The following is a 284,998-nucleotide window of genomic DNA, read 5'->3' on the forward strand; positions in this document are numbered from 1 at the left end:
CCATATAAAGTGGAGAAGACAGGCACAGATGTTAGCCCAGGGCCAGTCTTCCTCAGCAAAAAAGAGGAGCGTTGGCATGGATGTTAGCTCAGGGCTGATCTTCCTCACAAAAAAAAAAAGTGTCATAAATAATGGTTGGCCAACTATGTACCTTACCCAAAAAGAATCATGTAAAAAAGAAAAATCAAGCTGTAAGAATTCTGATTCCAGCTCTCATCCTGGTTTTTAGGCACTTCCTGCTTCTTTCCATGTGACTCATTATCACTAAGACACTGATAAGAGCAGGAAAGCCTGGTAAAGACTTGTGAACACATGCTTTTATTCAACTTGTCTATATAAGGTAGCTTTAAAATGTGAACCCTTAGAGCCAAGTGATAGGGTCCATTTTACTATTAGATATTTAATTTGTTTTGCAGCTGAATCTTAAGGAATACCAACAAAGATGATCCAGGAGGCTGACCAGTGCAGGCATCCAGAACAATATGAATCCTACCCTTCCATGCCCTGCTCTGCACTCAGCTCTGTCATCTGTTCAGAAAATTCTTGGTGTCATGTATGATGAGTCTAACAGTCTCCAGAACACAGACTTCTCAGTATGCAGACTCCTGCTCTACCCTGGGAAGAAAGCTTATGGTGACACTTATTTAGTTTACTGCTGCCAACTGATGGAAATTATTAGTACAAAACATGACAGTAGGAAGTAGGAAGGTTAAGTGACAGTATGAACTCTGTGAGGGATGGGACTTTGCAAAGAAAAATGGCGACACATTTTTATATAAATTATCTTTTATTTCTATGGCATACAAAAGGTATAAATATGACTTATGTAAAACCAGTCACCTGCACACTCAAGCAGAAAGTATGGCAAGCTGGGGTGTATACGTCTCTGAGGCACTTGATGGGAAGCACGCCTGAGATGGAAACCAGTCGTGTCAAAACAAAAGCAGGGAGGACTTACCAGTGGGGGATGAGCAAAGGGTCTTTTCATCTCCCAGATCTCTTTCCTTCACACTGCTGTTTGATGTGGAGCAAGGAACAACAGGAAGCAGGGACAAAAGGAAGTCGACAGAAGGGAAATATAATGAACAACAGCCAATGACTCCTTGCCCCATGCTGGCAAACAGCTCAGCGCACAAAGGTGTGGGAGTTGAATAATGCTGAAAGTAGAACTCACAAAGTTCTTGGATCTCAAGATTCAGATACACTCTGAGACTGGTGAACTGGTAGCAGAGTCATGATTTGTTGGGAGGTACTAATAATCTGAAAGATTTACCAAAAATCTTATGATCTGTGAGGAAAAGTGACAGGAGCATTATCTGTACCAAGGAACCAGGCTTTAGGGAGCTGGTAATATTTATGTCAAGAAGAAAGGCCCATGGGGGCCCGCCCAGTGGTGTAGCAGTTAAGTTCACACGCTCCTCTTCAGTGGCCCAGGGTTCGCAGGTTCAGATCCCGGACACGGACGGAAGCAACGCTTGTCAAGCCATGCTGTGGCAGTGTCCCATATAAAGTAGAGGGAGATGGGCACGAATGTTAGCCCAGGGCCAATCTTCCTCAGCAAAAAGAGGAAGACTGGCAACGGATGTTAGCTCAGGGCTAATCTTCCTCACAAAAAAAAAAGAAGAAAAAGAAGAAGAAAGGCCCAAAGCTCTGTCCAACAAGGTCTGCAGAGCTCAAGGGCCAACTAGCTGGTCCTCACCAAAGAGGTCTCCTGACACCTCTCTTGATAATGACAACGGTAAGTTTCAATATATAATGCTCTCTTACATCTTACATGGTCCACAGGTGTGAGTGTCCCTCTATATTAATGGTTCCATAGTAATATAGCTGTGGAGGCACTCCTGGGTTGAAAGTGAAGGCAACTGTCAAATTACTCTCAATCTTAACTAGACTAAGTCACCTCTAGAGTTTATGCTTTCAGCCTAAACTGAAATTAAAACAATGATATAAAATTCTCACATCACTGATCACAAATTTGGCCATAACCACTCTGACGGAGATTCATGCCAGCCAACCTGCTCCCAGGGAAGAAAGGGACTGTGACATCACTACCTTCCAAGCCCCATGGGAAAAACAAGCTGGCTCTAAGAAACAAATAACACACTCCCTCCGACACAGACAACACAATGCTAGATCTGTTTCCTAGTGAGCATAAGTTCTTCTCTTGTGGGGGGGTACAGTGCCAGACACTGCCTTCTCCCATGGGTACGTTGGGTAGGATAGCAGAATTAAATCACCTGTGTGGACTCAAAATGACCACTGACTTTGGGTTTCCGGGTTCTGATGGTAAATGATACTCTAGAAACCATCATCACCAAAACAAAGTAAAGGCCGTGGAACAGTGGGTGTAGCCAAGTACCTCTACGGATCCAGTCTGTAGGACTGCAGCTTCCTAGGGATATCCATTCTCCACTCATACGATCTCACAACCAAAGGCCCACTGTGGAAGATGCCCAAGCCCATAATTATAGAGACATACCTGAAACAGAGGTTGGCAAACTACAGCCCACAGGCCAAATTTGGCCTGCTGTGTTTTTGTAAATAAAGTTTCACTGGAACACAGCCACACTCGTTCGTTTATGAAATGGCTATGGCTGCTTTTGCACTACAATGGTAAAGCTGAGTAGCTGTGAAAGAGACTATCCGACAGTTTACAGAAAAAGTTTGCAGACCTGGAGACTAAAGGCAATTTAGGGAACTGTCCCTCTCTGAAAAGGTCTTCAAAAAAAAACACCCAAGTGTTTAATCATTAGGACTAGATTCTAGCTGCAAGTTTCCAAGCACAGGAAATCTGACTCTTGAGGCATAGAATCTGCTGGGCAATAACCTCAGGAGTCACCAGTGTGCTCTGAACAAGAACCTCTCTGCTTTGAACAATCTTCCACCCACGTGAAGCTGTAATCCCTGACCAGGTCTGTGAAACCTACAGAAGTGTGTGTGTGTGTGTACATGTATATGTATACATACACACGTGTATACACGCATACACATCCATCCATCCATCCAGGGATTATTCCAAAAGGGGCAGACTGTTGCTCTTCATGTCCTGGGGCAAGAGCAAGGGAGGCAATTATCTGCTTCTGGGAGCTCTGGAGTGAGAAAGCCCAGTGCCTGCGTCCCTCTCATTCACACGCCAGCTTGCTGTCAAAGCTAGAAAGCCCGATGGCAAAGGCCTGCAGTGCACACAGTGGGTAGTTGTAGTCCAATGTGAACACATCATCTGCCACACGTCCAAACTGCATGACGATATAGTCAGCTGGAAACAAGAAATTAGGCTGTTAGACGACAGTGTGGTTGTACCAGGGAAAAGCCTACAGAAGATACAGAAAAAAAAATCCTCCAAATAGGTCTCTCTAAAATGGGAAACTTTAGAAGGACAGAAAGAGACACTAACAAGAGTATCTGCTAACCAAGAACAAAGTTTTATTATGATTCCTCTCAACTGCAGAGAACGGGACACTACCCCTGGCTGGCATGAAGGGGCAAGAGGAGAGAAAGGGCACAAGTGGTCTGCTGGGAAAAGTACACGCTCCATGGACAAGAGCTGCCAAGGAACCTTTCCTGAGTGAGGGTCATTTGCTTCTGTTTCCCAAACAGCCTCACCCAACACTTCTCTGAAATCTCGCACACTCTTCCGCCTTCCTCAACACAGAAGTTTTACTGTAAAACAGTAGTTTTGTCTTTCCAAAGAAATCATTTCTTTCTTAAATAATTCTCTCCTAAATAAAACTTCCTATCACTGATAGGAAATGCTCATTTCCCCATCATGTAAGAACATCTTTCCTCCTATCCCCAACCGGCCCTTCCCGTGGGCTTACGGTCATTTTTGTGGACTATCTGAAAGTTCTTCACAGACGCCTGAGTGACCCGGCCATGGAAGTTCAGGACGTAGGACTGAGTGTCGTCATTCCAGACGGGGGCCTTGTTGTACAGTTCAATCAAGTTCTCCATGGTTTTGTTTTGCCACTTTGAAAGCAAGCTCTCATGGTCCTGTTGGAAAGGAAAATCACTACTTTGTACTGAAAACCATAAGACATCACTCATTCTCAACTCTGTGAGGTAGAAGGTAGAGTCGGGGAATATTTTCTCCATTTCAGGAAGGGTAAAACAGAAACAAAGAAAGCCAAAAATTAAGCTGGGTTTGTTTGACTCTCATAGACTATCTACCATTTCTCTTTGCAGACTACGTGGTTTCATATCAACCACTTTAGCAACTGCTCTGCAAGTGCACTTACCCTGAGGTTCTGGAGTGACGGCTCTCCTAAAGAAGAGTATGAGCCATACTCTGGTTTGAGGTTCTGGAAGAATCATCAATTTTTGGATTGATCTCTTCTGTATTGTATTCTTGTCTTTTAGAGCCCTTTGCTGATTAAAAGTGTTCTTACTTACATTTCGTGGCCGAAATGGGATCCGTTCATGATTCATATTCATCCCTGGAATGATCACAGACATTTTCCTAGGACCTTTAAATCCAAGCACATTTGTTTCCTGGAAAATAGGAAAATAAGACAGACTTGGAAAAAGAAACCACAATCTTTTTCTTTTTTTTAATGCCAAGAATCTTTTATTTGATTAAATTTCAGGAGACTTGCCACCACTCATTGATACGAAGGCTGCAGGGGTTTTTTTGAAGAAACCACATTTTTTTTTTTTTTTGGTGAGGAAGATCAGCCCTGTGCTAACATCTGCCAATTCTCTTCTTTTCTTGCTGAGGAAGACTGGCCCTGGGCTAACATCCGTGCCCATCTTCCTCCACTTTATATGGGACGCCACCACAGCATGGCTTGCCAAGCGGTGTGTCGGTGCGTGCCCGGGATCCGAACTGGCAAACCCCGGGCCACTGCAGTGAAGCGTGTGCACGTAACCGCTTGCGCCACTGGGCGGGCCCCAGAAACCACATTCTTGACACAAGACTTTCTTGGGCATGTCAAGAGCACTGAAAATTACTTTTGTACTTTACTGTAGTTAAAGACAGAGAATCAAGAACAGGAAAGTAACACAGTACCTCTTTTTAAATCTAATTTGAACACTTGAAATTAAAATAGATTCTATTGGCTTGAAACTTTACTCTTACTCTTTAGTCTTCAGGGAAATTTCAGACAGCTGTAAGCAAACTGTCCAATTTTGTCATCATCAATAAATATTTATTTCACAATGAAGGAATGGCACTATATGATATACAGTGAGAATTATAGTTTAAATTAAATAGGGCCTGTACTGGGAGGTAAAAGACTCAAATGCCTGTCAAGCCAGACAGATTATATATGAATAAAATAAGCACATTAAATAGGTTCCTTTATATGTTTGTATGTGTGTGTTTTCATATACATATACAGACACACAAGCACACATATATGAAAGTCATGCATAATTAAAATATTTAATTGGTTCTGAGGCTGAGAAAAAATACTATACATCATAAAGTGTTAAGTCAAATGGTTCTCAGTCACTTAGATAAAATCTCATGGGAATCAAATGATGAGATTAATTCCAACTTAGGAAAAGTTGAGACTTTGGGATCAAAGCAACAACTGAGTTGGGTTAATTCCTTCTTGCTTCCTTTTACTCAGCAACTCTTTGAATGCCTACTATGCACCAGGCCTCATGTTAGTGTGGATACAGCAGTGAATAAGAGTTTACACACTGGTAGAAATGGTTCATGATGAAGAAGCAATAATAAGTATAACATGTGGGTTACAAGAGGATGCACAGGGTGCCATGGGGATGTACACAAAGGAATGTTAACCACATCAAGTGGTCAGGACAGACTTCTATGATGACATCAGTTGATTAGGCAAAGGGCAAGGAGAGGGCAAAGGGAAGGTTCTCAGGTGAGGAAAGATCACATGGTGGAGCAAAGGAACGACGGGAGGGCTGTTGTGGCTAGAATGACAGGAAGAGGAGGGGAGAGCGCCGTTAGAAGAGTCTGAAAGGAAGGCCTTTATTCTGTATGCAGTGGGTAGTCATTAAAAGACTGGAAGCAGGAGAACAACAGGATCAACTGGAGCTCTGCTTTAGGAAGATTTATCTGGCAGCAGTACAGAAAGAACTAGACAGGAAAAGACTAAAAGCAAAGAGATCAGTTTCTAATTTATTGTAGCCTCTGGCAAATGGGTAAGAGGTAATGAAGGTCTGAGTTAATAGAATGGCATTAGGAAAAGAGAAGAGTAGATAAGGCAAGACATATTAAAACAGTAAAAACTCATTGAACTTGGCAATTCATAAATAATTAAAACTTGAATATATAGAGAAAATGATGCCAGCAACAGAAAAGGGGGATCATAAAAATAGAAACAACCTTGATAGGGAAGATTATGAGTTCAGTATTGGCTAAGATAACTCTGAAGTACCAGCAGGACGTCCAGGAGATTAAGGAAAAGAGTACATTCCGAGGAAGGCACTTACATAACAGATGGCTGCCAGCTCCTGCCGGGTATACGCCTTTTCTACCAGACCTTGGGCCTTGGTTGGGCTGACACCATGGTCATAAACTGTAAACTTAGTCCCCATGAGGTTGGATCTAGAGTCAAGAGAAAAAGTCACCATAATGACCTACATTTTTTCTCTTATACAAACACAGTCTAGGAGAGGTATGTAACAGAATAGAAGCCTGGTTGCCTATTCTCCAAATGTCTAAATGTTCATCATCACTTTTGCAAAGATCTCTCATTAAAACAAGGAAGCGAGGGGCCAGCCCTGTGGCGTAGGGGTTAAGTTCAGCACGCTCAGCTTCGGCAGCCTGGGTTCAGTTCCCGGGCACAGACCAATACCACTTGTCGGTGGCCATGCTGTGGCAGTGACCCACATACAAAATAGAGGAAGATTTGCAACAGATGTTAGCTCAGGGCAAATCTTCCTCAAGTAAAAAGAGGAAGATTGGCAATGGATGTTATATCAGAGCGAATCTTCCTCAGCAAAATAAATAAATAAATAAAATAAAAGAAGGAAGGGACTTAGATTTACTTTTATCTTTTTTTTTACTACAACATCAATACATGCTCATTGTAAAAAAGACATGGATTGCTCTGAAACTGCACGAATAAAAGCGTCAGAAAGAATAGGACAGTGATACAAGGCTGCTCCCACCTGAGTTTGCCAATATAACTTTCTCCTTCACGAGATAAATCTGTTGGATCAGTGGAGATAAGGTAATTGGATGTTTTGCTCTTTTTCCGTTTTCTACCTGCAAGAAGAAATATCTGGAAAAAGAAAAAAATGTCAGTCAAAAATGAGGTCAAGAGAACCACCATGGTTTGTTGTACCTATTCACTTAGCAAATGTTGAGCAAGTGCCTATCATGTACAAACAAGCAGTAAATCTTTGAGTCTTTTTAAAAAAAATTCACTTTAATTTTTCTTGTATGAAAACTATGTGGTGGCCACAGCTGGAGCCTGGGTCTTCTGCACGGAGACTCTAGTGTGGGCCTTTACAAGATGGTCAGTGAATTCATGATGGGGGACTTGGTGAACACAGTCTCTTTCCAGAGGTCGGGGGTGAGACAGCTGTAGATCTTGGAAATGGCCTCAAAGGTGGACTTGGCGAAGTTGCCTAAGGTAGCAGTGCAGCCCCGGGCTGAGGTGTCACAGTGGTCAATGTCGGCCAGCAGCAGCAGCTTCTGGGGCACACGGCTGAGACGACACCAATGCCCCTGGGGGGCGGGTATGAGGCGCAGCAGCACAGAGCCACATCAGCCAGTCACCTTGCAAGGGACGTTGTGGAGCTTGAAGATCTTATTCTCCCAGCAGCCTCCCTGCACTGGGACTACAGAGAGCTTAACCAGAATGATGGCCCCACATATGGCAGTGGCTACCTCCCTGAAGGATTTAATACCATACTGACATGTCCCTTGTAATCCCCAATGGCGACCAAATGCCTTGAACCTGTTCTGCTGGCCAGTACAGGTCTTGCTTTTGCACGGGCATAATCTTCAAAATTTCGTCCTTGAGGGATGACCCCAGGAAAAAAAGTCAACAATCTCAGATTCCTTGATCGAAGCAGAGGAGACAGATCTCTAGGGACTTGCTCTTCATGTTATTGACCAGGTGACCCAGCTTGGCGAGGGGCATCCACTCCTTGTCCTTGGCCTTGCCTCCACAAGCTCCACAGCCTAGACCCCTTCCTGAGAATCCGCTGACAAAGCCTCAGCAGAGGTCGACAGGCCCCACATTCCAGGGCTCCCAGGGCCTCCGCCCTCGTCCTCGACCCTCCCCGCCATGGCACCAATGTCATCCACTATTTTATTCTCTGAGAAGACCAATTTTGGGGTCTTTATCCCTTTTCCTTTCTTTCTTTCTTTTTTTTTGGTGATGAGATTGGCCCTGAGCTAACATCCGTTGCCAATCTTCCTTTTTTTGCTTAAGCTTGTCCCTGAGCTAACATCTGCTGCCAATCTTCCTCTTTTTGCTTGAGGAAGATGTGCCCTGAGCTAACACCTGTGCTAATCTTCCTCTATTTTGTACGTGGACGCCGCCACAGCATGGTTTGATGAGCAGTGTGTAGGTCTGTGCCCAGGATCTAAACCCGCGAACCCCAGGCCACCGAAGCAGAGTGTGTGAACTTAACTGCTACGCCACCAGGCAGGCCCCTTTATCCCTTTTTCTAACCCTCGTAATGCTTCTCAGAATTCACTATCAGAGTTTCCCTACTGTACAACTTTTCTAAATTCACTAGCTTGATTCTCCATATAATTATTTACAACTTTATCCCTAAAACCTCCAGTGACTTTTTTAAAAAGTTTCATCCAATTCCATGAATGAGAGTCTTTCCAATTTTAGGAGAGACAGGATCCTGAATACCCATCCTTCCCATTCTTGACTGCAGCTGCTTTCCTTTTTTTTTTTTTTTTTTTTTTTTAAAAGATTTTATTTATTCATGTTTTTCCCCCCAAAGCCCCAGTAGATAGTTGTATGTCGTAGGTTCACATCCTTCTAGTTGCTGTACGTGGGACTCGGCCTCGCGTTGGACGGAGAAGTGGTGCCTTGGGGCGCGCCCGGGATCCGAACCCGGGCCGCCAGCATCAGAGCGCACGCACTTAACCGCTAAGCCACGGAGCCGGCCCATGCAGCTGCTTTCCTAATACTCCTTTTTGTATTTTGTTGTTTTAAACCCCTGTGACTTCCATGATATGAATACTGTCACATTTACATGTCCTTCCTACACCCTACTAGACCTGGACAATAGGGAAGCAGAAGAATGGCAGTAGCTAGGAGGGGACTTTGGAATCAAACAGACATGGGTTTGAATCTGGCTCTGCATTTATTAGTGTGTTTTGAGGCAAGTATGTCATTCCCTAAGCCCCAGTTACCTCATCTATAAAGCAGGGATGAGAAATCCTATCTTACAAGGTTGTTATAAGGACTATTGGTGATAATACACATAAAGCACTTAGCACACACCTGGTACGTTGTAAACACTCAATAAATAATGGTTATAGTAATGATATCTACTATCATCATCTCATTTCTAGGCTCTTAAAAACATCCATCCACTTAGACCAGGTATTAATACAAAATATGCTTTTCATTAGCAAGTATTAAACTGCCTCAGATTTATGTATAAATAAATTAGAATTTCTAGGGTGAGAAACACAAGTTATTTCACTTGCATGTTCTTCTCTATTTCCCATTCCTCCTATTCTCTAAACCTTGTCTCTTTCTTCCACAATGTCATGTTCTACCATAATAAAAATAAAAACCAAAGAGCACACTCCCTACACCCCAAAAAAAGGTTTGCAGCTTAAAGTAATTACATTCAAATATTCTCTTCCATTTTCTTACATTCTGTATACAACTCTTCTTCTTTGGGGTGAGGATACATTTTGCCTATTAGACTATGAACTCTTTAAAGACAGCGAGAACACAGCCCCTGGGAATTGATAAATACACTCTACTTCCAGCTGACCTGGTCTAATACCAGGGCTATTCCCCTCTCAGAAGACCCATCAACAATCTGTTCCCACAACATTCCTCCCTCTATCTCAAGATCTGTCTTAAGAATCAATTCTCATACCTTCCGGTTTTCATCCTTTTCCAAGTGCATATAGTAAGTGGGGAAGAGACCCCGATCCATTCCTTTTTTATCCCTGGTTATCCGACACTTGACTGTGATACCTCGAGGGGCAGGACTAAATGCAAAGTCCTCTAAATTCTCCACTTCTCCCAGCTGGTTATCAATTTGTTGGGCTGCAATACCAGAAGCTCCTGTATCCTGAAAGAATAGCCATACATGAGCAATAGGTGGTTGGATAAGAAAACCTCATATTCTCTTCAAGAAACACTTAATGGACAAAACAACATTGATTTATCCCTACGTCTTCAGTCTTCTGACAAAATAAGGGGAAAGTCTGAGAAGTTAAATAAGTATATGAATATTGGGAGTATGAAGGAGCTAGGTACGAAAATGGGAAGAGAAGCTAAGTACAACAGCTGGCTTGAGACACACAAAATTAGAGAACTCATGAACTTTAAGTCTAAATTCGAGCTTAAATCTTTGAACCCTGATTCAGCAGTGGTATTTAAATGCTGAAGATATGTTTGGGAAATAGTTAAATTAGCTCCAAAGGAAGAAGTTGCAGAACTACATACTGTGCTTGATTTCTGGCTTGATGCAGAATTGGGTCTTTCTGCCTCTGAATATGGTGAATGAGATCTTAATTTTTTTCCTTCTTCTTCCTCCCCATCAGTCTCCTCTTCATCAAAGTTCAAACTACCTGAGATACCTAGCAGAAAAGGAAGAACTGTCAACAACAGCCAACACTGGTTTAAAAAAGAAATCTTTGAAACAAAGATAATTTTAATTTTCTTGCTTAAAACATTACAAGCTATTCTGACTTATGTGGCTATTTTATCCAAATTTTGACAATTCTTTCTTCATATTCTCACTCAAATCCATCCCATGTTTTCCCTTCCCATTGTTGCCACCCTAATCTTAGCTCTTTAAAACATTATGTCTTCGGGAAAAACATTTGCAAATTGTATTATGATAAATGATTAATATCCAGAACATATAAAGAACTCCAACAACTCAACAACAACAAAACAAACAACAAAATTCAAAAATGGGTAAAGGACTTGAATAGACATTTCTCCAAAGAAAATATATAAATGGCCAATAAGCACACGAAAAGATGCTCAACATCACTAGTCATTAGGGAAATGCAAATCAAAATCACAATGAGATACCACTTCACAAGCACTGGGATGCCTATTATCAAAAAAACAGAAAATAAGTGTTGGCGAGGATGTGGAGAAATTGGAACCCCTGTGTACTGCTGGTGGCAATGTAAAATTGTACAACCATGGTGGAAAACAGTATAGTGGTTCCTAAAATAATTAAACATAGAATTAACATATGATCCAATAATTCCACTTCTGGGTATATTCCCCAAAAGAATGGAAAGCAGAAACTCAAACAGATACTTGTACACCAATGTTCACAGCAGCATTATTCACAATATCCAAAAGATGAAAAAACCCAAATACCCATCAAGTGATGAGAAGATAAACAAATTGTGGTATACACATACAATGGAATATTACTCAGCCTTAAAAAGGAAGGAAACATGCCACAACCTGGATGAATCTTGAAGACATTATGCTAAGTGAAATAAGCCAGACACAAAAGGACAAATACTGCATGATTCCACTTATATGAGGTACCTGGAACAGTCAAATTCATAGACAGAAAGTAGCACAGTAGTTACCAGGGGCCGGTGGGAGAGGAGAATGGGAGTTATTGTTGAATGGGTACAGAGTTTTATTTTGGGAAGATGAAAAAGTTCTGGAAATGGATGGTGGTGATGGTTGCACAACCACGTGAATGTACTTAATGCCACTGTACTGTCCACTTAAAAATGGTCAGGAGTCAGCCCAGTGGTGTAGTGGTTAAGTTCACATACTCTGCTTCAGCAGTCCGGGGTTTGTGGGTAGGGATCCTGGGCATGGTCCCAGACACTGCTCATCAAACCGTGCTGTGGCAGTGTCCCACATACAAAAATAGAGGAAGACTGGCACATTGTTAGATCAGGGATAATCTTCCTCAAGCAAAAAGAGGAAGATAGGCAACAGATATTAGCTCAGGGTCAATCTTCTTCACCAAAAAAACCCAAAAAGGTTAAAATGGTAAATTTTATGTAATGTATATTTTACCACAATAAAAGAAATTCAATGATCCATTGCTCTCTATATCAGTTACTTTTTTGTTTTCCTGTATTTTGTTCATCTCTAGTCTAGTTAAGTATTTTGAGTTGGGAATGTTTGAAATACTACTACCTTGGATTTATGAAGCACCTTTTACATAACATTAAAAACTATTTTTTCGTGTTATCCTCCCATTTATATGAGTTTGAGGAGGAGATATTGGTAATCTTATTTTTTGTTTTGTTTCTTGTGTGTTTATGGAACATATGTGGAGAGGAATACGGACATAAAATAAAGCATGATGTGTGTTATTAAAGTATGGTACTCAAATTTACACATGAAAGCATGAGGCTCAGGGAGAATTTTTTGTCAGAGAAGCAAGACAAAAAAAAAAACAACGTAAATTCCCTTTTCTCGTTACTCTACAAGGTGAAGTTATCCCTCATATAATAGTTGAAATAGTCCCCAAATCATGGATTTAAAAGTAGACTTAACAACAAGCAATGTGGCTTTCATTTCCTGCCCACGGTCAACCATCTCAGAGGAGGGACAACTATGATCTATTTTTACACAGTTCCAAAATAAACTGGTATTAGCTTTTCTCAAGGACACCCAAGAATAAGACAAAGGCTGGTTAAGAAATAAATCTTGATCAGTGATGTTAGCATCATGGCAGAGTGAGCTTTCCCCCTTAGACTCTCCCACCCAAGATACAACAAAAAGGACGTTCAAATACCAACAGAAGACATTCACACAACACAAAAGACGTCTGAGAAACCCACGCAGCCTTACATCTGAAGGTGGAGGTGCTGGAACCCCTGGAGGAAGTGGAAGGAGGTAAGCAGAACTCCTCTCCTCCCTCAATGACAGCGACCCTGGGACCAGGACCATGCGGCTCTCTGAAGGGGGGGAGGGGTGGCCCTCCGCGGGAAAACCGTCGCTTTCCAAGTTCTCTCACAGCCTGTGGGAAATTCCCATACAGAGGGCACTGAACTGTTGCAGGAGTGTCTTCATCAAGCTAGCACCCAAGGAGAGCAGATAGTGAGGGAAGAGTGAGAAGCCCCCGGGGATCAGGCAGGCGAAAGAAAGAGCCCCTCCCCCTGCCCAGAGCACCAGCACAGCTGGTCGGCCAGAGCGCCCACAGATTGCAGCAGGCTCAGAATACACAATTCTCAACTTGCACCCAGTGGCGGCAGGTGGAAGCTGCAACCAGATATTTTCAGGATGAGGAAAAATAAGCCCACGCCTGCAAGCAGTATGCAAAATATATTAAATCTCCAACCAGAAGGAAAATGACAAGCATCCAGAAATCAATCCGGAAGGCAGAGAAATTTATAACCTACATGACAGAGAATTCAAAATCGCTATCATAAAAAAGCTCAACAAACCACAAGAAAATACAGATAGACAATTCAATGAAATCGGCAACTTCTTCACAAAAGAGATTCAAACTATAAAGAAAAACCAATCAGAAATGTTGGAGATGAAAAACAATATGGAAGAGATAAAAAAAATCTGGAATCTTTAAAGAACAGAGCTGACAATATGCAAGAAAGAATTAGCAATATTGAGGATAGGAATGCAGAAATGTTCCAGATGGAGGAGGAGAGAGAACTAAGACTAAAAAGAAATGAAGAAATTCTCCGAGAAATATCGGACGCAATTAGGAAATGCAACATAAGGATTATAGGTATTCCAGAGGGAGAAGAGAGGGGAAAAAGGAGCAGAGAGCTTGTTCAAAGAAGTAATAGCTGAGAAATTCCCACACCTGGGAAAGGAGCTGGCAATACAAGTGAATGAAATCAATAGATCTCCTAAATATATCAACATGAAAAGACCCTCTCTGAGGCATATGGTAGTAAAGCTGGCAAAAGTCAATGAAAAAGAAAAAATATTAAGGGCAGCAAGACAAAAAAAATATATAACATACAAAGGAATTCCTATCAGGCTTTCAGCTGATTTCCCGGCAGAAAACTTTACAGGCTAGGAGAGAGTGGAATGATATATTGAAAATTCTGAAAGACAAAAACTTTCAGCCAAGAATATTCTATCCAGTGAAAATATCCTTCAGATATGATGGAGAAATAATAACTATCCCAGATAAACAAAAGCTAAGGGAGTTCATTGCCACAAGACCCCCACTACAAGAAATGCTCAAGAAAGCCCTCACGCCTGAAAAAGAAAAAGAGAAAGGGGATACAAAGCTTTGAGCAAGGAGAAAAATAGGTAGACAAAATCAGAAAAATTGCAGCTCTCTATCAGAATAGGTTAGCAAATACTTAATTACAACATCAAAGATTAAGGGAAGGAAAACACCAAAAATAAATATAACCTCATCATTTAACCAGAAACTCACAACACAAGATGGAATAGGTTGTGACAATAATAACTTAGAAGGGGAAGAAGTTGGAATCGACTTAGTCCATTTTCTGATGGCCTCTTATTTCCTTAGACTATCTCAGGGGCTGGCCTGGTGGCGTAGCAGTTAAGTTCATGCACTCCACTTTGGCGGCCTGGGGCTCACAGGTTCGGATCCTGGGCACGGACCTGCACACTGCTCATCAAGCCATGCTGTGGCAGCATCCCACATACAAAATAGAAGATTGGCACGAAGATTGGCTCCATCCAAACACAGCAGATTACACATTCTTCTCAAGTGTGCATGGAACATCCTCAAAGATAGACCCCATGCTGGGAAACAAAGCAAGCCCCTATAAATTTAAGCAGATTAAAATCATAACAAGAATCTTTTCTGACCATAATGCTATGAAACTAGAAATCAACTACCAGAAAAAAACTGGGAAAGTGACAAAGATGTGGAGAATAAACAACATGCTACTGAACAACCAATGGATTATTGAAGAAATTAAAGGAGAAATAAAAAAATATCTGAAGAGAAATGAAAATGAAAATACTCCATACCATCTCATATGGGATGCAGCAAAAGCGGTCCTGAGATGGAAACTCATACCAATACAGGCCACCTTAACAAACAAGAAAAATCCCAAATAAGCAATCTTAAACTACACCTGATTAGAAACTAATTAGAAAAAGAACAAACACAGCCCAAAGTCAGGAGAAGGAGGGAAATAATAAAAATTAGAGCACAAATAAATGAAATTGAAACCAAAAAAACACAAGAAAGGATCAATGAAACTAAGAGCTGGTTCTTTAAGAAGATAAACAAAATTGACAAATCTTTAGCCAGACTCACTAAGAAAAAGAGAGAAGGCTCAAATAAATAAAATTAAAAATGAAAGAGGAGAAATCACAATGGATACCACAGAAATACAAAGGATTATAAGAGAATACTATGAAAAACTATATGCCAACAAATTGGACAATCTAGAAGAAATGGACAAGTTCTTAGACTCATACAACCTCCCAAAACTGAATCAAGAAGAAATGGAGACTCTGAATAGACCAATCACAAGTAAAGAGATTGAAACAGTAATCAAAAACCTCCCAAAAAATAAAAGTCCAGGACCACATGGCTTCTCTGGAGAACTTGACCAAACATTCAAAGAAGATTTAATACCTATCCTTCTCAAACTATTCCAAAAAATAGAGGAAGATGGAACACTTCCTAACACATTCTATGAGGCCAACATCACGCAGATACCAAAGCCAGGCAAGGACAACACAAAGAAGGAAAAGTACAGGCCAATATCACTGTTGAACATAGATGCAAAAATCCTGAACAAAATATTGGCAAACTGAATACAGTAATACATTAAAAAGATCATACACCATGATCAAGTGGAATTTATACCAGGGACACAGGGATGATTCAACATTCGCAAATCAATCAATGTGATACACCACAGTAACACAATAAGGAATAAAAACCACATGATCATCTCAATAGATGCAGAGAAAGCAGGTGACAAGACCCAACATCCATTTATGATAAAAACTCTGAATAAAATGGGTATAGAAGGAAAGTACCCAACATAATAAAGGCCATATATGACAAACCCACAGCCAACATCATACTCAATGGGGAAAAACTGAAAGCCATTCCTCTGAGAACAGGAACAAGACAAGGGTGCCCACTCTCGCCATTCTTATTCAACACAGTACTGAAGGTTTTAGCCAGAGCAATTAGGCAAGAAAAAGGAATAAAAGGAATCCAAATAGGCAGTGAAGAAGTGAAACTCTCGCTGTTTGCAGATGACATGATTTTATATACAGAAAACCCTAAAGAATCCATCAGAAAACTATTAGAAATAATCAACAACTACAGCAAAGTTGCAGGGTACAAAATCAATTCATCAGACTAAAGAGTTTCTTACAAAAATCAATTGCATTTCTATACTCTAATAACAAACTAACAGAAAGAGAACTCAATAAGACAATCCCATTTACACTCACAACAAAAAGAATAAAATATCTAGGAATAAGTTTAACCAAGGAGGTGAAAGACCTATACAATGAAAACTATAACACGTTATTGAAAGAAATCGATGATGACATAAAGAAATGGAAAGATCTCTCATGCACATGGATTGGAAGAATAAGCATAGTTAAAATATCCATACTACCTAAAACAATCTACAGATTCAATGCAATCCCAATCAGAATCCCAAGGACATTCTTCACAGAAATAGAACAAAGAATACTACAATTCATATGGGGCAACAAAAGACCTGAATAGCTAAAGCAATCCCCAAAAAAAAGAACAAAGCTGGAAGTATCACAATCCCTGACTTCAAAATATACTACAAAGCTATAATAATTAAAACAGCATGGTACTGGTACAAAAACAGACATACAGATCAATGGAACAGAATTGAAAGCCCAGAAATAAAACTATACATCTACAGACAGCTAATCTTCTACAAGGGAGCCAAGAACATACAATGGAGAAAGGAACGTCTCTTCATTAACTGGACAGCCACATGCAAAAGAATGAAAGTAGACTATTTTCTTTCGCCACATGCAAAAATTAACTTAAAATGGATCAAGGGGCCGTCCTGTTAGCAGAGCAGTTGAGTTCGCACACTCCACTTAGGCGGCCCAGGGTGCATGGGTTCAGGTCCCAGGCATGGACCTACACATTGCTTATCAAGCCATGCTGTGGCAGGCGTCCCACATATAAAGTAGAGGAATATGGGCACGGATGTTAGCCCAGGGCCAATCTTCCTTAGCAACAAGAGGAGGATTGGCAATGGATGTTAGCTCAGGGCTAATCTTCCTTACTAAAAAAAAAAACAAAAAAGGATCAATGACTTGAAGGTAAGACCTGAAACTATAAAGAGGAAATAACTCTTTAACTCCTAGAAGAAAATATAGGCAGAACACTCTTTGACATCGGTCTTAGAGGGATCTTTTTGAATTCCATGTCTACTCGGGCAAGGGAAACAAAAGAAACAATAAATAAGTGGGACTTCATCAGAGTAAAGAGCTTCTGCAAGGCAAACAAAACCAGGATCAAAACGAAAAGGCAATCCACCTGCTGGGAGAAGATCTTTGCAAATCATATATCCAACAAGGGGTTAATCTCCATAATATATAAAGAACACACAACAGAAAAACAACCCTATCAAAAAATGGGCCGAGGATATGAACGGACATTTTCCCAAGGAAGATATACAGATGGCCAATAGGCACATGAAAAGATGTTCAACGTCACTAATCATCAGGGAAATGCAAATCAAAACTACACTAAGATATCACCTTACATCTGTTAGAATGGCTATAATCACCAAGACAAAAAATAACAAAAGTTGGAGAGGACATCGAGAAACGGGAACCCTCATTCACTGCTGCTGGGAATGCAAACTGGTGCAGCCTCTATGGAAAACAGTATGGAGATTCCTCAAAAAATTAAAACTAGAAATACCTTATGATCCACCTATCCCACTTCTGGGTATTTATCCAAAGAACCTGAAATCAATGACCCAAAGAGGCTTATACACCCCCATGTTCACTGCAGCATTATTCACTATAGCGAAGAAGTGGAAGCAACTCAAGTGTCTCTCAACAGATGATTGGATAAAGATGTGTTACATATATACAATGGAATACTTCTCAGCCATAAAAAAAAACACAAAATCATCCCATTTGCAACAACTTGGATGGACTTGGAGGGTATTATGTTAAGTGAAATAAGCCAGACAGAGAAAGACAAACACTGTATGACTTCACTCATATGTGGAATATAAACTAACACACGGACAGAGAGAACAGTTTGGTGGTTACCAGGGGGAAGGGGGTCGAGGGGTGGGCACAAGGGGTGAAGGGATGCGTTTAGATGGTGACTGACAAAAAATAATGTACAACTAAAATTTCACAATGTTATAAACTATTATGACATCAATTAAAAAAATTAATCTCAAGTGAAAACATATGTCCGCACAAAAACTTATGGATGAACGTTCATAGCAACATTATTCATAATAGCCAGAAGTGGAAACAACGAAAATGTCCAGCAACTGATGAAGAGAGAAACAAAATGTAGTATATCCATACAATGGAATGTTATTTGATAATAAAAAGGAATGAAGTACTGATACATGCTACAACATGGATGAACCTTGAAAACATTATGATAGGTCACAGAAGCCAGTCATAATGGAGCTCATGGTATATGATTCTATTTACATGAAATATCCAGAATAGGCAAATCCACAGAGATAGAAAGTAGACTGGTAGTTGCCTAGGGCTGGAAGAGGTGGAGGGAAACAGGCAGTGACTGCTAATGGGCAGGAGGTTTCTTTTGGGGGTCATGAAAATGTTCTAAAATTGATAGTGATGATGGTTGCAGACCTCTGTGAATATACTGAAAACCAATGAATTACTTACTTTAAATGGGTGAATTGTATGGTATGTGAATTATATCTCAATAAAGCTATTATAAAAAAATTCTTTGGTTTTTGAAGGACATTTTTTCTTTTGTTTTCTAAAATGTTAACATTTTTTTTGGTAGCAAAAAGGCATAAAACTCTTGGGATCTCACTATCATGTGGATACCTTCACTTAATACTATGTTCTCAAATGCCAATTTTATACCAAGAACTCAGTTTATGTGAATACATATTTTAAGATGGAAATCAAAGATTTCTCCCAAAGTTGTAAGACAAGCAAATTGGAGCCACATAAGGGACATAATCTGCCAAAGTGACACTTCTTAGATCTTAATCAAGAGAGCACTTAATGGGTTTTATGGTCAAGATGCAACTTGTTGAGACGTGAAAAGGCATTAATCCATCTGGTGCTGAAAGGCCAATCCTGAGAACGAACACAGCAGTCACTTAGTAGGGCAAGGCAAAAGGGTACAACATGGTATTTATAGTAAGGGATAAAGAACTAGACTGAGAATCAGAAAATCTAGGTCTGCCACTATTTAGCTAGATGACTTCAGTTTTGTTAAACTGAAAGTTCTCTTTGCTCTGACTCCACATCTTTCATTTTCTTTTTTTGTGTGTGTGAGGAAGATTGGCCCTGAGCTAACATCCATTGCCAATCTTCCTCTTTTTGCTGAGGAAGTCCTGAGTTAACATCTGTGCCCATATTCCTCTATTCTGTATATGGGATGCTGCCACAGCATGGCTTGATGAGCAGTGCATAGGTCCGCACCGGGATCCGAACCCACGAACTCCAGGTCATTGAAGCAGAGCGTGCGAACTTAACCACTACGCCACAGTGCCAGCTCCATCTTTCACTTTCTTTTGTTGTAAAAATAGTGGTAGTAAAGTAATAGAGAAGTACCATAATCACATTCATATTACACACAGGGAAACTGAGGCAGAGAAAAGTTAAGCTGGTTTCCCCCTTTACCAGACAGATGTGGCCGAGTTGAGATTCAAAACCAAGCAAGCTGGCTGCAGAACTTGGCTCTAATCCATTTCACTACACTGCCTTTAGCACACTCTGCACGCTGGTCATCTGTCCCAGTTTGCACAATCATATCATGTTTTTTACACCTGATGCCTTTGCACACGTTATTTCTTCTGCCCAAGTTTGCCACCTAACTAGCAGTGTGATCCAGGACAAATTACTTAGCCATTCTGAGAACCAATTTTCTTTGTTTTGTTTTGTTTTTTTGTTTTGCTTGAGGAAGATCAGCCCTGAGCTAACATCTGCGCCAGTCTTCCTCTATTTTGTATGTGGGTTGCTGCCACAGCATGGCTGACAAGTGGTCTGTCCGCGCCCGGGATCCGAACCCGCGAACCCAGGTCACTGAAGCAGAGTGCACCGAACTTAACCACTACACCACGGGGCCGGCCCCGAGAACCAATTTTCTTTTATGCCAAATAGAGAGACTAATATGTATAAACCCCTCAAAGTATTGTTACAAATATTAATTGAGATAATGTATATCAAGTACCTGACACACAAGAGACATTCAAAACGTCAGTCTCCAATTGCTTCCACAGATGACACCTGTGCATTATACACCACGTTATAACTCTAGGTCAGGCCATCAGCCAAACCGTCTCCTAACTAGTTTTCCTGTTTCCAGACCTGCCCCACTCCAATTCCTTCTTTATAGTGCAGAGTACTTTTTCTACAGCCCAAAACTGATGATATATCATTCCTCAGCTTAAAATCCCTCATAGGTTCCTATTACTCTTCAGATAAAGTCTAAATTCCTAATATGGCCTATAATGTCCTAAATAATCAGAGCCCACTTACCTCTCCAGGCTCATCTCTCTACACTCCCCTTCCCACCATATCACCCCACACTCTGAGCTCCAGCCATTGTGAACTGGCCAGCTCCTCTTCCTGCATCAGGCTCCAGCTTAGACATCACTTTCTCTGGGAAGCTTTCCAAATCTTCACCTCTGTGTTAGGTGTCCTTCTTGGTGCTCTCTTGGCTATTTAAGTGCATGAAGCCTCAATTAGAATAAATGCCTCAGGGCTGGCCCCGTGGCTTAGCGGTTAAGTTCACGTGCTCTGCTACTGGCAGCCTGGGTTCGGATCCTGGGCGCACACCGATGCACTGCTTCGCTGGCCATGCTGAGGCCGCGTCCCACATACAGCAACTAGAAGGATGTGCAACTATCTACTGGGGCTTTGGGGAAAAAAAAAGGAGGAGGATTGGCAATAGATGTTAGCTCAGAGCCGGTCTTCCTCAGCAAAAAGAGGAGGATTAGCATAGATGTTAGCTCAGGGCTGATCTTCCTCACAAAAAAATAAATAAATAAAATAAAATAAAAGAATAAATGCCCCAGAGGGCAGGCACCTTGCTTACTACTGTATCTTAAGTGCTAGAACAATGCCTGATATATAGTATATACTCAATATATATTTTCTAAATGGATGAATATGTGAATGTACATCTATTCTATCATTCTGAGCCAGATTCTCCTGATCCATATATCCCAAGACCTAGCAATGCCTACCTATTATAAAATAGGCACCACATATAAATATTTATTCAGTATTGGGCTTCAGTCTTCTAATCCGAAAAGGGGACATTTAATTCCTTCTCACTATAAAATTATTTTTCTAAGAAAGAAGGAAGACTATAAGGGACCTCTGAAATGTACAGGAACATTTATGGAAATGATAACTCCAACTGGCAGCAAGTAGGCTCTTAGTGGAAAAAGTATTAGCTTAAGTATGTTTTGATCCAATCTGTGTTTCTATTAAGCTGGCTATTTATCCTTCCCCTTATCACTAGATCAATATAAACTGTGAAATGGACACGAGTAGGAGTGTGGAGTGGCAACTCTGTCAAAGGAAGAGGGTGGGAACTAAAACTAAAATTTCAAAAAGAAAGAAATAGTTATATATAGTAGCTAATGCTGCTGATATTTTACACTTGATTTAATTACCTAATTTTCTCAAGTAATAGGATAAACACTACTATTGTTGACAATGACCAATCTCAGATGTCAAAAATGCCTAATATCACCTATGTAAAGCCCTAAGCCACATTATCATCAATTTTGAGTCATCTTGATCGCTAACCAACAATGAAAGAAAGTAAAGTAAAAGATTACAAATGACTAAGACAATTGTCTTAAAATCATTGCTAATCCTCACCATGTTTTTGGAGAATCTCCTGAAGATCCGGCTTGGAAGCAGTATCCAAAGTACTCTCCCCATCAACACTTCCTTCAGTGCCCTCTTCCACAGCTGAAGAACCTACTGAGAGAACATGAAGTTTGGTTTCCAAATCTTGAGCATCTGGCTTCAGGAAGGCAGCTGGACCATCAATGCCTAGGGGCCAAAAGAAAAGAGACAAGAGGAAAGTATTATCCACTATTTAGCTGGGTGGTTTTGGTGTATGTGATCAGAATTAAGAGCCACCAAACCATGTCACTTCTCCTCCTTCCCTAACATCCACGAGGACAGTTGTTGAGAGTAATTCAGGACCAGTGTTCACTTTATTAACATGCTCTCTTACTTGAATGTACTTGATTTGTGCTTTAGAAACTTAAGAATGAGAGCATGACTACGAAGTAGGTCCTTCAAAGTTCAGATCCTGTCCAAGGCAATAGCTCAGGCAGCTTGATTTGGAGGTTCGTAATCCTATTCTTCTTCCCCTCACTATCTCAGATGATCCTCTGAGTCCTATCTATTGGAAGAATGGATGCTCTCTACCTACTCCTGGCTTCAGGGTTGACTCTGCCATGATGTAACAATCAAGACTGTAAGCTCCTCAAATAGGCCATTTTGGATTAATCAATTTGGCATTGAAAACAACAAATCTGGGATGGACATGAACTTGAAAGTATCTTCCACTGATTAGATCATTGCTTTTATTCCAACTCAAAGACCCAGAATGTGATTATAAAGATTTAGGAAGCTACCTAGTAATGATGCTAATGTTGTTCCTTTGGTTCATCTGAGAATCCTGCCTTCTCCAGGTTTGTGAAAACTGTACCCCAGCAGGAAGAGATGCTGTCTAAATACACACCATGTAGGATGACATCGTTGTGTGGGGTAGGACGTTCCACCAAAGGAGTTTGCTCCTCACTACCTCTTGGCTTTGACCGACGTAGCCTGGCTTCTGGATTTGGCTGCACCATGAGTGGCTCAAGCCGCTTTTTTCTCTGCTTCTTCTCCAGCAGTGCTCTCTAGGAAACAATTGTGATATTATAGCCAGGAGAGTTATGACAAGACCTAGCTACGTTGAACATTTAGTTTTTCACTCACAAAATCGCTTGTAAATTAATTTTTCTCACTTAAGAAAGGGGAAGATTGAGGCAAAGAGAGGAGCAAGAATTCATTCATTTCATTTAATAAATATTTACTGAACACCTATAAAGATCTATTTAAACTGATACAAATTCATTTCTGGCCAAGCTGAGGCCATGAGCCAAGTCTACTTAAAATATATATAGCAATTATCATATTATTATCAAAGCATGATCACAAGTTTAAAATATATAAACACATACGCATAGGGGAAAAGACGAAGGAACACAGCAATGCTGATTTCTTTGGGTACTAGAATATGGATAATTACTTTCCTTTATCTAGTTTTCTATATTTTCTAACTTTTGTAATTGGAAGAAAAAAGTAAAACTCACTATTCTCTAAACCCCAAATTATTTTCATGTTTTAATCAGCTAAAGAGCAATAAATTTTGCTTTCTTGCTCATTTTTACATAATTAGAAATCAAACAAATTAGGGCGAAGGGTAAGAAGGAAAAAAAACGGCAGTTGGAACATTCAAATAGAAAGCAATCAACTCCAAGGATAAAAGCAAGATAAAGAGTATGGTGGCAAGAAAAGTCAGGAAAAAAGCATCAGAGACTATAAGAAACAATCCAATGAGATGGAAAGGAAGGTACTACGAGCACATATACTATTCTCAGGCTTTGACAAGTAAGACTTTATAATACACAGAAATTATAATGGATCTGGGATATCTCAGAATAGGAGAGTGCCAAGCCTCAAGCTAAAAAATTAAGTCATGATTTAAAAGCAAAGATATTATAACCTACTTTATTGTTTCTTCTTAGGCAAAAAGCCATCTGTTTTTTTTTTTCATTGATACTGCTTTTAAAAAGTGCCACTAGGGGCCGGCCCCGTGGTGTAGCGGTTAAGTGCGTGCGCTCCGCTGCTGGCAGCCCGGGTTCAGATCCCAGGCACGCACCGATGCACCACTTGTCAGGCCATGCTGTGGCGGCATCCCATATAAAGTGGAGGAAGATGGGCACAGATGTTAGCTCAGGGCCGGTCTTCCCCAGCAAAAAGAGGAGGATTGCCATGGATGTTAGCTCAGGGCTGATCTTCCTCTCTCACACACACACACACACGCACAAAGTGCCACTAGGAAGAAGAGTTACTCCAAGGGGGTGAGACTATCAGTAGGAAAGGAAGTGTGTTCTTCCTGAACTGGGCTGATGAAAGCTTGCAGATTAATCCAGAAGACACAGAAGAAATAGAACTATTCTTTTTTACCCAACTTTGTATATAAGGAAAAAAGACTGGGGAGCTAAGATAATATGCCAAAATGGACTATACCATCAAGAATCAATAGAGAGCTTAGAGCAGGTTGGGAAGGAATAATTGGGGCTTTTGAGATTATTTTCAGATTCATAAATTAATATGAACAGATGAACCTTAATGTACCAGGAACACTAAATACATAGGAGGCTGTAATGAGGTCCTCCCCATTGAACATGCTGATACGGTTCTTCTAGCAACTAAGAAGTCTTATATAATGGATAAGTAACCTGCCTAAAGAGATGATAAATATGAAGTATAAAGACATGAGAAACTGCCGCATCTTATCAATGTGGCCACAGCTATTTAGTCACATACAGTCTCTTAACTGTGAAACAAAAACACAAGCTACAGCTAATCCATTTTATTAACATGTAAAGAAAAAAATATTCTATAGAGGAGTATTCTGCTTGTGATCGAGAAAGAGGAGGCCAAGGAGCTAGAATTTGACAGAGTTGATCCAGCCAGTCCAAGAAAGAAAAATACTGAATCTGGTAGACAAGAGAATTCTATTTACTGGGAGAGCATACCCTCTTTGAGAACAGGAAACTATACAAGGCTTCCCCACCACTTTGATGAAATATCCCTGGGGACTATGTAATTTCATTTCTGATTCCTTGCTTACCAATCAGCCTTCTAATTTTCAATTTAACTGCTTAGGCATCACATTCCCAGGAACAGAGAATCATGAACAGTAGAGATGAACGCACATTGAAGAAGTTAAGAGTTCTCATTGTAAATTAATAAATTGTATTAATAAATTAATAATAAAGTTATTATTTATATATTATAATATAATATATTAATTAAATATAAATTATTAATTAATAAAGTAATTAATAAATTAATAACTGACTGTCGTGAGTTTGTGCCAAAGGACCTGGGTACATCTAGCTTCACTGACAAAACCAAGTTCTTAGACTTGTAAAGGGCAGACACTCTTGGCCACAGTGATTCTATCAAGGTATCTGGTGAAGCCTTTCTCTATCAACTTCAACACCAGTCAAACTCATTTAGATCAACAACTTAAGAAACACCACAATACTTCAGAACCACAGCTACTACATGACAGCATTGACTATATCCCACTATTGTCCAAGTTTGTAAATAAGAAAAAAATCATAAAATATCTACATACAGGCAAATTGCCATCTTGGTGAAAACTGTCACCTGATTTAGCACTCTAATCACCCTCCCGTGTTGAGATGGGGGAGAAGAGGGGTGCTAATTGAGTTTCAATGTAAGAATGCCAACTCATATTTCATTCACGGTTTACCTTCCCTGAAAAGCCAGGAGTGCTTTAAGGGTGGCTGCATATACAAAAGGACTCCTTACAATGTCAGGGAAGGTCAGGGGAGTCAGGAAGACAGCCAAAGGTGAATGTTCGATGCCCTAAATGCAATTAAAATATGCTGCCTTCATAAGTGTCACATAAATTTAAATTTCCCAATTCCCTTGGAAATTGAACAGTAACTCAAAGAATCCATCTTCTCCAGAATCTGGTGGTATGTCCAACTGTCATTCCCTGGGGGCAATTGAATGGTGATGCCAAAATAAATGAGGAAAAAAAGGAGTCTGAATGGGGGGAAATTTTCCATTAAAGGGCTTTATCCAATAAAATAATCAAGCTCAGGCAAGCCTCAAATTAATAGTACCTTGGTTTCACTGATTGTCAATTTTCCAAGGACTCCCTAGAGATGATGGGCTAGTTACATTACGACAGTCTCGGAATAGACTGGCTGACCACAAGGTACAAAGAGCAAGATCAGAATGTTGCCTGAGGTCTATCAGTTTGGCTAGAAATAACTAACCTTCCTGGCACACAAAGTGAGCTCATAGGAAAATAAGACTAAAAGTTTTAGAAGACTTTTTAAAACATCATTTCAATGCACTAATAACTGCCTCTCTCAGAAGGGTATGTACAAATAGATGAGCAACCCAACCCAAAGGGATTATGCTGTACTTTAATCCATTGTCCACTAGATGGCATAAATGTTCTCTACCTACTGTGCATCCATGCCTGAGTAACATCACTGACAGAGCCTAAAAATCTTTACATTCTGTAGCCAGCAAAGGCATCCACATACCCTAAAAATATTAGTACTCTAGTGATACCAGTAAAAATAAAAGCAAAATATACTCGATGGGAAAGAATAGTTTTTCAATAAATGACACTGGGACAACTGGATATCCACATGCAAAAGAATGAAGTTGGACCCCCATCTCACACCATATATAAAAATTAACTCAAAACAGATAATAGAAAGTGTAGAACTCTGAGAAGAAAACATAGGAGCAAGTCTTTGTAACCTTGGGTAGGCAATGGTTTCTTAGATATGATACCAAAAGTACAAGTAAAAGAAAAAAATTGATAAATTAAATTAAAAATAAATTAAAAATTTTCTGTTTGTGCTAAAAATGACACCATCAAGAATGTAAAGAGGGCTGGCTCCACGGCCTAGTGGTTAAGTTGGCCATGCTGCACTTTGGCGGCCCAGGTTCAGTTCCCAGGGCAGACCTACACCTTTTGTCAGTGGCCAAGCTATGGCAGGGACCCACATACAAAATAGAGGAAGACTGGCACAGATGTTAGCTCAGGGCAAATCTTCCTCAAGCAAAAAGTGGAAGATTGGCAACAGGTGTCAGCTCAGGGCAAATCTTCCTCAGCAAAAAAAAAGTAAAAAGACAATCCAAAGAATTGGAGAAAATATTTATAAATAATATTTTTGATAAGGAACTTGGATCTAGACTATATAAAGAACTCTTACAACTCAACAATAAAAAGACAATAAACCGGGCCGGTCCCGTGGCTTAGCGGTTAAGTGCGCGCGCTCCGCTGCTGGCGGCTCGGGTTCAGATCCCGGGTGCGCACGGACGCACCGCTTCTCCGGCCATGCTGAGGCCGTGTCCCACATACAGCAACTAGAAGGATGTGCAGCTATGACACACAACTATCTACTGGGGCTTTGGGGGGAAAATAAATAAATAAAAAAATCTTAAAAAAAAAAAGACAATAAACCAATTTCAAAATGGGCAAAGGATTTGGATAGAATTTCTCCAAAAAGGACATACAAATAGCCACTAAGTACGTTAGAAAAAATGCTCAACATCATTAGTCATTAGGGAAAAGCAAATCAAGACTACAATGAGATACCACTCCATACCCACTAAAATGGCTATAATCAAAGACAGACAAGAATAACTGTTGAGAAGGATGTGGAGAAACTGGAAGCCTCATACATTGCTGGTGGGAATATAAAATGGTTCAGTGACTTTGGAAAACAGTCTGGCAGTTCCTTAAAACGTTAAACACAGAGTTATATGACTCAGCAATTCCACTCCTATTACCCAAGGTATAGTAGGTATACCTTGGTATACCTATACTTAGCTATATTACCCAAGAGAAATGAAAATATGTCTACACAAAAACTTGTACACAAATGTTCAGAGCAGCATCATTCGTAATAGCCAAAAGTAGAAATACCCCAAACGTCCATTAGCTCATGAATGGATAAACAAAATGTGGTATATCCACAAAATGGAACATCACTCAACAATAAAAAGGAAGGAAGGGGCCAGCCCAGTGGCATAGTGGTTAAGTTCGTGTGCTCCGCTTCGGTGGCCCGGGGTTCGTGGGTTCAGATTCCGGGCATGGACCTACGCACCACTCATCAAGCCATGCTGTGGCAGCAACCCACATACAAAATAGAGGAAGACTAGCACAGATGTTAGCTCAGGGACAATCATCCTCAAGCAAAAAGAGGGAGATTGGCAACAGCTGTTAGTTCACGGCCAATCGTTCTCACCAAAAAAAAAAGAATGAAGTACTGATATATGTTACAACATGGATGAACCTTTTGCTAAGTCAAAGAAGCCAGACACAAAAGACTACATATTGTATGATTCCATTTATATAAGATCTAAAAATCATTTATATACTGTAACTGGGTATATATTTATAGTATGAGAATTATTTCTCAATAAAGCTTTTCAAAAATCTATATAGGACAAAAATAGCCATGTGTAAATTATCTGAAAATCGAGGATTTTTAAACATTAAATTCTGAGATTATACTATCAGGAAAACAGGATAGATATGAAAGAAACTAATCTAATCAATAATACTACAACCTGGATGATGAAAGAATGAATTAAAAGAAGGGAAATGGCCTATGTGGAAATAAGGTAACGTAGGACTAAAGAGCAAGATTTACCTGGTGGCTCTAGTACTATCCAAGGCAGAGTGTCCTGGCCAGACACTCACGTATCCCATTCCGTTGGCAGGTATATCCCTTTTGTAGAGGTGTATTAATTATACCATCACACAATGACAGTTCCCATAAAGCACATTTTACAAATTCTACTTGCTCTGATTTCAAACTTACCAAGCCACTTTCTGATTGCAAACAGACTTTTCTAATGGAAACATGATGATCAGCTGATTCTGGTATATAGTTCATTAGAAATTAATAAATTAACCCTCTGATTTAGATTCATCTCTTATGATACTGGTTAGTATGAACCAATCCTCAGGAGACTGATTAACTTTGGTTGCTCTTAGCAAACTATCTCTCATCCTACAAAGCTCATGACCAGTGACTCTCAACCATGGGGGCATTCCCATTGCAGAATTCCTAAGAGGTTAATCTACTATACACCTCAGGCAGGGGTGGGAAGAGTGAGGTTCCCCAGCCTCTCCCACGTCCACTGACAATCTGTCAGAGGAAGCCACTGTCATTGATGGGAGCGCACTGACCCTTCAGGTGGGCTGGCATACCCTGGACTATGAGCCTCCCACCCAGATATGGCCAGCCTAGCAGGCCCAGACTGAGCAGCAACTGCCTAGCTTTCCTCAATACCTCCATCTCAGCTCTAACTTCCATACTCTAAGATCCTTTCCAACATTCTATTATTTTATCCAATCTGATCTCACTTTACAGATGAAATAACTGGGGACCACAGAGTTTGAAGATCTTACCTAAAATCACACAGCTAATTCATGGCAGGGCTAGAACTGGAACCAAAGTCTTCTGATTCCCAGCCCAATATGTTATTCATTATGTGGTGCTGCCTTTCTTGTTAGAGGCCACTTGAATGCTCAGCTTGCATTTGCAGAAACTCCCTTACCCCCTGCTGAGTAACCTCCTTCTTATGCACAAGGCAGCATTTCAGGGCTCTAACGGTATTCTCATAGTTGGTATTCTCATAGTTAACACCAAAACTTATACTCAAGTCCAAAGGGATTTTTTTCAAATTAAAAAAAATTCCTATAAAATTTTATGTCTTCATATTCACTGACTATCTCTGGAAGGATACATTAGAAGTCAGTGATAGGGGCCGGTCCGGTGGCGCAAGCAGTTAAGTGTGTGCGCTCTGCTGCGGTGGCCCGGGGTTCGCCAGTTCGGATCCTGGGCGCATACTGACACACTGCTTGGCAGGCCATGCTGTGGCGGCGACCCATATAAAGTGGAGGAAGATGGGCACATGTGTTAGCCCAGGGCCAGTCTTCCTCAGCAAAAAAAGAGGATTGGCAGATGTTAGCACAGGGCTGATCTCCTCACAAAGAAAAAAAAAAAAAAAGAAGTCAGTGACAGCCTCTGGTAAAGAACTGAGCCAAGCAGAGGGGAAGAGATTTTTCATCAAATGTCTTTTTTGTATTATTTAAATTCTTACCAAGTGCTTTTATTACCTACATAACAACATGATTGTAAAAATCTGTGCTATAAAAAGGCTTACGAAATCCCAACATTTATACCACATACATACGACATGCAGCATTCTCGCTGAAAAGAATAAAAATTACAAAATGTTTGAGCCATCTTTTAAAAAAAATCCAGAAAATATATCTATATACAAAATTCAAAAACTTATTACTTGGTAGATGATCATAGATTTCATTTAATGTTAGCAAGGGATGTACCAATTAGCTTTATAAATATAAATCAAACAGTGATCTAAAATTCTGTGGGCATTTCTCCCTAAATAGAGTTTGCTAGGCAATGGAGAGTAGAAAATAAAGGGCTCATTCCAATTATTCTGATCTTTAGGGGAAGGGAAAATAAATATATAATCAGAATTTTCCCCATGATCCCAGGAAGATTAGTTTCTTTCCTAGTTTTATTTTATTTATTTATTCAGTATTAGAAAGAATTGTTTATTTTACATCCCTCACGGACAACTTCAGATACTGGATGCAGAACCTCAGCTGGGTCTCTGCTTACAGGCAGGACGCCCTGGGAGGAAGACACGAGGCAGCCATCTGTAACTGCTGAGAAGTTTGTTGCCATTTTCCTACTCCGTTCTGCAAAACTAGATTTGCTGAAAATGTTCCCCGTCTCTTTAAAGGAAGCGGGTTGGAAGGAGGCTGCGGCGGTATATTAACCCCAGCAGCGGTTTCAAGGCAGCCTATCTAGCACAGCCTGGCTCCACCAGGTCAGGTCACTCGCTGGGTCCCCAAGCTTCGGTGTCGGCGCGCCCTGAGGCACCCCCAAGCCCGACAGTGCATTTCACTGACCCATCCCGAGCTGTACACACGTGCAGACGCAGGTGACCGGCCGGTGGGGTGGGCCTGGCCCTCCTAGTGTGAGGGCCGGCTGTCCAGGCATGCCAGCGGCTGGAGGCACGCACGGTCTGCCCTGGTCATGGACTGAGCCCGGGTCAGCTGGGGCTCAGCGCCCCGGGCCCAGGCCCAGGGCCCTTGTCCACGCCGGCCAGCCCCCTGGTGTCCCCGCAGAGTGTGGCGGAGCTGTGCAGGTCACAGGCCCGGCCGGCGGCGCCGGACTCGCAGCCGCGCTGTGGTGGTTGTTCCGGACCCCGAGGCCGAACGAGGCCGAGCGAGGCGGCTAGAGCCACAGCGGAGGCCGAGCGAGGCGGCTAGAGCCACAGCGGGGCGCCTGCCGGAGCGCCGGGCTCCATCCTCTGCAGGACTTTGAGAGGAGCACGAGAGGAGGCCCGGACAGGGGCAGGACGATGGCGCAGCTGACGGCGGAGGCCATCACCGCCCCCGTGAATCCCAAGGCCTCCGAGGGCGGCATGGGCTTGCACACAGCGGATGCCTGAAGACCACGGGGCCACGCTCCCCTTCCAGGCACAGGTGAGGAGGCCAGACCCCACCATCCTGCGGCCTGAGGGGCAGGGGAACCCGATGACAGTACCCACGGAAGCGCCATCGCCACGAAGGACTGGGAAGGTGGCCTGCTGGGCCGGTGCACTTGAGCGCATGCTTGTGCTGCTCCCGGGCGGCGCGGCCCCAGTCCTCCGCCTTGTCCGGCGGTGTCCTGCCTTTCCCAAATTTTAATGATTCCACCTTTAAAGGAATTTATTATGCTAGAAGTCCCGTTATTAATTCCAACAGTAACATAAAGAAGCAAGACACAACTTGAGAGGTATTTTTAGTCACCTATGGAGTCTAGACACTCTGATTGCTAATGGTTCTACATAGGTAGACTAGAGCTATAGAATTTCCTGCATTAGAAAACATTCATATGAAAAAGCAAATATGAAAGCAATATATGTTGAGTATAGGTTCTAAACTGACTAATCATGATATCACAGCATATAACAACACAAAACTGTTCCTTTATTCCTTCCTTCCTTCCAATATTTAATGAAGGATTATGTGCCCAGCCCTATGCTGGGAACTTCTGATATAATGGTCGTCATAAATAGACTCAGTTCCTGTTCTCATGGAGCTTAGCCTAGTGGAGAAACAATCATATATATCAATCATTGCCAAAAAAACACACAAAAAAATGTGTAACTGAAAATTGGGACCAGAGCTCTGAAGAAAATTATTCTGTAGGCAATGGAGGTTTTTAATTAGCAAAGCAGCATGTTCAAATCTGCATTTTAGGATAAGAAAAAATCTTGTAGTTCAATGAAACTACAGTGTAGAGAGGTATTTAAGGCAGCAGGACCAAATTACTACATAGAAATACAATGTTAACATTCTTCTAATTCTTAGGAAAGGTGCCAAGGAATTTTCAGTGATTATAAATCCAAGGCCAGTTTTATTGCTGATGTCCTAAAAGCACTTTGGTCTTGCGGTAGCCCAGGGCCGTGGTTCAGCAAACACTAACTACAGACACCACTGAGTGAGTAACAGCAGAGCCTCCTTCTTTCCAGTCTTCTTTCCATGGCCATGCCAAGACTTCAGAGTCCAGACCATCAGTATCATGGTCAGTACAGCTGCCCACTTATTTCAAAAGAGGAGACTGCTCACCTGATTATCTAGTTTCAGCTGTCGAAGCTTCATGGTCTCATCTTCAAAGGCACTGTTTTTAAAAAAATGAAAAGAAAGCATGTAAAGAGAAAATCCTTTTTTTTTTTTTGTGAGGAAGATCAGCCCTGAGCCAACATCCACTGCCAATCCTCCTCCTTTTTCTCCCCAAAGCCCCAGTAGGTAGTTGTATGTCATAGCTGCACATCCTTCCAGTTGCTGTATGTGGGACGCGGCCTCAGCATGGCCAGGGAAGCGGTGCGTCGGTGCGCGCCCGGGATCCGAACCCGGGCCGCCAGCAGCGGAGCGCGCGCACTTAACCGCTAAGCCACGAGGCCGGCCCTTACTTAATGTTTTTAATCCTCATTCACGTATTTTTAAATCCTAGCTTTATGTATTGTGGGAGATCAAAACTGGCCACCCTGAAATATATCTCTTTACCTTGATTATTTTCTCTGACAGATATTTGACCTCCTCCACTAATTGCCTAAAGGAATTTAACTCTGGGTATGGACAGACTGGCAGGGTCCCCGCTAAACCCATTCTTAACAAAATTCTGTTTACCACAAATTTACATTTGTAAAGGTATCTCCCTCTGTGTACTGGGAAGGGGGGGGTGATGATCTTATCTCTGGAAACTCTTATCAGGAGGGAAGGAGAGGACTTAAATCTACATACCCTTGATTACTATGCTTTCTGTTAATCCCCCATAGCTGTCTCCTCCCCCACCCCCAACATCCTCCTTTGTCTACCTGAATATGCTATATAAGGTGAAAACCTTCGCCATTTGTTGAGAAACTCAGTTTCCCTGGTTTCTCCCATGTATACATATTATTAAACTTGGTATTATTTTCTCCTGCTAACCTGTCTTTTAATTATTTGGCCAGACATAAGAACCTTAAGGGAAAGGGTGGAGGGGGATTCTCCCTCTTCCCCAACAGTATACAGTACTAGAATATTATTAGTATTCAGTGGATATATATTAGTATCAATTTGAAAAAGTTCTACATAAAACAACTAAGACAAAAATATTATGAACATTATATAGGAAAGCATAAGTGTAAAAAAATTTACTGTTAGGGACTAGCATTTTCAACAGCTACTGCTCTTAATCTGCTTATCCTCCAACTCATTCTGCCCTAATCACTAAACCAGAATTGCAAAACCCTCTAGGCATGGAAAAAAATCATTCTATCCGCCCCCACCCCAAAATGCTAAAACCTCCTCAATAATGCTAAATTCTGACACACAACTAAAGTTCTCAAACATTTCTCTTAAGGCCTCAACAGAGAAGAAACCAGGTGTGTCTTCAATGCCCCATCTTGACACAACTTAATTCCTTTCATCAAGCCTGGGCAAGCTGAACAGACAATTTAATAAACAGGGTATAATCAACACATTTTGACCTGAACAGAGAGGCACTAAAAAGACGCTATATAATTATAACATTTAGATACCTCCTATACATCAAAAGCTATACTTTCTCTGAGCTCTAGTTTTAATTCAGCAGAAATAATAAAGATATTTTATAAACTTATGTTAAATCTGAACTAGAATTTCCAGTCCAAACTGAAATGTGATTTTACTAAATTTGCATTTTCTCCTTTAATATTCTCTTTCCTTCATTTCAAACGAAGTTGTTGAATACAAGCCTAACCAAGCCTGGTTAGTAAATCTATACAAAACAGAAAAAAATTCCTATAGAGTAAAAGAAATGGAATTACTATTTTTCCTCCCTTTTTTCTCATAGGAAATTTCCTATTTACTTGGCACAAACAGGGAAAATGCTAGACATACATCTTGGAAAAACACAGATCTATCACTCAAGCGTGGCACATGATAATGCCCACAGAACACCATTCTCTTGAACTGCTTTCCAGCCAAAGTCTAAATTGAAGATACCCACAACGCTTTACCACTGCAGGGTACAAACAAAGAATTTTCTGAGAATGTGTCCTACCTACCCATCTTTGTTTATGGATACCAAAAAGTTTTCCAAATTTCTTTATCACTTATTCACCTAACAAATATTTGGCAAAAGTCTGCTAAAATGACATGTCTATTCATCAACTCCTATATACACACTGAAAACAACACAAGTATCTATCAATAGTCAAAATGAATAATAAAATACAACAGAATGTTATACATCAATGAAAATGAATGAACTTCACCCCACCACAAATCCATGAATTGACTCTAAACATAATGCTAAACAAAAGAGGAAACATACAAAACATTTATTAAGCTTCCTTTTATATAAAGTTAAAAAAATGATCAATTAGATTGCAAACAGAATACACACATAGAACAAAATGATAATAAAGAAAAAGAAAATGAATATCTCAAAAGTCAGAGCAGACACATAGATCTATGGCCAATCGATTTTTGACAAGGGTGCCAAGACCATTCAATGAGGAAAGAATAGTCTCTTCAGCAAGTGGTGCCAGACAACTAGATATCCACATACAAAAGAATGAAGTTGGACCTCTATCTCACATCATACACAAAAATTAACTCAAAATGGATCAAAGACCTAAACGTAAGAGCTAAAACTATAAAACTCTTCTTTAGAAGAAAACACAAGGGCCGGCCCTGTGGCTTGGTGGTTAAGTACGCGCGCTGCAATGCTGGTGGCCTGGGTTCGGATCCCGGGTGCGCATCGAGGCACCACTTCTCCGTCCATCCTGAGGCCGAGTCCCACATACAACAACTAGAAGGATGTGCAGCTATGACATACAACTATCTACTGGGGCTTTGGGGGGAAAAAATAAAATAAATAAAATCTTTAAAAAAAAAAAAAAAAAAAGAAGAAAACACAAGAGTAAATCTTCATGACATTGGATTAGGCAATCAATTCTTAGATATGACACCAAAAGCATGAGCAACAAACGACAGATAAATTAGACTTCATCAAAGTTAAAAACTTTCGTCACCAAAGGACATTATCAAGAAAATGAAAAGACAGCCCACAGAATGTGAGAAAATATTTGCAAATCATATAGCTGATAAGGGTCTAGTATTCAGAATATAGAACGAACTCTTAAAACTCAACAACCAAAAGACAAACAACCAATTTTTTCAAATGTGCAAAAGACCTAAATACACATTTCTCCAAAGTAGATACACAAATGGCCAATAAGCACATAAAAAGATTCTGGACATCATTAGTCATCAGGGAAATGTAAATCAAAACCACAATGAGATATCACTTCATACTCACTAGGATGGCTATTAATAAAAAAGACATAATAACAAGTGTTGGCGAGGATATGGAGAAATCAGAATCCTCATACACTGCTGGTGGGAATGTAAAATGGTGCAGACACTTTGGAAAACAGGCTGGCAGTTCTTCAAATCATTAAACATAAAGTCACCATATGACCCAGAAATTCCACTCCTAAGAATATATCCAAGAGAAATGAAAAAATACACACCCACACAAAAACTTGTATACATTTTTTTTCTTTATAGCATATTATTTCTTTAACAGAAAGAATTTTTGAAATAGTATATGTGTTACAAGAAGATTGCTGGTGCCAAACCCTTTTTGTATGGATTATTTTTTTCTTTCTAATGTGTTTCTATATTGATTCTAAGAATAATGCATACCTATTTTGTAAATTTTGTAAAAATGTATAAAGAAAAGAAATGGTCTTTTCATAATCCTGCAATCTTGAGATGACCACTACTAACTGCAGCAAACATCTTTCCAAATATTTCTATAAATTTATATTTATATATTTGAAATAATATTTATGATTTTTGCATCATTTTAACTTAAGATTATACCATAAGCATCTTTTCATGTTATTATAAAGGTTTTTTAAATATAATATTAAATGGCTATATAATTATCTACTGTACATTCTACAAATTTTTTTTATTGTGGTAAAAAACACATATAAAATTTAACATCTTAATTATTTTTAAGTGTACAGTTAAGTATATTTACATTGTTGTGTGTATACAAATTTTTATGGAAGCATTATTCACAACAGCCAAAAGGCAGAAACAACCCAAATGTCCATCAATTGATGAATGGATAAACAACATCTGGTCTATTTATACAATCGCCACAAAATAAGTATTGAAACATGGGAGAATCTTGAAACATTATGATAGGTGAAAGAAGCCTGTCACAAAAGACCACATATTATATGATTCAATGTTTATAAAAGTCCAGAATAGACAAACTTATAGAGACAGAAAGTAGATTAGTAATTGTTTAGAGTTGGGGGGAATGGGAGTTGGGGGATGATAGCTAAAGGGTATGGGGTAGATTTTGAGGTGATAAAAATGTCCTAAAATCAACTGTGGTGATAGTTGCACATATCTGTGAATATACTAATAACCATGGAGGTGTGTATACTTCAAATGAGTGAATTATATGGTATATGAATTATATCTCAATAAAACAAAAAAAAAAAGAATCCATGAGTCTATACTCATTCTAAATAAGTAAATAAATAAAGGGCACAACAAAGATCTTCTTTACAGATTAATGCCAACTAGTAAGTATAGAATGAATGACAGAAGTAGAATATCACCATTTTATAACCACCATATTAATAATTGAGTCTTGCAAGAAACATCCATGGATGCTATAACCACTGGGATATTCAACACAATCTCAAGTATCTCCCCACAGATTATATTAACTACAAAGAGGAAAAGGTAACTGATGATGATGAAACCTGGCAGACAACCCCTTAACGGAGTGATGGGGTACAGCAACTATGTTATTGGGCATCCCATGATGTGAGGTACTGAGAAGAACACAATGTAATGTATGTAATATTCCTGCCAACAACGTTTAACCTAAATCTACTCAGGAGGAAATAAACCCGAAATTCTGCAAGACAGAAGAGATTTAAGAGATTTCTGGCAACCAAACATAACATATAATCCTTGAATTCCGGACCAAAACATACACACAGTAAAGACTATTAGGGGTGCTCTGAGAATATGTGACCATGAACTGCACATTGGACAAAACTATTATATTAATGTGAAGTGTCACACATGTGATAATAGTATTGTGGTCATGTAGGAGCATGCCCTTCTGAGTGGGAATGGGTAGAGATAATGAGGGAACCGGAACAGGGTAGTAAGTATGGAGGAGCCACACTTCTCTGAGTATCCATGAGTCCATAATGATATGAATGAAAAACGAATGAATAAATGTGGGAGAAGGGACAGCTCTTCCTTACAGAAAAAAATCCAATCAATAAAGACAAAAGGAATGATGGAAATAGAAAATCACCATTAGGCATATACCACAGTAATAATTGTTGCAGAAGCAAGAAGCATCAATGGATTCTAAAATTAGCAGGTGAAAGTATGATGAGAAACAGGTTATTTGCATAATCTCAAAGTATCTGCCCACAAGATAATTACTGATTACAAAGGGAAAAACAGTAACTTTATAGTAGAGAAACCTGGGAGATAGCACCTTAATAAAGTAATTAAAATTAATATCACCACCAGTAATTAGACACAGCAACATCACATTCCTCCTGATATAATGCACTGAGAAGGGCACAGCATCATGTCTGTGGTATTCTTGCTAAAAATGCATAATCTTATTTTAAACATGAGGAAACACCAGAAAAACCCAAAGTGAGGAACATTCTACAAAATAACTGCCCAGTACTCTTCAAAAGTATCACGGTCAGGAAAGGCAAAGAAAGACTGAGCAACTAGCAGGCTGGAGAAGACTAAAGAGACACGAGAACTAAATACACTATAAGATCCCAGATTTGGATCCTGGACTAGAAAAGGGACATTAGTGGGAAAACTGGCAAAATTCAAATAAGGCCTGTGGATTGGTTAATGGTACCAAATCATTATGAATTTTCTGGTTTTGACAAACAGTACTACAGTTAACAACAATACTAACATTAAGGACAGCTTGGTGAAGGGCATACAGGAATTCTCTTATACTTTTACAACTTTTCAGTAAATCTGATTAAAAAGATTTTTTAAAGTGAGATACTAAACAAATAAAATGTTAATAAGCAATGAATCTAGGTGAAGGGCAAAGGTTATCAATGGTACTTTTCTTGCAACTTTCCAGTATACTTAAATTTTTTCAAAATAAGAAGAGGAAAAAAAAGAAAAAAGACATTTTATTAAATGTCGACTTCACAGTCAAGGACTGAGTACACTTAACAATCCACATGCCCTTTAATCTAGCAGCAAAACTACACACACAGTATTTCTAAGGAAGGTAGACGGTATGAAACTAGAGAAATTTGCCTAAGACCAAATATCTGAGAAACTTAGTGCCTACTTGAAAACATTACTCATTCTATTGCTAGTCTAGGGCTGTACCTACAGACCATGCTGCCAAATAGTTTGAAGCATTTAATAATATAGGAGTGACTGCTTGATTCTATGATGATTTACACTCTCGACATTCCTGTCAAGTTCTCTCAGCCTGCAAAAAAAGAATAAATTTTTCCAGCTGCCAGTAACACAAAATCCATTGCTGCTGTACAGTCAGGGAATGCTTCTTGCTGCCTCCTACACTGTGCCAGATAATAAAGATGCTGCAATCACCACTTAGCTGCAATTTGGCCAATGATACAGGAGGCTAAACGGGCTCCTTCTGTGGTCCTAGAGGGAGTAAACACCACCCTTGCCAGGAACGCAGCAGGATAAGACTTGCAAAAATGAAGGCTGTGAGCAGCCCATGGCTTCTCCAATAGTAACCTGAGTGAACACTTCCTTTACTGACTATAATATTGCTTCACAGTATCACCAATGATACTTTTCAGTCTCAGAAATTAGTTGTAGTTAGAAACAAAAGAGAAGGGTAGGCTTAGCCTACTTTATTAAATAAATGCAATAAATGCCAAGGTGGATTGATAAAGAGGACAACTTAGAAGGTAATTTATTCATTCTAGTTCAAAGAATTCATAATTGTAAATCGTCAGTAATTAGCTGCCTGCATGAAGTTAAAATAAATACAATTTACAAAAATTTGGTTCAACCCAACCTATCAGAAATAAATGTACTATGTGTGACAAAGAATTATTAGAAAGATGATATTGTGGGGGATCAAAATTTACCACCCCAAAATGTGTCTCTTTGGCTTGAAAACAAAAGACTTTTAAAACTCTGACCTCCTTCCTAACTGCCTAAAAGAATTTAAGGTAGAAGGCCTGTTCCAGGAAGAAGCTAATACCAAAAGACAACTATAGTATAATATAAACTGTGTGTGATAGACAGGAAGGAACCTAGCAAGGCCCATTTGATTCAAAGTCCTCCCTATATCATATTGTCTTTGCAAGGCATGGCAAACATCTGTTCACCAAACATTTGCTTTTCCATCTCCATGTGAACTGCCTTCCTCCCCTCTGAATTCCAAAACCACTACCCCAACAACCTCCTCTGTCTTTAGCTGAAGATGGTATTCAAGGTGGTGACTTCAGCCATTTTAGCAAGTTATTCAGTTTTCCTGGGTTTCTCCCATGTATACCTGTTATTAAATTTGTTTGATTTTCTCCTGTTATTCTGCCTCATGTCAATTTAATTCTTAGACCAGCCAAAAGAACCTAGAGGGTAGATGAGTATTTCTTCCTCCCCTACAACTGACCATACCAAACAATGGTGAGGATATAACAGAGCAACTCGCACACTGCTAGTAAACCGCAGTCGTATGTAAAATGTACAACCACTCTGGAAAACAGTCAATTTCTTTAAAATGTCAAACATATACCTACCATTCGATCCAGCCACTCCACTCCTAGATATTTACCTGAGAAATGAAAGCATATGACCACAAAAACTCCTATATATGAATGTCCATAGCAGCTTTATCTGTAATAGCCAAAAACTGAAAACAACCCAAATGTCCATCAGCAGGTGAATGGACAAACAAATTTTATGTAGTATACTATCCAGCAATAGAAAGGAAAAAACTTACTGATATACATAACAAAATGGATGAATCTAAACATCATTCTGCTAAGTACAAAAAAAGAAAACATACTGTAAGATTACATTTATATAAAGTTCTAGAAAATACAAAGCAATCAATAGTGACAAAAACCAGATCAGTGGGTATCTGAAGGTGAGGAGGAGAGATGGATTACAAAAGGGCAGAAGGAAACTTTTGGAGTATGTTCATTATCTTGACTACAGTGATGGTTTCACAGGTGTATACATATATCAACACGTACAGTTTAAATGCAAAGTTTGATGTACGTCAATTATATTTCAATAAAGCTATTTTTAAAACTTACATATAAATGGAGTTGATCAAGTAAATAATTCATAATCCACTTCCAACTACAGCATGAGTGTTAATTTAATGATAAACCTATGCAGACTATATATTTTAAAATTTTGCAAACTATAATAATGAAAAATCTCCAACATCAAAAATATATTAAATGTGCTCCCATCCACATACTTCAGACCTTTTATAAATATTCAGAAATAGAGATGATCTAAGATCAGGGCTGCCACAGAAACATGCAAAATAAATAAGCATGTAAATTGGAGAATGAAACATGTAATGCGAATTAGGTTTTAGCCACTCTGTTATTCCTCTCTGCAAAGAGGGGAATACACAGCTCTCCTGAAGTAAGGTGGGCAATTTGAGAAGCAAATGTTCGTCCCCCCCTGACCTCACTCATAAAAACACACACTCTCCCCCTCTCTTCCTATCAAAGGGAAAGATATTCCTCTTCCAGAAAGTGAACTCTGACACTGGTGCGTTGATCCTGGCCCCTCTCCCCAAAATTACAATGAATATTGTTCCTGTATCTTCAGCCTCTCTATCTCTAGTAGCTTCTTTTCTCAGCTCACAACCATTCTTAAAAAGATATCTTCCAAGACCTTATCTATCTATAAAGCTATGAATCTATCTCCACTTTCCATCATCATTAAATAACTTAAGGATAATCAACACTCACTGCCACCATTTTAACTACGATTCACTTCTCAACTCATTGCAAACTGGCTTTATGCCCTTATCATCCTCCTGAAACATTCAAGATAGGCACCAAAGACTTTCTTTTTTTTTTTTTTTTAAAGATTTTATTTATTTATTTTTCCCCCAAAGCCCCAGTAGATAGTTGTATGTCATAGTTGCACATCCATTCTAGTTGCTGTATGTGGGACGCGGCCTCAGCATGGCCGGAGAAGCGGTGCGTCGGTGCTCGCCCGGGATCCGAACCCAGGCCGCCAGCAGCGGAGCGCGCGCACTTAACCGCCAAGCCACGGGGCCGGCCCTGCCAAAGACTTTCTAATTGCCAAAAATAATAGCTTGTTTTCATTCTTCATTCCTGCTTGACTTCTCTGAAGTATTTGAGAAGAATAACCACTAGATCCTTTGAAAAACTCTCCTCCCTTGTTTTCTTGAAAACTCCTTGGTTCTACTCTTAACCAACTGTCGCTCATCCTTTCATTAAATTCACTAAGCAAATATTAAGCATGTCCTACATAACAGGCACTGACTTAGGCACTAAGGATACAGGAATTAACAAGGAATTAGTGTCACCCTTCACGATACTTACACTCCTTTACTTTTCCTCCTTCTCCATTCACCATTATTGTAATCAGCATTACATGTTGGTCCAAAGGCCCTTCCTATGCCATCTAATCTCTTTCTATGACTGATAACCGCCAAGTCTTTAATCTCTAGTATCCAGACTAGAAACCTCAAAATCAACGTGAGGAGAATCCACTTACAATAATGGCCATAATGGTGGAGAAGATCCTACCAAGCCAACTCTCTCACAAAAAATAACCATAAACCCTAGACAAAATATAAAACACAATTATCTGAAGGCACTGAGAGCAACCAAAAACAAACAAACGCTAGAAGGGGACTTGACACTTGGAAGAAGAGAACAGTATTGGGCGAGTCTCCCTTTTTTTTTTTTTGTTTTACACTTTGAGCATGTCTGAGTCTGCACCAAACAAGGAGACAAAAACCTAGATAGAAACCCACAGTCTTACCTGCTTAAAGAACCACAAGACAGAGACTGGGACAATCACCATAGCTGGAGAGGGAAGGGGGAACTCTCAGAAAGGAGCAAAATCCCGGAGGAAAAGCTCCAAATTATGTGTATAAACTCTGCCCAAATATCTGGTAAACCCCTGAACCAATCACCCACCAGGCAGACTCCAAGCAGCCCTGAGGAGACTAAAAGAACCAAACTGAGATTTCAGCTGCTGCCTTCCAACTGAGTTAGGACAGGCGATCTGTCTATTTAAATTACAATAATAAAAAAAACACACTCTTCGGGCCGGCCCTGTGGCTTGGTGGTTAAGTGCGCGCGCTGCGATGCTGGTGGCCCGGGTTCGGATCCCGGGTGCGCATCGAGGCACCGCTTCTCCGTTCATCCTGAGGCCGAGTCCCACATACAGCAACTAGAAGGATGTGCAGCTACGACATACAACTATCCACTGGGGCTTTGGGGGGAAAAAAAATAAAAAAATAAATAAAATCTTTAAAAAAAAAAAAACACTCTTCACAAGAAAATACAGAATCCAGAGTCTTCACAATGTATCATTCATAATGTCCAGGACACAACTGAAAATTACTCACATACAAATAAACAGGAAAAATATATCAATAGAAATTATCTGGGGCCGGCCCGGTGGTGCAAGCGGTTAAGTGAGCACGCTCCGTTGTGGCGGCCAGGGGTTCCCTGGTTCGGATCCCGGGTGCGCACCCGTGCGCTGCTTGGCAAGCCATGCTGTGGCGACGTCCCATATAAAGTAGAGGAAGATGGGCACGGATGTTAGCCTAGGGCGAGTCTTCCTCAGCAAAAAAAAAAGAGGAGGATTGGCAGATGTTAACACAGGGCTGATATCCTCACAAAAAAAAAAAAAGAAATTATCTGATCTGAAGAAAAGAGAGAAAAACTACTTCTTTAAAAATGAACAGGGCCGGCCCCGTGGCTTAGCGGTTAAGTGCGTGCGCTCTGCTGCTGGCGGCCAGGGTTCGGATCCTGGGCATGCACCAACACACCGCTTCTCCGGCCATGCTGAGGCTGCATCCCACATACAGCAACTAGAAGGATTTGCAACTATGACATACAACTATCTACTGGGGCTTTGGGGGAAAAATTAATTAATTAATTAATTAATTTAAAAAAAAATGGACAGGAGTGACGTCAGCATCATGGCAGAGTGACCTCTCCCCTTAGACTCTCCCCACTAAGAAACAATGAAAAGGACACTCATAAACCAACAGAGGACATTCAAACAACGCAACAGACATCTGAGACATCCATACAGCCATATGTCTGAAGCTGGAGGTGCTAGACCCCCATGGAAGGCAGTGGAAGGAGGTAAGGGGATCTCCTCTCCCTCCCCAAACAGCAGCAACCTAGGGTGTGGAAACCTGCATGGCTCTGAGAGGAGGGGGAAGGGGGCAGCCCTCTGCAGGAATACCTTCACTCTCAAAGTTGCCTCCCAGCCCGTGGGAAAGCTCCACACCTAGGAGGCTAAGCAATCATGGGGGACATCTTCACCAAGCCGAGCAGCCCAGGAGGGCAAACAGCATGTGCAGAGCAGGAGAGCCTCAGGAACGCGTAGCGAAAGAAAGGACCCCTCCCCCTGCCTGGCGCACCAGCTCAGCTGGTCAGCCAGAGCAAGGGACCCCTGCCAAAGTGCCTGTGCATACGTGTGTAAAGCAGCAGCGAGTGGGCAAACACACACGGGCCCTGTCAGCATAGCTTCCAAAGGACAGGCACAGCTGCCAGGGATCACAGAGCACTCAGAATACAGAGCTCCTGCCCTCCTCTCCAGGTGCAGCAGGTGGAATCTGCAACCAGATACTACCATGATGCGAAGGCACAAATCCACTGCATCACATAGTATGATGAGGTATATTAACACTCCAGACCAGAAGGAAAATAACAAACACCCAGAAATCAATCCTGAAAGCACCGAAATCTACAATCTAAATGACAGAGAATTCAAAATAGCTATCACAAAAAAAGCAAGTTACAAGAAAATTCAGAAAGACAGTTCAATGAAATCACGAATAAAATTAATGAACAGAAGAAATTCTTCACAAAAGAGATACTAGAAGAAAAATCAGAAATGTTGGAGATAAAAAACACAATAAATGAGATAAAGAGGAGTCCTTAAACAACAGAGTTGATATTATGGAGGACAGAATTAACAATTTAGAGGACAGAAATACAGAAATGCTTCAGATAGAGGAGGAGAGAACTCAGACTAAAAAGAAATGAAGAAATTCTCCAAGAAATATCCGACTCAATTAGGAAACGCAACATAAGTATTATAAATATTCCAGAAGGAGAAGAGAAGGAGAAAGGAGCAGAGAGCTTGTTCAAAGAAATAACAGCTGAGAACTTCCCAAACCTGGGGAAGGAGCTGGAATTATAAGTAAAAGAACTTAATAGAACTCCTAATTACATCAATGTAAAAAGACCTTCTCTAAGGCATATATTAGTAAAACTGGCAAAAATCAATGACAAAGAAAAAATATTAAGGGCAGCAAGCCAGAAGAAAATAACCTACACAGGAACGCCTATGAGGCTTTCAGCAGATTTCTCAGCAGAAACAATACAGTCTAGGAGAGAGTGGAATGATATATTCAAAATTCTGAAAGATAAAATCTTTCAGCCAAGAATACTCTACCCAGCAAAAACATCCTTCAGATATGATGGAGAAATAAAAACTTTCTCAGATAAATAAAATCTGAGGGAGTTCATCACCACAAGACCACCCCTAAAAGAAATGATCAAGAAGGCCACCATACCTGGGAAAAAAAAAAAAAAAGGAAAGGGTTTACAAAGTCTTGAGCAAGGAGTTAAATAGGCAGACAAAATCAGAAAATTGTAGCTATCAGAACAGATTAGCAAATACTTATTATAACGTTAAAGAAAAAGGGAAGGAAAACATTAAAAATAACTACAATCACTTCATTTTAACCAAAAACTCACAACACAAACTGGAATAAGGTGTGATAACAATAACTTAGATGGGGAAGAGGAAAGGGATGGAAGCTGCTTAAACTAAGGAAATAAGAGGACATCAGAAAATGGACTACCTCGGGCCGGCCCAGTGGCTTAGTGTTAAGTGCGCACGCTCTGCTACTGGCAGCCTGGGTTCGGATCCTGGGCGCGCACTGACGCACCACTTCTCGGGCCATGCTGAGGCCACGTCCCACATACAGCAACTAGAAGGATGTGCAGCTATGACATACAACTATCTACCGGGGCTTTGGGGAAAAAAAAGGAGGAGGATTGGCAATAGATGTTAGCTCAGAGCCGGTCTTCCTCAGCAAAAAGAGGAGGATTGGCATGGATGTTAGCTCAGGGCTGATCTTCCTCAAAAAAAAAAAAAAAAGAAAAGAAAAGAAAATGGACTATCTCATCTGTGAGATCTTTTATACAAACCTCATGGTAACCACTAAACAAAAAATCAGGAGAGAGACACAAATGATAAGCAGAAAACTGAGAAAACCATCAGAGAGAACCACCAACCTAAACTGGCAGTCTGAAATACATGAGACCGAGAAACAATGGAAATATATAGAACAACCAGAAAACAAGTGATAAAGTGGCAGTATTAAGCCCTCATATATCAATAATCACTCTAAATGTAAATGGACTGAATTCTCCAATCAAAAGACACAGAGTGAGGGGCCGGTCCTGTGGCTTAGCAGTTAAGTGCGCGCGCTCCGCTACTGGCGGCCCAGGGTTTGGATCCTGGGCGTGCACTGACACACCGCTTCTCCGGCCATGCTGAGGCCGCGTCCCACATACAGCAACTAGAAGGACGTGCAACTATAACATACAACTATCTACTGGGGCTTTGGGGGAAAAAAAAAGGAGGAGGATTGGCAATAGATGCTAGCTCAGAGCCGGTCTTCCTCAGCAAAAAGAGGAGGATTAGCATGGATGTCAGCTCAGGGCTGATCTTCCTCACAAAAAAAATAAATAAATAAAAAACAAAAGACAAAGAGTGGCTGGATGGATCAAAAAACAAGAACCAACAATATGCTGCCTCCAGGAAACATAACTCAGCTCTAAAGACAAACACAGACTCAGAGTGAAGGGATGGAGGACGATACTCCAAGCTAAAGGCAAACAAAAGAAAGCATGTTTTGACATACTTATATCAAACAAAGTAGACTTCAAGGTAAAAAAGGCAATGCAAGACAAAGAGGAGCAGTATATCATAATAAAAGGGATACTCCACTAAGAGGATATAAGACTTATGAATATATACGCACCTAACACAGGAGCACCAAAGTATATAAAGCAACTATTAACAGACCAAAAAGGAGATATTAACAGCAACACAATAATAGTAGGGGACCTTAACACCCCACTTACATCAATGGATAGATCATCCAGACAGAAAGTCAACGAGGAAATAGTGGAACTAAACAAAAAACTAGACCAGATGGACTTAATAGATATATATATAGCACACTCCATACAAAAACAACAGAATACACATTCGTCTCAAGCACGCATGGAACATTCTCAAAGATAGACCCCATGTTGGGAAACGAGGCAAGCCCCAATAAACTTAAGAAGACTGAAATCATATCAAGCAACTTTTCCAACCATAATGCTATGAAACTGGAAATCAACTATAAGAAAAAAACTGGGAAAGTGACAAAGATGTGGAGACTAAACAACATGCTACTCAACAACCAATGGATCACTGAAGAAATTAAAGGAGAGAACAAAAAATATCTGGAGCCAAATGAAAAGGAAAACACACCATGCCAACTCATATGGGATGCAGTAAAAGCAGTCCTGAAAGGGAAACTCACAGCAATACAGGCCCACCTTAACAAACAAGAAAAATCTCAAATAAGCAATCTTAAACTACACTTAACAGACCTAGAGAGAGAAGAACATACACAGCCCAAAGTTAGGAGAAGGAGGGAAATAATTAAAATCAGAGCAGAAATAAATGAAATTTTGAAACAAACAAAAAAAACAGTAGAAAGGATCGATGAAACTAAGAGCTGGTTCTTTAAAAAGATAAACAAAACTGACAAACCCTAAGCCAGACTCACTAAGACAAATAAATAAAATTAGAAATGAAAGAGGAGAAATTAAAAGCAGATACCACAGAAATACAAAGGATTATAAGAGAATACCATGTCCAATTTTTTTTTTTTTTTTGTGAGGAAGATCAGCCCTATGCTAACATCTGTCAATCCTTGTGTTTTTTTTGCTGAGGAAGTCTGGCCCTGGACTAACATCCATGCCCATCTTCCTCCACTTTATATGGGATACCACCACAGCATGGCTTGCCAAGCGGTGCGTCAGTGCGCGCCCGGGATCCGAACCGGCAAACCCCGGGCCACCACAGCGGAGCACGTGCACTTAACTGCTTGCGCCACCGGGCTGGCTCATATGTCCAATTTTTTTTTTTTTTTTGGCATATAGTTTTTCAATCTAGAAGAAATGGACAAATTCTTAGACTCATACAACCTTCCAAAACTGAATCAAGAAGAAATAGAGAATCTGGGCCGGCCCCGTGGCTTGGCGGTTGGGTGCGTGCGCTCCGCTGCCGGCGGCCCGGGTTCGGATCCCGGGTGCGCACCGAGGCACCGCTCCTCCAGCCATGCTGGGGCCGCGTCCCACATACAGCAAATAGAAGGATGTGCAGCTATGACAGACAACTATGTACTGGGGCTTTGGGGGAAAAATAAATAAATAAAATCTTTAAAAAAAAAAAAAAAGAAATAGAGAATCTGAATAGACCAATCACAAGTAAAGAGACTGAAACAGCAATTACAAACCTCCCAAAAAATACAAGTCCAGGACCAGAAGGCTTCTCTGGAGAATACTACCAAACATTTAAAGAAGATTTAATACCTATCCTTCTCAAACTATTCCAAAAAATAGAGGAAGATGGAACACTGCCTAACACATTCTACAAGGGCAACATCACCCTGATACCAAAGCCAGACAAGGACAACACAAAGAAGGAAGATAACAGGCCAATATTGCTGATGAACATAGATGGAAAAATCATCAACAAAATATTGGCAAACCGAAAACAGCAATACATTAAAAAGATCATACACCATGATCAAGTGGGATTCATAACAGGGACACACGGATGGTTCAACATTCCCAAATCAATCAATGTGATTGACCACACTAACAGAACAAGGAATAAAAACTAATGATCATCTGTACAGATGCAGAGAAAGCATTTGACAAGATCCAACATCCATTTATGATAAAAACGCTCAACAAAACAAGTATAGAAGGAAAGGACCTCAACATAATAAAGGCCATATATGACAAACCCACAGCCAACATCATACTCAATGGGGAAAAACTGAAAGCCATCCCGCTGAGAACAGGAACAAGACAAGGGTGCCCACTCTCACCACTCTTATTCAATACAGTACTGGAGGTTTTGGCCAGGGCAATTAGGCAAGAAAAAGGAATAAAAGGAATCCAAATAGGCAACGAAGAAGTGAAACTCTCGCTGTTTGCAGAGGACATGATTTTATATACAGAAAACCCTAAAGAATCCATCGGAAAACTATTAGAAATAATCAACAACTACAGCAAAGTTGCAGGGTACAAAATCAACTTACAAAAATCAGTTGCATTTCTATACTCTAATAACAAACTAACAGAAAGAGAACCGAAGAAGACAATCTCATTTACAATTGCAACCAAAGGAATAAAATATCTAGTAATAAATTTAACCAAGAAGGTGAAAGACCTAAACAATGAAAACTATAAGACATTATTGAATGAAATCGATGATGACATAAATAAATGGAAATGTATCCCATGCACATGGATTGGAAGAATAAACATAGTTAAAATGTCCATACTACCTTGGAGATTCCTCAAAAAATTAAAATTAGAAATACCCTATGATCCAGCTATCCCACTACTGGAAATCTATCCAACGAACCTGAAAACAACAATCCAGAGAGGCTTATGCACCCCTACGTTCATCACAGCATTATTCACTACAGCCAAGAAGTGGAAGCAACCCAAGTGCCCCTCGACTGATGATTGGATAAAGAAGATGTGGTACATGTACACAATGGAATACTACTCAGCCATAACAAAAGACAAAACTGTCCCATTTGCAACAACATGGGTGGACCTGGAGGGTATCACGTGAAGCGAAATAACCCAGACAAAGAAAGACAAACACCACATGATTTCACTCATACGTGGAATATAAACCAACACACGGACAGAGAGAACTGTATGGTGGTTACCAGGGGAAAGGGGGTTGGGGGGTGGGCACAAGGTGTGAAGGGAGGCATATATATGGTGACTGACAAACAATAATGTACAACCAAAACTTCACAATGTTATAAACTATTAAGACATCAATTAAAAAAAGAAATATGAAAATAAAATTAACTCCATATTAAAAAAAAAAAATGTTCATACTACCTAAAGCAATCTACAGATTCAATGCAATCCCAATCAGAATCCCAAGGACATTCTTCACAGAAATAGAACAAAGAATACTAAAATTCATATGGGGCAACAAAAGACCCCGAATAGCTAAAGCAATCCTGATAAAAATGAACAAAGTTGGAGGCATCACAATCCCTGACTTCAAAATACGCTACAAAGCTATAATAATGAAAACAGCATGGTACTGGTACAAAAACAGACACACAGATCAATGGAACAGAATTGAAAGCCCAGAAATAAACCCACACATCTATGGGCAGCTAATCTTACACCAAGAAGCTAAGAACATACAATGGAGAAAGGAAAGTCTCTTCAATAAATGGTGCGGGTAAAACTGGACAGCCACACGCAAAAGAATGAAAGTAGACCATTTTCTTTTGCCATACACAAAAATTAACTCAAAATGGATCAAAGACTTGAAGGTAAGACCTGAAACTATAAAACTCCTGGAAGAAAATATAAGCAGTACACTCCTTGACATCAGTCATAGAGGGATCTTTTCGAATTTCATGTCTACTCGGACAAGGGAAATAAAAGAAAAAATAAACAAGTGGGACTTGATTAGACTAAAGAGCTTCTGCAAGGCAAATGGAACCAGGATCAAAATGAAAAGACAGGGGCCGGCTCCGTGGCTTAGCGGTTGAGTGTGCGCGCTCTGATGCTGGCGGCCCGGGTTCGGATCCCGGGCACGCCCCAAGGCACCGCTTCTCCGTCCAGTGCGAGGCCGAGTCCCGCGTACAGCAACTAGAAGGATGTGAACCTGTGACATACAACTATCTACTGGGGCTTTGGGGGGAAAAAAATGAATAAATAAAATCTTTAAAAAAAAAAAAAAAAAATGAAAAGACAACCCACCAGCTGGGAGAAAATATCTGCAAATCATATATCTGACAAGGAGTTAATCTCCATAATATATAAAGAACTCACACAACTGAACAACAAATAAACAAACAACCCGATCAAAAAATGGGCCAAGGATATGAACAGACATTTTTCCAAAGAAGATATACAGATGGCCAATAGGCACATGAAAAGATGTTTAATATCACTAACGATGAGGGAAATGCAAATCTAAACTACACTAAGATATCACCTTATACCCATTAGAATGGCTATAATCACCAAGACAAAAAATAACAAACGTTGGAGAGGTTGTGGAGAAAAGGAAACCCTCATACACTGCTGGTGGGAATGCAAACTGGTGCAGCCCCTATGGAAAACAGTATGGAGATTCCTCAAAAAATTAAAAATAGAAATACCATATGACCCAGCCATCCCCCTACTGGGTATTTATCCAAAGAACTTGAAATCAACCATCCAAAGAGACTTATACACACACCCATGTTCAGTGCAGCATTAGTCACTACAGCCAAGAAGTAGAAGCAACCCAAGCGCCCAACAACTGATGAGTGGATAAAAAAGATGTGGTATATACATACAATGGAATATTACTCAGCCATAAAAAAAGACAAAACTGTTCCCTTTGCAACAACATAGATGGACCTTGAGGGTATTATGTTAAGTGAAATAAGCCAGACAAAGACAAACACCACATGATTTCACTCATATGTGGAAGATAACTAACACTCGGACAGAGGAATCAGTTTCGTGGTTACCAGGGGACACAAGGGGTGAAGGGGCACATTTATATGGTGACTGACAAATAATAATGTACAACTGAAATTTCACAATGTTATAAACTATTATGACCTCAATAAAAATAAAGTCTATTAATTAAAAAAAAAGTGTCAATTCTGTACTTCAAAGCACCTTCTGGGGTTTCTGCCTGGCCCAAGATAATCCTCTATCTGTGACAAGACTGGACCTCTGGGTCATGTCTATACAGTTCATTTATTCTATACAGCCCTGTCTCCACAGCCAGAAACTGAAAGACCAGCGTAGACACCTGACCCAAGCTGGAGTATTCAGACTCTCCAGGGATTTTTAAGTTGGATCTGAGAGATCTAAGATCTGAGTTTAGTATAGGCTATTTAGTCAAAGTAATTCAACCTTTATCTCTATTTTACAATTGAGGAAACTGAGGCACAGCTAAGTCTCGTGGTCCCACAATCAGTAAATGGCAGAGCCAAGATCCAACCCAGGCAGTATAGTTCCAAAGCTCTGCTCTCAATCACTGTATTAAAGGATATTGTACTTTATATTTGTAACCAAGAACACTAGACACCTACTAAGAAGCTGATACTAACACAAGTTGATAGTACAGCTGTCACTGCCATCTCTCACATTCTACTAGAAAGGACAAAGAGTTGAGATAGCAGAAAAAAATATGCATATCTATAAACACTCCATAAACAGACAACTCTTTGCTGTAGGAGAACAGATGCCTTCTACCCTCCTAGCATACCCTTCAACTATGCCATCAACCAATGCAATGTTTTGTAATTCCTATTTTTAAGACTCTTTCAACATACAAGTCTCTTTTAAAATTTTTCCTTTAGAATGTCTTCTTCTGAAATGCCTAAATTTTCCATATGCCTTTCAAACTAATGAACTTGATATTTTAATATATTTATTCCCAAGGGCCGGCCCTCTGGCTTAGCGGTTAAGTGCGTGCGCTCCGCTGCTGGCGGCCTGGGTTTGGATCCCAGGTGTGCACCAGCGCACCGCTTCTCCGGCCATGCTGAGGCCACATCCCACATACAGCAACTAGAAGGATGTGCAGCTATGACATACAACTATCTAGCAGGGCTTTGGGGGAAAAAAATAAATAAATAAAATTATTAAAAAATATATATATATATTTATTCCCAAATACCATGTCATGATATTTTGTCGTATTGTGACATCCTGCACTTGCTCATTTTCTACTGCCACGGAATTTTGGCATGTGTACCTGTGAGATTATAGACAGCACATGTAACAAAGAAATCAGAATAATTTTATAAGCTACATACAAGCTAGTTTCATTATTTTACATGCATATGAAAAACATTTATAAATGTGACTATGGGTGTGAATCGACAAACTGCGGAAAAGATGCAGATGAATCAAAGAGACTAGAAAAGTCAGTGGAAAGGGAACAGAGAAGCATTCCCCACGTCTCACCCTCCAAGCCCCCAGTGTAGCCACATCCCTGGAGTTGCTCAGCAAAGGTTTGTTTTAATAGGTATCAGACTTTTGCTAACACCAATGACGAGATTCCTTTTTTTCCCCAATATAGTCCCTAGTCTTGGCTTCTTGAGGCTTCCTTCTGCTTTTTCCTGACCAATTCCATTATCAATAATATCATTCTGAATTTCACACCTTTCTATGGGGAGTCATATGACAAAATATCAAAGAGAAAGGGCATTTCAAGACTGCAATATATTTACAACAATACTGAGACTGAAAAAAAACAATGAAAGTCAACAACTGAAGCAAAGCATAATGCTCGTGACTCCTGGAAAGTTTCTTCTCAAGTTGACATAGAAACACAAACATAAACAATTTCCTCTCTACAGAGCAGAGTGAATAAATCATCATTCTTGTTTCCTGCTACCCCAACTCTATTATATTTTTAAACTACACACCCTTCCTTGTGAATTGCTTTGTTAGCGTAAAGATAAAAAAGCAACTAAGTTAACAGATAAAATAAATAGAAAGGACAAGAACAACAGCCGTCTTAACCACAGCCAACCAGTGACTGCTCAACAGCCATGCTATTCCAAGTCCAGGAGAGGCAAAATCTGGCTATGTTCTTCCCCCTAGGATCTCCACCTACCAATACTCTTAAACTGAGAGCATTAAGTCTTCCATAAGCATGTTGATACTCTGGGCAAGCAATTTTACTTTTCTGCCTTTTCCTTCCCTAATAAAAGGGATAATAATAATAATCCATAAAACATATAACAGTAAAAGAAAAGTCAATCAACGTGACAGAGGAATAATTACAAGTGCCAGCTCTGGATCCAGACTACCTGGCTTTCACGGCTCTTTTACTTACAACCTCGACAAGTTACTTAACTCTGCCCACGTCACGCACAATTATTATTATACAATATAGTATTATGAAGATAATACTAATGCTTATCTCATTCCACTATATAAGATTTAAACAAGTTAATAAATATAAGATGCTCAGAATAGTGTCAGGCACATAGAAAGCACTCATTAAATTATATGATTATTTTCTGAATCCTTATTTGCCAATATGTTAAGAGTTAAAGATATAGTTACTGTTCAAAACAGCTTATATTTAATAAATGGCACCAACATTAATGAAAGTTAAAGAAAATCTCTGTCAAAATAAAGTGGTCTACAAATTATAAAATAATAATGAGCACTCAATAAATTCAAAGCAGCTACAAATAAACTGTGATCTATGTTAGCATAATTTATCAAGGGAGGCGTAATTTTACCCTGAAACTTCCACAAAGAATTATCATTAACATTGTCAATGAAGTAAGAAAAAATAAAAGCAACAAACACAAGTCCCACTCTTTCTCTCTCTCCACTCCAACCTTCTAATAGTTCCCAGAGGTTCATTATTTCTTTACTCCTAATGAATAAAAACATCAATTGTATATAATGATTCCATACTTGCTCTTTTTAACAGTTTTTGAATTATCTTACACCATACACAAAAATTAACTCAAAATGGATTAAAGACTTGAATGTAAGACCTGAAACCATAAAAATTCTGGAAGAAAACAAAGGCAGTACACTCTTTGACATCGGTCTTAGTAGCATATTTTCAAGTACCATGTCTGATCAGGCAAGGGAAACAATAGAAAAAATAAACAAATGGGACTACATCAGACTAAAAAAGCTTCTGCACAGCAAAGGAAACCATCAACAAAACAAAAAGACAACCTAACAATTGGGAGAAAATATTTGCAAAGCACATATCTGATAAGGGGTTAATCTCCAAAATATACAAAGAATGCCTATATCTCAACAACAAAAAAGCTAACAACCCAAATAAAAAAATGGGCAAAAGATCTGAACAGACATTTTTCCAAAGATATACAGATGTCCAACAGGCACCTGAAAAGATATTCAACATCACTAATTATTAGGGAAATGCAAGTCAAAACTATAATGAGATATCAGCTTACACCCATCAGAATCGTTATAATTAACAAGACAAGAAATAACAAATGTTGGAGAGGATGTGGAGAAAAGGGAACTCTTAAACACTGCTGGTGGGAGTGCAAACTGGTACAGCCACTCTGGAAAACAGTATGGAAATTCCTCAAAAAATTAAGAATAGAACTACCATATGATCCAGCTATTTCACTGCTGGGTATTTATCCAAAGAACATGAAAACATCAACGTGTAAAGATACATGCACACCCCTCTGTTCATCGCAGCATTATTCACAATAGCCAAGTCTTGGAAGCAACCTAGGCACCCACCAAGGGACGAATGGATAAAGATGTGGTATATATACACAATGGAATACTACTCAGCCATAAACAAAGATGAAATCTTGCTATTTGCAACAACATGGATGGACTTTGAGGGTATCATGCTAAGCAAAATAAGCCAGAGGAAGAAAGTCAAATACCGTTTGATCTCACTCATAAATAGAAGACAAAAACAACAACAAACAAGCACATAGAGACAGAGATTGGATTAGTGGTTACCAGAGGGGAAGGGGGGAGGGAGGAGGGTGAAAGGAGTGATTCACACATGTGTATGGTGACGGACTGTAATTAGTCTTTGGGTGGTGAACATGATGTAATCTACATAGAAATCAAAATATAATGATGTACACCTGAAATTTATGTTATAAACCACCTGAAATTTATGTTATAAACCAATGTTACCTCAATTAAAAAAAAATTAGTTTTTGAAATATTAAAAATATGTCGGCAAAGGGGCCGGCCCCTTAGCAGTTAAGTCCGTCTGATCCGCTGCTGGCAGCCTGGGATTCGGATCCCCGGTGCGCACCAACACACCGCTTGTCGGGCCGTGCTGAGGCAGCGTCCCACATACAGCAACTAGAAGGATGTGCAACTATGACCTACAACTATCTACTGGGGCTTTGGGGAGAAAAAGGGAAAAAGGAGGAGGACTGGCAATAGATGTTAGCTCAGGGCTGGTATTCCTCACGAAAAAAAAAATATGTCGGCATGAAATATAAAATTTCTGATCACTAATGAATGCAACTTACATTCTTAGAGAAACGCATCTTTAGGCAAATTTACAGAATTATTGTTTTTATGCTCCTTATTAACTTATTACTTCCCAACTTTAGCCAACTGCTCAGTATTAAATATTAAGCATTATATGACTTTGCAGCTATTACTGTGTGTAATAGCAAAAGACAGCATGCTCTAATGTTCATCAATAGGGGACTGGTTAAATAAAGTATACTATATCCACACAATGGAACACCATACAGGTGTTAAAAAAAAAACTAAGCACTGATATAAATAAAATACAGCAATACATAAGTACTGACTTGGAACAATTACCAAGATGTTTTATTAATTAGAAAAAGGCAGCGCCAGCCCGGTGGCTTAGCGGTTAAGTGCGCACGCTCCGCTGCTGGCGGCCCGGGTTCAGATCCTGGGCGCACATCAAGGCACCACTTCTCCGGCCATGCTGAGGCCACGTCCCACATACAGCAACTAGAAGGATGTGCAGCTATGACAGACAACTATCTACTGGGGCTTTGGGGGGAAAATAAATAAATAAATCTTTAAAAAAAAAAAAAAAGGCAAGGTTCAGAATTTGGGGAGTAGTATTTACTACCATTTGTGGGAGGAAAAAAAGCACGTATATATATTTCACTTGCAATGCAGAGAATATCTGTGGAAGGATACACAGTAAGTCTGGATTAGTGTTGCCTTCAGGGAAGAAAAGGAAAACTAAACAGGTAGAGGATGGGAAGCAGCCCTACTTTTCATTATACACCCTTTTGATCCTTTTGAATTTTGTACCATGTAAAGGCATTTTAAAAAATATATTAAAAGTCAACTTTTTAGCCCATTATACGTGACTAAGAATAAAACAACTTGAAACTATAAATGGCTGAAGTCAATATAGGAGCCAGGAATGTTCCGTTAGGTATTTATCACCCCAGTGTCTGAGTTACGAGTACATTCATTCATCTGATCTCTGCTAATTGCTGCACATGCTCACTCAAAATATGCTTGAAGGCTCCAAATGGTTGTATTTTAAAATGAAAAAAATGACTTTAAATTTTGTTATTTTTAAACTAGAGATCGAAACTGATGCCATTATCACAGTTAGCAACATGAACTCCCAAAACACCCTCAGGAGCAACTTGCTCAGTTTTGGGAAGACAGTTGACACTTCCAGCAGGGAAGTGTCTGTTATGGGAGTAGGCGCACACTCTAGTTCAAGTGCAAGCCATGGATAATGAAGCTAAATTTACTCACATCAGGGCTTTTATAGCATGTTATGCTACAGCCGTGGTGTCAGGAGATACACACTGCACTTCTCTGGCAATTCTCTTGTTTTCACTACAACAGAGCAACTGCCAAAACAACGTCTCTGCTAAGCTCTTCAGTGACATACGTAGAAATTTCTTTTATGACTTTAGAGACAACACTTCTAACACTCAGAAGAAAAGCAAAATTACAAAAGAAACTTGCAAATATCAGTACTTTCTAACATTACTCAACATTACTAATGGTACATGGCGCTGAAAACATGGAGGATGTGAAATAAATGTCTGATAAATAAATGAATTTTAAAGTTACATGGAAAAAATTCCTCTTACTTATGACTTAAAGAAATATTCTAATTCATCATCCCTTGCTTTGACTTTGCAAAATAGGTAAAAGATATTATCATCCTCATTTTATAGTCGAGGGCTATGGAAAATAATTAAGAAAATGATAAAGGATTACCCAGCTACCTTGCCTAATAATGAGAAATAATTTCAACAGAGGTTATTGTAAGCCTAAAGTCATTTTTTTAAAAAAGAGAAAAATTTTTACTGTTTTTTAGTTTTGAACCTCAGATGAACCTTTCACAGATTTAATAAAATAGTACCTACCCTATTGGCTGTACACGTTACCACAGTCTACTACCAGAAAAGTAAATCTCTTAGAGGTGCAACTAACCCAGTTGTTGAGATGACAGAAGCTTCTGCTCTCTTCTTCTTTGGTTTTCTCATTTGTTTTCCTCTGTCAGTTATGTGCTTAACTGGGACAGTGTCTCACACTATACGGTAGTATCAGTCACATCACATAACAGACCTTCAGTTTTGCTGGCCAGGCACAGTCAGTGTGAGATGATTACTCTATATCAGAAAAGCGGGCAGCAGTGATTTTTAAACACATTCTTAAATTTGAACTCACTGTATTGCTAATTTTTTTATCAAACCACATTTGAGAGCCAAATGATGATTAATAATCTTAGCACCTCCAAGGTAGTACGTCTTCCCATTATACATTCAATTCTATTATATTTTGCTAACCAGAACTCTTACACCTGTCAATCAAAATTTCTTTTATTATATACTTCCAATAAAATTTTTGTGGCAATTCCTTATCATAAGTGCCAGCAAAAATCTTGGACTCAACAAACAATATACATTGTTTCATCTACAAAAAACATAAGAATGTTAATAGTCTTGGTTACCACTGTCTCTACTTTCATGTGTAAATCTACTGTTAGTTGTTGAATTTTGCTTTTGTTGGCTTTATATCCTTTGTCTCACCTGATCAGCTTAAATTGATTCTGATCCAAATTGCAGACAGGCCCTCTTTTTTTTTTTTTTTAAAGATTTTATTTATTTTATTTTTTCCCCCCAAAGCCCCAGTAGATAGTTGTATGTCATAGCTGCACATCCTTCTAGTTGCTGTATGTGGGACTCGGCCTCAGGATGGACGGAGAAGTGGTGCCTCAATGCGGGATCCGAACCCGGGCCACCAGCATTGCAGCGCGCGCACTTAACAACCAAGCCACAGGGCCGGCCCAGGCCCTCTGTTTTATACTCATCTTTATCACCTGTAAATATTTACTAAGTGCCTACCATGTACTCATTATATACATACAAAGGACTGAGTAACAAGAATGAATGACGGACCGGCCCTGTGGCTTAGCGGTTAAATGCACGAGCTCCGCTGCTGGCGGCCTGGGTTCGGATCCCGGGCGCGCACCGAGGCACCGCTTCTCCGGCCATGCTGAGGCCGCGTCCCACATACAGCAACTAGAAGGATGTGCAGCTATGACATACAACTATCTACTGGGGCTTTGGGGAAATAAATAAATAAAATTATTAAAAAAAAAGAATGAATGAATGATAATTGCTCCACTTCAAAATGGGCATTCATAATCGGTTAAAGAAAAGGTTTATAACCTTCTTGGAGGGAAATTTAGCAACTTCTACCAAAATTTAAACTCTGCATCTCCAAACACACAAAGTTTACAAAATACTAAGCCAAATATACAAAGATACATGTAACAAGCATGTTACTGTTCCATTGTTTTTAATAGAAAAAAACTGAACAGAATATTAATGTCTGTCAATAGGTGAGCAATTAACAGGATATATTTATGAAAAATAATACTTTGTGGTCATTAAAAAGAATAAGGTAAATCTAGAAGTACTAAATTATAAAGTAGTCTATGACACTTTAGTTTAAAAAATAGACTCAGAATGGTTTTTTCAACAAATGGTTCTAGGGTAACAGGATATCCACATTTGAAAGGATGAATCTGGACCCCTACCTCACAGCTCACAAAAAAAAGTAACACAAAATGGATCAAAGACCTGAATATAAGAGCTAAAATTTTAAAACCCTTAGAAGAAAACATAGGAGTAAATTTTTGTAAGCTTGGGCAAGGCAATGATTTTTTAGATACAACATCAAAAGCAAAAGGGATAAAAAACCATTAACAAATTGAACTACGTCAAAATAAAAAACGCTTGCACTTCATATGACACTATGAAGAATGTGAAAAGACAATCCACAGACTGAAAGGTAATATCTGTAAATCATTTATCTGATAGGGACTTGTATCCAGAATATATAAAGAACTCTTACAACTAAGTAATAAAAAGACAAATAACCCAATTAAAAAATGGGCAAAGTAAATGAACAGACATTTCTCTAAAGATATAGGAATGACCAATAACACATAAAAAAACGCTAACATTATTCATCATTAGGGAAACGCAAATCAAAAGCACAATGAGGGCCAGCCCCGTGGCTTAGCGGTTAAGTGCGCACACTCCGATACTGGCGGCCCAGGTTCAGATCCCGGGCACGCACTGACGCACAGCTTCTCTGGCCATGCTGAGGCCGCGTCCCACACACAGCAACTAGAAGGATGTGCAACTATGACACACAACTATCTACTGGGGCTTTGAGGGAAAAAAAAAAAAAGGAGGAGCATTGGCAATAGATGTTAGCTCAGAGCCAGTCTTCCTCAGCAAACAGAGGAGGATTAGCATGAATGTTAGCTCAGGGCTGATCTTCTTCAAAAGAAAAAAAGCACAATGAGAGGCTGTATCACATCCACTAGGATGGCTATAATTAAAAAGAGACATTAACAAGTGTTGGTGAGGATGCAGAGTAACTGAAATCCTCATCCATTGCTAGTGGGAATCTAAAATGTTGCATTTAGGGCCAGCCCCGTGGCTTAGTGGTTACGTGCGCGTGCTCCGCTACTGGTGGCCTGGGTTCCGATCCCGGGCATGCACCTACACATCGCTTCTCCGGCCATGCTGAGGCAGCGTCCCACATACAGCAACTAGAAGGATGTGCAACTATGATGTACAACTATCTACTGGGGCTTTGGGGAGAAAAAGGAGGACTGGCAATAGATGTTAGCTCAGAGCCGGTCTTCCTCAGCAAAAAGAGGAGGATTAGCATTGATGTTAGCTCAGGGCTGATCGTCCTCACAATCAATCAATCAATCAATCAATAAAATGTTGCATTTGGAAGACAGTCTGATGGTTTCTCAAATTATAAAACAGAGTTACCATATGACCCAACAACTCCACCTGGGTACATACACAAGAGAAATGAAAATATATGTCCATGTTCATAGCAGCATTCCAAAAACTGGAAACAACTCAAATGCCCGTCAATTAATGAATGGATAAACAAAACGTGGTATGGCCATACAAGAGAATACTATTCAGCAATAAAAAGGAATGAAGCGGGGGCCGGCCCCGTGGTGTAGCGGTTAAGTGCGTACGCTCCACTGCTGGCGGCCCGGGTTTGGATCCCAGGCGCACACCAACGCACTGCTTGTCAGGCCATGCTGTGGCAGCGTCCCACATAAAGTGGAGGAAGATGGGCATGGATGTTAGCTCAGGGCCACTCTTCTTCAGCAAAAAGAGGAGGATTGCCATGGATGTTAGCTCAGGGCTGATCTTCCTCACAAAAAAAAAAGCAATGAAGTACTGATATATGCAACATATAACAAAAATGAACCTCAAAAACATTTTGCTAAATCAAAGACGCCAGTCACAAAATACCACATCTTATGATTCCATTTATTTAAAATGCCCAGAATAGGCAAATCTGTAGAGGCAGAAAGTAGATTCGTGGTTTTCTTGGGCCAGGAGTGAGGGAAGGGGGAAAGGAATGACTGTAACTGAGCAGGTTTCTTTGGGGGCTGGGGGGATGGAGGGAATGTGATGGAAATGTTCTAAGATTAGATTTTAGTAATAGTTGCAAAACTCGGCAAATATGCTAAGAACTGCTGCACTCCTAAAATGGGTGAATTTTCTGGTATGTAAACTTTATCTCAGCTATTAAAACATAAGGTTCAGTGTACGTAGTATTTCAGTATATAAATATTATACATATTTTTGTAAGTGGGGGAAAAAAAAGACGTTTACAGGCATAGAAGAATTCCAGAAAGATAAACACAAACTGTTAACAACAGTTACCTGAAAGGTAGGGTGTCAAAAAAATTTATCCAAACTAGACATTTTTGAGAGTAAAAAAAGAGTATTAGTGATTATACATTTATAATTATAAATGTAATCAGTAATTATAACAGCAGCTGTAAACCAGAGAGACAAGGATAGCAGAACAGGAACACTTTCCATATCCCACATTTTACTTTTGTGATTTCATAGAACCAATCACCAATCATTACTCCCCTCCAACTGAGGGACTTATTTATAAATAGCCTTTAACTTCTGATTTTGTACCTAATAATCTATTATTGGCACACTGATGTTTATGTGGGTTAGTGCAGGCAATATTTCCATCAAAGTGCCTGTAATAGCCGAAGAGAGTGATTTCATGCTCAAATGAAACTGGGGAGTGGCTGGCCTGGTGGCGCAAGCGGTTAAGTGCGTGCGCTCCGCTGCCGCAGCCAGGGGTCCGCTGGTTCGGATCCCGGGCGCGCACCAACACACCACCTGGCAAGCCATGCTGTGGCGGCGTCCCATATAAAGTGGAGGAAGATGGGCACGGATGCTAGCCCAGGGCCAGTCTTCCTCAACAAAAAAAGAGGAGGATTGGCAGATGTTAGCACAGGGCTGAGCTTCCTCACAAAAAAAAAAAAAAAAAAGAAACTGGGGAGAAAGGAGGGAGGTATAGACTAAAGAGACCACTACAGAACAATGCATCTTTAGAACCCCAAGTTTTATCCTGAAAATTAATTTTGCATTCTACTCAATATTTTAACTGATTCTATTTTAATATAAAAACCCCACTCCTCTCTTATGATAATATTCATAACATGAATAACTATGACCTTCCAGGAAAAAATATTCTTATCTTGTGGTGCACAGGGATCACAGACTAGGACCTGTGGGCCAAATCTGCTGCCTGTTTTTGTATCGCCTATGAGCTAAGAATGGTTTTTCATTTTTAAGAAGTTAAACAAACAGAAGAATATTTTGTGATATGTAAAAGTTACATCAAATTCAAATTTCAGTGTCTATAAATAAAGTCATGGAAACAGCCACGATCACTCATTTATGGCTCATTCCTTTACGTATTAGCTACAGCTGCTTTTGCCCTACAACAGAGAAGTTGAGAAGCTGGGTCAGAAACCGTATGGCCCACAAAACCTAAAATATTTAGCATCTGGATCTTTACGGAAAAATTTTGCTGACCCCTGGCTTAGCATACATTGGCTCAAACTGAGGGGTCAAATTCTCCATTTAGAGAAGCATGGGTGCATGGCTAGAGCAGTTTCCAACACAACTTAACCTCACGGAACCTCAAGTTTCCTCATCTACAAAATGAGGATAATGACACTTAATTCATAAAGTTATCGAGAGCATTAAATGAGATTTGGCCCATAGTAAGCACTCAATAAATGCAACTACTGCTATTATATAAGAATTTTGCTCTACAACTTTTTTAATACTACAAACAAATCTATTACCTTAATCTTGTCTTCGTTGACAAGACTTTAATAATTTCACCATGATATTATCACCTTTTAAAAACTTCTTTGTAGCCTTTCTCATATTGGAAACCTAGACATTTCTAGAATTCTCCTTGTGTTAAACAAATCTTCAAATTTTTTTTTTAATTTTATTTATTTATTTTTCCCCCCAAAGCCCCAGTAGATAGTTGTATGTCATAGCTGCACATCCTTCTAGTTGCTGTATGTGGGATGCGGCCTCAGCATGGCCGGAGAAGCAGTGCGTCAGTGCACGCCCGGGATACAAACCCAGGCCGCCAGCAGCGGAATGCGCGCACTTAACCGCTAAGCCACGGGGCTGGCCCCAAATCTTCAAATTTTTGAATTTTTGATATTGAAACATTGTTAACACACTGTCATATTGCCAGGTGCAGTACAGTTCCATTTAGTGAATAAACTACTGTGTGCCAGAAACTACATTAAATACTTTACACATTATCTCATCTAACTCTCACAATAAACCTACAATCCCATTTTACAGAGGCATCTGCAACTCAGAGCTGAAGCTATTTGCTCAAGGTCAGAAAAGAGCTGCTCAGTGAAAGAGCTGGAATTCCACGATGTCTCACTCCCAGCTACCTCAGCATGCTCAACTGCACCACTGACCACATGTATTCAAATAGTCAGCAGAGAGGCCGGAATTTCATTATCAGGGTATGTCAGTAAGTCTGCCAAGAATCTTTTCAGTCAAAATGCCAGTTCATCTGATATTTTAGGTAGCAGAATTTCCAAGCCAGTGAATGGATTTTGAAGAAGCCCTTGGGAGGAATTGATTGCAGTATCTATAGTGAAAAAGAAATCAACAGATTTCACTGTGTCCGAAGTGATTACAGTGACAGGTAGTTGGGTCAATAGCTATTAATAAAATAATTTTCTCTAAGCCAATTGACAAATAGATTCACCTTATCCAAATTCTAAATGTCAATATTAGCAGGCCATATTTTCGCATGTACTGAGATCCAAGAATACATCTGGCTAGAACAAAACACTGCTTCTGGGAAAAGGCACATAAAGATCAAATTAGAACTGCCAGAAAAGAGTCCTTTGAAATATACATACCCTTCCTCATCTGAGGAGAAACGTTAGTATGCTAGGCTCAGCTGTCTTCTACTTGAATGACTGCCACAATCTGAAACTAATTAAATTGAAGCTAGGGAATAAAAATCTATTTCCTAATAGGTCCATTTAGTAGAGACAATCAGAAAGAAGGGAGAATTGCTTGGAGAGAGAGAGAGAATGAGAACGAAAAGTTGGCAACTGATTAGATCATGCATTTGGTCCCAAAGAATGCAGCAAGGAAAATTACTTTAGAGAGAACCTCTCTTCATTTTGCACATCCCGCAAAACAAAAGCAAAAGCATTCTTCTAAGTGAACCAAACAGAAAGTTATTTAAAATGTATGATTTGATCCAGAAGTTAAAGAATCCATTTATTCTTTATAGATTTAAAAAGGGATATTACTCAGAATCTAAGTTCATTCTACCTTTTGCCTAATTCTCCCTTCCTAAGGGGGTTGCATTTTCTCTCTTCAGGAATGTTACTTATTTCTCTCTCTTTCTTGTGTACAGATGAAAGTACATTCTCTTGCCTAACAATACGAAATAAATATTTCCACTCCCTTGCATTGGCTGAAATTAATACTCATTTGTATTTTGCTAAAATGTCTGATTTCTTCAACTGCTCACCCTAAAAAAAGTTAAAATGGATCAGTATCAGTTGTTATCATTATATGCACAAATGGCATCCAGAATGTCTGGAATAGATATTTTGATAATATGTGAGAAAAAGAAAAGAGGAGACTAGAAATCAAAGGCCCAAATTTTACTTCTGGAGACATCATTTACTTGTCATGTAACCTTAGGTATATCACACCCTTTCTGAGCCTTAATTTCCCCATCTATAAAATGAAGATAATGGGGCCAGCCCTGGCGGTCTAGTGGTTAAGTTCAGTGCACTCTGCTTCAGCGGCCTGGGTTAGGTTCCGGGACATGGACCTACACCACTCGTCGGCGGCCATGCTGTGGCGGCGTCCCACATACAAAACAGAGGAAGACTGGCACAGACATTAGCTCAGGGTGAATCTTCCTCAGCAAAAAAAAATAAAAATAAAATAAAATGAAGATAATGACAACAGCTCTGCTTTCTTCTGAGTTATGAAGCTCAAAAGAGATCACGTACGTGAAAGCACTATGAACTCTGCAAAGGATACACCAACGTAAGCCATTATCATTGATCATTTTACCTTGACAGATCTTTCCTTTTTCAGCTTATGAACTTTACTCAGTCAAAACACTCCTCTCTACTTTGCCTCTAGCTTATGCGACATGTCAAATCGCCGTAACAAAATCCCACTATGTTTCAATAGAGAAACAAGTCAATCCTCTATTAGTTTCACTCTAAAACCTAAAATCAAAAGCAAACTATAGATTTACTGAAGTTTCTTCCTGCAAAGCTAAATAGCAATGATTTATTTTTCAGGAAGCCTATCTGAAAAATAACTCTTGTTTTCTTCTTACAGTCTTATTTTCTATACATTAAGTATCACAGAACAAAATTAAAACTTGAAGCATCTATAGTTCATATTCTAAAAATACATATTGCCCATGATGAACATAGATATTAGAGTTTAGATGATATTCCACCCTAAAACTTAAAATCATCATATTTTAAGAGTGAGAAAGGGGCTGGCTCCGTGGCTTGGCGGTTAAGTGTGCGTGCTCTGATGCTGGTGGCCCGGGTTCGGATCCCGGGCGTGCCCCGAGGCACCACCTCTCCGTCCAACCCGAGGCCGAGTCCCACGTACAGCAACTGGAAGGATGTGAACCTATGATATGCAGCTATCTACTGGGGCTTTGGGGGGTAAAAAAATGAATAAATAAAATCTTTAAAAAAAAAGAGTGAGAAAGGAATACTAAGAGATTATTTAAAGATTTTATTTATTTATTTATTTTCCTCCCAAAGCCCCAGCAGATAGTTGTATGTCACAGCTGCACATCCTTCTAGTTGCTGCATGCGGGACATGGCCTCAGCATGGCGGGAGAAGCGGTGCATCGGTGCGCACCCGGGATCCGAACCTGGGCCGCCAGCAGCGGAGCGTGCGCACTTAACCGCTAAGCCACGGGGCCGGCCCTAAGAGATTATTTAATACATAGAATATCTTTGGAAGGCCCCCTAAGAAACCTACCAATGAACAAACTAGGTGACATGGAAACAATGAGAAAAGAAGACACTTTTCACTGAATTGTACCTTTTGAAATTTAAGCCATATGTAGTTTAAAAACATAAGTTATTTTATTAATTCATTATAAATCATTGAAAGAATCCAAAGATTCCTCATTTTCCAGAGGAGAAAACTGAAGCCAAAGAAGTAGATGAGCTACTCAATACCACACTGCTAGACAGTGAAAAAGCTGGGACTAGAACTCAGGGACCCAGTGGAAGTTTCCAGTGTTTTCCCCATTACCACAATACCATGTGGTAAAACAGCAAATATCATCTTATAAACAATGAAAGTATTACTATAATCCTTTTCAGAACTGTGGTCTTCCAGAGGTTCTGGTGACTCTTATCACACAATGCTAATCACAAATGTTTTCACAGAAGTTCTACAGCAAAGGGACAGAGATGACAATCCTCATTATCAAGACTCACACCAAGCATTAAGTGAGTTAATAAAGACAGCACATGGAGCAAGATGTGGATAATGTGTCCTTTCTCAGGCATAAGTGGATTCAAGCTTTAACCCGGCCAGGAAAACGTTGCAGCTTTCGTTCTTACTAACAGTACAGATGTCTGATGAGGCAGAACAGATTTAAGAGTTACAAAGAGCTTATTCCTAGTGAATTGACCCAGAGGAAATAAAGCAAAAGCAGGCTACATGAAATTCTAGTTTGAAAAAAGTCTTAACAATTCCACTGTGGAACTACTCTGGAACAGAAAAACTAAGGGAACTATCAAGGCTCCTCCTAGTCCTAAAATCTCAAATAGGGAGAAGCAACGCAGCTTCAACTCCTCTGAGTAATTCAAGCATACTTTTCCTCTTGGTTGAGAGGAAACATTAACTTTTTCTTTCAACAGGCACAAATGCAGGGAAAACAGCGGAGTTTCCACAGGAAATAAGAGAAGCCAGAAATGAAACTATTCCAAAAACTATCTGAGTCTGTCTGCTTGGAACAGAAGGATCTTGGAAGAAGGGAAATTTATTACAGGGATTATTCTTTCCTTCCTAGGTCTGTATGTAGCCTTCACATTTCGGAAAACACACGCACACTAGATGTTATTAGGCCTTTACCATAGCTTTCGATATTTGCCAAACATACTGAGGTCATGTATAAGTTAATCTAAGTATTTTTAAGCACTGGGTAAGTCTGTTTGCCAACAATTAGTCCATCTGATGAAACATTTTAAAAAGAGAGAACATGAGAGAGGATAACAAGCCTGGCCAAGACATAACTTTCAGGCACTACTACTGTTCATATTTCTAAAGAGAAATCATGGCATATGGATAAACCACAGACTAGGACTTTCTTAGTCAACTCTGGGTCACAAGGTCACATCACACCGAGAAAGTCTCTCTCATCACACCGAGAAAGAAAAGTCTCTCTCATCACATCTTCAATTTTCTATCAGGAACAAAAGGCCAGAGGGAGCTCAAGTTGTAGGAGTAGCAAACCACTGTCGTCTCCAGGGAACCCATAATACAAAATGCCTAGCCCCAACAAAAGTCCCAAGAGTGCTGTCTCAAATTCCATCTCCAATTTCCACTAAATATTTCAGATATAGGAAAAACATTTGGAGTTTATTTGTTAATAATTTTTCTACAGTAGTGCCCCCTTATTCACAGGGGAAACGTTCCAAGACCCCCAGAGGGTGCCTGAAATCACGGGTAGTACCGAACCCCATTTGTACTATTTTTCCCTAACTAACGGTCTAACAGGCCGGTAGGTACACACAGTGGATACCTGGACAAAGCGATAATTCACGTGCTAGGTGGGACAGAGCTGGACCACTCCAGATTTCATCACTCAGAACTGCTTATAATTTAAAACTTACAAATTGTTTATTTCTGGAATTTTCCATTTAATATTTTCCCACCATGGGTAACCACGAATAACTGAAACCCGGGAAAAGAAACCACGGATAAGAGGGGACTACCATACTTGGTTGAAAATACATCCGCCTCATGGTAAAAGAGTCACATAATTAAAGAAGAAAAAAATCACAAGAAACTTAGAAGTCAGATGTTATCTTTCACATTGAAAGGTATTAATACCAAAAACTCTATCAATGTATTTCATCAAAACCATTAAAGCCAAAAAAGCAAGACCTATTCCACTTTCTCTCAGCAACGAATGAGTTAAACTGTGCTAGAAGCTGCACTAACAGTACCTGCCACAGGAGGAACATTCCGTGACTCACACATTTTCCTTGGATTTAAAATTAAAGAGCTGGTTTCTTTGGGAAGAAAAAAGACAGAAAAACTTTTAAATTATCCCTTTAAACTTCAAGTCCAATAAATTAAAAACCATTTTGCCTCCTTGTCTCAATTTCAGTCAATTCAATTTTTTTTTTTCAAAAATCATGAGTCATATCAAACATCTCGTACCCATGAAATTTACTCCCTGAAATTCATTCAATTAAGATTTACTGGGCCAGCCAGGTGGCGCAAGCAGTTAAGTGCTCGCGCTCCGCTGTGGTGGCCTGGGGTTTGCAGGTTCGGATCCCAGGCGCACACCAACACACTGCTTGTCAAGCCATGCTGTGGTGGCGTCCCATATAAAGTAGAGGAAGATGGGCACAGATGTTAGCCCAGGGCCAGTCTTCCTCAGCAAAAAAAAAGAGGAGGATTGGCAGATGTTAGCACAGGGCTGATCTCCTCACACACACAAAAAAGATTTACTGAGTGACCACAACTTAACAAGCACCATCTGAATTCAACACAGACGCTGAATTTTAACTTTACCTCCTCCTAACATTTTCATATTTGTACTCGTAAATGTAGCATATTTTTCTCTCCACTTGAAAAAAAAGAGCAGCGAACACATTTCACAGAGCGCAGCTATTACGTCAATGAAATCTGATGAAAGAGAAAAATGAGTGTTCTCTACCCCAACGCCTCCTTCCTGACAATGCTTTTAAATGGTTTACAATTGTTTAAACATCGACTAGTCTAAATATCAGACTAAGTCCTTACATGCTAAATCTTTATTTGCTATGGTAATAGAATAAATCCTCAGACAATGCCAAAGTTTTAAGCCAATGATTTCACACTGCTCCCCGTTAACTTTTCATTAATCCAGCTAGCAAGAAATTGGCAGGCTGAGATTTCGGATCTTCTTTTCCAGGCCCTCCCTCTGGCGGAGGCAGGAAAAAAGGGGCATGGCAGAGCAAGGGGAGCACAAACAAGGGGCATGGTCCACTGCAAATACGACAGACAACGCCGCATAAGAGCGAGTTACTAAGAAGCAGATAGCAAAAGATGACTAGTTTTGCATTTTCAGCCCTCGGACTCTTGCAGAATTCAGCACTGCCTGCCCGACGCAACCGCATTAAGCAAACTATCAAACATCACCCAGAACCTTCCGCTTCAACAGCCCGGAGACTTCATGCAACCTCAGCAATGACACCGCTGGGCAGTGCGAGGGCCAGGGTAACGCGCTCCGAGTGAGGAGGCCCACAGAGGGCAAAGCGAGCTCGTAAAAAGCTCCACGAGTTTCCCAAGCTGGGACCTGAACACGAACACGAAGGCCCCACTCCCGGCGCCGCCGCAGAGCCGCTGCTCCCCAGCGCGCCCCTGTAAAAGGGGTGCTCTGCTCGCCTCCCGCCTCGTCCCCCGACCGAGCCCTCTCGCTTCAGAGCCCCCGCAAGGACGGCCGCGGTCTCAGGCCCTCCGCCCGCTCGAGACGAGACCAGCCACCACCCGTCTCTGACCTGTCCCCGTGGGGTCCGAGCCGGCAGCGCGGCGCCTCCATCCCCGCCGCCCAGAGGGAGGCAACCACATCCAGACCCCGGGACGCCGCTGCTAGGGTGGCAAGCCTGGCCGGCAGCCAGGCCCCGCCCCTGGCAACGCACCCCGCACTGTCGCCGCCGCCCATTGGCCCTTGTGCCGCCGCTCCTGTCTCATTGGCTGTGGCCGCCGCCCGGCGCTGCGGGAGGGTTTCTAGGGGCGGAGGAACCGGGAGGCGAGGCGCCTGCGCCGGAGCGGGGCTGACGCGCTGGGGCTCCGGCCCTGGAGCGCGGCGCCGGGAAGGGGCTGAGGGCCGAGGGTTGGGTCCCGCTCGGCCGCGTGGGCTCCCGCGGCGAGGCAGCCAGTCCGTCGGAGGGGCCGCCCACCCCCGCTAGCCGCCACGCGCGGAGCGGCGTCCCCAATCCTCTGCCGTTTGTACTGAGACCACTCAGAGCGCTTCCCGAGGGCTGTAATGTTAGGGCTTGCAGATCTCTGCCCGCTCCCTCACAGACCGGCCCCTTCCCTGACACCAGGGCCTTCCTGGGAGCCACACTTGTCCCCTCTGCAGCAGTCACACCCAATTAAATGCATCTTTCATGTAGTTACCTGGTCTTGCACTCAACTGCACAAAACTCCTTCAGCCTCCCCACTCCAGCCCAGGCTTTTAGAGCATTCTAGACCTTCTCCACGGACTCTCCTGACAATCTTTTCCGTTACCTCTCTCTACAGCCTATGGACCGTCTTCAAACATCCATACTCCATGACTAGATCCGCTGTGTAAATCTGTGCTATCGTTTCCAGTAAATCTTGTCCCCAACCATCACTTCTTTTCTCACCACCAACTTACATACAGCGTTATGGTCCCCACAAAACATCCGGACAGTTACTGCACACTGACCTCAGTTTATAGCATTCCGACGTCAAAGTTGTTTCCACATTGGTTTTGAATTTCTAAGAGGCATGGAACTTGGCACAAGCGAGAAGAGCAGAGCACGGCACTCACTGGGCCAGCCTCCACCCACCATGCGACCCTGAGCGTGGTTCACCATCTGTGTTTCAAATTCCCGTCCGTAAAACAAACACAATAATCCCTGCTTTCTGGCTCGGCTGGACCTGACAGAGTGGGTTCTTAAAGCTGAATGAATGGAGTTGAATGAAATGCTATTTGTATCGATGAAAGGCCAGTGGAAACATTTTGTTGACTGGGTAGTCCCGCATTAATTACAATAAGAAGCACTGTTCTCTGAAAAGTTTCCACATTTATTTACATACATTTCAAACAGTTACTGCAAGAAATCATTTTCCCACCCTATTTAATATTTAGAGATTTCTTCGGTTGGAAATAAAAATCAAAACACAGCAAACCTAAGTAACTTACTCATGTCCCCTTCACCTGCCCTGATCCCACTGTATTCACTAAACAGGGCTTGCTGCCCCTTCTTCAATCTTCTCCTTTCAGCAGAGGAGCCAAGGTTGCAGAGGCGGCAGCTCAACTATAAAAAGTCACAGAATTTGCTTAGATTTTTTCCATCCATCAGGTCATAGAGGAAGCTGCCACTGAGCCTGACACAGAGTCAGTACTCAAAACTGTGGAATGAATTGGTTTGCATGAGGTGACTAAAGGATTAACGAGTAGTGGCTAAAGGAAACGATTAGGAAAGACCCTCTGTGGAGGGGGCAGTCAGAAGCAGGGTTCTCTAAAAACTTCCTGCAACCATTTGCTTACATACATTTTAAACAGTTACTACAAGATATGTTAAAATTTGAAACAGTTAATACAAGAAAAATATGAAGTAAACAGTTTATGACACTAAGAACTGTTTATGACAAGATATTTAAAAAAGTAAATCTGGGAATTGAATTCCCTATGACTCCAGGGGTCTAGTTAAAATATCTTTTTCTATTGATGTTATTGGTATTATTTCCACTTTATTCTATCGATGTGCTACCTTGTGAGCCAGAAAAGTGACTTGAGCAACTCTGTGAAAACCAGCAATCAATTTCTTGGGATTACTGTTATCTGAGAAACCCAGTCACTTTTTCACAAGGAACTGGCTTTTGCTCAGCTTCCCTCTCTCCTTGAGGTAAGTAAACAGGTGCCCTCGTCTCCTCCACGTGACCTTTATCCCATACTTCTCCTCAGGAGTGTCTTTAACCAGAACAGGCCCAGGCTCTGGGCTCTTGGGAGTACTAGTGTGAAGGGAGCAGCTTGGAAGGCTGTCTTCCCTCTGATCTGGGGGAATGGGCCCCTCCTTCACAGAAGATGACTCTGGGGTCCGGATTTCAGGTGGAATGAACACATAAGGCAAGTTTTGAAGTGCGTGTGATGACAGCTCCCCACAGCTCTGGGGACTGAGCATTGGAACGAAGGGCCTTCTGGAAATGTCCTTTTCTGATTGATTGGGGTATCCCCCGGTTAAGGGGATCCCAAGTGTGGCTGAACTGGAAGAAGACTGTGGACTCTCAAATGTTAGATGTGGAAACTTGGAGGTGGTAGATTTTCGACTTGAATGTCTTGCCTGGTCTCGGCGACGACGTTTCCGGTTGGCTGGGAACGAGTTTTCTGCTGTTGTATCAAACTGAGGTGATACCTAAGGATGAAAAAAAAAAAAAAAAAAAGCTGAGGAGAGCCAACTACCAAGTACAAACCTCAGGAAGGAAACTACACCCAATGTCCAGAATCCCAAATGGGGGCCTACTATAGTAATGGACACAAAACAAAAACACCTGTCTAATGTGATATTGATAGATAAGGATATGAGCTTTGGGCAAGTTATTTAATCTCTCTGGCTTTCAGTTTCCTCATGTGTAAGAAAGGGGACAATGCCTCTTTCACTTTATCACACCATACGGCTGCAACTTGACTATCTTTAAACTTTGAGGGCAGCGACCAGCCTTATTCACCATTGATCCCCAGCACCTAGCAGAGTGCCTGACACAGGAAAGGACCCAGTAAAGAATGAATGGCTGAATGCAAGAATAGGGAGTGAGACCGCGTATGCAAAATAACTAGCATAGGATCTAGCACATAATGAATTCTCAACAAACTTCATTCCTCTTCTCATCCCCAGGATTCTAACATTTAAGTCTCTTCTACAATCCTGAAGCAAATATTATGGCTTTTCCAAGCAACCCCGACAAGTTACATTTATTAAGCACTCTCAGGCAGAGTTTATGCTTTTGTCTGGCTCTTTTGCTATTCTACTTCCCTGACTTATAGGAGCTATGTTCTCTCTCCAGGGCTTTTAACAAAATATGACATATGCCATTTCTGTGGCTCTTTTTCAAGGTTCAGACTATTAAACAGTAAATAGAGTACCTACCCAAATACTTTACTTCTCACGTGAAGCTCAGGGAACAATCCCATTTTGTACTTGTTCTGCCACTTATCTGGCTTTCTCGCCCAGCTAGTGGGAGGTGAAACTTTGATACTGAACTCTCTCAGAGGAATGTGGCGGGAGACTCCAATTCCAACCACACCATGCCTCAGTTTGAACTTAGAAAAGAAGATATACCAGAGAAGATGGCTGACGATGACAGAAAGAGTATATTATCTCCTTGTCCCTGCCCCTATGAATCTTCTTATTCTTTGGAGGCCCTGGTTCAAGGGGCAGAAGAGTCAGCATTGTGAGAAACCTAACAGAGTAAAGGTCACAGTAAGAATCCATGGCCTACCCAGGAAGTGATGGTGTTGTGGTCAATGGGCTTGCTGGGCACCTGCCTAGTGTAGGTGATGGGAAGCTGTGGAGATCCATAGCGGTGTTTGGGGCTCTCCAGTGGCTGATGGTGGAATAGCAGCTGGGCTTTCTGGCAACTTGGGCGGCGTTTTTTTCTGGGAGGCATCAAGAAGTGAATGAAGAGCAGTTAGTAACCACATGATGCTGGTTGTAGTCAGGTCGGGGGAGTGGCTCCAATTCCAACCCATGCCTGCAGAGAAGAAACAAAAGCTGGGAGAAAGTAATTCTGACGATTCCCCAGCTTTTTCTCATACCCTGCCAGCCAGTTCTTTTTTTTTTTTTTTTTTTAATTTTATTTATTTATTTTTTTCCCCCACAGCCCCAGTAGATAGTTGTATGTCACAGCTGCACATCCTTCTAGTTGCTGTATGTGGGACGTGGCCTCAGCATGGCCAAAGAAGCAGTGCGTCAGTGCGCGCCTGGGATCCGAACCCGGGTCGCCAGCAGCGGAGCACACGCACTTAACCGCCAAGCCACGGGGCCCCACCTGCCAGCCAGTTCTACTCTCAACTACCACCCCTACCTCAAGACTGTGGGGAGCACAGCTTCCTATATACACCAAGTAAAAACACAGTGGTTCACATTCAACAGCATTCGCTCAATGGACATTTATCGAGCAAGTGTTAAGCACCATGCTGGGTGTCGGGAAGTTAAAGATGAATAACCATTTATTCTACGATCATTTATTGAGTGCCAACCACTTGTAGAAACACAGAAGTCAGACTGTCCCTGTCTTCAAAGAGCTGAGAGTCTAGCAGAGGGAGACAGACAATTACAACAATGGGAAGAATGCTTCCACTCACCCCAGGGGAGGCTTTCTAGAGAGGGTGATACCTGACCTGGGTATGGAAGAGCTAGGGAAAGCCAAAAGGCAGGGAGGGCATCCAGGCTGAGGAGCAGCACATACAAAGGCACAGAGACATGAAGGAACACTGTGAATTCAGGGAATCACAGACTCCATGCAGCTGGACACAGGATACGAAAAGACAAATGGCAAGAATTGAGGCTGGACATGGTGTCAGGGTCAGGTCAGAAAAACCAGGTGTGCTATATGGTTTGGGCTTTAGCCTAAGTAGTCACTGAAGACTTTCAAGCAGAAGGATATGATCACACTTGGATTTTTAAAAATTTTTCAACCTAGATAATTTTGAACACACACCAAAGTGGACTGAATAATATAATGAACCCCCATGTACCTATCACCTAGCTCCAAGAACCATCAACCCATGGCCAATCCTGACCCCTCCAAACCCCTATCCACTTCCCCACCCCTATACTGTTTTGAAGAAAATATGATATTCCCAGTCATTATATCATTCCCATTAACACAACTAATACATATACATATATATACCTTAATATTATTAAATATCCAGAAGTGTTCAAATTTTCAATTGTATCATAAATGGTTTTTTGTTTGTGTTTGTCTTTTAGACAGATTGTCCTGGCAACAGTGTGAAAGGAGAGAACAAGCACCCTGGAAGTAGGAGGACCAGTTTCAGGAGGTAACTGTGTTACCTAAGTGAGAAATGATGGGGCCTAAACCTGGGTTGTCAGTGGAGATGGGAGGCTGGAGACAGAGGCAGGGTCAACAGGACCCACAAAGTGATAAAAAGTCTGAACAAGTGTCCATTGAATCTAGTAACCCGATCAACTTTAGTAAGAGCTTCGTCAATGGAATGGTGGGACAGAAGCCTGAATTCAGTACACAGAGAGCTAAGTGGGAAGCGCAGCTGAGCATCCTGGAAAGCCACACAGCAGGCACAGCAGGGCAGACTGGTTCCACTATATGTTCATGATTCATTCATTCAGTCAATAACAAAAAAGTAACATACTCTGACTTAGGTCACTAGGCAGTGGAGATACAGGAAAAGAAAAAAAGAAGGACAAAGTCTCCACCCTCAAGGAACTAACATTTTCAGGGAGAACACAGGTAATAAATATATCTATTTGTTCATTCATTCATTCAACAAATATTTACTGAGTGCCTACTGTGCACTAGGCACTCTTCCAGGTGTTGGAAATATACACCAGACAACAAAACTAAATCCCTGCCCTCATGGCGCTCACATGCTAGTTGGGAAGTGAGAAGAGGAACAGAGAAAAATCAAACAGGATAAGGAGCTGAGTGCTGTTTCAGACAGAGTTGTCATCTGAAAAAAGTGATAGTTGAGCAAAGACCTGAATGAAGAAAGGAGAACAACGAACAACAGAAAGATGTGAGAGAAGAATATTCCAGGCTGGGAGAATAGTAAGTGCAAAGACCACAAGGTGGGAAGATGTCTGACTTGTTCAAGAAACAGTAAGGTCAGCTTGGCTGAACTGGAGAGTGGTAGGAGATGAGAACCAGTCCATGCGACACAGGGCTTTATATAGGCAAGGTTTAGGACCCTGGATTTAATTATTCTTAGTGTGATAGGAAGCCACTGAAAGGTTCTGGACACGGAAGTGACGTAACCTGATTTATACTGTTAAAAGATCACTCTAGGCGCTTTGTGAGAAAAGGTGGGTTGGGGAGAGGGGGATGGAGAAAGGAAGCAGGGAACCTGTTAGAAGGCTGCTGCAGGAGCCCAGTGGAGACACGACAGTGTAGCAATGGTTACAGCAGAAGTGCTGAAATTAACCAGCCTCAGATGGACACTGCCTTGTTCAGCAATCCTACCATGTTTCCTTATCAACTCATTTTCCACAAAGATTATCTTATAACTTTTCCACTTTCTTAAAACTTTAGAATTCCCCTTCTCTCTCAACAAACGACCTTACTTCTACTTCACAAAGAATGCAGGAGACATCAAAGGAAATTTTCTCATTTTCCAGAAATCAAACATACAAACCTACATGTATCCTGCACCCATCCGCTTTCTTTCTGCTGTCATTAGAAGTCAGTCCCTTTTGCTATCTAAGGCCTTTCCTTCTGGCCGTGCTTTGGAGCCTTCCTCACTCTATACACCTTTCTTAAGCAATCATCTGCTCACATTTCAATAACCACCTAGAAGTAGGTGACTTAAGTATTTATATATTCAGCTTAGAATTCTCCAAACTCAGGACCCATATATCCCACTGCCTACTTGACAGCAACTAGATGTCTCAAGTGCACCTCCAGCTCAACATGTTTAAAGCTGAATTCATGATCATTTCCCCTGCATGCCCTCCACAAAAGTGATCATCTTCCAGGGCCCTTGCTCAGGGAATGGTATCATCATTCATCCAGTTATGTAGCCAGAAACCTTGACATTTCCCTTCCCCCTCTCCCATCCAACTCAACACCAAGCCCTGTCCATATTCCCTCTTAAACGTCTTCAGTAACGCCCCTTTCTTCCCTCTCTCTCTACCTCTGGCGGCCTCCCTCTTCGCCACCCCTCAAGTTCCAACAGTTCTAGCCCGGAGTTTTGCAGTAGCCTAACTGGTCTACCCTAATCCACTCTGGCACCCCCTGCAGAGGGACCTTTCGCCTGCAAATCTGATCTTGACTCACTTCTGCTTAAAATTTTTGAATTCTGAATAAGGACCAAACCCCTCAGTTATGGCTAAGGTCGTGCTTCCTCTGGATCTAGCTTCATGTCACACCATTCAAGTCTCTTAGCTCAACCCCCTCAGCTATTCTTCAGCCTTTGTACACACCAGCTTCCTCCTGCCACCAGCGTTTGCACACGCTATTCCCTTTGCTTTGAGAGTTTCCCTCCCTTCTTTGCATAACGGCGTCCGATCTCAGACCAAGCTTTAGTTCATCAGAAAAGTCTCTCCCGACCTACCAAAAAGTTATCTCTGACCTCTAGCTTATCACGCCACAGCTATAATTCTCCATTTGCTCATCTGATTCTGTGAAAACGTCTGTCTCCTCTCCTCCCATCAGACCGTAGGCTCAGGAGAAAGAACCTCCTCGCCATTGCATCCCAGCGGGGCCGGCACACAGTAGGCGCTCGGCAAAATCCGTGAGTAAGTCAATCAACACAGCGCTTCGTTACGCCTAAAAGCCTGGCTGGGGGAGGGGGCAGGTCAGTACGTGCAGACTCGGAGCCGAGGCAGGGTTCAGGGAGTGGCGTAATTTTTTAAGACGGAGGGAATGTGAACAAGAGTATAAGCTGCCCTCAAAGAACCCTCCGAGTAGTCGGGGGCCCACACGATCGTCAGTCGGAGGTCAACGGAGAAAAGCTCCCAGTGAGGAATCGCCCACGGTAGACTTGAGGGAGGTGGGGAGACGCCGAGGGGGCGGAGAGCGGCGTCGCCTGAGGCGACCCGGGCGGCGACGGGACCCGGGAGGGAGCAGCACGCCGCCGGCCGCGCGTCCCCGCCGCCCCGCCGCGGGAGCCCCGCCGGCGCCGTCCCGGCGCCCCGGCCGCGCCCGCCCTCGAGCCGGCCGCCTCACCCGGCCCCTTACCCGCCAGGGCGCCCCGCTGCTCCGCCCGGCCGCGCCGCGTTCGAGCCCGGAACGCGGAGACAAGGGCCGGCGCCGATTGGCGACGCTCCGTCACGTGACCGCAACGCTCCGCCGGCGCCAATTTCAAACAGCGGAACAAACTGAAAGCTCCGGTGCCCGACCCCACCCCCGGCCCCCGGCCCGGGACCCCTCCCCTCCCGGGATCCCCCGGGGTTCCCCACCCCGCCCACACCGCCGGGGACCCGGCGGGCCCGGCGCGAGTCTTGTCCGGGGCCCCGGCTCGGCCCCAGGTTGGAGGAGCCCGGACCCACCCTAGGAGCCATAGCCCAGCGGCGGCGGCTGCAGTCGGGAGGTGAGCCGGCGCGGAGGCACGGAGTCGAGGCCGGGCCTTGGCAGAGGCAGGGAGCAAGGTCTCGGGCGCCGAGGTCAGGGGGTCTAGCAGCAGGGCGCGGGGCAGGAGTGGAGGTCTTGGGGCCACACGGGAAGGAGGTTCTGAGCGAGGGTGCAAATTTTTTCTGCATCTAGCCTCCCAGCCTTGTCCTCACTTCTTTACCAAAGCACCCCTTGGCGTTCCCTGGAAGTTTGACCTCTGCACCCTGCCCGCAGCCTCGGGAGGGCTGGGTTGGCAGGCTGTGGCTAGGTTGAAGATTGAGCTTATTCTGCATTAAATCAAAGACAAACCTGCCCACACACTCCCCTGCTCCCAGGTGCTCTCACCACTATGCAACACTGCCTCCGCTCCACCCTTTTACAGGGCCCTTCTCCTGGTTCTTGAGAATCCTGCAAAGTTTCCCTGGTCAGGATGGGGGTGGGGTCAGAGGAGTCACTCTGGAAGTCTCCTGGGCTAGATAAAGTGTTGGCAATGATAGGAAAGAGGCTGCGCGGAGAGTGGAGGGGAAAATGAAGCCGTGGACCAGGAAGATATCTTTTGGGGGTGGGGAGGGAATAATAGTGTCTACTGATTGATGGAGGAAGGGAGGGAGGCCTGAAGAGATATGAAGTGCAAATAAAACTGAGATTTGAAGGTAGAGGAAACCTAGATGTAAAGGAAAGGGAGGAGGCAGAGTGGGGAGGGCCTGTGAACTCTAAGCAGATGGCAAGTGCCATATGAGTGTGACAGTCATTTTTGCAGAGATGGCAGATGTCCTAAAAAAGAGACAGCTCATTCCTCTGTCAAAGTACCTCTAAATGGGATTACACAATTTTACATAGTGGTAGAGTATTCCATGTACCTATTAAAATCAATAAAGCACAATTTTTTTAAAGCTAAAACTATTTTCCTGAACATTACAAAACCGCATTAATAGCATATTGGTGATAGCACATTCTACTAGTCAGGAGATAGGGATTATAGTCTTGGCTCTGGAAGAGAAATTAAGTACTACAGTAACTAACGTACTTAGAAAGTTAAAATATGAATAAGGACAGGCAAGTACTAAAATGTCACTATATAAGTATTTTGCAAATTGTGAAAGAAAAATGTACTTTTTTTGAATCAATGCAAGGATAATAGCAAAATGTGAAATGAATGGCACCCCTTAGCATTATGCAGTGCACAATCTGCCCACTTTACCATGGGCCTTGACAAGAGCAGTTTCCCGTTCATCTGGGGTCTTGTGAACCGGGAGATGATTTCTTCAGCGGTGTGGCACCAGTGCAATAGCACAATCTGCCTTTCTCCTCTCACTCTACGGGCACTGACCCTTTTATTTATAAACTGAGATGATTTAAAAATAGGAAGGCTCTGTCCTAGAATGGATTATGGGATCGGAGTTTTGTCAGGACTCCTAATTACCAAGCGTCCTCCTATTCCAGCATTCCTGCCCCTACAGCCACTGCAAGTGACCCGTATTATAGTAGGCAATAATAGAGATTTCTACATTTTTGTAACTGTCCCACTTGTTTCCGTAGCCAAACATTCTGAAGCTTCCAGAAGACCTTTGGCTGTGTTGACCTACATCCAACCCAATCCCACTTTCCCCCTTTGAATTGCTTCTGTTGGCTTCAATTTTAGCTTTCTTTTGTCAGTAGAACTCATCTCCTTTTTGTCTGAGGTGTCCCAGGGAGCATTCACCTGGGCCTGTGGGCTCATGCTTCTGCTCATAGGTAGAGGAATGCATCTCTCTTTAATAGAAGCTTCTTCTCAGCCTAACAAATCTCTGACATCCTGCTTCTCCTTGCACTTCCTAGGGTCTGTGTTTATGATTCTCAATGGAGAGTGAAAGCACAGATTCATAATGAAAACTAGCCCCCGTCGGCCACTGATTCTCAAAAGACGGAGGCTGCCCCTTCCTGTTCAAAATGCCCCAGGTGAAACATCAGAAGCTGAGCCTAAGAAGGCCCCTGCCCAACAAGAGCCTGGTCAAGCGCAGGCCTCCAAGGAGGTGGCAGAGTCCAACTCTTGCAAGTTTCCGGCTGGGATCAAGATTATTAACCACCCCACCATGCCCGACACCCAAGTGGTGGCCGTCCCCAACAATGCCAATATCCAGAGCATCATCACAGCATTGACGGCCAAAGGAAAAGAGAGTGGCAGCAGTGGGCCCAACAAATTCATCCTCATCAGCTGTGGGGGAGCCCCCACTCACCCCCCAGGACCCCAGCCTCAAGCCCAAACCAGCAATGATCCCAACAGGACAAAAGTGATCACCGACACCCTGGGACCAAAGCCTGCAGCTAGGGATGTGAATCTTCCTAGACCACCTGGAGCCCTTCCTGGACAGAGATGGGAGAGCTGTGGTATGTGGTCTGGCGGGCAAAGGGGTGAGGAACCCAGCCTTTCCTCTCCAGTGGCAAGGACTGCGGTCCGTCAGGTTGCTACTTACAACAGACAGGCGTCTAGCCTGGACTAGGGAAAGGCTTGTCTTTCTTCATCCTGAAACCTTGACCCAGACCCTTTGGGCGCTGTCCAAAGGGTTGCAATTGTAATTTAGCATTTCTATTGCCTTCTTTATATTGGAAAAGGATTTGTTTATTGTTTCTATTTATCCTTCCCATTGACCAAATAAGGAAGTAGGAGTCTTTCTCCATCTTAATAAAGGAGAAAACTGAAGCATGAGGAGGAAAAGTGAATTTCCTTGTGCAGATAGTAACTCTTTTGTAAGGTAGCCTTTACTGATCTCTAGGGTTTAGTGTGGCTCAGATTGAAAGGCAACTGGAACTATGCTCCTGAATTTTTCCTGAATTCCATAATGGGGCAGAATACCCGAGGGCTGCAACAGATTCAGCATGTGTTCTTTGCCCCTAAGGGTAGAGGTATTGGAGAGGTGATCCCCAACCACCAATTTTGATGTGCCTGCCGGGCTTCGGATCAGGCAGCTAAGTGGCATCTTGGATTGTCTCCCCTCTAGCTGGCGGTGAGGCAGCAGGCTGCACTCTCGACAACAGCTTGACCAACATCCAGTGGCTTGGAAAGATGAGCTCTGATGGACTGGGCTCCTGCAGCATCAAGCAAGAGGTGGAGGAGAAGGAGAATCATCACCTGGAGCAGAGTCAGGTTAAGGTGAACTCTTCTGTCACTCACTAGGGAAGTCAGAGCCAGTGCTGGGCGTTTCTAAGAAGGGAAATGGATCAAGTGGCCTGCGGAGCAGAATACCAGGTTCTGGTATTAGCACTTCACTTTGTGTGATTCTGTGCAACTTTCGAGCTGGCTTCCTGCCTGGGATCTTTTCTCCCCCATCTGTGAAATTTCCTCGAGGGCAGACTCCTCTGGCTCTCTCTGTATTCCATCAGTACTGAGTTTAGTACATTGCCCTTTATAGGTACTTAGTAGGTATTCAGGAAACCGTGAAGAGGTCTTAGTTTGGAAAGCAACTTGACCTCTAAAGCGGTATCCCACAGTATGAAAGGAATACAGCATTTTTAACAGGATAGTTTTATTAGAAGATATTTGGGGCCGGCCCAGTGGCGTAGCGGTTGAGTTCGCGCGCTCCGCTTCAGCGGCCCGGGGTTCGCAGGTTCAGATTCGGGGGGCGGACCTACGCACCGCTTATCAAGCCATGCTGTGGCAGGCGTCCCACATGTAAAGTAGAGGAAGATGGGCACAGATGTTAGCCCAGGGCCAATCTTCCTCAGCAAAAAGAAGAGGATTGGCAATGGATGTTAGCTCAGGACTAATCTTCCTCACGAAAAAAAAGAAGAAGATATATTAATAGCAAATAAAGTGAGTTAGATGTGAATTTTAAATACTTTCCCAGCAATCAAAATTGATTTGACCCAATTGTGTGGCCTGGGCTTATTTTTCACAGTTGCCTTGCACCTAGATTCTGTTGTATATACTTTTTAGTCATTCATTCAACAACCTTTAGGGGCCGGCCCAGTGGCACAAGAGGTTAAGTGCGCGCTCCGCTGTGGCGGCCTGGGGTTCGCCGGTTCGGATCCCGGGTGCGCACCGACGCACCGCTTGTTAAGCCATGCTGTGGCGGCGTCCCATATAAAGTAGAGGAAGATGGGCACGGATGTTAGCCCAGGGCCAGTCTTCCTCAGCGAAAAAAAAAAAAAGAGGAGGATTGGCATCGGATGTTAGCTCAAGGCTGGTCTTCCCCACAAAAAAAACAAAAAACAACCTTTAAAAGTGAAATTTTACATAGATGTGTACATAAGTAAAAATCAAGCTGTTCACTTAAAACTTGTGCACTTTATAAAGTTACAGCTCAATTTTTAAAAATGTGAATGATCAGATCTTTGCCTAAGACTTGGCCAAATGTGTGCTTTGCAGACATTTGTCTGTCCCATACTCTTGGGAATATTTCCCTCATACAAACATTGAAAGGGATTGGGTTTATGCACATCACATCAGGAGTAGGAGTCAGACTAAGACCTAGGTCTCTTGGCCCCCAGGTCTGAAAAATGGGTATGATTTTAGTATAAAATCAATGTTTTAAGAATCGTAATATATACCCAAACTTTTCTGAGAAGTTTCAATTAACAAAGACTGAACTTCTGCTTATTACTGGACAAGATCTTCAAGAAAATGAACAATGACAGAGAAGTAGTTCTACATTGTCCAGGGACTGGACTAGATCATCTCTAAGATCCTTCCTAATCCTAAAATTTTATTATGGTATAGTGGTCTAGATGAGTTTGTTTTTAGTATGATTCTATGGGATAAAAGATTTCTCTAGGGGATGTTCTTCAAGGGGCGTCCGGAGGAGGTCTTGTGAACTCTTCCATGTCGTTCCCTTGTCTCTTTCCCTTTGGCTTCTCCTAACCCTCAGGTTGAGGAACCCCCAGGAGCATCAGCATCCTGGCAGGACTCCATGTCTGAGCGGCCACCATACTCTTACATGGCCATGATACAATTCGCCATCAACAGCACCGAGAGGAAGCGCATGACCTTGAAAGACATCTACACTTGGATCGAGGACCACTTCCCTTATTTTAAACACATTGCCAAGCCAGGCTGGAAGGTACTATGTCCCCTAACAACCAAAGTCGAGGTCACCGTGGCCCGAGAGTTTGTCTGCACAGACGTGCAGCAGTTTATATCTGGTGCTCTGAGGGAGCAGTTAAATGCAAAGGATGCGAGAACTATAGACAATTGTATCTTTTGGATTGTGACTTGATCCTGCTGAATCCATAAGATTCAGGCAAAATCATCCATAAAAGCCCTGCCACCACTTCATCCATCATTACCCGAGGGTTGTGGAGACTCTTCAGTGTAGCACTAAGCCCACTTTTGTGCCAACTGAACAGCAGCTGGAGTGACTAAGTAGCTTTATGAAAAGATCTTGATGAAAAGAAATGCGATCTCTGAGCCTCTTGACCCCAGATTCTCCCCTGTGATGTCACACATCATCGCCAGAAGGCAGAGGTTTTCTCTTCCTTTTATGTGTGGGAACACTGAGAGACTGGGAGTCATCGTAGTTCACGCTACAATGTCAGAGCCCCACTTAGGTCTCCCCACAGATACTCAATTCCAAGCCAAGGTTTTTTTGTTTTGTTTTCCCCACAATAGAACTCTTAACTTCACACTCGTACCTCAACTAAATTTCCTAGTTTCTTAATTTCTTTACTCACCTATCTTGCTATTGATTGCTGCTTCACAGTCTCACTCCTATTTCCTAGCCCCTGACAGCTATCTAGTCTTGTCTTTATCACCAACGTGAGGAATGGCACCGGTCGTTATCCCCGTTGCATGGATGGGTTTGTGGCTCAGGTTGCCAGCTCTGCAGTGTGGAGGTTCAGGGAGAGAGTTGCCAATAGGCAAGGTTGAAACATCATAGGTGATGTTTCTGAAGCTAAAGTAGCTGATAACTGGTTGTCTTTCTCTTCTTTCAGAATTCCATTCGCCACAACCTTTCCCTCCATGACATGTTTGTTCGGGAGACGTCTGCCAATGGCAAGGTCTCCTTTTGGACCATTCACCCCAGTGCCAATCGCTTCTTGACGTTGGACCAGGTGTTTAAGGTGAGCATCCTGGTTCCATCTAAATAGGGCCAGAGCTGGAGGTCATAATATCCATCTCAGAAGGAAACAAGGTCTCCTTGTGGTGATCTTATCTGATCAGGGCAGAGGTAGAAGCCAGCCAGCCCATAGGTGATTTGCATAAAACTCACTGAAGTAAGTACAGTTGACAGATACCAAATGGCACACTAATGTGCTAAGCCAGGCTGTGGAGAGGATGGCTCTGATCCAAATAGAGGACTTCCTGGGGCAGTGTTTCCCTAACTGCCTTGTGGATAAGAATTGCCTGGGACACTTGTTAAAATACAGCTTCCCAGGCCTTTCTCTTGGGGTTTCTGATTCAGTGGGTTTGGGATGGCCCAGGAATATGTTTTGTTTTTTTTTTTTTTTTTTTTTTTTATTTGTTTATTTTTCCCCCCAAAGCCACAGTAGATAGTTGTATGTCATAGCTGCACATCCTTCTAGTTGCTGTATGTGGGACGCGGCCTCAGCATGGCTGGAGAAGCGGTGCGTCGGTGTGCGCCCGGGATCCGAACCCGGGCCGCCAGTAGCGGAGCGCACGCACTTAACCGCTAAGCCACAGGGCCGGCCCAAGGAATATGTATTTTTAACAAGCATCTCAGGTGATCCTTACAGAGAAAGTCCGGGAAACTTTGTTTTAAAAACACCCTTTTTTAGGCTGGAGACCAGAAACTGAGCCACCAAAATATCTTTTCAGAGTGATTGTTTTGGAATTTCAGAGTGCCCGCAAGGCTGCTGGTAGCCATAGCCGTTCTCCTGGGAGGGACATTTGTCCAGGGTGGCCCTCAGCATCAATCAGGAATAGCTGTTTTTCCCTATGGTCAGATTTCTGGTCAGACTGACCACACTGGTGGTAACTTGATCTCATTTCTCTCCCACAATGCCTGACCGCCACCAGCCACTGGACCCAGGGTCTCCACAATCGCCCGAGCACTTGGAATCAGTAAGGTTCTTTCCCTCTGGCCCGGGGCTTGGCCTTGTTCTCCTTTCACTGCTCAGCATGACTTTAGTGAACAGGGATAAGGCGTTAAGCAGGGGAAGGGAGCCTGTGGCCTGTGGCTGCCAGCCCTAAACACGGAACACCCCGAGCTTCTGGGCGTGACAAGTTTGTGACCACACCTCATCTCCCCAGGAGTAGGGCTCATGCCCCCTTCTCCGCCTCCCACAGGCATCGTGAAGGGCTACTGAGCAGAGCAGGGCGTGGCAGGAGACATGCCACGGGCCTGTTGCGAGACGGCAGCCACAAAAGTGCATGGCACAGGCCTCGCAGGTGGCAGTTTTTTCTCTCACTTTTCTACTTGGCTTTTCTTTGCCACTCTCAGAGCCACATGCTTTAGCGTCCCCTGGGGGTGGTGAGGACACATGGATGAGGTAGTAGGGCCGTCCTGCCGTCGTACGTCTGCGTGCCGTCCACCTTTTCTCACTAACAAGACACTGGAGATAGTGCTCACCTGCATCCATGCCCCAGAGGGGCTTTTTCTTTCTGGGCTGTCAGTTAGCTCAGTGCACGATACCAGAGCAGCTGGTGGGTTCTTGTGCCTTCTGCCCTGCCTTGTTAACCCAGGTTTCTTTCTCTCCCCATCTGCACAAGCAGCAGCAGAAGCGACCCAATCCTGAGCTCCGCCGGAACGTGACCATCAAAACTGAACTCCCACTGGGCGCACGTTAGTATGGGAGAGTGGGCCTCAGGCCTCGTCCTTGTTCTGGGGGCATATCTTTAGGGAATCAGACTCCGGGATTCTGTGCCCAGCTCAAAGGGATCTGAGCCCAGAAAAGGAGAGCAAAGCTCCCGGGACTGAGAAGGGGCATGTCCCTGGACCCCTGCTCCTCATCTCAACTGTTTCCTCCTAGGGCGGAAGATGAAGCCACTGCTACCACGAGTCAGCTCGTACCTGGTGCCCATCCAGTTCCCAGTGAACCAGTCACTGGTCTTGCAGCCCTCAGTAAAGGTGCCATTGCCTCTGGCAGCTTCACTCATGAGCTCAGAGCTTGCCCGCCATAGCAAGCGAGTCCGTATTGCCCCCAAGGTAAGTGGCTTCTGTTTTTCTCTGATGATTTAAAGTGTTGCACCTGCAGCGTGCAAGGTACTCTGCTAAGTGTTCCTTGAGAAGCTTATAAATCTAGTTGAGTAGACAAGGCATAAATACATAGGAAAATTTAATAGCATTTTAAGAGCTAAAAAGGAATTTGGATTACAACATAAGTGGTGTCAGAAGGCCCATATGAGTTTATAAGAATTTGGATAAGGGTGATTATGGTAGATGGGCTGGGTTGGTTAAGGAAGAGTTCACAAGAGTAGGGTTTTAGAAAGAAGTAGATTTGGGTAAGCAAACAGGTGTGGAGAGAGCATTCTACTGGAGGCAGGAAATGCCAGTTTATACCAGTAACAGTAGAGTGATTGGCTCAGGCTAGCTTGGGGTTTCTCAGCCTTGGTACTGTTGACATTTAGGGCGGGACAGTTCTTCGCCGGGGGTGGAGGGGTGCTGTCCTGTGCACTGAAGGATGTCTAGCAGCATTCCTCATCTCTCCCCACTAGATGCTCGGAGTGCGCCCCCCCCACCATAGTGACAATTAAAATGTCCCCAAACATTGCCAAATGTCCCCTGGGGGGGAAATTGGCCCTGGTTGAGCATCAGTGGTCTAGCTTGAGGGTAAAGTGTGGAGGGTAAGTTAAGACCATATGGTGATGGGCTACAGTGTCTGGGCTTGACCCTGTAGGGAAGGGTTTGTGAGCAACAGCTGACCTGTAACAAAGTAGAGGAAGAGGCCCCCTGCCCCTTCACTGAGATGGAAATAGCATGGGCTCTGGAGTTTAGAGAGACATAGGTTTGCTTTTATTTTTTTTTTTATTTAAAAAATATTTTTAAAATATACATAAGTGTACATACCACCATATATAATTTTACATAAATGCATTAATGTGACTATAGCATGTGTACTGTTTCTGTTTTATTTTTATTTTTTTTATAATTTTCTTTTATTTATTTTTTCCCCCAAAGCCCCAGTAGATAGTTGTATGTCATAGTGCACATCCTTCTAGTTGCCGTATGTGGGACGCGGCCCCAGCGTGGCCGGAGAAGCGGTGCATCGGTGTGAGCCTGGGATCCGAACCCCGGGCCGCCAGCAGCGGAGCGCGCGCACTTAACTGCTAAGCCACGGGGCCGGCCCTGTTTCTGTTTTAATGCAGGCTTTTTTTCCCCTTTTCTTCTTTTTGCCTCCCTTCCCCCACCTTTACCCAATCACCCCTGCTTCCTATGATAACCCATGTTGACAATTGAGTATGCATTCTTCCATACTTTATCCATGCTCTTAGTATAATGTACATATGTACAGAGCCACAGTCATTTTATATACACATGCAACACATAGAACACTGAAAGTGGGATCATATTACACACACTTTTCTGCCTCTTGGAAATTCTTCCAAGTCACTTGGCAAAGCTCTCATTCATTGTTTTTTAATAGCCACATAATATTCCATGGTGTGGCTACGCCATAAATTTTCCAACCATTTCACTTTTATGGGCACATTTTGTTTCTAGTTTTTTTTGCCCTATGAACAACATTGCAATAAATATCTTTGCAAGTATCTTTCTTAACAGTGCTTTTATTTCCATGAACTAGAGTCCCAGACATGAGATTGCTGAGTGGAAAGGTATTTTAAATCTTATTAAATATTGTTGGGCCCGGCCCAGTGGCGCAAGCGGTTAAGTGCGTGTGCTCCGTTGTGGCGGCCTGGGGTTTGCCGGTTCGGATCCTGGGCGCGCTTGGCAAGCCGTTCTGTGGCAGCGTCCCATATAAAGTGGAGGAAGATGGGCACGGATGTTAGCCCAGGGCCAGTCTTCCTCAGCAAAAAAAGAGGAGGATTGGCAGATGTTAGCACAGGGCTGATCTCCTCACAAAACAAAACAAAAAAAATCTTATTAAATATTGCTAAATAAGGGCCGGCTCCGTGGCTTAGCGGTTAAGTGCGCGCGCTCTGATGCTGGCGGCCCGGGTTCGGATCCCGGGCGCGCCCCGAGGCACCACTTCTCCGTCCAACGCGAGACCGAGTCCCACGTACAGCAACTGGAAGGATGTGAACCTATGACATACAACTATCTACTGGGGCTTTGGGGGGAAAAAAATGAATAAATAAAATCTTTAAAAAAAAAAAAAAAAATATTGCTAAATTGGTTTCCAAAAAATCTGTGATAATTCACATTTCTACCTGCAATATATGACAAGACCTATATCTTTGCCAGCAATTGGTATTATTAGTCTTTTAAATGTTTGCCCATCTACTGTGTATAAATGATTTCTCCTTGTTTCATTTTATCTTTCTTTGCTTATCAATAAGTGTGAGTACCTTCTCATTATGTTTGGTCACTTGGAATTTATGAGATGCTTATTTATGGACATTGCCCATCTTTCTATAGGGTTTTGTTAATAATTTGTGCGAGTTCTTTGTTATTAAAATATTAACCTCTGTCTTTTATGCTAAAGACATTTTTTTACTTCTGTTGTTTGTTTCTTAACTTCGTTTATGGTATCTCTTGCCACAGTAAGGTTTTAAATTTTCATATAGTCAAATATGTCTCTCTTCTCTTTTACAGCTTCTGGGTTTCCAGTCTTGGTTAAGAAGGTCACCCCCACCCTCAGATTGTACATGTAGTCTCCTAGATTCTCTTTCAGGATTTGTATGGTTTTCATTTTTCTGTTTAAGTCTCTGTATATGGTATAAAATAGACATCAATTTCATTTTCTCTCAGATGGATGCTAATTATGGCAGCACCATATTAAATGTTCTATCTTTTACCCTTGGAACTGAACTACCATCTTCATCATATATTCCCATATTAAGTAGTTGTTAAGACTTTAAAAAGACAAAAAAGAGGATCAGTACCAGCATGTCACTTATTTTAGTCATGCTCTGTGTCCTGCCTGTGACTGGGATGAATCTCAAGGCCACGAGAGCTCCCTTTCGCCTCATCCCTGCTTCCCTTTCAGGTGCTGCTGGCCGATGAGGGGATAGCCCCTCTGCCCACCACAGGACCAGTGAAAGAGGAGGAACTCCTGCTTGGAGAAGGGCTGTCTCCTCTGCTTCCAGTTCAGTCCATCAAGGAGGAAGAAATCCAGCCTGGGGAGGAAACGCCACACCTAGGGAGGCCCATCAAAGTGGAGAGCCCACCCTTGGAAGAGTGGCCCTCGCCATCCCCATCTGTCAAAGAGGAGTTGTCTCGCTCCTGGGAGGATTCATCCCACTCCCCCACTCCAAGGCCCAAGAAATCCTACAGTGGGCTCAAGTCCCCAGCCCGGTGTGTCTCTGAAATGCTCGTGATTAAACGAAGGGAGAGGAGGGAGATGAGCCGGTCTCGAAGGAAACAGCATCTACTGCCTCCCTGTCTGGATGAGCCCGAGCTGCTCTTCTCAGAGGGCCCCGGGACTTCCCGACAAGCCCCAGAGCTCACTCTCCCAGCAGAGTCCTCCGAGCCTACCTCTCAGCTTGGCTACTCCCAGGAGGAGGGAGGACCTTTTAAGACACCCCGTAAGGAGACACTGCCCATCTCCTCCACCCCAAGCAAATCTGTCCTCCCCATGACCCCCGAATCCTGGAGGCTCACACCCCCAGCCAAAGGGGAGGGTCTAGACTTCAGCCCAGTACGAACCCCCCAGAGTGCCTTTGGGCCCCTGCCTGACTCCCTGGGGCTGACGGATCTCAGCACCACCCCACTGAAAAGTATCCCCCTCTTTGACTCACCCCGAGAGCTCCTCAATTCCGAGCCCTTTGACCTCACCTCTGACCCCTTCCGCAGCTGCTCCCCTTCAGATATGGAAGTCCCCAAGCCAGGTCCCCCCGAGCCACAGGTTGCCAGCCTTTCAGCCAACCGTTCTCTGACAGAAGGCCTGGTTCTGGATACAATGAATGACAGCCTCAGTAAGATCCTGCTGGACATCAGCTTCCCTGGCCTGGAGGAGGACCCACTGGGCCCTGACAGTGTCAGCTGGGCTCAGTTCATTCCTGAGCTGCGGTAGAGACATGACCTTACACTTGCTGCTTAAGCTGTCCACCCTTCTGGGCGCTTCATGTGGCCGGGCTGTCCAAGCCCTCTGAGTGAGGACAGCAGGCAGGGACCGTCCGCTCCACTAGCCCCATCTTGCCTGGTCAAACCAAGGCAGGCATCACGCCATAGCTGCCATTGGGTGCTCTGCAAGCAGCGAGGTCCTGGTGACCGGTCTCTGTGCCACCCTATGCTCCCCGAGAGAATCTGATCCTTCACTCTCCCCACTAGGAACTGAAGGGTGGGAATAGCAAAAACAAGGGTGAAAAGAGATTAGGAACTCCCCAAACTGTTTGCATCTGTGCTCAGCAGTCTCCCACCTTCCCTGCTTCCTGCAGGGTAGCACTTGTAAATACTGTATATTCTCCAAATTATCCTCTAATTATAAATGTAAGCTTATTTCCTTAGATCATTATTTAGAGACTGCCAGAAGGTGGGTAGGATGACAAGGGGTTTCAGTTTGCTTCTGTTCCTTGCTTTTAGTTCCTAGAGAAGGGAGGACCTGCAGTGCCTGGTTTCTTCCAGGCCCAAGGTACCTGCCTCAAGAGTTCTTTACTCAAGGCACCCAGACAAGTGGATCTGCTTGCCAGGGTCCCTCTTATTACCCCTCCCTCCCACTTCCCCATGTTTCCAAGTCAGCTTTCCTGCAAGAAGAAATCCTGGTAAAAAGTTCTCTTGTAATGTGTCAAGGGTTGAATTGGGGGTGGGAGAATGGATGCATCTGAAGCAAAGAGTGTGGGTGCCCAGATGTACGCCCATGAGATGTTTCTCTGATAATGTCCCTAATCATGCCAGAGAGACTAGCATTGACAAGAACTTGGCCCAAGGCTTGAGAAGGCTGAAAGGGCCCTGAATGCCTGGCTTCCTTAGCTTGCACCTCAGCTTTGCAAAGAGCCACCCGAGGCCCCAGCTGACCGCATGCATGTGAGCCAGCTCAAGAACACTACTGTAACTACCTGCTCAATAAAGTCCAGGGTGGAGATGCTGGTCTCTGTGCTGTGGTGATGCTGGTCCATAAGGTATAAGGAGGGGTCCTGAAGCTGACAGGAAGAAGCACTTGAAGGAGAGTGCAAAGGGCTTTAGCACAGTCCACGCCTGCACAGGCACACATCCTTTCTCACACAGAAATTGGCAGTTTCTCCACCGCTGGTCCTGCACAGCTTGCCTCTTTGGGATCTCTGCTCCTGCTGGTTACCTTAGGCCTTTTTGAGCTCCCCAGTAAGGGAAGGCCTACACAGAGGAAGCCCACCCCCCAACCCTGCCCAGAACTTTAAGGAAGGACGGGCCCAGTTACAGGAGCTTCTTGACCACCTCCATCCCAGCCCCAAGGCCTGGAAGCCAGCCTACCCTGCTTTTCTCCTCCCCCTGCCTTCGTGGGCAGCCCCTCCCGAGAAGCAGCTCCCGTTACCATCTTTTGCAGTCAGAACTTATGAGTCCTAACCTCTGCCTGTCTCACCTGCAAGGCAGCTGGGGCCCAAGGGAGGGATGAGCCCTCCCAGAGAGAGGTAAGGGCCTCCTCCCTGTGGCACCACCCAGGAAGCATCACCATAGCAACCCCAGCAGCAAACAATGCTGCCAAGAAGGTCTTCCCTACAAGGCTGCCCCTCCTGACAATCAGGCCCAGAAGAAGAATGGCCAGTAACCGGAGCAGATCACCCAGAGGGTGGGGTAATCCAGCCCACGTCAGAGAACCTTTCCTGAAGGTAGGGGCTGGGGCCCCATCTCCGCAGCCTACATTTCTGCACCCTGCTGGGCTAGAGGCTGTCCCCCTGGGGTGGGCCATGCTTTCTCCCAGGCAGCAGATCTGGCCTGTGAACTCTCCACTGTCTTCTTCTCTTAGTCCTATGCTACTGTGAACACGGAGGTCAGAACAGAGAGGAAGAGATGCCTGATTATAACATCTCCCAGACCCATCCACTGGGAGACCATGTAGAAATGACTTAGGGGAATGAGACCCAGAAACAGGTGAGGTTTTCGAATCAGAGAAGTCCTAGGGATGGTTAGGAGGGAGCGGCATTTTGAAGAGCATAGTATCATGAGTAGCGCAGACAGATGGCTCAGGTCCCAGCTCTGCCACTCACTCAGCACCTTGGGTGAGTGGCTTACCTTCATTGTGTCTTGCATTTTGTAGCTTTGACATGGGGACAATAACAACACCTGCTCCTAGGGCTGTGAGGGTTAAAGGAGATGTGGATAAGGATTTAGCATAGTGTTAACACATAGTTGCTACTGTTTATTTCATGGGAGGTGGGGTGCAGAAATGGGAAGGAACCAACATTCCAGATGCTTCTATACTTGCTTGTATTTTAATGAGAAGTGGGGGAACACACCAATGACAGAGAAACAAGTAACAGGAGGAGTCTGGGATAGAAAAGCACCTGGCCCCTCTCTCTGGAGAAAGATTGCCCTTCTCCACGTGGCTTGGTAAGGGGCCTTCTCTCTCACAATTCCCTCAGGTGTGCTGTGCCCTCTTAGGAGCACCAGGATGGAGAGGACAGGTGAAGAATGGGAAAATGGCTTAGCGGTTGGATGCTCGCGCTCCGCTGCTGGCAGCCTGGGTTCGGATCCCAGGCGCACACAGACGCACCGCTTCTCCGGCCATGCTGAGGCCGCGTCCCACATGCAGCAACTGGAAGGATGTGCAGCTATGACATACAACTATCTACTGGGGCTGTGGGGAAAAAATTAAATAAATAAAATTAAAAAAAAAAAAAAAAAGAATGGGAAAATGTAAGTTGAGGAAAGAGGGTGGGAGATCAAAACCTGATAGAACGAGAATAAAAAAGATGAGAAATCCATGAGAATAATACAGAGCAGACATAACTTCTGATGGGCAGGCAGGAACGGAGAAATGGTTCCCCACCAGGCCATCAGTGTCCTGATGAGCATCCTGGGTCTGGAGGGGGCTGGCAGCTTGTTTTCTCTGCAACTGCTCCCGGGAAGGGGAGACAGCGTGCCCCTCAGCTCCCTTTTGTCTCTCCCCAGATGGTCCATGCCCGTGAGAACCCCCTGACCTACCAAACGTGGGCTCAACGTGAGTTTCTTCTCCCCAGTGAGTCCTGGGAATTGCCTGGCTTCACCAGGCAAGCCTACCACCAGCTGGCCCTGAAGCTGCCACCCTGCACAGAAATTAAGTCCAAGGTGCGTCACCGACTCATCTACCCTTGGAAGGATGCTACCCAACACACCTGGGGCTTCCACACATGGCTTGATGTGGGGCGTTTGCCAGCCACCTTTCCCATCAGGCCCGACAGGCCCTACGATAGCAATGTCTGGCGCTGGCTGACGGACTCCAGGGCCCACTGCCGCCCCCCAGCAGAGCCTCCCATCCCGCCTCCCTCCTGGCTGGGTCAAAACAGCTTTCTGACCTTCATCTGCTGTACTCCTATCTTCTTGGACACGAATAGGAAGAACCAAGTGATTTTCAGGACGGTGAATGAACTAAGAGAGGTGGAGAAACTCAGGCTGAGGAGTGAAGCAAGGGCACCTCTACTTGATGCCAATGGCGACGCCCTGCCCACAAAGAACTTCAAGAAGTAAGAGGAGCTCCTTCCTCAGTGAGCTCACCCAACCTACCCATGTTCAGGTGACCCCTCCCTCTCTCTGATTCCTGTTTCTGGTGTCTAACTTGGTACTCCAACCTTCCCACCTCTGGCCATCTGAAAACCAAACTCTTTTCTGAGCGTAGCTGGAGGGAAGGGACGGAAGCAAGGGAAGGACAGCCAGGGACAGCTTAAAATTTAGGGGGCACAACTATGCACTTAACACCTGCTAGGCCCTGGAGATACAGAGAAATGTCCTTCAGTCCCTTCCCCCAAGGAACTTACAAAAGGCAGATACCCACATACATGCATGGAAAGACAGCCATCAATATAGGCCCACGTGTGCTAAGCGTCCAGAGTGTGAGACAGATGGTGGGTGCTGTAAGGATGTCAATTACTAATGGAAAGAGCTGACAGCTGGAGTCAGTGGCTTGGATTAAAGTCCAGACTGTGTCATTTTGGCAAAATGTCAGTTTTTTCAGACTCAGTTCTGACCGTTGATAAAACGGGGATGGTAAATACCATGCCTACCTCAATGGGTGAAGATAACATGGGTTAATGAATTATGAAAGCTCTGTACAAAAAATAGATGTTATTACAGAAATTCAGAAGAGGGAGGGATTGCTGTGGGCTAAAGTGTCCCACCAGAGGCTTCATGAGGAAATCGGACAAAGGCTGGAAGGATAGGAAGCCTTCGGAAAGGCAGAAAGGAGGAGCTGGAGGGTTGACTGGTATGAACAGAGACAGGAACGTGAACAGGGCTGTTTGAGAACGCGCAGCTCTCTCGTCCCTGCCCATGGTGGATACTCACAGGTCTCTCTGTACTGTGCCCAGTCGCGGCCCTGGGCATGAGTGGCAAGAGACGGGGAGAGGAATCAGGATAGAATGTCTCAAATTCCAATCCCAAGGGCATTGAGGGGTTGGAGGGAGAAGCTGTGGAGATTTTTAATCTTTAAAAAAAAAATGCCAACAGTTGGTGATTTTGAGAGAAGATTATTCAGGATCTTGGCTTCTCTCTGCTGCCCTTGCAATGAAGATTATTGATTGCTAATATGTGCTCACACTAGGCATACAAAGGCGAATAAGACTTAGATCACTCCTCAAAGAAACTCACAAATGAGAGTGCCAGATGTTGTTGTCATCACTTTAGCTATACTATTTAATCTTCCCACTACCCTCTGAACAGAAATTGTTATTATTACCCCCATTTTACAGATGGGACATCTGAAACACAGAGAGGTCAAGTCTCTTGCTCAAGTTCACACAGCCAGCAAGAAGGCAGAGCTAGGACTGAACCCAGGGAGCTCAGCCCTGGAGCTGCATTCTTAACCACTACGCTCCACATCCACGCTTGGCTGACTAGAAGTCCACAGCTACTTTTAACATAATATAATGTTCTATAAAGGCAGTGCAAGAAAAATACACATCCATAAAAAGAGCTTAGCACAGTGCTCGGCGAACAGTAAACGTGTGTGTGATGCAGAAGCAGTATGGCCTCTGGAGGCAAATAGATCTAGGCTGGAACCTACCTAGCTCCACCACAAACTTGCTATGCCACCTTAACTTTCTTAAGTTATTTGAGCCTCACCTTCCTCAAGGACGTACAGGAGATGTACCTGGTACCTTGCAGGGTTGTCAGGAGATTAAAAGGCACAGTGCTCGGCATATAGAAGGGCTCAATAAACTCTGTCATTTTTAGCACAGCATCTCCACAAGAGAAGGATCCTCGTTCCACTTACTTGCTGCTGCAGGCCCAGCCCCTAGAGCCAGGATGGAGGAATGAGTCTCAGACAAGGTTTTGCTGTTCATGGAGGAGGGAGTATTTGAGCTAGACCTTGAAGGATGTGTACAAGTTCGCCAGGTGGGAACAAGGAAGAGCGGTGGGAGGAAAGGCCCCTCCAGTTCTGTTGTTCCTTTTGAGCAGCTCTATTAGGGGTTAAAACAGATTGTTAAAAATTACTCTAGGGGCCAACCCAGTGGCATAGTGGTTAAGTTTGTGTGCTCCACTTTGGCAGCCCAGGGTTGACGGGTTTGGATCTCTGGCGCGGACCTACCCATCACTCATCAGGACATGCTGTGGCAGCGTCCCACATACAAAGTAGAGGAAGATTGGCATAGATGTTAACTCAGGGACAATCTTCCTCACCAAAAAAAAAATTACTCTAGATCAGTAAGAGGGCACATTCTGAGCATGAGAGACCCAGAGGACCTCAGACAAGGTGTGAGCTTCAAGCTGCTCACTATCTTGTTGGGAAACAGAACATTTAAATATAAACTCAGCTGGGGCCGGCCCTGTGGCTTGGTGGTTAAGTGCGCGCGCTGCAATGCTGGTGGCCCGGGTTCGGATCCCGGGTGCGCATCGAGGCACCACTTCTCCGTCCATCCTGAGGCCGAGTCCCACATACAGCAGCTAGAAGGATGTGCGGCTATGACATACAACTATCTACTGGGGCTTTGGGGGGAAAAAATAAAATAAATAAAATCTTTAAAAAAAAAAAAAAAAAAAAAAAAAAAAAATATAAACTCAGCTGTTTTCAACTCTGGTAGCACAGTAGAATCACCTGGGCCACTTTACAAACTGTTGAGGTTTGAGCCCCACCCAGAAGATTCTGACTTACCTGGCCTGGGGGCAGCCTGGGCCCTGGCATTTTTTGAAAGCTCCTCAGGGTGATTCTAATGCGCAGCCAGGCCTGAGGACCTCTGATGTAAACCAAAGACAGCAAACGGGGGGGGGGGGGGATCTGGTTCAGCCAATTTCCCACTGTTGGACCTCATACTACAGGCCTGTAGAAGAGGGAGCCATCAGACCAGGTGTCGGATGGCAGCAGGTCAGAGCAGGAAGGGCTCGTGGATATCATCACCTTCACCAGTGGTGAGAAGGGTCACTTGTGCTGAGTTCGCTCTTCCCGCTGACACTGCGTTAGTGAAGGAGGTGGAACTTGAAGGATTGTGAGAATCTGGATAATGATATTACATACAATATGTCCAAAGGATGGAGGATTGACTATCTAAACAACATCATTTCCCCAGCTTAACGCCACCACACACACGCAGGGCGTGGGCCACTGGCGTACATCGATATCCAATTAGGAAGAGGGATGGAAGGGATTCCCTATGGCCTGATAGCTCACTAGCTTGTGGAAGGCAGCACCATGCTTCCCCTTCTCACCCCTTCCACCGTGCCTGACTCTCCCCTTTGACTTCTCTTCTCTCTCCACACCCTTCCCCCAACAGGTACCCACACATCTCAGCTGGTGCAAGGTTTGAACCCTGCGGCCTCCAGCTCATGCCCAACCCACTTCCCAATGACTTAGCCAGGAGCTGGCCCTGCCCAAACCCTCAGCCTCATTACCAGGAGAAGGTGCTGAAGCTAGCCTTGCTGCCAGGTGTGCCCCTGAGCCAGGACCTTGTGAGAAAGTACCAAACCCTGATAGAAGACCGGGTTGCCTTGCCCCTCCACCATCTCTCCAAGGCACAACATGACAAAGCCTCAGCAAGAAAGAGAACGAGAAGACCTGGACACATCTAGAAGAGCCTCCAGATGCATGGGGACCACGGCGGGCACACAGACCCCCAGGCTTGTGTTGTCAACCAATGCACCTTCAGCAAGAAGCCTTTGGGGTAGCTGAAGGACTCTGGCTTCTCTAGAACAGAGCCTCTCCACCATCCCCCCAACCTCAAGCCACCTCTGTACCTCAGGCTCCTGGAGACTCTACTGAAACTCTAAACTGTTATCTGTCTTCCTTGGAGGACTCTCTCATAGCAGGTCGGAGGATTGGTGGGGGGATAGAGCAGGGAAAGCAGAAGGGGATCCAGTTCCTAGTGACAGACAAGGAGTGGGGAGGAAGAAGGGTGTGTGTGCTGGGGTAGGGGAAGAGGCACTGTAAGAAATGTGAGTAATAAGAAGTTACCTCCACTCCCATAACCCATTTGGAACAAGACTGAGATTGGTTAGGGTACAGGAAGCTTCTCAGGCAAAAATAACCTCGATTCCACCCCTCCCGGGACCATTTGATGTCTGCACAAAGACCGGAAGCAACTCTGCTGGGTTGCAGGTCCCACGCAGCATTTGGGGGAGCAGAGGTCAGGCCAAGGCTGGTGCTAGAGGATGGGAGAGTCAGGTCTGAGGAAGGCTGACCAGGCCTCTGTGGAGGGACAAGAGTAGAACAAAGTAGAGATTCAAGGTAAAAGTCAGAGTGGTACCCCAGAGCATTACCTTAGGGCTTTGGGCCTGTGCTGCAGTTGACCCCAGGTGCTTTTGCAACGGAGAGGCCCAAGACAAGTGGCCTAAAGTGGAGGTGGGCAAAATGCATTGGTCAGAAAGGCACTGACCCTGGTGGGGTGGAGATTGGGTGGGAGAGGGCCGGCAGGAGGCCTGGTGGAGAAGGCACCTGGGAGGTGGCTGGAGAAGGAGCCACCTCACCTCCATTTGTCCCATCACACCCCAAGTTGGTGATCTTCCCCAGCTGGGCTTCTCTTGGCTTTTTGCCCACTGCCCTCTTACCCTACTTTTCTCAAGCCCTCTGGGCACCTGGGAATCAAAACACCAGCAAGCTTCTAGCCCTGGTTTAACCACTAACCAGCTATGTGACCTTGGGGAAGGTCATGTATTCCCCTCAGGCTTTCAGTTTCCTCATCGGCACCACGGGAGCCACCAGGATATAAATAAGTGAAATAAATAAAATAATGTAAGTGAAGAACCTGAAAAGTGTCTGACACATTGTAGGTCCTCCATAAATGAGGCTATCAACTATTATTCATAGAATAAAAGTAATAAATGGATGGAATATTATTCAGCCATAAAGAGGAATAAAGTAGTGATACATGCTACAGTGTGGATGAACCTTGAAAACATCATGCTGAGTGAAAGGAGCCAGACACAAAAGGCCACATATTGTATGATTCCATTTATATGAAATATCTAGAATAGGCAAATCCATAGAGACAGAAGGCAAATTGGTGGTTGCCAGGTGCTGGGGGAGGCGGGGATGGGGACTGACTACTTAATGGATACAGGGTTTTCTTTTGGGGTGATGAAAATATTTTGCAACTAGATAGAAGTGGTGGTTGCACAACATCAAGAGTGAAAGAAATGCCACTGAATTGTATACTTTAAAATGGCAAATTTTATGTTATGGGAATTTCATCTCAATTAAAAATAATTATAATAAATGGGGTGTGTATAGAGAGTTTCCAAATTTCCTTCCAGTTCAAAATCTATAATTCTATCCCACAGTCCTTCTCCTTGCCACCTCTTCCCACGGTATGTTTCGGATGTGGGGGGGTGGAGAGGACGAGAGCCAAGGGGTGAAGGAGAATCTCCAGAGTACTCCAGGGGATTGCTGGGGCTCTGGGAATGTACCCATTCTCCCCACTCTGGATCAGGAATGATGGTGGAAAGGGGGAGGTCCCTTTACCTAGGATACTAACGCGTCACAGCTGGACAGCCACTAGGAAACAAGTGGAACCCTCTCAGTGTTCAGATGGTAAACAAGGGCCCATCAAGAAGTGATTACTGGAAAACTGGACAGCCACATGCAAAAAAATGAAAGTAGACTGTTACCTCACACCATACACAAAAATTAACTCAAAATGGATTAAAGACTTGAATGTAAGACCTGAAACTATGAAACTTCTAGAAGAAAACATAGGCAGTACACGCTTCGACATCAGCCTTAGCAACATATTTTCAACCACCATGTCTGACCGGGCAAGAGAAACAACAGAAAAAATAAACAAATGGGACTACATCAAACTAAGAATCTTCTGCACAGCAAAGGAAACCATCAACAAAATGAAAAGACAACCTAACAATTGGGAGAAGATATTTGCAAACCATACATCTGATAAGGGGTTAATCTCCAAAATATATAAAGAACTCATGCATCTCAACAACAAAAAAAGTAACAACCCAATTAAAAAATGGGCAAAAGACCTGAACAGACATTTCTCCAAAGAAGATATACAGATGGCCAACAGACACATGAAAAGATGTTCAACATCATTAACTATCAGGGAAATGCAAATCAAAACCACAATGAGATATCACCTCACGCCCATCAGAATGGCTACAATTAACAAGACAGGAAACAACAAGTGTTGGAGAGGATGTGGAGAGAAGGGAACTCTCATACACTGCTGGTGGGAGTGCAAACTGGTACAGCCGCTATGGAAAACAGTGTGGAGATTCCCCAAAAAATTAAAGATAGAACTACCATATGATCCAGCTATTCCACTGCTGGGTATTTTTTTTTTTTAAAGATTTTATTTATTTATTTTTTTCCCCCAAAGCCCCAGTAGATAGTTGTATGTCATAGCTGCACATCCTTCTAGTTGCTGTATGTGGGACGCAGCCTCAGCATGGCTGGAGAAGCGGTGCCTTGGTGCGCGCCCGGGATCCGAACCCGGGCCGCCAGCAGCGGAGCACGCGCGCTTAACCGCTAAGCCACCGGGGTGGCGCACTGCTGGGTATTTATCCAAAGAACTTGAAAACACCATTGCATAAAGATACATGCACCCCTGTGTTCATTGCAGCGTTATTCACAATAGCCAAGACTTGGAAGCAACCTAAGTGCCCATCAAGGGAGGAATGGATAAAGAAGATGTGGAATATATACACAATGGAATACTACTCAGCCATAAGAAACGATGAAATCCAGCCATTTGTGACAACATGGATGGACACTGAGGGTATAATGCAAAGCGAAATAAGTCAGAAGGAGAAGGTCAAATACCGTATGATCTCACTCAACAAGTAGTAGATAATAACAACGAACAAACACATAGAGACAGAGATTGGATTGGTGGTTACCAGAGGGGAAGGGGGGAGGGAGGAGAGCAAAAGGGATAATTAGGCACATGCGTGTGGTGATGGATTGTAATTAGTATTTGGGTGGTGAACATGAAAACATGATGTAATCCATGCAGAAACAGAAGTATAATGATGTACACCTGAAATTTATACAATGTTATAAACCAATGTTACTGCAATAAACAAAAAATTAAAACAAAAAAAAAAGAGGTGATTGGCTCCAGGCCACACAGCCAGGCATTCCTTGCCCTCCTGGTGGTAGAACAGCAGGCACAGGCTGGGAGCGAGGACTCCAGGGCCTGTGTTGTCATCCTGCTTCTCAGGCTACTTGCCCATGACGCCTGGGTTTTGTCACCTCCACAATGAGAGGCCCTGGGGATACCTAGAGGATTCATATGAAGATTTAGGGGTGGGAGGATGGAGGCCATTTCTTCAGAGAAAGCCACCTACTCTTTGTCCTGAGCTAGGGCAGAGCAGAAAGGTAAGCTGCACTTACCCAGACTCCTGCCTTGGCAGACCCAGACCACCCCAGACGCTGCTAGCCTCATGTCAAATAGACTTCCACCGCACCCACCGCCTTCCCACTCTGCTCTCTGGACAGCAGCCTCCTTCCTGTTGGCAGGGGGATTATAGCATTATCAGGGCGCCTGTGTCCACGGTGCAGAAGGAAGACTCTTGAAATTCCTGAACTCCAGGGGGCCATGGAGATCTGAGGGACAACAACAGCATCCATACATCCTCCTGGGCCTGGGGCTCTTCTAAGGCAATCCCCAGCTCAGCCTGCCAGCAACCATGAACACTAGCCCCTGCTCACTCCCTCACACATGCACAAATGAATATGGAGTTCTTGAAAACCTTTGGTGGGGTAGAGTGCGAGATCCCTGTAACCTGGGCCTGTCTTAAAGACCTACTCTCCCACCACACTTTTGAGAGTTGATCTGAGAGGGAAGCAGGGATGGACACCCTCCCCCACATACCCAGCACGCCACTCCCCAGAACACCATGTGCCCTGCTGAATGCCACCAGCTTCATGCACACTAATTAATCCCAGCACAGAGGCCTTCAGAGCCACTTCTGGGTCAACACCTCGCCTCTTGCAACCTCCCTCTCCCTAGCCTGGTATTGGTCTCATGAGCTGTGTTGCTGAGGCCAGCTCAGGTTCCTGAGTTGCTGGGGGCCTGAGGAATGGTGGGAGGAGCCAGTGAGTGCTGGAAGCTGTGGTGGCTGGGAAGCCCTGGGGGAGATTCAGGGCCAGCCACATGCCAGTCATGATCTTCACTCTTCATTCTTCAGCTGGCTGTCTGCCAGGGTTGTCCTATCTAATTGCCTCGCCTCAAAAAGCCCCATTGCTAGTCTCTGAGGTGACAAATCAAAGCCAAGTTCCTCTCTCCCTGCCCTAGACTCTCTCTCCACCTTCCGCAGGGCCCTCTGGCCTCTTGTTTCCACTCAGTGCTGACTCACTGCAAGCCCTCTGTCTTCTTGCTGCCCTTCCACCTCCGAGCCCTCTCCTAGTCGTGCTGTCCACTGAGCCACATACATGTGCTCTTTCCATTACACAATGTAAATAATTGTTTTTGCCTGTTTATCATCATATTTAGTGGTTTCCATGGCTGTTCATATAGTTGCCCATTTCACGTTAGTCTCAAGCCCACACATACTCTGCAGGTCCCGGGACAGAACCTCACAAACGCCTCCATGCTTGTAAGATAATGTTGCTGCATCTCACCACTGCTCAAACTCCAAGGTAGAAGTTTCGATGTGTGGCTTCCCTTAGCCCACCATCGTTTTCACTGGATGTTCACTGAACATTAACTGTCAGTATCATGACATGGTTCCTAGGTAACAGTCAGTGACTTCTTTAGCACTTGCTTAAGTCATGTCCAGGGGTGCAAGAGCAGGCCCAAAGCTTAGGCAAGGAGGAAGGAAAAAAATGGAGGGAAATGGAAGCAGGAAAGAAAGCAGATAAACACAAGAAGGAGGAAGAGAAATGCTGAAGCCAGAGGCAAGACAAAACAGGAGTCTCTGTTGGAGCTCAGAGGTTCAGAATGTTTGGAAGGAGTTGGGCAACTTTACCAGATTCTCTGAGGGCACTTGCAGGATCAAGATTGGGGTACAGATCCCAGGGGATGAGAGGGACTGGCAAATAAGTCCCAGGGTGTAAGGGAAAGGGGGATGATAGAAAGGGGTCTTGAGTGATTGCCTGTGGCATCAGTTGGATTCTGCAGCTGAAAAAATCAGCTGGGGAGCTCAGGAGGCTGTTCTAGTGCCTCATCATCTGAGTAGTTGGGGTAATAACAGCATGTTTCCTCCTGGGTCCTCTGGAGTCCTGCTCAACAACTCATTCAATACATTTTACGTAAGAAGAGAGAGAAGAGACAAAAAAGGAGACTTTGTCCTTATAAAGCCCAGGATCTAGTGGGAATTGGACAAGTAAACAATTAATAATAGTGTGAGAGGTGATGTCAGCATCATGGCAGAGTGAGATTTCCCCTTAGACTCCACCCCCCTAAAATAACAAAAAGGACATTCATATACCAACAGAGGACAGTCACACAACACAAAAGACGTCTGAGAGACACACGCAGCCTTACATCTGAAGGTGGAGGTGCTGGAACCCTCGGAGGAAGTGGAAGGAGGTAAGCAGAACTCCTCTCCCTCCTCAATGACAGCGACTCTGGGACCAGGACCAGGCAGCTCTCTGGGGGTGTTTTCCTCCACAGGAAAACCATCCCTCTCCAAGTTCTCTCACAGCCCATGGGAAACTCCCATACGGAGGGGACTGAACTGTTGCAGGACTGTCTTCATCAACCTAGCACCCCAGGAGAGTAGACAGCAAAGGAAGAGCAAGAAACCCCCAGGTTTGGGCAGGTGAAAGAAAGAGCCCCTCCCCCTATCCGGCGCTCCAGCACAGCTGGTCGGCCAGAGCACCTGTGGATCACCGCGGGCTCAGGAGACACAGCTCTTGAGCCCCACCCAGTGGCAGCAGGTGGAAGCTGTGACCAGATATTATGGGCATGAGGAAAAATAAGCCCATACCCTGAAACAGTATGCAAAAATATATGAAATCTCCAGACCAGAAGGAAAATGACAAGTACCCAGAAATCAATCCTGGAGGCACAGAAGTTTATAACCTAAATGACAGAGAATTCAAAATAGCTATCATAAAAAAGCTCAACGAACCACAAGAAAATACAGATAGACAATTCAATGAAATTTACAACTTCTTCACAAAAGAGATTCAAACTATAAAGAAAAACCAATCAGAAATCTTGGAGATGAAAAACAATATGGAGGAGATAAAGAAAAATCTGGAATCTTTAAAGAACAGAGCTGACAGTATGGAGGAAAAAATTAGCAATATGGAGGATAGGAATGCAGAAATGTTCCAGATGGAGGAGGAGAGAGAACTGAGACTAAAAAGAAATGAAGAAATTCTCTGAGAAATATCTGACTCAATTAGGAAATGCAACATAAGGATTATAGGTATTCCAGAGGGAGAAGAGAGGGAAAAAGGAGCAGAGAGCTTGTTCAAAGAAATAATAGCTGATAACTTCCCAAAACAAAACAAAAAAACAAACAACCCGATCAAAAAATGGGCAGAGGATATGAACAGACATTTTTCCAAGGAAGATAGACAGATGGCCAATACGCACAGGAAAAGATGTTCAACATCACCAATCATCAGGGAAACGCAAATCAAAACTACACTAAGATATCACCTTACACCCATTATAATAGCTATAATCACCAAGACAAAAAATAACAAATGTTGGAGAAGATGTGGGGAAACGGGAACTCTCATACACTGCTGGTGGGAATGCAAACTGGTGCAGCCTCTATGGAAAACAGTATGGAGATTCCTCAAAAAATTAAAAATAGATGATCCAGCTATCCCAATACGGGGTATTTATCCAAAGAACCTGAAATCAACAATCCACAGAGGCTTATGCACCCCTATGTTCATTGCAGCATTATTCACTACAGCCAAGAAGTGGAAGCAATCCAAGTGCCCCTCGACTGATGAGTGGATAAAGAAGATGTTATATACATATACCATGGAATACTACTCAGCCATAAAAAAAGACAAAATTGTCCCATTTGCAACAACATGGATGGACCTAGAGGGTATCATGTTAAGTGAAATAAGCCAGACAGAGAAAGACAAACACTGCATGATTTAACTCATATGTGGAAGATAAGCTAACACAGCCCAGAGAGAACAGTTTGGTGGTTACCAGGTGGAAGGGGGTTGGGGGTGGGCACAAGGGGTGCAGGGACGCATTTATATGGTGACTGACAAACAACAATGTACAACTAAAATTTCACAATGTTATAAACTACTATGACATCAATAAAAAAATGCAAAAAAAAATAGTGTGAGAAATAATGTAATAGATACCTGATCCAGTTGTACTATGAGAGCAAATGGGACAGACATCAAAGTCAGAGTGTGTTGTGTGTGTGTGTGAGCACACAGAGATGTATGTGCATGTACAGCCCCAAACAACAGTAAACATCTACTCAGCACTTACTATATGTTAGGCAATGTTTTGAGAGATTTCCATGAATCAGCCCATTTAATCCTCACAATACTATGAGGTGGGTCCCATTATGATCTCCATTTTGGAGATGAGTAAACTGAGGCATAGAGAGCTCTTAACCATTCTGCTATTCTGCCTCTCATTTAAACTTCATAGCAATTCTACAAATTACATGTCATTTCAATTTTACAGATGAGGAAGTACGTTCCAAAAGATTAAGCATTCAGAGCCAGCCCTGATGGCCTAGTGGTTAAAGTTTGGTGTGCTCCGCTTTGGCAGCCCGAGTTTGGTTCCTGGGTGCAGAACCACACTTCTATCTGTCAGTAGCCATGCTGTGGCAGTGGCTCACATAGAAGTAGAAGGACCTACAACTAGAATATACAACTATGTACTAGGGCTTTGGAGAGGGAAAGAAAAACGAGAGAGAGGAAGGTCAGCAACTGATGTTAGCTCAGAGCAAATCTTTCCCAGCAAAAAAAAAAAAAAAAGATTAAGCACTTTACCCAAAGCCACCCAGTTAGTAAATGACTGAGTTGGAATACTTGACCAAGCTTGTCTGAGTTCAATATCCCTTGTTCAGTCTGCTTTTATCAATAGAGACAGATGCTTGACCTTTCTGTGCCTTGGTTTTGCCATCCATAAAATAGGAGGAAATCAACCTAGTGTCAAATATAAAAAATCCTAGCCTGGTCATCTTTGGAAGATCTACCTTTTTGGGGTGGAGGTAGGGTGATAAATTTCAACACTGGCCAGCCCTCCTGGGACCCTTGCTGGACAGAATTCTGGAAAACAGCTTCATTCCCGTCTTCAGCAGGTCTGACAGGGCCAGAGGAGAAAGCCTGAAATAGAACTGGCTGCCCTTAAGCCTCCACGGGCTCAAGGAAGCTGTTTGTCTAGCTCTGAATAACCCATTCTACGAAGACTATTCTGGGAATTGCCTTATGTGGCAGGGCATTGGCCTGGAGGATTCTGCTGCGCCACATGAGCCCTCCTCCTCATCCCCACCATCGGAGATAAGAACTGACACTATGCAGCCTTGAGGAATGAAAGTTAAAAAGTGTCAAGATATTTAAAAGCATGAAAAGTTATCACAAGGAAGGTGGGAACCAGTTCATCTCCATCTCTACTGAGGCCTGGACAAGAGGACAGGGATTTAGATTAGATGTAAAGAAGAACTTCCTGATACAGCAGAGAGAGGCTGGAACAGATTACGTCAGGTTCAAGAAAACGAGCTGTGAATCTATTCAGACCAAGAGAAATGTAACGGAGCCATACATGTAACTTTAATTTTTTAGTTGCCACATTAAAAAAATAAACAGGTGAAGTTAATTTTTATAATGTATTTTATTTAGCCCAATATAGCCAAAATATTAACAATATAAAATAATGTAATCAATGTAAAAATACTTAGTGAGATATTTCATATTGTTTTTCATACTGTTTTCAAAACCAGTGTGTATTTTACGCTTACAGCATATCTCAGTTCAGACTAGCCCCATCTCAAGTGCTCAATACCCACATGTGGCTAGTGGCTACTGCATTGGGCAGCATATCTAGAATTACTAATGACTGTCTGACACCCAATGGCAAATACAAGGTGTAGTCTGGCTTTATCTAAAGGCAGAAAGTTCTCTAGAAGACCTGAGGGCCTATGAGGGTGAAGGCCAAGAAAACCCTACCTTTTGGAGCCCTTCTCATTGCTAGAAATACGAAGACCCATCACCCTCCGGCAATTCTTAGAACCCACTCGGCAGTGTTCTCTGTTCTCTTTCAGTAGGGGGACCCCGGGCTCCCTCAGGTCTGTCAGATTCAGTGTTTGGTGGCTTGTTAACCCAGGTGGGAAGAGCACTGCCCAGAAGAGCAAGGAAAAGGGTTCCATCCTGGGGTGGACGAGGTAGCCCTATTCTCTCCCCAGCAGGAGATGATGCTCTTTACCCTGGCCAGTCCGTCATCTTGCTGGTGTGAATGGCTGTTCGCAGGAGGAGCCAGGCCAGACAGAGGGGATGGAGAGGTGCAAACCTACCCCTTGTCTGAGGTATGGTTGGTGACATAAGCCCTGACCCAGCCCAGCCCAGCCCATCTTACCTGCACTATTCCGCGTTCTCTGTCTGCAGCACCCCTCCTCCAGGTATCTGCACAGCCCTCCCCCTCACCTTGTTCTCACCTCTGCACAATGTCATCTGCTCTAAAAAAGCCAGCCCCACCCACCACCCCATCACTCTCTCTCTTCACACCCTGTTTTATTTTTCTTCAGCACTTACCACTACCTGACATTATAAATTTAGTTGTTCATTGTCTGCCTTCCTCGTTAAAATGTGAATTCCAGGAGAGCAGGGTCTTCATCTGGTTCACCACTGTACGCCCAGGGCCTAGCTAGAGAGAGAAATCTGATAACAGATGAGCCAGGGCTATAAAAAGTCTGATACCGACTGTTGGTGAGGAAGTGAGGCCTGAGGACCCCCACACACTGCTGACTGGAGTGCACATTGGTACAAATACCTAGGATAGCAATCTGGCATTATGCCAAAATAGCAAAGATTTATATCTGATGCCCCAGAAATTCCATTCCTAGGTATATACTCCAGAGAAATGCTTATACATGTACCCCAGGAGATACATGCAAAAATGTTCATAGCAGCATTGTTTGTAAGAAGAAAAAATGAAAAATAACCTAAATTTCCTAAATGTGATGTATTCATATAGTGGAATACTATACAGCAGTTAAAGTGAATTAACTAGAGCTATACATATCTCATGGATGAATCTCACTAATAAAATATGGAGCAAAAAAGAGAAAGTTGCAGAAGAATACAGACAGTTCCTGATTTAGGATGGTTCGACTTAACGATTTTTCAACTTTATGATGTTGTGATAGCGATACGCATTCAGTAGAAACTGTACTTCGAATTTTGAATTTTGATCTTTTCCTGGGCTAGTGATGTGCAGTACGTAGTCTCCTGTGACACCGGCCAGGGGCAACAGCCACAGCACCCAGTTACCCACAGGATCACGAGGGTGAACAACCGATACACCTACAACCATCCTGCACCCAGAGCCACTCTGTTTGTCACTTTCAGTACAGTAGTCAATAAATTTCATAAGATATTCAACACTCTATTTAGAAAATGGGCTCTGTGTTAGATGATTTTGCCCAACTGTTAGGCTAATGTAAATGTTCTGAGCACATTTAAGGTAGTAAGCTATGATGTTCAGTAGGTTAGTGTATTTTTTTTTTTTTTTTTTTTTAAAGATTTTATTTATTCAGTTTTTCCCCCCAAAGCCCCAGTAGATAGTTGTATGTCATAGGTTCACATCCTTCTAGTTGCTGTACGTGGGACTCGGCCTCACGTTGGACGGAGAAGTGGTGCCTCGGGGCGTGCCCAGGATCCGAACCCGGGCCGCCAGCATCAGAGCGCACGCACTTAACCGCTAAGCCACGGAGCCGGCCCAGGTTAGTGTATTAAATGTATTTTTGACTTGAGATATTTTCAACTTATGATGAGTTTATTGGGACGTAATCCCCTCGTAAGTAGAGAACGATCCGTATACAACAGGTCAAACTAAATGATATATTGCTTAGGATACATATACACATATATGCATAACATACATACACATATATATGCATAATGAGTATAAGGGGAAGGATGGGGATGACAAACACCAAATTCAGGAGGCGATGTTATCCAGGGAGGAGGAGAGGTACACAGGGAGTTTCAACTATATTTGTAACAGTTTATTTTTTAAACAAGGTGGCAAGTAAAGGGTACTGGTTATTTTTTATAATTTCCTGCATGTTTGAATTATGACTTTTTTTTTTTTTTTTTTAAAGAGCCAGGACTAAGGAGTCTTACACAAAGGAGAGGGAGAAGCTGGGGCCCTACTTGTGAGGAGATTCGGAGCTGTCCTTGCCACCCTCTGGACCCAGAACCCAGAGTAAATGAGCTAAGGACTCTGACGTCTGCCCACTAAGGGTGAGACACAGCACGGTGAAGCCTCTCCTGTGGGTGAGGAGGGGAGGGAAGGACATTCGGACGCTGCACATCTCCGTTCAGAACCTAGGTACTGGCTGCTCCCCACCGTCTGGGCTGCAAAGAACCCCAGGTGAAGCTGTGGGGCAGCCGGGGGAGACTGGGAGGGCACACGCACATGAGTGCACACGCCTGCATCCCACACGCACACCAAGTGCACAGGCTGACACCCCCACGCTGACACACACTGCCTTTCACACAACCTGGCACGGACACTCTGACAGTTTACAACATAGTTACACGCCCTCGCGCACTCACACAGACATACACACACCCCTTCCACCACCCACTCCAACCAGGACCCCAGAAGTGGAGACGCTGCAGAGCCTGCCAGCTGCAGGCCCAGCCAACCCTCCCTCTCTTCTAATGCTGGGTTTTTCCAGCTGGAGCCTCACTCCCTCTACTGCAATCTCTGGAAATTCGTGTCTGACGCGGCTGCTCCTGCACATTATTTATTTATTTCCTCTTTGCCTCCCGCTGAGACCCTCCTGTCAGGAGAGCTGCAGCCTGGGAAGGGAGACAGGCGGGAAGCTGCGGGGACAGAGGAGGCAGTGAGGACGGAGGGCAGGACCACGCAGAAGCCCCCACTCTGCTCAACAAACTCATCAAGCCCCGCAGGGGCCATGAGCACCAAGCAGGAGGCCGGGAGAGAGGAGGGAGACACCAGTAGGAGGGGACAGGAGGGACAGCTTCGGGACCGAGCCCACCTGAGCCAGCAGCGCCGGCTCAAACAGGCCACCCAGTTCCTGCACAAGGACTCAGCCGACCTGCTCCCCCTGGACAGCCTCAAGAGACTCGGCACCTCCAAGGACTTGGTGAGGCAGCCCTCTCCCCTCCCCACCCCCATGGAAGTCCCCTGGCCCTTTCTCTCTGCTTCCCCACATCCTGAGGAGCGGGGGGGAGGACCCTAAAGTGTAGACCCTAAACCTTCAGACTCTCCCTCCCTTGTTGAGAATGGGGGAGAAGGAGTCCCACTAACTCGAGGGGCTTTGCCTTGACCTTTCTCAGGCTCTTGGCTGGGGATGTTCCCATGGCTTGGTGGCTTGGAGGGACCCTATTCTGATCGCTCGGCTTCCCCCAAACAGTCCAAGGCTCACCTTGGGGGTGGTGAGGAGCTGTACTGTTTAGGAGTAGAGACTTACAGGGACACGAGAAACTTCTGGAGCAGTCATTTATGGCTGCGAGGGCCTGGAGGACTAGTCAGTTTAGGGTTGCGATTTCCCTCCTCTCCCTAAACCACAGACCCCTTCATACCAGGCCTGACCATTCATTTGCCTCTTCCCTTCAGAATGAATGCATTCAAGGCCTCTGTCCTTGCCAGAGCCATCAGGGATTCATATGCTCTCCTTGGGTGCCTCCTTGCTCCCTCCTAGGCGCAATGGCCCTTCCAGGCTCCTTCCCTCCATCCCCTTGCAGCAGCTTTGCCCTCCAGAGGGAATGGGGTTGGGGGAATGACAACAAGGAGGTGAGTGGATCAGGGGTCAACTGCATGTATGCATCTCTCTGAGACAGTGGTTCAAGTGTGAGCTTTGGAGTCACCCAGCCTGGGTTCAGATCCTGGCTCCGCCACTCACTAACTTGGGCAAGTTACTTTATGTCTCTGTGTTGTAGTTTCTCCATCTGTTAAATGAGGATAAAATTAACAGTATCTACCTCATAGGGTTGTTGTGAGAGTTATATGAGCTGATACCTATAAAGAAGTTAGAACAGCGCCTGATAACAGAAGGGGCCACCTAAAAGCTAACTATTATCATTCCTCCAGCTATTGTTCCAGTCAGCCTGAGAGAGCAAGTAAGATCTGTAGGGTCCAGAGAACATGGAATCATGTCTGGCTCTGGCTCAGAGAAGAAAGGAGGGCTTCTGTAGAAGGGAGCACTCCGTTCTCTCTCCATCTCCTAGGCAGAAGGTCTGAGAGGAGGGTACCTTGCAACCTGAGAGGCACAAAGCCATTCCTGCAGCCCCTTCTTCCTGGGAATCTGGAGGCAAACGCGGCCCATCACTGCCTTTCCTGACCTAGTCCTACCTTTCCACATTCCTCGCAGCCAAATGTTCCCCTCCAGGAACCCAGCCCAGAGGCCAGGCAATCCCCTAACTCCATCTCAGCAGTCCCCAAAGAGGAAAAGTGACCAGACTGAGATTTCAATTCAGAGAGCCTCCAGGGGCTTGTTCTTCCTGGCAAAAACAGCAAGCACAGCTGAGAAACAGGGATGGAACAGGGAAGCAGTTTCTTTGGCTCCCAGTGGCTAGGACCTTATAGCTTCTCCCCTTTGGGGACCATCCTACATAGATCTGGCCCTGGAGAAGATGCTCTATTAAAACTGCCATCCCAGAGTGGCAGGTCCAGCTTTCTGATGAGAAAGTCCTGGGCTTTTCACCTCTCCCTTCTGCCTCAGGACCCCCTCCCGAATTGATCTCAAGCAGTTCCCTTGTGTGGCTTTAGGAGTGAAGACACAACAGCTGGAAGGACCTCATTGCCTCCTTCCCTGGGATAGTTCTGGAGCAAACCACACAGCGGTAGGGAGCCTGAAGCCTGCATCCACCGTGGGAAAGGTGGGAGGGGAGCTGGGAACTGCAGAGCCCTGTTTCCGGCCAGTCCCAGAGCTCACTGCCCTTTTCCCAGAGCTGTCTCCTGCTGGCAGCCTTGTGGTGGGAGCAGCCCCGAGGGCCGCATTAAGCCAAGGGTAGAAAAACAATCCCAGGCTCCCAAGGAGAGAGGGCAGGTGGAGAAGCATGTGCAGAGCCTGGAGGAATAGTCAGTCTTCAGCAAGCATTGAGTGCTTACTATATTCTGAGCTAAGCCTTGAGATATAAAGATGAGTGAGGTACACACCTGACCCCAAGGGCTCTCCAGGCTATTGGGGGAGTGAAATCCACAAATAACATCTGTGAGAAGCATGACAAAGGGAGCTAAGAGATGGGATGCCGCCCCAGCCTGTGTGTGGAGGGAAGAGTACTTAGAGGTCAGAGAGGGCTTCCTGGAGGAGGTAAACCCTGCTCTAATTATGGAATGCACATAGAATCCCACACTTAAGATAAAAACTTCTCTCCCGAATAGAGTAGTTCCTGAACAAAGTGTGTTGAGCTAGTCATCCAGCCTGGCCTAGAGAAGAGTGAGAAAGAGGAGCTTCAGGAAGAGGAGCAGGCAGCAGCAAAGGCATGGAGGTGAAAAACAGCCCGGTACAAGCAGTCTAAGCAGGCCCGCTGGGGCGGACATTTGGAGATGGGGAGATGAGGCTGAAGACTCAGGCAGTAGCCAGGTCATCTGGGCTGTCACTTTAAAAAGCTTGGGCTTGGGGCCGGCCCCGTGGCTTAGCAGTTAAGTGCGCGCGCTCCGCTACTGGTGGCCCAGGGTTCAGATCCCGGGCGCACACAGATGTACCGCTTATCCAGCCATGCTGAGGTCGTGTCCCACGTGCAGCAACTAGAAGGATGTGCAACTATGACATACAACCATCTACTGGGGCTTTGGGGAGAAAAAGGAAAAAAGGAGGAGGATTGGCAATAGATGTTAGCTCAGGGCCAGTCTTGCTCAGCAAAAAAAGAGGAGTGGCATGGATGTTAGCTCAGGGCTGATCTTTCTCACAAAAAAAAAAAAAAAAAAAAGCTTGGGCTCTACCATGTAAGCAGTAGGGGAGGGCTTTGATGGATTTTAAACAGGAGAGTAACATGGTTAGTTTTATGTTTTACTTTGGTGGTGCTTGTCAAACTTTAACATGCACACGAATCATCTGGGCATCTTGGCTTCTGATTCAGTATGTCACGATTCTGCATTTCTAAGAGCCTTCCAAGTGATGTTAAAGCTACTGATGTGAGGACCACACTTTGAGTAGCAAGAGTTTTGGATAATCGTTGGCTTCGAGTAGGTCTATTTGAGAGGCAAGAGTACTTGGAGGCAGGTTGTTATGAACTCAGGGAGGAATTCCCGGGAGCCAGGAGAGCTGTGGGGAGGCCTCAATAAAGGCAGGAATAGAAAGGAGGGATGGGGCCGGCCCTGTGGCTTGGTGGTTAAGTGCGCGCGCTGCGATGCTGGCGGCCCGGGTTTGGATCCCGGGTGCGCATCGAGGCACCACTTCTCTGTCCATCCTGAGGCCGAGTCCCACATACAGCAACTAGAAGGGTGTGCAGCTATGGCATACAACTATCTACTGGGGCTTTGGGGGCAAAAAATAAAATAAATAAAATCTTTAAAAAAAAAAAGGAGGGATGGACTACAAATACAGGAGGCAAAATCGGTAGCACTTAGGAAGAGTTGGACAGGGTGGGGTGGTTCCAGGTGAAGGAGAGTTCAAGGACGACTCCCAGTATCCTGGTTTTGAAGATTTTGACTTTTTTGTTACTTTGACTTCTTTTCATCACACCATCAACCCTGGGATCTGCAACCCACTGAAGGATAAGGTCAGAGGGGGGCAAAAAAATGTCCCCCCAAAAATGTATTGTAGACTTGAGACAGAATTTCTCCCAAGCATAATACTAGTTCCTGAAATGTCCCGTCAGCCAATAGGTCAGTCTAACCTAGAATGGACCATTCTCCTCTTCCTATTTCTTCATCGCTGAGCAATCTATTGGGGTCCCAGAAAAATGGCATGATTTAATACTGGTTCACGCTGCTATAATGATCTGACTGCTGGGACCCTTGAGTAAGCTCCTGCCCCTTTCTTATTCCCGTGAGACTCAGGGCTGGAGTGGGGTTGGGGAGAATATCCTGGGATACCTAAGGTGGGGGAACTGAGCAGCCTGGATACTTGGTTCAGATCTGCCTACCTTCACTGTTTTGTGACGGAGCCAGCAGCCGCACAGCGTGATCCAAAGACGTCTGGTGGAGGGAAACCAGAGTCGGCTTCAGGTGGAGTCTCCCCTGGTGCAGGCCCCGACTCATGGCCAGGAGAGCAGGAGGCAGATGAGCAAGACAGAGATTCCAGCTCTTCTGGTCAACTGCAAGGTGAGAGGCCTCCAAGGGCACTGACTTTCATTAATCCTACCTGTGACTGGCTCACTTCACCCACTCTCCTTTCTGCTCTGGGTGGTGAGGGAAGGAGAGAGAGAAACAGCATCTTTCCCCCAAGCCTGGACCTAAAAATGGGATCCGCTATCTTCCTTCTCTCTGCCTCACCCATCTTCCCTCTGTGCAATTCCATCGGTCACCACCATTGCTCCCTTTCCTTTATCAAAGTATAATCTTTAAATGTGAATATGCACTTAAATGTGTAAATGCTGTTCAGTGTGCTCTACATATATGAATGGTGTGTGCATGTATGGATAATGCAACCCTCCTGGAAAAGGCTCATTGTTCCAAAGTGACGGCCTCGTCATCTCTAGGACCATTTAACCATCTAACCAACATTGAACTGTTCCCAATAAACACCCACTGCTCTTCTGCCACTGTCTTTGCTCAGTATTTCCTCTTCCTGTTCTCCAACCATTCTATGTCCACATTCTACAACCTTTTAAGGCCTCAAATGTTACCTCCTTCTTGAAACCTTTTCTGATTTCCCCAGTAAGAAATACCTTTCCTCCCTCTCAACGTCTAAGGCACTTTACTCACAATCCTTCATAGACCTTAAAACTTTCCACTATACAGTAGTTACATTTCACTCCCCTTAGACTTCAAAGGAACAGCATCCATTGCTGTACCTTCCAGCAACACATCTATGCGTAGATGTTCAATAAATGTTTGGAATGAGAGAGCTAAATGCATTTGTGATATCTAAGTGTAAAACAAAACATCTGTGTGTATCCAAAAGAAAGTGCACTTGTCTTTGCTTCCAGTGGTGAACCTCTCAGTTATCCACATCCGAATTTCCTAACAAGGTGTCCTGGTCTTCTCATCCTTCCTTTATTCCTAACTAGATTTCTCCAATGGGGAAGACCTTAGCCTCCAAGAATCCTTCTAAATGAACAGATTTCCATTTCTGGTCAAATCGTTCCCAAACATACGGACTCACCACGTGCAGCTCTACCTCCTTTTTTGATTCCTTTATCTGAGCCACTTTTGCCCCAATTGCATGAGTCCCATAAAAATCACTCCATTTCTTCCCTTCACTCATTTCTGAAAGGGAACCATCAAAGGGTTGGGAAAGGTACAGGGTCAACCCCAACCCATTCTCCCGAGGACTCAGTGAACCCCACAACCCTCCTTCTCAGTGCCAGGACCAGGAGCTGAGGGTGGCCGTGGACACAGGCACCCGCCACAATCAGGTTTCCACCGGATGCCTCAGCCGCCTGGGGTAAGAGTGTGGCCGAAGAGGGGTGGGGGATGGGGCTTCTTTTGGGAGCGATGAAAATAGTCTGAAATTAGATAGGAGTGATGGTTGCATAACTCTGTGACTATACTAAAAACCACTGAACTGCACATTTCAAAGGGTGACTTTGACGGTATATGAACTTTATCTCAATAAAGCTGTTCTTTTTTTGTGTGTGGTGTGTGAGGAAGATCAGCCCTGAGCTAACATCCGTGCTAATCCTCCTCTTTTTGCTGAGGAAGACCAGCTCTGAGCTAACATCTATTGCCAATCCTCCTCCTTTTTTTTTCCCCCAAAGCCCCAGTAGATAGTTGTATGTCATGGTTACACATCCTTCTAGTTGCTGTATGTGGGACAGGGCCTCAGCATGGCCGGACAAGCGGCGTGTCGGTGCGCGCCTGGGATCCGAACCCGGGCTGCCAGTAGCGGAGCGCGCGCACTTAACCGCTAAGCCACGGGGCCGGCCCCTCAATAAAGCTGTTCTTTAACAAAGAGCTGGTAGGGGCTCTGGCAGAGGAGACAAGGATTTAGAACCCATGTGGGGCCAGGGATTGGCTGAGAACCCGAAGTGTGGTGTGGGGGGATGTTAGCTGACTAATGGGGTGGGGTGGGGGCTATGGTGGCCATAACCCTTGCTTCCCAACCACAGGTTAGGGAAGAGGGTCCTAAAAGCCCCAGGGGGAGCCCTGGCACCTGGGCCCCCAACCCAGGTGGAGCAGCTGGAGCTACAGCTGGGCCAGGAGACAGTGGTGTGCGAGGCCCAGGTGGTGGGTAAGTCCTCCCTTCATCAACAGTCCAGCTTCTCACTTCTTTTACCTTCCTCTCCTGGGTGGGGCAAAAGCAGAGACTTCCAGCCTCTGCCAGCACCAGAGAAGGTATCCCCAAAGATGTTCTGACTGTCCCCAATCCCTATGGCAATATTCTCAGACCTGGGGGTGGAGCGGGCAGAGAAGGGGCGAGTGTTGACAGGAGGGCAGCAGTGACAACCGGGGACCCTCTAGCCTCTTCTGTTTTCAAATGATTCCTGCAGACGTTGAGAGTCCTGAATTCTCTCTTGGACTGCAGACTCTGCTTTCTCTCAAGGTAAGGAGGATGCTAGCCATTGCACTCATACTTGGGCCTGATCCAAGGGCTGGGAAAGGAGGCAGGAGGCACCAGTGTGGAAGCAGGGGTCAGTTCTGATGAGAAGGACCTGGAGATGTACAATCTCCCCTTTGCTTTCCTAGAGGTTCCTTATTTGCCCACAAGTGAAAAATATGGAGAACTGGTTTCCTCCCTGAAGGGTCCAGGTGAATGGAAATGGGGAAGAGCAAGGAGCAAGGGGGAGCTGTGGGAAGTGGGAGGGAACACAAAAGAGTGGGCTGGGAGAGAGGGACCTGCTGCAGTGAGCTCACAGTCCCCTCCACACCCCGCAGAGCTGTATCGACCTGGAGCACGGAGTGCTGCGGCTGAAGGCCCCCTTCCCAGAGCTGCCCTTCCTGCCCTGGTACCAAGAGCCTGGCCAGTGACTGGTCCCAGTCAGTCCCTGGGGGAAGAGCTGTGTGGGGTTTGGGGGCATTACTAGAGCTGTAGCTGGGGACTACTGTCTGTTCCTTTTATCACCACTCTGGCCCCGCTGTCCCGTTTCCCTCAGTAGGCCACATTCCTCTCTGCTTCTCAGCAACTGCCCCATCCTCCAGGGGAGTTTTCACGAGGGAGAGCCCACAACCTTGGGGTTCCGGTTTCCCTGTTCTCTCTTATCCCCCCGCAAGTTGAGCAAAAGCAAGTCAGGACTGCAGAAAAGGACATCAGCAAAGCGGGATTCCAGGCTGGGCCCTCGGCACGGTAGGCACCAGCCTGAGTCAAGGCTGCAGCTACTGCTGTCCTCCACCAGTCCCCCGACTCCACCCCAAACACCGTCGACTGCCCTTACTCCCACGTCTCTTCCCTCACCTTCTGGGGCCTGTCATCTCCCTCAACCAGACTGCCAACCTCCCCAACCTGGGTCCCTGGCCCGGCCAGTGCCTGCCATTCTGATTCTGCACACATCTGCTCACAGCTGAATGGGGGAAGATATAGTAAACAGCATATTTTAACACAGCAAGGAAGGTGAGTTAGTAGAGGAATGTGCAGCTCACAGGGCTGGGAGCTCTTTCAGTTACCCTTTCTGGGGATGCACATGCCTGAAGCCAGTTATTATTTGATTACCCTGTGCAAAACCTTGGCTATCCCTCTAACATTCCTCCAGATATTTATCCTTCTCCACTTGCTTTTCACCTACTGGGCCCTGAACCTTGACGGTGTGTGTGGAAGAGCCCTGGAGAGAACCACCCCCACAAGGTGGACAGGATGGTGGTGTTGTCAGTACTCAGACGTAACCTGACCAGTACTCCTTATTTCTAGAACTATCCACCTCATCAGACCTTCTTCCCACTCCTCATCTCTGGCCTCCTGAGCTTGAGCTTGTTTTGTCTTGGAATCAGTGGCTCTCTCTCCCCTGCCAGGCTCTGAGCCAAAGCAAAGACACAAGGAGGCTCTGCTGACTGCATTCTGAAGACAGGAACCCAAACCTTAAGGAGCCAGACCCCTGAGTGTCTTTCTGGCTGGTCTGAGTCTCTTCAATCATGGATCAGGGGTAGAGGAAGATAGTGGTATAAACAGCCTGAACTAGGGAATGAGGACCCTTGGGCTGGAAACAAAATCTTGAGCCTGAGGTAGATCAGAGGACCAGGATGCAAGGAGCTGCTGCGTGACAGCTGGCCTTGGCTTTCTCAGCTGAGTCCCCTGCCCTCAAAAGGGGAGGAGAGGGGCTCACTATCTCACGTGTAATAGTGCCCTGGTCCCCCGCTCCGTGACCTCTGCTTTCCTAGGTCCCCTGGGCCTTCCCTCCACCTCCTGCCGCTTCTGTACTTGCAGACCCCAGCCCGACAGCAGGCCCTCAGCTCACCTGCTTCTCCATTTGAATAAATACCTGTCTCTCTATGCTGATGTCCTCCTCGGGTCTTCCTCCATGCCCATCAGAGACTGAATGATAACTCTGCCCTTAATCCCTAACAGAAAGGAAATGTGAACGTGGACCTTTCCCGGGCTGATCCATCTGGCTGGGGTCAATTGAGAGCAATGGCTTTCAAACTCCTTTGAACACAACTCATAGCAAGAAATATATTTTACACTGCACTCAGAATACACATACGCACATACACATACAATTATAACAAAACAGTACTTCCCTATACTGTGAGCAATATACTCTGGTATTTTCCATTCTATTCTATGCTATTCTACTTCATTTATTCTAAAAATACTGACCACGAGCCACCAAAAGATTGCAGCCTACAATTTGAAAAACACTGATTTATAGCACACACAATCAAGAGCAGAACAGAAATAAATGGCCAAGATATAATTCTGATTGTGGTCTGGATCATAAACCTGCATCAGATTTTAAATGTCTACTGTCTTATAGACAATAAGGTGTTTTTAGGGGAAATGGGGGCGAAGCCTACGAAGCTGCACAATACTGCAAGAACACGGCAAAATGTGAAAGTGCTGGCCCAGTTTCTTTTGTTAAACAGAGAAAAATTATCTCAGGGTTGCTGGGAACACAGTAAGACCAGACTAACACGTCCTGAAAGATCCTTCAAAAACAAAACAAATAGTCTGTCATTCCTGTAACAGTTACTAATGTCAACGACTCGGAGCTGTGCCATGGAAGACAGAGCTTGCGCGGCGTGGAGCCTTACCTCATTACTCCACTGGCTCCAGAGCCTGCTTTCCTTACAAGTGTTGGGGCCGTGCAAAAGATTTGTACTCCCTCCTCACAAACAAGTCTGTTTTCCACAGAACAAGAGAGGGGAGGTCTAGGGCGGGGGCAGTCCCAGACGATGCGGAATAAGGTCGGGGTCCTACGACCCTGCTGCTGTGATGGGTGCGGTACACAAGAAAACGGGCAGAGAGTCAACTTGTCTCTTCTCTCACCAAAAAGACCATAAGGTCTAGAGTTCACAGCCACCCTAGGGTTGCCACCATCCTTCCATGCTCGTCTGTAATGTGTATTCCCTATCCTGCCAATGCCACGGATACCTTGGGGGGTGGGGAGGTTCAGAAGGACCCGTCTTCAGCTAAGAGGGCAAGTCCAGCTAGGTGGGATCCTGGAGGGCAGGGGGAGCAGACTGTGGTGGCTGGTCTGGATGGTAGAGGGTTTGGTGAAGCAGGGCACGGGTGGCTGGGAGGTCGTCAGGATCTGAGGGCAAGAAAGGGCTGGTAAGAGGCTGTGGATCTCCTGGGCAGCTGGGCCACCGGGATTCTCCAGCCCCATGGCTTTCCTGGGACTCACCCACGCCCAGCTCCTGCAGCAGGCTCCGGTACTCTGGCTCAGCCTCCAGCAGTTTCAGCAGATTGGTAGACTCCATCCGTTCCAGCTGCACCTCCCAGTACACATAGATCTTCTGGTTGAACGTGACATACACCAGGCAGGGGCTGTTGCGGCCCTCTTTGCAGGCATACAGGCCTGGGAGGTGTGGGTGGTGAGACAAAGGGCAAGAAGTTTCAGTCCCAGTGGTGGCAGGGCGGAGAACAAGAGTGAGCATCAGAGTCAGCAGTTCTGACCCTCCCACAGACGTCAGCAGAAAACTAAAGGCCCTCTTTCTATTTCTTCTCTGTTGGGAACTCAGTAAAATAGGTAAAACAGTAAAATATCTGGCCTATTCCACACATTCTGCTAGTCAGAATAGCATCCAAAAAGGTGCTATTTGTTGATCTTCCCATCTTAGGGATAGCCCTGAAGTAATGAGGGAGAGTCTTGTTAGTCTGAGGGACAGATCAGCAAAACGTGATCAGAAACTAAGGCTTCTCGTAGGCAGCAATCCCTCTTCAAATGCATATCAACCTTTCAGGTCACCGGAGTCTGTATGCCAAAGCACTGCTCAACTTCTATCATTTCAGTAACCAAAGATATCCCCACATCACCCAAAAGAGTTTGTGGTGGTTTTCAAGGTCCCCAATTTAGAACTAATAAGGATGCCCTGGGAGAATGTTCTCCACACAGTTGTGACATAGTCAGATGGGAAAGAAATTTCTGATGTCTTCACACATCCGAGACAGATAGACGATAAGAACTCATCCCATTCTTTAAAACAGTCAGAGATGGAGACTTCACTATCTTTTATTTTCTCTTATTTAAAACTGTAAAGATGGCAGTTCAGTGCTATCCTCTAACAAAAGAGCCAAAGAATACATTTGTTTATGAAGATGTACAGTAGGGAATGCATTGAGAGTGGAAACGAGAGGCAGACAAGTGTGGTTGGAGAGGGGCCATGGGGCGGGGTCCCACCTGCACAGAAGGCTCGGATATTCTCATCCACCTGGAAGCGGACAACAGTGCGGTTGTGATCAATGATATACGTCTGTCCATCCCAGGCACAGGCAACTACCTCCTCATGCCCATTGCCCTGAAAAAGGCAGAGACAAGGACTGACTTAGACCTGTCTAAAGCGAGACTTAAGACAAAGGTTCAGAGTTAATTATGAAGTGAGAATGGCCTGATTTAAACCTCATCTCTCCATGTGAAGAAGGTAAGAATGTTCCTCTCCACCGGGCTTTCCACTCACCGTGATATCCAATTTCTCTAGGGCAAAAAGCTGGTGATCCACCTGTACTGACCACAACAACTTGTCTGCTTCCTCCATAAGCTTCAGCGTCCCTGCAGCAGCGGGCAGGCCAGGGGTGGGTGGAACAGGAGCTCTGAGCAGACCCCACAGGCATACAACCTCCCACCCTGGCACTGGCCCGTAGCCAACCCGGGGAACTCACCATCCAGGGTGCAGAGGGCAAAGAGGCCAGAGCCACCACTCTCAGGGTTGTGGCCTGCGGTAGGGGTGAAAGGCCCAGGAGAGAACATGAAGCATGAGGTGAGATCAGAGCATATGGGGTGAGGCGCGGCCAAGGACAGGCAGGAAGGGACGGGACTAAAAACGAGGTACAGCCCTGCGTCTCCTCTCTCCCAGAACCGACATTTGCCCTTAGCTCCTCCCTCGCCCCCACCCCACCTTCACCTCGTTTGATGTTTCCAACGAGGTGAGTGGAGACATTCTTGTTATGGATGCGACCGGACGTCTGGTGCAGCACAACATCACGGGCAGCCGGGGTCTCCCTGTGGGCAGGAGGGCGGGAGGCTAAGTGGGAGACCAAATGGGCTCAGTTCTTTGGGACCTTTGTGGCCCCATCTCTGTAAGAGTTTTCAGGATGTGAATCAGCTTGGAAACCTATCACTGACCCCATCTGGCCCATGCGGCAAGCAGGAAAGAGGGGGATGGGGCTGCCTGGTTCGAGTCTTAGAACCTCTTCCAGGTGCTACAAGGTTAAAGCCAGGATTCCCCGGGGCCCCAAATAATCTTCCTTAATGGGGCAAAGGCATTTGTGCCGGACCTAGCTAAAGCAGCTCTGCCAACTTCTGACCCTTCCATGCCATGTGCACCCAGGAGCCCAGCTCACTTTCACGCACCCCATACCATCCGCAGGCCTGTATCCCTTACCTACTGCCCTCCGGGGCCCCGTCAGAGGTAGGGGGGTGCCCAGTGTCCTTGTTCCAGGTACACAGTAGAACTGCATAAGCACAGCCTGGCTGAGACACCATCAGTTCAGGAACACCCTGGGGCCCTGGAGTCACCGAGAGACTGTCCACCTACACCAGGGAACAGGGGCTTAGGGGGCTGGAGAGAGAAGGAAGTGGGGCCCTGCAGACAACAGGGGAGAGAGGCGGGTCAGGGGCCCGAGAAACAGTCCCTCAGACTTCGAGGGTAGCAGCGGAGGGAGAATTCTGGAGTTCACAAGGCTCCTGCCTGGGGCCATCCTCTCCACACCGGCCTGCTTTCCACCATGCATGCCTCAACTGGGTCCAGCCCTGATACAGACACGTCACACCCACCTTCACACTCCCGATCCTTAGCCCGGTGTTCCTTCCTCTTTGCCTATTATCAGCAATCTCCCCTAATTTGAAATTACCTTCTTTAGATCTCTCTCAATAAGATGATTTTCCCTCCTTCCTACCCTGTACCCTGGCCCACGACTGTTCTCCCAGAACCCCCTCCAGGAGGCCTTCCTCCCGGCTCCCTGGGCTCCAGGGTCCCCACATGCAGCCTCTCACCTGACCCTCCAGCATCCACTTCTTGAGGGACACCAGCTGCCCTGTCAGATGCTCTGTGCCCTCGCCCAGATCTTCCCAGCGGAAAGCCCGCACCACACGGTCTGTGTAACCTACCAGCAGCTCGCAACATCCATCTCCATCTGTGGATTCAGATCATAAGACAAGTTTGGAGCCGAATCTGAACTCATCAGCTTGAATCCTACAAGCATCCCCTCCCCACTCCTCTGCTAACATCACCACCGCTGGCACCTTTACCCAGTGTGACTTCAGGCCCAATCTGATGTGCGAGCCACCTCACACACTCTGAGCCTGGGACCTGCACCCCTGCCTTCCTTGTACTTAGAACACTGCACCCACCCATCTGCTCTACAGGTCTCATCACTTCTTCCCTCCTACTTCTTCTCTCAGACGCACAACTTGAGGGACCTGATTCATTCCACATACCAACCACCACCTTCAAGACAGCTTCTGGCCCAAATATCAGCCCTGTATCTGCACGGCTTACTCCCTCGCCATCTTCAACTGTTGATCAAATGTCACCTTCTCAGCAAGGACTTTCCTGAGAACTCCATTTAGAACTGCTCCCTCGGCCGGCCCTGTGGCTTAGCGGTTAAGTGCGCGCACTCCGCTGCTGGCGGCCCGGTTTTGGATCCTGGGCGCGCACCCTCGCACCGCTTCTCTGGCCATGCTGAGGCCGTGTACCACATATAGCAACTAGAAGGATGTGCAGCTATGACATACAACTATCTACTGGGGCTTTGGGTGAAAAAATAAATAAATAAATAAAATTAGAACTGCTCCCTCTACCTCGACATTCTCTAGCTCCTTTCTGTGATTTATTTTCCCCATGGCACTTACTATCTTCTAATATACTGTTTAATTTTCTTACAATATTTATATTCTTTATTTTCTGTCCTTTTCTAGTAAACGGCCAAGAGGGCAGCGATTTTCGTCTGCGTTATTCATTATTATGATCTCAGTGCCTAGAATTATTGTAGGAGGTCAGTAACTCGATAGTAGGTGCATAACAAACGCACAGATGAATCCTGACTCCCCCCGCCCTGCCCTTCAGCCAGTCCCTTGGGATCTGCTCCATTACTCATTGACTCCTATTCCCCCAGCTGCCCGCAAAGACAGCCATGCCCACCGATGTCGCTGATCAGCATGACCTTGGTGTTGGCAGGGATGTGCTGCTTGAAGACAGGACGCTGCTCCTCTCCCATTAGTGTTTCGTGGTGCCCAGAAGCATCCAGGGCCTTGGCAGGCGTCAGGTCACACAAGTGAAACCAGCCTTCAGCACTCACTGCCACCACGAGGTTCTGGGAGAGACAGAGGTACAGGAGAGAGGGACTGGGGAGAGAAGTGTGGGCACAAGCCTGACTGCCAGAGCACAGAGGTCAAGGTTGAAGCCTTTAACTCTCAACTGATTTCCACCTTGAGACAGGGATCAACGTAAGGCGTTGGAGTTATACCCAAGTCCCAAGAGTCCTTACCTTTCCTTTATTACATACATCTCCAACCCCAACGCAGGTCAGCTGCAAAAGAAGAAAGAGGCTCAGGGAGACAGTGAGGAAACCCAGTGCTCCCTAATCTCTGTGAGGGAGCGGGTTTTCTAATTACCATCATTCACTGAAAACTTGTGCCACGTGACCTACATTGATAGTCTGCAGTAATTGAGTTATTATGCTATAGGTTCAGTTTACCCAGACAGCAACATCAAGACCTGAAGTAGTTAAGACAATCTGGGCCGAAAAAAACAAACAAAAACTCTATATCTAATATAGCCAGACCAGCATATTTCTAGATTTATTCAAATTATTGCCCCTATTTTCTACTATACTTTATAAGATCAGACCAACTAGGCAGTTTCCATAAAAAGTACTAAGGGAGTCACTCCCCAACATAAAATAAAAAACAACCCCGCTTTGTGAGTGTGTGTGTGTGTGTGTGTGTGTGTGTGTGTGTAACAGATGGGGGAGCACTGCCTGGGGGCTTCCCCGTCTGAATCAAATGCACCGAGGACCAGTCGCTGGGCTAAGTAGAGTAGCTGGTGAGTCAGGACACACTGGTGAGCTCCTGTGTGGGACTCACTCTTGCCAGTCCCTGGACACAAGGGTCCCTCCTTCCCCACTGGAGCCCCAGGGAGTTGCATACTGACCATTCCCTGGCAGGAACAGGTGAGCCATGGCCGGCTGTCATCATTCTTATACACAGACAGCTTTCCACTTGTGTCTCCCACCACCAGTTCATTTAACTTCAAACGGAGAGAGAAGGGAGTTTTAGGATGGGATCCTGCTGAAGCTATGCAAGCTCCTCTCTGCTGGGCCCATCCTGGGCAAATCACAAGACCTTGACTTGTATCTTCATCAACTTTATTAAAAATCTTTTGCAACCAACACAGCCATGGTTTCCCAGGGTTTCTTTATTTCTGTTTAGGGTTGTGTGTGTGTGTGTGTGTGTGCGTGCATGTGTGTGTGTGTGTGTGTGTACTGGGGTCAGGGGAGGTTAGAAGAATGGGGCAATCTATGATTCATCCCAAAGAGTCTGACATCTGAACAGCTCAATGCCCCACATACCTCACTTTGGCTCTTCTAATTTGTCCATTACAAATGGGACACGTTTTGAAAACAACCCCAAATATTTAACTTTTGGAGAATTTAACTTCAGACCTTGTACTTAATCAGGGACTAAATAAAAAGGCAATGTCAGGGGCTGGCCCGCTGACGTGGTGGTTAAGTTCGCGTGTTCCGCTTCGGCTGCCCGGGGCTCGCCGGTTCAGATCCTGGCCGCAGACCTACGCACCGCCCGTCAAGCCATGCTGAGGCAGTGTCCCACATAAAGCAACTAGAAGGATGTACAACTATGACATACAACTATCTACTGGGGCTTTGGGGAGGAAAAAAGGAGGAAGATTGGCAACAGATGTTAGCTCAGGGCCAATCTTCCTCCAAAAAAAAAAAAAAAGCCAATGTCAGCTCTGGGGACCCCCCTTCCGCTAGCAAGACCTTTTGATCTTGGTGTGTATGAATGAACATACAGGGGATGGAGGGGATGGAGGTGCCGGAGGGGACAGCATCCATGCTCTGGGCCTCTGGTGCCCTCAACTGGTGGCTAAGCTCTCAGGAGGGGAGGCTCCCTGCATGGAGCCTTTTCTCCACTATTTATATCTGGGTACTCCATTTCCCCGGGGATCCCCAAAGGCTGGCTACCCTTTCCAGGGGCTAATGATGACAACGCGGTGGCTCCAAACCCCATTTCCACAAATAGCTTCATGATTTCCCCTAGGGGGACATCCAACACCCCCTTCCTGGTCTCAAAATAGAGTGAATATTAGATTCTCAAGAGATTTAATACTAAAGGCAACAAAGACATAATAGATCAACAGTAAGGAAAAGTTAGAAATGAACTGGGATTTATTAATAATGATTTACTTGATGTGAATCTTAGATTTATTATTTTTTAATAGTTATGGGAGTTTCTGGTGGGACTATTAGATCATACAAGCTTATTTACGTTAAACCCTCCATACCTGGTATTTCAATTACGGCTGCCCAGGAGGACTTCTGCAGACACACGTGGGAGAGGCAGCATAGCAGAGGTTCAGAGTGCAGGTGCCTGGATTTGAATCCAGCTCTCTGTGCCTAAATTTTTTCATCTATAAAACGAGGATCATAAGAGTATCTACCTCATAAGGTTGCTGCGAGAATTGAGCTAACAGAGGAGAGCATTTAGAACAGTGACTGGCATATAGTGCGCACTAAAACCAGGTCGTTTTCAGCGTCTAGTTAAACGCCTCCAAGGCTAGGGATCTTAGCATCTTTCATACAATCCATTCTTTTTTTTTTTTTATTTTTTTATTTTTTTTATTTTTCCCCCAAAGCCCCAGTAGATAGTTGTCTGTCATAGCTGCACATCCTTCTAGTTGCTGTATGTGGGACGTGGCCTCAGCATGGCCGGAGGAGTGGTACGTCGGTGCGCACCCGGGATCCGAACCCGGGCCGCCGGCAGCGGAGCGCGCACACTTAACCACTAAGCCACGGGGCCAGCCCCATTCTTGTTTTTTTAATACATTCATTCAACAATGCCATAGTCCATAGCAGGCCCTCAATAAATGTTTACTTAATAGAAAAATAACAAAAAAAATTTTTTTTTAAGAAACAAAGAAAAATCAGTCAGCCCTTGAGTTTTCAGGTAAAGCTGGACAACCAGTTAGGGTACAGAGAAGGACCTCACGGTTTTAAATTTTTTTTTTTTGTGAGGAAGATCAGCCCTGAGCTAACATCCATGCTAATCCTCCTCTTTTTGCTGAGGAAGACTGGCTCTGAGCTAACATCTATTGCCAGTCCTCCTCCTTTTTTTCTCCCCAAAGCCCCAGTAGATAGTTGTATGTCATAGTTGCATATCCTTCTAGGTGCTGCCTGTGGGACGCCACCTCAGCATGGCCGGAGAAGCGGTGCGTCGATGAGCGCCCGGGATACAAACCTGGGCCGCCAGTAGCCCAGCGCGCGCACTTAACCACTCAGCCGCAGGGCTGGCCTCAGGACCTCATGGTTTGACAGCGGCACAGACACAGGAATAAAATCATAAACAGTGCGGTGAGTGCAGTGAGCAAGTAGACGTGACTCAGCCAAGCAGAGAGTGCGGCAATGGCAGGCGTCCTGGAGGAGGTCAGTTCCAGGGTAGCCCATCTGCTCTCCAGCAGTTATAATGCTTCCCAGCAGGTCTGCTTCTCTATGGTTGATCCTGGGTCTGGCCTCTGGAGGCTACTCAGTGACACTAAAGAAGTCCAGCTGGAGAGTACACTATTGGTCAGAAATGCTGAAGCAGAAGGGAGGCGAGATCTTTCTGTGATCCGCTTCAGCCTTCTAGAGACTTCCTCTCCCCTGGTTTAGCCAGGCTTCGCTGGGCAGCCCTAGAGGGTGTGGATTCTATTGCTGGTTTCTCCCTCTGACTTAGCAGGAAATCAAATAGTTTCAAAGAACTTTAGGCTAATGGTTTAATAGGAAGAAATAAATATTTTTCCTGCCTCAAATCGCCAAATGCTGGCCTGGGAAATGAATAACAAAATTTCTGTCCACGCACATGCAGGCTGAGTGCACCACACCTGATCACCAGCCAGCTATCTCAACTGCCTGCTCTTCTCTCAGTTATATTTATCAATAACAGACAAAGCCCTTCAAATTGCTTTGAGACATATCATCACATTTGCTTTTCATAATAATCCTCATTTATTCAATAAACATTTATTGCGTGCCTACCATGTGCCAAGCACTATTATAAGTGTTGGGAATACAGCAGTGAAAAAAGAGATAAAAAATTCCTATCATTATGGAGCTTACAGAAATGGAGCTTACAACTCAGGTTAAAAAAAAAAAGATAGTATAATGTACCTAATATTGTAGAACTGAGTGTGTAATAGTGCAATTCACTTAGAAAAGTACAATTTCCAAAAGACCTGGGGTTATGAAGCTATGAAAAAAGGCACGTATGTTTCTTTTAAACAAAGATAATCAGATAAAATGGAAAATAATGCACATCTAAAGTCATTTTGTGGGCCGGCCCCGTGGCTTAGCGGTTAAGTGCAAGCGCTCCGCTACTGGCGGCCCGGGTTCAGATCCCAGGTGCAGACCGACGCACCGCTTTTCCCGCCATGCTGAGGCCGCGTCCCACATACAGCAACTAGAAGGATGTGCAACTATGACATACAACTATCTGCTGGGGCTTTGGGGAAAAAAAGGAGGAGGACTGGCAATAGATCTTAGCTCAGAGCCAGTCTTCCTCAGCAAAAAAAAAAAAGAGAAGGATTGGCATGGATGTTAGCTCAGGGCTGATCTTCCTTGAAAATAAATAAATAAATAAATAAATAAAGTCATTTTGTTAATTTACTATTTAAAAATGCCTCCCTTGATTATCTCATAAAATTGTACTGCTTGGCATATGAAGAAATGTGAAAGCCCAGAAAACGTAACACAAATTTATGAGAATAACTTTTTTCTCCCTAGAGAGAGTAGGGGGTTGAGCAAAAGAGGCCTCATAAAATAGCTTCTCCACCACAGCACAAAGGAGGCTGAGGGGCAGGAGTTGGGGAAGAGAAGAATGTTTTAGCCTTGGTTTTTTCCAGGGAAAAGAGCACAGAACAGTCAGGGAGGTGGGGCAGAGGATATGAAAGGAGGGGAATAAGGTGCTTTGTATTAACAATATGAAATAGAGATAATGAATGAAAAAAAGTCTGGAAGAAAAGAGGGCCTCAGACCATCAACAGCCCTCATTCCCTTTGATGCTCCACCCCAGGACCCTTTACATATTTTAATCAATGCACCTCATTCCATTTTGTCATTCTGGTAACCATCACCCCACCTGATTATGAGCTACCTGAGGGCTGGGACTGTCTTGTTCATTTTTGAATTCCCAGAAAGTGGCAGAGTCCTTGGCACAGAATGGGCAGTTCAATAAATATTTGCAGAAAAATAGAATCAAATACTAACAACGACGCCACCAGCACTCACTGAGCGCTAACAGTGCGCCGGGCAGGGCTCTACCTGCTCTACCTGTATTCATTCATTTAAACGACGAGGAAGGCAACGACCGCTGAGGGAAGAAAAGGCAGATGGAAACTGCTTTCCTAAGTCAACCAAGGTGTAGCGCTTTAAAATGGGCACACACCCGCGCGCACTTCGGAGCAGGCACTACGGAAACACGACTTCGTTAGGATTGGGGTGGTGGGGGCATCTGTTGCCCCGGCCGGAGGAGCTCAGAGCCCACAGTCGGGAGGCAAGGCAGAGAAGCAGAGCAACGCGTGCTCGCGCAAGGGGCCGAGCGTGAGAGCAGCAGAGGTGCGTCTGAAGCCTATTCTGAGGCTCTAAAACGTCAAGTGCTTTGAGAGGTGATGGCCCGGGAGGAAGCATAACGATAGAGTGAACCAGGAAATGTGGCCACCCGAGTTGACTAGGCTCCGACTGCGAGAAGTCACTGAATTGGTTACAGGACCACTTATCCATCAGCCTAGAAGAATACCAGACCAGGGCACCTGACCAACGCAGGCACAACGTCCAGAGACTTCAGCTGTTATCAAGTTCTCCCCGAATCCCCCCCACCACCACCACGCCAGCCCCCGCGCATGCGCGGCGTCCACGCCGCACGCCCCGGGCGGCCGCCTCACTTCCCGGCCCCGCCCCGGGCCCGCGCGGACTGCTGCGTCTCGTCTCTCGTGGTGCGCATGCACTGACCGTGTCGTTATCCACGTCTCCGAGGCAGATGGCGTGTGGGAAGAGGCTCCCGCTGAATTCCAGGGCCACGCGCTGCACGTAGCTCACCGACTTCATTGCACTTCCAAGGGCTTAGGGACCGGGAGCTCCGCTAAATGTCCCCCGAGCCCCTCCCCACAGCCGCCGAGCGGAAGGCCACTCAAAGCGGAAAGTTACGTCAACACCCGAGCCCCCAATCCCGGCCTTCCTCGCTTAACCCGAGAGGAGGCGGGTCTTCCGAGCCCTCTGGGCGTGGGCGGGCGTGCCCGCTACTGACATGAGTGACAGGGGCGCGGGCCACTCCTTTTCTGCGGAGGGCTGGAGCGAGGGCTAGACCAACCCTGATGGGAGCGAGCTGTTCCCTTGGCAACAGGGCCCCTAGGGCTTGACCTAATAACCTCGACCTCTTCCTTTGTTACCCTGGGAATGAAGATTCCCAGCCATCAGACTGTCCCTGAGAATCATAATAATCGTAATGACTGACAGTTGTATGGTTTCCAACAGTGTTTTTTTAAACAACTATGTAGCTACCCATTAGGGCTCGTGAAAACAATGTAGTGAATTGAACCAGCCTGTAAAAAAATGAAACAGAATAGTATAGAAAATACCAGTGACTGTTGAGTAGTAAGGTAAGTATTGTTTTTGTGAAACCTTTGTTTCAATTGTATATATTTATATGTGTATATACTGGCTTATCATGTAAAAAAGATATTTTTTTACGGTGTGTGCGCTTTGTGACCAGGAGTTTGAGAACCAGTTGCCGCAAAGCACGTTTCACATATATTATCTCATGTAATTAGCACAACAACGCTGTGAGCTTGTATTATTATTCCAGTTTTTTGGATGAGGAAAACAGGTTCAGCAAGATTAAGTAACAAGGCAGAAAGTGGCAGAGGTGGGACTCAAACCAGGATTATTTGATCCCAACCACTATGTCCTTTCTATCATGTACTGCCATGGTTCCTAGGCAAGTCCTCAGGTTAGAAGTCAGGGTTACTGAAATTCTGGACCTGCTCTGCCCTGTGGCCCCCTGCACAAAGCTCTTGCCTCCTTCTCTCAGTGGCCTTATCTGTAGTGTAAATGGGACATCACCGTCATGGCTGGCCTCTTAGGGAAACTTCCCATGTTGAATGAGTCCAGCCTTTCTTTGGGGCGTCTCAGCAATCAGGGCATCAAAAGTATTATTTGTGAGGGGCCAGCCCCATGGCATAGCGGTTAAGTGCAGGCGCTCTGCTGCTGGCGGCCCCGCCTGGCGCCGGTGCGTACCAATGCACTGCTTGTCAGGCCATGCTATGGTGGTGTCCCATATAAAGTGGAGGAAGATGGGCATGGTGTTAGCCCAGGGCAAGTCTTCCTCAGCAAAAAGAGGAGGATTGGCATGGATGTTAGCTCAGGGCTGATCTTCCTCACCAAAAAAAAAAAAAGTATTATTTGTGAAATTCTGCAGCTGCTCCATGCATTCTAAGGTTTAGGTCTGCAGGCCCAGGCTGATTTACACATTGGTCTTTCAGGAGTCAACACTGTGAAAATAAGGATGTCCACCTCACCTGGGAATGTTGGACCAAGGGCTGGTCCTGCTTTCTAAACGTAATGGGAGAAGGTGCTGGAGGGCAGGATCTTTTTGCCTGGGAGTGAGAGAGGGGGGTGGGACATCTTGTCCTCGAGGTCCCAATGGATCTGATGGCCAGTTAAGATGAGAACAAGGAATAGCAGGTCAGAACAGCAAACAGGAGGCAGTTTAGACAAATACTGGGGACTGCCGATACCTTCAACTTTCCGTTTCTGGTGGTGTACTGTGGGGTTGGCCAGGTCCATTCAAAGGCTCTGGGTCACACAGGTGTACCTGGTGCTTTAAATACGTTGTCTCCTTTACGGAGGGGTTGCATGCTACCTCATCCTGTTCCACCACATCTCTTTTCTCTCACCCTAGCTCAAATCCTAAGCTTCATATTAGATTTCAAGGAGTGGAAAAACAAAAGCCAATTTTAAAATGTTTACCTCTTTTTTTTAAATAATTTTATTTATTTATTTTTTCCCCCAAAGTCCCAGTAGATAGTTGTATGTCATAGCTGCACGTCCTTCTAGTTGCTGTATGTGGGACGCGGCCTCAGCATGGCCGGAGAAGCGGTGCGTCAGTGCGCGCCCGGGATCTGAACCCGGGCCGCCAGCAGCGGAGTGCGCGCACTTAACCACTAAGCCACGGGGCTGGCCCAAAATGTTTACCTCTTAATGTAAAGTTAAATAGTTTTGAATTGTTTCTTTTCACTGTATTATTTCTCCATTGTTTTCTTTTTCCAGCCCTTTGAAAGAAATTGTAAAATAAATAAATTAATAAATAACTAAGGACAAAAGAGTTGAAGATCACCCTGCTGCTGTCACCAAGTGCCCTGGCCTGACCCAGTTCTCTGAAGTCATACCCTGACCCAGCACTCCACAATGCCTTAGTTTTATCTTCCTCATCACTTGTGCTTCTTGTTCTTGACCTTTCTGTGCCATGAGGTGCCTGTGTTTGTTTGTTCTGTGATTGCCGTGAAGCTCATGTCATTATGATCACAACTTGGATACCATGCATTTTGGCTTTTGTTAAGAGAGCCAAAAAAAGTTAGAAAGGGAGGAAGGATAGGTCTCCAAGAAATATGGCATGAATCAAGTCTTTCCATTTCTTTTTTTTTTATAATTATGTATGTATTTATTTTTCCCCCAAAGCCCCATTAGATAGTTGTATGTCATAGCTGCACATCCTTCTAGTTGCTGTATGTGGGACGCGGCCTCAGCATGGCCGGAGAAGTGGTGTGTCGGTGCGCGCCCGGGATCGGAACCCAGGCCGCCAGCAGCGGAGTGTGCGCACTTAACTGCTAAGCCACGGGGCCAGCCCAAGTCTTTCCGTTTCTATGCCTCTCCCCACCTCACATCAGTTACTTTAACTGCATTGAATGTTACGTGCACAGTAAAGGGAACACAGGATTGGCATTGCAGAACCCTGTGGACAGATCCCTGGCTCCACAAGGAACACCCCTGTTCTTGGCCCTTTCTAGTGGGATGGTTGGTGGGTCTCCACTGGCACTATCTAGAGCTGGTCTTGTTTAAGCCAAGCCCTCTTTCAGCATAGGTTTTGGCTTACTCCTCAGAACTGCCTAACCAGGCCATCTTCCTGGTGAGATGACATGGATACAGTTGTGTGGGTGGCGTATTCTTTACAAACCAGCCAAACAGTAGTTTCATTAGAAACCTGCTATGGGAGAGGATGGGAGGAGGTGTTAAGTGGGAAGCATTTCTAGGGGGATTCTTTGTACACTTCTTCCTCCAAGAGTAGACAGAGAGGTGGGGTCCTATCCAAGTTCTGTCTGCCTAGGATGCCCAGGTAAGAAACAGGACCTTTAAAGCTCTTTCTACACGTGAGGCCCAGAGCCACTCCCGTCCTGGGGGTAGTGTCTAGGGCTTCCTCATTCCCCTTCCCTCTCTAATTCACAGTGCACCTTAGCATATCAAAGGTTCTGAGAAGTCATGAAGTACAGAAACCTGTTTCTCAAACTAACTTGACCTAGAAATTAGGTAGAACAAGTGTGGGCAGCCCTGCTCTGAGTGAACTGCTCTTCCTCAGAGCTCTACTTTGAGTCCCACCCCTTTCCTCACAAGTTTGGCCCTATCAGAAAGGACCACCAACGCTGTAAAGCTTTGATCCTGGAACCTGGATTGCTGTCTGGTCAAGACTCTACTGGCCGTTAATTGAAGGGTGAAGAGTAGTTCCTCATTGTCACTGAAGTCCACGTGAGGAAATGGGCTTAACACACGAAGGATGACGAAAACGTGTTAGAACTAGAGAGGTGGTGGTTGCGAAACATTGTAATTGGACTAAATGCCACTGAATTGTTCACTTTAAAATGTTTTTTTTTTATAATTTTATTTATTTATTTTTCCCCCCAAAGCCCCAGTAGATAGTTGCGTGTCATAGCTGCACACCCTTCCAGCTGCTGCATGTGGGACGCGGCCCCAGCATGGCCGGAGAAGCTGCGTGTCGGTGTGCGCCGGGATCCGAACCCGGGCTGTCAGCAGCGGAGCACGCGCACCCAACCGCCAAGCCATGGGGTCGGCCCCTAAAATGTTTTTTATGTTATGTGAATTTCACCTCAATAAAAAAAGTACAAACGGAACCATTTATGTGTGAAGCACTTCTAACGGTGGAACAGGAGACTGGAAATCCTAAGGAGCACACGTGTCCTGGGGGTGGGGGATAGGATATGGCTGGTCCCTTCTACCAAAGAACTCTCAAAGTTCATGAAGGCATTGCCCTTTTTTGATGGTTCCTCCTCAGAACCGTGTTGTGAATCTTTCATTCTTACTTTGCCTCCCAAATTGGTGTATTTAGTGTTGTTTGTTACATGCTAAATAGAGTTTTATGATGATTCTTAGATTTTATAATTGAGGCTAGTTGATGCATCCGTTATCTGAGGTTGGCAAGCACCTGGGAACCACAGCCATGAAGTCCGCAATGATTTCCAGAAGGAGGACAAGTTTTCCTGGTAGACTGTCTTTGAACTCCTACGTTGGCTTTATTCAGCACTGCACTTGGCCCACTGTCATTTCATCTTAAGGGTTACAAGGCTCTGAGGCAGTCTGCATTTGGAAAAGGAAGATTAGTCATTGAGACAGAAGAGAGGAATAAGGCGGGAGAGGTTCCACTGTTTCTTTTAATTCTTGATTTTCCAGTAATAGTTTTCTAAAAAGGTACTACTTCCTACTAGTCCTGCCTGAGATGTCCTTCACATATTTCTCCAACTGAAATGAGATAACATACTTCACCCCCAGCTTTTACTCGCAGGGTGCTGTGGCTGGTGTAGAGTGAGGGGAGTCCAGTGCAGTGATGCTGGTAGGGCAGGCTGCGCCAGGCCTTGCACGGTTTTGTGGGCCACGAGAGATCCTGATCTTCAACTTAAATGGGTTGGGAAGTCATGGACAGGGTTTTAAGCAATTGGAAGGATACAATTTGGGTGCAGTGCAGGGTGAGGTGCAGGTGGGTCAAGGGGTAACGTGAGAGGAACTCTCTGCAGACAGGAGGTGCATGGGGCTGTTGGGGAGGGGCTGCTAGGATGGAGACTGGAAATACTTAGAGGAGATAAAATTTATAGAACTTGATGTTTGGACCAACACTAAGACAGGATAAACCCTATTTTAATTTTTCCAGAGACAACTTGCAAAACTGCAGTAATGGCTAACAATACTGGTTGCTACCAGTTTTCCTTATTCAAGCACATTCTCTCCATATGGAAAGATTTGTTGGTGAGGAAGGTGCATCTGACTGGGAAATGAACTTAAGCATTGACCCAGAGCAGAGTGGAGTTATGTGGTGAGTTTATTTTTAACCTTAAAGACTTCTAGTCACTTTAATAAAACATCCTCACAAGACAGTTTTAATGTTACATAAACCAAGGCCTGTCTAGCTCCAGGGTTCTACAGAAGTGCGGTTATGGTTTAAATTCTTGGGATCCTACAGAAGCACTCAGAGTGGGAAGGAACCTTAGGAGTGCTTTTTGCCCATCTCCGTATTTTTGCAGATGAGGAATGGGGCTCAACTTGCCCAAGGTCACATGAACTTCATGGCAGTTTGGATTTTTTCAAGAGATCTCACGTTCCAGGCAGACCTTCTTTCCATTTAACTTCCGACCCTTGTGTCATCTGTAAAATGGGGTGATACTTAATCTGCACGTGGCTCTTGGTTTAGTGCTAGGCTTATATCATGTTTAATGAGGGTTAGGGATTATCATTGGCTGCAGGGGCAAGTCTCATCTTAAGATAGCAAAGACCCAGACACAAACCCCAAGGAAGACTATGGTGTGAACCCAGCAAGAGAGCAAGTAGGGACTCTGGGAGACTACAACACCCAAATTTTAATTCTGGCTCCAGCACCAGTCATCCTGTATGACTTGGTGGAACTTTTTCACACAGAAATTAATCTTCCACAGTAAAAGCATGGATAAGTTTCTTCTGGGGGGAACTGTACAGGAATATGGGTAGGCAAACTAGCCTTGTCACTGTGCAGGAAGGAGGAGAGCGCCCAAACAGGAGAGGAGGAGGACAAGGGCATAGATCTAGGCTCTGGCCTGCAGCCAAGATCATCTGGAGAAGGCTGAGTGACTAACTTGTGCCCCTTGGCTTCTCCCAGGGCCCCATAATGCTACAGGAGTCAAGGGTCAAAGCAGAGTTAGAAAAAAAGCATGAGCTTTTTCCTGTTCTGAGGAGGAAGCTGGGAAGTGGGCCTGAGCGAGTGCCAGTGTTCCCTGGCTGGACAACTGTCCTTCCTTAATTGGGGAAGGTGTCTGACAGGTTAGTGAGGCCAGGGATTTTACCTTCAGAAACCAAGAGAGCTTGTGCTTTCTACTGATCAGTTAGGCAGAAGTCTAACTTCAAAACAAACACGAGTGGTCCTAGTATTTTAGATGTTTATACTTTCCTAAGTGTTAGGAAGAAAACCAGAGCTACTAAAAATGGCCCGACTGCTAGGGGAGGGAGTGCTACGATCCCACAGCCAGGCTTTACCACAGGCTGGGCTGTAGTCGGTGCAGTGCCCAGGACACCCTGCAGGGCAGCGCTGCTCCCTACTCAACCACTGCCATCTTAGCTGCGCATTTTAAGCTGGACTGGGGACCAGGTGGGTGACTCCCTTAATTTTGACCCCTGCTCATAGTGTACCCACCCACACCCACCCTCTGAGGCCAAACAGAAAGGGCTGCCTGACACCCAGGTTTTATTGTTTCCACTTTATTGCTCAAGCATGGAACTTGAGGATGCCCTGGGCCTTCAGCAACGTGCAAAGAGGCTGAGGGGGGTGGGGACATGACCTGGCCGAGAAGGGAAACCGACAGGAGGGGAAATACTGAAAGGGGGTACAGAGGGTGGTCACCATGACACCAGAAGACATCATCAGCCACACCATCTGGGGTGAGGAAGGGAACAGAGAGCCGTCACGGGCACAGCAGTGGTTTTTCCCATGCCCCTAGCACCCACACGGAGGCCACATGTTTGGAAACGAACGGGGGGAGGAAAGGGTGAGGAAAATGGCTGCCCAGGAGTCGCCCTCTCCACCCTGGTTTCACAGCAGACACCATATCCCTACCACTCGCCCCCTTCTACCAGCTGAAGAACAGACACAGCAAACAGAGGAAGCAAAATAAATTAACATTCTGATGAGTGTGCACGTGGATGGACATTCGTTCAGCGTAATGGGGGAAGGGAAGAGAGGGTGCCACCTAAAATGATCCCCCACCTTAATCCCCTAGCCTGCTCCTTTCCCCCTTCCCCCAAAGCCACCATCCAACCAGATAGAAAAATAAAGGTCTAATTCGCTCAAAATTCTTCAGTTTTTACAAAACTAACAGGGTGGAGTAGGGTAGGGAGCAGGGGAGGCAGGCAGCCGCAGGAGCAGGGCTGGGGAGAGGCTATGCTTCTGTCTCCACCTGAGACTGGCTCCCTGCCACATCATTCTTCTGTTCGTCCTTCATCTCTGTGTCAGCATGATGGTCTCCTGCAGCTACTGCTGCCTTGGCCTGCAAAAGGGAGAGGGAAAGGAAGGGGATGAATTCCAGATCTCATTCGGCCAGGTCCCTCTAACAGGAAAGGCGACTCTTACTCCACATCCCTACTCTCACCTGCCGGCACCCAACGGATCTGGTGACACACCTATATTCACCCAGCACACTGACACCATGTATGGAGGGTCTATACCCACAAATATTCACCCCCCAAGTCAAAAAACATACACATTAACTTCTCACAGAATTACATAGGCACACAAATGCCCTTTCTAGATATGTCCTTGAAAATACACCTGCACGTGTCCAGAATCAGGAATTTATAAGATTGCGATACTGTTTAGAACTGCACTTGTCCAACATGGTAGCTACTACCATACGTGGCTACTGAGCACTTTAAATATGGCTAGTTCAAATCGATATGTTTTTTTTTTTTTTTTTTTAAGATTTTATTTATTCAGTTTTTCCCCCCAAAGCCCCAGTAGATAGTTGTACGTCATAGGTTCACATCCTTCTAGTTGCTGTACGTGGGACTCGGCCTCGCGTTGGACGGAGAAGTGGTGCCTCGGGGCGCTCCCGGGATCCGAACCCGGGCCGCCAGCATCAGAGCGCGCGCACTTAACCGCTAAGCCACGGTGCCGGCCCCCAAATCGATATGTTTTAAGTATAAAATACACATTGGATTTTGAAGACTTAGTCTGGGAAAAAAACATGAAATTTTTTAAAGTTACATGTAATATTTAGATACTTTGGGTCAACCAAATATTAAGATTAATTTCACCTGTTTCTTTTTACCTTTTTAACACAGCTACTAAAAAATTTAAAATTATACATGTGGTTTGCATTATATTTCTATTGGACAGTGCTGGTTTAGAACAATGATAGACTATTAGGAGACTGGTAAGTAAGCTATGATATAGCCATACAATGGATTCTATATAAGCATAGGAAAGAATGTGAAAGCTCTTTTATTTATATGTTGATGTAAAATAAGCTTTCTGGTATGACATGAAGAAAGTGTGGTATAGAAAGTAATAGGTAGAGTGTGTTGCCTTTTATTAGGGAAAACGGAGAAAACGCAAACCTGTCTGCTCGCGTGTGTATACGGCGTACTGGAATGACAGAAGAACTGGTAGTACAATCGCTTCTGATTGCAAGGGAGACTTTTTACTACATATTCTTTGTGCAGTTTGAATTTAACTATGTAAATATATTACCTATTTATTTATTTTTGTGAGGAGGATCAGCCCTGAGCTAACATCCATGCCAATCCTCCTCTTTTTGCTGAGCAAGACTGGCCCTGAGCTAACACCTGTGCCGATCTTCCTCCACTTTACATGGGACGCCACCACAGCATGGCATGACAAACGGTGTGCATCGGCGCACGCCCAGGATCCGAACCCGGGCTGCCACCAGCAGAACGCGCGCACTTAACTGCTATGCCACGGGGCTGGCCCCCTATATTACCTATTTAAACATAGGTTTTTAAAACCCATGTTTTAGAAAGTCACAGAGAACATACATTGGGAAGCACACTCAGAGCAACCGACTCCTGACCCCTAGGGCTTGCACGTGGGTTTCCAGCCCTGACACAGCAGAATGCTGGCTCTGTCAGGAGGGGTTTTCACTGAGGGCACATACGTGCTATTGCTCCAGGGATGAGGGCAACTTCCGGTTTCTAGGGTTGCCACAGACAACCACAGCACACTGGCTGGGCACAAGGACGAGGTGATGCCTCTTTTTCTGTCCGACTTTTCTCTGTCCCGATCCTCACCTTGCTGTCTTCCTCAGCCAGCCTCTCAAACATGTTGGCATACAGCTTCTTCTCCCGTGCAAGCTGCTTGCGGATCCGCTGCTGGCAGATAGCCAGCTGGGCCTTGGCAGCTTTGTTGCTGGGGTAGAGCTGCAGGACCTTCTGGAAGTCAGCCCGTGCCAAGTCAAAGTCATTCACCGCCAGGTGGGCCTCTCCCCGGCGGAAAAGGCCCTTCTCGTTGTTGCTGTCCAGTTCCAGGGCCTAAGGACACAGGGAGGAAACAACAGCAAGACCTCAGCTCCTGCAGCATCTGTGGTCCAAGACTAGGTTCCAAAGGTAGCCCTCAGAACGAGGCAGAATGGAAACAGCTGGCTCCACCCCAGGAAGAATGAGTCTTGGGGCATTAAACGGAAAGGACCAAGGCCTGAGAAGGAACCTCATTTAGTACAAGACGCAGCGAGGGACGATAGGTCTCTAGGTGAAATAGAAGAACCTGTGACAACATTTCCATTTTCTTTAGAATAAAGCAAGTACATTAAGAGGAAGAGGCTAAGAACCAGGTGGGAGAAAACGCTGAAGTAGTTCTTCCCCATCCAGTGTTTCCTTCCACCTCTGTGTCAGCTGCCTCCTACCACTAAAGCCAGCCAAGTCACTTGCTTCTCACATCCCTTGCCTCTGGCCCCTTAATCTCAGAGCACCCACTGGTCCATCCTGCTACCCCTACCCTAGTCATTGAGGGCAAGTTTCAGACATGCTGGCAGCTCACCTGACCTTACCTGTGAATGTGGCTCCCACGCCCTGTTTAAAGGAGCCTCACCTTGTTACAGCTTTCAATGGCAGCAGAGAAGGCCCGTAGTTTCAGATGACACATGGCGAGGTTGAGGTGGGAGGCCAGCCGAAGGGTCCGTGCTTTCTGAGCGTCCTCATTAGAGAAACTTGACTCGTATTCCAGCCAGGACACAATCTTCTTGTACTGCAGTACAGCTTGCTTGTACTTGCCTTCCTAGAACGGGAGGGAGGCTCAGGCACCCAGCACAGGTTCAGTGGCACCAGACTGTCATCCCCTGTAGACATCAGTGACCCATGGGTACGAGAGAGTCCTGCCTCCCTCGCACACCCCCAGGTGAGGCCACCTAGCTCAGATATACTAGGTGAAGACTGCAGGTGCCAGCTTGTCCACTCCCTGGCAGAAAATCACCTCATCAAGGTGAAGGATGGGCCCAGAGGAGCCCTCCCTGGGAGTGTCCTCAGGACAATGGCTGTTGGCTCACCTTGAAGTACACAGTGCCCCGCTCTTTCACTATGGTGCTCTGTTCCAGCTTCTCCTCTGAATTCATCTCCCAAGACTCCTTGGCCTGCCGTACCCCAAGGGAGAAACAAAGCTGTCAGCTACCCCACACAGAGTCACCCTTAGGGTGGGATCTCACTTCAGGATAGGGAAGACCTCGAGCAAACTCACCTTCTCAAAACTCTTGAGGTGTACTTCATATTTCAGCTCTGCATTTGGTGGGATGTGGAGCTTTTCCTTCCCAACACTGCCAAAAGCATAGCTGTGGGGGCAGAAAACCTCTGGGTCATGTCAGCAGTGCTTCACCTGCTCCACACCAGAAAGGCTTCCTGTCTGTTTCCTGGAAAGTACCTTCCCATCCCTTGAGACTTGGTTCAAATGTTTCCTGTTTGGCAAAATCTTCCCTGACCTCTTCACATACAATTAGTTGGTCTCTTAGCATCTTAACATCTCCTTCTAATAACTCATACTACACACTCTCATGATTACTAATTTAAATGGTATCTCACCAAACAGTGAGTCACTAGAAGGCAGGAACAGTGTCTTTGTTTTTTTTGCAAGGAAGATCAGCCCTGAGCTAACATCCATGCTAATCCTCCTCTTTTTGCTGAGGAAGACCAGCTCAGAGCTAACATCTATTGCCAATCCTCCTCTTTCTTCCCCCCAAAGCCCCAGGAGATAGTTGCATGTCATAGTTGCACATCCTTCTAGTTGCTGTACGTGGGACGCGGCCTCAGCACGGCCGGAGAAGTGGTGCGTCGGTGCGCGCCCGGGATCCGAACCCGGGCCGCCAGTAGCGAAGCGCACGCACCTAACCGCTAAGCCACGGGGCCGGCCCAGGAACAGCGTCTTTGAATACCTAGGTATTTTCAGCATTGTGTCTGGGACATAGTAGGTATGTTCCAATAAATGTTAATGACTGAATGAATTAATAGGAGATGAAAATCTTGATGTCAGTAGAGGAGGGAATCTGTAGCAGCCATGACTGAAAAGATTAGGCTTTGATCCAAGGAGATGTGGACAGTTGTGGCCACATTCTTAAATACAACCGAGAGATCACAATGGCCTATCTTTGGTGTGCCCAGAGGCACAGTGAACTCGAATGAAGCTGTGGTGGCAGTGAACACACGCAGGGCAAAGGATACAAATGGCTAGTTATACAACTCACTGTGGACATGTACATCTCTGACCTCGGTTCACCCACCAACTCCTCACCTGGGCTTGAGGTACACAATGGAATGTTCTCCTTTTTCCATGCGCTGAATGGCTTTCTCCAGCCCGCAAGGCAGATCCAGACTCTCCCCCTCACCAACCTCAAAGTGGAGCTCGCGCCGGTCAAAGATCTGGTCCTGGTAGTACCCCACCAGTGCAACTGCATGAGAGGACCAGGGGTGTGAGTGGGCAGGTGACTGAGGAAGGATACCACCAGCCTCCCTCTATCGCCCCATCACTTCCTGCCCCCAAGATGCCCTTGTGGTGTTCTCAGACCTGGAGGGATGTTAAGAGAGTATGGTCCAATCCCACATTTTACAGAGAAGAAAACAGGATCAGAGAAATGAAATGACTTTTCCAAAGCCACCCAGGCCTAAGTATCAGAATCTGAATTGAAACCCCAGACAGCACTGTCTCACCATCTCACCTTCCACGAGAGCGCCCTCATTGGGCCTGGCATAGCCTTCGCCCCGAGTCTGTATTCTCCGGATGATTCCGCCATCTTCTTCTTCTGTCAGGTCCTCTCCCCTAAACTCGAACAACTCCACCTGTGGGACAGAACATAATGTGACACAACTCCTTTCAGCTCTAACTTGCCAACAGTGAGATACAACTTCTCTCCTATTCAGAAGAGTCCCTAGTAACTGCCAGACGAGCCTGACCACAAGGGCAGCCGCGCTAGGAGTGCACAAAGTGGCACTTGTGCTAAGTTCTTGCGAGCTGCCCTAGTCTCAGCCCTGACAGAGGTGGGCAGGCCATGTGGATTTCAGCTGACCTCAAGAGATCAATCTGTTTACCACCTGCTCCACATAACAAGGACACATTCCAGACAATCTTAATTTAGCTACTTGAGAAGCCCAATCTGGTGGGCATCAGAAACGACCTGACATCTTTCAGCAGTCTTCTGAACACTGTCCAAGAGTCCACTGATTAGGGCTTCACCATTTCAGACTGAACAGTCTCACGTCCCACCTCCTCAGTAAAGGCTTTTCTCACCACTTGACCCGTGGGGGAAGCATCTCTCCCCTCCTCTGATCTCTAGAGCACCAATATTCTATTCTGTCATTTATAACTGTATAGGGATTCTGACCTATTCACTCCTTCCAGTTAAAATTACAACCCATTTCTTCTGGTCACTGCTCTTGAGATAAACATGCCCCAACCCCTGACCCTGCTTCGAGCCTGACCCTGCTTCGAGTCTGAAGAGGGGTCTGAGGCTGCCTCTTCCCACCTGAAACCTCCATCATTGGTCACTTTATGGCAGCCGCAGGCTATGTACACAGCAGAGCCAGCTGCCCTCTTCATTTCTCTTCCTCCCCTAAGGCCAGGCCCTCAGCCTTGGCTACATTGTCTTCAAGTGGCAGGAAGGGCTGAAGGGCAGCCAGGCCCTGGGCTGAGATAAGGTTGGCTCTTTGCCTTGCTCCCTGTGGCTGGACACTCACCTCAAACACAAGCGTGGCATTGGAAGGGATCTTCGGAGGGCTGCCCGCTGAACCATAGGCATATTCCGGTTTGCAGGTGATGTGGCATACTTCCCCCACCTTCATGGTAGCTATGGCAATGTCCCAAGCTTTGATAACCTCCCCTGTAGGTACAGAAAGCAAACAGGTCCTCCTTGGCAGAGATCTGACTCTGGGCTCAAACAGTGGCCCCAGAAACACTTATTGTACCATGCCCGAGGGGAAGCTGGGCACTCTTTAGAAATGGGACCAGGAAGGTAGAAAACCTGGTTGCAGTAAGGGCTGTCAGGTCCCAGACCTCCTTAAAAAAAAAAAAAAAAAAAAAAAAAATCACTCAATTCTAGAACAAAGGAGTTCAAGAAACAAGGCAGTCCACCCCGAAGAGGAATTGAGGTGTTCAGAGGTGATCAGGGAAAGGGAGATAGAGATCAACATACTTAAGAGACAGTGGGAGAAAAAGGAGTAACAGAAAAAAAATTAACAGACCATAATAAATCATTCCTCCTTAAGCTTCTGAGAATATGGTTCTGCTTGTGACAGCTTATACCCTCCTTGAACCCTATCCTACCAACCCACTAACCATGCCTACCTTTTCCCAGGTCAAAGGAGAATCTGTCCTTGCGGTCCAGACTGGAGTCAAACTTGGTGCCATCTAACAGCCAGCCAGTGTAGTGGACAAAGACTCGGTCCCCAATCATGGGCAACTCTGTGCCCGTGCCCTCTCGCTTGATAACCTGGGAGGAAGCGGAGAAGGTGAGTACCCAGGGAAGGGGACAGAAAGAGGCATCTTTCTGTAAACTGCCTGCACGTGACTGATGGGAACACAGAAGGACTCTTCTGCCTCCTTGTAAGTAGATTCAAGGGGTCAATCTTCAAATGAGTCTGACCTCCCTGTCTCTGAGGGGCAACATGTCTTGGTTTGAAAAACGGGAGACAAAAAGACCCAAGTTTAAGTTTTTGCTGTATGATCTTGGATAATTCACTTAAACTCTCTAGACGTTATTTGTAAAGTAGTGATGATAATCCCTCTCAGAGTTGTTGGAGGATTAAATCAGTAAAAGGTTGAATAAAAGATTATTATTAGCAGCAGCAAAGGGAGAAGTGTTTATGCTATGTTTCCTCATTCTTCCTAAATGCCAGTGGTCATCAGATCAGGGTCTGGTTTGGAGATAAGAGGAGGAGAATAAGAGTATTGAAAAAAACAGGAGCAGTCCAAAAGAGTTAAAAGAAAATACCAGGTTACAGATGAGCACAAGGGCTCTCAATCAGGTCCTCAACTCTCATTTGGGACGTGAGCATTCCTGACTGGTAGGCTAGTTAAGTCCTGTATCTCAGGGCTAGAGTATTTCCCAGGAACTTATAAGCCTCTGCTTCTCTTCTTTAGCATTTATAAAAGGGGATTCCAGGGGCCACCTTGTAGGTGTGTGGTTACCCTCTAAAAGAAAGCTTCTATCATAGAACGGACAGGAGACTTGAGAAGTAGAAAAGCAGAGGAGAAGGAGTGGAGGATAAAAGGGGAAATGACCCTTACGGGAATAATCACCTTGTAGAAATGCCCAGGACACTGGAGAGAGAAGGGGAAGCCGCATGTCCACTGGGAGAGCAGCATGAAATTCCTAGATCTGGGGCAAAGCCAGATGCATTTCTGGACCAGGTAAGGGCTCCCCAAGGTTTCTAGCTTTGGCCAGATCTCACACACTCACACACACGTGTGGAGCTAAGCAGTGGGCAGCCAGAACAAGGAGAAACACTGGATGAGAAGAGGGCAAGAAATCCAGCCCAGATTTCTCCATCCTGGACTCCGCACAACCTGCTCTGAACCACTGTTGGTTGTCCTGACCCAGGTCAAGATGCCCTGCCCCCTGAGTCCCGGACACCTCCCCTTCGCTCCTCGGGCTATTTGTAGTCAGCCGGTTCCACTGCAGCAGGCTCCCAGGTAAAGCACCTCCTCCTGGCCCCACACCTCACACCCAGGCTCCATACCCCACACGCCGAAGCCCCAACTCAGGAAGGGGCGGGGGGCGAGACGGGAGGGGAACTACAGGTCCCGGCATGCACCGCTCCCTGGTTTTCCCGGGGCTGGCGGGGGGGGGGGGGGGGAGGGAGAACAGCATGGCTGAGCGGGTGACCTAGCTGGGTCCCAGCCTCTAGAAAGGGGGTAACGAGAGGGTGGAGGGCGCCAGAACCTTTCTCACGGCCAGGCCCGGGCGCCAAGTCTCACAAAGGCTTCTGGGCCAGGAAATCACTCTTGTGACCTGCTCCACGTCCTAGCTAATATTTAACTGCCAGGGGTAGGCGCGCTCTCGCACCACCACCGACGAAGGCCGCCCAGGGACTTCCCAGCTGCGGCTGGCAGGCAGGGAGCCGGCAACTTGGCGGGGCCGCGGGGTCGGGGCGAGGTGAGGTGAGGTGAGGGGGGGCCATGTCGGGGTAGGCCGCCCGGGCCCCCTAGCTGCAGCTCGCGTGCACCGCGGGGCCCCGCCCCGCCCCTCGCCGGCGCACCGCGCACGCCGGAGTCGAAGCTGCACTCCCGGCCCCCTTCCCGGGCCCGCACGGCTGCCGGGCCTGAGGGCTTCAGCCTAGACTACGGGCTTCCAAGGGGGCCAGAAAAACGGCCATGTGGCGGCCCAGGCACCTAGACACACCTCTTCGGAGCGTATGGCTGCCCTCCCACTCCCGAACAACGCAGCCTGGTCCAGGAAGGCGATGCAACCGGCCGCCGGCCTGGAGGCTGCACAAGCGGCCGTTTTTGCCCCGTCCCCCGGCCGGGGGGCTTCCAGGGTCGGTGGAAGGGCGGCTGCGATGGGCACCCGGGGCTCGGCCGCCCCAACAGGCCCAGGGCACCCCGGCGCCCCCAGCCGCGGCCGGCCGCCGCCCCTTACCTTAAGCACGCCTCCGTCTTGCTTGGGGCTGATGTCCACTCCCTCGAGGGGCAGCGGCGCCGACTGCGCCCCGCTCTCGGCCGCCTTCATCTCCTCGGCGGTCATCGCCGCTCGGTGCGCCGTTTACTCGGGAGCTGGGCACCAGGCACGAGCCAAGCTCCCTCGGCCGCCCGGCCTGTCTGCACGGGTTGCGGGCGGGAGGGCGCTGGCGCGGCAGCCGCCGAGCTGCAAACCGGCCGACGGCTCGACCACCTCTGCCTCCCGGCGCGCTCGCAGCCCGTGGCGGAGTCGGGCGCGGGAGCGGGAGTAGGTGGGTAATGCGCGGCCGGGGGGAGCGATTGGTCCCACCCCGCGGCGGAGGGAGGGGCTGGGAGGAGCTGGAGCGGGAGCGAGGGACGGAGGGGGGGTGGTGGAGAACTTTCTAGAGACGGCGGCGGCTAAGCCGGTTCGGGCTCTAGTGCTAAGGGCGCGCATATGAAGAAAAATTCTTTTCTGGTTCATTCTTCCCGCTGGCTGCCCACTTCCTCCTCCCCCAACTCCTAGGACCCTCGGAGCATGGGGAACCCCACCCCCAACTCCGCGCTCTCCCCGGGCCTTCCCCCGCCCGTTTCCCGGTCTAACCGGATTCTACCAGATCCTTCTCGATCCCCCCACATCACTCCAACACAGAGCCTGCCAGCCGCCCTAGACATTGCAGCCCGCAGCGTGGTTTGCTCAGAGCGGTGTAGCCGGATGTGAGCGGCAGCGCGTCCGACTCCCCGGGACCGGAGACGCGCATTTTTATACAAGCGGACCGTAAACACAGACGGCATGGCCTCCCAGTCTTTACTCCGCGTGTATACTTAACCAATTGGGGAAAAAGCGGGGAAGGGAATTCGGGCCGAGGGGCAAGTGAGTGAAAAGCGGTTGTGCCAGTGCACAGAATTGGGAGAAAGCAACCTTGATTTCCCCAGACCAGGGAAGATGTGCCGCCTTCATCTCTTTAAAATGGTACGAGCAGCCGATATGCAAGAAATGACCCGCTGCGCTAAGCACTCTTAAATAGGGCACATATTAAAGGGACCTTCCCCGACAATAATAAAACTGCTGTTTCGGTTAATACTTAAAAATTGGTTCAACTCACGAAAAAAGCCATTCGTTTTAGTAAAGGCCCATGAGAGGGAATATTTTCTTCTATTTGGTTGCCAAGTGTTTCTCGACTGCCTGGGGAGCGCAGAGCACCTGTGCTGTAGGTCGAAGCTCTGCGGCACCTAGTTATCCAAACGACAGCCTTTGACAAAAAGACCCATCTGGAGAGGATCTTGATCTTGCTTAGCACTTAACCCCAGTTTAGCATAGTGCCTGGTGAGTGGTATCGAGTAGTTGTTGGCTGCATGACTTTGTATTCCAATAATAAACTTTTTTTGGAGCCCTCGCATTGTACGTGGCACTATGCTGTTGTATGCAAACTGTCCCATTTAGGGAGGTAATTAAAAGGGCTATTACAGATGAAATTTCAATAGGATAACATAATTAGATAATTCATTGTAGTTCATTGTGATGGAACTTGACTGGAAGGGGATGCAGAAGGAATAAAATCGTTTATTCCAGCAATTTGCAGCAAATGAGTTTAGCCACAACTAAGACGTTTCTAAGTCTTAAGACTTAAGGTCACTAAGATGACTGCGGATATCCTCAGAGAGTATGGGCAATTGACTCAGTAGGGTTAAATCTATTTCTTTTCTAAACTTCCTTTAGTAGAAGTAACAGTGCCAAGGCTCTCCAAAACTCCAGGAGACAGGGGTGGTGGGTAAGGTGCTGGCTTGGGGGCTTGGCAGTTATCTTGCTGTTGGCTTAATGCACCTGCTTATTCTCAGTGTGTGCTAGTTTCTTTTGATGCTGGGGCCATTGGGTATTATCTGGCAGAACAAGTTGTGATAGAAAAGTTCACCTTTATAGTAATGCTTTTCTGCATTTTTTTTCTTTATTGGAAGCAAACAGCTTAGGTCTATGTCTTTTAATTCCTGTCAGTACATATTAATTGAGCACTTAAGATGTGCCTGCCATTGCTTAAACACGTAGTTTAATAACAGTAGAAAGAGCATATGCTTGGGACTAAGCAGCGAGTTGGGTTGCCCACATGGTAATTGTTTGATTTGGGGCAGGTTATGGAGATCGTAACATCCGTCAATGAGGGTAGCTATGATGGTTAAACAAGAGGGAAGGTATGTCAGGTATCCAGCACAGTGCTTGCCTTCAAGTGGGTGGTTAATTCATGTTGGTCATTAGTCTACTGTGATAAGTGCTGTGGTGGAGACGGGGACAAAGTGCTAAGAATGCAGAGGTCTGTGAGAGAGGGGAGAGAGCAGGTGGAAGGGGAAGGGAAGGACAAGAGGGAAAGCTTTGTCCACATTCACTGAAGGAGTAGATGAGGGTGCTGGGGATAGAAGGGAGAGGGGAGGGGCAGTAGGCAGTGGGTTCTTGAATCCCAGAGCAGGACCTTATTGTTTCTAGAAGTTTTTCTGGTTATTTACATTATATTCTTCTGATAGTAAAACTTGCACATACTCAATATAGAAGGTGCACAGATGTGTTTTTCTTTCCCTCCTCTTACCCCCTTCCCAGCCCTTTTAAATTAGTATTCCCCTTAAAGATGTTTAACAATGTAATTATTTTCACTGGTATCCTTTAGTCATTCAAAATCCTTGTGAAATTTTTCCCTTTTGCTAGAGGAAGAGAGCCCGCTTTCTTTTTTTTATCATCTACCTTGCTCTGTAGATGACTCATGCTTTGTTATTGCCAAACTGAGCCTTGCAGAGCTTATCTGGTTCATCTCCCTAATGCTAGGCCCATCCTTCAGACATGAAGACCCCCTTGTTTTTTAAAGTTGTTATTTTGACTTAGACTGCCAATGCTCTTAAACATTTGAAAAATTATATAATATGAATCATTCAAAAGAATGTGAGATGAGTATATGTGTGTTTCTATACCTGAACATACACAAACACCCTTTATGTAACAAAACAACGTAATGAACCTTGGGAATATACCACCCAACCTAAGAATTACAACATCACCAGTCTGATTTGTGTCAAAAATGTAATACCAAAAATGTTAAGGACCTTTACATAATTTCTTGCTACTTTTGGTGTTTGTTAACTGAGAAAACACAAACTATACTACTGACCAAAATAGCTACTACATGTTTCATAAAACATTTATTTATTTACTTATTTTAGTGATTACAGCTCCATTTTCATAATTTGAAAAATAGTAGACCTCTGTTTGTGAGGTCTGCATGTAGTGGAGATCTGCATAGTGTAAAAGGCTCATGGGCTCTGGCTTGGGTTTGCCTGGGTTCACGTCTCAGCTGCGTCATTGAACACACCGTGGGTCCTGGGGCAAGTGTCCCTCGCCTCTGAAATGGGAATCACAATAGTACGTATCTCAAAGGGGTTCACTTTGAGGATTGAATGAGTTATTATGTGTGAAGTACTTAAAGCAGTGCATGGCGCATAATAAGTAAATCAGTGGTAATCAGTGTGTGTGCCACGTTTTATTTATTCAGCCTGTTGATTTCTGGAATATAGAGTAGAAGACCTGGAAGACCCCAAAGTCTCTAGCCCTCGAGTTGAGAGCCACTGGTCTGGACAAGGGTTGGCTCCATCATTTCCAGAGGAGTGCTTCTCTCCTGATGTTAAATCACGTTGTACTTTTTTCCTTTAACACTTGATTATGAACCTGACTATCTAATATAACTCATAGTAGCTTTGTGTGCTGATATTTTGTCATCCCAGCAAGACTGGGGGCCCTCTGAAGGTAAAGACTTGGTCTTACAGCTTCGTTGGACTCCACCATTATGTGATCTCCTAGGGGATGGGAAGACAGGCTATTTGGTGATTGTCCTGCTGAAACAAAGGATTTTTTTCCTTCTTTTTAAAAATAAAATCTAGTTTTATGCTTCAGATAAATATATATTTTTGTTTTGCTCTTAGGGACGATTAAAAAGTAGCTAATCTTTATCCTTCCATGTCTATGAATGCACTGAAATTTGGCTGTGGCCTCATTATTCAGAGGTTCAAATAATGATATACCTGTTTCATTTTATTTTATTTATTTATTTTTTTGTGAGGAAGATCAGCCCTGAGCTAACATCCATGCTAATCCTCCTCTTTTTGCTGAGGAAGACCGGCTCTATGCTAACATCTATTGCCAATCCTCCTCCTTTTTTTCCCCTCAAAGCCCCAGTAGATAGTTGTATGTCATAGTTGCACATCCCTCTAGTTGCTGCCTGTGGGACTCGGCCTCAGCGTGGCTGGAGAAGCCGTGCGTGGGTGCGAGCCTGGGATCCGACCCTGGGCCGCCAGTAGCGGAGCGCACGCTCTTAACTGCTAAGCCACGGGGCCGGCCCGTGGTATACCTGTTTCAGCATTATTTCTAGCTTCCCCAAACTTGTGTGTGATCAAAGGTCACATGTTTGTCTAGGTTATCATCCTATCTAATTAGCATAACTAGAACGAAGATTGTCATTTGGGAAAAATACATCCATCCAGGAGGAAAAATACTTGCCCTCCCTCATCCTCAGTTGAAAGTAAATGTGTATTTAATATAATAAATGTCCACTGTAGTGACCACAGGAACAACCCAGCAGCTGTTATTACTGAGAAATTAAGAAATCATTGTTCCTTCAGTATAATCTCAAACTTCTATAATTGGCCTGCTAACATTTTAAAACATTTAAATTGTATTAATAATAAATTTATATGGAAGTTCAGATTCATTCTTGTATCTCAGAAGTTCATTCTGTGTTGGTAATAGTCAGCTGTCGTCTAGTCAAATATTGACTTGACTATTTATCCTTTCAGCATTTAGCCAAAATGTGTATTCAGAGCATCTCTGAGTTTAACCCTTCACATGGGCTCTGCAGATGGGTTTTAAGTAGCTCCTCTCTCCACAACTAACCTCCTCCAGGGAAACTATTCTGGTATTTCCTTGGCCTTACTTCCTCAGGTTTTATTTCCTCCCGGGTTGCAGGGAGCCCTAGCGGGAGGTGGGAATACTCCCACAGATTCCTGGAGAGACAGGGTAGAGAGAGCCTCATACACCTACGGGGAGAAGGGGTATCTACTTTTTTTAAAGGGGCTCTTGGTTTGCCAGGGGCTTCATTGATCAATTACTTGACATCCCAACTCTTCTCTCTTTCTTTCCTATGGGATAGAATTATGGAGAACATCCCTCAGCCCCTGTCCTGAAGACCATGCCCGCTAATACTTGCCACCAGCACTTTCTATAAATGGCCAGTTGGTGTAAAGATATTTTTTGAGCACCTTCTAGGTTTCCGGGTCAGCACTAGGGAGATGTGGGGTGCAGAGAGGCCATGACAGAATTACCCTCCCCTTAAGGCGCTTACATAGAGAAGTTAGAGCAAAGCTAAGGGCTAACTGTTTCAAAGAGCAGAATGGCCAGATCTGTTCAGAGGAAAAGTACTCTGGGAAGGCCTCACAAAGAGCTAGAACTTGAAGATCTTGAAAGATGGATAATAATATTTATTTACTTTTAAAAAAGATATAAGTAAATGTATAGCTTGATAAATTTTTACATGTGTATGTGCCCACCTAACTACCACCCAGATCAAGATACAGAACATTTCAGCACCCTAACAGGCTCCCTCATGTGTGCTCCCAGGCAATAATCATCCCCATGAGTAACCACTACTCAGACCCCATCACAATCAATTAGTTTTGTCTGGTTTTGGACATCATTCAAAAGGAATCATAGAGTATGTACTCTTTTGGACTGGCTGCTTTGGTTCCACATTATGTCTGAAATTCATCCATTTTGTTGCATATAGGAGTAGTTTGCTACCTTTCATTGCTATATAATATTTGATTGTGTGACTATACTACAATTTACTTATCCATTCTATTGTTGATGATATTGGGGTTGTTTCCGGTTTTTGGCTATTATGAATAAAACTTCTATGAACGTTCTTATACGTGACTTTTGGTGGACATAAATGCTCATTTCAGTTTGGTATACCTAAGAAATGGAATTGCTGGGTTATGGGTTTTTCTTATATTAGCTTTAGTAGATATTGCCAATTTTCCAAAATAATGGTATCAAGTTACACTCTCACCAAGAGTGTGTGAGAGTTCCAGTTGCTTCAAATCCTCACCGAAACATGGTATTGTCAGTCCTTTTTTTTTTTTTTTTATAATTTTATTTATTTATTTTTCCCCCAAAGCCCCAGTAGATAGTTGTATGTCATAGCTGCACATCTTTCTAGTTGCTGTATGTGGGACGCGGCCTCAGCATGGCTGGAGAAGCGGTGCGTTGGTGCGCGCCCGGGATCCGAACCCGGGCCGCCAGTAGCGGAGCGCGCGCACTTAACCACTAAGCCACGGGGCTGGCCCTGTCAGTCCTTTTAATTTTAGCCCATCTGAGGGATGTAGTGCTATGTAATTTGTGTTTCCTTGGTAATTAATGAAGTCAGATACCTTTTAATATACTTACTGGCCATCTGGATAGCCTCTTTTGTGAAGTACCTGTTCAAGTCTTTGTCCCATTTTAAGATTGCATTGTCCGACTTTTTGTTTTTAATTTGTGGAATTTCTTTATATATTATAGATAAGATTTGCTTTGACAGGTATACTGTAATGATCTTTTGGTCTATGGTATACCTTTTCACTCATTTTTTTTTTTTTTTGTGAGGAAGACCAGCCCTGAGCTAACATCCAATGCCAATCCTCCTCTTTTTTGCTGAGGAAGACTGGCCCTGAGCTACCATCCATGCCCATCTTCCTCTACTTTATATGGGACGCTGCCACAGCATGCTTAACAAGTGGTGCATTGGTGTGCGCCCGGGATCTGAACCGGCGAACCCTGGGCCGCCGCAGCGGAGCACACGCACTTAACTGCCTGCGCCACCAGGCCGGCCCCCTCACTCATTTTTTGATGAAACAGATATTTTAAATTTTAATGAATTTCAATTTATTAATCTATTTTTTATGCTTAGTAATTTTCTTTAATAGACTTTATTTTTTGGAGCAGTTTTAGGTTCAAAGCAAAATTGAACAGAAGGCACAAAGATTTTCCAAAGTGCTCCCACACTTTACATAGCCTCCCCCATTATCAGCATCCATCACCAGAGTGGTACATTTCTTGCTATTGATGAACCTACATTGACACATCATTATCAGCCAAAGTCCATAGTTCATATTAGGGCTTACTCTTGGTATTGTATACTCTATGGGTTTGGACGAATTTATAATGACATGTATCTACCATTATAGTATCATACAGGGTAGTATCATACTGTCCTAAAAATCCTCTATGTTCTGCCTGTTCATCCCTGCCTCCCTGGCAACTCCTGGCAAGCACTGATCTTTTTACTGTCTCCACAGTTTTGCCTTTTCCAGAATGTCATATGGTTAATCATACAGTATGTAGCCTTTTCAGGCTGGCTTCTTTCACTTAATATAAATTTGAGGTTCCCCCAAGTCTTTTCATGGCTTGATGGCTCATTTCTTTTTAGTGCTGAATAATATTTCATGGTCTGGATGTACCACAGTTTACCTGTTCACTACTGAAGGACATCTTGGTTGCTTCCAAGTTTTGGCCATTAAGAATAAAACTGCTATAAACATCTGTGTGCAGGTTTTTGTGTTGACATGTTTTCAACTCCTTTGGGTAAATACCAAGGAGTGTGATTGCTGAATTGTATGATGAGTATGTTTAGTTTTGTAAAAAACCACCAAACTGTCTTGTAAAGTGGATGTTTCGCATTCCCCCCAGCAATGAATCAGAGTTCCTAATATTCCATTTCCTCACTAGCAGTTGGTATTGTCAGTGTTCTGGATTTTGGCCATTCTAATAGGTGTGTAGTGGTATCTCATTGTTGTTTTAATTGGCATTTGCCTGATGACATATGATGTGGACCATCTTTTCATATGCTTATTTACCATCTATATATCTTTGGTAAGGTGGCCGTTAATGTCTTTGGCCCATTTTTTAATTGGATTGTTTGTTTTCTTATTGTTGAATTTTACGAGTTCTTTGTGTATTTTGGATAACAATCCTTTATCAGATATGTCTTTTGCCAATATTTTCTCCCAGTCTGTGGCTTGTCTTTTTATTCTCTTGACAGTGTCTTTTGCAGAGCAGAAACTTTTTTTTTTTTTTTTTGTGAGGAAGATCAGCCCTGAGCTAACATCCATGCCAATCCTCCTCTTTTTGCTGAGGAAGACCGGCTCTGAGCTAACATCTATTGCCAGTCCTCCTCCTTTTTTCCCCCCAAAGCCCCAGCAGACAGTCGCACGTCACAGTTGCACATCCTTCTAGTTGCTGTATGTGGGACGCGGCCTCAGCATGGCCGGAGAAGCGGTGTGTCGGTGCACGCCCGGGATCCGAACCTGGGCCGCCAGTAGCGGAGCGCGCGCGCTTAACCGCTAAGCCACGGGGCCGGCCCCCGGAGCAGAAACTTTTAATTGTAGTAAAATCTAGCTTATCAATTCTCTCTTTCATAGATTGTGCCTTTGGTGTTGTACCTAAAAAGTCATTTCCAAACCCAAGATAATCTAGATTTTCTCCTATCTAGGAGTTTTATAGTTTGGGGTTTTACATTTAGGTTTGTGATTCATTTTTTTTTTTTTTTTTAAAGATTTTATTTATTCATGTTTTTCCCCCCAAAGCCCCAGTAGATAGTTGTATGTCGTAGGTTCACATCCTTCTAGTTGCTGTACGTGGGACTCGGCCTCGCGTTGGACGGAGAAGCGGTGCCTTGGGGCGTGCCCGGGATCCGAACCTGGGCCGCCAGCATCAGAGTGCACGCACTTAACCGCTAAGCCACGGAGCCGGCCCTTGTGATTCATTTTGAGTTAATTTTTATGAAAGGTATAAGATCTGTGTCTAAATTCATTTTTTTGCACGTGGATGTCCAGTTGTTCCAGCGCCATTTGTTAAACATTTTAATTTTATTTATTTATTTACTTTTTCCCCCAAAGCCCCAGTACATAGCTGCGTGTCATAGGTGCACATCCTTCCAGTTGCTGCACGTGGGACACGGCCTCAGCACGGCCTGAGAAGGGGTGCGTCAGTGCGCACCCGGGATCCGAACCCGGGTCGCCAGCAGCAGAGCGCATGCACCTAACCGCCAAGCCACGGGGCCAGCCCCTCCAGCGCCATTTGTTGAAGAGACTATCTTTGGTCCTTTGTATTGCCTTTGCTCCTTTGTCAAAGACCAGTTGACTATATTTATGTGAGTCTATTTCTGGGCTCTCTTTCCTGTGCCATTGATCTATCTGTCAATTATTTTGCCAATACCACGCTATCTTGATTACTGTTGCTTTATAGTAAGTCTTTTTTTTTTTTAAAGATTTTATTTATTTATTTTTTCCCCCCAAAGCCCCAGTAGATAGTTGTGTGTCATAGCTGCACATCCTTCTAGTTGCTGTATGTGGGACGCGGCCTCAGCATGGCCAGAGAAGCAGCGCGTCGGTGTGCGCCCGGGATCCGAACCCGGGTCGCCAGCAGTGGAGCGCGCTCACTTAACCACCAAGCCACGGGGCCGGCCCTATAGTAAGTCTTGAAGTGGGGTAGTGTCAGTCCTCTGACTTTGTTCTTCTCCTTCAATATTGTGTTGGCTATTCTGGGTCTTTTGCCTCTCCATATAAATTTTATAATCAGTTTGTCGATATCCACAAAATAACCTGCTGGGATTTAGATTAGGATTGCGTTGAATCTATATAGAGTTGGGAAAAACTGACATCCTGACAATATTGAGTCTGTCTATCCATGAACATGAAATACCTCTTCATTTATTTAGTTCTTTGATTTCTTTTATCAGAGTTTTGTAGTTTTCCTCATATAGATCTTGTACATATTTTGTTAGATTTGTACATATTTCATTTTTGGGGGTGTTAATGTAAATTGGTATTGTATTTTTAATTTAAAATTCCACTTGTCCATTGCTGGTAAATAGGATTGAAATTTTTATATAAACCTGTGTCCTATAACTTTGCTATAATCCCTGGTTCCACTAGTTTTAGTTCCATTAGTTTTTTTGTTGATTCTTTCAGATTTTCTACATAGATGATCATGTCATCTGCCAACAAAGACAGTTTTATTTCTTTTTTCCCAATCTTGATTAGTGATTTTTTTTATGTGTCTTGCTTAAGAAATCTTTGCCTATTCCATGGTCATGAAGATAGTCTCCTTTTTGTTTTTGTTTTTTTAAATCCTAGGAGATTTTTGTTTTATCTTTCACATTTAGGTCTATGGTCCATCTCAAATTAATTGTTAAATATAGAGTGAGGTAGGGAGTTAAGTTTTGTTTTTTCCATATGGACGTACAATTGACCCAGCACTATTTATTGAAAGACTACCCTTTCCCCACTGAACTCTGTGGCTTTTCTGTCATCTGTCAGGTGTGACCATGTATTTATGTCTGTCGTGGATTCTATTTTGTTCCGTTGGTCTGTTAATCTATTCTGTGCCAATGCCTTAGTATGTTAGTTGCTGTAGCTTTAAAATAAGTTTTGATATCTGGGAGTGTAAGTCCTCCAGTTTTGTTTTTCTGTTTCAAGATTGCCTTGGCTTTCCTGGTTCTTTGATTTTCTGTATACATTTTAGAATCATCTTGTCAATGTCTAAAAATAAAATGCTGGGATTCTGATTGGGATTCAGTTGAATTTACATATCAAATTAGGGAGATTTGACATCTTAAAATACTGAGTCATCCAATCCATGAACATGATATATTCTTCCATTTATTTAGGTATTCTTTAATTTTTTCCAGCAATGTTTTATGCTTTATATTTTTTAGTATAGAGGTCTCTCACATCTTTTATTAGATTTATTCCTAGGTATTTTTTTGTTTTGGTGCTATTGCAAATGCTATTTTCAAAAGTTTATTTTCCAGTTGTTTGTTGCCAATATATAGAATGCAATTGATTTTTTTTTGTTTTTATTTATATATTTTAATTGTGGTAAAATATATATAACATAAACTTTGCCATTTTAACCATTTTTAGGTGTATAGTGTAGTGGCACTAAGTACATTCACATTATTGTACAAACATGCAATTGATTTTTTTCAGTAACAGCTTTATTCAGATAGAATTCAGACACCATATAATTCACCCATTTAAAGTGTACAATTCAATGGCTTTTAGTATACTCACAGAGTTGTGTGACCATCACCACAATCAAGGTTAGAACATTTTTATCACCCCATAAAGAAACCCTGTACCCTTTAGCTATCACTTCTCAACCTTCCCCAGCCCCCAGCCATTGGCAAACACTAATCTGCTTTCTGTCCATCTGTTCCTTTCTTAGTTCACAGGTATTTAAGAGGTTTGAAAGAGTGGCTGGAGCTTCATCTTTATGCACGGATAATGCTTTAAGAATTCCTACAGACGTCTTATCTGCTCCTGGATCTCGTGGGTCTTTTAGACACTTGCATTCTATTATTTATCTGCCTGGTTCTTAGCTTTCTTTTTCTTTCTTTCTTTCTTTCCTTTTTTTTTTTTAGTGAGGAAGATCAGCCCTGTGCTAACATCCATACTAATCCTCCTCTTTTTGCTGAGGAAGACTGGCTCTGAGCTAACATCTATTGCCAATCCTCCTCCTTTTTTTTTTTCTCCCCAAAGCCCCAGTAGGTAGTTGTCTGTCATAGCTGCACATCCTTCTAGTTGCTGTATGTGGGACACGGCCTCAGCATGGCCAGAGAAGCGGCGCGTCGGTGCGCGCCCGGATCCGAACCCGGGCCACCGGTAGTGGAGCGCGCGCACTTAACCGCTAAGCCACAGGGCTGGCCCTCTTTTTCTTTCTTTCTTCTTTTCTGTTTCTTACTCAAGAAAGAAAGAGGTACGTTTCTTGCGTCTGTCACCCTTCCTATCTGAACTCTGAGGCAAACAAGCCGGCTCTTCCTTGTTGGTGGGTTCTTCCAGCGCTGAATCTCCGTGTCCTTCTCTGGGGCATGGCTTTCCCTGCTTCATTCAGCCGCTGCTTGGAAACTTATCTTTCTCCATTTCTGTTGTCCGATTTTTCTTTCTCTCATGCAGTTGATTCTTAAAGTCAGCTTCACTGAGGTATAATTTACGTGTGCTAAAATTCACCAATTTTAAGTGTATAGTTCAATGAGTTTTGATAAATGTATAGAGATAGGCAACCACCACAGCAATCAAGATATAGAAATTTTCCATCAACCCTAAAAGTTTACTTATGCCCCTTTATACTTAATCCCTAACAGCCCTCCTCCCTGGCCCCTGGCATCCACTGATCTGCTTTCTCTTACTGTAGTTTTGCCTTTTCTAGGATTTCATATAAAAGAATTATACAACATATATCTTTTGCCTCTGGATTCTTTCACTTAGCATAACGCATTTGAAATTTACCCATGTTGTTGTGTGTATCAGTAATTTGTTCTTTTTTTAAATTACTGAATAGTATTCCACTGTCTGGATATACCACAGTTTATCTATTCACCAATCGAAGGACATTTGGGTTGTTTCCAGTTTCTGGCTACTAGGAATGAAGCTGCTGGAACATTCTTGTACGAATCTTTGTTTGGAAATATGTTTTCATTTCTCTTGTATATATACCTAGGAGCAGGATTGCTAGGTCATATGGTAAGTACATGTTTGACTTTATAAAGAACTGCTAAACTTTTCTAAAGTGGCTGTGCCAATTTATATTTCCACCAGCATTGCATGCGAGTTACATTTGCCCTGCATCCTTGCCAACACTGACTAGTCTTTTAACCATTCTAGTGGGTATGCAGTAGACTATCATTGTGGTTTTAATTTGCGTTTCCCTAATGAATAATGATGTTGAGCATCTTTTTGTGTACTTATTTTCCATTTTGTATATCTTCTTTGGTGAAGCATCTGTTCATATCTTTTACCTGTTTAAAAAAATCAGATCATTTCCTTATTGATTTGTAAGAGGTATGTGTGTGCGTGCGTGTGTGTGTATGTATGGCACTGTGGTAAGCAGAATAATGGTCCAGCGAAGATGTCCATGTTCTAATCCCCAGAATCTGTGAATATGTTACCTTGGATCTTGAGATGGGGAGGTTAACCTAGTGGGTCTAATGTTATCACAAGGGTCTTTATAAGAGGGATGTAGGAGGGTCAGCATCAGAGATGGAGATGTGACAACGGAAGCAGAAGTCTATGTGCTGTGGGATCATAAGCCCAGGAGTATGAGCAGCCTCTAGAAGGTGGAAAAGATAAGGAAACAAATTCTTCTTAGCGCCTCTGGAAGGAATGCAGCCCTGCTGATACCTTGATTTTAGCCCAGTGAGCCTGATTTTGGACTTCTGGCCTCGATAACTGTAAGATAATAAATTTGTATTATTTTAAGCCACCAAGTTTGTGGTGATTTCTTACAGCAGCAGTATCCAGGCATTCAGTGTTTATTGAATGACTTGAAGCTAGCTTTTCTGCCTCTAAGTCCAGTGTTGCTTTGTTTCTACCACATTGTTCCGAGTGGAGGGAGCAGGGTATTTCAGATGGTGGCAACAGGACGAGAAAGCCGCCTCAAGGTGGACATGAGCATCTGCAGCACCGAGAGTAGACGAGTCTTAGATGGAGTAGAGAGTGTTGGAGGGAGGGGAGATGACATTATTAGGTGGAGAGTGCTAGATTTTGGAAGCAGGGGAATTTGGGCTTGAGATGGTAAGGAACCACTTAGATGTTGGAGCATTTAGGAGGTTTTTTAGAAGTGTGGGGGTGGCTGGACTGGGATGAAACAAGCTTTGGGGAAAACAACTCTCTCTAGTCCCTTTCACTCAGTTCTGATGGGAAGGCAAACCTGGCATGCTGTATGTTATTTTATAACAGCGTTGCACAGTTCTGCAAACCAAGCTGATTCTGTTAATGAGGGGTTGGGAGTCTGGGAGGTCAAGGCCATCTCATCCCTTTGGGATCCTCTGGCTCACTGGACTGCCCAGCATGCCCCACTCCTCAACCTTCTCCCAACTGGCGCTGGCCTCACTGATGACGTTCTGAGATGGTGCTGTCAGCCTGGTCAACACTTCACTCTTGTCTACCTGCACTTCACTATATCACTCTGCATGGGCATGGGGTTTGTTGGCATGAAAAGGTGTGGAGTTTGTTGGAGAGGGGCCTTTTGCGAAGGGAGCTGGGAAGGTATGCAGTTGTCTTCTCTGCTGCCCCTGCCCCGGTGGCACAACTCTCAATAGTGAGATGTGGGCTGGCGGGCTGACTGACTGCTTCACACCTGTGTCTCCCCACCTCTGGAGCTGTGACTCAGGATGCCTCCAGACCCCTAGACAATGAATTTTCTGTTCTCTTTCCTACTTCAATGTGGCCTAGGGCAGTTCAAACCCACCCTCCTTCAGGAAGCCTTCCCTGATAGCTCCACCCAAGTGAAAACACTTATTTTCTACACTGTACATTTTCAGTGCCTGGTGATTGTCGATTTGCTATTTCACTATACATTATATGGTTCTCTAATCATTCTGGAGAGGCAAGTACAAGACAGATGCTGTGTCTTCCAGTGAGATTACAAACTTCTCGAGGACAGGGAGCAATCTTTCTTCATTTGTGCCATGTCTCACCAAATAAGTTGTAGACCACTGGAGGACAGGTGTTGTTTTACATGAAGACAGTGTTTATGGTGCCATTCCAATGGTTGTTCAGTAAACTCTTCAGGAAAGGATGAGTGGACTGGAACTAAATAAGAGACGAAGAGAACTTCTTTGGAAGCCCAGAAGGGATCATTTGTTAGTTGAAAAAGGCATTTCCTTTCTAGTGGGGTTGACTCCTAAAATTTAGGGCAAACCTATCAGGACGCTATAAATTTTTACACTATAAAAAGATGGGTCTCTGATTCCTAGTCCCTTTTGCTTTTTTCATGTACTCTCCTTTCAATATTTCAATAGACATCAGATGTTTACTGAGTACCTTGTGTGATAAACTTTAAGGACTCAAAGGTGAATAATAGGTGATGTTTCTCTGCAGGCAATTGTCTTAGCTGTTCTTTTTTTTTTTTTAAAGATTTTATTTATTCAGTTTTTCCCCCCAAAGCCCCAGTAGATAGTTGTATGTCATAGGTTCACATCCTTCTAGTTGCTGTACGTGGGACTCGGCCTCACGTTGGACGGAGAAGTGGTGCCTCGGGGCGCGCCCAGGATCCGAACCCGGGCCGCCAGCATCAGAGCGCACGCACTTAACCGCCAAGCCACGGAGCCGGCCCCATGTCTTAGCTGTTCTGAGTCTTCATTTCGGTGCGTGTGATTCACAAACCTCTATCTCCAGTCCCAAGTTCCTTCCCCAAATCTGTTTCTTATGTTAGGTGTTAATTTTCCACATGTCAAAATATAGCCAATTAGACCTACAGCCCCAAGAGGAGGTAATGCTTCTCCTCGCCAGGAGGGGGCGCACGATGTCACATGCCCCGCTAAAGCCCTGGGAAGAGATTAGAGTAGGGGGCGCCTAACTGGTATTTGGATTTTGGCAGAAAGCTAAGAAACCCAGAACATCAGAGACAACTTCCTACCGGTAGGAAGCTGAGTTAAAATCAAGACAAGCTTGTGGTCAAATTCAGAGTCTTTTTATACATAAGAACAAAGCACGTGTTTTACAACGGAGGGAAAAATTAATGATCACCTACTAAAATAAAGGGAAGCTGCAGTAATAGTGACAACAACATAGACATCCCCTCCTTTGAAGCACTGACCTGGCTTCTGCACCCTAGCTGCACCCTAGACATGGACGTGGGAACAGTGTGGGAACTGACAAAGATGTCCCACCAACATCTCAATCCAGTTTGTCTCTTTAGACAGCTCTTTGATTCTCCCATTCTCCATCAGCTCCTTTTCCTACCTCCCCTTCCTCTATTTTTTTTTTTTTTTTGCAAAGGAGGGGGAGGGAAGGTGTCTGTGGTTAGGACAATGCCTCACATTGCCAGCAGAGGGCAGCAGATTACTTCTGTCACGCAGGTGTAAACTCAGTGCTATCTGGGATTCCCGGCATTGTTTCAGTGGTTACTGAGTGCCCACTTTGTGCTAGGCTCTGTTCTGGGCGCTGGGGATGCAAAGCTGACTAAGATGTGGGTCCCCGCTTTGGAGAAGCCCGTAGTCTCAAAAAGGGAGACAGCCATAGAAACACATAAAGTGCCAAACAGTGGGGTGAGGTGCTAAGGCAGAAGGCTCTTTAGGGAACTGCCGACTCCCAAGGAGGGGTGGGGAGAGGAGGAGCATCAAAAAAAGCCTCATAGGAGGAGGTACTTGAACTGAGTCTTGAAAGATAATAGGTTTTTTGCAGTGTACGCGGCCAGCAAGGGCATCCCAGCGGGGGAACCAGGGTGAGCATGACACTACACAGCGGGCTTAGCATGGACAAAGGGTGCTAGAGAGGGGGCAGCAAGACTTGGAAAGCTGGTGGATCATGGAGGGCTGTGCTTGTTTGCCATGCTGAGGAGCCTGGCCTAGAACCATGAAGGAAATGGGAAGCCGTCATAGGGGTTTAATTAGGAGAATAACACAGCAGTGCACTTTTAAAAAGTTTGCTCTTCTGGCTGTGTGGAGGGTGGATACAGTAGGGATGTAGGAAGGGTAGACCTGAAGGCTGATGGCCAGTTAAGGTTTGCTTGAAACAGGTAGAGTTGGGGCGGGGGGGTGCCTGGCCGGCCTGGTGGCACAAGCGGTTAAGTGCACGCACTCCGCTGCAGCGGCCTGGGGTTCGCTGGTTCGGATCCCGGGCGCGCACCGATGCACCACTTGGCAAGCCATGCTGTGGTGGCGTCCCATATAAAGTGGGAGAAGATGGGCATGGATGTTAGCCCAGGGCTAGTCTTCCTCAGCAAAAAAAGAGGAGGATTAGCAGATGTTAGCTCAGGGCTGATCTTCCTCACACACAAAAAAAGAAACAGGTAGAGTGAGAGATGGTGGTGGTCTGAACTAAGATGGTAGCAGTGGGGATAGAAAGAAGGGGCTGGACATGAGGTTGAAATGACAGGTTTTGGTCTCTGATTCGATGGAGTGGGGTGAGGTCAGAGATCTCCCAGGTTTCTGGTTTCAGGGGCTGGAGTGAATGCTGGTGGCAGCTGATGAGATGGAGAACAGGCAAGAGGAGGAGAGAACTGGGGAAAAACACTACGAATCATTGACAAATAGGAGGCATCATGTCCAGACTCCATGTCATCCCCACCATATCCCCTAATCTAGATCCTTGCTACTTCTCACTGGTTCTGTGACAGCAGCTTCCTGTTGGGTCTCATGATGTTTAGTCTCTCTTCCTGTTGGCGTAGCTTCTGAATTCTCTCATTTAATACATATTTATTGACAGCCTATTAGGTGCAGGCACTATGATAAGTTCCTTCCCCCCCAGAGCTTATGGTCTAGTGCAGGGAGATGGGGATGAAGGAAGAGACAGATAACTAAGACAATCTAGGGGCAGGCCCTGTGGCTTGGTGGTTAAGTGCGCGCGCTGCGATGCTGGTGGCCTGGGTTCGGATCCCGGGTGCGCATCGAGGCACCACTTCTCCGTTCATCCTGAGGCCGAGTCCCACATACAGCAACTAGAAGGATGTGCAGCTACGAAATACAACTATCCACTGGGGCTTTGGGGGGAAAAAATAAAATAAATAAATAAAATCTTTAAAAAAAAAAAAAAAAAAAAAGACAATCTAGGCTCAGCTGGATGAGTAGAGAGAGGCTTGCCCAGTGAGGGAGTGGGTGGCAAGGGGCTGGGGATGGGGAGAACTGGTTTAAACAAGACTGAAAGTGATGGGTGCAGTGCCTGACCCTGAGGTGTGCAGGACAGGAGAAAACAGCAGCCTCCACTGGAGAGCACACGGGAGAAACCGTGTCCTCAGGTTTCCATCAAGGAAAGGAGATAAAAAGGGCTTTCAATGAAGAGTTGAGGATAGAGGGAAGTTTGCATAGTGGGGAGGCTTTTCAAAGGGCCTCTGGAGAGGGTTTAGAGGGGTGGAGGCAGAGGGGTAGTTCAGGGGAGGAAGCACAGAGCAAGTATGGCAATCATTCATTCATTTATTTTATTTAATAAGTATGTACTGAGTACCTACTCCAGGCCAGAAATACAGTAGTGAACAAGATTGACAAGTCCCCCAATCTCATGGAACTTACATTTTAGTGGGAGAAGACATACGATACACAAATAAGATAATTTCAGATGGCAGTAAGTGCTATGAAGAGTGGAAAACAGGGGAATGTAATAGAGTGTCTAGGGAGGAGCTTCTTTAGTTTAGGGGACCAGGAAAACCTCTTTGAGGAGGTCACGTTGACATGTGAGCTGAGTAGGAGTGAGCATCTCATCTAGGGAGAGGAGAAAAGGGGGAAAGAGTGGCTGCCGGGAAGGGCTTGTCTCCTGGGTGGTAAGCAAGGATAACAGCACTGGGGGCCGGATGGGTTTGGCTCTCACAAGGTTAGGCACCAGTCCTACAGTGGGTGGATGGACCCCCAGGCCTGGAGGGATTGTACTTCTGAAGGAGCCTTCTTAGTCTTTGACGGATGAGGCTTGGGTTTCTGGAAGGAGTTGGAGCTGATCTGTGTCTGGATTGGGCACTAGGGCTCTGGGAAGAGGCTCCAAACTCCAGGCCAGGAGTTGGTAAACTATGGCCCGAGGGCCGAGTCCTATGTTGTTAGAACACAGCCGAGCTTCTTCATTGACATATTGTCAATGGTTGTTTAGTGAGTTGAATAGTTGCAACAGAGACCATATGGCCTGCAAAGCCTGAAGCATTGACTGACTCTTTATGGAGAAAGTTTGCTAAGCTCTGCTCTAGGCTGTGGCAGGCAGTTTTCTCAGACGTGGTTCAGGCCTGGTCTGTATGTGCTGAGAAGCTAGGGCTGCACTCTGAAGCTGGATCTCCAAAAGCTACAGTCCATCGCGGGTGCTGTGAATCTGTTCATCATTAGGCTTGTTCACATGTATATAGTAGTGTGCCATGAATTTGGAGATGTAGTCCAGGCTTGGATTGATCTTCCCTGAGTGGTCTATGGGCTCTGCCACTTGCTGCAAGAGGCATCTTCCTAAATTGCAGTCCTAAGCATGCCATCCTCTCTGCTCAGTAACATTAAGTGGCTCTCTGTTGCTACCTAATAAAATTCAGATGCCTTAACCTGACCTTCAGAGTTCTCCACATGTGGCTCTAGTGGATCATTCCAGCCTTAGTTTCCACTTTTATCCAAATACCTATTAAATGCTTTGGTCAAACGTTATTCACCACTCCCCAAACATACTTTCTCCACCTTGATGACTGAATCATTTTGGGACCACTTACCACATTCAGCTTCCTGTTCTTGGTTATTTGGGTTCTTGTCTCATGTGCTCTATCAGTTTTAAACTATGTTAAGGGTAAGTACCATATCTCTGTTCAGTTTTAGATGCCCAGTAGGGCTGGCTTTTAGGAGGGAGTGAATGATTACTGAGTTATGGATCAGTTGTGTATTGTAGCAGATGTTTAGCACTGTTTCTTGAATTCATTTGGCACTCAAAAATATTCACCTAATGATGCTTTCAACCAATCGAGGGTCCACTGTATTAATGCTTGTATCCTCAGCACCTAATGTCTGGCACATGATAAATGAATGAAAAACAATGAGTAAATGAATGAATGATCTCAAGCATTTTTATAAGGTGAGAAGAAAGCGATCATATTTACTAGTAGTGGTAGGGAGGCATTTGGGATTGTCGACTCAGCTGTTGCATGATATTTTTGGGACTCTGGAGATGGGCATTTCCTAATTCTAACCTTGAAATTTCAATAAATTACTACCAGATGGGCAAAGTCACATGGGTGTGGCTCTTGCTCTAAATAATGTACTGCTTTTAGGTGTGATTAATTGAATGCAAATATAAAAATTAAAAGCAATGTTTGAGGGTTGTCTGTCAGCCATGGTGGTAAGCACGCTATATACATTATTTAATACTACAAACCCTTAAAGTAGATTTTTAGAAACACTTTCTTTTATGGAAAAATTTAAACATCTGTGGAAGTTGAGAGAACAGTGTAATGAGCCTTCCAGCAGCTATCACCAAATACAATATTTATTAACTCATGGCCAATCTCGTTTCACACATATTCCCACCCACATCTCCCCCTCCCTTATTATGTTGAAGCAAATCCCAGACATCATATAATTTCATCCAAAAATATTTCAGTATGTATCTGTAAAAGATAAGGACTCTTGATTTATCTCTTAGCTTCTTTTGATCTATAGTTTCTCCTTTCATCTCTTTTTTTTTCTCTCTTACAATTTATTTATTGAAGAAACCAGGTTGTTTTCCTGTATTTTGGGTTTTGCTAATTATACCCTCATGAGGTTATTTAACATGTTCCTCTGTTCCCTGTATTTACTGTAAATTAGTAGTTTGGTCTAAAGGCTTGATCAGCTTCAGGTTAGATAGCGAGGGCAACAAAGATTATTCTAGGTTCTTCCATCAGGAGGTAGATAATGTCTGGTTGTCTTTTTTTTGTGATGTTAGCAGCTGTTAATCAATTATGGATTGAAAAGTGGTGATATTATTATATCATTCCCTCTTCATTTATTAGCTGGCATGCTTCTATAAAGAGACACTGCCCCTTGTATATGATTTTGTTACGTAATGGCACAATTTATATGTAAAAGCCTGGATAATTGCTTGATTTTATCTTTTTATTTACTATTTTTGAAAATAACGAGTTGTGGGCCGGCCCCGTGGCTTAGCGGTTAAGTGCTCGCGCTCTGCTGCTGGCGGCCCGGGTTCGGATCCCGGGCGCACACCGACACGCCACTTCTCCGGCTATGCTGAGGCCGCGTCCCACATACAGCAACTAGAAGGATGTGCAGCTGTGACATACAACTATCTACTGGGGCTTTGGGGGGAAAAAAATAAATAAATAAAATCTTTAAAAAAAAAAAAAGAAAAAACTCAAATAAAAAAAAAAAAAGAAAATAACGAGTTGTTTCCTATCCTTCAATGGCGACCACTTGTTTTTTTTTTTAAGAACTATAATGAACTCAGGGACTTAAACATATTTGATGTATTTAAATCCATTGTAATTATATATTTATTAATACACAAAATGTCCCATCTTTAGACAGAAGGAATCCTTTCTTTTTTTAAAGATTTTATTTTATTTATTTTTTCCCCCCAAAGCCCGAGTAGACAGCTGCACGTCACAGCTGCACATCCTTCCAGCCGCTGCACGTGGGACGCGGCCCCAGCACGGCCGGAGAAGCAGCGCATCGGTGTGCGCCCGGGATCCGAACCCGGGCCGCCAGCAGCAGAGCGCGCGCACCCAACCTCCAAGCCACGGGGCCGGCCCCAGAAGGAATCCTTTCAAATTGGGTCTTGACTTGTTGACATCATCTGAATAATCTTTGGTTAGATACTTTACTGTCGGAGTGGCAATATGCTCCATGCTCATCTTATACGTTTCTGGCCCCAGACCTGGAATCAACAATTCCTCCAAGAAATCCTAATTTGTTTTAGTGGGAAATGGTATTTGGAAACCACTCTCTTGGGTAGATAGTATCATTTTAAAACTTTAAAAAAAAACCAATAGCTTTATCGAGGTATAAAATTCACCCATTTTAAATGTACAATTCGATGATTTCTAGTATATTTAGTATATTTACAGAGTTGTGCAACCATCACCAAAATCTAATTTTAGAACATTTCCATCACCCCAAAAAGGTGATGGTAAAAGAATCTCATGCCTGTTAGAGTCACTCCTCATTCTCACCCCCAGCCCTAGACAACCGCTAATCTTCTTTCTTTCTCTCTCTATGTGCCTGTTCTGGACATTTCATACAAATGGAATCATGCAATTTGTGTTCTTTTGTGTCTGGCTTCCTTCATGGAGCATTATGTTTTTGAGATTCATCGATGTTTTAGCATGTATCAGTACTTCCTTCTTTTATGCTGTTGAAGAGTATTCCATTGTACCACATTCTGTTTATCCATTCATCAGAAGATGGGCATTTGAGTTGTTTCCACCTTTTGGCTCTTGTGGATAGTGCTGCTGTGAACATTTACATTCAAGTCTTTGTGTGGGCATGTATTTTCATCGCCCCTGGGTAGATAACTCGAAGTGAAATTGCTGAGTTTATGGTAATTCTATTCAATGTTTTGGGAAACTTTCATACTAGTTTCCAAAACAGTGGCTGCACCATGTTACTTTCACACCAACAATGTATGAGGATTTCAATTTCTCCACATCCTCACCAACACTTATTGTCTTATTGATTATAGTCATTCTAGTGGTAAAGGATTTCTCATTGTAGTTTTGATTTGCGTTTTCCTAGTGACTAAGATGTTGAATACTTTTTGATGTGCTTTTTGGTCATTAATATATCTTCTTTGGATATGTAGACATTCAAATCCTTTGCCCATTTTTAAACTGGGTTATTTGTCTTTTTATTGTTTAGTTGTAAGAGTTCTTCTGGATATAAGTTAATTATTAGACATATGATTTGTAAATATTTTCTCCCACTTTGTGGGTTGTTTTCACTTTCTTGATCGTGTCTTTTCAAGTGCAAAAGTTTTTAATTTGGATGATATCCAATTTAGCTTTTTTTCTTTTCTCACTGTGCTTTTGGTGATGTATTTAAGAAATCTTGCGTAACACAAGAGCAAAATGATTTCCTCCTATGTCTTCTTCTAAGTTGTTGTTCTAACATTTAGGTCTGTGATCCATTTTGAGTTAATTTTTGTATATGGTTTGAGTTAGGGGCCCAAGTTAATTTTTTTATATGTGGATATCCAATTGCACCAGCACCATTTGTTGAAAAGACTATTCCTTTCCCATTGAATTTTCTTGTCCTCTCTGTAGAAAATCAACCGACTATAAATGTAAGGGCTTATTTCTGGACTTGCAGTTGTATTCCATTGACCTGTGTGTCTATCTTCATGCCAGTACTACACGGTCTTGATTATCTTTGTAGTAAGTTTTGAAATTAGGAAGCATAAATCCTCTAATCTTGTTCTTTTTTTTTCAGGTTTGTTTTGGCTCTTCTGCATCCTTTGCATTTCCATATGGATTTTAGGATCAGCTTGCCAATTTCTGCAAAAAAGGCAGCAGGGATTTTGATAGGGATTGCATTGAATTTATAGACCCATTTGGGGAGTATTGCCATCTTAATAATATTTAGTCTTCTGATATGTGAACATGGGATGTCTTTCCATTTGTTTCTTTAATTTCTTTCAGCAATGTCTTATAGTTTTCAGTGAACATGTCTTGCAATTCTTTTGTTAAATTTATTTCTAAGTAGTTTTTGATGCTATTGTGAATGGAATCATTTTCTTAATTTCATTTTCAGACTGTTCATTGCTAGTGAAGTTTAGTGTACTCTAGCTAATATATGCTAGTAAATTGATTTTTTTTACTTTTTTTATTGTGAAATTTTTATTGTACATTATTGTTTATCAGTCACCATATAAATGCACCCCTCCACCCCTTGTGCCCACCCCCCCACCCCCCTAGCCCCTGGTAACCACTAAACAGTTCTATCTGTCCATGTGTTGGTTTATCTTCCACATATGAGTGAAATCATGCACTGTTTGTCTTTCTCTTTCTGGCTTATTTCACTCAACATGATACCCTCCAGGTCCATCCATGTTGTTGCAAATGGGACGATTTTGTCTTTTTTTTATGGCTGAGTAGTATTCCATGGTATATATATACCACATCTTCTTTATCCAATCATCAGTTGAGGGACACTTGGGTTGCTTCCATGTCTTGGCTATAGTGAATAATGCTGTGATGAACATAGGGGTGCATAAGCCTCTTTGGATTGTTGATTTCAGGTTTGTTGGGTAGATACCCAGTAGTGGGATAGCTGGATCATAAGGTATTTCTATTTTTAATTTTTTGAGGAATCTCCATACTGTTTTCCATAGAGGCTGCACCAGTTTGCATTCCCACCAGCAGTGGATTAGGGTTCCCCTTTCTCCACAGCCTCTCCAGCATTTGTTGCTTTTTGTCTTGGTGATTATAGCCATTCTAATGGGTGTAAGATGATATCTTAAGTGTGGTTTTGATTTGCATTTCCCTGATGACTAGTGATATTGAGCATCTTTTCATGTGCCTATTGGCCATCTGTATATCTTCTTTGGAGAAGTGTCTGTTCATTTCCTCTGCCCATTTTTTGATTGGGTTGTTTGTTTTTTTGTTATTCAGTTGTGTGAGTTCTTTATATATTACAGAGATTAATCCCTTGTCAGTTATATGGTTTGCAAATATTTTTTCCCAGCTGGTGGGTTCCCTATTCATTTTGATCCTGGTTTCATTTGCCTTGTAGAAGCTCTTTAATCTGATGAAGTCCCACTTGTTTATTTTTTCTTTTGTTTCTCTTGTCTGAGTAGACATGGAATTCAAAAAGATCCCTTGACAGCTGATGATGAATAGTGTACTACCTATATTTTCCTCCAGGAGTTTTATAGTTTCAGGTCTCACCTTCAGGTCTTTGATCCATTTTGAGTTAATTTTTGTGTGTGGCAAAAACAGATGGTTTACTTTCATTCTTTTGCAAGTGGCTGTCCAGTTTTCCCAGCACCATTTATTGAGGAGACTTTCCTTTCTCCACTGTATGTCCTTAGCTCCTTTGTCAAAGATTAGCTGCCCATAGATATGAGGTTTTATTTCTGGACTTTCAATTCTGTTCCATTGATCTGTGTGTCTGTTTTTGTACCAGTACCATGCTGTTTTAATTACTATCGCTTTGTAGCATGTTTTGAAGTCAGAGATTGTGATGCCTCAAGCCTTGTTCTTCTTTTTCAGGATTGCTTTAGCTATATGGGGTCTTCTTTTGCCCCGTATGAATGCTAGTATTCTTTGTTCTATTTCTGTGAAGAATGTCCTTGGGATTCTGATTGGGATTGCATTGAATCTGTAGATTGCTTTAGGTAGTATGGACATTTTAACAATGTTTATTCTTCCAATCCAAGTGCAGGGAATATTTTTCCATTTCTTTATGTCATCATTGATTTCACTCAGTAATGTCTTATAGTTTTCGTTGTATAGGTCTTTCACTTCCTTGGTTAAATTTACTCCTAGATATTTTATTCTTTTTGTTGCAATTGTAAATGGGATTGTCTTCTTGAGTTCTCTTTCTGTCAGTTCATCGTTGGTATATAGAAATGCAACTGATTTCTGTAAGTTGATTTTGTACCCTGCCACTTGGCTGTAGTTGTTGATTATTTCTAATAGTTTTCCAATGGATTCTTTAGGGTTTTCTATATATAAGATCATGTCATCTGCAAACAGTGAGAGTTTCACTTCTTTGTTGCCTATTTGGATGCCTTTTATTCCTTTTTCTTGCCTAATTGCTCTGGCCAGAACCTCAAGTACTGTGTTGAATAAGAGTGGTGTGGGGCTGGCCCGGTGGTGCAAGCGGTTAAGTGTGCGTGCTCCACTGTGGCGGCCTGGGGTTCGCCGGTTCGGATCCCGGGCACGCACAGACGCACCGCTTGTCGAGCTGTGCTGTGGCGGCGTCCCATATAAAGTGGAGGAAGATGGGCATGGATGTTAGCCCAGGGCCAGTCTTCCTCAGCAAAAAGAGGAGGATTGGCAGATGTTAGCTCAGGGCCGATGTTCCTCACAAAAAAAAAAAAAAAGAGTGGTGAGAGCAGGCACCCTTGTCGTGTCTCTGTTTTCACAGGGATGGCTTTCAGTTTTTCCCCATTGAGTATGATGTTGGCTGTGGGTTTGTCATATATGGCCTTTACTATGTTAAGGTACTTTCCTTCTATACCCATTTTGTTCAGAGTTTTTTATTATAAATGGATGTTGGATCTTGTCAAAAGCCTTCTCTGCATCTATTGAGGTGATCATATAGTTTTTATTCCTTGTTTTGTTAACGTGGTATATCACATTGATAGATTTGTGAATGTTGAACCATCCCTGTGTCCCTGGTATAAATCCCACTTGATCATGGTGTATGATCTTTTTAATGTATTGCTGTATTCGGTTTGCCAATATTTTGTTGAGGATTTTTGCATCTATGTTCATCATGGATATTGGACTGTAGTTTTCCTTCTTAGTATTGTTTTTGCCTGGTTTTGGTATCAGGGTGATGTTGGCCTCGTAGAATGTGTTGGGAAGTGTTCCATCTTCCTCTATTTTTTGGAATAGTTTAAGAAGGATAGGTATTAAGTCTTCTTTGAATGTTTGGTAAAATCTCCAGAGAAACCATCTGGTCCTGGACTTTTATTTTTTGGGAGGTTTTTGATTACTGTTTCAATCTCTTTGCTTGTAATTGGTCTCTTCAGGTTCTCTATTTCTTCTTTTTTTATTTTTTATTTTTATTTTTTTTGTGAGGGGGATCAGCCCTGAGCTAACATCGATGCTAATCCTCCTCTTTTTGCTGAGGAAGACCAGCTTCTGAGCTAACATCTATTACCAATCCTCCTCCTTTTTTTTTCCCCCAAAGCCCCAGTAGATAGTTGTATTGTCATAGTTGCACATCCTTCTAGTTGCTGTATGTGGGACACGGCCTCAGCATGGCTGGAGAAGCGGTGCGTTGATGCGCGCCTGGGTTCCGAACCCAGGCCGCCAATAGCGAGGCGTGCGCACTTAACAGCTAAGCCATGGGGCTGGCCCCTCTATTTCTTCTTGATTCAGTTTTGGGAAGTTCTATGAGTCTAGGAATTTATCCATTTCTTCTAGATTGTCCAATTTGTTGGCATATAGTTTTTCATAGTATTCTCATATAATCTTTTGTATTTCTGTGGTATCTGTTGTAATTTCTCCTTTTTCATTTCTGATTTTATTTATTTGAGCCTTCTCTCTTTTTTTTCTTGGTGAGTCTTGCTAAGGGTTTGTCAATTTTGTTTATCTTCTCAAAGAACCAGCTCTTTGTTTCATTGATCCTTTCTACTGTTTTTTTAATTTCAATTTCATTTATTTCTGCTCTGATTCTTATTATTTCCCTCCTTCTGCTGACTTTAGGCTTTATTTATTCTTCTTTTTCTAATTCCGTTAAGCATAGTTTGAGGTTGCTTATTTGGGCTTTTTCTTGTTTGTTAAGGTGAGCCTGTATTGCTGTGAGTTTCCCTCTCAGTTCTGCTTTTGCTCCATCCCATGTGAGTTGGTACGGTGTATTTTCATTTTCATTTGTCTCCACATATGCTTTGATTTCTCCTTTAATTTCATCAATGATCCATTGGCTGTTTAGTAGCATGTTGTTGAGTCTCCACAGCTTTGTCACTTTCCTGGTTTTTTCCTTGTAGTTGATTTCTAACTTCATGGCATTATGGTCTTAAAAGATGCTTGTTATGCTTTCAATCTTCTTAAATTTATATAAGCATGCCTTTTTTTCCAACATATGGTCTTTCTTGAGAATGTTCCATGTGCGCTTGAGAAGAATGTGTAATCTGCTATGTTTGGATGGAGTGCTCTCTATATGTCTATTAAGTCCATCCATCTAGTTTTTTGTTTAGGTGCATTATTTCCTCATTTATTTTCTGTCTGGATGATCTGTCCATTGATGAGAGTGGGGTGTTAAGATCCCCTACTACTATTGTGTTGTTGTTAATATCTCCTTTTAGGTTTGTTAATAGTTGTTTTATGTACCGTGGTGCTCCTGTATTGGGTGCATATATATTTAAAAGTGATATGTTTTCTTTTATCATTATATATTGCCCCTCTTTGTCTCTCATTACTGTTTTATCTTGAAGTCAATTTTGTCTGATATAAGTATGGCAACACCTGCTTTCTTTTGTTTGCCATTAGCTGGGAGTGTTGTCTTCCATCCTTTCACTCTGAGCCTGTGCTTGTCTTTAGAGCTGAGATGTGTATCCTGGAGGCAGCATATTGTTGGGTCTTGTTTTTTAATCCATCCCACCACTCTGTGTCTTTTTATTGGAGAGTTCAGTCCATTTACATTTAGAGTGATTATTGATATATGGGGGCTTGTTGTTATTTTATCACTCTTTTTCCAGTTCTTTTGCATTTCTTTTGTTTCTCGTCCCATGTGTTTTGGACTACCAATTCAGTTTGGTAGCTCTGTATGGGGGTTCTTTTAGTTTTCTCTTTCTTTATCGTGTGTGATTCTGTTCTGATTATTTGGTTAGTGGTTACCATGAGGTTCGTATAAAAAATCTCGTGGATGTGATAGTCCATTTTTTGATGGCCTCTTATTCTCTTAGACTAAGTTGATTTGATCCCTTTCCTCTTCCCCTTCTAAGTTATTGTTGTCACATCTTATTCCTTCTTGTGTTGTGAGTTCGTATTTAACATAATGAGGTTCTATTTATGCTTGGTACTTACCTTCCCTTGATCTTTGGTTTTATATTTAAGTGTTTGCTAATCCATTTTGGCAGAGGACTGCAATTTTTCTGGTTTCGTTGACCTGTTTTCCTCCTCATTCAAAACTTTGCATCCCCTTTCTTTTTTTTCCTCGGGGATGAGGGCTTTCTTGAGTACTTCTTGGAGTGAGGGTCTTGTGGCAATGAACTCCCTTAGCTTTTGTTTATCTGGGATAGTTATTATTTCTCCATCATATCTGAAGGATATTTTTGCTGGATAGACTATTTTTTGGTGAAAGTTTTTGTCCTTCAGAATTTTGAATATATCGTTCCACTCTCTCCTAGCCTGTAAAGTTTCTGTTGAGAAATCGGCTGAGGGCCGGCCCCGTGGCTTAGCGGTTAATTGCGTGCGCTCCGCTGCTGGCGGCCCGGGTTCAGATCCCGGGTGCGCACCGACGCACTGCTTCTCTGGCCATGCTGAGGCCGCGTCCCACATACAGCAACTAGAAGGATGTGCAACTATGACATACAACTATCTACTGGGGCTTTGGGGGGGAAAAAAAAAGGAAATAGGCTGAGAGCCTGATAGGAAATCCTTTGTATGTTATTTTTTTTTTTGTCTAGCTGTCCTTGATATTTTGTCCTTGTCGTTGACTTTTGCCAGCTTTACTACTATATGCCTTGGAGAGGGTCTTTTCATGTTGATATATTTAGGAGATCTATTTATTTCATTCACTGGTATTTCCAGCTCCTTCCCCAGGTTTGGGAAGTTCTCAGTATTATTTCTTTGAACAAGTTCTCTGCTCCTTTTTCCCTTTCTTCTCCCTCTGGAATACCTATAATCCTTATGTTGGATTTTCTAATTGAGTTGGATATTTCTCGGAGAGCTTCTTCATTTCTTTTTTGTCTTAGTTCTCTTTCCTCCTCCATCTGGAGCATTTCTGCATTGCTGTCCTCAATATTGCTAATTCTTTCCTCCATATTGTTAGCTCTGATGCTTAAGGCTTCCAGATTTGTCTTTATCTCCTCTATTTTGTTTTTCATCTCTATGATTTCTGATTTTTTTTTTTTTACAGTTTCAATCTCTTTTGTGAAGAAACTCCTGATTTCATTGAATTGTCTGTCTGTGTTTTCTTGTATTTCATTAAGCTTTTTTATCATAGCTGTTTTGAATTCTCTGTCGTTAAGGTTATACATTTCTGTGCTTTCTGGGTTGACTTCTGGGTGCTTGTCATTTTGCTTTTGGTCTGGAGATTTAATATATTTTTGCATGTTGCCTGTCAATGTTGGCTTACTTGTCCTCATAGTGAAAATATATGGTCGCAGTTTCCTCTTGCTGCTGCTGGGTGGTGGTCATGGGCTGTGTATTCTGGCCCGCCTCAATCCGCGGGCACTCTCGTCAGCCCCTGGCTGGCTGAGTGGAGGCTGCTGGGGGCGGGAGCATGGGAACAGCTGGAGTTGGAGCATGGAAACAGCTAGGACTGGAGTGCAGCTAGGCTGAAGCAGCTGGGGCTCGGGTGCGGGTGGGTTGAAGCAGCTGCAGCTGAAGTGGCACTGGGCCAGAGAAGCAGGGGCTGGAGTGCTGCTGGGCAGTAGAAGCTGGAACTGGATAGGGCTGGGCTGAAGAAGGAAGAGCTGGAGTGTGCTGGGCCAAAGAAGCTGGAACTGGAGTGCAGTGGGCTGAAGTTGCTAGCACCAAGTCAGCTGGAGCCTGAGCACAGGCCAAGCTGGAGCCAGGGGTAAGGAGGTTGGCCAAGCTGAAGGAGCTGGGGCCTTGGCTTGGTCCAGCCAGAGCAGCTGGGGGTGTGGTGTGGTGGGGCCTGAGCTGCCACTGCCTCTGGTGCAGGGGCACAGGCTCGCCTCAGTGCTGGTGGGGCCCGGGTTCCTGGGGGCTGCTGCCTCTGGGGACGGGGCTGAGCTGAAGCACCAGTCTGGGGTGAGGGGCGCTTACTTTCGCCTCCCCGATCTCAGAGGTTTCTCGCCTCGCTGTCGCTCTCTGCTCTCCTGAGGGGCTAGCTTGTTGAAACTACCCTGCAACAGTTCCGCTCCCTCCATAGGGGGATCCCCTCGGGCTGGGAGGGGTCTTGGAGAGCACCAGTTTTCACGCGGTGAGCCGCCCCTCCCCCTCCTCTGAGAGCCACGTTGTCTCAGTCTCTGGGTCGCAGTCCTTGGGGAAGGAAAGGAGCTCCTCTTACCTCCTTCCACTTCCTCTGGGGATTCCAGCACCTCTGTCCTCGGGTGTACAGCTGCCTGGGTGCCTCAGACGTCCCCTGTGTGGTGTGAATAGCTTCTGTTGGAATATGAATGTCCTTTTTGTTGTGTCTTAGAGGGGGAGAGTTCAATGCGGGAAGCTCACTCTACCATGAGGCTGATGTCACTTAAAGTGTACAAATCTTAAGTGTAAACTTAGATACATTTTTACATATGTATACATCTGTGTAAATACCAGTCAGAGAAGGATATAGAACATTTCCAGTACCTCAAAAGCTTCCCCGTGTGCCTTCTCCCAGTGAATAACCCCTGCCAGTGATAACACTATGCTGACTTCTGTCACCAGATATTAGTCTAGCTTGTTCTTGAGCTTCACGTAAGTGGAATTATATAGTACGTACTTTTTTGTGTCTGTATTATTTTACTTCAACATTATAACTGTGAGATTCATCCATGTTGTTACATGTAGCACTAGATTATTCTTTTTTATTGCTATGTAGTATTCCATTGAATGAATATACTTCTATTTATTTTTGCAAAATGATGATGTTGTAATTCTATCATTCTATATTCATTTTTAGCTGGAATTCTTCTATAAAGGGAAGTCACCTTTATAGACTATTTGATTACCTGGAGGAATAGCTTTTCATGTAGAAAAGACAAGATGAATGGTAGATCCTTTCCCTTTAATAGTTTTCAAATTAATGAATTATTTCCTAGTATTCTCCAAAAGTGACCAGTGATGTTATTTCTCTAGTATCTTTGAATTTAAAATGAATTTTAAAATGTTTCATGTGTTTTAATCAATTACAACTATTATTGATGCTTCAATTGTCCCTTTGAAGGAACAACAAGACAGTCATTCTTTGGTCAATAGGAACCTCTTCAAATTGGCTCCTTCATCCCTCTGATGTGACTCCACTAGTCTTCAATAGCTTCCTTGCTCTCCAGGACAGTATCTTGTGTATTTCCTGTCTCAGTCTTGGAATCAACTGTTTCTCCAAGGAGTTCTGATTCCTCCTATTGAAAAATGGTATTTAGAAACCAGAATCTTGGCACTGGGGTATTTCATCAGAGTCTGGCTGCAAGGAAGACTTGCAGAGCTCCCACTAGAATTCCTTCTATCTTCAAAAAGTGTTTTTTTGTTGTTAGTGCAGCGTCAGTATTCTCTTGAGTTGGTTGTGGATTTTTCATCTGCTGCTCTTCTTCTTTTTCAATTATAAGTTGCTGTTTATTTAGCTGCATCATTGTCAGATTGATTGCATTGCTGTAGCAATGCATCTTTGGATCAGTGGTATTTTTGGCCTATAATTTACCAATGATGAGAAACTTATGCATTGTGTTTCAAATAGGAATCATCCGTAATTATATTTCTCAAGAAGATTTATACATAATTCACCCTGGAATCTGTGAATACAGTGATGCTTCTTTGTTATCACCAAGTTCTCTTTCTACTGAAGAATGGGGAGAGGTGGGTAGGGAGATGCTGGGGTATGTTGACCCATTGAAGTGAATCACAGTCAATACAATTTGAGAGCCACTGCTTTAACCTGAAAGAAGGAGGTACTAATTGAGGAGATTTCTAGCACCTAGATAAGGGCAAAACTGGGGGCTAGAGGAAGGAAGTCTTCTGATGCTAGAGCCGCATATAATCTGCCTCTAGGCAAATAAAGTCCTATTCTCAGAAGTCTTGCCCTGATACTTTGCAAAAGCCAAGTTCAAGGTTACCTTCCTACCCTCTGTGATGCAGCTGCACAGGCCTCTCCTTTCATTCTCTTCTCCTTCTAGCTTCTGGACACATGGCTGAATTCCCAGAAGGACAATGAGTGGGAAATGGCCATGCGGTGCACTGCCTGTAAAAATGACCAACTTTTGAAGTGAGTGGGAGCCTGACCTGGAACCTGGGCCCTGGTGTCCCCTCTGGTCACCCTTATCCCTACATTTATCCCAAACTTCATCACATATATTACCTACCCTCAGTCACTCATCCTCATCCTCTGTCTCCCTGGCCCCATCCTCTGTTCTCTCTTGTGCATTCCATCTTGTTCTCTCCTTTCTCCCTTCTGACATCTTCTGCTTTGTCTTTTTCTCCATCCACCAATTCAGTTCCATTCCACTTGGTTCAGTTTGATTCCACTCGTCTTAGCAAGCAGTTACTGAATACTCACCTTGAGCCAGGCTCTGTGCTAGGTGTTACACTGGATGCATAGATGACCAAGACAGTTCCCTGTCTTCATGGATCTTACAGTCCACTGGGGAGAGAGGCATGCACAGAACAAACTTAAATAGAGGGTGATAAAGAATGTACAAACCAAATGTGGTGGGGCTGAAAGATCAAAACACAAATGGTTCTAAGTGAGGGGATCACAGAGGAAGAGGCTTTGAGCGAGGCTTGAAGAAAGAGTGGAGTGTACAGAGGCAAAGAAGAGGGACAGTGTAAAGTCCTCATTCCAAAACTGTGACCCCTACGTCCTTTATAGCCACAATTCACCTACCTAATTCCATTCTCTTTAACCTCACCTAGTCTCGCCTCTCATGTCTCTGGCACATGCATCCGCTCTTCCTAATTCTTTTCCTGTGATTCCTCCCAGCCTAAGGGAGTGCTGGGATAACTCGTGACTTCCAGTTCTCCTCCTCAGACAGAAATCGAGTTCACCAGGCTGGAGCTCTTGGTAAGGCTCCTGACCATGCACTGCCAGGGACCCAGTGGATGACATCTGCTTCCTGTCTACAACCTCTACTGCAGCCTCCTGCCGCAAAAGCGTATGGCAAGCCTTCTTTTATCCCTCCTGCTCTGGCCTCCCACTTAGGCCTGGCCATCCCCACACACTCCGTCCCAGAGGAGTGAGAGCTCAGAAGTTACCTGAGCACCTCATTTCCACTGAGGAACCTGCCCCCAAACATCTATAGATGCCCTCTTGGGACAAAATATCTACTCAGGAAACAGTTTTTTTGAAGTAGTTTCCCTCCCTCTGGCTGTGCCCTGTATTCTTCCCCAATTCTGTCCCTGCTCTGAGGCAAGCAATGGGGGCTCCTTTGACATTAGCTGTCTCCATTTCTTATCTTAGTGCCTGTTCCGATACTCTTGGCCCCACGGGATATACATCTCCCCAAGCTGACTTAGTTCAGTAGGTGGGAGGCAGGAGGGAAAGGGGGGAGCGTGAGATGCCTTTGGAGTGTCTGAAGGGTGGGGTCGGGTATCTTTGTTTCAGCGATGAGGAGGAAGAAACAGGGCCTGTGGGAGGAAGAGGGCAAGAGTGAATTCTATAGTGCCGACGTGTTCTACAACAACACCTGTGGGATTGCCAAGGTGAGGGGGCAGGCTTAGAGACAGTGGGGCGAGCCTGGCCCTCTCATTTACTTAGTATTATAGACTCCTGGGATGGGACTCTTATCCCATCTCCTTTCCCATTCCATTACTGGCTCTGAACTTTTTCTTTGGAGAAATTTTCCTACCGCATACTGCCACGTGCTCCCCCTTGAGCATCATGGGTCGTAATCCTTCTTTCTTATCTGTCCCTCCAGAAGTATTTGCTTCATGTTAATGATGCTTTGTGAGCAATCTGTAGACTCAACCATGCCTCAAAGAGATGTCACCAAGAATCTTAGCCCCAGCCCTTCTCTCCCAGTGCTCTGCCTCTGCAGCCTCTGACCTCTGAGCTCCACATTGCCTCTGAGGTCAGTGTTTTCTCCCTCCCATCCCCAAAGACTCTGTCCACAGTGAAAAGGTCTTCTAGGAGCTAGGCACAGGCCTAGGACAAAAGCATGTCATGTCCCCAAGAGCAGCTCTCCCTCCTACCCTAACTAGGAAGAATGGCAAGGCTATCTCAGGCAGGGGGACCCAGGTGCGTCCAGCCTGATCCCACGCTGTTGCAGGCATTTGCAGAGTACTTCACCTAGATTAAGCTCACCAACCTGGTGCTGATGGCCACGGAGGGCCTGACCAACAGCAGAGCCAAGGTGTCTCTGGCTGCAGCCCAGCTGATGAGTGCTGTCATGAAGGAGCAGGGCAGAGACATGATAAAGGTGATGTGGTGCTGTGGCAAGAGCCCTGCCCTGCAAGTCAGGAGCACTGGGCTCTCTCCTGGCTCTATTACTAACCAGCTGAGGGCTTTGGGCAGGTCCCTGTCCTCTGCAGGCCTTACTTCACTCACCACTAAAATGTGGGTTGGACTAGATTTTCTTTCTTTTTTTCTTTGGTGAGGAAGACCAGCCCTGAGCTAACATCTGATGCCAATCCTCCTCTTTTTTGCTGAGGAAGACTGTCCCTGGGCTGACATCCATGCCCATCTTCCTCCACTTTATATGGGAGGACATCCATGCCCATCTTCCTCCACTTTATATGGGACACCGCCACAGCATGGCTTGACAAGCGGTGCGTCGGTGCGCGCCCAGGATCTGAACCGGTGAACCCCGGGCCGCCGCAGCAGAACGCGCGCACTTAACCACTTGCGCCACCGGACCGGTCCCTGGACTAGATTTTCTTTGTGGTCCCCCTGAGCTCTGATGTTTGTATCCTGAGCTCGTAACTGCAGTGCCTCCCATCTGGGGTGCTGGTTCCCCAGTTAAGGACAGTCGCCTGCAGGAGTTTAGGCAGCTGGAGGGCCTAGTAGCCAGAGCACAGGAAGCATTGTTGGAGGAATTCACCCTGATTCCCTGGGGTGTTAGGGAGCTTAGACCTCTGTGAAGGGTAAGGCTGTAGATTGCAAACCAGCAAGCTCATGGAATGACTCTGACCTTTGAATAAATTTTCTTTTAGGTTAACATAAAAAATGAGAAGGTTTTGCATAAAAACCCACATTTCTCACTTCACTGAAAAAACAAACCTTTAAAATGGGCTCGCAAAGGCAACTCTCTGAGTACCACCGTCCTTTATATGTGGCATAGGCTATCCAGACCCACCTTTGCTCAATTGCCTGACACCTGTTACTCCACTCATTTAGGTGACTTTCCTGTGCTAGGTACCTAGGAAGGACCCCTCTGAGGGTGTCCTTGAGGTGTTACAGTGAAATGGGCTTTCCAGAGGCCCATATATTGGGGATCTGAGGGCCAGATGAGAGCCCTGTGGTCCCCACACTTCCAATACAAGCTGTTCCTGTGGTTTCATGGGTGGAAGTTGATCTCAGGGGGGAGGGGAGCCTTGCAGTGTCTCTGGTCTTCTGCTTTCCTTACCTGGAGGGTCTTGTGTCCCCTGAATAACCCAGGAGCTCCTCTCTGGACACTTGGGCTATGGGCATGCATTTGCTGTAACAGGCCTTGGCATCAGCTTCTGGGGTTCCTTTTGTGGCCCCTGATGGTCTGGCCTCTGGCACCCCAGAACTCTGCCTTGAGAAGAGAGTCACTGGAAGGATTACAACCAAACCCCTTGAGTTTGGAGAGTCGGTAGAGAGAGAGGAAGAGAGAAAGAAGCAAAGAAAGAATTACTGAGACTCTTCTGACTCTGCCCTGTAGATTGAGGATGTTGTGGAGGGCATCCCGGAACGGCTCAACTCACCGCTAGAGCCCAGCACGAAGGAGGAGACCCTGCGGGCCACGTGCTCGCTGGCGGGCAACAACACCCACATCGTCGTGCCCATGCTGCTCAACAAGCCCCTGCCTTGGGATAGGTACCTCTCCACCTCTCCGGGGGCACATTCTCCAGCCCAGTGAACCCTCCCCTGCCCCAGCCCAAGCCCAGCATAAAAATCACTGCACAGGGATGCTTTCTCTTTGATGCCAATCAAACTTCATCTCCGTGTTCTCAGGCCTAGTCCTCTTTGGTCTCACTGCCTCTAGACCCTGAGAGCTGGCCCTTCATGGGCCCAAGATCAGACTAGTCCTAGGAGCATGGTCTCCAGGGCCTGTGACATGCTGTCCCTGGGTCCTGCAGAACCAATTTGGCCCTGTGGAAGGCATTTGGCACCCAGTGAGAGACCACAATCAACGTCTTGCCGCTGCTCACAGGCATCCTGGAAAAGCGTCACTCTAGAGAGGAAACTAGGGAGATGGCCTCCCAGCCTGTGGCGGTCAGCATGAGGGAGGAGAGGGAGCCTAGGACTTACTGTTTGGGGACTTGGGGGCAGAGCTAAAGATCAAGGGGCAGCTGCAGGATGGGAGCTGGTCTTAGGGAGGAGCAAAGAGGAGAAATTAACACTGGAATCACTAATGTGATTCGTACACAAATGTACGATGTACATTTGATGAGCACTTTACCCTTCTTTTTACATCTGTATATCCAAGAACTGCATGATGTAGAAAGAGCAGGGAGCAATCCTATTTTATGGACAGGAAATTGACGTTCAGAGTTAATCATCTTTCTCTGTCTTCTGATTCTGGGGCTGGCACTCATTGTTTCAGGGCCTGGGGTATGGCATGGGGGTTAGGGGTGGAGGAGGTTTGGTTGCCTGGAATTGGGGTGGACAAATTATGCCCCAAATCATTTCCTGCTGAAAATTTAGAGTTGGTTTCCTTTTTGTTTTTAATGTCAGGGGAGTTGCATGTGTGTGGCCCCCTCATTTCGCTAGGGATGAGCGGTGGGCTTTCAATCTTTGGGTGCTTCTTACAAGCCTGAGTCAGAGTGAGCTGCACCCTTTGGGCAGTGATAGGGAGGGCAGGGCGGGACTCAGTGTACGGGCTTGTGGACCATTTTATGTCTTCACTCACGCCTGGTCAATTCTGCTTCCCTCCTTCCATCGTGTCCTCTCCCAAGTGGCGTGTGCCTTGTGTGAAATGCTGTCAGAGTCCTTGTGCTAGGAGGCCATCCAAGCATTCTTCCCCCAGCTATTGCTGGCTGTGCTGTGTCATCTCTACTGGATGATTGAGCAAAATGTTCCCCCAAAGGTGGTGGTCTACAGCAAAGAGGGGGCCTGGGTGGCAAGAACAAGCCCTTTGACCCCACTAGGTAAGCCTCACCCCCATGTGATGGAGCAATGAGACTAGTCAATTCCTGAGGGCTCTGGACAACTGGACGCTGATCCCCTAGGAATGCTGAGGAAGAGAAAGTGGACGAGTGGAGATAGAACGTGGGTGTGTGTGCTGCAGCATCATGTGCTAGAATATTCTCACATATTTTCAAGTCTCTCATTAATCTTTTTCTTGCATGTACTCTTCTACTGATTCACTCAGTGGTTCATATCCATGCTCATAACTCTGCACATGAAGATATTCAATTAGATGGTGAATGACAGGGCAAGGCCATGTCTGTGTCATTCTCTCCATGCAGTTGTGGCCATTCGAATCTGGTTGACTGCTGGCTTGGCTTTGTCACTAGCTGTGCCGTCTTGTGCAAGTCACTATTAGAATTCAGTTTTCTCATCTGTAAAATGGGGGTTGGACTCCTAAATAAGTGGTTGTCATACTTTTTTTTTAAACCTCAGGACATTATATTCAAATGAAATCTTGTATGAAAATGAAAACCAATAAGCAGAGACGTTCTGATTAGGTGGGTGTGGAGGTGAAGAGATATCCTAACCCTCCTTCTGTGCCCTGGAGAGCAGAATTTGAAAACCATGACACTAGAATATCTCTAGAGTCTCTTTCACAGGACTCTGTGGTTGGAAGAGTGCCGGGGTTGAAGGGGTGCATGGATGGGCGGTTGGAGATGGGTTTCATAGAGCCATGGATTATCACTAGCAGGAGAGCAGAACCTAGCTACCAGATTAGGGAGCTGTTGCCAGCACAGGGATGCAAACTAGGGCACAATGCCTTGTCCATCCTTCTGTCCCTTTCTTTTCGCAAAGCCAATGGTGGTGGCCTTCAGTTGTGCCCTGGAGGTAGTGAAGTTGGTGCTATTGGCAGCTACATATGATGGAGTGGTGGTCTATGCAAATCAGCATCTCTGCTGGGACCTCCTGTCCTGCCCCAGATTTTACTACATAGGGATCATGGACCTGACAAGGTGGGACAATTTCCCCAGTAACCCCCACACCACTCTAGCCCTGGACCCTAATTTCCCAGGTCCCAGCCTTCAACCCTCCCTTCCCCATCTCCCAGCCTCCTGGTCTCCTGCTCTCTCAGCCCTCATGTCTTCCCTGTTCCGTGCACACTCGTTCCTTGCCACCTCCCTCCAGCAACTCTCGGCTTTCTGTGTCCTATCCTGGCGGCATTGTGAAGAACTGTGAACCCACCATTCTGCACCGAATCCTGCACCTTGTCGGGAACCTCCTTTACAGCCTGGATGGTCGTCCGAAGATCCTGGCAAGGACCTTCTATGCGCAGGTGAAGGCCTGGGGAGAGGTCCATAGCCCAGCCACTCATTTCCTGTAGCTGAGGAACATTTAACAGAAATGTTAAATAACTTGCCCCAGAAACAGGAGAGAATAGAATTGAGCCATCTAAAGTGCGGTTCCCTTCACTGCCACTTCAGGGTCCTGGTTAAAGCAGGCAGGGAAAGCCTGGGGAGGGGGTCAGCAGCTCTAGTCCTCCTAGAATGATCCGTGGATCCCGGCATCTGGCTCAAACTTCACACCTTCTCAGCATTATCCTCTAACTCCTTACCTTAGTCTCCACCCATGTGTACCAATCTGTCCCTGCTCTCAACTGGACACGGTCCTTACCTGAGTATGGGGCCTGAGGGAGGGCTGAGGTGAGTACTTGGTACCCATGACCTTTTTTCCATCCATAACTATAGTCTTCTCGCACCCACAGCTCCTCTGGCTCCAATCAGTGGCTGAGACTCTGGGGCAAGACTTTTTGGGCAATCTAATCAAGTGGATCAAAGAGCCCAACCTCATCATGAAGGAAATGGGTTCTGTGGACTCAGTAACCTGGCACTGCACCCAGGACAAGTAAGAGCGGGGAGGATCAAATGGGAATCAAGGGCCGGCCCCGTGGCTTAGCAGTTAAGTGCACACGCTCCGCTACTGGCGGCCCGGGTTCGGATCCCGGGCGCGCACTGACGCACCGCTTCTCCAGCCATGCTGAGGCCGCGTCCCACATACAGCAACTAGAAGGATGTGCAACTATGACATACAACTATCTACTGGGGCTTTGGGGAAAAAAAGAAAAAGGAGGAGGATTGGCAATAGATGTTAGCTCAGAGCCAGTCTTCCTCAGCAAAAAGAGGAGGATTAGCATGGATGTTAGCTCAGGGCTGATCTTCCTCACAAAAAAAAAAAAAATAGGGGAATCAAAAGTTAGTCCCTGAAGCATTTAATTTACCTCCCTTGAGCCTCTTGGTTACCCAGGGCTTAGTCTATTCCCCAACCCTCATCCTAGGGTAGCACAACATTCCATTTGTAGACTTACACAGAATGGCCGTCAGGCCTCCCAAATCCCTGAGCACCAGCCTTCCACTTCCTTGCCACGTCCAGCCCCCGGATTCCCCATGTCTGTTTCTCTTAGGCATCATCTCTTTTCTCAAAACCCTGTCCCCAGAGTGTTCCATGATCCCCAGGTGGTGAATGATCTCTGCCTTCTTCCGAATAGTCAGAGTTTCTGAAGAACCTGGTTCCGCTCTTGCGAGACTTCCTGAAGAGTGAGGTGAGAGTGGCAGTGCAGGCAGTGAAGTGCCTGCGGAACATCGTCTGCCACGGGCAGGGAGAGGACACCCAGGTGGTCTTTTGCAGCATCTCCAAGCAACTGGGTCCACTCATCAATGATGTATGGGTCTACATCCCTAGGATGAGTTGGGAACAGTATGTGCTGGGGCTGAAGATGAACTGTGGAAGCTGAACTAAGGGTACTGGGGCAGGACTATGGGACTGTGGTAGAGGCTGAAGTCACTGAGGGGCAGAAAAAAGGAGACTTGGCTACTGGAAGCAGTGCATAGGATGTGAACCAAATGCATTCCCTATTACGTACAGATGTAGCACATGCTCATCCACTTACTCTCTCACTAGAAGTTCCCTGAAGGAGCCACTGAAGGAAAAAAGTGATGTACTGACATGAAATTGGTTCTGACTCCAAGGATCTTCTCCTGCAGACTCCACTCCTGGAGTGAAGAGTGGGGAGAGAACTCATGACTCTACTCTCCTCCCAAACAACACAGGGACCCTAGAATGCTAGGACCCTTGTTGCAAGAACCCACAGGCTCAGAAATCTGATCTACTCAGACCAATACCAATCCACTCCATGTCTCATCCCCCTTAAAGATCATAGAACTTTAGAGCTGAAAGGGACTTGACATCAGAGATGCATGCTTAGGGTACTCCTGTTCTGGCATCTATAACTTTTAAATTTGTGAATGTTGGCTTCAATTACGTTTTATATCGGTCTCATCTCTTCTGTGAGCCTGGACACTCCAAGATGGCAGACTCGATGTCTGATTCATCTGTCTTTCAGTTACTTTTTTTTTTTTTTTTTTTTTTTTAAAGATTTTATTTATTCAGTTTTTCCCCCCAAAGCCCCAGTAGATAGTTGTACGTCATAGGTTCACATCCTTCTAGTTGCTGTACGTGGGACTCGGCCTTGCGTTGGACGGAGAAGTGGTGCCTCGGGGCGCTCCCGGGATCCGAACCCGGGCCGCCAGCATCAGAGCACGCGCACTTAACCGCTAAGCCACGGGGCCGGCCCTCTTTCAGTTACTTTTAAAATTCAGCCTGTATACTCGAGTTAACAAGGCCCAAGGATAAAATCTTTATCCTCCATCCGAACAACAGGACTTGAGAATGCTTTAACTCTGATCACACCCTCTCATTTTATATATTAATATTGTCTAGTATATTAGTTTCACATTATTTTAAAATCCCCAAATTTGATCTTCATATCATCATCATCATCATTATTATTTTATACAGTCAATACTTATTTAGATTTACCTGTATGTTTACAAATTTCTTTTTCACCTTTCCTTCTTGCAACTCTCTCCTCCCTTCTAGATTCATTTTTTTTTTTTCTCCCTTTGTGGTTTCTTCAGGGAGGATCTGTTAATAGTAAACATTTTCAGTCTTTGTCTGAAAATGTCTTTATTTTGCCTCACATCTGTCTTTAGTTTTCACCAGTTTAGGATGAGTCAGGGAATGAATTTCTTTGGGTTTAGCCTGCCTGGAGTTCACTGAGCTTCTTGAAATCTCTATATTTCTATCTTTCACCAAATTTGGAGAGTTTTTAGCCATTATTTCTTCAAAATTTTTTCAGCACCACACTCTTTCTCCTCTCCTATTAGGAATCTGATGACACAAATGTTAGACCTTTTGTTATTGTCCCATTTTTCCCAAGATTCTGTTCATTTTCAATTATTTTTCTCTTTGTTGTTCAGGTTGGATAATTTTTATTGATCTGTCTTCAAGCTTGCTGACTCTTTCCTCTGATATCTCTGTTTTGCTAGTAAGTCTACCCAATTTTGTATTTCTCAGTTCTAAAATTTCCCATGGTTCTTCTTTATATCTTCTTTTTTCTTTGCTGAGACTTTTTATTTCTGTATTCATTTCAAGAGTATTCACCGTTGCTTTTTGGAGCATTTTGTATAATAACTGCTTTAAAGTTTTTATCAGATAATTCCAACATCTGTTTCCTCTTGACTTTGCATATCAATTGTCTCTTCCCATTGAGTTGAGATTTTCCTGGCTCTTTGCATGCTGAGTAATTTTGGATTGTATCGTGGACATTACGAATATGTAATTTTGGATTGTATCATGGACATTATGAATATTAAGTTTTGTGACTTTGGGTCTCATTTAAATCCTATGGAAAAAGTTGATATTATTGTTTTAGCAGGCAATTGACCTGTTTAATTTCAGGCTGCAAGTTCTGACTAGCCTTCTGAGTGTAGGTTGTGATTTCAATGGTCAGTTCTGAATTCATAGCCTTTGCTATTCTGAGTTTACACCACCCAGTGGCCGGTCTAGGACCTGGACTGTTGTCTGTCCTGTAGTTCAGTTCTCAAAGTCTATAGTATGTGATTTAGGGTCAGATCTATGCATGGGGTGAGCTCAAGAATTCATACAACTTTATAGGGTCACTTTCCCTCTCTCTCTGTGACCTCCCTGGTTTTACATTTCCCTGGGGCTCCCTTTTTCCAGTTGTTTGGCAAGAAAGCTGGGGCTTTAGTTACCCCACAATGCCAGGCACTTCTGTGACTGTGCCAACAACTGGGCCAAGGGATGTGAGGGCAGAGAGAGGAAATAAAGCAATGGTGGTTTGTCAATACTTTTGGGGCCAAAGCTCCCTCAAATGGAGAGTAAGCTTCCCCTTCCTCAGAGTTTTGGCTCCTATAGTCTCCCACTGGGGTTTGCTTGGGGGCTGTGGCATGAGCAAATGGAGGGAATAAAAAGAAATGAGGGATTTCTTTGAGCATTTTGAGTTCCCTTTCTGGGTCTTTGGGAGTTAACTAGAGGGCTTCTCTTGGAGCTCTCTGTCTGCCCATGGGGCTTGCTGCCATTTCTGGCGACCTTGCAGGCAGGCTGGGGAGACCAGTAGATATGACAAGCCACGCCCTTAGGTTATTGAGACCAGAGATGTCCTCCTCCCTCAATGGTAGCTGGAGTGTCAGCAACCTCTTCATCTTTGGTCCCTGGGAATTTCTCTTACTTTCTTGAAAGCTCAGCTCTGCTTTAAAAATATTTTTTCTATGTTTTTTCTGGCATTCAAAGGTGTTTATAGTGGGAGGGTTGTCAGGTTATCTTTTCTTCCACGTTGCTAGAATGGGAAGTTGAGATTTATGGTCTAATAGTAAATGGTCATCATCTACACAATGACAACCTGGCAGAATGAAAAGAACACTGACCTGAGGGTCGTAAGATCTGGGCTCTAGGTGTTGCTTTACCATTCTCCTAGTCATATGAACTTACTCAGGTGAAGCTCAGTGGTTCTAGCATTTGTAAAATTTTCTTCTATTATTTTGTTGGTATGTGCTCTTTTCTTTCTTCTTTCTATTCTATTCTTTAGATTTACTTTCCATGTTTCTTAATTTTTCTTTCATATTTCCCATCTCTTGTCCATTTTGGAAGAATTCTTGGGCTGATTCTCCTCTTAATTCACTCTTTAGCTGTGGTTATTCTGCTATTCAACCCGTCTACTGAATTTTATTTAATTTTTTGTTTTTTATGAAGCAGGTGCTCTTTCTCTTTCTCCCCTGGTTGATGGTGTGATATCTGAATAGCTATTCCATTATTCTACAGGGATGCTGCCTTACCTTTGCCTATATTTACTTATAATTTCAAAGTGTGGATTTCCAAGCACTTCAAAAAATATCCTGAATATCTTTTTTTACAAAATCTTTCTAAGGATTCACTTATACTTTCTCTAAAGTTTTGTTCAGATTGTATTATTTGGATGATAGGGGGTTTTGTTTGTTTCTCTTATGGTGTTGGTTTTCCTAAATGTTTGGTGAGTTCTGGGAATTTTGCACTACTGATTCTTGGCTGGCTGTCTGTGAGAGCAACACCTACCACTGCAGTCTGACCTTAGTAATTTTGGGGGAGCATCCAGGAATATGTGGACAGTTGGATGTGCCAATAGCCAGTCTTTTGATTATGGGGCTCCCTGCTCTTCCTGTGTGTTACCAGATACTTGCACTGTCCTATCTCTCTGGTCTAGATACCACACTCCCTGCTGTGTTGGGGTTACTTTGTGCTCCTGCTGCTTGCTGTTTAGTAAGGGGGATAGTGGTTGGGGGGAGGGTGGAGAGAGAAACTAGATTGGATGGCTGAACAATAGCACCCCAAACGACCACCCTGTCAGTTGCCTGGCATCCCCTTCTGCTCCGAGTACTCACAGCCCGTAAGCTTGGAGCATCCCCAGAGCACGCCGGCCTCCTGCAGCAGTCTGCTCTTGCCCTCACTTTGGGCTGTGGTTTCAACTTTTTTTTAAAATTTTTTATTTATTTATTTTTTTCCCCCAAAGCTCCACTAGATATAGTTGTATGTCATAGCTGCACATCCTTCTAGTTGCTGTATGTGGGACGTGGCCTCAGCATGGCCGGAGAAAGCGGTGCGCCGCTACACGCCCGGGACCTGAACCTGGGCCGCCAGCAGCGGAAGCGTGTGCACTTAACCGCTAAGCCACAGGGCTGGCCCTGTGGTTTCAACTTTAATTCCAGTCCTGTCTGCTGTTTATCTTTCACAGATTCTGTAGTCCTCTGTGGAGGAAGCCTATCTAATATTTCAAAGCCATTATGGATTTAAAAAATATATCTCTACTATTTATTTTAGGGATTTGGGGCAGGAAGGGATGACTGGAGCAATGCTCAAACACCCATCTTGAGCTAATCTGCATGTGATACTTTTTCTCTTTGTTTTTTTATATTAAAGTACTAACATTCAGTCATCTCTCCGTTTGGCCATTATGCTCACTGGGCAAAAAATAATAATGTGTACATCCAATTTGTTAAAAAATCTGTTTCCCATATCCTACAATTTCAGGGACTATCTATCTTGTTCCACCATGTCTCTATTATTTGGCACTGTGCCTAGCTCATGATAGATGCTTAATAGTTATTTGTTCAATTAATATATAATATACTCCTGAAAGTGTACAGAGTTTAGCTGTTTGTGATCATAGTTAATTAATACAAGCTAATATAGATTTAAAAATTTTTATTCACAGCATAACTAGGATAACCATATGTATTTTTTTAAATTTGGCATTCTTGAGCTAAATCCTTAGAAGAGCATAAAGGTACAAGCTGTAGAGATGGTCCATGGCAGAACTGAAGCTATGATCTTGGTTTCCCTGCGCTGTGCCTTAAGAAACTGACCTATTAGCTCTGGGGGTCTAAAGAGAATTACTCAGATACACAAACTGTGTTGCCTTTACGCTATGTAAACACAATGCCATCAGTGTACTTTGGACATGGAAAATGAGATGTGGGAGTATGGAAGCCAGGCCAGGCGGGGCCAGAGGGAAACCACAACCTTCCTGAACTCCGTTTTGCTCTTCATGGCAGGAGAGGGACCAGGTGAGGATCTCAGCCACCTCTGCTCTGGGCCACATGCTCATGGAGTTCACAAATGCAAGCCTGGATCCTCGCTCTGAAAAGAGACCCACACTTGCCCAGTCCTGTCGCTGCTCAGCATGCAGGACAGCAGCGTCGCGGTGGTCAGGTGCTAGTGGCCTCTATCCTGCCAACCTTGCCTGGCTCACCTCCTTGCTGTTGGAGCACAGCCCTTCCCTTTGGCCCTTTGTCATGAGCCCAGCCTTGGCTCTACTTTCTATGTCCATCTCTTCAGTGTCATCCTCTGGGCTGGCTCTGAGCTCTTTTACCCTCTTTTGGGTACCATTGGTCTTATCCTGATATCGTTCTGCTCCCTGAAGCTATTGATGTCCCTTGTCATGAACCAGGTCTCCTGTTTTTTCTGATCCCGGCTACTAACCCCCAACCTAGCCCTTTGGGAGCTAGCTTTGTGGTCTTCCACTTAGCCTCCTGGCCTGGCTCTTCAGTTATAGGAGTGAGGCTTTGGGGATTCCCTTCTCTCCATCCCATAGGCCTGTGGAGGGGCCCTGACTGAGTGGGCTGATGTGATTGGCTGATCGTCACTCACACAGACATTCCAGCTTACCACCCTCAGCAATCACATCCAGGTATTGGAAGAAACATGCAAGTACCTGGTGAGTGAGAGTCTGTGAGGAAGCCCGGTCACAATATTCATGCTAAGGACTCAAGGAGGGGCTAGGTAGGTGAAGAGGGGAGGGCTGACAGAAGATACATTTTTTCTGTTCCTTGATTCTCATTCTTTATCATCAGCAAACTCTGAGAACCCACATTTGGGATGACAGTCCCTGGTTCTCCATGTTTGATCCTCCGAGCGTCCCAATCTCTGCCTTAAGAGGCGGGAGGTCATGTGAGGGTGGTGGATGGCAATGGGACAGGGGCCTTCTGGTTAGAGCTGTAGGAAGAGAGGCAGGCAGGATCATCAGGGCTTTAGGTCAGTGGTCATGGTGTTAAGGGTCTGTGGCTCCTAAGAAGTCATGAACAGGGCAGAGATCAGGAATCCTTGTTGAAAAGTGAACATTTAAGGGCTGAGCAAGTAGGTTAGGAACTAACATTAGCAATTCTAATATTATGAGTTTTGATGGTTATTGCTTTCCACAGGTAGAGCACTTTACAGTTTACAAAGCACTTTTACATCTATTATCCCATTGGAGCCTTACAGTTATGTGAGGGAGGTTGAGCAGGTTTTATTTCGACTCTTACAGGTGAGAAAACTGAAGCCAGTGTGTGTCAGGGTCAGTTTTCAAACCTGGTCTCTTGGCTCCACATCAGTTGTGTTCTCCCTTATCGTGTGGATACCAAGGAGCAAACTTCTCTTTATGAACTTCCTGCTGAGTCTGCACTGTTACTGGAGATGGGGCTGTCTGAGTCTACAGTTAGTTAAGCAGTTAAGCTGGCTGAGGACAGAACGATGCTGCTTGTGGACAGGGTGAGAGGGCCATGGCTGCAAGAAGGTCTTTAGTGGACTTCCCAGTGGCGCCCCCTCTTCCAGTCAGCACACCCCTCTTTGCCTCCACAGGTGGACACAAGCAAAAAACAGTTCGTAGTGAGCTACTGTCTGAGAGCTTTGGCTTCCTGAAGAGCCCTCAGCCCTTCCTAAGGGCAGCCACAGTCAATTTCATAGGTAAGATGCTCCCTCCTGGTGACTCCTCCCTCCTCTCTTCAGAGGGGAGCCCTTCTTGACTTTCTGCTAAAGGGGTAAGCCAGAACCATGGCAGGTCACCTCCTTTCCTAGCCTGAGCCAATGAGAGAGGTTGTCCTGTGACTGCGCCCATGTCCTATGAGGCCTGGGGAGGAAGAGGCGGTTTGTGCGGGTCTACCCACACCATCTGCACTCTGCTTTGTGGGCAAGAGGACCAGGTCCATTTGAAAGGGAAAAAACCTGTTCTTTCCACTGGAACTCTATGGATTTTCCAAAGTATTTTTGTTTCAAACTATAATGGTAAGATGTGTTAATGTTAGAAAACCTAAAACATTCAGATTGGCAAAAAAGAAGAAAATAATGCCATAAATTCCACAGTTTGGATTTAACCACTGCTAATATTCTAGGGTTTTTTCCCTAAGAATATACTAGACACACACACACACACACACACACACACAGACACTTGTGCACACACATACATAGCACTTTTAAAAACTGCTAAGTTTGGTACACCATTTTTTCCCTTGCTGTAGCACAAATACATGCCATTACAAACTCTCCAACATTATTTTTTGTGTGTGTGTGTGAGGAAGATCAGCCCTGAGATAACATCCATGCTAATCCTCCTCTTTTTTTGCTGAGGAAGACCAGCTCTGAGCTAACATCTATTGCCGATCCTCCTCCTTTTTTTCCCCCCAAATCCCCAGTAGATAGTTGTATGTCATAGTTGCACATCCTTCTAGTTGCTGTATGTGGGACGCGGCCTCAGCATGGCCGGAGAAGTGGTGCGTCGGTGCGCGCCCAGGATCCGAACCTGGGCTGCCAGTAGCGAAGTGCACGCACTTAACCGCTAAGCCGTGGAGCCGGCCCCTCCAACATTATTTTTAACCACTGCATAATATTAATTCCATTTTATGGATTGATTTATGAAATTATTTAGCTAGTCCTTATTTTTTAATATTGAGACTGTGTCATCTTTTGTTTTTATGAGCAGAGACTCTGGTTAAATCTCTGCACGCCATCATGTTTATTTTGTTAGCATAAATTTCTTAATAAGTAGAATTCCTGGGCCCAAAGGGTATGCAAAATTTTAAGGATTTTTGTGCTTAAACTGCCCTCTAAAAAGTTTCAATCATTTTCTATTCTCACCAGTACTGTATGTGAGTATCCATTTCTCCAGATATTTGCCAACCCTGGGTAACATTTTAAAATCATTACCAATTTGATAGGTGAAAAAAAGTAGCTTGCTGTTGTTTTGATTAATATTTTTTATCAGCAGGTTAAATATTTTTCCTATGTTTATTGGCAATGCGTATTTTATTTTTGCAAATTAATTGCCTTGTGCCTTTCATCCATCTTTTTATTGGTGTAGGAACCTCATGAAGTTTAGCATCCTAGGCTCATGCTCTACTCATCACCTGCCGACAGTATTTTTCTGGGCCACAGCTGCTCTGAGGGTTGCTTTTTTCACTAGGACACTGGCATCTAGGCTGCAAGGCATCTCTTAGATACATTGCTTGCTAGAACTGGTTTCCAGTTTTCCTTGTTCACTACTGAACCTGGGGAAAGGGGTGGTGCAAAGGTCCATAAATTTTGGAAGGACTTTCAATCTGTCTTGTCTTTAGGATTGAAAGCTGAGAGGAGAAGCATGAATCACATACACGAGGTTGATGTGCAGAGTTATGGAATGGTGAGTGTGAGCCTTGTACCTGGGTTCTGGGTTACACAAGGGATGGGGCAAGATAGAAAGGAGGATGGGGAAATTCCTTAGGGACATATCTCATTATTTTAAATAAAGTTTATTTTTACCATTATAAATGTTATATATAAAAGTAGAAACTGGAGATAAGTAGGAGGAAGAAAACGAGTTATCCACTGTTGTACTAGTCAGATAAAAACACTGCTAACAAGAATGTTCCGGGGGGCCGGCCTGGTGGCGCAAGCGGTTAAGTGCGCGCACTCCGCTGCGGCGGCCCAGGGTTCGCTGGTTCGGATCCCGGGCGCGCACCGACGCACTGCTTGGCAAGCCATGCTGTGGCGGCGTCCCATATAAAGTAGAGGAAGATGGGCACAGATGTTAGCCCAGGGCCGTCTTCCTCAGCAAAAAAAGAGGAGGATTGGCGGATGTTAGCACAGGGCTGATCTCCTCACAAAAAAAAAAAAAAAAAAAAAAAGAATGTTCCGGTCACTGAACATTTACCATGTGCTATAGGTGCTGACACTGCGATGGTGTTCAGACAGACACATCCCTGCCCCTTAAAGAACTTGCAGTTTTGTGCTCTTTTTAATTGCATTAAAATATTTTAAAATTAATTTATATTTGTAGAAGAAATACATGAATATAGTCTCTTTGCAAAAAAATAGAGACATTATTGATAAGGGTAAAGTTCTACTAACCCACAAGACTTTCTTCTCTCCCCTCTTCCCCTGCCTGTTTGCTATGTAGTTCCATATTCTTTTATCTGTGTGTGTGTATATATATATAAAAAATATATAACACATATATTGAGTATATTATATATATGAACAGTTTTTGCAACTTGCTTTTTTCCCACTTAGTATGTTGGTATGTACAGATCTACTGCATTCCTATAACCCTTGATAGAGCAATATTTGTTTCCAATTTTTGCTAGTCAAACAATGCTACCACGAACCTTCTTATATATGCTTCCTTATATACAGGTGTAAGTGTTTCTCCAGGCTAGATATCTAAAAGTAGACCTTTATCATGCATATTGAGTTTAACAACATTTTAAACTTCCCTTCCGTGTTGACATGAATTCCAATCACCACCCCTCCCAACTTACAGGCTTTTGTTAGCCAACATTTTAGTGCTCTTTTTTTAACCCAGACTTTGGATGCTCTGATTATTGTTGTTATTTTATACAAACCGTTTAGATTTACGTACAGTGTTACATGCTCATTATTCCTTTTTGCGTCTCTGACCCTCCTTTGGGGGTCATTTTCTTCATCCTGCAGTACACCTGTCTAAAGTTCCTTAGTGCTGGCATCCTGATGGTATGCTTTCTTGGTTTTGTTTGTTTGTAATGATTTTTTCTTACCCACATTCTTGCAGGATAGCTTTGCTAGTGACACAATTCTAGACCAACAATTATTTTCTCTCACCACTTTGAAGATATCGTACTATTGTTTTCTGGCTTTCTTTGTTGCTAATAAGAAGCCTGCTGTCATTCTAATTTTTGTTCCTTTGTAGGTAATCTATCCTTTTTCTCTGGCTGTTTTAAGATTTTTCTTTTTGTTTTTAGTGTTCTTTAAAAGTATAGAGAATAGTATGATAATCCCCCACATACCCATCTCCCAGCTTCAACAAGTATCAACTCATGGTCACCCTTGTTTTTCCTATTTCCCTACCTGCACCATCTCCCTGCCAGAATTATTCTGAATCAAATCCCAGACTTCATATTATTTCATCTATAAATATTTTAGTACATATTTCTAAATGATACTCTTTTTAAAATTAAAACATTAAAAAAATTATAATGGACATGTTAAGGAGTAGAATGTAAATTATGCACGAGTTTTTAAGGTAAAAGAGGTCCCAAGCATTTGTAGAATGTATAGGACCTGAGGCAACTTATCCAGACCCCTGTCAACCTTAAAAATAAAGCAGCCAGTTATTTTTACCAGCAAAATGAGTTTATTCAGGAATAGCCAAAGAATTGCAGTTCAGGATGTGCATGCTATGGTGGACCACAGGCAAATCCAACAAATAAGGGAGAGGACCATTATTGTATAGAGAAAAAGGAGGAAATTGGGAGGGGTTGTTTTGAACAAAAGTCCACTGGAGAAAAGCAATAGTTCAGGGTGGTGATCTCTTCTCATTAGCTGAGTTGCTGAGGTAGTCAATTTCTGTTTGGGATGCAATGCATATTTCTTTCTGTAATTGAAGATTCTTTCCTGTTGATGACTTCTTTCTGTTGAGATCTGTAATCGACTATCTTTCCTGTAATTGACCTCAAGTGGTACTGTATGGGAGATCCCCCTTCTGGGCTCCTGATTCCATTGTAAATGAAGTTACACTTTATTAATTTCCACATTTCCCCCTTTTGATTAAGGTCTTTCTCCAAAAGCATTGCTGATCAAGAATCAGGTTCTCTGCACATGGTGGTTTTGTCCCTCGGTACAGGAAGGACCTTTCCTGGTTGTCATGTACCACATTGGAAGGAAAGGGCATAGTGGCTGGAAACCATTTAGGCCACATTTGAATAACAAGGAAGGTTAGGAGGGAGAACTCTCAGGCATCTCTTAAAGTCTAGAGTTGCCTGAGGTCATAAGTATCTGAAATCATTTCAAATTGTTGAGCTAACATCACCTTAATAAGTACCTCATGTTTACAAAGGTTCAAAGGGAATAGGTAGAGTTAACAACAAGTAACAAAGCAGGATTAATTAAGAACAACACAACAAGCCCAGTTTGTGTGATAGTTCTAAACCAGGAGCCCAGACCTGAGGGTAAGCAGCTGAATAAATCAAAAGACAGTGGATTATTGGGTGAAATTTGTTGCAGCCAGTGTGCTTGCTCTCTAATTCTATATAATTGGGTGTCTACTTCCCCAGAGGTGTTTATCCATGAGCAACAGGAGGTGTTTGTTACTGCACAGACACCTCCTTGCTCAGCAAGTATCTAAAACTACCTGGCCAATGAGTAAAGCGACTGTTGTTGGGTCCAACTGCTTTGGCTATGAAATTGGCCAACTCTTCTAGTGTTAGCGAGAGATTCCTGATCATCTGTTCATTGGCATTCACTCTGATCCTTGATAAAAAAGCTCTTCCCATGGAGTCAAGCCCAGAATCATGCATACCTCCTGGAAGTTCTCCTTTGAGGCGATTAGAGGAATTTAGTGGAACTGACCAATGAGAGGATTCTGATTGGTTATGCAAGAGAACAGAGTGGTGAATATAGCAAGGGCACTGTCCTCATACTCTCCAGCTGTCAAGGCAATGAGATGCCTGAGCATAAAGCCTATTGTTGGAGCCTCCACATATGAAAATGTAACCAGGGAGTGTACATAAGGGTCCTGTATCAGTATCTATGGACTCACTCACTGGCATAGAGGCATTACCACCATTTAACCAAGGCTCAGACACTGTGTTGTTACATATCAAGAGGTTGCCTTAATATGTGGGTATATCAACAAGTGCACAAATGATTCGATTTACGTTGGCCATCCTATAGAATTTATCATACAAATATTCATAAGATCTTGTCTTTCCCTCTCAAGGTTGGGTTAAATTAAAGCAAGGGATGAAATTAGGCAGACTTTATACCCTGACTTTATAAAATGGGCCTGCAGAACAATTTAAACATATAATGGCATCTGGAATTCCAGTGAAATTACTTATAGGGTGAACTAAGGGCTCATTTTTGTCCTGAACAGATTGAGGTTTCTGATGACAAATCCAGCAATCAGAGAGGTTTTCCTCTTTGCAAGAGATTGGGAAATATAGACCAGGGTGTTATCCTTCCAAAGAAGAAAGAGAGGAAACAAAGTGAGAGATAACAGTGAAAGAAAGTACACAGGCCTGGTCCAGACATCCTGGGAAAGCTGTCTTCCTCAGATGTCAGCTGCCTCTCTTCCTAGTCAATTTGATTTGGAGGTCCCCAGCATTTGTTCAGGACCAAATGTCTGGGGGAGCCTTCTTTAGCTGTGAGATGTGTATGCAAGGCTCGAGTTTCTGAAGTTTGGCTGCCATCTGGGTATGAGGAGGACCTAGTATAGTCCTTCCAAGGTGATTTCAAGAGTAGTAAAAATGGAAAACATTAGTTCGGAGTATCGTAGCCAGACATTTAAGGAAACTAGAAGAATTTAGGATCCAGTCCAGCTTACAGGTATATAACAAAACCTTAAAGACAATAGGACTAGAATTTAATATCTACAAAGGTGCAAACATAATTTCTCTCCCCACAATTACCCCAATTTTTATTAAAGATAATCACAGTAAAACTAAATTTGTTTGTATTAAACTTGGCCTGATTATTTATACAAATGCAGCAAAAATAGTGATTGATCACATAAGCTCTTTTTTAAGATTGCTTTGCTGAAACCTTGTATGCAAGGTAGTAGTCGATTTTTCCAGGTAGTTCCTTAAAGCTGTCTGGTCGTTTCTGAGTCTATATACATCTTTCTTGAATATGACATTCTAGTCAAAGCCTTGGTAATGTAGCCAATATTTCCAATTGTGTCCTGTTACAAGGAGAACAGACCTTCACTGAACCCATGCAAATACATATATTTTCATGAAAAGAATACTTAAGAGTTTCTGAATTCTGGAGGGATCAGGTAGAGAGAAAAAGGTAAATGTTTCAACCCTTGTTGCAAAGATACACCTTACCAGATTGCTGTAATTTACAGGTAGCCTAAAGGAGAGGAGAAAAAGGGGTCCTTTATACCTGGAGAACAAAACATCAAAGCAATCAGTCCCCCACTCGAGTTCCAGAAACTCCACCCAGTCTACTGTTACGATCTCAAAGTTATCAACACCTGTATCCAGAGTACTTGTCAAAGTCTTCCATGAATCTCTTTGAAAATGAAATGTACTTGTAAAAGCATCAGAGTAAAACAATAACTGTAACTGACAAAAGACTTTTAAAAAAAGGCAATGGGTAAATGCAATTGACAAAGAAATTTGGGTATTTTTGTGGCATACATTTTAGATAGTAACTAGGATTACAGGTAAAAACATTATATTAGGAGATACCAGATGTTTAGGAATTTTATACAATTTCTAGAACACTTTTTAGTAACATTCACCCATACAACGTAACCTAAAAAGGTTTCTTGTTGCTTGTTCAACCATGCTTCTCATGTAATTTGACATGCCAAATAAGCCAAATTAGTGTAATCTCTCTTTTTATAAGGAGAGGGAACAAATCTTTTGAGATATCCCAGGGGCATCTTGGAAAATCCCAAAGTTACATTCAGATCAAAAAGACTTCATTTAGAATTTGAATATTTTGGGAAGCTTGTAAAAAATATTAAAAAGTTTGGCTACTTGACCAAATAGGATCACAGATCATTACAAAGTAATACTTAAGTATCTATTTGACCAAAGTAAAAATAAAAGGTTTCAAAGGCAAATACAAAGGTTACATCCTTGTAAGCAAAACTTAACTCCTTTAATACTAAGAAGACTCAGTTCTCTTAATTAAAGACCTCATAGAAACAACACAAGAAATTATTTTGTTAAAACACAAAATCTCTGAACAGAGGAAGATGGGCACAGATGTTAGCTCAGAGCTAATCTTTCTCATCAACAAAACAAAACAAAACAAAAAACCACCAAAATCTCTGTTTTCTAGGCATGTTACTTAAAGGTAAAGAAGCTTTTACAATCTGTTATCCAAAGCAGGCCAATAGCCCAAGAAAACATTGTCCTTTCAACAGAAAGAAAGCCAAATTTTAATTTTTCATTAGCTTATTTTGATATTAAAACTCATTTTAATAAATTCATTTTAATCTTAGCCAGCTTGATCACATATTAAAATTCCTTTCCCAAGATTCTTTTCCACAAACCTTTCTTTTACATTTAGATTTTGTCCTATGTTTTCCTCTTTCCCGTTCCAAAACAGCCAGCATCTCTTTAGGACAAAATTGCCTTATTTTCTGTCAGTAAAATGCATTTCCAGTCTTATACCATGTTTTATCAAAACACATATCCTATTTTCCTTGCATATGAAGATACTTCCCTTATTATTAATGTATTGATTAGAATTCTTAACCCTTAGAATCCTTAATTCCTAGTGAAAAACTAAGAAGCAAGCAATTGTGAACTATATTAGCATTTTATGGCTAGGCAAACTTACAAATGCTTTTTATAGATTTCTAGAAATGTGCCTTTTTTCATAGAAAATGTCTCAGCATTGCATAAAACTTGTTCACTAATAGACTCAAATATCTTTAGTTTCTCTACAATAGGAAGCCAAATGTAGATAAACCTATGTTCAGTAATTAATGTTCACATTATTTGGAAATGATTTAGATATTCAATGACCATCCATTCAATACACTTCCATGGTATATTCGGATTTCAGGTTAGAGCATAAACAGGTGTTCTGTGGATCGTATACAGTGGAGCAGCAATGCCTCCAGCCCTGTCTCTCACATAAGAAAGCACATCAGATTGCCATAGAGTAAGTGATATTATTGTTGGGATAACTTTAAGTCCATTCTAATTTATTTTTAAAAAATCATCCTAAAACTTGCATTTGAATCCTTGCTCCCACTACCACGTAACAGTTATTACTGACTAGTTCTTTTCTGCTCCTTCAAAGCTCTGTGCTTCACTTCCTTTGTGCCTGATTTCTCATCTACAAAGTGGTATTTATAGTACCTCCAGTGGTATTGTCTCCCAATATCCATTCTCCCCTTCTTCCTTTTTTTAACTGTGCATTTGGTTGCTCAGAATAAAGAATATGTTTCCCCTCCTTCCTTGCAGCTAGGTGTGGCCATGTAACTAAGTTCTGACTGAGGGGGTGTAAGGGAACGGGGCATATGCGACTTCCAAGGAGTATTCTTAAAGGGCAGGGCACATCCATTTTTGTCCTGCTTGTCTTCCTGGTGACTAGACTGTGGACATGATGATTGGAACTAAACAGTAAGAGGAAGTGATATATTGAAGATGGCAGGGGTTAAAGATAGGAAGAACCTAGATCAGTTATGATGGTAGAGCTGTTTACCAGTTTGGATATCTCACCTTCAGACTTTGTTTATCTAGGGAGTGGGTAGAGATAAAATTTCATCTATTTTAACTAATGTTATTTGAGTTTTCTGTCACAGGCAAACCCAATCCTGATGGATTTGCTTACTCTTTCAACATTACTGTAAGGATTAAGGGAGATAATGAATATAAAGTGTAGTAGTTTGTCTGGCATGAAGTAAGGAGGCAATAATTTTTTTTCAAAAGTCAAGAAACATTTAGGCTATTGGAACTTGATTCTGAGAACTTATAAAGATGTGGAAAGACTAGAGAATTCATTCTTACTTTGGTCAAATTGACTAATTTTCCTTCTTTGACGTTAGCAGGGATCAGAATGGTTTTGCTTGCTTCTAAATTTTATGAATTTTTGGATAAAATCTTTCTGAAACTGGTTTACTCATATTTAAAAATGAGAATATTTAAACTTACTTTATAGGCTCTAAAGAATGACATGAAATAGTGCTGTGTACTTGGTATATACTAAGCACTTAATTAATGGCTGTAATTATTACCCAGGTGTGATGGTTAATTTTATGTGTCACCGTGGCTGGGCCATGGTGCCCAGATATTTGGTCAAACACTATTCTGGATGTTTCTGTGAGGGTGTTTTTGGATGAGATTAACATTAAATTGTAAAGAAGTAAAGCAGATTGCCCTCTATAATGTTGGTGGGCCTCATCCAATTGGTTGAAGGCCTGAACAGAACAAAAGACTGACCACCTCAGAGCAAGAAGGAGTTCTGCCAGCAGAGGCCTTTGGACTTGAACTGCAATGTCACCTCTTCCCCAGGGCTCCAGCCTGATTTTGGACTGCAGATTTTGGACTTGCCAGCCTCCATAATTGCATGAGCCAATTCCTTAAAATAAATCTCTGTCTCTCCCCACCACCCCTCACTGTATACGTATATATACACAACCTATTGGTTCTGTTTCTCTGCAGAAGCCTGACTAATACAACAGGGTAAGGCACCGTCCCCTGAATCAATAGAGAGGCGTCATCTCTTTAGGATGACAGGAATGTGGTTGGTGGGGGTTGGTGAGATAGTTGGACTTGACAGGAGAAACGCTGCTCTGGTTTTAGCTTCTGAACCTGAGAACTGAGACTTCCAATGCTTTATACGTGCGCATTTGTCCCCTTGGCCTTCAGTCTAGCTTTATACTCTGCCTTCGGCTTTTTGACTTTCACTTCAATTTGCTTCAAGCTTGGACTTCTCAGGATACGCCCAACCCTGTCGTGATCTTTGGCTCCTGGCACTGCTCCCTGGCTGCACATTCTGGACTAAAACAGCTGCCCCCACCTTGTCTGAGATTTCATGGGGCCCCTAATCTTGAATCTTTTGGGATCTTGACCAAGTCAGGCTACCTGGAGAGGAAAATGGCCAAAGGCAGAGGGAGAAGTTGCCTTCTCACTTGCTGCTTGAGCCGATGTCTCCAGTATTCCTCGCACTGTCTCCTTTTCTTCCACCTCCAAGCGCGCATCCCTCTCTTCTTGCTCTCCTCCTCTCTAGACTTCCTGAACAGATGGTGACTTCTGCCCCTCCACCCTTCTCATCATTCAGATTTCCCTTAACCCTTGCAAAGTGATTTTGTTCACACCACTGTATTGACACTCTCTCATGAAGTTGCCAGGGGATTTTTTCTTGTTATTCTCCTCCTTGACCTTGCTATATCTGACCATGTTGATCATTTTCTCTTTTGGCTCCATGATGGCCCTAATTTGCCTTCTACTCCTCGAATTAATCATTCTTTCAACTTCCTCTCCCCCATTGTGGCTGTCTCTTAAAGGTTATTCCCTGCTTTGTTCCTTCTTTTTTTTTTTTTTTAAATTGTGGTAAAATAGACATAAAGTTTACCATATTAACTGTTTTTAAGTGTACAGTTGAGTAGTGTTAAGTACATTCACATTGTTGTGCAACCATTCCCCAGAACTCTCTTCTTCTTACAAAACTGAAACTCTATACCCGTTAAATCACAACCCCCAATTTCCCACTCAACTCAGCCCCTGGCAACCACCATTCTACTTTCTGTCTCTATGAATTTGACTACTCTGGGTACCTCATGTAAGTGGAATTATACAGTATTTGTCTTTTTTGTGACTGGCTTATTTCACTTAGCATAATGTGATGGTTAATTTTATGTCTCAACTTGGCTGGGCCATGGTGCTCAAATATTTGGTCAAACACTATGCTGGATGTTTCCAAGAAGGTGTTTTTTAGATGAGATTCACATTTAAATCAGTGGACTTTGAATAGAGCAGATTATTCTCCATAATGTGGGTGGGCCTCATCCAATCAGGTGAAGGTCTTAATAGAACGAAGACTGATCTCCCCAGAGCAAGAAGAGATTCTGCCAGCAGACAGCCTTTATACTTGAACTTCAACTCTTCCCTGAGTCTCCAGCCTGCCGGCCTACCGCATCAGATTTTGGACTTGCCAAATCTCCAAAATTAGGTAAGCCAATTCCTTAAAATAAATCTATATATACACACATCCCGTTAGTTCTGTTTCTCTGGAGAACCCTGACTAATGCATATAATGTCCTCAGGGTTCATCCACGTTGTAGCATGTGTAGAATTTCCTTCCATTTTAAGGCTGAATAATCTTCCATTGTACATACATAGCACATTTTGTTTATTCATTCATCAGTTGGTGGACACTTGGGTTGCATCCACCTTTTGGCTCTTGTGAATCATGTGCCTATAAACGTGGGAACAAATATCTGTTTGAGTCCTGCTTTCACTTCTTTCAGGTGTATACCCAGACGTGGGATGGCTGGATCATATGGTAGCTCTATTTTTAATTTTTTGAGGAACTGCCATACTGTTTTCCATAGTGGCTGCACCATTTTACATTCCCACCAGCAGTGCACAAGAGTTCCATTTTTCCACATCCTTGCTAACCCTTGTTTTCTGTTTGTTTTAAATAGTAGCCATCCTAATAGGTGTATCTCATTGTAGTTTTGATTGCACTTCTCTAATGATTAGTGATTTGAACCTCATTTCATGTGCTTCTTGGCCATTTGTATATCTTCTTTGGAGAAATATCTATTCAAGTCCTCTGCCCACTTTTTAATTGGTTTCTTTTTTGTTGTTGAGTTGTAGAAGTTCTTTATATGTTATAGATATTAGCTCTTTATGAGATATATGATTTGCAAATATTTTCTTCTATTCTGTAGGTTACCTTTTCACTTGGCTGATTGAGTCTTTTGATGCACAGAAGTTTTAAATTTTGTTGTAGTCCAATTTATCTCTTTTTACTTTTGCTGCCTATGCTTTTGGTATCATATCCAAGAAATCATTGCCAAATCCAATGTCATGAAGTTTTTCCCCTATGTTTTCTTCTTCTTTTTTTTTTGTTTAAAGATTTTATTTATTTATTTTTTTCCCCTCAAAGCCCCAGTAGGCAGTTGTATGTCACAGCTGCACATCCTTCCAGTTGCTGTATGTGGGACGCAGCCCCAGCATGGCCGGAGAAGCGGTGCGTCGGTGCGCGCCCGGGATGCGAACCCAGGCCGCCAGCAGCGGAGCGCGCGCACTTAACCGCTAGGCCACGGGGCTGGCCCCTATGTTTTCTTCTAAGAGTTTTTTTTTTTTTTTTTAAAGATTTTTTTTATTTATTTAATTTTTCCCCCCAAAGCCCCAGTAGATAGTTGTATGTCATAGCTGCACATCCTTCTAGTTGCTGTATGTGGGACTCGGCCTCAGGATGGACGGAGAAGTGGTGCCTCGATGCGCACCCGGGATCTGAACCCGGGCCACCAGCATTGCAGCGCGCGCACTTAACCACCAAGCCACAGGGCCGGCCCATCTTCTAAGAGTTTTATAGTTTTAATTCTTACATTTAAATCCATTTTGAGTTTTTTTTTTTTTTTTTTGGTGAGGAAGATTAGCCCTGAGCTAACATCCGATGCCAATCCTCCTCTTTTTGCTGAGGAAGACTGGCCCTGGGCTAATATCCATGCCCATCTTCTTCTACTTTATATGGGACACCGCCACAGCATGGCCCGACAAGTGGTGTGTCGGTCTGCACCCAGGATCCCAACCTGCGACCCCCGGGCCACCAAAGTGGAGCACACGAACTTAACTGCTACACCACTGGGCCAGCCCTTGAGTTAATTTTTATACATGGTGTAAGGTAAGGGTCCGCCTTCATTCTTTTGCATGTGGATGCCTCCCTCCTTTTTTTTTTTTTTTAACTATTCACTTCTTCAGAAATTTGACCACTTATCATAGCTTTAGTGCTTTTACCCAGGGGTGGTCAAATCCAGACAAGCAGCTCCTACCTCTTTCCTGAACTCTAGTCTCCCATTTCACACACCACTGAATACCTCATGGAGACAGTGAGAGTGGGGCAGCCTGAAAATTCAGTTTGACTAATTAGATCAACCCATCATGTGAGGAAACAGAATGTATCCCACACCCACTAGAGTGTGGCTTAATGAGCAAAAGTAATATATACACTGGACATAGTAATCAAAGAAACTAGGGTTCAGAGATACAAATATTATTAGGGTGCATCTTGCACTGTTCCAGAGAGAGGCACATGAGGTCTTGGGGATGGGAGCAATCTGGTCTCTAGAGAGATATTTTCTCTTATGGGACAGGCATGTTTCCGGCGGAATTTCCCAGTGCCTAGGTAATATGCATCTCTTTCCTCTGGCTGATTCTGAGTTATTGCCTTCTATAATAAACTGGTGATCTAGTAAGTAAAATGTTTTCCTGAGTTCTGTGAAACCTCTCAAGCAAATTAATCGAATCCAAGGATGGGGTCATGGGAACCTCCTATCTACAGCTGGTAGGTCAAAAGCACAGGTGACAACCTGGACTTGCGATTGGCATTGGAAGTGTTAACCTGGGCTACAAGTTCTACAGTCAGTAGTACAAGACTGAGCCCTTAATGTGGGATCTGACGCTATTTCCAGATAGTGTCAAAATTGAGTTAATTGCTTGGTGGTGTTGGAAAAAACACACATTGGACATACACTTTCAGAAAAGCTCGTCGAGGTCATGTAGCCAATCCCTCCATTGAACAAAGAACCCAAGTCCAGGGAGGTTAAGGTGATGTGTTTTGTCCTCCTAACTAGAAGGTGAGCTCCCTGAAGGCAGGGCTGGTGCTTTATCTTCTTTGCCCCCCAGGGTCGTGCCTGGCACTGAGCAGGAAAATTCCCTAAACTTGTCTTCAGAGTGCTTTCATTTACATGATCTCAAGACATAGAAGATCCTGTACAGCCCTGTTGAGGTGGGCAGGGCAGGTACCTTCCACTTTAGAGGTAAAATAACTTAGGTTCACACATATTAAGGCCTGATAAGAGCCGGGACTACAATGCAGGTTTCCTGATTCTTGGCTACAGCATCTCCTTCCTCGGGCATTTGATAAACAACGGCGAATTTGATCAAGTGAAGCAACTGTTGAGCGCTGTTGAGGACATTTGGCGCTAACTGGCGCAGGATCAATCAAACATCCCTACACCTGCCTGGGGGCCAGAGGGAGGCAGGGCGCTAAGCCCACAAGCTGTGCTTCGGCTGGCTACCTCACCACAGCCTCTGAACGTCCGACCCTTCCAGCGTTCTTAGCGCGAGAAAAAAAACCCGGCCCTGAGCCCCCTGCGCAAGCGCAGTGGCGCAAAAGGGGAGGGGGAGGGGGGAAGCCGCGCCCCTTCAAGTCCCGGGGTGCGCACGCGCAGTGGCGCGGGGGCGTGGCAGCGCAGCACGCTCCTCCTGCGGCCCGACGTTGACGCAGCGGAGCGCGATTTCAAATTAAGCGACGTTCCGTTCTGATTCCTCATGGGCCTGGTCTCAGTGAAGCAGTCCTGCTGGCAAAAAGGGTGAGCGCGCCGCCGCGTGGTGACAGAGCTGAGGACGAGGAGAAGCGAGATGAGAAAGGGCAGACTCCGGTGGAAACGCAAACGGGGTGGGGGCGTGGGCGGCTGTGTTCAAAGGGGCGGGGCGAGTCGGGAGCGGGAAAACGTCCCGGAACTGGAGGGGCGGGGCCAGTTTGTGATTGACAGGCGAGAAACCAATGCGAGGGGCAAGGGGAGGCCGGTGAGGGCGGGACCTGCAGGGAATGGAGCTGTGCTTGGAGTAGTAATAGCTGACGCGCATCAAGGGCTTCAATTCGCCCGGCTCTGCTAAGCACTTTTCATGGATTATCTTATGTAGTGGTCACTACAATGCTGTGAGTATGCGCTGTTACCTAGCTCTCCCTTACAGATGAGGACACTGAGGCTTAGGGATATTAACTTAAGCAAAAATGCAGCTGGGATCCCAAACTTGGCAGCCTGACCCCAGAGCCCATACTGTTAACGGCCCTGCTCTTCTGCCCTTCAGGGAATCAAGGCGGAGCAGGGTCCAGTCAAGAGCAGTGGGGTGAGTGGAGTTGACCAGGTTGTTGGAGGAAGTGTCACAAAAGTGGAAGTAAATACTGATAACTAGCTGGGTTTTTCCTGCATAGTATGAGAGCTCTGAGGACGCAGCTGGGAGGGAGTCAGAAGGCCAGGTGAAGGTGAGAATGAGGGGGGTATGGCCCGGGCTGTCCCCCCAGCTTTGCAGCATGCTGTGGCTCTGGATTAACAGCAGGTGCAGAAAACCTTTTCTCTTGGGGCGGTGTGTCCCCAGGTGTGTGAAGTTAAAGTGTTTTAGGAGCGTAACAGCAAGAAAACACCGGGAACATAGTTGTCTCAGTCTGCACAGGCTGCCATATCAAAATACCATGGACTAGGTGGCTTAAACAACAGGAATTTATTTTCTCGCAGTTTTAGTTGAAGATCAAGGTGCCAGCCTCTCCTGGTGAGGGTCCTCTTCCTGACTTGTGGAAGGCCCCCTTCTTCCTGTGTCCTCACGTGGCTGGGAAAGAGAGCTCTCTCTCTTCTTAGACGGGCACCAGTCCTTATAAGGATTAGGACCCCACTCTTATGACTTCACTTAATCTTTACCTCCTTCATTTAATGTTGATTACTTCCTAAAAGCCCTGTCTCCAAATACAATCTCATGTTGGGGGTTAGGGCTTTAACACATGAATTTGGGGGAGGGGGACATAGTTCAGTCTGTAGCACAAGTTAATACCCAAGTAGATAACAAGTGATAATTGAAGACTGAAGAGAATGGACACTTTAGAACTAATATGTCCTAAGGTGCTTTCACTTTGTCTTACCTCATTTAGTGCACCTGAGACTTGCTGTGCAGGTACGTGCCTTAGCACTGGTGGAGCAGTCTACAGAGGACTTGTGTGGGAGGGCGTGGTTGTTCTCCACGCAGCCAAGCTGAAGAAGAACTTAGACAAAACGTCCTTCATAGTGCTTAGTATATCCATTATTCGTGGATTTATCTAAACCCTCCTTTAAGTTATGATTTAGCTTGTGCTGCTTCTGGAATAAAGAGATCTGTAATTACCACCCACAGGGAAGTGAAATAATAATTACGTTTGTTCTGTATTGTTTCGTGTTGTCATTCTAAAGTTTGGTCACCAAGTCTTCACCCTCCTTAGCCTGCTAGGAGGAGACGTGGTGAACTGCAAAGCTCAGGGGCTTGGAGGTCTGGCAGATTTGCCTTCAGATCTTGGATTCAATCCCTTGCTGAGTGACTGTGGGCAAGTCACTTAACCTCTCTTAGTCTCAGTTTCTTCATCTATAAAATAGAGCTAATAAAAATACCAGATAGGGTTGTTGTGAGATTATATGAAAACATTTTGAAAGCATTAAAGAACTGGCCCTTGGACTAGGTATTTAAGTCATTGGGACCTCCTCTACCTACACCTTTGAAGAACAGAAACCTCCGCCTACATGTCAAGCTGGCTCTTCATTCGTTCATCAGATTTTTATTGCATGCCTTCCAGGTGCCAGAGCACCTATCCTGAGTGCGAGGGGCAGGGAAGAACAAGACAGACAAGCTTCCCCTTTTTTGCAGCTTATATTCTAGTGAGGGAGGACAGTAAATAAAATAAGCTCAGATAGTGCTAAGAGCTGTGAAGAAATTAAGTACAGGGTAAGGAGATAAAAGAGTGACTTAAAGCAGGGTGGTGTATATGTGTGTGTATTTGAGTGGGAGAGTGGTATTTGACCGCTAGAGAGTGGCCAAATAGAGGGAGAGGCTTCTCTGAGGAGGTGAGCTGCATCCTAAATATTGAGGACTCATCATTCCCCAAGGGCAAAACCCAAGCTGATTAGATCAGGCCAAGTGCCTCAGCAAACCATCTGTAGCTGACCAGTGATCTGTGTTGAGGAGATGCTGATCAGGTTTTTCACTTGGGATTTAGAACTAAGAAACATGAAAAGAATTTTCTCTTGGCAGTAGGAGCTGAAGCTAGAAGGTAGAGGCGGCTGAAGAGGCTATGTGCAGGCTGAAGTTTTGGATAATCAGAAGCTGTGAGTAAGCAGAGGAAGTAGTGGCCCCATTCTGGCATGTGACTGAGCAGGAGAATGGAAATCCATGGGTGTTGACTTGCTGGTGAGGTTCCTGCAGCTGTCTTGAAATCTGAACTACTTTGTAGCTGTAGTCTGCAGGAAGTCCCACTCTGTCAGGCTTCGGTTCTTTGTTTTCCCAGATCATCTCAATTCTTAATCTCTCAATATGTATCTTTTCAGTAAATCTCCCTTCTACTTAATGCTAGTTATCTCTTGCAGCCAGATGAATTTGACTAAGACAGAGCTGTGTGGACCTGGGTTTGGATCCCTGGTTTTCCTCTTACTAGCTGAGACTGAACAATTATTTAATTTCTGTAGGCATCGGTATCCAACAACCATATCCTTAGTGTTGTACAGATTAAAAGAAATGATAAAAGGGCCTGTAAAGTGTTGAACACATAGGAGGTGCTCAGAATTGGTTAGATGCCTTTCTTCTTCCTCTCATGTTTTAATGGTTTTTTGATCATGTGCCTCCTCCTTGGTATTGAATTGTCCTAGGTTTTTAAGTCACCCTCCTTATAGTTACCCCTCCACCTCTGTCATCATTTTGACTGCCCCTAAACTGAAGAACATCATGGCAGCTACCTTTCCCCTCATAAATGATTGACACCATTACCAGTCTTCTTGAGGCCGGTTACATAGCAGAGATGTAAAGGGGTTTTAGATTTATTGATATTTGTACTTTGAAAAGATAGGCCTGCTAAACAGCTTGGAACAGTGACTTCCAGAGAGAGAGTGTGGGACCCAGGATGGAAGAGTCAGTCCTCTAAATGGTGATTAAAGGAAGAAGGGGTCTGGAGAAGCTCTCTCAGAGAAATCGGGTTCAGAAGGGGAGGAAAAAGATTAGATAAACACAGAGCAGAGAAGTTTTTCTGAGACCTTGGCCTGGCAAGGGGAGAGACATGCTGTGGGCTCAGCGTTGGGGAGCTCTTCCAGCCAGGGCTTGGTCCCTGTAAAGAGAGCTCTCCTAGTCTGGAACCAGACAGGAAGCTCTGATTTCTTGAGGCTGAAAACGTTTTAGGAGGCGGCTCTGGTTCGTACTGGAAATGGAGGTGAGGATGAAATAAGAAGCAAACTAAAGGTGCCTGTAAAAGAGAGATGTGTTTGTTAACCAGAGCCGTGTAGAAGGCTGTCCTTGAATTTCTCTGTCTGTGTGTCATGACTTTACAGGTCTTCATGACAGGATAAAGTGAACAGTTTTATCCTGCGAAGCTGCATTGTGAGATGTGAGAGAGGAATGCTGCAGAAGTAATTACAAGCAACAATCTTGATCCTGGAGCACAGGTCTTGGAGAGGAAATCTCCAGGCCTCTGTAGAGGCCTTAGAAAGGTATCCAGGCAGCAAAGGCATCCCAGGTCAAGAGATGGGGGGGTTCTGTTTAGGGCCTTTCCCAGGCTGCATTCTGCTACAGCCGTTTCTTTCTTTTTTTTTTTTTGTGAGGAAGATCAGCCCTGAGCTAACATCCGTGCTAATCCTCCTCTTTTTGCTGAGGAAGACCAGCCCTGAGCTAACATCTATTGCCAATCCTCCTCCTTTTTCTCCCCAAAGCCCCAGTAGATAGTTGTATGTCATAGCTGCACGTCCTTCTAGTTGCTGTATGTGGGACACCGCCTCAGCATGGCCGGAGAAGCAGTGCGTTGGTGTGCGCCCGGGATCCAAACCCGGGCCGCCAGTAGCAGAGCGAGCGCACTTAACTGCTAAGCCATGGGGCCGGCCCCTGCTACAGCCATTTCTGATAGATGTCTTAGATGGACTGCATGGTTTTGGTAGAGCTTCATGGAGAGATGCACATGCTGGAGAGAACGTAGTCTCTGCTTGCACAAAAAATTTCTCCTACAGTGTAAGGAAAAATCCCGTAACTAGTGTTGAGTCTGCTCTTAGGAACTCTTCAGGATTTCAAGCCAGTTCTTCCTGGCTCATCAGAGAGCTACTAGATTTTTTTCCCCCCCCAGGACCATGGCTAATAAAACCCAGCAGGTTGCTGGCATCCATTTCCCTTTTCCCTTCACACCATATTCCATCCAGAAGGACTTCATGGCCGAACTATACCAGGTGTTGGAGGCTGGCAAGATTGGGATATTTGAGAGTCCAACCGGCACTGTAAGTATGGATCGTCGGGGCCCAAGAAGGGTCTTGGGAGCCCCTGATTACGACAAATCAGAGACAGCCTAGTGTGCTTGTTTGCCTTGCACAGATTCTCATGGTTTGAAGTTGGGCAAAGTAGTTCTCTCAGTTGTCTTTCTGAATAATTGTCACTTCCCTCTATTAAATTGTTAAACACAGCCCCAGGGGCTGAGAAGAATTAGGCTAAAGGCACATGAGAATTTGAATGGCAGTGGAGACCATCACCCATAACACTGAAACTTCCCAGATTTCTCAGGCACACAATTACTTCCCTGTTGAGGAACATAGAAATTACTTTGGTTTATTCACGGATTAAACATACTGGTTTAGTCTCCAGGAACTAGGTTACTGAGTGCTGGAGGGATCCAGCCTCTAAGGGCCTCTAAGTTTTTCCTTCCTGGCTTGGAATGAGGGAGGGATTTATTAGAGGCCAGCCATTGAGGATTGTTAGGGCTGTGGTGACCGGTTCCCGCTTCTCTCTCGAACTTTTTGTTACCTTTTATACCAAGTACTATATGAGAATGAAATATGTATGTTGATGTGGAGGTCCCCCACCTAGGCTGCGACCTCCTGGAGGATCAGGACCTTGTGCTCCTCACCTCTGTCCCTCTCATCTAGCGGAGCTTGGCAAGTTTGGCTCCCAGGAGCCTCTTAATATGTGTATGTTAAATGACTGAGTAGAAGAAAGTGACTCATCCCTTTTCTCTCACTTGCTGATGGAAGCGTGTCGCTGTCTCTTAAGATGACATGATCTCGTGGGACAGGAAGAGTGCAGACTGGGGTACTCCACTGTTCCTTTTTGCTCTTTCATATACAGTGAGTGGGAGAGAATAAGTCCTGCCAGTTAACAAAATGTGGGTCATGAATATAATGTGCAGGGTGGTTCTTTAAAATAGTATTCTGCTAGGGGCCGGCCTGGTGGCACAAGTGGTTAAGTGCGCGTGCTCCACTGCGGCATCCTGGGGTTTGCCGGTTCGGATCCGGGGCACATACCCATGCACTGCTTGTCAGGCCATGCTGTGACAGTGTCCCATATAAAGTGGAGGAAGATGGGCATGGATGTTAGCCCAGGGCCAGTCTTCCTCAGAGAAAAGAGGAGGATTGGCAGATGTTAGCTCAGGGCTGATCTTCCTCACACACACACGAAAATAATAAAATAAAATAGTATTCTGCTAGCCTTCTTACCTTCCATTTAAACCCAGGGCAACATGACTTCTTCCCCTACCAACCCACTGAAATATATTTTAGAGTCAGTAGTGACTTCTCAGTTAACAGACTCAGATATTTGAAGTTGTTACTCGACCACTCTGTAGCACGTGATACTGTTGAACATATCCTCTGCCTTTGTTTAAAGTAATAGACAAGATTTAATCAAAGAATAACACATGTTATTTATTTATTTATTTTTTTGTGAGGAAGATCAGCCCTGAGCTAACATCCATGCTAATCCTCCTCTTTTTGCTGAGGAAGACTGGCTCTGAGCCAACATCTATTGCCAATCCTCCTCCTTTTTCTTTTTTCCCCCAAAGCCCCAGTAGATAGTTGTATGTCATAGCTGCACATCCTTCTAGTTGCTGTATGTGGGACGCGGCCTCAGCATGGCCGGAGAAGCGGTGCATCGGTGTGTGCCCGGGATCCGAACCCGGGCCGCCAGTAGCAGAGTGCGCGCACTTAACCACTAAGCCACGGGGCCGGACCCAGTGCGTGTTATTTAAAAAGTCAAGTTTATCAAACTTGGTTCACTGGACGGATACTATTAATTCTTTTAACTGTTTCTTAAGAAATATAGTTGCAAGGCATATTTTGAAATTATAAGCTTTGTAGCTATTTCTTGATTTCTTGATGTTAATCATTGGTACCTTCCCTGTATGGTAGATAAGATATAGCTTTCTTTTTTTTTTTTTTTTAATAATTTTTATTTATTTATTTCTTTTCCCCCAAAGCCTCAGTAGATAGTTGTATGTCATAGCTGCACATCCTTCTAGTTGCTGTATGTGGGATGCGGCCTCAGCATGTCCGGAGAAGTGGTGTGTCAGTGCGCGCCCGGGATCCGAACCCGGGCCGCCAGCAGCAGAGTGCGCGCACTTAACCGCTAAGCCACGGGGCTGGCCCCTAGATATAGCTTTCTTACCCTCTCTTTTCTCTCCCTCTCCTCATCCTCCTGATACATTTATATTAAAAGTTTTAGTCTCTGCTAAGTCAGTATACTGTAATTATGTTTTTTTCCTTGCACAATTTTTTGTTTTTCTAGAGTTAATAATTGCCTTTTAAAAGTTTGTTTAGTTTCTAATATACCTAGGCCAATTCCTGTCATACCATCCAGTGGCCTCCCAATATGATATTCCATACATAAAATTACTGTCCTAGAATGCTGGGGCTGCCATAACAAAATATCATAGACTAGGTGGCTTAAACAACAGAAATTTATTTTCTCACTGTTCTGGAGGACAGAAATTCCAAGATCAGGGTTTCAGCAGGCTCTGGTTTTTGGTGAGGTCTTTCTTCCTGGCTTGTAGACGGCTGCCTTCTCGCTGTGTCCTCACATGGCGGAGAGAGAGATCTTTGGTATCTCTGCTACTTTTATAAAGACACCAGTTCTAGCAGAATCAGGGCTCCCCCCTTATGACCTCATTTAACCGTAATCACCTCCTTAAAGGCCCTTTCTCCAAGACAGTCACGTCGGGGGTTAGAGTTTCACCACACGAATCTTGTGGAGACACAATTCAATCCACAGCAATTATCAGTTCCGTTTTACCCTGGAGACTTCTTTTTTGAGGTCCTCCCTCTTTTTGCTCTTATCTGAGTTAGTTGCTCCTTAGATCTACTTCACAGCTATTGTCCTAGGATTTCTCTTCTCTCCTTTTAAAAAAAACCAACTTTATTAAGTATAATTGATGTATAATAAAATGTGCTCCTTTTATGTCTCCAAGTTTAATGAGTTTTGACAGGAGTAAATACTCATAAGACTACCACCTCAATCAAGATGCAAAACATTTCTATTGCCCCAAGAAGTTCCCTGTGCCTCTTAGCAGTGGTTCCCTGCTGCTGTTCCTGCACAGCCACCTCACCCACCCCAGTCCCTGGCGGTCGTTGATCCACTGTCTGTGGATTCGTATTATCTTCCTAGAATTTCATGGAAATGGAATCATAACAGGTACTCTTTTGTGCCTGGCTTCTTTTGCTCAGCCTAATACTTTTAGGATTCATCCATCTTGTTGCGTGTATTCTTTCCTTATTTTTTCCGCACTGGATTCTCTGTTTCCTGGATTCCGTATCTTCTTGGTTCACTTCCTTGTTTTGGTACAGAACATTCTTGAGAAGGGTTGTGTAGGAGGTAAGTGTTTGAGACTTTGCTAGTCTGAAAATGTATTAATTCTACCTTTTCACTTGATTGATAGTGATAGTTTGGTTGGTATATAGTTCTAGCTTCAAAACAATTTTCCCTCCCAGTTGCTTCCTCTAGTTTCCGTTGTTGCTATCGAGAAGTCCAGTGGTGGTCTGCCTCGCAGTCCTTTGTGACGTGGTCCCACCCCACCCTCCAGAGTGTTCAGAACCTTCTCTTTATTCTTTGTGCTCTGAAATCTCATGTTGATGGGCCTGATGTGTGTGTGGTTAATTCCTTGTGCTGGCCTTTGCATCTGGGGCTCCACCTTTCAGTTCTGAGACATTTTCTTGTATTTGATGATAATCTTCCTGTACTCTCATTCATTGGGTTTTGGACTTCCTGGTTAATCCTGTGATTGTTTTCTTCTAATTGCCCATCTCTTTGGGCACCCTGGTTTGTTTTCGTTTTTGCTTTAAATTCTACCTCCTTGAGATTTCTTTTAACTTTATTGCCTAGTCTTTCTATTCAAATGTGCAATACAGTATTACTAATTATAGCACCATGCTGTACATTACATCCCCAGGACTTATTTATTGTATAACTAGAAGTTTGTACCTTTTGATTCCCTTCACCCATTTTTGCACCCCCCCTCACAGCACCTCCCCCCTCCTCGGCCCCCCGCCACTGATAAGCATGAGTCTGTTTTCTGTATCTATGAGTTTGGGTTTTTTTTAGATTCCACATATAGGTGAGATCATACAGTGTTTCTCTTTCTTCATCTGACTTATTTCACTCAGCATAATGTCTCAAGATCCGTCCACATTGTTGCACATGGCAAGGTTTCTTTTTTTTCGTTATTCTCTGGCTTTTAAAAATAGCATCCTGGGGCCCGGCCCAGTGGTGCAGGCGGTTAAGTGTGCGTGCTCTGCTGCGGCGGCCCGGGGTTCGCCGGTTCAGATCCCGGGCGTGCACCAACGCACTGCTTGGTAAGCCACGCTGTGGCAGCGTCCCGTATAAAGTAGAGGAAGATGGGCACAGGTGTTAGCCCAGGGCCAATCTTCCTCAGCAAAAAAGAGGAGGATTGGCATCGGATGTTAGCTCAGGGCTGGTCTTCCTCAAAAAAAAAAAAAATAGCATCCTGTTCTTGTTTCATGGAAATAATATCTTTCTGAGGCTATCAATTATAGTAGTATTTTGAAGTTTTTTCCCAGTTTGGGTTCTAAGTTTTGTTGGAGGCTTTCCTCAGATGTCTGGTGACACTTGGCTGTCTTCTGTTGGTGTTCAAGAAAAAGCCACCACAAGGCTGAGTGAAAGGCCTGTGGTGCAGGCTGGCTTGTGGACTGGAGGGCTGGGCCTCTCTGTTGGGGCCTCCACTTGGCGGTGTCAGTGGGATTTTCTGGGAGCCGTTCAATGTCTCCAGAGAAGGCTCCTCTACCCTTGCCTCGTGGGTCCAAGCCTGACAGCCAGTGTTCTGAGGGTGTCCTAGGGAAGTGGCCGCAGGTGCACAGTCTTTCACTTAATGCCCTGTTGTCAGCCCGGCCCTCTTCTCCACTCTTTTTTTTTTTTTTTTTTTTTAAAGATTTTATTTATTCAGTTTTTCCCCCCAAAGCCCCAGTAGATAGTTGTACGTCATAGGTTCACATCCTTCCAGTTGCTGTACGTGGGACTCGGCCTCGCGTTGGACGGAGAAGTGGTGCCTCGGGGCGCTCCCGGGATCCGAACCCGGGCCGCCAGCATCAGAGCGCGCGCACTTAACCGCTAAGCCACGGGGCCGGCCCTCTTCTCCACTCTTTAGTTGACCTGTTCTCTACAGGGCTCTCCTGGCTGAGCTCCTCCAGAGAATAAACTTCCCGTCTTCTTCGAGGAGTGGGGACTGCAACCTGGGAATCTCATCATCCTTGAAAAGAATTTCAGTTGATCCCTTGGTTTTCAGCGCCCTGCTGCGTTTCCGAGGGGAGCGGGAGGACCTCTGCAGGCACTCAGGCTCAGTGTCCTTCACGCTGCTAGCTCAGTTCCATTTCTCTGCTTTCCGTCTGTCTTAAGTTTAAAACGGTCACTTCTTCCACTTTCTTTGTTTTTGTGGGTATAAGCCTCTTGTACTCCTTTAATGTAGTTTTAGCGTTTTTTGGAAAAGAACATAGATGAGTGTGTGTTCATTCCGCTTCGTTTACCTGAAGGCCCATCTCCTCCCTCTCCTCTCTTTCCGTCTCAGCCCTCTGCCGGTCCCATGCATCCTCTTCCTCTGCTCAGCCCTTCACTGTTGGTGCTCTCAGTTCTGTGGCCTTTTCTCCTTGTTGTGTATCTCAGTTACCCTTCACTTTCGGATGTCTTCTAAGTCCCACCCCTTGGAGAGCTCTTTCTCCTGTGGTTGGATGCTCTGTGAACCCCCCGGGTTAAGCAGGCTCAGAGAGCTGGCTGCCTGGACCCGAGGTGTCAGCCCCTGCAGAGACTCACCTGAGCTGGATCGCCCATTGGACACCAGAAGCAGCAGCTTTGTGCACCTCACTGTGGCGGCTTCTCTGAAAGGACTGTGTGAGTCTGCTCGTGCTGCCGTGACAAAGTCCCACAATGGAAACTTACTCTGTCAGTGTCACCTTCTCAGACACTGGGGGCTAGGACTTTGAATTTTGGGGGGACACAATTCAACCCATAACAGGGACCCACAGGGAAAATTCTAGTCTTTAAATCAAGAGTTGTATTCTCCAGGGCAATGGGTTTGCTTTAAGAAAGTTTGAACACTGGGACTCATGGGGCTGATCATCTTCTCTCTGCACAGTGGCTGCAGTAAAGCCTGGAGCCAAGTGTGGCTCCCTCAGCAGCTATACAGGATTGCGCCTATGCATTGCTTGTCCATAATTCTTTTTTGGGGCTATTTGTTTAATTTCTCATCTTCTACTTATGTTAACTTGTAGTACTTATACGTAACCTGATAAGCCACTTTAAATTCTTTTAGGAACGGTGAGCTATATAATTAAACACATAGGTTCACTTTCTTTCTCTGTTCTTCCTATTTTTCCTGGCTATTCTCTTGCTAATTCCTTCCTTTCCTTTCCCAGCTGGTCTCGGAGCACCCTCTCCTATTTAAAGTCAGACCTTCCTTGACGGCTTTATTAAAATGGGAAAGGTGATTCGGGAAGCTTTGTTTTTTGTTCTCTATTTCCGAAAACATTTTCCTTCCCGTAGGGAAAATCCTTAAGCCTTATCTGTGGAGCCCTTTCCTGGCTCCGTGACTTTGAACAGAAGAAACGTCAAGAGGAGGCACGTCTCCTTGAAACTGGAACTGTCCCCTTAAATGCCGGGAAGGACCAGCCGCCGTCTCTTGCATCCTCCTGCCAAGAGACCCCAGACACCCTGAGGCCTGCTGGGGAGCCTGACTGGGTTACTCAGTTTGTGCAGAAGAAGGAAGAAAGGGAGCTGGTGGACCGACTCAAGGTGGGATCCGGGATAACGAGAGGGACACAGGGCTTCAGTGATAATTGTGGGTTGATTCTGAGATTGCGATGTCATGTGTTCTCTGCCTTTGCAAAGGCCTCTAAGCTCTCCTCTCAGCTTTCTGAGTTGGTGGTGCACCCTTGCTGTCTTTTTTAAGCTGATGTCAACAGGCCTTCTCTAGAAAAGGGGTTGGTGGTTCCATTCATTACCCATCTGGGAAAGGAACCTTACTGTTGCCATTGGCAATGTGGTTCAGTGGCTGCAGACTCAATTAAGGAAAGAATTTGATTGAGGGTGTGTAGCCCTAGGAGGGAGTACGCAGACTTCCTGCAGTGAGCAGCGAGGCTGGGACCTGGCGCGGTGCAGGGTCTGGTGACGAGATGCTGCAGCAACCTGAGTGTGGGCCAGGGGAGGGAGAACGGCCCTGTGTGAAGAGGCCCTGGGCTGAGTAGCCCCAGACTCTTGAAGAAAGGCCTGGTTTGGGGCTTCCTACAAGACTTTTCTTTGTGGCCACTTCACCCTTTAGGAGGAGCAGGTCAGGAGGAAGAAACGAGAAGAACGCCTGCGGCATATCCGTCACAATGCACAGCTCAAGTATGCAGCCAAGCGCGCGGTGAGTGTCCTCTCTTGGAGTGGCTGGGATTGTGTCGAGGCAGTGTCATGTGGCTTGGGCCTCATGGTGTTGCTCCTTCGGGGGAGTGGCCAGGACCTCAGTCTCCTCTCCCTGACCCCCACTGGCTAAGTTCTCAGCCACTCTAAGGCTGACTCCAGCAAGGAGGGAGGGGCACCAGTACTGAGACATCTTTCCCTTTCCCCACCTGTAATGCTCCTATACAGAGACAAGAAGAAGAAGAAACAGAGCGTCTCCTCCGCCTCAGCAGGGAGATGCTGGCAGCGGGAACAGGGGCTGAGCAGCTAGAGCAACTAGCATCTGGGGAGGAGGAGCTGGTCCTTGCCGAGTATGAGAGTGACGAGGAGAAAGGAACAGCTAGTGGGTAAGACAGCGCTTCTCCTCCACCCACTGCCCTGCCCAGGTCTGTGTGGGGGCTCCCAGGTGCCCAGAGAGAGGCAGGCTTGTTTGCCGCTCCGAGGCATCTGAAGGGATGGAATGCCAGCCACCTGCCCCTTTCTCTCAGCCAGGCTCCTCCTTAGGATGCATAAATGATGATGACAGTGATAGGCAGCCCTTTCTGCCAGGCACTGGCTTCACATGTATTAACCCTGTTATCCTCACCAGTGGTATTTGTGTCTCCACTTTTACACTTGAGGAAGTTGTGGCCCAGCAAGGTGCTCTGTGTTGGTTGAGGCTAAGAGGCCAGGGAGGGGAGGAGCTGGGACTTGAATCCAACCGGTCAGGCTCTAGATCTCATGCTCTTAGCCACCAATCACACGGTGTCAAGTTTATGACATAAACCATCAAGGTATCCTTAGCCGAGTTTTTCTTTTCACCTTAAGGGTTCTGTTGGCCCAGGTGTCTAGGTTTCTAATTTTGGCCCAGGTGTCTAGGTTTCTAATTTATGGGACAAAACCTCCTGGGTAAGCTAGAAAACCCAGGACAGAACAACTAGGCATCTCTGACCACACTGCCCCTCGTGAGGGCCTCCTTCTCATTCAAGCTTTAATGTCACAAATGCCCTTGGGTATCTGCTCCAGCCGTGGTGCATTTCCAGATCTTGTGGGCATCGAGCTGAATAAGACAGACGTGAGCCCTGCCCTCAGAGAGCTTGCATTTAGTGGAGAGAAGCAGCGTGAAAACGGAGACCCTTGTTGGAATGAGCACATTCACCTGTGAAGGAGATAAAACAAGGGAGAGTGGGGAGAGGGTGGGCTGCACCTCCAGGTAGAGAAGTCAGGAGAGACCCTCCGAGGAGGTGACGTCTGAGCCGAGACCTGAGGGATGAGAAAGAGCCATCATGGGAAGGCCTGGGACAAGCGAGTTCTAGTCAGAGACCTGGTTGTGGTAGTCTGGAAACAGGAATGGGTTTGGCCTGTTCGAGGGACAGAAAGGAGGCCTAAGTGCTGAGCAGACAGGATGAGGAAGAGAGAGAAAGAAGAGGGTGAAGATGAGGCAGCTGTCAGTTTCTTGGGGCCTCGTAGGCCACCGAGGGGTCTGGGTGTTCTTCTCAGGGAGGCTGTGGGAGGTTTCAAGCAGGAGAGTGACGGGATCTGATTGGGGCATTAGAAGGGTCGTTGCGGCCTTGAAGTTCAGTAGCTCTTCCCCAAAGGCGTGAGCGCTCCTTCAGATCATCCCTCTTAGGCCCCCAGCTGGGAAGAAATCTTTCCTGCTCCTCAAAAGGTGACTCCAGGTCCCATGTGTCCCACGTTCTCATTGACACCATCTGTCTGGGGTGTAACTCTATAAGGCCTGAAACCCTCCGTCTACTGTCTCTTGGATAAATCCTCGGTCCTTCAGTCTGTCTGCCACATACCTTCTAACTTTGCCTCCACCTCTAACTTCACACCCAGTGTCCCAGCTGCCGTGATGTTTTTTTTCTCCCAGCGTTATCGAGATATAATTGACATACTGTGTAAGTTTAAGGTGTACAGTGTGATGATTTGATATATGTGTATATTGCAGAATGATTACCACAATAAAGTTAGTTAACACATCCATCAGCTCACAGTTACCATTTGTGCCTGTGTGTGGTGAGAACTTTTAAGAGCTGCTCCCTTAGCAACTTTCAAGTACACAATACACTATTGTCAATTATAGTGGCCATACTGTACATTGCACATTAGATCCCCAGAACTTATTCATCTTATAACTGAAAACTTGTACCCTTTGACCACCTTCACCCATTCTCCCCACGCCCTCAGCTACCACCAATCTACTCTCTGTTTCTATGGGTTTGGTTAGATTCCGCATATGAAATCATACAGCATTTGTCTTTCTCTAACTTATTTCACTTAGCATAATGCCCTCAAGGTTCGTCTATATTGGTGCAAATGTCAGGATTTCCTTCTTTTTTTATGGCTGAATAGTATTCCACGTATATATACCACATTTTGTTTATCTGTTCATCTGTCAACGACACTTAGGTTGTTTCCATGTCTTGGCTATTGTAAATAATGCTGCAGTGAACATGAGGGTGCAGATGTCTCTTTGAGGTAGTGATTTCATTTCCTTCAGATAAATACCCAGAAGTGGGATTGCTGGATCATTTGGTAGTTCTACTTTTAATTTTTTGGGGAACCTCCGTACTGGTTTCCATAGTAGCTGCACCAGTTTACATTCCCACCAAGAGTGGACCAGGATTCCCTTTTCTCCACTTCCTCGCCAGCACTTGTCTCTTGTCTTTTTGACAATAGTTGTTCTAACAGGTGTGAGGTCCTGTCTCATTGTGGTTTTGATTTGCATTTCCCTGATGATTAGTGATGTTGAGCATCTTTCCATGTACCTGTTGGCCATTTGTATGTCTTCTTTGGAAAAATGTCTATTTGAGTCCTTTGCCCATTGTTTTAATTGAATTATTTAGTTTTTTGCTATTGAGTTCTGGGAATTCCTTGTATGTTTTAGATATTAACCCCATATCATATATATGGTTTGCAAATATTTTCTCCCATTCCATAGGTTGCCTTTTCATTTTGTTGATGGTTTCTTTTGCTGTGCAGAAGCTTTTTAGTTTGATGTAGTTCCACTTGTTTATTTTTGCTTTTGTTGTTTGTGTTTTTGTTGTCATATCCAAAAAAATTGCTGCGAAGATCCATGTCAAAGAGCTTTTTCCCTGTGTTTTATTTCTTGGAGTTTTATGGTTTCAGGTCCTATATTTAAGTCTTTAATCCATTTCTAGTTAATTTTTGTGAGTGGGGTAGGGGGTCCAGTTTCATTCTTTTGCATGTGAATATCCCATTTTCCCAGCACCATTTATTTATTTATTTATTTTTATGTGAGGAAGATTAGCCCTGAGCTAACATCTGTCGCCAATCTTCCTCTTTTTGCAGAGGAAGATTGGCCCTGGGCTAACATCCATGCCCATCTTCCTCTACTTTATATGAGATACTGCCACAGCATGGCTTGTCAAGTGGTGCGTTGGTGCGCGCCCGGGATCTCAACCTGTGAACCCTCAGGCCACAGAAGCAGAGTGCTCGCACTTAACCGCTACGCCACCGGGTCAGCACCCCCAGCACCATTTATTGAAGAGGCTATCTTTTCCCCATTGAGTATTCTTGGCTCCCTTGAAACATTAGTTGATCCTATATGCGTAGGTTTATTTCTTGGCTCTCAGTTCTGTTCCGTTTTATGCTAATACCATACTGTTTTGATTACTATAGCTTTGTAATATAGTTTGAAATCAGGCAGTTAGATGCCTCCAGCTTTGTTTCTTTCACAAGATTGGTTTGGCTATTCAGTCTTTTGTGGTTTAATTTGACATTTAGGATTGTTTTTTCTACTTACATAAAAAATACTATTGGAATCTTGATAGAGATTGTATTGAATATAGATGGCTTTGGGTAGGATGGACATTTTAGCAATATTAATTCTTTCAATCTAAGAACATAGGATATCTTTCCATTTATTTGTATCTTTTTCAGTTTCTTTCATCAATGGCTTATAGTTTTCAGTGTACAATGTTTCATTAAGCGCGATACTTAAATTTATTCCTAAGTATTTTATTGTTTTTGGTGCTAATGTAAATGGGATTGTTTTCTTTGTTTCTTTTTCAGATGGTTCATTGTTAGTGTATAGAAATGCAACTGATTTTTTTTTTTAATCAAGAGCTGCTATTTTGTTTATTTATTTTTAATTTTATTTATTTATTTATTTATTTATTTATTTTCCCCCAAAGCCCCAGTAGGTAGTTGTATGTCATAGTTGCACATCGTCTAGTTGCTGTATGTGGGACGCGGCCTCAACATGGCCAGAGAAACGGTGTGTCGGTGTGCGCCCAGGATCCGAACCTGGGCTGCCAGCAGCGGAGTGCGCACACCCAACCGCTAAGCCACGGGGCTGGCCCTGCAAATGATTTTTATATCTTGATTTTGTATCCTGCTCCTTTACTGAATTTGTTTTTTAGTTTTAACAGTTTTTTGGTGAAGTCTTTATGGTTTTCTATATATAAAATCATGTCATGAACACGCAGACAATTTTACTTCTTTCTTTCCGATTCGGATGCTTTTTATTTCTTTTTCTTGCCTGATTGCTCTGGCTAGGACTTCCAGTACTATGTTGAGTAGGAGTGATGAGAGTGGGCAGCCTTGTCTTGTTCCTGATCTTAGAGAAAAAGCCTTCAGCTTTTCACCATTGAGTATGATGTTAGCTGTGGGCTTGTTGTACATGGCCTTCATCATGTTGAGCTACATTTCTTTTGTACCCAATTTGTTGAGAGTTTTTATATGAGAGGATGTTGAATTTTGTCAAATGCTTCTTCTGCATTTATTGAGATGATCATGTGGTTTTTATCTTTCATTCTGTTAATGTGGTGTTCACATTTATTGATGTACTTATGTTGAACCATCCTTGCATGCCAGGGACGAATCCCACTTGATCATGGTGTCCTTTTAATGTGTTGTTGAATTCGGCTTGCTAGTGTTTATTTGAGAATTTTTGCATCTATATTCATCAGGGACATTGGCCTGTAGTTTTCTTTTCTTGTAGTGTCTTTTTCTGGCTTTGATATCGGAGTACTACTAGCCTTATAGAATGTGTTTGGGAGTGTTCCCTCCTCTTCAGTTTTTTGGAAGAATTTGAGAAAGATTAGCATATTTCTTTAAACATTTGGTAGAATTCAGCAGTGAAACCATTTGGTCCTGGGCTTTTCTTTGTTGGTGCTCAGTGGCCTGCCCTTAAGCACAGGTTTCAGGACCTGGATTAAAACTAAAATTTCTAACGCTGTCCAGGGCTGAGATGTCCGCACTGCTTTATGCATTCTGCTCTGGGGAGATAGGACTTTCCCATCTGCCTCCAAGATTGCTTGCCTTCTCTTCTGCTTCTCTTCTAGAGCCCCTTGGGGACAAGATAAAGAACATGAGTGGAGTTGGCAAATATTAGGGAACCAAAGTGTTCCTTAGGGTCTGGCAGGAGCCGTTAATCCTGCAGAGTAGCTTCTGTAGCTTCCGATGCCCTGGCATTTCAAGAGACACAAGCCCCTCTGAGGGCACAACCAATTCTGAATACAAAATATTTGCTCTTCATTTCTTCACACATCCAGCCTCTCACCTAGATCCTGCTGAGTTTCTTCACCATGTGGTATGTGATTTAAATCCAGGCCTTTTCAGACACTGCTGACTGAACAATTCTTTTTTTTTTTTTTTTTTGTGAGGAAGATCAGCCCTGAGCTAACATCCATGCTAATCCTCCTCTTTTTGCTGAGGAAGACTGGCTCTGAGCTAACATCTATTGCCAATCCTCCTCCTTTTTCCCCCCAAAGCCCCAGTAGATAGTTGTATGTCATAGTTGCACATCCTTCTAGTTGCTGTACGTGGGACGCCGCCTCAGCATGGCCGGAGAAGCGGTGGGTTGGTGCACGCCCGGGATCCGAACCCGGGCTGCCAGTAGCGGAGCGCACGCACTTAACCGCTAAGCCACGGGGCAGGCCCCTGACTGAACAATTCTTAATGGACCGGGAAGCCAACCCTATAAATAATTCCTCTTCTAATAGCCTAAGGCAATTAGCATTTCTGTTTTTTAAAAAAAATTGAATTGCTAGGTGAACAAAAAAAAATCCATATGATGGCCCTGGAGGTAGAGTGTATTTGTAAAAGGGTTTTGTGTTTTCTAAGGGGCCAAGACTACTAAGGTTGACTAAACAGTCAGCTGTGTAATGCAGAGTTGACCTCCCTTCCAACCCCCTAGTGCTGATGGGCTCTTAATACATGTCTAGAAAGGACAGTCTGAGGCGCTGAGGAGAGAAGAGGTCTGTCTGGTCACGAGTGCCAGCATCTTTTCTTCACTCAGTCCACTCCAAGAGGGACCCCGGCACTCCACAGAGACAATACGCACCCAGGTCCTGTCTCTGGACTTGACAGTCTGGTGAGGGAAACAGACCAAGAATAAGCGATTTTGAATGAGATGGGTAATACAAAGAGCAGGTGCTGGGGCCACGGCAGTGCGTCACAGGGCAGGGGAGGTTGAGGAAGGCTGCCCGGAGGAGGCGATGCTAATGTGGAGATCTCAAGGTTGACTAGGAGTTGGCTAGGTAAAGGGAGGAGGTGAGGGGAGAGAGCATTCCAGGCAAAGAGAACCACATGTCCAAGGCTCTGAGGTGATAAAGAGCCAAGTTCTCTTGGGGAACTGAGAGGAGTCCAGTTTGCTGGAGGGTGGACAGTGAGGAGAGAGCAGCCTTCAATGACAGACAGCCAGACATGAACCTAGGCTTTGGGATACCGTGCGCCTTTCTCCTTTCTCTGCTGAGGGCAGTGGCACGGGGCTGATGTTAGCCTGGGGTGTCTCTGACTGCGCGAGTGAGCGAGTGAGCGAACACCTGCTGCTTTGGTGGAAGCTTGTTGCTGGGATATGTCTGTCTCTCTCTGTCTCAGAGCTCTGACCTCAGTTCTGTTGGCCTCTGAGGAAAGGACTTACTCGTTTAGGTCCGGGGCTAGTGGCTGGCACGTGGGAGATGCTCAGTAAATGTGTTTTCAGTTGACCTGAATTTGCTGAGAAGACTTTTTTTTTTTTCTCCTCTCTCAGAGTAGATGAGGACGAGGATGACTTGGAGGAAGAACATGTAACTAAGGTAAGACATCATGTCCTGGGTGTCCTCCTGTTTTTGGTCCTGAGTCCAGGGCTCAGTCCCTGGGAGAATGTGAGAGTCTCTCCAGCTGCTGCTCCTCCAACCCACTGACTCTGTGGCTCCCCAGACCCAGACCTTGGTGTCCAGGTGCTCACTCGGCAGGTTGGGCTGGGCTCTGGGGAGACCCCTCTGGGGGGCAATGCCTGGGCATATTTGCCCCAGGGCATCGAGGAGCAGCCATTCTGGGCCAAGGACTGATGGTTTCTCTCTCCACTCATGGGTGGAAGGTGGAGGGCAGGCCAGGGCAGGCACCCTCTGCCCTCTGGACCTCTTGTGGCATGTCCCTCTCTTCCTTTGTATTTTCGCTTGCTTGGAGTGCTGTGAGGTAGGTGTGGTTCAGACACCTCTCATATTTAAAAACATTTGGTTTCATTTATGTAAGCCTTTGGTTTTCTCTGAAATTGGATTCCCCTTCCATTATTTTCTTTTCCTCTCCTCACTCTTGTAAGTCTCAGAGGAGTACAGGAAGAGTGTTCAGCTAGCCTCCTCCTGCTCCACTGCCACCCGTCCTCCTTTGGGAGACGTGTGTGGAACAGCCCTCCCCCGACACACTCCTTAGAGTGTCAAGAATCTTTTCCATGTTGAGAATCACTGCTCACGGGAAACACCTTTCGTAAGATGACCAAGCCCTCCTGAGGGGGTGGGTTGGAGGCTGAGGGTGACTGACAGAAGGAGTCCCATCTTGTGGGTGTTCCCCTGAACTTCTGGCGCTGAGGGTGGGGTGGGGACTCCCCGGGCCCTGCATTAGCTGAGATCTGCTGTGGGATGGAGCCTCCTTACTCTAGTTTTGTGTGTTTGTGGCCATTCTCCCTGTTTCCTGTGCCTCCTAGGCCCTGGCATTCGTTGATCTGCAGAGTGTATTCAGAGATGTTACAGTCTCCTCCTGAAATCCCCTGCTTTTCCTCTGAGCAGATTTATTACTGCAGTCGGACGCACTCCCAGTTGGCCCAGTTTGTGCACGAGGTACAGAAGAGCCCCTTTGGGAAGGACACCCGGCTTGTCTCTCTCGGCTCTCGGCAGGTAAACAGAGGGGGTGTCTCGGCCCAGGTGCCTCCCTGCTCCCTTCCCTCTGCCTTCGCCTTCCTGTTGCAGGCACAGGAAGATGATGGGTCCGAGGCAGGCTGAGCAGTGGGAGGTCAGCCCCTTCCCTGGCCTTGCTGGTCCTTGAAAGGAAACAAAGAGGAGGGCTGGGCTGGGCAGGCCCCGGTGGCTCGCTGTGTGTCATTTAGCCAGCACCATTTCTTTGACTCTTTTTCTCCTCTGTCTTGTAGAACCTTTGTGTAAACGAAGATGTGAAACACCTGGGTTCTGTGCAGCTTATCAACGACCGCTGCGTGGAGATGCAGAGGAGCAAGCATGGTAGCCTCAGTGCTCTGAGCTGGGGAAGGAGACTTGGGGACCGTTGTGTAGCCTTGGGCAGTGCTAGGAAGGAGTGGGTGGCAGGGGAAGTGTGCCAGGGATTGAGGAACTAAAGACAGTGTCTTCAGTGGCAGTGAGGGAAGAGCAGACCCCTGGTTCCTGCCGAAAGACCCCCTGCTGGGCAGAGGCTTCCTGAGTCACTGTCTAGTCCTAAACCCTGGCTTCGACATGATTTTGTAGGCGTCTTCTAGAGAACACAAAGTACAATACCCAGATGTGGTGATGAGACCGTAATAAGCAGTCCTTGGAAAGGTCTTGCAGACCCCGCCCCACGGCAGTGGGTCTTGACATTCCACACCTGCGCCTGGCACTGTGGACACTTACCGTTCTTTCTGCCTTTGCTCCCCTTTCTGCCATGCCTGTGCCTGTGCCTGTGCCCCCTCAGAGAGGAAGAGCGAAGCTGAGGAAGAGAAGCCCAAGAGGAGAAGGCAGGAGCCCCGGGCCGCCTGCCCCTTCTACAACTACGAGCAGCTGCAGCTCCTCCGGGACGAGGTCCTGGTGGAGGTGAAGGACATTGAGCAGTTGGTGACGCTGGGGAAGGAGGCTCAGGCCTGTCCCTATTACGGGAGCCGGTTTGCCATTCCAGCAGCCCAGGTGAGGACCTGCAGGGTTGGGCACTAGCTCTTGGCTCTGATTGCAGACTGGGCCACAAGGCAATGCCTCGCTCCTCTTTTAATTTGGGAGGATGTCACTGGCTCCAGTTGGACTGAGCACACATTGTACGTGGGTGACACATAACCACTCCCTCCTAGTACATAGGGTCGGAGGAGGTTCCGGGTCCCTTGGTGGCTCTGGGCTGCAGGGACAGTTGGCATCATTGGGGGACAGCAGATTGGAGCCAGGAAGGAGTGTGCATTCCTAGTGAAACCATGGGAAGGGGTGTCAGGGCAGAGACAGAGGAATGCAGCAAGGGAGCTACAGAACGTGAATGTACTTCCAGATGGCCTTTCAGAGTGACTTCCAGCTGCGCCCACCTGCAGCATTCGAGAATACCATCTTCTCTAGACTTACCATATGGAGTGTTATCTTGAAACAGAAAGAAAAGCTGCTAATTTGACAGGTCAAAAATGATGTCATTGTTATTTGGTGGGTGTGATTTCACTGTCTTCTTGCTACTTCCTTAGTTTGAGTGACTTTTGGAAGGAAAATATCATTGTGGAGAATTCCATATAATCAAGAGAAGATTTAAGTAGATTTTAAAAGGCACAGGGAACTACATTAGTAATAATTTTACACAGCATTAAATGCTTGTCAGTCTGTTAGCCTGAACCGTGTGAGGGTGTTCCCAGGGAATTCCAGAACCCTCCCAGCTGCACAGCTGTCTCTTGCCCTTCCTGGGTCTCTCTGCCACCCTGCCGGATCAGTGCTGTCGACCGTTGTGTGCAAATGTAGTAGCATGTCCTGAAATTCGCGGTCTTGACTCTCTACAGCACTTGCTCCTCATTTTTGCTCTTGCGGGACCCACTGAAATAGCCAAGGCAGGGATTCTCCACGTTCTACACATGAAGACACTGGGGCCTGGAAAGATGAAGTGGTTTGTCTGTTTTTTCACAGCAAGTACTGATGGCGCCAGTGTTAGAACCTGGGCCTGAAGTTTCCAGTTTTCTAGATTTTCACTTTCTTTATCAATATTCTTTTAACTGGAAAATTGTCCTAACGACAAAGCACCTAAAAAATTTACAGTGCTTATATTTTTGTCACCCTGACCCCCACTCCTTAAACCTCACTTGAGATAGAGTTTATCAAGCCCGTTTTACAGATGAGGAAACCAAGGCTCAGAGAGGTTAAGTGACTTTCCCCGAGTCACACAGCTTGGAAGTGGCAGCTCTGAGACCAGAACCCAGGGCTGCTTTCTGGTACGCCAGTGGTCTTCACAGTTCTGAGGAACCTTGGGTGCCTCAGGGGCTACCTGGGGACATGGATGAGGCTCGACAGCAGGGCTTCCATTCTCCTCCCCTTCCCTCGCCCTACTCCCACCCTTGGTTCAGTCAGAAGTTTCCTCTGTTTCATGTTTGATGTTCCACGTTAAGGGTCTGTTGCTGGAAGCACAGTGCTGTGCTGTGGCTTCTCTCTTGAAGGTCCTTACACATATTCTGGGTGGGAAATAAAACCGTTCACAGCAGAAACGTGGAGGAGGCTGGGCAAGCTGGCTTGGGAGGGAGTCCCGCCCTGCTCAGGTGGCCACCCTCTCCTCCCCAGCTGGTGGTGCTGCCCTACCAGATGCTGCTGCACGCGGCCACCCGGCAGGCCTCAGGGATCCGGCTGCAGGGCCAGGTGGTTGTCATCGACGAGGCGCACAACCTGATCGACACCATCACTGGCATCCACAGTGCGGAGGTCAGCGGCTCCCAGGTGGGTTGGCCTCTTCCTGCCTGGGCTGGGGCCTGCCGTGGGGCAGAGGGACCTGGGTTCCTCTGGAGGCGGATTGGGTACAGGGTGCACTGAGTTAAGGCAGTGGCCTTGTCAGAGGCTGGCTCTGGCTTTCCAGCAGATCTTAGAACTTGGGGGACCCAGCTCAGGCAGGGTGGCACATTTCTTTGCTCTTCACTAGCCTATGTCATCTTGAGTCCCTCCAGCCCAGGATGCTACTAACTAATTCTCCATAATCCCATCTCCAGGATGATGGGATGAGAGAAGCAGGGGTCCTCATGTGATTGGATGGTGGTGTTAATACTGTTTTGAGGGGTGCTCAAGATTTCTGAGAGCCACCGTTGGTTACCTATTATGTGCCAGGCACCACACGAGGTGTCTCTAATCTTCATGCTGACTCGACACTGGGCTGGTATTCCTGTTTTACATTGAGAACTTGGAGATTCAGAGAGGTTTAAGCAGGGTGCCTAAGGTCACACAGCTACCACGTGTGGAGCTGCATTTGACACTGGTTTCTGACCCTGAAGCCCACATGACATCCCGTTACCTTGACTGGCCAGTGCCTGGGTTGACCTTAGGCTTTGAACCGTCAGTCTCTGTAGACAGCACGTCTTTTCCTAGCCTGGTAAAAATGAGCAGGGAGATTCATTACCTGAGAGATTTGGCCTCTTGCTTTTTCTCCTGACCCAGGGGACAGTGGACATTGCAGCAGAACCTACCTTCCCCTCTCTCAGCTCCACCAGCCTAAGGGCCTTTGAAACCCATACTTTTGTCTGTGCCCAGCCCTACTCTTCACCTTGATTGCCTCCTGTGTGTCCTGGGCTGGTATTTTCTAGGCATAATCTAAGATGTCTCTGGCACAGCCCTAGGCTGCTTGCCCAGAGCCTGGTCTGCCTTCACACCCATTCTCTGTTCTCTCCGCAGCTGTGCCAGGCCCATTCCCAGTTGCTCCAGTATATGGAACGATACGGGTGAGACCCTACCTCCCGAGGGGGAAGGGGAAATCCTGCTCTGCCTCAGTGCCCTCAGTCAGCCTCCGAGAGGAGGCACTGGGTTGCCACCTCTGGTCTGGGCTCGGTGCAGGGTCGACCAACCTGCTGTTCACCTCCTGGTTCATTGTGGCGTGTACCCCACGTGGGCCGAGGATGCTCGGGACAGGACAGCTGGCTGTGAAGGCTCGGGCCATGGCCAGCCTGTTTTCTGCGAGAGTGTTTGTAGCTCCTGACCCAGTTTGAAAGATGTCAGACAGAAAGGCTTCAGCTTGGGGCCCCCGGGATGGAAGGGAAGTTGCTGTTGGTGTCCCACCACTTGAGGTCTGTTGGTTTTTCCTCAGGAAGCGTTTGAAGGCCAAGAACCTGATGTACATCAAACAGATCCTGTATCTGCTGGAGAAGTTCGTGACTGTGCTAGGTGGTAGGGAGCACCATCCGCCCGAGGCCCGGCCTGCTGAGCTTGCCAGGCGGGACAGCTGGGTTTTCTGTGTCTCAGGAATTGTCTTGGCCATTGATTTAGAAAATTCTTTCTTGTAGCTTAGTTGAATTGTCTGACCTTAGATGTTTTTTTAAGAATCCTAGTTTATTTGTCCCTGTTCTGAATCCTTTTTACTGCACAGGTTGTAGTAGTAATAATAAGGTAGTATAAATATGTGACGTTTTATGTAACAGTGATAGTACTCTGGCCCGCTCTTTGCGGAAGGCAGCACAGGCACAGTAACCCTCACTGATGGAGGAGTCAGTTAAAGCTCAGAGCAGAGACGTGAGCTGCGTGTGGTTCGTGAGCCACAAGAGGGACTCGAGTCTTCTGGCTCCAGGCCCCGTACTTTGCATTACCTGTGCCACATTCCCTTTCCTTTACCGTATGGCAGTCCCTTTGAAGGCTTTTATAGAAGCTGAAGTTCCAGGAGGCCAGTGGGGGATTTTTCTGGAGGGATTTTGTTTCATGTTGGTCCTCTCCACTTCCATCTCTGCCTTACCGCTGGTCACTGTGCAGCCTGGGGGTGTCCTGACTGTGCCTGCATAAAATGGGCTGGTCACTGCCCTGTCTCGCTGGAGGAGGTGTGAGAAGAAGGAAATCACAGGGCTATAGTCTCCACATGCAAACATGTGGGTCAGACTTTGAGGCTTCCTGGAACCTCCTGTCCTCTTAGTGGGTTCTTTGGATGCTATAAATGGCAAAAACCTGTTCAATACGAATGCTCTTATTTGATGAGTACAGTGTCAAGTGTGAGAAGATGGGGCTCAGAGGCCCACCATCCTGACCTGTTTGAATTCTCTTTTTTAGGGAACATTAAGCAAAACCCCAATACCCAGAGCCTCTCGCAGACAGGTGAGAGGGCTGCCCTCAGAGGCCCAGAGCTGGCCTGAGCAGGTTCTGAGCTTCCCTCTGGGACCTCAAGCAGTGGTCTTCAGAGCGAGGACTCCAAAGCCCTCCTTTGGTTTACCCTTAGGGACAGAGCTGAAGACCATCAATGACTTTCTCTTTCTGAGCCAGATTGACAACATCAACCTGTTCAAGGTAGAGGTTCTCACCTTTTTATGTTAGCACGTCAAATTCCCTTCTTCTGATCACCACCTGCGGAGAGCACTATGTCAAGACTGTGGAAGGAATAAAAAGTAAATTCCACTTGTCGTCAGGCAGTCTGGAGGTCTGAGGATCCACTTCCTCAAGATGTATGTAATTACTTCACCCTTAAACAAAGCAACATATCAGCAAGAAAAAAATAGTCAATCTAGGGTCAAAAGGTCATAGGGACTGAGGAGAGAAGGTGCCTTTCTTTGTACCCAACAAGCACAAATAGAGACTCCCAGGTCCTCTGCCTGACTCCATCTCCCTGCCAGCACAGGCTCCCCTGGGCTTGTGGACGGAGCAGGAAGTTGATTTTGTGAGCATGATCCTGCTGTGAGGTTGAGGTGGGTGCTGACCCTTCTCATGACTGCAGCCTCAGATTCTGGTTTGCTCCAGGCCTGCATATTCAGCACTCTCCCAGGCAGGGGACGGCCACTGTTGCTTGACTCACAACCTTAGTGAATCTAGTTTACTGACGACAGGCAGCACTCGCTGTGTTCAAGGCAGTGCGCCAGGTTCTGTGACCCCAGGGTAGGATGTCTCATCAGCATTCTAGAGCAAAGGAGCCCAAGGCTCGGCGAGGTCACCTCAGGAAGACGACACGCACAGGCCACACACGAGGGGGCTAATGGCGCGTGGCAGGGCCAGCGTGTGCGCCCAGCTTTGTGGACTTGAGACCTGCTTTCTTTCCATCCTGCCTTGCCTTTTGTCTTCAAACCAGCTTACCCCCAGACTCACCCATTTTGGTCCTGTCCCTGCCATTACTCCGTGAGACATGCTCGCAGTCCGGGTCCTCTGATTCGTCTCTACCCTTTGTGTCCGCATCCACCAGGGGCCAGGCCCACAGCCTGAAAGCTCTTGAGTTGATCCCACCTTTTCATTCCCACAGCTCCTCCTTCAGCGCGGGCTGCTTTCCTCTGGCCCTCTTTCTGGTCTCCTGATTTCATTCTTTCTCCCTTCTAATGTCTTTTACAAACTACAGTCTAGTGAATCTTAACTGAAAGGTACCGTTCTTTTCAGAAATCTTTAAAGGCTCCAAACTCATTGTCTTGCATTTCAAGCTACACAGGTTGTACACACTGACTCAGCTACTCCAGACGATCTGAACAAGCCCCGAGCTGGACCTCCTTTGTGTCTTTGCTCATAGGGAGTTTTTAAATTAACTCTTAATCCTTCAGGGTCCAGCTTAGGTGCTGCCACATTGAAGGAAAGCAGAAGGGGTGTAACTGTCACCTTTAGAGAGGGTCAGAGCCGTGCAGACACGGTGTGGGGGAGGCCGTGTCCGTGCGGCTCAGCAGAGTCCCTCTCATGGGAGCACCCTGTTGTGTGTGGGGGCAGCAGGAGAGGAGTGACCTCAGAAAGGAGCTTGACACGGTTGTCCACAAGGAGGCTTTGGGCTCCTCAGGATGTGGTGGTGAATCATGTTTCTTGGGGTTTTGGAAGGTGATTGTCTTTTTTCCAGCTTCGTTAGTGTTTACGAGTGCCTGCAGCCGCGTTTGGTTTTGCAGGTGCAGCGCTACTGTGAGAAGAGCATGGTCAGCAGAAAGGTATGTGCTCCCCTTTTGGGGCCTGAGGGATCCAGCAGCGCCCTGCTGGCTGTGCTCACAGTGCCTCTCTCTCCTACCCTGTGGGACCTTCAGAGTCGCCTTTGTTTTCGTTATCCTTAGTGTTGAGCAGCTTTGCTGGGGTGGGGAGGGGAGAGCCAGGGTGCCCCTGGAGGGTAAGCTGCAGGCTATTGGGCCCAGCGAAGCCTCTAGTCTGTCCCAGCCTCCCTCTCTCTGCTGCGTCCTCATTCCTCTCTGGTGCTCTCTCATCCCTGTCCCAGCTCTTTGGCTTCACAGAAAGGTATGGAGCGGTCCTCACACCCTCCAGGGAGCAGCCCAGACTGGCTGGGTTCCAGCACTTCCTGCAGAGCCTGCAGCCTGGGGGGACTAAGGGTGAGTCAGGACGGTGGGAGACTGGCTACAGGCCCTGGGCAAGAACGTTCCTTCCTCATATGTGGACTCATCTCTCCCGGAGAATGGCTTTAGCCTAACTGCAGGGAGACCCTCCCCCTTGTCCGTGGTCCCAGACCCTCTTCGTCGTCCTGCTCTGTGCAGCTCCTGCAGCCCCCATAGAGGAGGAGGAGGCCAGGGCGCTGCGGCCTGCTTCCCCGCTGATGCACATCGAAGGCTTCCTTGCAGCTCTCACCGCTGCCAACCAGGACGGCAGGGTCATCCTGAGCCGCCGAGGTAATCCAGGGAGGAGCCAGTCTGGAGCCGGGGAGCCAGAGTGGGGAAAGATTCTTTCCTTCCATCCTGGCACCTCTCTGGGTTAGGACGAGGAGACAGGGTGGTGATAACTGGCCTCCTGTGACCTGGGCAGGAGGTAGAGGTGGCGAGGAGGGTTGCAGAGGTGCTGGGATGATGGGTCATCTTGGGCAAGGTTACAGGGGAAGCCATGTGGCTGGTGGTTAGGGTTAGGTGGGCTTTGGTTTGAGTCTTGGTTCTGCCACCCACAAGCTGCGTGACTTGGACCAGTTTTACTTCTCTGAACCAACTTAGTTTCCTTGTGTGAAAAGGGAGATGAGAGTGCTGTCTGCCTCGGGGTTGTCTTAGAGGATGTTGTCCTGGGATCTGATTTAAAGAGAAAGTGCTGTCTGTTGTGCCTTCTGATGGTCCCAACTGGAGATGCCCTTTGCCTCAGACCGAGAGAAGTATTTGTTGGGCCTGCATCTGCCCCCTTCCCCATGTAGCTGTCTCTTCTCTGTCTTTTTTTCAGGCAGCCTCAGTCAAAGCAGCCTCAAATTCTTGCTCCTGAATCCAGCTGTGCCCTTTGCCCAGGTGGTGAAGGAATGCCGGGCAGTGGTCATTGCAGGGGGCACCATGCAGCCGGTAAGGTGCCAAGCCTAGCCTCTTGTGCCCCAGGTGCTGAGATGAGACAGGGACAGGGGGATGCACCAACAGGCTTCGTCCCCATTCCTTGGGTCCCCAAACCAGAAAGGGGTCGGCTTGAGCGGGCCAAGCAGCGGCCACCAGGTGGCATTGCTCTGCTGTGTCACTGCCCAGGCCTTTCGGCCTGGGGGGGCTGGTGAGGGGGCACTGCCGCTGCTCTGGCGTTACTGTAGCCACAGGAGCACACTGCTCCCATAGAAAGCCCTTCTAGAGTCTCAGACCTTCATTTAGGTGCCTCAGTGCCCTTCCCTTCCTGTACCCACCTTCTCTCTTTTATAACCTTCTCTCTCTTTTATACAACGTTCTCTCTCTTTTACAAATTTAAATTTTAATATATTATATTTAGAAAAGTATTATATTTTCGTTGTAGAAAGCAGAGACAAAAACAGGAAAAAGAATGGATCATAATTCTGCCAGCAGAAGATTCATTTTGGTGTATATCATAATAGTCTTTGTATGCATAATTTTTACGAATATACATGCATATTTTAAAAACAAAACAAAAATGGTGTTATCTCTACATGCTGCTGTTATAATTTGTTTTTTTCACTCAGCAAAAAAATATCATAAACATTTTTCCTCATCAGCAAATATGCATCTATTCCACCATACTCTGGCTGCACTTCATTCCACTACGTGAATATATTGTATTTTACATGACCACTCTTCTTCTGTTAGATATTTAGGCGATTTCCAGTTTTTCTGTTTTAAACAGTGGCGTGGGAGATACAGTCACTTCTCTGCACAGGCTGTTTCCTTAGGGTACATTCTAGAACAGGATATTCTGGATGAAAAGCTCATCAACGTCCTCAAGCAGGCAGTGGTTCCCAACCTCTGCTGCCTGTTAGAATTGCCCCTGTAGCTTTATTCTTTTTCCATTTTTCTTTCTTGTGTATAGACTCGTATATTTCTATTCATTTGTGTATTAAAATCATTTATAATCATTGTTGCTTTTGATGCTCACATTGCCTCAGACTCCCTTTCGACGTGACCCCGTTAGTCCTGGATACAACAGAAATATCCCGGGCTCACCTCATACTTGCCTTGCCCCAGAGCTGGACTCATTCATTTGTCCAAGGTGCTCTGGTTTCTTTGAATGGGGACTGGGATTTAGAAACCAACATCTGGGTGCTGAGGTGTTCACAGTGCTCCTCGGTTATCACTGTTTATGGGCCATTTCAGTAGACAGACCTAGGAAGTATGTTTTCAGAAATCGTGAGTGCATATTGATATTTCTGAATCAAAGCCAATCAATTTATTTGACCTTACATTGTATCTCTTTTCTCTTAAGCTGAATATTTGGTTTCTGATGTTGCTAATTTGCACTATCGCACAATATACTTAAAATAATTTAAAAATAATAATACTGATATGTGTATTACTTCTAACAGAACTGCTGATTGAAGTTTCATTTCTTTGCATTTATTTTTTGCCCTTAAAGTGTCCCACTAAGGATGAACAGTCACTCAGGGTATAAAGTCACTTCAAGTCAGGCTTTTCTCTGTGGGCTTATGTTGTAGATTTGACAGACGGCTAGGCTTTCTTTGTTTCAGTTAATTTTAGAATTTGTCTTTATTTTTGTCTTAATTATATTTTTTGAAAATGTAAACATCTGTATGGTTCAAAAGTCAAAACTATATAAAAAGATACCTTTAGAAATTCTCACTTCCATCCCTCTCCAACCTGTTCCCTGTCCTCATAGGTAATCATTTTTATTAGCTACTGGTCTGTCTTTCCAGTGTTTCGTTTTTTTTTTTTTTGCGAAAATAAGTAAATATATGAACTTATTCTTTTTTCTTTTTCTTTTTGACTTAACGTAAAGGTGGCATAATCAGTTTCACTTACCAGTATGTTCTGGCGATCATTCCCTCTCAGTGCGCAGGGACGGTGTGCATCCTTTTGCTGGCTGCATCATTCTCGGTTGGGTGGAGGTAGCATGGCTCCCTCAACCAGTCCCCTTGTGAAAGGCAGTCTTGCTGTCACAAGTGGCTTCACAAGAACTGTCCTCGTGCGTGTTATTTGGTGTGCAGAGCTGTGTCTTCAAGGGAGACTCCTAGATGTGGGATTGCTAAGTTAAAAAGTGAAAATATATCTGATTTGTTAAACACTGTCAAATTCCCCTCCAATTGGAGTTGTACTATCCTGTGTCCCACCAGCAGTGTGTGAGAGTACCTGTTTCTCCACAGAGTGGTCAGACTTTGGGATTTTTGCCAATTTGATAGGGGAAAAACCTGGAGCTCTTTAAAAGTACAATTACATATGTCCTCCCCCTAGAGGTTCTTATTCAATAGTTTGGGCTGGGGCCTGGCCATGTGTCTTTTTTTTTTTCAAATTCCCACTAGTGGTTTTGTTGCACAGCCAGAATTGAGAACCACTGTGCCAAATTTGCTGGATTTACTGTGCTATTAATGAGACTGCCAACCCTGGGTATCGTTACATGTTTTTACTCTCTTTGCTAATTTGTCAGCCTTTCCTTTTCACTTCTTTTTTCTGTTATGTGCTCGCTGCCTCCCAGCCCAGACTTCTGTCTTGCCCAAGTGATTCTCTCCTCCCTCCCTGCCAAGGCCCCTGCCTGCTCAGGCCTGAGGTCGCTGTCCTGTGCCTCGGGGAGATCACGGAGCCTTGATGTTGTGGTCTGCAGGTGTCCGACTTCCGGGAGCAGCTGCTGGCGTGTGCTGGGGCGGAAGCTGAGCGCGTGGTGGAGTTTTCCTGTGGTGAGGGTCTATGTCCAGGGTGGATGGGCCACGTGGTCACATTTGGGCTCCATGCTGTCATAGTTCAAGCATAGCTGTTACCAGGCCCAGGAGGGGCTGAGGAGGCCACAAGGTGGGAGCTTCATCCTTTGCAAGCTTTCTTGTGAGCTTGCTCTCGTGGTCTGTGTCCCCTCTGTCTACATGGGAGGTCTGAGCATCCATCGCCCAGGTTTACTATGGAAACCGAGCGGCTGGGTGAGTGGTATGCGTTGCTAGTCCTTGTCTGGAAGACAGGGGTTGGGGAATGCTCTTTCTGGACCCTGCCTCGCAGAACAGTCTGTACCTCCAGTTTTCAGCCCCTCACTGGGTCTCACCAGGTCACGTGATCCCTCCAGACAATATCCTCCCCCTCGTCATCTGCAGTGGGCCTTCCAACCAGCAGCTGGAATTCACATACCAGAAGAGAGAGCTGCCTCAGATGGTTAGTACCAGCCAGTTTGCCTTACCACAGCCTTTGCTAGGGCAGGAGAGAGATTTCTGGGGTGAGGAGGGGCCTCTTGGCCAATCCTGAGTGTTCAGGCGTTGGGGAAATTAGTGCTGGGAAATTATCAGGGAAGATCTGAGCTTCCCCCGACCCTTCCACCCCTTAGGCTGCTAAATAAGTTTTCTCAAAACCTCCAGTCATCCCTTTCAGATGAAGCTGTTGAGAAAGCTGCTCATTTCCTTTGCTTCTCTTGCCATTTGGTTATACCAGCTCCTGCCTTGGGCCGGGATGCAGGTGTTGGGGGCACTTTGCTAGTGGCATGCCTGGAGTTTTCAGTGCCCAGTTTGTCAGAGATGGTGCTTAATCCCTAGTTGCTCACCCGGGCATTGGGAGTTGAAGGGTGGACTCAGTGGCATACAAAAGCAGTCTTAGCTCAGGTGTTCTAGCGTTGTGATGTGCATCCTAGATGCTGCCAGTCACCAGAAGCATCAGCTGGGGGTCTTTGGTAGGGAGAGGGGCACATTCCAATGTGATTCCCACTCGGGAGCCACCTGGCCGTAGTCCTCCCTGACCACTGTCACCTGTGGGTCTCTGTACTTGCATTTGAGCCCCAAGGTTAGGAAGCCTTTTTTGGGTGTGGCTTTAGGAATGGCTCCATGGAGGGCTCCTTGTCTTCCTTCCTTAGATGCTTGAAACGGGTCGCATTCTCTGTAACCTGTGCAACGTGGTCCCTGGAGGGGTGGTCTGTTTCTTCCCCTCCTATGAGTACCAACGCCAGGTCCATGCCCACTGGGACGAGAGTGGCCTGCTGGCCCGCCTGGCTGTCAGAAAAAAGGTGAGTGACCCCTCAGCTGAACCTCTCACTTGTGAGAACAGTGGCGTGGCGTTCCTCCTAGGATATCCCCTGCACATCCAGCCCTTGGTTAGGCCTCACATACAGGGCTTCTGCTAGCTCCTTACCCCACCACTCCCAATCTCTGATCACTGCCCAGAGGATTTCCCAATAGCGCCTGACTCGGTAGGGCTCTCCAGTCCCCAGTCTGGACCTGAGACCCAGGCCTTCGGAAACCCTTTTCTGGGAAACATTGTCTGTTTACCTTCAGATATTTCAGGAACCTAAGAGAGCAAACCAGGTGGAGCAGGTGCTGATGGAGTATTCCAAGTGCATTCAGGTACGAGGTGTAACTGAGGCCTTGGGTCCAGAGAACATGGGTTGGCAGCTGAAAACGTTTTGGGTGGTATCCCAGCTTTGGTTCCATAACTCTGGGGCTGGTATGTCCCACAGTGCTGTGGCCAGGCGGGAGGCACTGTGACAGGGGCCCTGCTCCTCTCTGTGGTTGGAGGAAAGATGAGTGAAGGCATCAACTTCTCTGACGACCTTGGCCGGTAAGTAGTGGGCTTTTCATCTGGCGCTCTGACACCCGACCACCCCTCACTCCAGGCAGCTGGGCCCCTACCTGCAATCTGATGCCACCTGAGTCTGCACCCAGGCTGACTGCCCAGGTCAGTCAGCTGCGTGGGGAAGTATTTCGGCAACTCTGGATCTGGCCTTCTGAGACCAGGTGGAAAATTAGGCAGACCGTAACTTTATCAGGACTCAATTCATTGGTCTGGACTGGATCTCGTAGCTGAAAACACCTTCTTCAGGTAGTAGGTATAGGGTAGGCATGGGGAGGTAGAGCCACGGAGCACAGCTTGAGGAGGTTGAGGGAGCAGTAGACATAGCAGTTGAAGACCGGGTCCTTCCCCCTGGGCCTTGAGAACCTGCTGAGGGCCTGACGCCCACATGCCATTGCCTCATGTGTGCCCCTCCCCTAGGTGTGTGGTTATGGTGGGCATGCCCTACCCCAACATCAAGTCTCCAGAGCTACAAGAGAAGATGGCCTACCTAGATCAGACCCTTGTGAGTACCTCCAGTATTCCAGAGGACGAGAGGAAAGGGCGGGGAGGGAGTTCTGTCGCCCCTTGGGCTGTGACACCAAGGCTGGTCAGCTGTGACTTCCCCACTGCCCCTTGATATGTGCCGATGTTTCCTGTTTGCTCCAGAGGGATGGGATGCATGTCCACACCCTCTTGAGCTTCTCCATGACCTCATCCGTTATATCAGCTGCTGGCATTGTGCCCATGAAGCCTATTGGTCTTTCTCCAAAGCCTGGCAGTGTCATTTGCTCAGAGAGAACACTAGGCAGGAGGCGAGAAAATATTCTGACAGGTCATTTCCTTTGCCTTTCCCAGCCCAGGACGCCAGGTCAGGCCCCTCCAGGGAAGGCTTTGGTGGAGAATCTGTGTATGAAGGCTGTCAACCAGTCTATAGGTAAGCCTGGGACTGTCCCTGCTCTAAAGGCGGATAGCTGGGGACGGGTGGTTGGACAATGAGGTGACAGGAAGGAGGTATTTTACCTGCCATCTCTCCAGTCTGAGGGCTGTCGAATGGGAGGGGACACAATAGAAATGTACTGTGGGGGAGCCCCAACCTCTCTTCCCATCCAGGCAGGGCCATCAGGCACCAGAAGGACTTTGCCAGCATAGTGCTCCTGGACCAGCGGTATGCCCGCCCACCTGTCCTGGCAAAGCTGCCAGCCTGGATCCGAGACCGCGTGGAGGTCAAAGCCACGTTTGGCCCTGCCCTTGCTGCTATGCGAAAGGTCAGTCGCGCCTTTCCTGTCCCCCGAGAGCCTCCATCCCCAAGATCTAGTGTCTCACTGTCCTTCCCTGTCTCCCCAGTTTCATCGTGAGAGGTCTGGCCCTTCCTGATGGATGGCCGCGCCGCTGCCTGATCACTAGGCTCGCTCTTCACCCTGCAAATTTGAAACGTTTGTCTTGGGCCTGATCTGCAGGGATCTTGCTTAAGAAGGTGAAACCCAGGTGGAGAGTGTCAAGTCTAGACCAGCCCCTTCTGGCATCAGTGGGCTGCCAGGACCCAGGCACAGGTGGTAAAGCCAAAAGGAGAAAACAGTAGGTCCTGCTGTCCTCGGCCCCGTCCCAGGCCAGTTCCCCTCCCTGGAACTGAAGCTTCCCGTTCAGCACGGCCGGGTCGAGCTCCCTGCCCTGTTTCCTGGCCGGCCTTTGCGGGCGGCTCTGGAAGCTGCAGCCTTCCACTGCAGCATCCACCTTCTTAGAGGTGAGGTGGAACAGGCCCATCCTGCTTCTCACCTGTCCCCTCCTCTCTTTCCAGCTACAATTAGCTGTTCTAGACTTTTCACTCTCTGCTCGAAAGTAAGAGCATTCCCTATTTCTAGCCCTCTGCTGTCCACAGTGCTTTCTGCCCAGGGGCTTCTGGTCCCCTCAGCCACCTTCTGTACATCGGTAAGAACTGGGAAGAGAGCCCCGTGCTCTGCTCCTCCACCTGCAGGCCTCGCTTCAGTGCAGCGCTGCTCCCTAACCTGTTCCCCAGCCCTCCACAGCACTTTTATCTGCCTGGCGTGGCTCCAGGTCCTCCAAGTCAGTGGCGCCTCCCTCCCTCTCAACCACTTGAGCAAACTCCAAGACACCTCCTCCCCTGACATCAGCAATTATGCCAAGGGCCATTAGGCTCTCAGCATGACTATTTTTAGAGACCCCGTGTCTGTCACTGAGACATTTTTCCTGTAGGAAAATATCACTCCCTGCATCTGCAATAGCTGCCCCTGCTACTGCACCTCTCTTCTCTGCCTGACCCCAGAGAAAAGAGGCCTTGGTCCAATGGGTACTCTGCCCCCACCGCCTGTAACCAGTGGGGACGGGAGGACAGGCGCTGGCTCGGAGATGTTTGCACAGCTACTGTTCCTTAATGAAAACTGCACTGTTGGTTCATGCTCAGTTCTTGCATTATGCTTCTTTATTGATTCATGTACTGTTTTATCTCAGAGTCTCTTTAGAGAAGAAGAGAGCATGCTGGTGAGGGGGTGGGTAGAGCAGACAGAGAGCGAGGGCTCCCCGCCTGCGGCTCCCAGCCGTGTGGCCTCGGAAGCCAGAAGCCGGCCTCTGCTTCCTGAAGAAGGTCCAGGCACACACTTGGGACAGTCCTCCAAGATCCCCATCCCTCCTAGGGCAGCAGGGACAGACCTGCTGGCCAAGGAGCACATCCTGGCTGTTGCTGTGTGAAGGCAATAGCTCAGTCTGGGTTCTGGGGGAGGAAGAAGCAGCTGAGCCCTAGGATTCCCAGTCGTCCTCGTCCTCCTCTCCCGGTGGCTGCTGGGGCGGGGGCAGAGGCGGGATGGAGTCTGACATTCGGGCAAAGGCTCCTCCTGGCCCATCGCTGGCCCCCGGCCCAGGTCCTTTCCCGGAGATACCTGGGAGGGCAGAGGGGAAGGGTGAGGGAGTTGGTTGGGGCACCAGTTCACCCAGCCCCTAGAGACTTAAAAACAGGAAGAAAAAGGCAAAACGTGCATGACACAAAATACCCCGAGACCCCGGCCCAGGGACGGCAGAGGGTGCTCTGCCTCCTACCTTTGCGCCTCATGACCAGCTTGTTAAAGAGATCTGCCATCAGGTCCCCACCTTGGCCCGTGGCTCTGACTGCAACGGGAAAGCCACGGGTGAGGGAGGATGAAGAACCAAGTACAAGATCTGCACCTGCGGCGACATCCTCAGGGTTCAGTCACGTTTATCCTCCTCTTGCTGACAATCAGCACACCCCAGCCCTCTCCATCAGCTCTTGAAACTTCAGTCTACCAGTGGGTCCAGTTTTGGGGCACTAATGAGAAAATGGTGACATTTGAGTCCCATTGTCACAGCCGCCCTGTGAGGCCAAGGGCCAAGTATGAGCAGCCCCATTGCACAGATAAGGAAACTGGCCCAAAGGGGCTGGGCAGTTGGCCTGAGGTCACAGTGGAAAGCCCAGAAGCAGGGCTGGGACTCCCACTCAGGTCTCCTGACTTCCAGGGCTCTGCTGCCTCATGCCCGGGGGGCACACTGATGCCAGCCTTCAGGATTCATAGCGGACGGAATCTGCAGCCTCAAGAGGCTTAGAGAAGCGGGACTGAGCCAGCCCTCCAGGTCCTGTCTCTAAGAGTCTCTCAGGTCCCGACCACGGCCTTGGACAGCTCCTTGCACGGTCTAAGCAGGCTGTCTTGTGGGGCTCTGTCTCCCACCAACTCAGAAAGTTCCACTAAGCAGGCTCCTAAACCAGGAGGAACCATGGCCTAGGCAGCGGGATGGCCACCCACAGCCCCCAGCAAATGGCCTCGGGGAGGCAGCGGGCAGGCTGGCTGGGTGCCGGCCTTCTGACACTTGCGGTTGCAGAGGACACCCTGCCGGAGTCTGGTGGTCAGAAGAGAAGGCAGCCCTTTTCCTCGAGCCCTCCCCTGGAGTGGGGCGAGGGTCCCCTCACCTTGCTCCTGCTCCTTCTGTTTCTTCTTCTCCAGCTTGCGCTCCTTGACACTGCGGAGCTTGGCCTTGCCGATGCCCCCAGCCTGGCGGATGGACTCCAGCAGAGTGGCCCGGCCACTGGAGGGCTCAACCACTTCCCTGGGGGCTTCCTGGACTGGAGCTGGGGGTGGGGAAGGGTGTGAGGGAGAAAAGCTGCCCAGGCAGCGAGCTTTGTCCAGCCTAAGGGTCTTGGGTTCCAGAGGCCTCCCCTCAAAAGCCTGGCTGTGAGGAAGGGTTCTTCCTCTTGAAAGAGGCCAGCTGGAGAAGCCGGGCCTTCGGAGACTGCAGGGCCTGAATGCTGACTGCCCGCCTGAGTTCAGGAAGCTGTGTGTCCGGGCACCTAGTCCCTCTCCAACCCCACCCTGCAAAGGTGGACCCTGGGAATATATCCAGGTGTCAACTTGACATGTTAGCCAACAAGAGGTTTCTTTGCTATCCAAGGATCTGGGTGCTGGAGACAGACTGGGAGATACAATATTAACAAACACTGCAAGTCTGCAGTTTAAGGGACAGATGGATGTTTTGTTGCTGTAGGTTTCAATTTTTTCAGCAGCCCCCTTTTCTCCATTGGTTTAAGTGGGAATGGGGGACCTGCAGCTCCACCTGTCCAGGCTCCCTCCACCCTGGAGATCAGAGTTCTGGGGCTCTACAGACTTTGCAAACCACTATTTTATGAACCCAGTGAAACAAGATTTTGAAATTAGGACTATTCTGAAAATTTATGATCACTTAAACCTACAGAAAATCCTTCAGGGATCCAGAAATTAGACGGAAGATTCCTCAAAGAAAGCACACCCCCAACCCAACACGCTCTGGGGCTGCTCCTACCTGAGGGAGACATGCCATCTCTGCTGTCATCGTCCCCGGTGCCTTTGCCAGGAGAGGCCACACTTGGGGGTGGGGGTGCACTGACTAGCACTGCTGGGGGAGGCGGCGGTGGCGGTGGCGGGGGTGGGGGTGCTGTAAGCACCCCATCTTGTAGGTCTGAAACAGAAGTGTGAGAAAGTGGGAGGTGCCTAGGGAAGCAAGTGGCCGAGCAGGGGAGCTCCCACCCCACTCCCACTCCCAGCTCACCTGGCTTGAAAGGCTCGGCGACCTCTGTGTGGAAGGTGGGCAGCTCTGGAATGGGGCCAGGGGCAGAGGGGGCAATGCCAGGGCCCAGGTCGGCGCTGTACATGAGGTCATCGGCAATGCCTGGCAGGTCAGGCAGGTAGGATGGGACATCGATCTCAGGCACTTGGCCCAGGTCGGGCACGTAAAAGTAGTTCTCTGGAACCTGCAGGGTTAGGTAGGGGTATGTGAGCGGAGGGAGGGCTGTAGGGGACGTGGGCCCTGCAGTTTGGCCTTGGGGCAGTCGGCGGGGCCTTGTGCACACCCATGCACAGCTGGGCGGGACAAGGGGCCCAACAGGCCCCCTTGCCTAGAGAAGGCTGGCAGGGCCCCACCCAAGTGACATCCCTCTACCTGCTGCTCCAGCTGCTCTCTCTTGCTGATGGACAGAGGGGCATCGAACAGCTTCTCCTCCGTCTCCGCCCCCAGCATCATGTGGGTCTTTGTTACAGCTCCAGCCAGGGGGTCCAGGAAGACATACTTTTTGTACCTACAGAGATGGGGTGGAGGTCAGGCAACCCGTCATCTGTTCTAGGTCCATGGCCCTGACCCACATTCCCCACTTCACCAGAGGTCACAACTAGTTTGTAGTGTGGACTCCCAGGCCTTACAAGGCAAACCAAACTGGTCAGCTCCTGGGTCCCCAGGCTGCAGACTTCTGCTGCCCCTGATTCTGATGCCCCCTGGCTCCCCAACTAAACCAGGCCAGGCCGCCCACCCATCCCTCCACAGCCCTGCCTTCTGGCCATACAGGTTCTCAGTGGTGTTGAAGAGCAGCAAGGAGCTGACGGAGCTGATGTTGCTGGGAAGACCCCCGAGCCCTTCCTCAGCCTCATCCTCAGGCTCCAGCTTGGTGTTCACACATACAGGGAAGTATTTCAGCTTCTCCTGGGGCGTGGGGGTGGGGGGTGGGAGGAAGTGACAGAGGGATGGTGAGTTTCAGCGCCAGGCCAAAGTGACCTCCACCCCATCCCTGTCAGAATCCTCTTGGGGAACAGAAGACTATGGTGGGCCCTCAGTTCCTCCCCAACATCCAGGGCCAGCACTGGTCACTCCCTGTAAGTGTGTGAGCTGCGTGTGCCCCTCAGACCTGCAGGGCCCGCTCATCCAGCGGGCGGTGCTTGCTCTGGATCCTGTAGCGGGGGCGTCTCTGCAGGCCAGGGTCCTGGGCCCCCGTGAAGATGGACCCATACTCCTGCAGGTGCTCTGGAGCTGGGTACTTGGCACTGGAGAACACCTGTGGACACAGGGAGGGTCTGAGATCGCTTCTTCAGGGGCCCGAGGAGCTCCAGAGAGCTAGGGGTGGGCTGGGGGGATTCTAGGCAGGAAGAAAGCTTGAGGTGTGGCTGGATAGCGGAGGCAGGGACCTGGGCAACCTCAGAGGCATGGGGAGATGGTAGGGAATGGGATTTCTGGGGCAGCCCCCCAGCCATGGGGACACAGGGCCCCATGGGCTACCTTGATGGCCTTCTTGCTGCCCTTGATCTTCTCAATCTTGGCCTGGGCCAAGGAGACCCTCTCCCCAATGGCCTGCAGCTGGCTCCGGCTGAGCTCTACTCGCTGGGAGATCCTGCCACGGAAAAAGATCACAGGGGCTGGGGGCTGCTCCCCAAGCGCTGGAGCCTCCTGCACCCCTCCTGCTTCTGACAGCAAACCTGCAGAGCCAGGGGCTTGGGCAAGGGCTCTTAAAACACAGTGTTACCTGCTTGTCAGGACCCATCCTGCCCAGGTGACCTCTACAAGGATCATCCACCCTGAAGGGTCTAGGAATGAACAGTATGAAGTTCCTTGGAGTGCTGGGTAGGGAGGGGCAATACCCTGGCCCCAGGTTAGCGCCTGTATGTGCCGTCTGAAGGACATGGTTCCTGCCTCCAGGATTTTGTTGATAGCCGCAAGCAGAGACAGACTCCTGCCTTACACGTATGTAGTCACCTATTTACAGATGAGGATACCAGAGTTCAGCAAGGTTGAGTGACAGGCAAGGATGGGTCTAAGTTCAAGTCCTAGACCTATTCACAAGGAACTGCCCTGACACATAATAAATGGCTCGTGAAGGTAAATCCCAAGTCCTCACCGTGGTTCTCATGATTGTGGTCTGGCTGCTCACAGGCTGCCATTCCCCCTAGCCCAGATCTGGAGGCCCCAGCGACACCAGCGCCCTGCTATTCCCTGAATGTGCCAAACCCATCTTTGTCACACGGCCTTTGCATCAAATGGGGTGCCGTCCCCCAGATATCCACATGGCTGCCTCCTTCACTCCACTGAGCTGCCTCCTCACTGAAGCCTTCTCGAGGATGGAACCCAAAATTGCACCTGTTCCTTTCCAACCCCCTTCCACATTACAGCCACTGGACATTATGCATCCAGGCCTCTGTGTGCTCTGGGGGTGAGGGCTTTGCTTTGTTCCCTGCTGGACTCCCAGCGCCTGGCACAGTGCCAGGCACTCCCTCTGTGGTTGCTGAATGACCCATGTGTCCTACATGCAAATGACGTGAGCCTTACTTAGCTTTTGCCACAGTATTCAGCAGCAGCAAGTGTCTTCTCACTGCAAAGGGGACTTGGGCTCACACATGTGCCAGGGCGTCCTCCCACGGGCTCCCCTACCTCCAAGAACACCAGCACCCGCCCATGCCCACCACATTCCACACGCAGAGCGGTCACATCTCTGCATTCAACGGGCAGGAGTGAGCGCACGATGAGGCATGAGAAACAAGGAGGCAGGATTACCAGTCTACTTCGTGGGGAAGGGCAGGAGGATATGGTGGGTGACAGAGGGGCCCCACTATGGGGTCAGAGACTACAGGGCCAGGGAACTCTGGGATTTCTTTAAAGGTTGAAATGAACAGTCGAGACTCCAGCCCAACCTTCCTAAACCACCCCCACTAATTTGAGAAGGTTTTGGCCCCCAGAGAACCCACCAATCAGCCAGTTTCACAACCTAGGGGTCTCCATACCCAGGGAAGTCTCCCTGATTACTCCTGGCTGCTTAGGGCAGGGGGCTTGGTGAGGAGGGGTCCGGGGTACAAGCAGGCACCCGGAGCAGCTCAGTTGTCCTTGACAGGCTGGTCTGAGTGGGACAGCAATGCAGACAGAACAGGAGGACAGTTTCCTCCCAGTGAGAGAAGGCAGAACCACTCAATGGGCCTGAGCTCCGCCTTTTCTGGCAGAGAGCAAGGTCTTCATCCACTGGGAAGGGAACCTGAGTGGAATGTGCTTCCTCCAGTCCCCAGCTCAGCCACTTTCTGCCCCTGGGTGCTGAAGCAACCTCAGTGGTTACGTAACCACTCCACTCCAAGTTGACATGGAGAGTGGGAGGGACATCAGAACCGGAGATGGACAGAGGCTGCTTTGTTCTGGTTCTTCCATCAACGAGAGAAGGGCTGATTTCTCAGAGGTTGCAAACATCAAGTTTAACAGTGAACCCTGGCAAATTTCCAGAATGGATTATTAAATTGAGGGTCTGCAAGCACTTTGAAAAGGAAGAGGCGGATCCCAGGGGCCAACATTGTTCTAAATTCACAGCATTTCTTTCTTTGACAGGGTTATTAGACTGGTGTATCAAGGGAAAGCCTTAAACATGGTGCATCCTGAATCAGCAAGGATTCTGACGGCTTCTCACAAAAGCCTGTGGACAAGATGGGGCCATGGGGGTTGGAGGAGAGTGCATCAGAGCCAGATGAACAACAGCACCGAAGGGCACTGCTGAAGAATGGACTGACTGCAGCCTGGCACGTGGGGGGAGGGTCAAAGTGGTTTGTGTGATGGAATCAAGACTCAAATAATCTCTAGAGGCCAGAAGGATGGACTGCAATCAACAAAATGAAACTGACAAGCAATGAATGCGAAGCCCAGCCTTTAGGTTTAAGAAGTCGAGTGCACAAATACAGTTGGAGGTTTAGCAGTAGTTCAGGTGAAGCAAGATCTGAGGTTTTGGTTAACCATAAGCTCAGTATGAGCTAAAAGCAGGATAAGCAGCCTAAAAAAGACATGCGATCTTAGGGCACACAGCTCCTTGTCCGTCTCCTGCCTTCTTTCAATAAATAGGGAACATCCACTCTTTTGGAGGCACTACAGAGAAAACAGAGCCCTGGGTTAACGAGCTAATCTATGCCAGGCACCAGTCTCATCCACGGCTGTGTCCCCTTTAAACTGGACCTGCATTTTCAGAGGACTCTGGATTCCCTTCTAGACTATAGAGTCTGTCTGATCCACTGTCACATTGCTAGCACCTGGGACAGTGCCTGACCTGTAACAAATACTGGCTGAACAGAATGACAAGTTAACCAACGTCCAAAGGAGGGTGATGAGGATGGCGATGAGTGAGAACTCGTCATACAAAGATAACTGAAGGATGTTCTGCCTACACATGAGATGACCCAGAAAATATAATTCCGTTCAAATATCGAAAATATCACAAGTGCTGTCAGGTGGAAAAGCGATTAGACTTATTCTCTGTCACCCCAGAGGGCTCCATTAGGACCAGCGGGTGGAGTTGCAAGGAAGCAGATCTTGGTTCTGCATAAAGAGAACTTTCTAGTCAACAGCTGCACAGCTTTGCAAAGCAATCAGATTTCAGCTGGATGATCACCTGTCAGGAATGCTCCAAGGAAGATTCTGTGTGGGCCAGGGGAATGGAAGACATGATTTCCAGGGTTCTTTTCTTATCCAAGAGCCTTTAAGTCTAGGTAATGGCTTGCTTGTTGACTAAGCCCCCAGAGAGTCTAATCCTTTAGTCATAGTCACGTGCCACGATGCTGAGGAGGGTACTGACCACGGATGAGAGCGAGCTTTCAATTCGTCTGCCATTTCTACCGACTGGCAGCAACAGTCCGGAAGGCTGTGTTAGGAAGGACTGTTAGGCCACACTGGGGCAGGACTGAGTGCCATGACTGATTAGCAATGTCCACTTTGAGGGCAGGGGGACAGTGGCAAGAGGGCAATTTGTTAGTCCTTCCTCATCTAGACCCCCTGGCTTGATGGCCTGCTTCAAGGTAGGTAGGTTTCCAAGCTCGTCACTGAGGTCACGTCTCTGTAGCACATTTGCCCAGACACCAGCAGAGGAGGGGCTGCCTCCCTCAGCGTCAGAGATGGAACTGGCTCACTCAGTCTGCTCAGCGCTGGGACAGAGAGGAATCAGAGCACACACTTCTGCCCTCAAGGAGATTCTGGTCTACCAGGGAGACAAGTAACTACAGTGTCCCACAGACACGGTCTTAACATCTATCTAGTAGCAGTGTGACCTTGGGCCAGTCACTTAATTGGCCTATGCCTCTGCTCCTTGAGCTGAGAAATAGGAATAGTAACTTCTCTATCGTGGAATTATTGTAAAGGTTAACATGAGTGGATGTATGGCTAGTGTTCCTGTACTAGCGGAATGTCCTGAGTGCTCAGTTCACATCTGTTATTACTGCCCATAAGACTGGGAGGGAGGAGGGGCTGCAGGCACTCAGAGGAAAGCAAGAAGAGGCAGTGTTGAGCAGACAAGGAAGTTCCAGGCCGAGGGAACAGGACTTTGCAAGAGAACACTATGGAGGGTGGAGCGCAGAGCAACAGTGAGCAACTCCCCTGGCTGGCGTGGGAGGTGTTCGAGGAGGCCCTGTAGGGACCACTCTTCCTGGCATGGGAGAGGGAGGGGGACAGGGTGGCAGGAGGGCCTGGGCACCACCTCCAAAGCTGACCCCCATTCCCTTATGGGAAGGTTTCCTGTGAAGCAAGGCAGGCCCCCGGCCCCTGCATGGCTGCCATGGCCCCTCAGCATGCCAGCCCAGAGAGGCTGCTGGGGAGGAGGGATCCCCCTCCCGACCCATCATTGCTGCCGCCCCTCCCTTGCCTGTCCTGCCTTCACCCTTATCTTCGCTCACTGGGATAATTAGGAATGATCTGCTAATTATGTAGGCAGCTAATGGAGCGCTTCCTAACCTTGGGAGTCACCAGGTGCCAATCAGTGGAGAGAAAGCAGGGAGAGAGGGAAGGATGGAGGAAGTGAGGAAAAGGGGGAAGTGTGGGCAGGGGAAAAGAAGGAAGAAGGAGGAGGAAAAGCAGGAAGAGGAGAAGAAGGAAAGAGGGAGGAAGTGGAAAGAAAAAGGAAGGAAGAACTCTGGCAGAGAAAATGACCCCTTCCTCAGGAGGACGGAGCTGGACAGATCCCAACTCCCACCCAGAATTCACCTAGCTCCTCTCCCTGGGCCACTGCCACCCGTCTCCTCCTCATCTAAGTCTCCTCCTCATCTAAGTCATGGGAAGCAGCTGGCTTCTCCCAGGTGAGGACGGGGACAGGTGAGGGCCGAGGAGATCTGCTAGGCAGGAAGAGGAGCCAGGGAGGGGGCTGGAAGGAGAGGACGGAAGGGAGCCTGAGAAGTATTTGTCATTCTCTCTAGGCCCTGTGTGGCGCTGCGGCAGAGCAGGAGGAAGGACTACCAGCTTGGAATGCTAATTTTCCATGAGCTCACCTACCTGCGGAACTGGGCACAGGCTCCAGGGGGGCCGAGGGGCCCAGGCCTGGGCCTGAAATGGGGGAGCAGTGGAAAGGAGAGATAGAAAGTGTCTCTTCTTTACCCATCTGTCTCTTCTTTGCGAGAGGTTGCCAAGCAGGAGGAGCACATTTAAGGGGGGAGATTCCAAACTGGGGTCACATCCCCAACTCAAAAGCCCATGAAACATGAAAAGCCCCCAGCTTCAGGACCGCTGCCAGATGGGGGGCAGGCGACCGTGGCTAGGTCTTAGCACGCCCCATCCCCACTCCAGGTCATCTCTGCCGCCTCCCTTTCCTTCATCCTGTTCCCAATCTGTCATCGGGTCCTGTCATGGTTCCCTTTGAAATCTCTCTTCTCCAGCCCTCCCTGCCTGCAGCTCCCCTGGACTGCAGCTCCTCCCGTCCATGCCCACTACAGGAACAGCTCCCAGCGTGTCCCTGGAACCCACCCTCCCCATCCTATCCACTCTGTGCTGGCTGCCTGACACATCTTCCCCAAACTCTTCTGTCCATCACTTCCGTGCTCAAGACCCTTATCGTGGTCCCCTAAAACTCCTGAATCAAGCTCCAAGTTCTGTCCTGTTAGGAGAAGCCCCACGGGCCCTAACGTATCCACTTTTCACTCACCCACCCCCTGCCACTCCTGCTGTGGAGCACGCCCACAGCACTGTGGAGGGCAGAAAGAAGCGAGAGGCCGACTCCCAAGGGCGCACACTCAGAGGGGGAGGCAAGGCCCACAGACACGGAAAGTTGACTTTTCACACCCTGTTCTGCTGTGAAGGCGCTGAACATATGGGACAGGCAGCACTGTCTGTACCCCAGTACAAAAGCAGTGCGTGCAGGCCGGCCTTCCCCGGGGAGCCTGTGATACACATGCTCCATGTTCAGGCCTCGGGGCCTATGGCACCGATTTCTAGCCCCCACCAGATGACCTGCACGCCACCTTCCTAACCCTGCCTCACCACAGCCTATCCCTGGTTGGCCTAGTTCATGCCCCTCTCCCTCGGCAGGCCTTCCCTGACTCTGTGTGGCAGGCGTGTGGTTTTCCTCTCTAGCATCTACTTCCTCCTTATGCAACGAAGGGCCCCCCTTTCCTTCAGGGACTCCATTGCTCCCACGGGCTCGGACCCTGCACTTCAGATGGGCCTAACCCAGGGCTTAGGGGTGACGCATGTGACCAGAGTCTAAGCCAGTCAGCATGTCCTGTCCCCGGCCCCAGCAGTCAGCTCTGGGATAGACATGAGAACAAAGCCAGGCCGAGGGGGCAACGGGACTTCCGAGGAAATGCTGACACGGAGGAGAGCACTCTTTCCTGCTGGACCTGAACCTGAGTGCGTGAGCTCGGGCCTGCTGGTTACCTGGCCACCACAAGAGCAAGGCCTGCCTGGGATGGGGCCAGCCCGGCGGCAGCAAGCTGGGATGGAATGAGAGAAAAATCAGGTTCTGACGACATTTCAGCCCTACAACTGCAAAGCCTGCTCTACCAGTTGGTTCCTTTTTGCTTACAGAGATTTACGGAGTTCTTTTTCTTTCTTTCTTTTTTTTTTGTGAGATCAGCCCTGTGCTAACATCTGCCAATCCTCCTCTTTTTTGTGCCGAGGAATACTGGCCCTGGGCTAACATCCATGCCCATCTTCCTCCACTTTATATGGGACGCCGCCACAGCATGGCTTCCCAAGCAGTGCGCCAGTGGGCGCCCGGGATCTGAACTGGTGAACCCCGGGCCGCCGCGGTGGAGCGCAGGCACTTAACTGCTTGCGCCACCGGGCCGGCCCCAGATTTGGAGAGTTCTGATTGATAAATGTGCCATCCATTCTTAGTTATTTCTCTCTTCTCTAGATCCCTAGAAGCCCCCACAGTTCATGCTATGCAGTTAAGAATCAACCTAGCTCTACTGCTTTCCCCTTCTAGCCTCTAAGATCCTTGAGGACAGGAACCATGTTGTTCACATCTCCAGCAGCCCTCGGGGTCCAACGTGTTGGGCACATGTGGGAGGTCAACTGGGTGACCTGGAATCCGGTTGTGAGGGGAGCCTGGACTCAGGGACCGGGCTCCTGAGGCATCCTGCCCTCCCTGCGCCAGGCCTAGCCATTTGGAGGGCCCATACCCATGCTCAACTAACACCACTCCCTCCCCACGAGATGGCCTTCCGGCCCTGGCCTCATCCCATCCATGGGCAGGGGACACGAAACTGTCTACAGGTGCCAAAAACCAGCAAGGGAAAGGGAAGTATGCTAAAAATCCAAGGCTCCCTCAGAGAAGGCAAGCATGCAGTCATGATCCTGGCGAGGAAACAAATATTTCTGATGGAGTGTTTTTGGCATGCATCTCAATCTCTGGGCACGGGGCAGCCATAATCCAGGACTGATGGCTCTTGAAGGCCTGTGTCCTCTTGCTTAGGCATTGCTTGGGCATATTTAGTACAAAAGGGCACCTAACACTTTCTATACTGATAGCAGGTTAATGGAGGGCCACCCTAGGCAGCCAATAAGCAGAGATGATGTCCACAGATGAGAAGAGCGAACACTTACTGAATGCTTGCTTTATGCCAGGCACCTTAATTCCCCTGCAAGTTCTAATTCACTTAATCTTTACAACAACCCAATGAGGAAGGCACCATTATTATCACTGTTTTATAGATGAGAACGGTGAGGCTTAGAGGGGTTAAGTAACTTGCCCCAGGTTACAAGCCAGCAAATGGAGCCAGCCTGCGTCCAGGCAGGCTGCTCCAGAGTCACCTCTTAACCACTTTGGGGCATTGCCCCTTGGTTACGTTTACATTCTGCAGAGGCTAAGGCAGGCGGGTGTGTTGGTGGGCAGGTCAGAGGCAGAAGAGTCAGAGGATCTAGTGTTTGTACCGAGTTCAACTGGAGACAGTGACCCTGCGTTCTACTCCCATTGGGGAAGGCTTCCAGGAAGAGGTGGACGAACGACTGGTGAAGGAGGAGACTGCATGAAGCATTCCTATCTTGGTACAGGCAGGGGAGGGTGGGGGTGACTTAGGCCACACATGAGAGGGACCTCAGTCAGGCAGTCAAATGCTTCCCACTGGGTGGGATAAAAGACCCCTGGTGAGGCATGGCGTGGGCCCCCAGCAAGGAGAAGCTCTAAGCCCCATCTCAGGTTGCTTATGGACCTGTATACAGGACAAAATGCGGGACCTTTGCAAGGAAACAGCAACACCATTCATTCATATTAAATAAACAGGGGGCCGGCCCCTGACTTAGCGGTTGAGTGCACGCGCTCCGCTACTGGCGTCCCGGGTTCGGATTCAGGGCACGCACTGACACACCGCTTCTCCGGCCATGCTGAGGCCGCGTCCCACATACAGCAACTAGAAGGATGTGCAACTATGACATACAACTATCTACTGGGGCTTTGGGGGGAAAAAGGAGGAGGATTGGCAATAGATGTTAGCTCAGAGCCGGTCTTCCTCAGCAAAAAGAGGAGGATTAGCACGGATGTTAGCTCAGGGCTGATCTTCCTCACAAAAATAAATAAAATAAAATAAACATGGAATGAAAAATCATTATAGCCCAAGGACTGTGCTAGATCAGTGCTGGTGACACAAAACGCTGCCACTCTGCTCAAGACTGGCCATAACCTCTAAGGCCCTGCCCACCTCACCAGCTTCACGCACCCCCTCAGCCCCTCCTCGCTCCAGCCACACTGGCTGCCATTCAGGTCCTTCCCACCTCAGGGCTTTACCTCATGCCTCACTTTCTTTCTGGAACCTACCCACTCACAGTAACTCCCACCTACCCTTCAGATTTTACCATACATGTTTTCTCCATATATTCCTTCCCTGACCCCCCATGCCAGGTCAGGCGCCCCGTTGACAACTGTCTTCTACAGAGAGGCAGTAATAATTCCAGACTCGGGAGCCACGACACCCGGGTGTGACCCCTGGCTCTGCCCCCGGGCTGGTCTCTTAGCCTTTCTGTGCCTCAGCTTCCTCATCCATAAAATGGACATAACAACAGCATCTCCTCGTAGTTGTTGTGAGGGTTAAATGAGTTAATGCACTCCGATCATTGGGGGCACACAGTCAATGCTATATAAATATTAGTTATCACAAAATTATTATAAATCCGTCTTATCACAGCTGTAATTCAATGACTAACATGAAGTTGACTGGACAGAGTCTGTCTCTCCTGCCAGGGTCCATCCTCAGGCAGGACAGGATGTGGCCGTATCCACTGCTGTGACTACAGAGGTGAGCACAGTGCCTGGCACACAGGAAGTGCTGAATAAGTGTTTGCTGGCAGGGGAATAAGTGAAGGAACAGGGCCCCCACTGGGAGAAAGAGTATGAGCTGGGAGAGGAGTACCCCCATGGGGCCTGGGGATCTGCAGGGAAGCCAGGGGGCTAAGTGGTGCAGTAGGTAGTGAGCTCTTACGAGACAAAGTTCTAAGCTGGGCGCCCCTTGGGCACAGGGAAGCCAGCTGGGTCCCCTAGGACCGAGAATCACCCAAAGGGCTGTTCCTAGAGGGGGCATTCCTGGGAATGGAGAGATGGCTGCCCAGGCAGGGGCGGCCCTCCGATCGGTGAAGGTGGGTGGCAGCACCCACCTGCTGAAGATGTCTCCAGACACCTTCTGTAGGTACTGCAGGGCATCTGCCACCTGCTGGATGGCCTCCTCTCGCCGCAGGTCCGGCTGGATGAGGGGCACCGCATAGGTCTGACCTGCCAACGAGTGCTGGGTCCTCATGGGAGTCATGGTGCCTGTGGGTGGGAACGGGAGCATCAGGACTGCCCCACACTCACCCACACCCACCCACCACAGGGCAAGGTACCGGGAGAAGAGAGCACAGCCCCTCGCCCTAACCGTCTGCCGCAGGTTCGGCCCGTGCAGCGGGAGAGTGGGGGACAGAGCATTTGGTGGGAGGCCAGGAGCTCACAGGGCAGGTAGTCTGTTGGTGCTTGTTGCGTGAATGAGGGAGGAAAACTGGCAGGGACAGCAGAGACTGACGAGAAGCGTTCAGAGAAGGTGCAACATGGACTGACTGCCCTAAGGCGCGTGGTACCATTTCTGTGTGTGATCTCATTTCAACCTCCCAAGCCCGGGTGAGCAAGAAAGAAACCCTGGCTGCACAGTGAAAAAGAGGCTGGAAGCAGAGGGTTGGACATGGGGAAAAAATTGCCTGCCTCAACTTCCAAATGGTACCTGGCTCTGGAAAAGCACAGAACATGTGGACTCCTGGGTGGTTCTTACTTTGGCCTGTTCCTGTGTTAGGACAGGCCGTGGCTGGTGACTCTAGGTATAGGAGCGTCCGGCTCTGCTCACCCAGGCTAGAGCCAAGGGGGGCCAGGAGGAAGAAGGGGCCTGTGGGGGCAGAGGACAGGAAGAAAAAACACTCCTTTGAATTGCAAGATGAGGGCACAGTCTATTTATACTGGGTTTAATTAACTCCGCTCCCTGTTGCCACTAAAGCAGCAATCACTGCAGATGGCACTGATTTGATTGGCAAGAGACGCACCAGGCAGAATGTTAAGGTGCCAGGCCCCTATAAATAGGCCTAATCAGAGCTCCTTGGTAGAAGACAGCGAGGAAGACATTAATCAGGCCCGGCCCTGTGCCCCAGACCTGTTCTTCTAGGCACCATGTTGGGGCCCCTGGTTGTAACAGATGTGTGAGTGGGGCTGGGTAAGTGTGGCAAAGGAGGGCTTATGAGTTTTCATTTGGGCTTAAAGCACTGTGTGACCTTGGGTAAGTCACTTGCCTTCTCTGAAGCTCTGATTCTTTCCATTTCCCATTCTACAGACTGAGAATGGCACTGCTCTCTAAGAAGTGGTTATTGCCAATGTGTCACACCAGTACCTTCACCAAGGAGCTTACTCCTTTGCTCCCTCTGCTAGCTTCTCCTTGCCCGTCCTTCTACCCTACCCTCGCTCTCTCCTACTCTTCCCAGGCCAGCACTTTTCCTGATCTGAGATGACAGTTCTGCTTTTTGACTTCTTCCTCCAGCAATGACACCCTCAGCTTTCCAGACCTGAACCTGCCTAGAATCCTCATCAGGGTCCAGGAGGAACTCCTCACCTCTCCACTTCTCTTCCCTCCTATCAAATGACCAAAGTGGGCCAGCTGATCACTAACCATCTGAGGGACCTGACCCTCTGAGACCACATACTCCTTTCAAGAATGCTCCCTTTCTTTGTATTTATATTGATGCAAATTTGCTGGCTGTCCTTAGTTCTGTACCTCAGTTTTCCCGTCTCTAAGATAGAGAGGGGGTAAAAGCTAGAAGATACTCTTCTGTGCACACCTTGAGATGCCTTCCTTATGGTTAGTTACTACATCTGTGTGTGTGTGTGTACATGCACAAGGGGAACAACAGGCACAAAGCTCCTAAACAAGAAAGTAGCAGCTCCGTTTGAAAATTAAGAGACTGAGCACAGCTGCTTAGTGATTTACTCATTCTGTCTGCACACATCTACTCATCAACTATTAGGTGCCAGCCACGATCAAAACAAAGATAAAGGGACACTACACAGGCCATGGACACAGCCTCGAAAACAAACGCCCTTTGATAAGGGCTCTAATCCAGCCATGAGTACAGCACAGGGGAACAATGAGGAAGGAGGGATAAATCCCTTCCCGGGTTAGGGGAGTCAGGAAAAGCCTCTTAGCAGAAGCTGTCCCTCCCTCCTAGGCTCAGGGAGAGAGTGTAGAGAAAGAATTCCAGGTAGAAGGAACAGCTTGAACAAAGGTGTGCAGGGAAATGGCAAGTGTTTATGGGTGGTGAGGGTATAACCATCCTCGTGAAAGTGGGAGAAAAAAAAAAGATAATGAGGCCAGATTGTGTAAAACCCTGAATACCACGGCCATGAGTTTGGACTCCAGCCTGTGGGCCAGGAGTGAAATCCTTAGACCTAGCCATCCAGCACGCAGCCACTAGCTACACTCGGCTGCGGAGCACTGGACATGTGGACAGTCCCAACGGGATGCAGTGTAAATGGAAAACACACCCCGAATTTCAAAGACTTCGTAGGAAAAAAGAACATAAAATATTAAATTTATTTATATTGATTACATGCTGAAACAACCAAATTTTAGACATATTGGGTTAAATAAAATATATTACTAAATTAATTTGACCTGTTTCTTTTCCCTTTTAAAATCACATATGTGACTCGCATAATATTCCTATTGGACGGCGCCACCTGAGAGAAGCTGGTAAAAACAAGGACTCTTCCAGGAAACTGCACACACACCACCCCCGCCTCCCACAACGCTGCCCGTGACCTCGGAAGTGCACGACACCCTTCCTGCACCGCGTCCCCGACGCCCCGCTCCCAGGGTCTACACCCCGCGTTAGAAGCTCTGCAGGGGCAGTCAGGAACCAAGCACGGTTAAAGCAGTGGGGTCATCTAAGAGAGACCAGGGAGGGATGGGAGCTGCAGAAGAAGGGTTCGAGCCTTCCGTTCTGCCCTGTTCCTAAGCCCAAGAGCTCAGAGGGTGTCAGGTCACGTGAGGGTCACGGGGCCGGCGGGCCGAGAGGAAGCGGCGGGCCGGGGCCTGGGGACCCGAGTCTGCTGTCCCGGCAGGGCCCTCCCTGCGCCCGGGCCTCGGCCTCGCTCCGGCGGAAGGACGGCGCGGGGGAAGGGCTGGGCGCACGGGGAGGAAAGGCCGGGAGCTGCGGGGGTGGAGGCCCGTCTCCCTGGCCGGCAGAGGCCCGGCGCCGCTTCCCGGCGGGCGGCGGAGACGGCGGGGAGGCCGGGCGCAGGCTCCGCGGGCCCCGCGCTGTGGCCGCCCCGCTCAGCCCCCGCCCGCGCCCCGGGCCCGCCGCGCGCCCCCGCCCGCGCCCCGGCCTCCCCGGCCCGCGGGGCCTCCGCGCCGCGCTCACCTGCTCCCCGCCGCCGCCCGCTGCCGCCCCGCCCGCGCCGCCGGATCCTGGCGCCGCCGCCGGCCGGGCTCCGCCTCCCGGGCGCTCGTGGGGCTCCGAGCTCTGGCCCGCGACCGCCGCCGAGTCGCAGACCCCTGCGCCGAATCCCCTCCGAGCCTCCGCGGTGCACACGGCACCGTCCCTTGTAGGCCGAGCGCCAGGCCGCTGCCGCCCCCCCACGCCTCTGTGCCCTCACTGCGGCCCGCTCTCCAGGGACGCCCTCGCCTGTCCCGCAGGGCGCCTGCTGCACGACCCCCGCACAGGCCCGGGAACCGCCCCCTTCCCCCCTGCTGTACAGACTTCTCTGAATTAATACATCTTTCAGCTGAATAATACACCCTTTCTTTCTTGTCCTGGCCTCTGTGGGCAGTTGTCCCCACAGAGTCCACTTAGTTCCCGCCCCCCTTTAAAATTAAAGATATAAGCCAGACACGGAAGGACTAATACTGTACGGCTCCACTTGCGCAAGGTACCTGGAGTAGTCCCGTTCCCAGAGGCGGTGAGCAGAGTGGTGTGGTTCCCAGGGAGGGGGAGCAAAGCGAGGGAGGGAGTTATGTCGGACGGGTCAGAGTTTAGTCCGCTCGTCCGGAGCCTCTTCCCGACTAGGCCTCCGCCTGCATCCCGAGAATCCTAAATGGGAATGCCCCACCGTCTGTATCAGGTCACCCTCCGTATCTGACCAAATTCCTCATCCTCTTCCATCCTCTTGCCTTCAGCAGGAATGCTGTTGGGTCAGTTTAGCAGAAAATCACCCACGCTCTTAGCAATTTTCTATCCACGGACAACCGCCCCCCCCCCGCTATAAATCTTCATTTGTCCATTCTGTATTCGGAACTGACCCCAGTTCTACACTGAGATCTCTTTTCCTCTGTTGCAAAGTCCTGAATTAAATCAGCTTTAACCTCTTTACTGTCCAGCTCTGGTTTTCTTTGACATGTCAGTTTGGGATAACGGAAAGTTTTGGAGATTGGTGGTGGTGGTTGCACAGCAAGGTGAATGTACATAACGCCGTGAACTGTACACTTAAAAATGGTTAAAATGGTAACTTTTATGTTGTGTATATGTTACCACAAAAGAAGCTAGATAGTTAGAAAAAAAAAAAAAGGCTAAAAAATTTAAATGTATAAAGGAAGTATTCCAGAGATCCTGCAGCAGTCCCTCCTGGAATCCCTTGGCTTGGCTTAGAGTTCTTAGTCCCTCTCTTTTGGGGTTGCAAGAGAAAAATACAGGATGCCAAGTTAATTTGCATTTCAGTAAAAATCGAATATATAAAAATTGTCTATTGTTTATTTGAAATTCAAAATTAACTAGGTGTTTGATATTTTTATTTGCTAAATCTGGCAGTCCTACTCTCTTGCTAATACTCTTGAGTTTTGTCCTCCTTCCCTGCCCCTCCTCCTGGGGGAGTTAGGTTGAACTGTCTTTTTTGACAAGAACACTTCATTGTCTCGCTGGCTGCAGCGAATGGTCCCCACCAGTGGTGCTGAAGAGATGGGTTTCCACCTATATTATAGACTGCATGTTTGTGTCCCCTAAGATTCATCCGTTGAAGCCCTCCCCCCCAGTGTGATGGTATTTGGAGAGGGGTCTTTGGAAGGTGATTAGGGTTAGATGAGGTCGTGAAGGTGGATGAGATTGGTGCTCTTATAAGGAGCGACACTGAAGAGCTTGCTTATTTTTTCTCTTCACCACATGAGGACACAGTGAGAAGGTGGCCATCTGCAAGTCAGGAGAGAGTTGTCACCAGGAATCGAATGGCTGGCACCTTGATCTTGGACTTCCCAGCCTCCAGAACCGTGAGAAATAATTATTTATGTTGTTTAAGCCACTTAGGCTATGGTATTTTGTTTTTGACTAACATAACCTGCAAACACATTTACGCCTCACTCCACCTGAGCAATGACTGAGCGGTTTAAGATATCCAGGACACATCAAGGAAGGGGAGATGTGCGTGCATAGAGGAGACGATGGCAGGCTGGGGCACCTTGGGCAGGTCATCTGAGGGGGCCTCGGATGCTCCAGATATAAATTGGAGTTGAGTGCTTGCTCTCCCTCCTTTTGAAAGCTGCAGAGAAGGGCTGTCCAAGTGCTTTGTGATCTGTGAAGTTTATTCCAACACGAAAGGAAATTTGTAGTGCTCCAGGATGTCTGTCTACACATAGACACACACACACACCACATGACATGTCAAATCTTGCTGTATTTTCTCACAAAAGTGTTACTAGACAGCACCACTGGGCCCAGACCGGCCAGTTCACCCTCCAGACAGTTCACCTCCACTTCATATAAGGTCTGTACCTAATCTACTCCTGAGAGACTCATCCCAGACCGAATTTTAAACATTTCCTAGGAGCTGGATTGCAAAGATATTTAACCTCAGCTGCTCGAGCTGCAGTGGGAATCCTTGACCTCATTCTGGATTAAAAAAAGCTGAATGCCATTCTAATGTGTGGACACTGAGGCCTGACCTGCCTTCGCTGGCCCGTTGTTTAATTCCATTTGTATAAAATATCCAGAACAGGTAAATCTATAGAGACACACCGCAGATGGGTGATTTCCAGGAGCTGAGGGGAGAGGAGAATGGGAAATGGCTGCTTAATGGGCGCAACGTTTTATTTCGGGGCAATGAAAATGTTTTGGAACTACATAGAAGCAGTGGTTGCACATCATTGTGAATGTACTAAATGCCACTGAATTGTTCACTTTAAAATGGTCAGTTTTATGTGACTTTCACCTCAAAAACAAAACAACGACGCTGGGGCGAAGAAATGCTGTATGAGCGCTAGCTATTATCCCATATTCGTTCCTTGACTCCACCGATGGGAGGGCCGAGCCTGGGCCTCATCCATTTGTACCCTCCTTGGTGTGGAGAGTGCAGTGGATGTGAGGCGGAATCAGAGAATGCGGGGGCTTGAAAAGACCTCAGAGGTCATGTAGCTAATGCTCCACTGACAGGGGAGCAAGGGGACAGGGTGGCCACTCCGTGGCTGAGGGCCTTTTCTGTGTGTCCTCCAGGAATACCTTTTTCTTTCTTCACAAGGAGCATGAGGAAGACACAACAGTGCCCCTTGTTACCATTCTATCAGCACACATTTATCGAGTGCTTCTTCTGTGCCTTCAAACAAGTCGGGGAAATAGACACTTAAGCAGATGATTGCCAGAGTGTGATGTGTTTGGTAGAAGCAGTGGAGGGGAGCACAGGGCGCTCGGGAGCACGAGCAGGGGCATGGATTCAGTTAGGATTGTTTTCAGTTGTGCCAGAGAGAAACCTCACTATGGGGCTTAAGTGTTAGGAGTTTCTATTTTCCACATTACAGGAAAACTGGAGGTAGGCAGAACAGGGCAGGAATGGTGGTTCCAGGGTGCCTTGAAGAACCTGGAATCTTCTTTTTACTCTGTCTTAGAATGTGGCTCTCATCCTTATGGTTGTAATGTGTGCTCCATTCCCGAAATTGCATCTGAGTTCCAGGTGGGAAGAAAGGAAGCACAAAGAAAAAAGGCAAAAGGCAGATATGAGCCCAATCTATTCCTTTTTAAAAAAGCTTGCGTAAGAATCTCCATCAGCAACTTCCTCTTACATCTTATTGGCCACCACGGATCACATGACTGCTGCTAGCTACAAGGGAGTCTTGGGAAATGAGTATTTTTACCTGGGTACATTGCTGCCCTGAACAAAACTGGGATTCTATTAGGAAGAAGGGGAGACTGGACAGAGGGAAGTCGACTGTGCAGAGCCTGCTGCAGACACCCACCACTCGGTGGAGGAGCTGGGGGTTGCCAGAGAAGGATTTCTGGAGGATGTGATGCCAGAGATGAAGTTTAAAGGGTAAGTAGGAGTTACCCCGGGGAAGCAGGGTAGGGGTGGTCACAGGCATTCCAGGGACAGGAGACAGCGGGAGCGTATTAATTAAGGTAAGGGTAGCTACTGCAGCAAACTAAAACTGTGTAACAGCTTAAACATAATGGAAGTTTTGTTCTCACTAATGGCTCATCCAAATCAGTGGACGGCTGTCCTTCATGCTTTAGTGCAGGGGCATGGGCTCTGCCGTCTTCAACATGGAGCTTCCAAGGCTGGAAGGGCAAAGAGCATGAAGAGTGTGTGGGAGGTTTGAGGGAACAGACCTGGAAGCAGATATATCACTTGTGTTCATATTCCACTGGCTAGATCTTGCTCAAATGGCCACATCTAACTGCAGGGGAGGCTGGGAAATATAGTCTGTCTATGTTCCCAGGAGGAAGAGCTAGCCAGTTTCTGCTACAATGATTAGGATTTGAGAAAATGTACTGTTAGAGGCAGAGACAAATGAGATAAGACCATAAGCAGTTTGGTGTTGCTGAAGTTCAAGGCAGAGAGGGGTGGGGATGAGATTAGAGAAGTAGGTAGGAACCAAACCACAATACTAGGGACCATTTTTAGAGTTCCCGCTCTGTGCCAGGCAAGGCACTTGGTACTTGACATGGATAATCTCAATTATGATAGCGTATCTGACCTATAGAGGAGAAGAGGTGGGAGATCTTCTATGTTTGTTTTACATGATAATCCTATTTCCTAACTAGTGTATAGAGCTTCATTGTGTGCAAAATATGTGCACATATACAATATTTAATACTTATAAGAATTTGGTGAGAAAAATATTCCCATCATTCTTATGCAGAGTTGGAGAAAAATGAGGCTTTGAGAGGTTTAAGAACTTGTCCAAGGTCAGATAGACCCACCTCTTAATAAGTACTCTTCTCCACTATAGTACCTCTCAAAGAGGGTCTCGTGTGTCATAGGAAGGAGTCTGGACTTGAGCCAGAATGTGCTGAAACCCTGGGATCATGGTCAGTGGGTTTGGAAGGAGCCATCCCTTTCCGATGCCAAAATTGGGCTCCCTCAGATTTGCTCAGACTTACCTGTAATCAGTACCAGCAGGAAGGACATCATGAAACCATGAATGCGTCCTTGGCGCAGCACCTAGCTCTCCCAGGTGAGGAAGGTCTCCATTTTCAGAGGAAGGGGACAGGGAGCTTCCGTGCCCCCCTCTGAGCCCAAAATGACCTACCTGAGGACCTTATGGCCTTTCTACCACCTCCAATGCCGGCCACTTCTACAGCCTTAGAGGACTAAGGCTGGGAAAAGGGTGAGGGGGGAGCATAAGTGGGGCCGACTTATCTATTAGGTAGAGTCACACAATGCTTTTAAAGGCCCACAAAAATATTGGAATTAAAATCAGAAGAAAAAAATGAACTTTAGATCAAAAAAGATATTTTAATATATAATATTATTAATATATTCATTTATATACCAACATAGTCACAAAATATGATTTTCAATATTTCTTATGGAGTGAGGTCCCCACAAACGCAAAAGTGCTTAGTCTATGAAAGTCATAATGAGTTTGGTAGGTGAAAGTGAGGGGGAGGAGAAGAGGTGTGTGTTTGTGTGGTCTTTCAAGGCAGAGACAGAGGACCCAGGGCGTGGGGCTCTCAACTCTACAGCCCTTAGTTTTAGGGTCATACTTAGGGTCGCAGGCTGCCAGTATCCACCTCACTGACCCCCCCACACTATGACATGCTCTAAGGAACCTGGAACCTAGAGCCTGGTGCCCACTGCCCTGCATGGATCTACGTTACAGGAGCTGCACCCCTCCCTTTCTGGCACAGTGTCCACAGCTCTGAAATCCCCCTTGTGAGGCAGCTGGGCACAGGGCAGCAGGACTAATCCCTGAAATAGCTCCCTAGGATTATCCCAGCCTCTCGGCGGCAGCAGCGGCAGGGCTTGTTCCTGGGAAGGGGGAGATCAGAGCAGGGTGGTGCCCAAAGTGGGGAGACTGGGGAAGGTGTGTGTCCAGCAGGGGCTTTCCAGCTGGGCAAGGCAAGGAGGGGGTCCTAAGGGGTGGGGCTGAATCTCAGAGGTGGGATTATGCAAATCAAGCCAATTCCAGCCAGAGATCTGAAGCTTGAAAAAACCCAGCCTGCGGGGAAGAATTTAAATTACAAAAATTTAAAAGTATAAAATGTGAAATAGTCCCTTAAGGTGCTTATTTAATAACCAAATCATTCCGACACAATGAACCATATGTGAAATGTCCTCCCCACCATAAATACCTCCACAGGCACCTGTCACAGCGGTTTCCCTGCCCTCCTTCTCATCTCAATAAACCAAGTAAACACGGAAATCCCACCTCCTCCAGTGGGTAACAGAAAGACAAGACCCAATTTCCTGTGTCCCCATGGAGTGGTGGGGAGAATGCCTCCTGATCCTGAGAGTGTGTGGATTTGATTAGAGCAGAAGTAATCAGTATGCAAATGGACTTTCTGGTATGCTCATGTTTATGTATAGATGTAATGTAGACAGCAGGGCCAGGTGAAAAGTGGGCCAGGGGAGCCAGGGATGAGTATGAGTCATGGGTGGCTCCTGCAGGCTGGAGATGGGGGTGCAGGGAGGAAGGGGAGGCCAGGAGGAAGAAGAGGTAGTCTTTTGAATGGAGATGCCGAGGACAGCAGGATCTTGGTAAATATGAGTGACTGGAGAGAGCTGGAGCTGAGCAGTGGACCTGCGGCCCAGACAGAAGAGGCCTCTGCCCTGGCAGCCGCTAGTCACTTGTGGGTGTGACATGTGGCTTGTGTGTGCAGCTTAATGTGCTTAATTGTGTTAATGTGCTTAATTTTAACTAATTTAAAAATTGATACTCCATTTAGTTATTGGAAAACTCGGGTATGTGTGAGACAACTTGAGTGTGTGATTTACTTTTTCAATGTAAATTTTGTGAAATCTAAATATAGACCACATATTTCCAATACAAATTTAGCATCCAAATTGAAATGTGCTATAAGCGTAAAATACACAATAAACTTCTACAACTTACTATGAAAAAAGAATTTTTTGAGTACCTCATGAATGATTCTTTATATGATTACATGTTGAAATGATGATATTTTGGCTATATTGAGTTAAATAAATGTTATTAAAATGAATTTCACTTTTTTTTTTACTTTTTAAAATGTGGCTACTAGAAATTTAAAAATCACACGTGTTGCTCACATTATATTTCTATGAGACTGCTCTTCTCTAGATGTAAAGGCTGCTAAGAGGGACCTAACTCTGGCTTCAGTGGAAAAGAAGAATTAGCCAGCAGGGCAGAAGGCTCTCTGGGGCAGCCAAAGTTAGCTTGGTGGTGGGGGCAGGGTAGAAGGGGAGTGGGAGGTGGGGGTAGAGACCACTCCATCTGGCAATGTTAAGAATGTGTTTCATGGGGCAGGGCGTGTCTGTTATTTATATCAGGAGGCTTAGGTATCTTAGATACCCCTAGATCTGTATCCCCGAATACCCCTGTGTCCCCCCATCCTTGCTCATGTGCCAGCAGAGTGTGTCTCACCTACAGTGGCGTAACCATCACTGGGCCACAAGCTTCTCCAGCACATGGATCATGTCTTATTCCTCCTCGTAGTCTCAGTATCAGCATCCTGCTGTAGTAAGAAGACACTTAACCAATGCTTTGCTGACAGGCAGAACAGCAGTCAAATTGCTGTTCACTTGAGTGGCTGACAGTGTGTGTTGGGCTGAGGAGACCTTAAGGAAGGAAGATAGACCCTGAGAGAAGGTGAGGGGGAGCAGGTCAAGTCTGCTGGGGTGGGGGTGTCCTCAGCCCCTGGGGAAGTTCCAGGGACCCCTGGAAGGAACTGTCTGTGTCAATCCAGTAACAGCCCACACCCCATCTTCCATCTGGATTTTTCTGCAGCTGCCTCCTAACTGTCTCTTGCTTCCGCTCCTGACACCTTCAATCTGTTCTCAATATTGCCACCAGAGGTGTCCTTTTAAAACAGGTCCGATTATGTGACTCCTCTGCTCAAAACTCTCATCTCAGAGTACAGCCCTAGTCTCTTCAAATGGCCTATGTGGCAACAGACCCTAAGGTGACCCCCATGATCCCCATGCCTGGTGTCCACACCCTTGCTTAACCTCCTCTTGAGTGTGGGCAGAACCTGTGATTCGCTCCTAAGAGAAGACAGCGAAGGTGACAGGATGGAGGTGATTACACATCCGTGATTATGTTACAGAAGACCGTGAAGTTGTAACACCATCGTGCCAGGGCAAGCCCCTGCTGCCTCTGAAGAAGCAGGTTGCCATGTTGCCAGCTGCCATGTGGAGACGGCCATGCAGCAAGGAGCTGAGGAGGCCTCCAGTCAGCTTCTAAGTACTGAGGCCTTCCATCCAGCAGCCTGCAAGGAACTGAATGCTGCCACGTGAGCTCGGAAGCAGATCCTTCCCTAGTCAGGCCCCAGCTGAGAACCCAGCCCTGGCCAACACTTTTTACTTTTAATTGAGATATAATTCACATACCATAAAATTCGCCTTTTTAAAGTGTACAATTCAATGGTTTTTAGTGCATTTACAAATATACTAAACCATCCCCACTATCTAATTCCAAAATATTTTCATCGCACCAAAAAGAAACCCCATACACATTAGCAGTCATTCCCCGTTCTGCCCTTGCCCGTCCCCTGGAAACTGCTAGTCTACCTCGTCTCCATGGACACCTTTATTGCAACCTTACGAGGACCCAGTTCATTCATGCCCACACTCCTGTCCTGCAGAAACTGGGAGATAAAAAATATATGGGGTTTTAAGCCTCTGAGTTTGTGGTAAAATTATTACCCAGCAATCGATAGCTAATACAGATTTTCGTACTGGAAATGGGGTGCTGCTGTAGCAAATACAGTCACCTGTCACTTAGTGATGGGGATGACCTTCTGAGAATGCCTTGTTAGGTGATTTTGTCGTTGTGTGAACATCATAGAGTGTATTTATGGTATAGGCTATATGCTGCTAATCTTATGGGGCCACCATTGTACATGTGGTCCGTTGTTGACCAAAACATCATTATGAGGGGTATTTTTATACCTAAAAATGTGGGCATGGCTTTGGAACTGTGCAATGGGCAGAGGCTGGAGGAATTTTGAGGACCAGGATAGAGAAAGCCTAGATTGCCTTGATGAGACTGTTAGTGGAAATGAGGACTTGGAGGACTTGCCGTGAGGATTTTATCAACAGCAACTGGAAGAAGGGACCCTTGTTGAGTAGCAGCAGAAAGCTCAGAAAAATTGTCTCCTGCGGTTCTGTGGAAAACAGAACCTGTAAGTGGTAAATTGGTTAATATAGCTGAGGACATTTCCAAACAAAATGTTGAGGTGCTGCCTGGTTTCTTCCTGCTGCTTATAGTAAAATATGAGAGGAGGGAGAAAAATTGAGGGAAATACTGGTTTAAAAACCCATTGAAAAGGAATCAGGACTTGATGATTTTGAAAATTCTCAGCCTCCCCCCATAGCAAAAGATGCTGAAATTAAGAAATGGCCTCTAAGCACTCGGAATAGAGAGAAACCCTGGTCTAGAGAAAAAGCAGAACGTGTGACTGCACAATCCTTTGTTAAAACATCATGAAGATCAAAGGCTCAGAGCAGTACTGAGTCACACAAAGGGCTGTTTCAAGAAATTAAGAATATGCCTCACAGAACCTCTTAATCCAACTGTGCAGCCTCAAGAAAGCCTAAGCAAGCTGTCCCTCAGCCATCTCCGCAGGAGCTGGGTAGAAAAGGGTTTATCTCACAAAGATCTGGGGTGTGGCTTTTGCCTAATGGAGTGAACCCCATGGAAATCCACAGAAGACACATAAAGTTTTTGAGAAAGCTATTTCAGCAAGTGCACTGCCAGCTTGGACTGTAAGAGTCAGAGAGAGTACAAAATGGAAGGAGGCTGTAGGATCCCCAAAATTCTACTGGCAGGAAGAAAGCTGATAAGACCACTCAGCTGCAAACACATGCTGCCTTTCATGAAAAAAGAAGAATGACCCGGGAGGCAGAAGCCCAGAAAGCAGAGCCAAAAGGCGGAATTATTCCCAGGCCTTATGACCTGATCAGGGAATAGCCAGCCTTTGCCCAGCTGGATTTCAGAATTGCTATGGACCAGTGACTCCTTTTACCTCCGATGTTACCCATTTTTGAACAGGAATGTCTACAGCTGTTATCCCATCATGGTATGTTGTCTGTGTGTAGGCAGATACCTTGTACATTTGGTTTTACAGATCAAATAAGAGGAACACCTGAAGGAAACTCATCTACACCTAAACCTGATTTAGATGAGATTCTGGACTTCGAGCTTTAGGGGATCTTGGGAGGGAGGTGAATGTATTCTGCAAATACAATGAACATGAGTCATTGAGGGACAGAGGACAGGGTAGACAGACTCTGAAGTGACCCCCATGATCCCCACCTCCTGGTATTCACATCATTTCATAATCCCCTTCCCTTGGGTGTGGGCAGGACCTGTGCCTTGCTTCTAATCAACAAAACACAGCAAAGGTGGCAGTATATGTGTGATTATGCATCCACGATTACGTTACATATGATTGTAACACCTGCCTTGCTAGGGCACTGTCCCCCTTGCTGGCTTTGAAGAAGCAGGCTACCATGTTGCCATATGGAGAGGGCCATGCAGCAAGGAGCTGAGAGACACCTCCAGTGGACATCCAATAAGAACTGAGGCTTTCATCCAGCAGCCTGCAGGGAATTGAATGCTGCCATGTGAGCTTGGAAGCAGATCCTTCCCCAGGCGAGCCCTAGATGAGAACCCAGCCCTGGCCAACATCATGACTGCAGCCTTACAGAAGACCCAGTTAAGCTGTGCCCAGACTCCTGATTTTCAGAAATTAGGAGATAGTGGGTGTTTGAAGCTGCTAAGTTTTTGGTAGTTTGTTACCCAGCAGTAGAGAACTGATAGAGCCTATAAGGCCCTTCTCAATCAGAGCCTCACCTCCACCTCTCTGACCTCCTCTCCTGCCACTCTGCCCCCAGCTCACTCCACTGTAACCACACTGGCCCCCTGCTGATCTTCAAAACCATGCAAGCATCTGCCTCCCAGCCTTGGCCCTTGCTGTTCCCCCTTCCTGGAATGCTCTTCCTGAGCATAAACGCACAACTCACTCTCTTGCCCCCTTCAGATTATTGCTAAAATTTTGCCATCACAGTGAGGCCTTCCCTGGTCACCCTTTAAAACATTGCCACCTACCTCTGCCCCGACTCCCAGCACTCCCTGCCCCTCTTCTTCACCTTTCTCCCATGCTTTTATCATCACTTTGGCTTGTTTTCTTTACTGTTGCATCCCCAGATCATGGGAGGTGCTCATTAAGTACTAGCAGAGAAAATAAATGAACCATGGAGATTTGTGGATGTCGGGGACAGTTAGGATAATGAGGAGGAAGAGACCGTGAGGCTGGAGGACATTTTCTGGCTGGCAGATTTCTATGGAGTCCAACTTTTAACATACTCTTCCTGGACACACTCCTTATTCCAGGACATATGAGCCTGCAGATGGGGCATGGCCTGTGGGTCTATTTCCACACTCTCTAAAATGGCAATGACTATATACATCTAATTACTTGAGGTATGTGGAGGGATTAACACATGGGCTGGATGACCTTCATTATACGTGAGGACGTCCAGATCCAGAGAAGTCAGTAAACTTGACCAAAGTCACTCAGTCATTTCATTCAAGATCTAGGAACCAGAAAAAAAAGTCTCCTGACTCACAATCCACAGCTGGAGAAAGAGGCTGACTGAGACAGCTTGCCTGGGAGCTAGTCGCCCCCCTTGAGTGGGAGGCAGGAGCTGTGGGTTCAAGTCCAGCTCTGCCAACGTGCCACATATCCTGGGGTAAGCATCCTCCACCTGTGGGAGGAGCCAACGTTGCCCCCTGAGCTGAACACCAGTTACTTCCTGGCCAGACAGAGAAGATGAGGGAGCTGCCATATGCGAGGTGCTAGAGACACACAGAGGAAGGGCAGGAAGCGCTGGCCTGCAGAGGCGCAGGGCCCTCTGGGAGCCGGCCGGGCAGCGAGGAGACTGGGAGCCTCCGTGGCCTGAGCAGGCCTGTCTCTGCCCAGTCTTCCTGTACACTTCCTTCTCTCCCCTTCCTGCCTTCTTCTGCCTTACTTCCTCCTCTGTTCTCTGTCCTTCCTGCTTCCTTGTTTCTCTCTCTCCTCTCCTCCTTGTCTTCATCTCTCTGGGTTCTCAGTTCCCCGTGGTGTTTGTCTCTGCCTCGGTTTCTCTATTTCTCACCTCCCTCTTGCTCCCTCTGCTCCTCCCTTCTTCCTTTCTCTCTTAGCCTCCCCTCCAAGCCCCGGCCCTGCCAGGGCAGCACACCGCCATCCCACACCCCGGAGCCGGTTGGGGTCTGAGGGGAGCTTCGGCTGACTCTGTGGAGAGTGAGTGCGTGGACTGGAGCAACTCCTGTGCGTGGAGAGCACTTTGCTCGGACCTCTCTCCGGCCGAGCCACTGGCTGAGGAATCCGCACTGGGCGCCACACTCCAGAGATGAGGCACAGCCAGAAGTCAGCACTGCTTTGTGGGAGAACTGATGGACTGTTCTGTTCCACTGTTCCGCTCCTAAATTAGCTGGGCGACCTTGGGAAATCACCTAACTTCTTTGAGCCCCACTTTCCTTATGTGCAAAATCGAAATAGTAAGACCCACCTCATAGGGTTGTTTGAGGATTCAGTTCAGTTGAATAAGCGTTTCTCTAGTGATTCCAATTTGCCAGGCCCTGTGTTAGTTGCAGCGGAAAGCAAAGATGGATTAGATATATGCTCAAAACTCAAGGCAGCTGGGAGAACTGACATTTGAATTAACCTTTATTCAAGCAGAATGAGAAATGTTAATGAGAGGAATATGAAAATGCACTATGGGAATAAGGAGGACTATGTGATGAGCTCTGATTGGGGAGAAGGTCGAGATTTTTCAGAAGTGTGTTGTCAGAATTGCAATAGACAAAGGAGAATGGGAAGACGAAGATGGAGGAAGTGATGTGAGCGAAGCTATGTGAGCACGAGAGGGGCCGGTGTTTGGAGGGCGGGTCTGGTGTGGCTGGAATGTAGGATGTGGGAACACATGTAGTGAGAGGCAAGCAAAGTAACTCATGTCCCAGCATAGTGAGATTCTTTAGGCTTTCAAACCTTTCCGACTGTGATCCATAGCGAGAAAGACGTGTTATATCTCTAGTTGGCCCATAAATAAACACATATAGGCATATAGGTATAAGTACATAGACCTAACTGAAGCAAAGTTTTAAGAGATAATATTTAACCTTATCACGTGTGATGCACTCTATTTTCTTTTCTTTTTTTAAATTTTTATTTATTTATTTATTTTTTTGTGAGGAAGATTGGCCCTGAGCTAACATCTGTCAATCCTCCTCTTTTTTTTTTTTTTTTTTTGCCGAGGAAGACTGGCCCTGGGCTAACATCCATGCCCATCTTCCTTCACTTTATATGGGACGCCGCCACAGCATGGCTTGACAAGTGGTGTGTCGGTGTGCTCCTGGGATCTGAACCTGTGAACCCCGGGCCGCCACAACAGAGTGCACCGGTCCGGCCTCTATTTTCTTTTCTATTCTATTTTATTTCATATTTTTAAATGACCTATTACATTGATTTTATGATCCACTACTCTGCATTTGGCAAAGCACTGCTGAGATAATGCAGGTTTTTGGAAGGAGGCGGTGGCACAAGCTTCCTTTGCCCCTCTTGCACCAGTGACGGGAGCGACTGGAAGTGGGGTAGGATGGGAGGCAGTGAGCTGCCACGAGGCTGTGGTACCAGTCCCGGGGAGAGAGCAGATCAAGAGGGCTGGGATTGCTCCATGAGCCCGGGGCCGGGGAAGAGTTTTGAGTGTGGTTGTCCTCAGTAAGTACTTCTGGAGGTGGAAAGTATAGAGAGCTAAGGCAATGTCGAGATCCTTGGCAGATCAGGGCAGGGTACGATTTTTCCTCTGGAGCAGATCTTACCATGGCTCTCTGGATGTCTAGTGCCGCAGGCAGAACCCTCAGCCCTGGGCTTCCACTGGGTACAGTGAGCGCTGGTGGAGAGAATATGGCTGGCTTAGGGCAAAGCCATCATTGCAGGGATGCCCGTACCCTCCACTCTATGCACCTGCGCAATTGGTGATACGTGAGGACCATCACCTTCATATACAAAGAACAGCACATGGTTTTTCAGATCCAGGCTCAAGTTCACTGCCTTTCTTCCTCAAAGGATAGGAGTTGGGATCCTATTCCTTGCTTGGTGATTATGCTCAGCCGTGGGCCCAGGCCTGGTTGATGGGAGGGACTGAAAAGAACATGGGCCTCGGTACCAATTGGCTCTAGGTTCCAGCCCCAGCTTTCCTACTTAGTAGCTATGTGATCTTGGAGAAGTCACTTCACTTCTCTGAGCCTCGCTTTCCTCACCTGTAAGATGAGGATAACAACACCTGTTACCTATTGGAAGATTAGCAGCCCCAGTTCTCTTCTCTTCTCACTCTAGCCTCTTCGCCTAGAGAATCTTACCTACACCCGTGGCTTCAATTAAAAAATTTTTTATTAAAGTATAAGTTACATGCAGTAAAATTCACATGTCTTAGTGTACAGTTCTGTGAGTTTTGACAAGTGTATAGTCATGTAACCACCACCACAATCAAGATACAGAACAGTTCCATTACCCCCAAAAACCTGCACCCCCAGCCCAACTCCTTTGCAGTCAATCCACCCCCATCTCTGCTCCCACAACCACTGCTCTGATTTCTGTCACTCAGGTTAGTTTTGCCTGTTCTAGAAGGTCATATGTTTTGAATTACACATTGTACTCTTTCACGTCTGACTTCTTTCACTAAACATAGTATTTTTGAGATTCATCCATGTTGCTACACGTCCCTGTAGTTTGTTTCTTTCTGTTGACAAGCAGTATTCCATTGAGTGGCTCTACCACAACTGTTCATCCATTCCCAACTGATGCACATTTGGGTTGTTTCCATTTGGGGGTTGTTATCATAAAGCTGCCATGGACATTACTTTGCAAGTCTTTGTGTGAACAAATGGTTTTATTTCTCTAGATAAATATCTAGAAGTGTGATAGCTGGGTTGTATGGGAAGTATATGTTTAACTTTTGAAGAAACTGCCTGTTTCAACAACAAAGTGGTTGCACGATTTTCCGTGTCCACCAGTAATGTGTGAGAGTTCTGGTTGTTCCACATCCTGGCCAACGTTCAGTTTCATCAGTCTTTTAACATTTTAGCCATTCTGGTGAAATGGTATCTCATTGTGGTTTTAATTTTGCTTTTCTTTAATGGCTAATGATGTTGAGCACTTTTAATGTACTTATTGGCCATTTGGATAATCTATTTTTTGAAGTGCCTATTAGAGCCTTTGCACGCAATTTTTTTTCCTTTGCTGAGGAAGATTAGCCTTGAGCTAACATCTGTTGCCAGTCTCCTCAACTTTTTATGTGGGTCACTGCCACAGCATGGCTGATGAGTGGTGTAGGTCTACGCCCGGGATCCAAACCCACAAACCTGGGCCACTGAAGCAGAACGTGCCAAACTTAACCACTACACCATGGGGCCGGCCCCTGCATGGCTGCAATTTTTATTAGCCAGTTTATATCTGCCCAAACCTACTTTTGGGCTCTGGATGAATATGCCAGAATACCAAGAATGGCATTCTTGGTACCTCTGCTTGGATGTCTCAACGGGGACTCAACTGAGCATACAGGTAACCTCATAACCTTCTCCCTCACTCTCCCTCCACCCTCCACCCTTGGCCTCCACCACCAATGCGTGTGCTAGTAAATGACCTCACTATCCACACTGCGGCACAGCAACTTAGGAGTCATTCTGGACACCTCTTCTCTATTCTCCCACCTCCATCCGCTCCATCACTTTCCCTCCTACCTATCTCTTAAACCCATTCAATTCCCTCCATTCCCATCATAGGCTAAGCCACCCTCATCTCTCACCTGGATTACTGCAACAGCCTCCTTTCTTACTAGTCTTGCTCTCTTCAGGCTGCTCTAACACGTAACAGTTGGTGTCAGACCTTTTGGAAACACAGATTTGATCACATTACTCTCCTGTTTAGATTCTTAATGGCTTCCTATAACTTTTAGGATAAAGATCAATTCCTTAAAATGATTTAGAAGACTGGGCCATGTCCCAGCCAGGTGGTTTTCTTCTAGCTGTAATGCTAGGCTTTCTCCTGCCTCAGGGCCTTTGCACATGTTGTCCCCTCTGTCTGGAAAGCTTGTTCCCTTTTCTTTACCTCACTAACACCTGCTTATTCTTCACATCTCGGTTCAAACATCACTTCCTCGAGGAAGTCTCTCCTGACCCCAAGGCTAGATTATGTCCTACTACTATATGCCGTGAGGGAACCCTATGCTTTTCTTACTTAGCACTTATCAGCTTATAATTATAATTATAATTATATATTTCTAGGCTCATTCAGCTAACATATTTCTCTCACTAGACGAGTAGGCTCTATGAGAACAGGGACTGTACATTGTTCATCTTAGTCCCTGGGACCTCACCCGAGGGCCAGCTACAAAATGTGTGGTACCACGTGCAAAAGAAAACTGCAATCCCCTGTCAAAAAGCAGGAAAAAGTGCCATTAAAGTTTTAAAAATATACAGCTTTTTCCTTTCTTCCGTGTTCTCTGTCTCTCAACTTGTCACGGTATTTTTATTTGCTATTTAATGTCATTCTAAGTTAAAAAATAAATTTAAATTATTATCCTGAATTTTACCATTCATCTTTATATTGTATGATGCAAATTTTAAATGGAAATATGAGCATTTAACTCATATGTGGCCAAAATTACACAACTCCTGTTTTGTAGCTCGTCCACGTATGTACTCCGTTCTTACTAGAAGAGTGGAAATGCTGCGCAAAACTGACTCAGACGTTGTTATTCCAGTTCTTGACATGTGCACATCCTACCCACACACTCTACTTTGGGTGAGTCATCAGTAAGGAGGACTGCGGAGCAGGAGCTGTGGGTGACTCTGCCTTTCCCTCTACTTCCTGTCACCGTTTTCAGCATAAACGTTGGTTAATACAGGGATGTGACTGCATCACGAGAGGATGTGATAGGTTCCTTGGTTATTTGCGTTTCTTCAGTTGTCATTGCCTTCTTTCTGTGTGCAGGGCCAGTTCTGGTTTGAATGGAAAGTGTGGCCTCTTGGATCTTTCAGCGCCCTGCTCTTCCGCCATAGATTAACACCCTTCCCTTGGACTCGATTTGAGTCTCCCTGCGCCCCCCACAGTGTGGGTCCACCAGAATTCTGTGTTTTTGGGCACTGAGAAGGCTGTATGTGAATGGGATGGCAAGGAGAGGCAGACACTCACAGGACATGTGTCTCCTCTGTTCGTGCACGTGCTCCGCCGTCCCACCGGGCTGCACTTACAAAACACAAATGTAAAGATAAAATTATTAATAATCTCAAGATGGTGACAGCAGAGCATTAAACCAAGTGTGGGGCCCTTCTGAGCATGTGACTGCACAGGTCACACACCCGTGAAGGTGGCCACTCCTAACATGCGGAGTAGAGACTCAGTAAGTATGTGTGAAATGAGTGAGTGAAGGATTGTCACTGATATAAGATAAATAGTTTATTTGGTTTTGATAAAAACTAAAGACTCCCTCCTCTGTCACTTCGGAGATTCAACACAAACATCAGAGGGGCACCACTGCCCAGAGTTGCCTGTCTTGGGGAGAGACGTCCTCTAATATTTCAGAGGGACAGCGAGAGAGACGGGGATGAGGGCGCGGAGAAAGTTGACAAGTCTCGCCTGTCAATTAATCAGCACACTTTGCACGTACAGCAGGTAACACCTTGTAGCCTGCGCTCTGAAGACACAGCCTAAGTGTGAATTGAGCTTCACAGCTCACTGCCTTCATCCACTTCCTCCCCCACCTTTCAACCTCCACCTTCTGCTCCAAGAGAGAGCTGAAGTTGCTACTAAATTAGCAGAGGTCCTCTGGGGCCCATCCTGGAGGTGATGAGGAGCAGAGCAGCTCAGGCAAGGTCAGACCCACTGGCTGCTGGGGGATGCTCAAATTCCTTGTCTCTAGCCTTGACTTCTGGTCCACAGTTGGGCACATGCAGGAAGATCTCTGAGAGTTGCAAAGGCCAAGTTAGGAGACCTCAGCTCAAGATCTGGCTTTACTATACACACTTCATCGTGTGACCTTAGGCAAGTGATGTCCCCTCTCTGGGCCTCATTTTCTCCTCTTTCCAATGAGAAAATGAACTAGATAAGTGGCGTAGAAGCAGAGTTCCCCAGAACCTCCACTGTCTCAAGAATTACACTGATTGGAGAAAGGGAGTCTCCCCCACTTCACTTAGTGCTAATAATAATGATATTAATAACAGCAGACACTTACAGAGCACTCACCGCTCCATATATTTTCTTATGTGCTTATATGCATTAACTCACTCAGTAGTCACAATACCCCTGTAAGATGGGTTTCAACTATTAGGCCCATTTTCAGATGATGAAACTGAGGAGCTGAATGGTTAAGTGACTTTCTCAGGGTTGCACAGCTAGTAAATGACAGAGCAGGGATTTGAACCTTGAAGTCTGGCTCTAGAGTACTTCTACTTAACTACCTTATTCCCATTTTATCTACCTACCTGCCTATTCATCCATCCATCTACCTACCCATCCATCCATCCATCCATCCATCCATCCATCCATCCATCCATCCATCTATCCGTCCAAGTTCCATGTAAGAGTTTATTTGATAAAAGGATTCTTCTGAAAAAAATTATAAAAATTTGAAAACTACTGAATATTGCCATTCAAACTGGAGAAGCCCCAGGGGATGGGGTACTATGACTGTTTCCCACTTCCTGGGTCATTCTTAGAGCAGGGGTGGTTGGGGTGAGGAAGAGTTGGCAGCAATCAGAAAAGAGAATATTTTAAAACAATTTGTCAAACGTGACACCCACGGCTTGTGTGTAGATGGATGCTATGTAAGAAAGCTCAGGCCGTTTGAATCTGTCCTCCTCCCACCTTTCCTCTTTCTTATCTTGCCTATCTTCCCAGGAAGGCAGAGCTAGAAGGGGTTAGGGATTGACTTGTATAAAGAGACTTCAGAGGGCTGAACTCGGACCACGGGGAGAAAGGTAAAGGAAGGCAGATCATAGCTCAACATAAGAACAATCTCCCTAGCCATTTTGTCATCCTAAAATCAGGTAACCATCTTGTGATGCAGGGACCTGCTTGTCCTGGGACGTTTTGGGCAGAGCCTGGTGATCAGGGAGGATGTGGTGGAGATGCTCGCATTTAGGTGGAAGGGTGTCCTAGAGTAGGCGAGCTCCCAGGTCCTTCTTTCTCCTAAATCCAGTGATTCCACCCCAATCCCCCGGCTCCACTGTGGAACTCCTGAGGCCCAGAGAAGGGCAGACCCTTGCCCATGCTCATGCAGCTTGTTAAGGGCAGAGAGGACAGATTAGAACCAGCAACAAGGGTTCTCAGACCTGTGGCTCCAGCTGGAAGCTTTCTCAAGTATTCTCAATGCCACCCCATGGCACCCTCCCTTAAAGAAGGAGAAAATTCTCTCCATGCCCTTCTTACTACAGGGCTTTCATGATTGTCTCAAAGTGTCTGTCATGGAGGCTTATGACCTTCTCCAAATTCGAGGCAGGCCATTTATTGGGGCTAGAGTTGGGGGAACAGTAAGAAAGGTGTTCCCACCTTCAGCTGGGCCCATAGGTTCTGTTTGGGTCTGGGCTCACTCGCCAACAATTTGTTTACCACTTTCCTGTTCACTTAGAACATTCACGGATGTGAGCTCAGGGGATACCAATACTGGCCTATTTCACTATGAGGATGCAGAAGCTCAGAGAGAGTAAGTGACTCACCCAGGCGCCATGACCAGAGGGGGAAATCCAGTCTTCTGATTCCAGGGAAATCTTCCTCACTTCTACCAAATGCTAAAAACGATGAAGCCTTTACTCTACGCCAGATATTGTGCTACTGTAACAACCCCATGATACCCATCATACAGGCGAGGAAACTGAGATTCAGAGAAGTTAAATGAACTGCCCAAGGTCACATAGTTGGGAAGGGGCAGAGTGAGGGTTCAAACCCACGTCTGCCTTTTCCAGAACCCATGTTCTTTTTTCACTACTCTATTCCATTCCTAAATCCAGAGGAGCCCCAAGGAAATGGTATCTTGGGAGAAGGGGTGTGAGGACTCTATTCAAGCCAGAAAGCTTGGGATGCCTTCAGAATGTCTCAGACCCTGGCAGGACCGGCTTGATCCATCAGGTGGGCAATTAGGGTGAACAGGGCTTCCCCGGCCCTAAACCCAACTGCAAGACAGTCTCAGAGACTCCTTCTGAGGCCCACGCGGTGGAGTGCATCCCCCAACTGACCTTTGCCCTGTGAGATGTGGAAAAGCCGCCTCCAGAGCTGCATTTCAGAGAAGCCCTAGCTGAGAAAACTTAGAGCGGCCTGGTCTGAGTGGGACTTCTGGCTCTGTTATTTACTAGCCTTGGGCAAGTCATTTTATTTCTGTGTTCCCCTGTCCCCTTTTCTGTAAAATGGGGTTAATAATAATGCTCCATGGGCCTTTTGTGAGGATTGAACGAGATCATCATTCACGAGATTATCTGTGAAAGTACTTTGTACCTCGTACAGCATTAACCACTCAGTGATAAAGCTGACTGTCACTGACACGGGCTCTGTGCCAGACACTGTTACAAGTGCGTTACCTCCTTTAATCACACATACAAATATAAGGTCATTGTTGACCCCCCACCCTGCAAAGTTCTCTCTCCACGTTGGATGTCCAAATATGTGGTGCAGAGGAAAAGGAGTAGGGGCTTAGAAGAGGAGACTTGGGTTTCAGTCCTGGTTCTGCCTTTATTGGCTGTGTAACTTCAAGAAAGCTACCCACCCTCTCTGAGCCTCATTTGCCACATCTGAAAAACACACGTGTTGCTTACCACTCACTGAGAATCAAATAAAATGAATACGTATGATTGCAAATTACAAGCATTGTTTATTTATCCTTACAATGACGTGGGTTCAGTTATGATTCCCATTTCACAGTTGAGGAAGCTACGGCTCAGAGAGATTTAAAACCATAAAGTGAAATACAAATGCTGGCTAGGATTATGATCACTATTATTATATAACAATAAGGCAGATGCTCGTGAAAACTGATCCAAAAGGTCACAAGGAGAGGCTGTATTTGCTTCACTTCCCCGTAGGCTGATAGCCTGTTTATTTCCAGTCCAGGCAACAGAATACATAAGAAGCACATGGGAGCCAGGAGAAGTTCTGGCTGTGTGTGGGCTTCGCTGCTATTCTGCCCAGAGGCAGAGGGTTGGACAAAATGATCCTGAACGCCCTCTCTAGTTGTCTAGCATCCATCGAATCTTCTGGTCAGGAGCAGATGTTGCCACTGTTTCTTCCCCAGCCCCACCTGCCCATCGGAGAACTGTCCAATCAGAGCCAGGTGTGAAATCTGTGCGCCTTGGGTGCTGAAGTGAGAGAATTTCCCCCCAGGGTGTTGCAGCTTGTGGCAGAGGTGGCAGCACCTTCTGTTCTTGTCACGGAGTTGGGGGAGAAGAGACGCCCTGAATTAGTATTCTGGACCAGAAAAACTGAATGCCTTGCTGTTCCTGCAGGTGGCCACTGGGCACCAAAGCCCTCCTCGGTATCCCTTCTGATCCCACCAAATTACCCTAGAAGTATGATTTTAGAAATGTATATGTCATAGCTAAGAGGAAATCTAGAAATGACCTTGTTCTACAATCACAATTCTGAAACGTTTTATTGTTGGTTATAAACACGTGCAGAAAAGTACATACACACACACAATTTAACCAAATTTCCCACCGTGTCATTTTAAAAGAGAGACATCTGAGGCCCAAAGGGGTAAAGTGCCATTTTCCACGGCTGAATTCTTCCCTACAACTAACTGTAATTGCTCATTGTCCTCTCTCCTCCCCCTCCCAACCGCTACCTTATTCTTTCACTGGACACATATTATTTGAAGCCCTATTGTGCCCAAGGCCCTGGGATTAGTGCAGATTGGGGTGGGGTGGGTGCCCAGATTTATAAGGCACTAATTCTTGCCTTGAGGAGTTTGCCATCAAGGAGAAGATACTATGTAACACAGACACTATGTAACAAGGAGAGTGGTGAAAGCCAGAGGGAGACATTCTCAAGGTGCTATGAGAATCTAAAGAAAGAAGAGAAAAGGGAAGATATTCATGGTATAACTGGCATTTATACTGAGCCTTGATGGGACAGGATATGGACACGCAGGGATTCAGGGTGAGCAAGAACACTTTAGACAGAATAGAAAATACTAGAAAAACAGAGAAGTGTGGTTGGATCTGGGGAGGAGTAAACGGTCGGGACCTAACGTCCATTAGGAGGAGCGATGGGACCCACGCTGGAAGGGAGGCTGGAATGCAGTAGCAGGGAAAGGCAGAAACAGCCTGAGCACTGGGGAGCAAACCCACAGCATGGCTAGGGGAAGGGTACGCCCAAGCTCACTCAGCCCGTCTGTTCCAGGGCTCTTCACGTCTCACAATACGTGGGCGATGAGTCTGTGCATCAGGGTCTGAAGGCTAGACTTCCAGCTCTAGCAGCCCCACCCGTCCACCATCCTACTTCAGGAAAGTCACGACTTCCTTGGGCCTCAAATTTTGTGTCTTAAGAGGGGAATAATAATCCTTTCTCTGCCTTCCTCAGAGGGTAGGTGTGAGGATTAAATGATAAGAATACGAAGATGTCTTGTAAACTGGAAATGCTATACAAACATAAGGCACTTGTCATTGCCCTCTAGCCCAGGAGTTCTCCACATTTAGGGTACATCAGAATCACCTGGGGTGCTTGTTGAAAATGCAGTTTTTGGCTTCTGGCCATGAAAAACTTGCCAGAAGCCAAACATCAGGACTGCACGTGCCCTCCTACTATCAAGAGAAAATTGTTATATTCCAGCATACACATTTATTTAAACACCAATGTTCAGACACTGGAAAACTAGTGGCACAGGACTATGATTCCCAAGAAAAGGAAAGCAAACTGAGGTGAGCCTACAATTACCTTGGCTGACCGCATGGAGGAACTTGCAGGATTGCGGTGCAGGAGGGGAGCCAAAGCAGAGCACGGCGGCCTCTGAGTTGAGGACACCAAGACTGGGGTCTGGGGGGCTGAGGTGGCTGGAATGTACAGGCCAGAGGACCAGAGGAGAGGGAGTGATATAAAGAAAGAGCTGTAGGAATCTGCAGAGAGCCCTCCTTGAGTCTGCTGCCTGGCACTAAGCTGCACACGTATGGGGTGACACTCCACAAAACTGAGCAAATAATGACAGAGACATTTTGAGCTGAACGATTCTCAGGGTTCACAAAAGCCTGGACGAAATTAGAGTTCTGACCAGCCAGAGTGAAGACGAGATGGCATTCAGTCAGATGACAGAGTAGTCACACCGCAGCAGTGAGATAGATGAGCCCTACAGTGCTGATTGCTCCAGACTTGCCCTAAAAAGCTTAAAAACAAGTTTTGAAAGGATCAAGTAAATCCACAAGTAACTTAACTACCTGCAAAAACAAAATCTAACACTTTTTAAGGGAAAACAACAAAATTCAGCACTCAACAAAGTCACATTCAAAATGTCCAGCATAGAACAAAAAAAAATTACTAGGCATGTGAAAAAGCCAGAAAATGAGACCCCAAACAAGGGTGAAATATAAACATAATGAGGTAAGAAATGGAAGATATAAAAAAGACCTAGATGGAAATTCTAGAGGTGAAACTACCCAAACTGAAGCACAGAGAGAAAAAAGACTGAAAAAGAATGACTCGGTGACCTGTGGAGCGATATTAATCAGTTTAGTTTCTGTTGCTGTATCTTTAAGTTCACTGATTTTTAAAATTCTGCAGTGTATGTTTGCTGTTAATCCTATCCAGTAAATTTTTCATTTTAGATGTTGTATTTTCATCATTCCATTTAGTTCTTTTTTATATCTTCCATTTCTCGTGTGTTCATGCATTTCTTTCTTTATTATTATTTTTTTTTGTAAGGAAGATCAGCCCTGAGCTAACATCCATGTTAATCCTCCTCTTTTTGCTGAGGAAGACCGGCTCTGAGCTAACATCTATTGCCAATCCTCCTCCTTTTTTTCCCCAAAGCCCCAGTAGGTAGTTGTATGTCATAGTTGCACATCCTTCTAGTTGCTGTATGTGGGACGCTGCCTCAGCATGGCTGGAGAAGTGATGTGTCAGTGTGCGCCCGGGATCCGAACCCGGGCTGCCAGTAGCGGAGGGTGCGCACTTAACCGCTAAGCCACGGGTCCGGCCCCATGCATTTCTTTAAATCCTTATACATATTTATGATATCTTTTTCAAAATCTTTGTCTGCTAATTCCACCCCTCTGTCATTTCACATTTTGTTTCTATTGATTATTTTTTTCCTCATCTTGGATGACAACAATGATAAGAATTATCACAGATTTCTTGCCAGAAAATGCAAGCCAGAAGTCATTGGAACAATATCTTTAAA

General features: G+C 45.7%; 9 protein-coding genes and 1 pseudogene across 24 annotated transcripts; 4 read left to right on the forward strand and 6 right to left on the reverse strand.

Moving 5' to 3' along the window:
- Nucleotides 1-741: 741 nt before the first annotated feature.
- On the reverse strand, nucleotides 742-70,564 carry TULP3 (TUB like protein 3). The gene is made up of 11 exons (XM_004438761.3): nucleotides 70,462-70,564; nucleotides 32,770-32,821; nucleotides 23,011-23,170; nucleotides 22,134-22,310; nucleotides 10,584-10,717; nucleotides 10,009-10,206; nucleotides 7,087-7,199; nucleotides 6,406-6,520; nucleotides 4,390-4,488; nucleotides 3,819-3,990; nucleotides 742-3,256 (listed from the first exon to the last, which is right to left on the reverse strand). The coding sequence occupies exons 1-11, from the start codon at nucleotides 70,500-70,502 to the stop codon at nucleotides 3,123-3,125; spliced, it is 1,395 nt and encodes a 464-aa protein (XP_004438818.2). The 5' UTR covers nucleotides 70,503-70,564; the 3' UTR covers nucleotides 742-3,122.
- Nucleotides 7,207-8,215, reverse strand: LOC106803171 (small ribosomal subunit protein uS5 pseudogene; annotated as a pseudogene).
- Nucleotides 70,565-71,716: 1,152 nt separating the features above from the next.
- Nucleotides 71,717-79,113, reverse strand: RHNO1 (RAD9-HUS1-RAD1 interacting nuclear orphan 1). Its single transcript, XM_087441930.1, has 3 exons — nucleotides 78,593-79,113; nucleotides 74,153-74,309; nucleotides 71,717-73,068 (listed from the first exon to the last, which is right to left on the reverse strand). Exons 1-3 carry the CDS (start codon nucleotides 79,111-79,113, stop codon nucleotides 72,511-72,513), a joined length of 1,236 nt encoding a protein of 411 aa, XP_087298056.1. The 3' UTR covers nucleotides 71,717-72,510.
- Nucleotides 77,978-92,057, forward strand: FOXM1 (forkhead box M1). 4 transcript variants are annotated; one of them, XM_087442901.1, is made up of 9 exons: nucleotides 77,978-78,150; nucleotides 80,783-81,331; nucleotides 81,943-82,094; nucleotides 83,809-84,000; nucleotides 84,872-85,000; nucleotides 85,917-85,961; nucleotides 86,613-86,682; nucleotides 86,870-87,045; nucleotides 90,008-92,056. In XM_087442901.1, exons 2-9 carry the CDS (start codon nucleotides 80,830-80,832, stop codon nucleotides 91,031-91,033), a joined length of 2,292 nt encoding a protein of 763 aa, XP_087299027.1. In that variant the 5' UTR covers nucleotides 77,978-78,150; nucleotides 80,783-80,829; the 3' UTR covers nucleotides 91,034-92,056. The 4 variants fall into 4 exon arrangements, with proteins under 4 accessions (XP_087299027.1, XP_087299028.1, XP_087299029.1 ...); XM_087442902.1 differs by lacking the exon at nucleotides 77,978-78,150 and adding an exon at nucleotides 78,261-78,944 and having other exon boundaries at nucleotides 81,943-82,088; nucleotides 90,008-92,057; XM_087442900.1 differs by lacking the exon at nucleotides 77,978-78,150 and adding an exon at nucleotides 78,263-78,944.
- Nucleotides 92,058-92,240: 183 nt separating this feature from the next.
- Nucleotides 92,241-99,855, forward strand: TEX52 (testis expressed 52). 2 transcript variants are annotated; one of them, XM_004438836.3, is made up of 3 exons: nucleotides 92,241-92,762; nucleotides 94,045-94,595; nucleotides 97,836-99,855. In XM_004438836.3, the coding sequence occupies exons 1-3, from the start codon at nucleotides 92,691-92,693 to the stop codon at nucleotides 98,128-98,130; spliced, it is 918 nt and encodes a 305-aa protein (XP_004438893.2). In that variant the 5' UTR covers nucleotides 92,241-92,690; the 3' UTR covers nucleotides 98,131-99,855. The 2 variants fall into 2 exon arrangements, with proteins under 2 accessions (XP_004438893.2, XP_087299030.1); XM_087442904.1 differs by lacking the exon at nucleotides 92,241-92,762 and having other exon boundaries at nucleotides 93,492-94,595.
- Nucleotides 99,856-110,592: 10,737 nt separating this feature from the next.
- NRIP2 (nuclear receptor interacting protein 2) lies at nucleotides 110,593-117,739 on the forward strand. The gene is made up of 6 exons (XM_014793983.2): nucleotides 110,593-110,799; nucleotides 114,771-114,923; nucleotides 116,126-116,208; nucleotides 116,873-116,994; nucleotides 117,254-117,306; nucleotides 117,639-117,739. Exons 1-6 carry the CDS (start codon nucleotides 110,608-110,610, stop codon nucleotides 117,729-117,731), a joined length of 696 nt encoding a protein of 231 aa, XP_014649469.2. The 5' UTR covers nucleotides 110,593-110,607; the 3' UTR covers nucleotides 117,732-117,739.
- Nucleotides 117,740-119,350: 1,611 nt separating this feature from the next.
- On the reverse strand, nucleotides 119,351-130,758 carry ITFG2 (integrin alpha FG-GAP repeat containing 2). 4 transcript variants are annotated; one of them, XM_087442905.1, is made up of 12 exons: nucleotides 130,573-130,758; nucleotides 125,505-125,600; nucleotides 124,840-124,881; nucleotides 124,494-124,665; nucleotides 123,347-123,486; nucleotides 122,736-122,884; nucleotides 122,256-122,353; nucleotides 122,014-122,067; nucleotides 121,812-121,903; nucleotides 121,535-121,652; nucleotides 120,539-120,712; nucleotides 119,351-120,445 (listed from the first exon to the last, which is right to left on the reverse strand). In XM_087442905.1, the coding sequence occupies exons 1-12, from the start codon at nucleotides 130,666-130,668 to the stop codon at nucleotides 120,342-120,344; spliced, it is 1,335 nt and encodes a 444-aa protein (XP_087299031.1). In that variant the 5' UTR covers nucleotides 130,669-130,758; the 3' UTR covers nucleotides 119,351-120,341. The 4 variants fall into 4 exon arrangements, with proteins under 4 accessions (XP_087299031.1, XP_087299033.1, XP_087299032.1 ...); XM_087442907.1 differs by having other exon boundaries at nucleotides 124,494-124,696; nucleotides 130,573-130,624; XM_087442906.1 differs by lacking the exon at nucleotides 125,505-125,600.
- A 6,984-nt stretch (nucleotides 130,759-137,742) lies between these two features.
- FKBP4 (FKBP prolyl isomerase 4) lies at nucleotides 137,743-146,957 on the reverse strand. Its single transcript, XM_004438765.3, has 10 exons — nucleotides 146,712-146,957; nucleotides 144,419-144,563; nucleotides 143,812-143,954; nucleotides 142,797-142,917; nucleotides 142,373-142,529; nucleotides 141,329-141,419; nucleotides 141,141-141,224; nucleotides 140,687-140,872; nucleotides 139,891-140,130; nucleotides 137,743-138,131 (listed from the first exon to the last, which is right to left on the reverse strand). The coding sequence occupies exons 1-10, from the start codon at nucleotides 146,814-146,816 to the stop codon at nucleotides 138,024-138,026; spliced, it is 1,380 nt and encodes a 459-aa protein (XP_004438822.1). The 5' UTR covers nucleotides 146,817-146,957; the 3' UTR covers nucleotides 137,743-138,023.
- Nucleotides 146,958-208,039: 61,082 nt separating this feature from the next.
- On the forward strand, nucleotides 208,040-243,603 carry DDX11 (DEAD/H-box helicase 11). Of its 6 annotated transcripts, none has more exons than XM_087442909.1 (28): nucleotides 208,040-208,156; nucleotides 211,901-212,059; nucleotides 212,683-212,830; nucleotides 219,363-219,611; nucleotides 220,138-220,224; nucleotides 220,449-220,606; nucleotides 227,239-227,284; nucleotides 228,254-228,361; nucleotides 228,613-228,700; nucleotides 229,146-229,354; nucleotides 230,960-231,112; nucleotides 232,055-232,101; nucleotides 232,464-232,543; nucleotides 233,411-233,455; nucleotides 233,577-233,644; nucleotides 235,204-235,242; nucleotides 235,521-235,632; nucleotides 235,795-235,926; nucleotides 236,456-236,568; nucleotides 239,270-239,342; nucleotides 239,699-239,802; nucleotides 240,491-240,640; nucleotides 240,909-240,977; nucleotides 241,091-241,191; nucleotides 241,624-241,708; nucleotides 242,041-242,119; nucleotides 242,296-242,450; nucleotides 242,530-243,603. In XM_087442909.1, the coding sequence occupies exons 3-28, from the start codon at nucleotides 212,687-212,689 to the stop codon at nucleotides 242,557-242,559; spliced, it is 2,724 nt and encodes a 907-aa protein (XP_087299035.1). In that variant the 5' UTR covers nucleotides 208,040-208,156; nucleotides 211,901-212,059; nucleotides 212,683-212,686; the 3' UTR covers nucleotides 242,560-243,603. The 6 variants fall into 6 exon arrangements, with proteins under 6 accessions (XP_087299035.1, XP_087299036.1, XP_087299037.1 ...); XM_087442910.1 differs by having other exon boundaries at nucleotides 232,464-232,540; XM_087442911.1 differs by having other exon boundaries at nucleotides 212,756-212,830.
- WASHC1 (WASH complex subunit 1) lies at nucleotides 243,601-261,151 on the reverse strand. Of its 4 annotated transcripts, none has more exons than XM_087442917.1 (11): nucleotides 261,096-261,151; nucleotides 257,308-257,461; nucleotides 247,723-247,834; nucleotides 247,355-247,501; nucleotides 247,016-247,152; nucleotides 246,619-246,754; nucleotides 246,229-246,430; nucleotides 245,983-246,138; nucleotides 245,117-245,275; nucleotides 244,234-244,302; nucleotides 243,601-244,076 (listed from the first exon to the last, which is right to left on the reverse strand). In XM_087442917.1, exons 2-11 carry the CDS (start codon nucleotides 257,454-257,456, stop codon nucleotides 243,937-243,939), a joined length of 1,407 nt encoding a protein of 468 aa, XP_087299043.1. In that variant the 5' UTR covers nucleotides 257,457-257,461; nucleotides 261,096-261,151; the 3' UTR covers nucleotides 243,601-243,936. The 4 variants fall into 4 exon arrangements, with proteins under 4 accessions (XP_087299043.1, XP_087299045.1, XP_087299042.1 ...); XM_087442919.1 differs by lacking the exon at nucleotides 261,096-261,151 and adding an exon at nucleotides 260,584-260,737; XM_087442916.1 differs by lacking the exon at nucleotides 261,096-261,151 and adding an exon at nucleotides 257,904-258,479.
- Between the last annotated feature and the right edge of the window lie 23,847 nt (nucleotides 261,152-284,998).

Source organism: Ceratotherium simum, chromosome 17 (genome assembly GCF_057802395.1).
Source record: "Ceratotherium simum simum isolate JZ-2026a chromosome 17, ASM5780239v1, whole genome shotgun sequence".
NCBI lineage: Eukaryota > Metazoa > Chordata > Mammalia > Perissodactyla > Rhinocerotidae > Ceratotherium > Ceratotherium simum.

Excerpts from the sequence above, each read along its gene's own strand:
- TULP3 (XM_004438761.3), bottom strand. The coding sequence starts at position 70,502 with ATGGAGGCGCCGCGCTGCCGGCTCGGACCCCACGGGGACAG. Across the intron at positions 10,718-22,133 it reads GGAGATTCTCCAAAAACATG|GTATCTCAGGTAGTTTGAAC; the intron begins GTGAGGATTAGC and ends CTTTTCTGCTAG. Across the intron at positions 10,207-10,583 it reads CAAGCCAGAAATCAAGCACA|GATACAGGAGCTTCTGGTAT; the intron begins GTATGTAGTTCT and ends CTATTCTTTCAG.
- RHNO1 (XM_087441930.1), bottom strand. The coding sequence starts at position 79,113 with ATGCAGAAAAAATTTGCACCCTCGCTCAGAACCTCCTTCCCGTGTGGC. Across the intron at positions 74,310-78,592 it reads GCAGCGGGGCGCCCTGGCGG|AAAAAAACGCCGCCCAAGTT; the intron begins GTAAGGGGCCGG and ends GATGCCTCCCAG. Across the intron at positions 73,069-74,152 it reads ACAACACCATCACTTCCTGG|GTATCACCTCAGTTTGATAC; the intron begins GTAGGCCATGGA and ends TTTCATCCTTAG.
- ITFG2 (XM_087442905.1), bottom strand. The coding sequence starts at position 130,668 with ATGAAGTCGGTGAGCTACGTGCAGCGCGTGGCCCTGGAATTCAGCGGG. Across the intron at positions 124,666-124,839 it reads ATGTATGTAATAAAGGAAAG|AACCTCGTGGTGGCAGTGAG; the intron begins GTAAGGACTCTT and ends TGTCTCTCCCAG. Across the intron at positions 120,713-121,534 it reads TATCCGAGCCTTCTGTGCAG|GCCTGTATGCCTGCAAAGAG; the intron begins GTGGGACCCCGC and ends CACACCTCCCAG.
- NRIP2 (XM_014793983.2), top strand. The coding sequence starts at position 110,608 with ATGAGCACCAAGCAGGAGGCCGGGAGAGAGGAGGGAGACACCAGTAGG. Across the intron at positions 116,995-117,253 it reads GTGCGAGGCCCAGGTGGTGG|ACGTTGAGAGTCCTGAATTC; the intron begins GTAAGTCCTCCC and ends TGATTCCTGCAG. Across the intron at positions 117,307-117,638 it reads AGACTCTGCTTTCTCTCAAG|AGCTGTATCGACCTGGAGCA; the intron begins GTAAGGAGGATG and ends CACACCCCGCAG.
- TEX52 (XM_087442904.1), top strand. The coding sequence starts at position 93,889 with ATGGGCAGGCAGGAACGGAGAAATGGTTCCCCACCAGGCCATCAGTGT. Across the intron at positions 94,596-97,835 it reads CCCACAAAGAACTTCAAGAA|GTACCCACACATCTCAGCTG; the intron begins GTAAGAGGAGCT and ends TTCCCCCAACAG.
- WASHC1 (XM_087442916.1), bottom strand. The coding sequence starts at position 257,928 with ATGTTCTGTGCTTTTCCAGAGCCAG. Across the intron at positions 246,755-247,015 it reads TTCAACACCACTGAGAACCT|GTACAAAAAGTATGTCTTCC; the intron begins GTATGGCCAGAA and ends CCATCTCTGTAG. Across the intron at positions 245,276-245,982 it reads AGATGGCATGTCTCCCTCAG|CTCCAGTCCAGGAAGCCCCC; the intron begins GTAGGAGCAGCC and ends CCCCACCCCCAG.
- DDX11 (XM_087442909.1), top strand. The coding sequence starts at position 212,687 with ATGGCTAATAAAACCCAGCAGGTTGCTGGCATCCATTTCCCTTTTCCC. Across the intron at positions 227,285-228,253 it reads AGGAAGAACATGTAACTAAG|ATTTATTACTGCAGTCGGAC; the intron begins GTAAGACATCAT and ends TCCTCTGAGCAG. Across the intron at positions 231,113-232,054 it reads CGGAGGTCAGCGGCTCCCAG|CTGTGCCAGGCCCATTCCCA; the intron begins GTGGGTTGGCCT and ends TTCTCTCCGCAG.
- FKBP4 (XM_004438765.3), bottom strand. The coding sequence starts at position 146,816 with ATGACCGCCGAGGAGATGAAGGCGGCCGAGAGCGGGGCGCAGTCGGCG. Across the intron at positions 141,225-141,328 it reads ACCTCAAGAGTTTTGAGAAG|GCCAAGGAGTCTTGGGAGAT; the intron begins GTGAGTTTGCTC and ends GGGGTACGGCAG. Across the intron at positions 138,132-139,890 it reads TGGCTGAGGAAGACAGCAAG|GCCAAGGCAGCAGTAGCTGC; the intron begins GTGAGGATCGGG and ends TCCCTTTTGCAG.
- FOXM1 (XM_087442901.1), top strand. The coding sequence starts at position 80,830 with ATGAAAACTAGCCCCCGTCGGCCACTGATTCTCAAAAGACGGAGGCTG. Across the intron at positions 84,001-84,871 it reads TTGCCAAGCCAGGCTGGAAG|AATTCCATTCGCCACAACCT; the intron begins GTACTATGTCCC and ends CTCTTCTTTCAG. Across the intron at positions 87,046-90,007 it reads GAGTCCGTATTGCCCCCAAG|GTGCTGCTGGCCGATGAGGG; the intron begins GTAAGTGGCTTC and ends CTTCCCTTTCAG.